The sequence below is a fragment of the Balaenoptera musculus genome, chromosome 2 (genome assembly GCF_009873245.2).
Source record: "Balaenoptera musculus isolate JJ_BM4_2016_0621 chromosome 2, mBalMus1.pri.v3, whole genome shotgun sequence".
NCBI classification, from domain to species: Eukaryota; Metazoa; Chordata; class Mammalia; order Artiodactyla; family Balaenopteridae; genus Balaenoptera; species Balaenoptera musculus.
The window spans coordinates 131,254,431-131,542,788 of record NC_045786.1 but is presented as its reverse complement, the minus strand read 5'-3'; the positions used below and the strand labels follow the sequence as shown (position 1 = coordinate 131,542,788).

The 288,358-nt window shown below is 40.4% G+C and overlaps 1 protein-coding gene across 2 annotated transcripts; it reads right to left on the bottom strand.

The window, feature by feature from the left end:
* Positions 1-62,055: 62,055 nt before the first annotated feature.
* Positions 62,056-272,061, bottom strand: PELI2 (pellino E3 ubiquitin protein ligase family member 2). Of its 2 annotated transcripts, XM_036844446.1 has the most exons (6): positions 271,729-272,061; positions 218,585-218,714; positions 94,360-94,461; positions 83,589-83,786; positions 81,843-82,031; positions 62,056-66,847 (listed from the first exon to the last, which is right to left on the bottom strand). In XM_036844446.1, exons 1-6 carry the CDS (start codon positions 271,803-271,805, stop codon positions 66,281-66,283), a joined length of 1,263 nt encoding a protein of 420 aa, XP_036700341.1. In that variant the 5' UTR covers positions 271,806-272,061; the 3' UTR covers positions 62,056-66,280. The 2 variants fall into 2 exon arrangements, with proteins under 2 accessions (XP_036700341.1, XP_036700342.1); XM_036844447.1 differs by lacking the exon at positions 83,589-83,786.
* Positions 272,062-288,358: the final 16,297 nt, after the last annotated feature.

The window sequence follows — 288,358 nt, the reverse complement described above, 5'->3', positions numbered from 1 at the left end:
GCCGATCCACAATTTAAATTTCTGTCATGAGTTACATTATTCTAACAGTGGCTGTTGGAATCTACATGCTTGTCTGTATCCAAGGTTTTAGAAGTGACCATACACCTTACATATTTCTTCCCCTAAATATTCCCATGTCTTCTTCTACAGTAGAGACTTGTAATGTCTTTAAAATACCTACTCCCCGGGTTTCCCTGGTGACGCAGTGGTTGAGAATCTGCCTGCCAATGTAGGGGACACGGGTTTGAGCCCTGGTCTGGGAGGATCCCACATGCCGCAGAGCAACTAAGCCCGTGAGCCACAACTACTGAGCCTGCACATCTGGAGCCTGTGCTCCGCAACAAGAGAGGCCGCGATAGTGAGAGGCCCGTGCACCGCGATGAAGAGTGGCCCCCGCTTGCCACAACTGGAGAAAGCCCTCGCACAGAAACGAAGACCCAACACAGCCATAAATAAATAAATAAATAAATAAAAAGATGCAAACTTTAAAAAACAAACAAACAAAAAAAAACCTACTCCCCCAAGTGCAACTTCATTAGAAGTCAGCTGGCCTTCTGACCAGCATTTCAGACTCTGATTATTACACCAAAATCCATTAAACACATAAAATCTCCTATTGGAACCTCCAATTAAACCTCAGGTCTCATAAAAGAGAATGGAGTGATTATAAGAAAGTGATCTAATACTGTGCAAAGTGTGGGAATAATAATATGGGGGATTTATGCAGCACCTTTTGTCTAAGGGACTAAAAGAATATCCTAACCTCTGTCTAGTGCAGTAGGTTTTGATTTCTTTTTTGTTGATTAGTTGACCTTGCATATGTCCAAGTTTCCCTACCTATAAAATGGGGATAAGGATAATTGCCTGACCTAACACCCAGAGATAATGGTTGTAAATGTTTTACGAAGTGTCAAGGGACAGTCGTTGTTGCCCCAGTAGAAATCAAGGTATGGCTGTTTCTTCCTCTTTAGGCATCTAGATCTTGTGCATGTTCAGGGGAACCATTCAAGCCTAATAGTGTATTGGTCGGCGTCCATGCCCAGTAGGACAGTGGTTCTCACACTTAACTGTGCCTAAGAACCACTTGGAGATCCTGTTAAAATGCAGATTCTTGGGGCCTGCCTCCAGAGATTTTAATTCGATGATTTTAGATTGGACTGAAGAAATGAATTCATCCAGCAATTATGTGTGCTGGACACAGTTACAGACACAAGGGGAATGCAAATGAGCAAACAGACAAAAATCCACTCATGGTTTATCTGCATTTGTAGTGGGCCTCCAGGTGGTGCTGAGACTGACAGCCACTCTCCCAAAGGCCACACCTTGAGGACCAGAGCAGCAGCACATGTCAACTAGCAGCAAATGTCGTCTCTGCCATACTGATGGCCGTACTGATGGAAACTTAACACATTTCCAAACTCTGATTATTCTTCTTCTCCAATGGGACCTACTCCTTGGTCATAATCTTCTAGAATCTTTTTATTCAAGAACAATGGGTCCTTTCAGACCTTCTAAGCAAGATTATTTGCTCTAAGTTTGTTGCTTTTTCATTCCAGTATCACACATCATTTGCACTGATTTCTCAAAGGATCTCCCTAGTATCAAAGTCTTTAAAGAGAATCAAGAAACATATGACTGTTCCGGGGACTTTGGAACAGGAATGATCACAAATATGTCTGGATTTGATGTCCAAGTGTCGGAAGACAATTGATTTGTCTAGTTCCAACCTAACCTAAGAGTTTACCTTGAATGGAAATTAGTCTTGGACTGGACTTACTCCAAGTCATTTCATTTTCATTTTCCTTTCTATGTTATAGCATTTTGAATGGGGAAAATTAGCTTTTATTAATGACCCGTACTTCCTCTGGAATGAAGGCTCTGGTCTGGAATGCAGTTGATTAATTTCTCTAAGTCCTTTGATACATCAATGCTAAAGATATATTGGCATCTCAGCTGACCCAGACCAACAGAGCAAATGAAACACAGATGCACGATGGCATTGCACTTAAAAAAAAATACTCTTTTTATGTGCAAATCTACCTTTAAAAATACGTATTAAGAAGCAGAGCTGAAGTATAAAAAATTCATTTCACTCTAACAAACCTCAAGTGCCCAAAGCTGACAACAAATGATTCAGTGAGTAAACTAAAGGTAGAACAAAACAACAAGGGCAAATAAGACTTTAAGTTAGTGAAGAAAATGAAGAACTAAAAGATAACTAATAGATTTCAGGTTCATTGAAAAATGTATCTAGAGATTTCTTAAGGAATATTTCATTTAGTCCATATTTTATTTGTTAGTTATGTCCTGCTTTCTTCCTCAAAGGATTTGGGCTGCCCTATTTTTCCCTTTGCCTGGTGCGAGATAACACTGTAAAGGAAAAGATCTTCTTTTCATCTTCATCTTCTCCCTCCCCTCAAGTTCTACAACCACTTAGGAATTTCAGACAGGGTAAGGAAAGCACATTACTTATCTTATAATAAGTTTTCCAACATCCACTATAATCTCTGTCATTTTAATAGCTATTTTTTTTTTTAATCTATCTTAGAGGCCTTCCCAGCTCCCAAAAACTGTGAGTCTATAGGTATGTATTATGTTTGTAACTGATGGCACAGGTAAACATCTTGCTTTATTTCCATTTTTTAAAAGGAACTGCAAAATTTTAAAAAAGAGGTCTGCAATTTTTGGAACCGACTTTTCTTTCCCGAGTCCTTCAGGGCCTCTTCCTCCTGCATACATATTTTAAACGCATGCATGCGCATCTAGTATATAACTGTTTCACTCATTATTATAAACATTTTCCCACGTTGTTACACACTTTAACCTTTAAAAAAGTTACCGTTTTTAATGGCTATGTAATAGTCCAGAGAGTTGATGTGTCATTATAACACAGGAAAAGGAAGGGAGATATTTGAGCAGATAGCCACGACACAGTCTGGGAAATGAGCTACACCACTGTTATGTATAGCACGCTGGACCATTAATCTTCCAGCGAGAGAAGTCTCGTCCCAAAGAGCTTATTACTGGGAGGGCTTATTTATCAGACATGCAGAAGATGAGAGCTGTCTTGGTCTCAATTTTGTTTTGAAACCCCTCTTGATTCATTTCCTGTATTAACAGCCTTCGAGGGACAGCAAGTTCTGCAAAAAGCAGAGAGAACAGTGGAAAGGAAACAACTCACCCCGCCTTCTGCACAGTGGCTGGGAGGTGAGCGTTGGGTGCCCTCTGACACCCTAACACACACACATGCACCCCACTTCAGTGGAGTCACGGTGCAGAGGGAATACAGTGTACGAGGCAGTAGAGTGTAGCGGCAGACAAGCAAGTCCTCTGGAGCCAGACTTCGCCCTTGCATTCATGGATCTTAACCATTTTCATCGGTAAAAATGAGGACATAATGATAGCACTCACTCCCTAGGGTTGTTGTGGAGATTATATAAAGAACAGGACTGGGCATATGGTAAACATCATATAAGTGTTCATTATTATCATTACTTTTCCACTCACTTTTGAAGGAGAGCACAGCAGAGATCAAAGTGCCAGGCCACTAACTGGGCAGCCCCCCCATCAATAATAGTAAAAGGCAAACTATCCAGTGCAATCCTGGCCCCTTTTTCTTGTATCCACTTGTTTTACACGAATTTTAACCCAGCGGTAATACCTGAGACCTTGTGTGTGTATTTTAAGCCAAGAACTAAAGAAAAATTCCTGGAAGTTTAAGCCTTAGTTTCAACTTCACACACATAGCCTGTCTGAATGAAGATGGCATTTAGTTAGTCCAAGACTCTCCCATCACCACTACTAGCTGCCATTTATTCATTGCCTACTACATGCCAGGACTCTATCAGGCACTTCATATAACTATACCTAGTGTTCCCAACAATCTTACGGGATAGGTGTTGTTGTTATTGTTGTTATTATTATTATATGTTCCATTTTACAGATGTTGGAACTTGTGGCCAGAAAGATAAAGTGATTTGCTTAAAGCCAGTGGACTCAGAATTTGGAATTTAAATTCAGTTCTGTATAATTCCCAAGTCTATTCTTTTCCCACCGCACCCACTCCTGTGCATTGTGATGTATACACAAAGATGACGAGTCCTGGGGCCTGGTGTTGCTGATTAAGTAAACTGGTTAATGCGCACAGCTGCTTTGCTGAAATGTTCAGTGCTTCCTACACATCCCAGGCTCAATGCCAGCCCTACAAATTCCCCTCCACCTCCCCACACCCACACCTGCATTTCAGACTCAGCATCTATGCTCCTGACCCTGGCCTGCAATAGATCCTCCACGCTGCTAATGAAAAGAGTTATGCGTAGTTGACATAGAGACAATCAGGTCAAGCCTGCCGGCTCTGGTCCTACCTATCACCTCTCCCTCTCTTCTCATGTCTGGTGACCTTCTGTCTCACCTTTATCTCCACAGCCCACTCTTCACCTTCTTCTTCTTGCTGAAGAGCAGGCTTTGTGGTGGCAAAAGAACACCATGGAGACCCCTCCTCTCATTTCCCCTTAATCCCCAGCTGGCACTGGGCACACGAATCCCTGATTACACTCCTGGAAGTGAGAGTACACACACCAGCCTTGGGATGGAAGCTGGGAGAAGGTGAAATGAGAGATTTGCAGATGATTCATACTGAGCTGCTTTCTGGAACCTCAGGCGTAAGAGATTCTCACTCACTCAAGGCCCATACTAAGATCACAGGGTCAGCGTGAACTGCCATTAGGGGCTGAATTGTGTCCCCTCAAAATTCATGTGTTGAAGTCCTAACTCCCAGTCCCTAAGAATGTGACCTTATTTGGAAACAGGGTCGTCACAGATGTAATTAGTTAAGAGGAGGTCGGACAGGAGTGGCCTAATTCGATGACTGGTGTCCTTATGAAAAGGGGAAATTTGGACACAGACATATGCTCACAGAGAAAACGTCATGCGAAGATGACGGCAGAGATCAGGGTGAGGCTTCTACTAGTCGGGGACCAAAGATTGCCAGCAAACCACCAGAAGCTAGGAGAGAGGCCTGGCACCGAGTCCTCTCACAGCGCTGAGAAGGAACCAACCCTGCCAACAGCTTGATTTGGACTTCTAGCCTCCAGGACTGTGTGTAAGTCCCCCAGTTTGTGGTACTTGTTATGGCGGCCCTAGGAAACTACTAAGCTGGAGAGATACACAAAGGAGTCATCTGAAAGCTACTGCCAAACCTGTTCATAGATCAGGCGGTTGCACGTGGAGTCAAGGCTGTGGGCCTGCTTCCTGGATGGGCTACCGGCGCGGTTCACAGACAGCCCCAATCCTTCCCTGAGGTTCTTTGGAGACAGTTCTAGGCTATGACCAACTCACCCTTGCCAAATGCCACAGGCCATCTTTGGTACTGGCCTGTGGAGATGGATTATAAGTTAGTTTTTAATTAAGTCCTGTGTTACCTCAACCATAGGGACACTTTATGATTTTCATGGGCCTCTGGCACTTTGGTTTTTGTGGGCTCCTTCCTCCATTAAAAAAGAAAAACAAAACACGTTAAAAATATTTGACAACTTCAATGGGGTAAAGACAAGTATAAGCTATGCTGGATCCATCATTCTTTATTCCTTACAATTATATTAATTTTTATTCATATTTTAAAAGAAATTAAAATTAAAACATTTCTGGGGGCCCCTAAAAGCATTAGGGGCCCCCGACACTTTGTCCCTCTTTGGTTAAGTCAGCCCTGCCTACAGATAAAATGAGTGAGCCCTTGGGGAATCAAGAAACCTCCCTCCACTGGGTGATCTTGCCACCAAGAAATGAGCCTTGGAGAGATCTGTGGACAAGTGTGTTGGGTCTAAGCAATTTCTCTAGCCTTTGAAAGTTCTGCAGTTTCTGCCCAGGTTGCACTTCTTGTGTCAAAAAGTCTATAGTTTGCCTTATACTTTTCCTTTTCCTCAGGATGAACCAAAAAATAAATACTGCCAGGTATAGACAGAGAGCCATGCTACATATTAGCTGCCACCAACTGCAAGTGTGGGACCATAAATCGACACCCCCTCCCCACCGAGGCAGCCTTTGTAGGCTGTCAGAACCATGCATAAAACACGCTTCTCTGCACTGTTTTATCGGCCTTCCTGATTTACTGTATATACAGTCTCCAAGTTAAATATCAACAGAAGCACCCGAAAATATATTCTCTTGCAGCCCCTGTCTGACAACCACATTGCCCAAATAATGTCTGCCCATTCATCATTTACTTCCTAATACCTGAGTGTCATTCTGGGAGCTAGATCCCTGCAGCAGTGCCCCATGAAACACATGAGCACAGAGAAGGGGAAACAGAATCTCCAGAGTGAAGGCCCAGGCATTTTAAAAGTGAGTGTGTCTCCAAAATGAGACTAAGCAATTGGAACAGTAGGTATCTGGCTCCCCTTTAGTGGGGCTTTTACTGGCTTCCTTTAATGTTATATTCAAATCTATCTTCCTTTAATGCATGCCTCCTAGCAATAGGAGCAGTGATAACAAATTGAATAAATAAACCCACACTAAATGATTCTCCCTGGAAACCATTAGGAAATGTCTGTGTTTATGCAGAATTCCAATTACTCTCTGCAGAGGATCCAGGAGCATTGGTTTCTAGTCAGTGACAAGCCACTGGTACACAAGTATCAGACGGCAGAAAGCAATCCCCAGATACAGGTTATCAGTATGAGAATGGGAGGGCCAGAGAGGAACTGCATCTGGGTTTGAATATCAGCTTTGCAACGACTACAGGATGACACCTTGGAGTGCCCGATTCCTTGTCACAAAATGAAGATAATGCCAGTGGTGGACAATGTTGACTGGGAATTCAATCTCCATCCCCTCCCCCTGATTTTGTTTGGGTAACTGCCTATTCAGGGCTAGCTTCATGGATGTGTGACCTGTGCAGTCACGTGGGGCCTCACGCTCAGGGGGCTTCATGCTTGGTTACATGCTGTGCAATGACCATCTTGAAATTCTTAATATTTGTATCTTTGAACTTGTGATTTGTAAGTAAAGTCTGATGGGACAGTGGAAAGTGGAGTGTGCACGTGAGCAGAGGAGATACAACATTATATGCCACCTTGTTCACAACTTCTGTGATCAAGGATAATTCTATCCTCCCCACTGGTGAGTGGTTCACTCAAATCAGATCAATGAGAAGATTTCTAGGGGCTTCCGGAAAAGTTCTGCCTCCTACTTCCAGAACTGACTCTCTCTATTCCATCCTTCTGCAAGAATAAGGATGAAGCCAATGTACAGAGCAGAGCAGAATCAAGAGACTCACAGAAAACCAGAGCTAGAGCTTCTGGGCTAAGCAACTTAAGTGTTGGCCCTCCCTGTGGACTTTCAGGAATGTGAACCAACCATTTTATTGTTGCTAAATCCAGTTTCAGATGGATTTCCTGTAACTTGATGCTGAAAGCATACCAATAATTATCTGTTGCCTGAGTGGACAGATGTGTACAGCAATGAAAAACCAGAAGTCACCCCTGGCACTGGACCAGCCAATGAATACCTCATGGGTCTTAAAGGAGGGGGAGAGCTGATGGGTGAAGAGCAAGGAAGAGGCAGTCCTGGAAGGAAGGGGCGCCATGGCGTGTGCAAGGGCATGAGGCAGACAAACATAAGGGGGCTGAGAGGGACACAGTCTGAAGATGCAATGGTTCATGCAGGGAGAGTGGGTACCATGGAGAAACTGCCCTGGATTTTTGAGGGTCCAGGGTTTTCTTGAGGTTATGCCGACCCTGTGCTAGGGCATAGCTCAGAAGTGCCTGCGTGATGAAGAGATCTGTGGTCACGCAGTCACGGTAAGATCTTTGGAGCTAGTTTCTTATCACCTCGTTCAAGCAAAGGCACTTTACCAAAATATTAATAGCTCAGTTTTGGTGTCCGACCACATGGGTTTGAAACCTCACTAATAGTATATCCTAGGCAAGTTATTCTATCATTCATTCTGTGTGAAATGAAGGCAGAATGAAGGTACTAGTAGTATCTACTTCTCCCTTTCTTATGAGGATTATGAGGTCATCCAGTGTTTGGCACTTGGCAAGCGTCCTTTGGATGATCATTATTGTTATTAATAGTCTTTTAATTGCCCTACATGGTTCCTTGTAGGGGAGATTACTTTGGGGTCCCACTGCCCCACAGTCTCCTATCCCCTCCCCTCATCTTTAAATGTTTGGAGCCCGCCATCAGAGATCGCAAACCCCTCTTTCACCTTCCTGGTACCTTCTGCAGTGGCCCCCAAGCTGCAGGATGAATGCCTTCTGGGCACCGAACTGAGTGCGCCTGTTTCTGCCTCCCTGACATTGAGGCTGGAGGAGGATGCTGAAGAGGGTCTTTGCATTGAATTCAACAACAGCTAGGCAACCGCTCGGGCTATACCCGATCATCATGGCAATGCCCTGAGTGACTTGAGTCCTGGCCCACTTAGAATTTATAGAAGAAAAGCTAAAACTCATACAAGAAATACTTATGTGGCTGGTTTCACTTGATTTATAAGAATTTCCCAAGTGAAAAAAACATATTTTCACCATATTGTACAGTGCTGTCTGCTTCCCAAGGCCATATCTGGCCACATTTCGTGGTTTTTTTTCACAGACCCCTGCATCACTTGGCCACAGGAATCAGATATGACCCTGTTAGGTACTGCATATTTTCTTAGTTTATCCATTTTCAGATATTTATTCAATACCTATTACATGCCAGGTACAATTCAGTGAACTGTCTTGTATAGTTATCTGCATTCTATATATTATGTATAACTGATGATGTTACACATATCACATATATACTTTTGCATTTCCAAATACTTAGAATAAAACTTCAGAGAAAATATACAATTTAAACCACAAACTACCCTTAAAACCTTTCCTTCAAAACTTCAACCAAGAATAGTATAGTTAGAAATTCAACTGGTTTCTGGCCTCTAGATTAGTATAATCCTTCTGAGGTTGACGTCGGAATGTAGTTCCACTCAGCACATCATTACCACTAATATTTACAGCTTGCTTTTAAAAAGTAAACAAATTAGGAGAAACCAGAAAAATTTTAAGCCACCATGCCCCAAACTTTCCATGAATCTTTATTATCATGATGTGATAAAAACAAATAAAAATTCTTGGATATAGTTCAATACCAGAAGATGATTCTGCATCTGCAGAACATCTGACATATACAACGTTTTAAAAATTCTTTTTTAATGAAGATGCAGAATAAAGCATGCTCTATGTCTGGGCACAAAAATCCTGTATGTTATCAATTATTTGAAACACACAGTACACGTGGCCAACAAACACATATAACCGGCCAATGTTGTTGGTAAGATTATGGGGATGGGGAGAGATTGCTTGCAGCTGTTATGTTAATTAAGGGACAAAATGACTCATCTGCCACACCATCTCTCAGTCGGGCTACCAGGCCTTTTTCTGCTTGGCTCTGAGATGATACGGAGTTAGGAAGCTGATGCCTAGTCTCTGACTCCAGTTTGTTCCCACGAGGAGCAGACCTTGAAGGGGACATTCCGGCAGGCTGAGTTGCAGCTTCTCATCTGGCTAATTCTCCATCACACGTAGGCTTGGGATGGGGGTGACACGGGATTGGTGTTCCCCCATGTGGATGTGGCTAAGGTTGAGGGCAAGGACTAGGCTGGGCTTGGGCCTATAGAGGCAATCCATTAACAAGAGTGGGAGGCTGAACAGAGAGGCAGAGCTGGGGTAGCATTTTGAGCCTCCCTTTGCAGTTGTTTTCCTTTGTTCTTCTGCATAATTTGCAGGTAGCATTATCTCCATACAGGACATAACATAGCCACCAATACTGTCAGCCTGGCTTGCAAGATCTGAGAATAGTGCAGTTTGGGGTAAGTGTCTCTTTGTAAGTTTCCGAGGGCCAAAATCGGACATGATGAATAAACACTTTCTGGTAACTGCTGAGACATAGATCATAACACAGATTGAACATATGTTATAAAAAATGATGTTTCCCATGCATCCAGTCTTTATCTATGAGGAAGTGACACCTCTGTCACTTTTCTATGGGCTCGTGTTCCCTAACAGTGGTGACAGTCATTCTATCAACTGATGCAAGTCAAAGATGAAGATGAATACAAGAATAGAAAACATTTAAAATGCATGATGTTCATTTCCACAGTTTAACCATTAATGTGCATCAAAAGTCTTTGAGGGCTTCCCTGGTGGCGCAGTGGTTGGGAGTTTGCCTGCCAATGCAGGGGACGTGGGTTTGAGCCCTGGTCTGAGAAGATCCCACATGCCGCGGAGCGACTGGGCCCGTGGGCCACAATTGCTGAGCCTGCGCGTCTGGGGCCTGTGCTCCTCAACGGGAGAGGCCGCGATGGTGGGAGGCCCGCGCACCGCGATGAAGAGTGGCCCCCGCTTGCCACAACTAGAGAAAGCCCTCGCACAGAAACGAAGACCCAACACAGCCAAAAATAAATAAATAAATAAACAAATAAAATTTAAAAAAAAAAGTCTGATAAAATAAACATCCCACTGTTTTCAAAAGTCAGTGAAAATCACGTTATCCTTCTTTTCATTTTTTCCTATTCCACTTTCTGGATGTGCTAAAAAGCAATCAGATGCCAGGAAGGTAGTTAAACTTCAAGAGGGAAGATTCATCAAGTACCTGTTGGTTGTGGGCATAGTTCTCTAACCAGAGTGTCCCACTGTTCACAAACCTTTCCTCCTTCCCAGCACTGGAGGCCAGTAGAGTTATTTTTCCTTCTGGCCCTGGTGATGGGATGAATTAACAATCACCTTCTTGCATCCTTCCACTGCCCCCTCCACCATGACTACTCCAAGGGGGTACAACAGTTTACTCTCAAGTGGTACATTAGAGCAAGCTCCACGTACCCGGGAACGGAAAGGAAGACAACCATGGACAGCTAAGTAGTTTATCTAAAGAGGCAGCAGAGCTAAGGGGCAAAAGAGGGTCACGTGGTGGGGCCTGTTCTATCAGAAGGGAAAGACCACAGTCATAGCCATGGCAGAAACATTCTTTGAGATGAAATTAGGCTGTTCCATTTAAGAAGAAAGTTGCGTACCTGTTTACCTCAGCTGCAGCTCCCTTAGGTGGAGAGCCTGGTCTGGGATTGGAGCGCCCCAATTCATCAATGTCTAAGGCCCGTCACTATCTTCCTCCAGACCTTGCAACACCCAAGAAGAGGAAACACTGACAAAGACCACTGAGACGCCAAGGCATTACTCAAGTTGCAAGGCAGAGGAAGGGGCTGAGAATCCACTCCTCTTTCAGAGGAGGGGGTGGAGATTTCTGGGGCAAGAGGATAAGCTGCATAGCAGGTGTCGGGGTGGAGGAGATGCTAGAAGCCAGAGAGCGGAGAGGGGTGAGGGACTCTACCCCAGAAAAACACAAGTCATGGGGGTCTTTGTTTAGTTGGTTCTTCCCATTTGTAGCACAAGAGGACACTGAGTGAGTTGCCGTCGTTGGTTGTGTCTGCTTCCAGCAAGGCATCGCTACCCTCCAGTTATTACCATCCCAAACCATTTTTGGGACAGATGCCAGCATCCTGGAGGTCACTAGGAAAAAAAACTCCAGAAGCTAAACACATGATGATGCAACTTCTTTAGTGTTTCTGCAGGTTAGTGAAGATTCCTCTAACAGTGACTTGTATGACCGAAGTTATATTCACCTTAACCACCAAATAAGATGGCAACCCAAAATGTTATGAAATTCTTCTGCTTCCTAAATTTCTTTGAAAAAATATCTTTTAAAAACTGTCCAAACTTAAAGGTGAGAGGGCACCTGGAACGTTTGAATCAAGAGCTCACAGCAGAGAAATTCAAGGGTAAGACGTAACAGTATGGTGAGAGCACACAAGCCCAACATGGTAAGGAGGCCAAGATGCTCAAGCCTTTTATGCTAGAATCATCATAAACATGCAAACAATGATGATGAGAATTCACTGAGTGCTTACAAAGTGCCAGGCGCTCTCTTAAGTGCTTTTTGTGTAATAACTTGTTTAATAAGCAAATGTTTGGCAATCAAGTGCAAACAGAAAAGAGAAAAATCCCTAATGTTTCCCTCAAAAGCCGTATTAAAATTCAAATGCTCTTCTTCCTTGATACAGTTCATTATTCACTAATCATTGATAGCATCCTTAGACAACAAGCAAGCAGACACCAGTGTGGCAAGGCCAACTCTACTAGATTTTCCTAATGATGAGTTTCCCATCAGAGGTCCCTGGCGTTGCAGCCTGTTATGGAAGTGGATACCAGTGTTTTCGTGGTAAAGATTTAGGTTGAAATAAGACCCAGTTGTTTGAGCAACATAAATTGAAGGAGCATTATCTAAATAAGTAAATTATCTTTTAATCAAAACTAATTAACTGTCTTTTTCTGTTTATAATTCATTAATTTTTAAAATGTGTTACTATACAAAACATACAAGTCATTAATTAAAATCCCTACAATCAAATTAGGCTCTGTGGGTCTGGAAACTTTAACAGATAACGTATAGGGGTCGGCATGGCGACTCAGCAAGTTGTAATTCTGTACCTTCCTGGGCAAAGACGTAGAAAGAAGACAATACTGGGGAGATACCAGCACCAGAAATCAAGTTAATCTGTGACTCAAGCCCTCTGTAATTTTGTTTGCTAGCCATTCACCATGTGGAGGAAAAACAGATAGTAAGAAGGCATAAAAGAGCTCATTTCAAAGCTCCCTAAAACTGTCAATTCCACTCTATTCCACTCTCTCAAATTGCCATTTCCTCAGCAGAGCAGGAAATGGGAAGAGAATGCAGGGAGGTGGTGGTGTCATAAAACAATGAGCTTGAAGGAGAAAGTGGAATCTTTGCTTCCGAATGGCAGGTGCTTCCCCCAGGGGAAGGATTCTGTGTAATCCTTGGATTAGAGCCCACCCTCAAATCAGTGTTACGGGCCAATTACCAACCTGGAACAATGCGGAAGCCATGGCACCAAACTCACAACCTGCAGGCACACTCTCCCTTTCCAGTACATGCAAGACTGGAATTTATCAGGCACTGAGTTCTTACCACCTTCCAGGGTAGCTGATTATATATTGGAGATCGTATGGGTGACCATCGACTCTCATCCCCCCACCCATTTTGTGAAGCAGGGCACAATCGATGAAAACTTTTCAGCCTTTTTGTGTAATTCTTCACTTCCTCTTTCGCCTTATTCAACCTTCACTGAATGGGGGTTCTCTGAGACAGTCTCCCGCCCCCCTACCACATCAGTCCCAATTTCTCCGTTTAAAATACTTATATGAAAACTGATGGATTATAAGATCTAGTTACTGGGCAGATAACTTGCCAAATGCGGACAGGAAAGGTAAACAATAACCATAATAACCTGGAGGACATTACTAATGGCAGGGATGTAAATTACTTCGCTTTTAAAATTCCAAAAGGTTAGCAACAACGGAATCAGTTGCATGGCTGTCATCAATAGTGCTGGTCCCGTGTTATGTTATTTGCAGTGAAGGCAACTTCTCGCCTGCCTGGGGACACAGGGGGAGGGGCTCATCCAAAGTCAGTGATGTTAGAATTGGGACAAGCGTGGGGGTCAGAGAAGGGTTCTCTTCTTAGATGATGCTAAGTGTGATGAATGTGTCTAGAAGGCAGTCACAGGTAACATATTAGCAAATAAAGTAAATGATTTCTTAGTTACCAAGACAATTCCAATCTTTTGGGGGGGGTTTACACTGAAGACAATTTCATTTATTAGGAGTTGATTCACAAGAGGAATTTATTCAACTTCCTAACTTTGTAATGGGACATTATTTATGAAACAATTCATGGGGGATAGGGAGGGACTCACTGCTAAGTGAGCCGGCCACACTTGAACCCAGGGGTTTGGGACAGTCTACTTTTCAACACAGACCAGCAGCCACATGCTAAGAAACCACAGTGGTAATGAAAGCTGTGCTGTTGCATAAATGGCCTTTGTCAGCTGCTACAATGTGGAATGAAAAGGACACCCGGGCAACTTTGCTTGTGGATCCCTTTCTATCCTGGTTCCCACAGAACTAACTCTAGTCCCTTCTTGACCACATTCACCAGAGGAAAACACTTGACTGAAATTAGCTTGATAATGTGTGATGGTTATACAACTTTGTGAATGTGCTTAATGCCACTAAATTTTACACTTAAAAATGGCTAAAATGGTAAACTTCATGTTATAGATATCTTACAACAATAAAAATGAGATTTAAAATGGTAGACTTCATGTTATATATATTTTACAACAATAAAAATGAGATTATCAAGTTTTCTTTTTTAAAAAAGTGACATATATATATGCTATATAAGATGTATATGTATATAGGTGTGTGTGTGATAGAGAGAGAGAGAATGAGTTACACAGTGTGGTGGTGGAATTTCCTAAGCAGACAAGAATGTGATAAGTTGGGTAGCACTTGTGGTGTTAGGCCTTAGCAGCTGAAACCCCCTCTACTCTGGAGGGATCTCAAGACAGAAGCTGAAGGCTAGCAGGTGTTCTCCTCACCTGCTCTCTGGTAGTCGGGGAATAGACCAACTGGAAAGTATCCAGTAGAATGTTCACACCCAGGACTTTAAATCTTGAGGGAGGGACCCAAAGATGCAGGTTCCACCAGATCTACCCTGGAGTTGAGTGGAGGGGTGGTGAGCAACAGGGTGGCACTGCCAGGGCTGCATCCTAAACCAAATGAGGACAGCTCGGTAGTGTCTTGCCTCCTTTAGTTCCTGCCCCCTTTCCTGGTTTCTCCAGCCCTCCTGTTAATTCTGCAATAAAATCCTTCTAGTAAATTCTTTTTCTGCTTAAGTTACCCTGTGTTAATCTCTGTAGTTTGCAATTTTAGTGATAGACAAAAAGAAAAGATTCCGTTTCTCTCATATTGTAAAGTAGTACTTGAAGTTGAAGTCAAATAGGAATTCAATTTTTTTAACCAAGTGAGTGAGAATCTTTTTTAAATTTAATTTTATTTCAGCTTTATTGAGGTATAATTGACATATAAAATTGTAAGATAGTTAAAGTGTACATCCATCATGAATATGATATACATGTTCATTTTGAAAGGATTTCCCCCCATCAAGTTAATTAACACATCCATACCTCAAATATTTATCTTTGTAGTTTTCTATTTTTTGGTGAGAAGGTTCTAATCTCTTAACAAATTTCAGTGATACAATAGTGTTATCAACTCTAGTCACCATGTTTCCCATTAGATCCTCAGACCTTATTCATCTTGCAGCTGAAAGTTTGCACCCTTTTACCTCTCCCTAGTCCCCCTGCCCCCAGCCCCTGACAACCGCTCTTCTACTCTGCTTTTATGAGTTTGACTTTTTATTTTTTAGATTCCACATATAAGCAATACCATGTAGTATTTACCTTTCTCTGTATGTCTTATTTCACTTAGCACAATGCTGTTAAAGTCCATCAATGTCACAAATGGCAGGATTTCTTTCTTTCTCATGGCTGAATAATATTCCATTATATACATATATATATACACACGTATATATATATATGTATGTATGTGTATATATGTATATGTGTGTATAGATATACCTATACATAAATATGATATATATACATATATATAAACAAAGATATAGACATATCACATCTTCTTTATCCATTCATCTGTTGATGGACACTTAGGTTGTTTCCATGTCTTGGCTATTGTAAATAATGCTGCAATGGACATGCGAGTGCAGGTATTGCTTCTAGATCCTGACTTTGATTATTTTGGATATATACCCAGAAATGAAATTGCTGGATCATATAGTAGTTCTACTTTAATTTTTTTTTAGGAATTTTCATACTGCTTTCCACAGTGGCTGCATCAATTTACATTCCCACCAATAGTGAACAAGGGTATGTTTTCTTCACATTCTCATCAACACTTGGTGAGCCAAGTGTCTTTTTGATAATAGCCATTCTAACAGATGTGAGGCGATATCTCATTGTGGTTTTGATTTGCACTTCTCTAATGATTAATGATGTTAAGCATCTTTTTATGTGTCTATTGGCCATCTGTATGTCTTCTTTGGAAAAATGTCTATTCAGGTCCTCTGCCCATTTTCAAATCAGATTGGTTTTTGGCTTTTGAGTTGTATGCATTCTCTATGTATTTTGAATATTAACCCCTTATCAGATATATGATTTGCAAATAAATTCTCCCATTCTGTAGGTTGCCTTTTCATTTTGTTGATGGTTTCAAGTGAGAATCTTAACTAAATCTATAGCCACAAGTCTTCTTCTGTTGTCACAAAACCATTCCACCCTGCCCGTTTTCAGTCAAGCAGGGGCTCAAATGATTAAGAAATCGTTTTCTTTGCTCTCACAAGACACAAATTCCCTGGAAGATCAGAAGGACTGATTTCATGCGCTCTGGTCAATGACAATTTTATGGGCTTTGCAGAAATTAAATGACAGTAAAAATAATTACATGAATGCCTTCACAGATGTGTTGGGGTTGTTTGATATTCTGGTAATATGTTAGGTCCTTTGCATAATCGGATTAAGCCACATGAACACGTAACTCCAGAGCTAAAGGCCACTGTCATTCCAGGAAAGAGACCAGCATTAGCACACAAATTAATTCCTGGGTAAACCAGAGACAAAGAAGTTAAGGCTTTGATCCAAGACGTATGATTTTCAAATCATCTCCCAGTTAAAGAAATAGCTCCTGAAGCGAATCACTGGAAACTGGGGTAGATGTTGTGCCCCCTTCATGACCACCAAGTGTCCCACAGAAGAAAACATGCTCTTGAAGTTGCTGACCTGCCACGTGAGAAAAAGTGCCTTGTGGAGAGTGTGGGGAGAATTGACACTCACTGTGAAAGAGGTTGCCATTTTCTCCCCTTCGTGCCCTTGGGTGAATGACTTCAGCACTTTTGAGCAGGGTGCTGCCTTTCCCACACTGTAAAAACAGCTGTTATGTTTATCGATCACGCAGAGGCGCCACGAGGCTCAATTTATTAGTTAATGTTTGTGTTACACTCTGCAGCTCTTAGATGGAAGGTGTTATAGAAATGCAAAGCAACAACATATTATCTAAACATCTGCCGCCTCAAATAGTTCTCTAGAAAGTCTTCATTGCTTCAGCACAAATGATTCCTCCAAAAACGGATAATTCTTTCCAGGTCTTTCTTGGTCTATAAATCATTTCTCCCTCCTTTCAGTACACAACATCTCTGTGCAGAGTACACTCCGGTGGCTGTGCTTTCCATCTTGTCCTTGCAATGGTCACTGCAGATGCTGCTCCCTTGTGTGTGTGCACTGCAATTTCTTCCAGGTCCACCTTTTCCTTCCACATCTTCCCTCTTCATCCTTTATTCCAAAAAGCCATTATAATTTGGCTTTTCCTTTGATGTTTAATTTTACACATGGGCATGTTACCTCTAACCCAGGGGCTTGGTGTTTTAAAATTTGTCTGTAAAATCAAGGAAAATTACTTAAAAGTTTCTTGAAAATAAAAGAAAATGCAAAAAAAAAAAAAAATTTGGTCCAAGTTGAACATGTTTGGATGAGATTAAATTAACTGCTGGATTGCTAAAGATTATATTGGAGATTATTTCTGCTAAAGTTAATTCTGTCCATAATTTTGTTAAAACTCTGGCAAGTCCCCCACAGCAAATGGATATTTATTTCTATAGCAATTCCATAGTTCCAATATGTATATACTTAGATGTAGTAGCTTCTTTTCAAATTCAACTAGAGAAAGAAAATGAATAATAAATGATATTAACATACGGTATTCAAAGGTTTTCCTCTTCCCACATTTTTACTACCACTTCAATTTTGAGAATACTTTTTTCTTTCACATACTATTCTTCAACCGTATTGTTTGTGGTTATGGGAGTGTCCTAAAATGTACCTTGGATTTGTTTAATCAGGTATAAAAAGATGACAGACACAGAGACAACTGACTTTGAAAGAAGGGTTTATTACTTACAGTTCCCACGAGGAAGGGGCGTGCTGTGCCATGCAGGGCCACATGAGGAAGCACCCAAGTCATTCAGGAAGCAGGAGTGATGGAAAAGCATGGCCCAGGGCCTCTACTGTGGTTTCTGCAGGAAGGAATGAGCGAGGCAGGGTAGGCAAATTTGAGCAAGCTTAGGATTGGACAGTTTGAATAATTTGGGCAGGCTCTGGGCTATGAGGGTGGTCTCTAGTTGTCCAGTCCCTGGCCCAGGGGTGATTTAGGGCAGGGAAAATATTGGCTTGGTGTGTGAGCATTTGATAAAGGAGGTGGCTGGGGACGTGGACTTTGGATTTGTTGGCTTGTACATGAAAGTTGTGCTCACAAACAAGGTGTTTGTTATCTCTAAGAATTAGCTAACTCTGGGAGGGCAGTCTCTCCCCAGGTTCACAAGGCCCCCGATATGTCAAAACACCATAAAATACAGAAAATAAAAAACATGGTAATACAGGAAGATCTTCTCTGAAATCTTCTGAGAAAATCTTTAAAATAAGAGTTTGGCCACACAGATCTCTCACTCTTTATTTAGTGATAAAATATATGCTTTAAAAGGAAGAAAAGTTGTGAAAATAATCATGAAAATAGCTATCATTGATGAACACTTACTATGACTAGTGATTAGTGAAATACTACATATGCTGTCTCATTTGCAGTATTCAACTATAAGAATGTTAAAATGAGGAAGAAAAGGTTAAGTTACCTTCTTGTCCTTATTTATTTGTTGTGTTATAGTAAAGCATCTCAAGACAAGGGTTGTGAGACGTTGCTCTAGGGGGCTTTGAAAGAGGTAAATCAGCATTTTCTTCCTTCTTAACGGAGATGAGTCAGCCTTTCAACACTCATTTGTGGTGTTGCAAAGCTGCTCACTTAAGTGCCTAACCTGCCATGCTGGGTGTTAATTGGCCATTTGAATTAATTCTAGCATTGTTTGGAAGCTCGGCTCTGACACATGGCTCTAACTGAAAATCTCTCCATCTATAATGTCCTCAGTTTGTGGATAAGGGTTCTTAGACTGGCATCATACAGGCAGTTATCACCTGTCATATGGACCACCACTCCCCAAACCATACCCATGACTGGTACTGCTTTGTCTGAGCAAGGATGCAACCTCAGAATCTCTCAACACAGCATTCTAGGAATTCATAACCTATTTTCCTAGGTTGCATGAGATATAAAACCTGTTTAATGTGTTTGCCATAACTATATAAAAAGAATGAAGATCTTATCTCTATCCATGGTTACAATTGATTTTTAGAGAGTTGTTGATTAAAAGATAATCAATAAATTATTATTTATTGATTAAACATTAAAGATGTAATTTGATCTTTACATGTTTATAATGGATCTTTGTCTTATGAAATGTGCAAGGTAGGCTCCTGTTAACCCAGCCCATTTCCCAGGTAGCTTCAGATGGGCATCTATTACTCTCGACTGCATATCAGTCCCTGGGGCCACTTCTCTCTGATAGCAGGACAACTCTTTCGCACAGGGGATCGATTCCTTGGGTGTGGTAAGGTTTGGTTGGAGCTGTTGCTGCCAGTCCTGCCTTCCTTGTCCCCCAACCTCAACCTCCCTACGCCTCACCCCTAGCTTTACAGGGGAAGGCACTTGATTCTGGCCGGATAACATCATCCCTGCCTCCATAGTGACTGGCTGTAGGCTGAACCAATCACAGTCCTTCCTGGGACTAATGCTCGAGCATCAGGGGAGACTGTTTCTGCTGGAGATGATAGGCCAGGAGGGTGTAAGCAAGGGGCTAGTGGTGGCCAATTTCCTATCACATGGAAGACATCATGTGAGCTCAGCCTAGAGCTGGAGAGAGACAGAGACCTTGGATCCAACCATTTCTGACGCCATATATACTGCTTAAACTTCCTAGGTACAAGAGCCAATAAATTAATTTTTTGTCCCCTTAGGCTGGTTTAAGTTGAACTTGCAAGCAACAGAGCTCACAAATACAAAAATACTTTTAAAATATCAAGGAGATATTTTACTTGATAGTGTTATTTTCTAGTGTTCCAACTGTTGAACAAGTGCTTAATATTGAAGAGGTACATGATTTATATAATAAGATAACGTTTACTGAGCTTACTATGTGCTAGGTGTACACTTTCTGTGTAGTGAATCATTTAATTCTCATAAAATCATTTGAGGTGGGTATTGCTAGCATTATTACACAAATGCAGAAACTGGGACACTGAATAGTTAAGAAACTTGTCGAAGGTCACAGAGCCTAGAAGTGGTAGAGTTGGGATTTGAACCAGGCAGACTGGCTCGAGTCTGTGCTTTTAGCCACTACACTGAACTTAGAGCCTAGTTCTGTCCTCTGGGAAAGTTTTTCATAGTTATTTCTAATAACAAGAGAGAACAAGGCACAGTATCCCTTCTCCTTTCAATGCCTCATACGACTCCCTGGCCCCTGGGTGTTATTCTAACCTTCCAAGGTGAGCAAGAAAGCCTAGTTACCCTTTGTATGAGAATCTGAGAATCACTGCCCTTTAGACTTAAGAATATTTCAGAAGAAATGCTACTCTTGAGCTTCAGTCTAAATCAGCCCAATACTCCTCCCTGAAAATGCCCATCTTATCATAAGTATATAAGTCTATTGAAAGATGGTATTAAACCAATGATGAATTTAACTCAAAATACACAGGTGAACCTCAGTATATAATATAGGATAAATATATCTAAGAAAGTCAAATATTATGAGATGAGAAAAGATATACCTACTGCTCAGGGATTGGAATCAAGAGCAGGAAAGTCTGCTGTGCTTAAGTGGGTAAAGTCACAGGATTACATTTTCGTTGATAACTAGGGAGAATTCTCCCTGAAGCTCAAGTTCTTGATGCCCTCTGTTCCAGTCCCTGGTAGAATTGTCAAATCCCTCTTTCGGCTCTTGGTTACTTGATTACCTGCTGAAGTCCTGCAATTGCCACAGCTGTTGCTATTTTAGCTCCTTGAATTTATGAGCACCAGTGCGTCTCCCTTGCATCTGCTTTGGCTGTTGCTTTTGAAATGAGCAGTAGCATGGGAGGTTTTGGGGGGTGCAGCCCAAACAGCTCTGTGGGGCTGAGGGCAGCTAAGAAAAGGAGCAAATCTTTACTTGGGGATTGGAATAGTAGCAACATTAAATGTGTATATATTTTTCTGAGGAATGCCAAGTATTTTTAAAGAGAGAATCCTGACTCATCATGCAGAAGCACAAGGACACACACCAAAAATAGTGGCGTGACTCTGCAGTGAGGTGACAGTGGGTTTTGCTTTTCAAATAGAGGGGTGATATATGGAGAGAGGACAATTTTCTTTTCTCTAAAGGACCCTGTCAGCTCAGGAGGATCTTCCTTTCAGATGATTGCTAGGTGAACAGAGGAGATGGAGGGCAGGGAGGGAGCAGGATGTGGATCTGGAGGGAGGTGGTACCATTTCTGTAAGCATTTCTCCTCACTTTTCTTAATGGAAATCAACATATACTCTGGTTTCCTCAAGGTCTAGATCAAATTGATCTTGAGCCAAGGAGCAAGCCCATCAGACGTCTTTACAAGTCCTCAATTCTATTTGGGCTTTGATTTGGGGAAAGCTATTTTTCACATCTGCCTGGCTTTGCCTAACCTCGTGTTGCCACGACCTCAGAGGAAGGCCAATTGCCGAGAAGGTTCACTAAGGACAATAAGATATCTTCCGCAGAGTCAGATGTTTGGGAGCTTGACATGCCCCACAGCTGGGCTCACTGGCTCTTAATGCACAAGTGGCCAGAGTTACCAGCTGAAGCACCTCAGAATGAAACTGCATCTCTCCTGGCCTGAGCTGCAAAGACTGGACCTCTCTGTTTCTACTCAGAGTGGCTCCTTCAGAAGACAGAGGGAGAGGATGCATCTCCCCACCAAAATGAATTCTGGTCAACTCCAAGTGAATCTACACACCCCATTAAAATAAAGTTGATTTAACAAATCATTGCTGAATGGCACATTTAAAGCAGAATCATTAAATGTTACGTTTTAACATTTTTGTAAGAAATTATCTGAAGGTAAAAGGAGCGAAAGAAAGATTAATTTGGGTCTGTGTTGGTCAAATCTTGAGGAACACTAACTTTCTGAGCAGAAAAGAACTTTTAAGAGTCCTGAAATGGAAATTGGATACACAAAAGCTACATGGTTGAACACAGCTCCTGCCCTGGGGTTTCAGATCCAGGTGTGGGACTTTGGCCCCTGTGTAAGATGTTGTGCAGCAGACTAATACTCTCACTGAGAATGACTAGAAATGCCACAGAAAATATAATCAATTTTAAAATTCTGTTAAAATGCCTAAGAGGGCTGCTGATGCCCATGTGTCACAACTAGACGGGTCTATATTTTGAAGAAGGTAGAATCACTGATAGGAGAGCTGTTGATCGGCAGCTTCTGTTAACCTGGGACATTTGCAGACTCTGGATGTAGAGTAAGAGCCTGAGAATCTGGTCTTTGGACAGAGAATTGCTACTGGAGGTGAGAAACCAGCCGAGCTCTTGACAGTCTCGTAGGGTTGGAAAGACAATGTTAGTAGCCGGTAAGAGGTTACCAGCTGTGAGCATGAACATGCCATGGGCATCCATTACTATGTTTCATAGAAGGAATGGAGAACTGTGGTCAATCCTGTAAGAAGGTCAGATAAGAGCTTCTCCAGAAAGGGTTGTTCAGGATGAGGAACAGCTTTCATTAGCAAAGCAGGAGTATTCCAGAGAATTTAAATAAGTGATACTTTAACAACTAGACAAGTTAAACTAGTGAAGCTGTGCGTTATCATTAGTCAAATCCGTTTCACCTGACTTCACTAATCAAGGTTTTAAGACTCGCATGTCCTCCAAGCTGCTTATAGCCTAAACAATAAGATATTCGCCTGAGCTGTCTTCCAGGAACTTGGCCGTCAGCTGTGTCTACTTAGAGCTCAGCCGGTTAAGACTGGATGGGATTACCAAACCCTCCACTGGGCATGCGCAAGTGTCCTCTCTGTGACCCTTTTGACTCCAGAGGGCCGAAAACTCCACCCCCAGATGATGGTAAGCACTTCCACGTTTGAACGGACAGAGGCCTGTAGTTAGTCACGGCTGCGCAGAACCACGATTACCGCACCTTTTTCCAATCACCTTTCCCCACGCCCCTTCCGCTTACACGCCTCAGACCGCCCTGCTGCTTGATCGCATAAATACCCCTGGCCCCTCGCCTTCAGGAAGGCGGGTTGGAAGTTTGTTCTTCTGTCGTATTGCTTGGCTGCCTCGCAAATTAAAACCCTTTTGGCATTTTGACTTCGGGCATGGGGCAAAACGAACCTGGTCCAGGAACACTACCTTAAGGTATTGATTAAAATTTTATTGTAAAGAATGAAAATGTAATATATATATCACCAATACATGTGCATATATAGTAATATATCTATAGTCATAATTCCTTTTTAATTAATATATTTAACATAAATGATATTTCTACCATGCTCAAAACAGGCTTTTTTTAAAAATTAATTATTTATTTATTTTTGGCTGTGTTGGGTCTTCGTTTCTGTGTGCAGGCTTTCTCTAGTTGCGGCGAGTGGGGGCTACTTTTCATCACGGTGCACGGGCTTCTCATTGTCGTGGCTTCTCTCGTTGTGGAGCATAGGCTCTAGACGCGCAGGCTCAGTAGCTGTGGCTCACGGGCCTAGTTGCTCCACGGCATGTGGGATCTTCCCAGACCAGGGCTCAAACCCGTGTCCCCTGCATTGGCAGGCAGATTCTTAACCACTGCGCCACCAGGGAAGCCCAAAACAGGCTTTTTGAAGTTTAAAGTTTCCCTTTGCTATCCTCATTCACTAGTTTAGGAGGAAAAGAAAGAGTTTGATAGGCAGAATCTGATCCTGTTTGGATTATCAGCAGCTCCAGATTAATGCATTGCAAATTGTCCTGTACTGTGTGGCAGGTTAGGCCACTTTTGGACTCTAGGCTCCTGAAGAATGGAGCTAATACTGTGCATCTGATGTACACAGGATGCCACCAATATTAGTTCTCATGAATATGCTTTTTTTTTTTTAAATTCAGGCCTGGAACAAGAATGCAGCTCAGGACTCTCCAGTTGGCGTCTGCCTACACTTATGTTTTGCAAGGTACCATACTATAAATGTTTTTGTATTCTATTAAGTGATTTTTGTCTGACATGAATATTTATAAGAATGGATACCATTGTTAGATGTTGTTAGTGATTTAACTTTGAAAAGACTTTCTATTTCTCTTTCATGCTTCTGGTTTGTATTGACGAGTATTAAGATTGAAGGTGAGCTGTGAATCTTTTTTTCCCCAGCCAAACACAAAATAACTGATAAGGCCGATATAAGATTATAACTATATTCAATAATCCTAGATTTCAAATTTTTTCTTATTGGAATAATTTTATCAATTTAGGCTAACAACATGTATACCACTAAAATATTGCTTTTTTGTGGAGACTCTCTTCAGCAAGTGGTATTGGGAAAGCTGGACAGCCTCATGTAAATCAATGAAGTTAGAACACACCCTCACATATTACACACACAAAAACCCCTCAAAATGGCTTAAATAATTAAATATAAGACAGGACACCATAAAACTCCTAGAAGAGAACATAGGCAAAGCATAAATCTCTGACATGAATCATACCAATGTTTTCCTAGGTCAGTCTCCCAAGGCAATAGAAATAAAAGCAAAAATAAACAAATGGGACCTAATCAAACTTATAAGCTTTTGCACAGCAAAGGAAACCATAAGCAAAATGAAAAGACAACCTACAGACTGGGAGAAAATATTTGCAAATGATGCGACTGACAAGGGATTAATTTCCAAAATATACAAACAGCTCATACAACTCAGTAACAACAACAACAACAAAAAATCAAAATAGACATTTCTCCAAAGAAGACATACACATGGCCAACAGGCACATGAAAAATGCTCAACACCTCTAATTGTTAGAGCAATGTAAATCAATGAGGTACCACCTCACAGTGGTCAGAATGGCCATCATTAAAAAGTCTACAGATAAATGCTGGAGAGGGTGTGGAGAAAAGGGAACCCTCCTACACGGTCGGTAGGAATGTACATTGGTGCAGCCACTATGGAGAACAGTATGGAGGTTCCTTAAAAAACTGAAAGTTAGAGATACCATATGATCCAGCAATCCCACTCCTGGGCATATATCCGGAAAAAAACTCTAATTTGAAAAGATACATGCACCCCAGTGTTCCTAGCAGCACCATTTACTATAGCCAAGACATGGAAGCAATCTAAATGCCCATCAACAGATGAATGGATAAAAAAGATATGGTATATATACACAATGGAATACCATTCAGCCTTAAAAAAAGGATGAAATAATGCCATTTGCAGCAACATGGATGGACTTAAAGGTTATTATACTAAAATGGATAAAAAAGATATGGTATATATACACAATGGTATACCATTCAGCCTTAAAAAGAGGATGAAATAATGCCATTTGCAGCAACATGGATGGACTTAAAGGTTATTATACTAAGTGAAGTAAGTTAGAAAGAGAAAGACAGCATATGATATCACTTATATGTGGAATCTAAAATATGACACAAATGAACATATTTATAAAACAGAAACATACTCACAGACGTAGAAAACAAACGTAGAAAACAAACTTATGGTTACCAAAAGGGAAAGGAGGTGGGGGAGGGTTAAATGAGAAGTTTGGGATTAGCAGATACTAACTACTATATATGAAACAAACTGTATATAGCACAGGGGACTATATTCAATATCCTCTAATAAACCATAATGGAAAAGAAATAAAAATCCTGCTTTTATCTACATACATATTGGGAATCTGCATGAGATTTTGATTTGTTTTGAAAAGTGTTGTACACATAGACTAAATAAATAGTTTTCAAATTGTCTAAGTTAAAACAATATAATAAGGACACTTGATCTATCTTCTTAAATGTAAGTGCAATATTGTGGACTGTAGGTACAATGTTCTACAGATCTCTTGAGCTTAATCATCTTATTTAACTGAAATGTCATGCCTGTTAACTAATAACACCTCATTCCCCCCCCCACCCCCATCCTCTAGAAACCACCATTCTAGTCTTTGATTTTATGAATTTGAACTATTTTCAATACTTCATATAAGTGGACTCATGCAGTGCTTGTCTTTCTGTGTTGGGCTTATTTCACTTAGGCTAATGTCCTCAAGGTCCATCCATGTTGTCACATATTGCAGAATTTCCTTCAGTTTTAAGGCTGAATAATATTTCATTGTATGTATATACCACGTTTTCTTTATCCAGTCATCTGTCAACAGAAATTTGGGTTGTTTCTGCACTTAGCTATTGGGAATAGTGCTGCAATGAATATGGGACTGCTAATATCTCTTCAAGATCCTGATTTCAATTCTTTTGGATATATATCCAGAAGTGGGATTGCTGGATAATATAATAGTTCTATTTTTAATGTTTTTGAGCAACTTTCATACTGCTTTCTATAGAGGCTGCACCATTTTGCATTCCCACCAACAGTGTGCAAGTGCCCCTATTTGTACACATCCATGTGAACACTTGTCTTTGTTTTTTTATAATAGCCATCCTAACAAGTAAGAGGTGATATCTCATTTGGTTTTGATTTGAATTTCCCTAATAAGTGATGAAGAGCATTTTTTCATATACCTGTTGGTCATCTTCTTTGCAGAGACATCTATTTAAGGCCTCATTCCATTTTTTTTTTTTTGGATTTTGAATTTTATTTTATTTTATTATACAGCAGGTTCTTATTAGTTATCCGTTTTATACATATTAGTGTATACATGTCAATCCCAATCTCCCAATTCATCACACCACCACCACCCCTGCCACTTTCCCCCCTTGGTGTCCATACGTTTGTCCTCTACATCTGTGTCTCAATTTCTGCCCTGCAAACCGGTTCATCTATACCATTTTTCTAGGTTCCACATATATTCGTTAATATACGATATTTGTTTTTCTCTTTCTGACTTACTTCACTCTGTATGACAGTCTCTAGATCCATCCACGTCTCTACAAATGACCCAATTTCGTTCCTTTTTATGGCTGAGTAATATTCCATTGTATATATGTACCACATCTTCTTTAGCCATTCGTCTGTTGATGGGCATTTAGGTTGCTTCCATGACCTGGCTATTGTAAATAGTGCTGCAGTGAACATTGGGGTGCATGTGTCTTTTTGAATTATGGTTTTCTCTGGGTATATGCCCAGTAGTGGGATTGCTGGGTCATATGGTAATTCTATTTTTAGTTTTTTAAGGAACCTCCATACTGTTCTCCATGTGCCTGTATCAATTTACATTCTCACCAACAGTGCAAGAGGGTTCCCTTTTCTCCACACCCTCTCCAGCATTTGTTGTTTGTAGATTTTCTGATGATGCCCATTCTAACTGGTGTGAGGCGATATCTCATTGTAGTTTTGATTTGCATCTTTCTAATAATTAGTGATGTTGAGCAGCTTTTCATGTGCTTCTTGGCCGTCTGTATGTCTTCTTTGGAGAAATATCTTTTAAGTCTTCTGCCCATTTTTGGATTGGGTTGTTTTTTTCTTTTAATATTGAGCTGAATGAGCTGTTTATATATTTTGGAGATTAATCCTTTGTCCGTTGATTCATTTGCAAATATATTCTCCCATTCTGAGGGTTGTCTTTTCATCTTGTTTGTAGTTTCCTTTGCTTTGCAAAAGATTTTAAGTTTCATTAGGTCCCATTTGTTTATTTTTGTTTTTATTTCCATTACTCTAGGAGGTGGATCAAAAAAGATCTTGCTGTGATTTATGTCAGTGTTCTTCCTGTGTTTTCCTCTAAGAGTTTTATAGTGTCTGGCCTTACATTTAGGTCTTTAATCCATTTTGAGTTTATTTTTGTGTATGGTGTTAGGGAGTGTTCTAATTTCATTCTTTTACATGTAGCTGTCCAGTTTTCCCAGCACCACTTATTGAAGAGACTGTCTTTTCTCCATTGTATATTCTTGCCTCCTTTGGCATAGATTAGTTGACCATAGGTGCGTGGGTTTATCTCTGGGCTTTCTATCCTGTCCCATTGATGTATATTTCTGTTTTTGTGCCAGTACCATACTGTCTTGACTAGTGTAGCTTTGTAGTATAGTCTGAAGTCAGGGAGTCTGATTCCTCCAGCTCTGTTTTTTTCCCTCAAGACTGCTTTGGCTATTCGGGGTCTTTTGTGTCTCCATACAAATTTTAAGATTTTTTTTTCTAGTTCCGTAAAAAATGCCATTGGTAGTTTGATAGGGATTGCATTGAATCTGTAGATTGCTTTGGGTAGTATAGTCATTGTCACAACATTGATTCTTCCAATCCAAGAACATGGTATATCTCTCCATCTGTTGGTATCATCTTTAATTTCTTTCATCAGTGTCTTATAGTTTTCTGCATACAGGTCTTTTGTCTCCTTAGGTAGGTTTATTCCTAGATATTGTATTCTTTTTGTTGCAATGGTAAATGGGAGTGTTTCCATAATTTCTCTTTCAGATTTTTCATCATTAGTGTATAGGAATGCAAGAGATTTCTGTGCATTAATTTTGTATCCTGCAACTTTACCATATTCATTAATTAGCTCTAGCAGTTTTCTGGTGGCAGTTTTAGGATTCTCTATGTATAGTATCATGTCATCTGCAAACAGTGACAGTTTTACTTCTTCTTTTCCAGTTTGGATTCCCTTTGTTTTTCTTCTCTGATTGCCGTGGCTAGGAATTCCAAAACTATGTTGACTAATAGTGGTGAGAGTGGACATCCTTGCCTTGTTCCTGATACTAGAGGAAATGCATTTGGTTTTTCACCATTGAGAATGATGTTTGCTGTGGGTTTGTCATATATGGCCTTTGTTATGTTGAGGTAGGTTCCCTCTATGCCCACTTTCTGGAGAGTTTTTATCATAAATAGGTGTTCAATTTTGTCAAAAGATTTTTCTGCATCTATTGAGATGATCGTATGGTTTTTATTCTTCAATTTGTTAATATGGTGTATCACATTGATTGATTTGCATATATTGAAGAATCTTTGCATCCCTGGGATAAATCCCACTTGATTATGGTCTATGATCCTTTTAATGTGTTGTTGGATTCTGTTTGCTAGTATTTTGTTGAGGATTTTTGCATCTATATTCATCAGTGATATTGGTCTGTAATTTTCTTTTTTTGTAGTATCTTTGTCTGGTTTTGGTATCAGGGTGATGGTGGCCTCATAGAATGAGTTTGGGGTGTTCCTTCCTCTGCAATTTTTTGGAAGAGTTTGAGAAGGATGGGTGTTAGCTCTTCTCTAAATGTTTGATACAATTCACCTGTGAAGCCATCTGGTCCTGGACTTTTGTTTGTTGGAAGATTTTTAATCAAAGTTTCAATTTTATTACTTGTGATTGGTCTGTTCATATTTTCTATTTCTTCCTGGTTCAGTCTTGGGAGTTTATACTTTTCTAAGAATTTGTCCATTTCATTGGCATAGAGTTGCTTGTAGTAGTCTCTTAGGATGCTTTGTATTTCTGCGGTGTCTACTGTAACTTCTCCTTTTTGATTTCTAATTTTATTGGCTTGAGTCCTCTCCCTCTTTTTCTTTTGTTTTCTTTTTTTTCCACACACACACACTGTATTTTATTTTTACAAGAGATAAATAGACTGACACCAAGCATTGTACATGGATGACCACAACAAAAGCAACAATGATTGCAATTACCAAACATGAAACACACTCATACTGTGTCATAATATTGACATTCAGTCCAGTAATCCTCCACTGTAACAGCTCCTTTACTTTGCAGTGAAAATTGATTTGTATATTCTTTGCTTCTGAGTCCTTGTGGGATTTTTTTTTTTAATTCAAAGAAAGTCACAAAAATTATACTCATCCTCATCAGTTCACTCAATCCCATGTAATTAATTTTATTTTTCATCTTGATCTTTTGTTAGCACTTTTATGAGTTCATCAGTTTTTCATTAGAGTTCTGAAAATGCTTATTCATTCAGTTCAGCAGTACAGTCAGTTACCAGAAACCTGGACTTGTCAGAGTCTTTTCCATGAATTTCTTGAAGATGAAACCTTTTTATAGGAACATATTTGCAAAAGCATCAGAGTACACCCAGAACTGTCTGCAAATGACAAAAGACTTAAAAATGACCACGGTTAAAGATTTGATGAAAGGTCATAATAATGCAGTTGACAAGAAAATTAGTTATTTCTGAGATATACATTTTAAAGTAATAACTAAGATTATGACTTATAACATTATACCAGAACATACAAGATTTTTAGAAATTTCATGTAATGTCTGAAACATTCACATTAACATATTTCCATACAAATAACCCAACGAAAGTTTAGTGTTAGTTGTTTTGTTTGTTTTTTTTTATACTGCAGGTTATTATTAGTCATCAATTTTATACACATCAGTGTACATATGTCAATCCCAATCGCCCAATTCAGCACACCACCATCCCCACCCCACCGCAGTTTTTCCCCCCTTGGTATCCATATGTCTGTTCTCTACATCTGTGTCTCAACTTCTGCCCTGCAAACCGGCTCATCTGTACCATTTTTCTAGGTTCCACATACATGTGTTAATATATGATACTTGTTTTTCTCTTTCTGACTTACTTCGCTCTGTATGACAGTCTCTAGATCCATCCACGTCTCAACAAATGACTCAATTTCGTTCCTTTTTATGGCTGAGTAATATTCCATTGTATATATGTACCACAACTTCTTTAGCCATTCGTCTGTTGATGGGCATTTAGGTTGCTTCCATGACCTGGCTATTGTAAATAGTGCTGCAATGAACATTCGGGTGCATGTGTCTTTTTGAATTACAGTTTTCTCTGGGTATATGCCCAGTAGTGGGATTGCTGGGTCATATGGTAATTCTATTTTTAGTTTTCTAAGAAACCTCCATATTGTTCTCCATAGTGGCTGTATCACTTTACATTCCCACCAACAGTGCAAGAGGGTTCCCTTTTCTCCACACCCTCTCCAGCATTTGTTGTTTGTAGATTTTCTGGTGATGCCCATTCTAACTGGTGTGAGGCGATATCTCATTGTAGTTTTGATTTGCATTTCTCTAATAATTAGTGATGTTGAGCATCTTTTCATGTGCTTCGTGGTCGTCTGTATGTCTTCTTTGGAGAAATGTCTATTTAGGTCTTCTGCCCATTTTTGGATTGGGGTGTTTGTTTCTTTAATATTGAGCTGAATGAGCTGTTTATATATTTTGGAGATTAATCCTTTGTCCGTTGATTCGTTTGCAAATATTTTCTCCCATTCTGAGGGTTGTCTTTTCATCTTGTTTATGGTTTCCTTTGCTGTGCCAAAGCTTTGAAGTTTCATTAGGTCCCATTTGTTTATTTTTGCTTTTATTTCCATTACTCTAGGAGGTGGATCAAAAAAGATCTTGCTGTGATTTATGTCAAAGAGTGTTCTTCCTATGTTTTCCTCTAAGAGTTTTATAGTGTCCAGTCTTACATTTAAGTCTCTAACCCATTTTGAGTTTATTTTTGTGTATGGTGTTAGGGAGTGTTCTAATTTCATTCTTTTACATGTAGCTGTCCAGTTTTCCCAGCACCACTTATTGAAGAGACTGTCTTTTCTCCATTGTATATCTTTGCCTCCTTTGTCATAGATTAGTTGACCATAGGTGCGTGGGTTAATCTCTGGGCTTTCTATCTTGTTCCATTGATCTATGTTTCTATTTTTGTGCCAGTACCATATTGTCTTGATTACTGTAGCTTTGTAGTATAGTCTGAAGTCAGGGAGTCTGATTCCTCCAGCTCCGTTTTGTTTCCCTCAAGACTGCTTTGGATATTCGGGGTCTTTTGTGTCTCCATACAAATTTTAAGATGATTTGTTCTAGTTCCGTAAAAAATGCCATTGGTAATTTGATAGGGATTGCATTGAATCTGTAGATCGCTTTGGGGGTAGTATAGTCATTTTCACAATGTTGATTCTTCCAGTCCAAGAACATGGTATATCTCTCCATCTGTTGGTATCATCTTTAATTTCTTTCATCAGTGTCTTATAGTTTTCTGCATACAGGTCTTTTGTCTCCTTAGGTAAGTTTATTCCTAGATATTGTATTCTTTTTGTTGCAATGGTAAATGGGAGTGTTTCCATAATTTCTCTTTCAGATTTTTCATCATTAGTGTATAGGAATGCAAGAGATTTCTGTGCATTAATTTTGTATCCTGCAACTTTACCATATTCATTAATTAGCTCTAGCAGTTTTCTGGTGGCAGTTTTAGGATTCTCTATGTATAGTATCATGTCATCTGCAAACAGTGACAGTTTTACTTCTTCTTTTCCAATTTGTATTCCTTTTATTTCTTTTTCTTCTCTGATTGCCGTGGCTAGGACTTCCAGAACTATGTTGAATAATAGTGGTGAGAGTGGACATCCTTGTCTCGTTCCTGATCTTAGAGGAAATGCTTTCAGTTTTTCACCATTGAGAATGATGTTTGCTGTGGGTTTGTCATATATGGCCTTTATTATGTTGAGGTAGGTTCCCTCTATGCCCACTTTCTGGAGAGTTTTTATCATAAATGGGTGTTCAATTTTGTCAAAAGCTTTTTCTGCATCTATTGAGATGATCATATGGTTTTTATTCTTCAGTTTGTTAATATGGTGTATCACATTGATTGATTTGCATATATTGAAGAATCCTTGCATCCCTGGGAGAAATCCCACTTGATTATGGTCTATGATCCTTTTAATGTGTTGTTGGATTCTGTTTGCTAGTATTTTGTTGAGGATTTTTGCATCTATATTCATCAGTGATATTGGTCTGTAATTTTCTTTTTTTGTAGTGTCTTTGTCTGGTTTTGGTATCAGGGTGATGGTGGCCTCATAGAATGAGTTTGGGGTGTTCCTTCCTCTGCAATTTTTTGGAAGAGTTTGAGAAGGATGGGTGTTAGCTCTTCTCTAAATGTTTGATACAATTCACCTGTGAAGCCATCTGGTCCTGGACTTTTGTTTGTTGGAAGATTTTTAATCACAGTTTCAATTTCATTACTTGTGATTGGTCTGTTCATATTTTCTGTTTCTTCCTGGTTCAGTCTTGGAAGGTTATACCTTTCTAAGAATATGTCCATTTCTTCCAGGTTGTCCATTTTATTGGCATAAAGTTGCTTGTAGTAGTCTCAGGATGCTTTGTATTTCTGCGGTGTCTGTTGTAACTTCTTTTTCATTTCTGATTTTATTGGTTTGAGTCCTCTCCCTCTTTTTCTTAATGAGTCTGTCTAATGGCTTATGAATTTTGTTTATCTTCTCAAAGAACCAGCTTTTAGTTTTATTGATCTTTGCTATTGTTTTCTTTGTTTCTATTTTATTTATTTCTGCTCTGATCTTTATGATTTCTTTCCTTCTGCTAACTTTGGGTTTTGTTTGTTGTTCTTTGTCTAGTTTCTTTAGGTGTAAGGTTAGGTTAGATTGTTTACTTGAGATTTTTCTTGTTTCTTGAGGTAGGCTTGTATAGCTATAAACTTCCCTCTTAGAACTGCTTTTGCTGCATCCCATAGGTTTTGGGTCGTCGTGTTTTCATTGTCATTTGTCTCTAGGTATTTTTTGATTTCCTCTTTGATTTCTTCAGTGACCTCTTGGTTATTTAGTAACATATAGTTTAGCCTCCATGTGTTTGTGTTTTTTACGTTTTTTTCCCTGTAATTCATTTCTAATCTCATAGCGTTGTGGTCAGAAAAGATGCTTGATATGATTTCAATTTTCTTAAATTTACTGAGGCTTGATTTGTGACCCACGATGTGATCTATCCTGGAGAATGTTCCATGCGCACTTGAGAAGAATGTATAATCTGCTGTTTTCGGATGGAATGTCCTATAAATATCAATTAAATCGATCTGGTCTATTGTGTCATTTAAAGCTTCTGTTTACTTATTTATTTTCATTTTGGATGATCTGTCCATTGGTGTAAGTGAGGTGTTAAAGTCCCCCACTATTACTGTGTTACTGTCGATTTCCTCTTTTATAGCTGTTAGCAGTTGCCTTATGTATTGAGGTGCTCCTATGTTGGGTGCATATATATTTATAATTGTTATATTTTCTTCTTGGATTGATCCCTTGATCATTATGTAGTGTCCTTCTTTGTCTATTGTAACATTCTTTATTTTAAAGTCTATTTTATCTGATATGAGTATAGCTACTCCAGCTTTCTTTTGATTTCCATTTGCATGGAATATCTTTTTCCATCCCCTCACTTTCAGTCTGTATGTGTCCCTAGGTCTAAAGTGGGTCTCTTGTAGATAGCATATATATGGGTCTTGTTTTTGTATCCATTCAGCAAGCCTGTGTCTTTTGGTTGGAGCATTTAATCCATTCACGTTTAAGGGAATTATTGATATGTATGTTCCTATTACCATTTTCTTAATTGTTTTGGGTTGGTTTTTGTAGGTCCTTTTCTTCTCTTGTGTTTCCCACTTAGAGAAGTTCCTTTAGCATTTGTTGTAGAGCTGGTTTGGTGGTGCTGAATTCTCTTAGCTTTTGCTTGTCTGTAAAGCTTTTGATTTCTCCATCGAATCTGAATGAGATCCTTGCTGGGTAGAGTAATCTTGGTTGTAGGTTCTTCCCTTTCATCACTTTAAGTATATCATGCCACTCCCTTCTGGCTTGAATTTTGCCAGAAGAGTTTTTGTAGAGTTTCTGCTGAGAAATCAGCTGTTAGAGTTTCTGCTGAGAAATCAGCTGTACTCCTTATGGGAGCAGAGCTGTTAACCTTATGGGAGTTCCCTTGTATGTTATTTGTCGTTTTTCCCTTGCTGCTTTCAATAATTTTTTTTTGTCTTTAATTTTTACCACTTTGATTACTATGTGTCTCGGTGTGTTTCTCCTTGGGTTTATCCTGTATGGGACTCTCTGCGCTTCCTGGACTTGGTGGCTATTTCCTTTCCCATGTTAGGGAAGTTTTCGACTATAATCTCTTCAAATATTTTCTCGGGTCCTTTCTCTCTCTCTTCTCCTTCTGGGACCCCTATAATGAGAATGTTGTTGGGTTTAATGTTGTCCCAGAGGTCTCTTAGGCTGTCTTCATTTCTTTTCATTCTTTTTTCTTTAGTCTGTTCCGCAGCAGTGAATTCCACCATTCTGTCTTCCAGGTCACTTATCCGTTCTTCTGCCTCAGTTATTCTGCTATTGATTCCTTCTAGTGTAGTTTTCATTTCAGTTATTGTATTGTTCATCTCTGTTTGTTTGTTCTTTAATTCTTCTAGGTCTTTGTTAAACCTTTCTTGCATCTTCTCAATCTTTACCTCTATTCTTATTCCGAGGTCCTGGATCATCTTCACTATCATTATTCTGAATTTTTTTCCTGGAAGGTTGCCTATCTCCACTTCATTTAGTTGGTTTTTTTCTGGGGTTTTTTGTTGTTCCTTCATCTGGTATATAGCCCTCTGCCTTTTCATCTTTTCTATCTTTCTGTAATGTGGTTTTTGTTCCACAGGCTGCAGGATTGTAGTTCTTCTTACTTCTGCTGTCTGCCCTCTGGTGGATGAGGCTATCTAAGAGGCTTATGCAAGTTTCTTGATGGGAGGGACTGGTGGTGGGTAGAGCTGGGTGTTGCTTTGATGGGCAGAGCTCAGTAAAACTTTAATCTGCTTGTCTGCTGATGGGTGGGGCTGGGTTCCCTCCCTGTTGGTTGTTTGGCCTTAGGCGACCCAACACTGGAGCCTACCTGGGCTCTTTGGTGGAGCTAATGGCGGACTCTGGGAGGGCTCACTCCAAGGAGTACTTCCTAGAACTTCTGCTGCCATTGTCCTTGTCCTCACGGTGAGCCACAGCCACCCCCCACCTCTACAGGAGACCCTCCACACTAGCAGGTGGGTCTGGTTCAGTGTCCTATGGGGTCACTGCTCCTTCCCCTGGGTCCCGATGCATGCACTACTTTGTGTGTGCCCTCCAAGAGTGGAGTCTCTGCTTCCCCTAGTCCTGTTGAAGTCCTGCAATCAAATCCTGCTAGCCTTCAAAGTCTGATTCTCTAGGAGTTCCTCCTCCCCTTGCCAGACCCCCAGGTTGGGATGCCTGATGTGGGGCTCAGAACCTTCACTCCAGTGGATGGACTTCTGTGGTATAAGTGTTCTCCTGTTTGTGAGTCACCCACCCAGCAGCTATGGGATTTGATTTTATTGTGATTGCGCACCACCCCACTCCACCGTCTCGTTATGGCTTCTTCTTTGTCTTTGGGTGTGGGGATTAATTTCTTGTGAGTTCTAGTGTCTTCCTGTCGATGACTGTTCAGCAGTTAGTTGTGATTCTGGTGCTCTTGCAAGAGGGAATGAGAGCACGTCCTTCTACTCTGCCATCTTGAACCAATCCATCTCCATTTTTAAAATTGGGTTATTAGGTTTTTTGTTTATTGAGTTGTATGAGTTATTTACATACTTTGGAGATTAACACCTCATCAGATACACGGTTTAGAAGTATTTTCTCTCATTCTGTAGGTTGCCTTTTCCCTCTGTAGATTGTTTCTTTTGCTGTGCAGAAGCTTTTTAGTGTGATGCAGTCTCAGTTATTTATTTTTGTTTTTGTTCCATGTGCTTTTGGTGTCATATCCATGAAATCATTACCAATACCAAGGTCATAAAGATTTTCCTCTATGTTTTCTTCTAGGACTTCTACATTTTCAGGTTTTTTTGTTTAAGTCTTTAACCCACTTAGAGTTGATTTTTATGTATGGTGTAAGATACAGGTCCAACTTCATTCTGTTATATGTGGCTATCCAGTTTTCCCAACACCAAGTAGTTGAAGAGACTATCCTTTCCCTATTGTGTATTCTTTGTACCCTTGCTGAAAATTGGTTGACCATGTATGCATGGATTTATTTGTAGGCTCCCTATTCTGTTCCATTTGGTTTATATGTCTTTTTATGCCAGTACCACACTTTTTAAAATTGCAGTATTGTTGATTGTACCATACTGTGTTGATTACTGTATCTTTGTAAGATATCTTGAAATTAAAGTGTGATACCTCCTAGTTTTGTTCTTTCTTAGAATTGATTTGGATGTTTGTGGTCTTCTTTTGTGGTTTCATATGAGTTGTAGAATTGCTTTTTCTATTTCTGTAAAAAAAAAAAAGTCTTTGAATTTTGATAGGGATTGCATAGAATCTGTAGATTGCTTTGGGTAGTATGAACATTTTAACAATATTAAGTCTTCCAATTCATGAAAATGGGATGTTTTTCCATTTGTTTATTTCTAAATTTCTGTCATCAATATTTTAGTTTTCAGTATATAAATATTTTACCTCCTTAGTTTATCCCTAAGTATTTTCTTTTTTTTTGGTACTATTGTAAATGGGGTTGTTTTCCTAATTTCCTTTTCAGATAGTTCAGTGTTAGTAAATAGATATGCAACTGATTTTTGTATGTTGACTTTTGTATCCTGAAACTTTACTGAATTCATTCATTATAATTATTTTTAATGGAATCTTGGAGTTTTCTACATACAAGACCATATTGTGTGTAAACAGGGATAATTTTACTTCTTCCTTTCCCATTTGGATGCTTTTTATATCTTGTCTAATTACTCTGGCTAGTACTTCCAGTACCATGTTAAGTAGAAGTGATGAGAGTGGACATCCTTGCCTTGTTCTGATTTTTAGAGAAAAAAACTTGTAGTTATTCACAATTGAGCATGTTAGGTGTGTGCTTTTCATTTATGGCCTTTATAATATTGAGGTATTTACCTTCTATTCTTAGTTTATTGAACGTTTTTATCATGAATGAATGTTGAATTTGATCAAATGGGGTTTTTTTTGCATCTATTTAGACAATCATGCAATGTTGAAAAAATTCTTAAATTGAAGCATACTTAATTTACAATGTTGTGTTTCAAGAGTACAGCAAAGCAATTCAGTGTCAGTTTCAAGTGTACAGCAAAGTGATTCAGTTATATATATGACATATATATATTCTTTTTCCAATTCTTTTCCATTATAAGTTTTTACAAGATATAGAACATAGTTCTCTGTGCTATATAGTAGGTCCTTGTGGTTTACCTATTTTATTACAGTAGAATGTGTATGTTAATCTTAAACTCAATTTATCTACCCCCCATCCCCTTTGGTGACAATAAGTTTGTTTTCTATTTTTGTGAGTCCCTTTCTGCTTTGTAAATAATTCATTTGTATCGTTTTTTTAGATTCCACATATAAGTGATATCATATATCTGTCTTTCTCTCTCTGACTTAACTTCACTTAATATGATAATCTCTAGGTCTATCCATGTTGCTGCAAATGGCATTATTTCATACTTTTTTATGCCTGAGTAATATTCCATTGTATATATGTACCATGTCTTTATCCATTCATCTGTCGATGGACATTTGTGTTGCTTCTGTGTCTTAGCCATAGTAAATAGTGCTGCTATGAACATTGGGGTGCATGTACCTTTTTGAACTATAGTTTTGTATGGATATATGCCCAGGAGTGGAATTGCCGGATCATAAGGCAACTCTGTTTTTAGCTTTTAAGGAACCTCCATACTGTTCTCCATAGTGGCTGCATCAATTTATGTTCCTACCAACAGCATAGGAGGGTTCCTTTTTCTCCACACCCTCTTCAACATTTATTGTTTGTAGACTTTTAAATGATGGCCATTCTGACCAGTGTGAGGTAATACCTCATTGTAGTTTTGATTTGCTTTTATCTAATAATTAGCAATGTTGAGCATCCTAACATGTGCCTGCTGGCTATATGTATGTCTTCTTTAGAGAAATGTCTATTTAGTTCTTCTGCCCTAAAAAAAACATTTTTTGATTGGGTTGCTTGTTTGTTTTTTGATATTAAGCTGTATGAGCTGTTCGTATATTTTGGAAATTGATCCTCTGTTGGTAGCATTGTTTGCAAATATTTTCTCCCACTCTGTGGGTTGTCTTTTCATTTTGTTTATGGTGTTCTTTGCTGTGCAAAAGCTTTTGAGCTTAATTAGGTTCCTTTTGTTTTTATTTCCGTTACTCTAGGAGACAGACCCAAAAAAATATTAGGGCAATTTATGTCAAAGAGTGTTCTACCTATGTTTTCCTCTAGGAGTTTTATAGTGTCTGGCTTTATATTTAGGTCTTTAATCCATTTTGAGTTTGTGTGTGTGTGTGTGTGTGTGTGTGTGTGTGTGTGTGTGTGTGTATGGTGTTAGAGAACGGTCTAATTTCATTCTTTTACATGTAGCTGTCCAGTTTTCCCAGCACCACTTATTGAAGAGACTGTCTTTTCTCCATTGTATATTCTTGCCTCCTTGTCATAGATTAATTGACCATAAGTGGGTGGGTTTATTTCTGGGCTCTCTCGTCTGTGCCACTGATCTACGTGTCTGTTTTTGTGCCAGTACCACACTGTTTTACTTACTGTATCTTTGTAATGTAGTCTGAAGTCAAGGAGCATTATTCCTCCAGCTCCGTTCTTCTTAAGATTGTTTTAGCTGTTCAGGGTCTTTTGTATTTTCATACAAATATAAAATTTTTTGTTCTAGTTCTGTGAAAAATGCCATTGGCAATTTGATAGGGATTGCATTGAATCTGTAGATTGCCTTGGGTAGTATGGTCATTTTAACAATATTGATTCTTCCAGTCCAACAACATGGTATATCATTCCATATATTTGTGTCATCTTCAATTTCTTTCATCAGTACCTTGTAGTTTTTGGAGTACAGGTTTTTGCCTCCTTAGGTAAGTTTATTCCTAGGTATTTTATTCTTTTTGATGTGATGGTAAATGGGATTGTTTCTTTAATTTCTCTTCTTTCATTGTTAGTGTATAGAAATGCAACAGATTTCTGTGTATTAATTTTGTATCCTATAATGTTACTAAATTCATTGATGAGTTCTAGTAGTTTTCTGGTAGCATCTCTGGTAGTGACAGTTTTTCTTCTTTTCCAATTTGGATTTCTTTCCTTTTTCTTCTCTGATTGCCATGGCTAGGACTGCCAAAACTATGCTGAATGAAAGTGGCAAGAGTGGACATCCCTGTCTTGTTCATGATCTTAGAGGAAATGCTTTCAGCTTTTTGCTGTTGAGTGTGATGTTAGCTATGGGTTTGTCATATATCACCTTTATTATATTGAGGTAGGTTCCTTCTATGCCCACTTTCTGAAGAGTGTTTATCCAAAATGGATGCTGAATTTTATCAAAAGCTTTCTCTGCATCTTTTGAGATGATCATAAGGCTTTTATCCTTCAATTTGTTAATGTGGTATATCACACCGATTGATTTGAAGATATTGAAAAATCCTTGCATCCCTGGGATAAATCCCACTTGATCATAGTGTATGATCCTTTTAATGTATTGTTAGAGTAGGTTTGCTAGTGTTTTGTTGAGGATTTTTGCATCTATGTTCATGAGTGATATTGGCCTGTAATGTTCTTTTTTTGTGTGTGATATCTTTGTCTGGTTCTGTATCAGGGTGATGGTGGCATCAGAGAATGAGTTCAGAGGTGTTCCTTCCTCTGCAATTTTTTGGAGTAGTTTCAGAAGGATATGTGTTAACTCTTCCCTAATTGTTTGATAGAATTCACCTATGAAGCCATCTAGTCCTAGACTTCTGCTTCTTGTAAGTTTTTAAATTACTAATTCAATTTAAACCCTGGTAATTTTTGTGTTCATATTTTCTATTTCTTCCTGGTTTAGTCTTTGGAGATTGTACCATTCTAAGAATTTGTCCATTTCTTCTAGGTTGTCCATTTTGTTGGCGTATAGTTACTTGTAGTAGTCTCTTATGATCCTTTGTGTTTCTGTGGTGTTGGCTGTAACTTCTCCATTTTCATTTATAATTTTACTGATTTGGGCCCTCTCCCTTTTTTTCTTGATGAGTTTGGCTAAAGGTTTATCAATTCTGTTTATCTTCTCAAAGAACCAGCTTTTAGTTTCATTGATCTTTGCTGTTGTTTTCTTTGTCTCTATTTCGTTTATTTTTGCTCTGATCTTTATGATTTCTTTCATTCTACTAACTTTGGGTTTTGTTTGTTCTTTCTCGAGTTGCTTTAGGTATAAGGTCAGGTTGTTTATTTGAGATTTTTCTTGTTTCCTGAGGTAAGATTGTATTGCTATAAACTTCCCTCTTAGAACTGCTTTTGTTGCATCTCATAGGTTTTGGATCATCACACTTTCATTTTCATTTGTCTCTAGGTATTTTTTAATATTCTCTTTGCTTTCTTCAGTGATCCATTGGCTGTTTAGAAGCATCTTGTTTAGCCTCCACGTGTTTTTTTTTACAGTTTTTTTCTTGTGGTTAACTTCTAATCTCATAGAAAAGATGGTCTGAAAAGATGCTTGATATGATTTCAATTTTCTTAAATTTACCAAGCCTCACTTTATGGCCCAGCATGTGATCAATCCTGGAGAGTGTTCCGTGTGTACTTCAACGTGTATTCTGCTGCTTTTGGATGGAATGCTCTATAAATGTCTATTTAGTCCATCTGGTCTAATATGTCATTTAAGGCCAGTGTTTCCTTATTGATTTTCTGTCTGGATGATCTATCCATTGGTAAAAGTGGGGTGTTAAAGTCCCCCACTATTATTGTGTTTACTGTGGATTTCTCATTTTATGGATGTTAGTTTTTGACATATATATTGAGGTGCTTCTATGGTGGGTGTATATATATTTACAGTTGTTATATGTTCATCTTGGATTGACCCCTTAATCATTATGTAGTGTCCTTCTGTGTCTCTGTAACCATCTTTATTTTAAAGTCTATTTTGTCTGATATGAATATTGCTACTCCAGCTTTCTTTTGATTTCTGTTTACATGGAATACCTTTTTCCACCCCCTCACTTTCAGTCTGTATGTTTCTCTAGATCTGAAGTGGGTCTCTTACAGCCAGTATATACACAGGTCTTATTTTTTGATTCCATTTAGGCAGTGTATGTATTTTGGTTGAAGCATTTAATCCGTTTACGTTTAAGGTAATTATTGATATGTATGTTCTTATTTCCATTTTGTTAATTGTTTTGTATTTGTTTTTGTAGGTCTTTTTTCTCCCCTTCTTTTGTTCTCTTCTCTTGTCGTTTGATAACTACTTTTAGTGTTGTGTTTGGATTCCTTTTTATTTTGTGTGTGTGTATCTATTGTAGGTTTTTGATTTGTGGTTACTATGAGGTTTTGATATGGCAGTCTATATATAAACAAGACTATTTTAAGTTGCTGGTCTTTTAATTTGAAATGCATTTCCAATATCCTGCATTTGTACTCTCCTCTTCTCATGATTGCTGGTTTTGATATCATATTTGTGTGCGGATGATTTCCTGCCTTTACCGGTGAGCTTTTCCATCCATAATTTTCTTGTTTCTAGTTGTGGCCTTTTATTTTTTTCTGCCTAGAGAAGTTCCTTTAGCATTTGTTGCAAAACTGGTCTGGTGATGCTGAATTCTCTTAGCTTCTGCTTGTCTGTAAAGCTTTTGGTTTCTCCATTTCATCTTAATGAGAGCTTTGGTGGGTAGAGTATTCTTGGTTGTAGGTTCTTCCCTTTCATCAGTTTAAATATATCATGCTACTCCCTTCTGGCCTGTAGAGTTTCTGCTGAAAAATCAGATGATAACCTTATGGCAAATCCCTTGTATGTTATTTGTTGCTTTTCCCTTGTTGCTTTCGATACTTTTTCTTTGTCTTTAACTTTTGTCAGTTTGATTACTATGTGTCTTGGCATGTTCCTCCTTGGCTTTATCCTGCCTGGGACTCTCTGCACTTCCTGGACTTGGGTGTCTGTTTCCTTTCCCGTGTTAGGGAAGTTTTCAGCTATTATCTCTTCAAATATTTTCTCAGGTCCTTTTTCTCTCTTCTCCATCTGGGACCCTTACAATGTGAATGTTGGTGTGTTTAATTTCGTCCCAGAGGCCTCTTAGACTGTCCTCATTTCTTTTCATTCTATTCCATGGCAGTGATTTCCACCATGCTGTCTTCCAGTTCACTTACCTGGTCTTCTGCCAAATTTATTCTGCTATTGATTCCGTCTAGTATATTTTTCAGTTCTGTTATTGTATTGCTCACCTCTTTCTGTTTGTTCTTTAGTTTGTCTAGGTCTTCGTTAAACATTTCTTGTATCTTCTCGGTGTGTGCCTCCATTCTTTTTCTGAGATCTTGGATCATCTTTACTATCATTGCTCTGAATTCCATTTTGGGTAGATTGCCTATCTCCACTTCATTTAGTTGTTCTTCTTGGGTTTCTTTTTGTTCCTTTGTCTGGGACATATTCCTCTGGCATCTCATTCTGTGTAATTTCTTTGTGATTGCGGTTTCCATCCTGCAGGCTGCAGGGTTGTAATTCTTCTTGCTTCTGCTGTCTGCCTCCTGGTGGATGAGGCTGGCCTAAGAGGCTTGTTCAGGCTTCCTGGGGGTAGGGACTGGTTCCTGCCCACTGGTGTGTGGAGCTGGGTCTTGTTCCTCTGGTCGGCAGGACCGTGTCAAGAGGTGGGTTTAGTGGGCGGCTGTGGGCTCAGGAAGACTTTAGGCATCCTTTCTGCTGATGGGTTGGGCTGTGTTCCTGCCCTGTTGGTTATGTGGCCTGAGGCATCCCAGCACTGGAGCCTACAGGCTGTTGGGTGGGGCCAGGTCTTGGTGAGAACATGGCAGCCTCCAGGAGGGTTCACGCCAATGCTACTCCTCAGAACTACCACCGCCAGTGTCTTTGTCCCCGCAGTGAGCCACAGCCACCCTGCGCCTCCACAGGAGACTCTCCAATACCAACAACTAAGTCTGGCCCTGTTTCCTGTGAGGTCACTACTCTTTACCCTGGGTCCTGGTGTGCACAAGACCTTGTATGCACCCTCCAAGAGTGGAATTTCTGTTTCCCTCAGTCCTGTGGAATTCCTGAGAACAAAGCCTGCAGCTCTTCAAAACCAGATGCTCTGGGGGCTCCTCCTCCCATTGCCAGACCTCCAGGCTGGGGAGCCTGACGTGGGGCTCAAAACTTTCACTCCTGTGGGAGAACCTCTGTGATATAATTATTTCCAGTTTGTGGGTTGCCAACCTGGCAGGTTTGTTTTTATAACCATTGTACCCCTCCTGTCTCACTGTGGCTTCTTCTTTGTCTTTGGATGTAGGCTATCTTTTTGGGTAGGTTCCAGTGGGGTTTTTTTTGTATGTTTGTTTGTTTTTCAGCAGTTCGTTGTGATTTTGTTGTTTTTGTGAGAAGAGGTGAGCTCACGTCCATCTAATCCATCATCTTGTCTCCACCTTCTTTGCTTTGAATTTGTTTTTGTCGGTCTCTTTTTCGTCTTTCTTCTTTTGTTCTGTCTCTCTTGTGATTTGATGACTATCTTTAGTGTTATGTTTGGATTCTTTTTCTTTTTAGTGTGTATATCTATTATAGATTTTCATTTTGCAGTTACCATGAGGTTTTTGTTTAGGAGTCTGTATTTATACATGCTTGTTTTCAGTTGCTTTTCTCTTAATTTCAAGTATATTTTATATACTCTGCATTTGTACTCTCCTCTCATCACAATTACTGTTTTGTTTTTTGTTTGTTTGTTTGTTTTTTGTTTGTTTTTTTATACTGCAGGTTTTTATTAGGCATCAATTTTATACACATCAGTGTATACATGTCAATCCCAATCGCCCAATTCAGCACACCACCATCCCCACCCCACCGCAGTTTTCCCCCCTTGGTGTCCATATGTCCATTCTCTACATCTGTGTCTCAACTTCTGCCCTGCAAACCGGCTCATCTGTACCATTTTTCTAGGTTCCACATACATGCATTAATATACGATATTTGTTTTTCTCTTTCTGACTTACTTCACTCTGTATGACAGTCTCTAGATCCATCCACGTCTCAACAAATGACTCAATTTCGTTCCTTTTTATGGCTGAGTAATATTCCATTGTATATATGTACCACAACTTCTTTAGCCATTCGTCTGTTGATGGGCACTTAGGTTGCTTCCATGACCTGGCTATTGTAAATAGTGCTGCAATGAACATTCAGGTGCATGTGTCTTTTTGAATTACAGTTTTCTCTGAGTATATGCCCAGTAGTGGGATTGCTGGGTCATATGGTAATTCTATTTTTAGTTTTTTAAGGAACCTCCATATTGTTCTCCATAGTGGCTGTATCAATTTACATTCCCACCAACAGTGCAAGAGGGTTCCCTTTTCTTCACACCCTCTCCAGCATTTGTTGTTTGTAGATTTTCTGATGATGCCCATTCTAACAGGAGTGAGGTGATACCTCATTGTAGTTTTGATTTGCATTTCTCTAATAATTAGTGATGTTGAGCATGTTTTCACGTGCTTCGTGGCCGTCTGTATGTCTTCTTTGGAGAAATGTCTATTTAGGTCTTCTGCCCATTTTTGGATTGGGGTGTTTGTTTCTTTGATATTGAGCTGAATGAGCTGTTTATATATTTTGGAGATTAATCCTTTGTCCATTGATTCGTTGGCAAATATTTTCTCCCATTCTGAGGGTTGTCTTTTCGTCTTGTTTACGGTTTCCTTTGCTGTGCAAAAGCTTTGAAGTTTCATTAGGTCCCATTTGTTTATTTTTGTTTTTATTTCCATTACTCTAGGAGGTGGATCAAAAAAGATCTTGCTGTGATTTATGTCAAAGAGTGTTCTTCCTATGTTTTCCTCTAAGAGTTTTATAGTGTCCAGTCTTACATTTAGGTCTCTAATCCATTTTGAGTTTATTTTTGTGTATGGTGTTAGGCAGTATTCTAATTTCATTCTTTTACATGTACTGTCCAGTTTTCCCAGCACCACTTATTGAAGAGACTGTCTTTTCTCCATTGTATATCTTTGCCTCCTTTGTCATAGATTAGTTGACCATAGGTGCATGGGTTAATCTCTGGGCTTTCTATCTTGTTCCATTAATCTATGTTTCTGTTTTTGTGCCAGTACCATATTGTCTTGATTACTGTAGCTTTGTAGTATAGTCTGAAGTCAGGGAGTCTGATTCCTCCAGCTCCATTTTTTTGCCTCAAGACTGCTTTGGCTATTCAGGGTCTTTTGTGTCTCCATACAAATTTTAAGATGATTTGTTCTAGCTCTGTAAAAAATGCCATTGGTAATTTGATAGGGATTGCATTGAATCTGTAGATCTCTTTGGGTAGTATAGTCATTTTCACAATGTTGATTCTTCCAATCCAAGAACATGGTATATCTCTCCATCTGTTGGTATCATCTTTAATTTCTTTCATCAGTGTCTTATAGTTTTCTGCATACAGGTCTTTTGTCTCCCTAGGTAGGTTTATTCCTAGGTATTGTATTCTTTTTGTTGCAATGGTAAATGGGAGTGTTTCCATAATTTCTCTTTCAGATTTTTCATCATTAGTGTATAGGAATGCAAGAGATTTCTGTGCATTAATTTTGTATCCAGCAACTTTACCATATTCATTAATTAGCTCTAGCAGTTTTCTGGTGGCAGTTTTAGGATTCTCTATGTATAGTATCATGTCATCCGCAAACAGTGATAGTTTTACTACTTCTTTTCCAATTTGTATTCCTTTTATTTCTTTTTCTTCTCTGATTGCCGTGGCTAGGACTTCCAGAACTATGTTGAATAATAGTGGTGAGAGTGGACATCCTTGTCTCGTTCCTGATCTTAGAGGAAATGCTTTCAGTTTTTCACCATTGAGAATGATGTTTGCTGTGGGTTTATCATATATGGCCTTTATGATGTTGAGGTAGGTTCCCTGTACGCCCACTATCTGGAGAGTTTTTATCATAAATGGGTGTTGAATTTTGTCAAAAGCTTTCTCTGCATCTATTGAGATGATCATATGGTTTTTCTTCTTCAATTTGTTAATATGGTGTATCACATTGATTGATTTGCGTATATTGAAGAATCCTTGCATCCCTGGGATAAATCCCACTTGATCGTGGTGTATGATCCTTTTAATGTGTTGTTGGATTCTGTTTGCTAGTATTTTGTTGAGGATTTTGCATCTATATTCATCAGTGATATTGGTCTGTAATTTTCTTTTTTTGTAGTGTTCTTTGTCTGGTTTTGGTATCAGGGTGATGGTGGCCTCATAGAATGAGTTTGGGAGTGTTCCTTCCTCTGCAATTTTTTGGAAGAGTTTGAGAAGGATGGGTGTTAGCTCTTCTCTAAATGTTTGATAGAATTCACCGTGAAGCCATCTGGTCCTGGACTTTTGTTTGTTGGAAGATTTTTAATCACAGTTTCAATTTCGTTACTTGTGATTGGTCTGTTCATATTTTCTGTTTCTTCCTGGTTCAGTCTTGGAAGGTTATACCTTTCTAAAAATTTGTCCATTTCTTCCAGGTTGTCCATTTTATTGGCATAAAGTTGCTTGTAGTAGTCTCTTAGGATGCTTTGTATTTCTGTGGTGTCTGTTGTAACTTCTCCTTTTTCATTTCTGATTTTATTGATTTGAGTCCTCTCCCTCTTTTTCTTGATGAGTCTGGCTAATGGCTTATCAATTTTGTTTATCTTCTCAAAGAACCAACTTTTAGTTTTATTGATCTTTGCTATTGTTTTCTTTGTTTCTGTTTCATTTATTTCTGCTCTGATGTTTATGATTTCTTTCCTTCTGCTAACTTTGGGTTTTGTTTGTTCTTCTTTCTCTAGTTTCTTTAGGTGTAAGGTTAGATTGTTTACTTGAGATTTTTCTTGTTTCTTTAGGTAGGCTTGTATAGCTATAAACTTCCCTCTTAGAACTGCTTTCGCTGCATCCCATAGGTTTTTGGTCGTCGTGTTTTCATTGTCATTTGTCTCTAGGTATTTTTTGATTTCCTCTTTGATTTCTTCAGTGATTTCTTGGTTATTTAGTAACGTATTGTTTAGCCTCCATGTGTTTGTGTTTTTTACGTTTTTTTCCCTGTAATTCATTTCTAATCTCATAGCGTTGTGGTCAGAAAAGATGCTTGATATGATTTCAATTTTCTTAAATTTACTGAGGCTTGATTTGTGACCCAAGATGTGATCTATCCTGGAGAATGTTCCGTGCGCACTTGAGAAGAACGTGTAATCTGCTGTTTTTGGATGAAATGTCCTATATATATCAATTAAATCTATCTGGTCTATTGTGTCATTTAAAGCTTCTGTTTCCTTATTTATTTTCATTTTGGATGATCTGTCCATTGGTGTAAGTGAGGTGTTAAAGTCCCCCACTATGATTGTGTTACTGTCAATTTCCTCTTTTATAGCTGTTAGCAGTTGCCTTATGTATTGAGGTGCTCCTATGTTGGGTGCTTATATATTTATAATTGTTATATCTTCTTCTTGGATTGATCCCTTGATCATTATGTAGTGTCCTTCCTTGTCTCTTGTAACATTCTTTATTTTAAAGTCTATTTTATCTGATATGAGTATAGCTACTCCAGCTTTCTTTTGATTTCCATTTGCATGGAATATCTTTTTCCCCTCACTTTCAGTCTGTATGTGTCCCTAGGTCTAAAGTGGGTCTCTTGTAGACAGCATATATATGGGTCTTGTTTTTGTATCCATTCAGCCAGTCTATGTCTTTTGGTTGGAGCATTTAATCCATTCACGTTTAAGGTAATTATCGATATGTATGTTCCTATGACCATTTTCTTAATTGTTTTGGGTTTGTTTTTGTAGGTCCTTTTCTTCTCTTGTGTTTCCCACTTAGAGAAGTTCCTTTAGCATTTGTTGTAGAGCTGGTTTGGTGGTGCTGAATTCTCTTAGCTTTTGCTTGTCTGTAAAGCTTTTGATTTCTCCATCAAATCTAAATGAGATCCTTGCCGGGTAGAGTAATCTTGGTTGTAGGTTCTTCCCTTTCATCACTTTAAGTATATCTTGCCACTCCCTTCTGGCTTGCAGAGTTTCTGCTGAGAAATCAGCTGTTAACCTTATGGGAGTTCCCTTGTATGTTATTTGTCGTTTTTCCCTTGCTACTTTCAATAATTTTTCTTTGTCTTTAATCTTTGCCACTTTGATTACTATGTGTCTCGGCGTGTTTCTCCTTCGGTTTATCCTGTATGGGATTCTCTGTGCTTCCTGGACTTGGGTGGCTATTTCCTTTCCCATGTTAGGGAAGTTTTCGACTATAATCTCTTCAAATATTTTCTCTGGTCCTTTCTCTCTCTCTTCACCTTCTGGGACCCCTATAATGAGAATGTTGTTGGGTTTAATGTTGTCCCAGAGGTCTCTTAGGCTGTCTTCATTTCTTTTCATTCTTTTTTCTTTAGTCTGTTCCGCAGCAGTGAATTCCACCATTCTGTCTTCCAGGTCACTTATCCGTTCTTCTGCCTCAGTTATTCTACTATTGATTCCTTCTAGTGTAGTTTTCATTTCAGTTATTGTATTGGTCATCTCTGTTTGTTTGTTCTTTAATTCTTCTAGGTCTTTGTTAATCATTTCTTGCATCTTCTCGATCTTCACTATCATTATTCTGAATTCTTTTTCTGGAAGGTTGCCTATCTCCACTTCATTTAGTTGTTTTTCTGGGGTTTTTTCTTGTTCCTTCATCTGGTACATAGCCCTCTGCCTTTTCATCTTGTCTGTCTTTCTGTAACTGTGGTTTTTGGTCCAGAGGCTGCAGGATTGTAGTTTTTCTTGCTTCTGCTGTCTGCCCTCTGGTGGTTGAGGCTATCTAAGAGGCTTGATGGGAGGCTCTGGTGGTGGGTAGAGCTGACTGTTGCTGTGGTGGTCAGAGCTCAGTAAAACTTTGACTGTTGATGGGTGGGGCTGGGTTCCCTCCCTGTTGGTTGTTTTGCCTGAGGCAACCCAACACTGGAGCCTACCTGGGCTCTTTGGTGGGGTTAATGGCAGACTCTGGGAGGGCTCATGCCAAGGAGCACTTCCCAGAACCTCCGCTGCCAGAGTCCTTGTCCCCACAGTGAAACAGAGCCACCCCCTGCCTCTGCAGGAGACCCTCCAACACCAGCAGGTAGGTCTGGTTCAGTCTCCCCCAGGGTCACTGCTCCTTCCCCTGGGTCCCGATGCGCACACTACTTTGTGTGTGCCCTCCAAGAGTGGGGTCTCTGTTTCCCCCAGTCCTGTCGAAGTCCTGCAATCAATTCCCACTAGGCTTCAAAGTCTGATTCTCTAGGAATTCCTCCTCTCGTTGCCGGACCCCCAGGTTGGGAAGCCTGATGTGGGGCTCAGAACCTTCACTCCAGTGGGTGGACTTCTGTGGTATAAGTGTTCGCCAGTCTGTGAGTCACCCACCCAGCAGTTATGGGATTAGATTTTACTCTGATTGCGCCCCTCCTACCATCTCACTGTGGCTTCTCCTCTGTCCTTGGACGTGGGGTATCCTCCTTGGTGAAGTCCAGGGTCTTCCTGTCAATGATTGTCCAGCAGCCAGTTGTGACTCTGGTGCTCTCGCAAGAGGGAGTGAGAGCACGTCCTTCTACTCCGCCATCTTGGTTAATCCTCTCTGAATTTGTTTTTCACGATTACTGTTTTTGATATTACATTTTACATCTAATTGTTTTATGTATCCCTTAACTGCTGATTGTGGATACAAATGATGTTACTACCTTTGTCTTTTAACCTCCCTATTAGCTGTGCATGGCTGATTTCTCACCTTTATTGTATGTTTGCCTTTACCATACCAAAAGTGAGCTTTTCCATTTTGTAATTTTGTTTCCAGTTGTGGCCTTTCCTTTTCCACCTAGAGAAGTTCTTTTAGCATTTGTTGTAAAGCTGGTTTGGTGGTGCTGAAATCTTTTAGCTTTTGCTTGTTTGTAAAGCTTTTGATTTCTCCATCAAATCTGAATGAGAGCCTTGCTGGATAGAGTATTCTTGGTTGTAGGTTTTTCTCTTTCATCATTTTAAGTATGTCATGCCATTCCCTTCTGGCCTGCAGAGTTTCTGCTGAAAAATCAGCTGATAGCCTTAGGGAAATTCCCTAAGGAATATTATTTATTGCTTTTCCCTTGTTGCTTTTAATATTCTCTTTATCTTTAAAAAAAAATTTTATTGGAGTATAGTTGACTTATAATGTGTTAGTTTCAGGTGTACAGCAAAGTGAATCAGGTGTGTGTGTTTGTGTGTTTGTGTGTGTGTGTACATATATATATATACATATATATAATCTCCATTCTTTTTCAGATTTTTTTCCCATATAGGTTATTACAGAATATTGAGTAGAGTTCCCTGTTCTGTACAGTAGGGCCTTATTAGTTATCTATTTTATATATAGCACTGTGTATATGTTAATCCCAAACTCCTAATTTATCACTTCCCCACGCTTCTCCTATGGTAACCATAAGTTTAATTTTGAGATCTGAGTCTGTTTCTCTTTTGTAAATAAGTTCATCTGTATCATTTTTTATTAGATTCCACATATAAGTGATATCTTATGATATTGTCTTTCTCTGACTTATTTCACTTAGTATGATAATCTCCATGTCCACCCATGTTGCAGCAAATGGCACTATTTTGTTCTTTTTTATGGCTGAGTAGTACTCCATTGTATATATCTACCACATCTTCTTTATCCATTCCTCTGTCGATGGCCATTTCGGTTGCTTCCATGTTTTGGCTATTGTAAATAGTGCTATAATAAACATTGGGACTCATGTATCTTTTTCTAATTTGTTTTCATCTTTTCTGGATATATGCCTAGGAGTGGGATTGTTGGATCATGTGGTAACTCTATTTTTAGTTTCTTAAGGAACCTCCATACTGTTCTCCATAGTAGTTGCACTAATTTATTATTACCACCAACAATGTAGGAGGGTTCCCTTTGCTCCCCACCCTTTATCTTTAACTTTTGACATTTTGATTACAATGTGTTGTGGTGTATTCTTCTGTGGCTTAATTCTGCATTGAACTCTCTGTGCTTCCTGGACTTGGGTGACTATTTCCTTCCCCAGGTTAGGGAATTTTTCAGCTCTTTTTCTGCTATTATCTCTTCAAATATTTTCTCAGGCCCTTTCTCTCTCTCTTCTTCTGGGACCCCTATAATGCAAATATTGGCATACTTGATGTTGTCCCAGTAGTCTCTTAAACTCTCCTCATTTATTTTCATTCCTTTCTTTTTCTGGCAGCAGTGATGTCCACTACTCTGTCTTCCAGTTAATGATCCTTTCTTCTGCCTCACTTAGTCTACTCTTGATTCCTTCTAGTGTAATTTTCATTTCAGTTATTGTATTCTTTAATTGTTTGGTTGTTCTTTATATTTTTTAATTCTTTGTTTAAAAAGTTCTCATTTCTACCTCTGTGCATCCATTTTCCTCCTGTGTTCTTTGATCATCTTTACAGTCATTACTCTGAAGTCTTTCTCAGGTAGATTGCCTGTCTCTATGTCACTTAGTTCTTCTGGGGTTTCATCTTGTTCCTTCGTATGATACATAGCCCTCTGTCGCCTAATTTTGTCTAAATTGCTATTTGTATTTTTATGTATGTGGTAGATTGGTTATGTTTCTTGACCTTGGAGAAGTGGCCCTCTGTAGGAGATGTCCTGTGTGTCCCAGCAGTGCACTCCCCTCTTGTCACCCAAGGACCAGGGGCCAGCTGGTCCCTGGGTGGTGTCTGGCCTGCATTTGCAGACTTGATCTGCAGGCTGAGGCACTGTAGTTTTCTTGCTTCTGGTGCCTGCCCCCTGGTGGGTGAGGCTTGTCTAGAGGTTTGTGCAGGCTTCCTGATGGGAGGGGCCGGTGCCTGCTCCCCTGGTGGGTAGAGCTGAATCTCGGTTCTCTGGTGTGCAGGGCCATGTCTAGGGGCATGTCTAGTGGTGGCTGTGAGCTCAGGAAATCTTTAGGCAGACTGTCTGCTGATGGGTGGGTCTCTGTCCCTGCTCAGTTTGTTGTTTGGCCTGAGGCATCCCAGCACCACAGTCTACAGGCTGTTGGGCGGGACCAGGTCTTGGTGCCAAAATGTCAGCCTCCAGGACAGACCATGTAGAGATGAATGCTCAGTGATATATCTGCCACCAGTGTCTATGTCCCCAGAGTGGGCACACCTGCTCTTCGCCTCCCCAGGAGACACTCCAAGACCAGCAGGTAGGTCTGGCCCAGCTGCCTATCAAATTACTGCTTTTGTCCTTGGTCAGTGTGCATGAGATTTTGTGGTAAAAAAATTTTTGTGCTCCCTTTAAGAGTGAAGCCTCTATTTCCCCTAATCATGTGACCTCCTGCAATCAAGCCCCTATTTCCCCTAATCATGTGACCTCCTGCAATTAAGCCCCACTGGCCTTCAAAGCCAAATGCTCTGCCGGGCCCCTGGGCTAGGGCACCTGATGTGGGGCTCAGAACTCTCACTCCTGTGGGAAAACCTCTATAATAAAACTATTTTCCAGTTTGTGGTTTGCCCACCCTGGGGGGTATGGGATTTGATTATATCACAAGTCTGCCTCTCCTACCAGTCTCGTTATGGTTCTGTCTTTATGTGTTTAGTTGTAGAGGATCTTTTCTGGTAGGTTTCAGTCTTTTTCAATGATGGTTGTTGTGCAGATTGTTATTTTGGTGTGCTCATGAGAGGAGGTGAGCTTAGGGTCCTTCTACTCTGCCATCTTGGCCACTCCCAATCATGCAATTTTCATCCTTTATTCTTGGGATGTGATATATCACATTAATTGATCTTCATATATTGAATCATCCTTGCAACTCAGGGATAAATCCCACTTGGTTATGGTGTAAGATCCTTTTAATGTGCTGTTGGATTAAGTTTGCTAGTATTTTGTTGAGGATTTTTGCATCTATATTCACCAGAGATATCTCTCTCTCTCTCTCTCTCTCTCTCTCTCTCTCTCTCTCTATATATATATATATATATATATATAGTTTTCATTTCTTATAAAGTCTTCATCTAGCTTTGTTATTAGAGTAATGCTGACCTCATAAGATGAATTTGGAAGGGTTCCCCCCTTTCCAATTTTTGGGAGGAGTTTGAGATGATTGGCACTAATTCTTCTTCACATGTTTGGTAGAATTTACCAGGGAAGCCGTCTGATCCTGGGCTTTCTTTGGGAGATTTTCTATTACTGAGTCAGTCTCCGTAGTAGTTATGGGTCTGTTTAGGCTTTCTATTTCTTCATGATTTAGTTTTGCTAGGTCCTATATTACTAGGAATTTATTCATTTCTTCTAGGTTATCCAGTTTGCTGGTGGATAATTGTTCATAGTAGTCTCTTGTGATCCTTTTTATTTCTGTGTCATCAGTTATAATGTCTCTTCTTTCATTTCTGATTTTATTTGAATTTTATTTTTTTCTTAGTTCAGCTTAAGAGTTTGTAAATTTTTTCATCTTTTCAAAAAACTAACTCGTTTGTTTCCTATTTTTAAAAATTTTCTATTTTATTTCTGCTCTTTACTTCCTTCCTTCTAATTTTGAGCTCAATTTGTTCTCTTTCTAACTCTTTGAGGTGTAAAATTAGGTTTGAGATCTTTCTTTTTCTTAATGTATGCACTTAACGTTATGAATTTCTTAGTGTATGAATTTTGATAATGTTGTAATTTCATTTTTATTTGCCCTGAGGTATTGTCTAATTTCCTTTTTAATTTCCCCTTTGACCCAGTGGTTGCTCAAGAGTGTGCTATTGAAGCTCCACATTTTTTTGGTGAAATTTCCAGTTTCCCTTATGTTGTTATTTCCTAGTTTTATTTCATTATGGTAGGAAAAGATACTTAGCATAATATCAATCTCTTAAATTTCTTGAGACTTGTTTTGTGACATGACATATGATCAATTTTTAATCTAATTTCATCATCTCCCATGGGAAAACCAGGCAGAGAGATGAAGCCACCTGCCTGAGTTCACACAATTAATTAGAGGTCACACAATTACCAGAAAGTAACACCTAACTCAGTGCTCTTCCCACTGACACACTGGCTTTGTTTTTTAATTTCAGTCATGTTGATTCAGACTCAATTCATCATTGAAACCTTTATTTTCTAAAGCAGATTTCATCCTAAAGATTTAGAAATATAAGCAGACTATCATAAAAAAAAATCTAACTACAATCAATTGGTTCAGATAAATAAGGAGTTCTCATTCAATGGAAATGTTGATGGGCTGCAGGGACTTGAAATTTGGATAGTTTATTGGATTTAATAGTATAGGTTGTAGTGTTTTAAATGAATTTTTACTCTGACTCTACAAGAAACTAACAGGAGAAACAGTCAAAGATCCTAATGCAACACAGGGTGGTGATCCAGCTTGCTGTCCATCAAATCCATGAGGTTCAATGTTCCAAGTGAATAAACTAATTCTAATAAACAGAATGGGACTTTGAGAGTATCAAAAATAAATGCATTTAATGTTAAGAAACATCTACCAACTGAAAGAGTGGTGCATAATTGTCAATAGTCATATTCTCAAATATATAGTCAAGTATATTTGCTATTCTTTTCATAAAATAATATCATTAAATGGTCACCAGCATAAAACCTATTAAAATGTTTTAAGTCAGAGCTGTGCATAAGCAAAAACAGTGTATTTATTTAAAGATTAGGGTTTAGAACTACATGAATAACAATGGCCAATATTGGGCTTATGCTCATTTGTTTCATTTAAAATAAGTAATCTTGAGAATGTGGGGCAATAGGTCCATAATGGCTAAAGCCTAACAATTAAAACTCTCCTCAAGAATTTAAAATACACTATATGAGAAAAAAAGGGGCTCTGTTGTCAAATAAATATGGGATGTACTAGATTATTTCTCAAGGTTATACGGTTATAAGGCCTTCTTTTCCCGAACATTTTCTGAGACTTCAGTTCTAAAGATGACACATTGGGAAGTATCTTATATTACCAAACTCAGGTTTGGCTGCTCACTGCTGGAAAGCCAATACTTGAGAAACAAGTGTCGGTTGGAAAGGAAAGGTTGCTTTATTCAGTAGGTTGGCAACCTGGGGAGAAGGTGGACTTGTGTCCAAAAACCAGCTCCAAAGATTCTGTTTGACCATGAAAGTCTTACAAGGAGAAAAGGGAAGTTAATTGCCAATAACCATTTGGGGAGGGGATCAGAGTCTTTGTTATCTTCCACTGTGTGCAGACTTTCTTCTGATTGGTTGGTGGTGAGGTAACAGGGTGGTGTCCAAGGAATCTTGTGCTCAGCCTGAAGTTATCATCCTCTACCTGGGTGGGGGGCCTTAGCTCCTACAGAAGAACTCAAAGATATTGTTATGTATAGCTTTTGAGGAGGAACCAGGACGGTGCCCCATCGCTGCACTATTGTTTCTTTTTTTTTCCTTAATTAATTTATTTTTGGCTGTGTTGGGTCTTCGTTTCTGTGAGAGGGCTTTCTCTAGTTGCGGCGAGTGGGGGCCACTCTTCATCGCGGTGCGCGGGCCTCTCACTGTCGCGGCCTCTCTTGTTGCGGAGCACAAGCTCCAGACGTGCAGGCTCAGTAGTTGTGGCTCACGGGCCTAGTTGCTCCGCGGCATGTGGGATCTTCCCAGACCAGGGCTTGAACACGTGTCCCCTGCATTGGCAGGCAGACTCTCAACCACTGTGCCACCAGGGAAGCCCTATTGTTCCTTGTTTTAAAAATTTTTTTTATTTAGGACTTCCTTGGCAGTCCAGTTGTTAAGACTCTGTGCTTCCAATGCCGGGCGTGTGGGTTTGATCCCTGGTTGGGGAACTAAGATCCCACATGCCTGCCATGGGGCACAGCCAAAAAATTTATTTTATTTTATTGACGTATAGTTGATATACAATGTTGTGTTAATTTCTGCTGTACAGCAAAGTGATTCAGTTATACATATATATATTATATAAATTCTGTTTCATATTCTTTTCCATTATGGTTTATCACAGGATATTGAATATAGTTCCCTGTGCTATATCCTAACAGTAGGACCTTGTTGTTTATCCATTCTGTTTGCAATAGTTTGCATCTGCTAATCGCAAACTCCCAATCTATCCCTTTCCCACCACCCTGCCATTTGGCAACCACAAGTCTGTTCTCTGTGAATCTGTTTTTGTTTCATAGATAAGTTCATTTGTGTCGTTTTAGATTCCACATATAAGTGATATCATATGGTATTTGTCTTTCTCTTTCTGACTTACTTGACTTACTATGATAATCTCTAGTTGCATCCATGTATTATTGTTTCTTGATTGTCACTCCTTTGATTCTGCATTCTCTCACTTCCCTGATTAGCAACTGTTTGAATCTGCCTTTTGGAACTCAGGGAAGGTCAAGGAGGTTGAATGAAGCCTATTTCCTACAAAAAAGAAAGAGAGGACATGGAAAGTATTTGTACCTGGGAGGGCCCCACAGCGTCCTGCTCAGTTTCACTTGCAAGGGAACACTATAAACCACTATTGTTTATTGAGCAATTATGTACCATAGTTCCTATATTATGTTACCTTCACATCTCTAAGGAATTGAAGCATTATTACCACTCTGTTTTAAAGATAAGGAAATACTTGCCCATCCATTTAACCCAGTGGATCTAAATAGCAGAACATTTCCAGAATGTATGCAGAAATCAAACCCTGGGATTAAAAAATGTTCCCTTCCAAGTTTTCTCAGAAATATATAACTAGATAATAGGAACCCAAAATCTGTGAACTGTGCTGTGATGATACCCAGTTTACTGATCCATAACAAGTTTCCATCATGTTAAATAACAATTTTGAGAACTCAGCAAGTTCCAAGAATTATGTATAAATCTCATCTTTAACCCTGAACTCCCTCAAACTAATTTGAGAATTTTTGGAGATTTTTTTCCCTGTAAGGTGGAAATGGTTAAAGGTACGTACTAAAGAAATCAATCCTAAAGGATAGGGAATGGAAGTTTAGAAAAGACACAGTGAAGTCGAGTCAGGTCTAGTCACATAAGAGAAGATGGAAGCTAGAATAACAGGGCAGGAAGAACACTTGACTGGTTAGGCCATCCATTCCCATCTCCATGTGGGGCCATATACCTCAAGTTCCAAGGGAACCATGTTGGGAGAACCAAAACCAATGAGCACAATGTGGAATTAGTTACTTGTACCACAGAGGCATACAATCAGTACAATCATTTAGTTGAAGGATTTCTCAAAGCATGGAACATGGATCACCTGCAGAGTCATCTAGGTTGTCCATCAAGTGTAAATTCCTGGAGAGACCTAGAACTAGAACATCAGCCTCTATTGATGTGACTAAGGAATCTGCATTATAAACAAACACCTCAGGGCACTCTGATGTTAGCTCAAGTTTGAACCTGGAATTAGGCAAAAATGTCCATTATACCTCTTTAATAAGAATAGCCTTGATATTCAACTAGAGCCTGTTTAGAAGATGAAAGAAGGAAGCAATGCTTAAGAACAGTCCCTTTGGGCACTCCAACACATGTCCCACAATTGGCAATGGGCATTCAAGGGGCCACAACAGGTTGAACATAATTTTCTTAAGCTTACAGCTTTGGCAGCCATAACCACTGTGGTCTCATTTTGCCAGCCTTGGGCACATTTTGTGTCTCTGGGAGAGAGAACTTTCTTCTGCAGCTGTTTACTGAGAAACCCACTACAGATATACAAGTTGTCATTTTTCCCTCTGTTCCCAAAGCCACATTTCCTAATTTACATTAAAAAGTCCTTGTAATTAAATAACTAAAAGAAAGATCAGAATGAAATTGAAGTCACGGTTAAAAATTCATTTAAGTTTAGGAAAGATAAATCTCCAAATGTTAAGTGTTTCTCTCTGGGTGGTGGGATTATGAATTTCATACTTAACCAGGTTTTAATTTTTTTTACAATGGACTTCTACTGGCTTTCATTTTGGCTATAAAAGTTTTTGTTTTCAAAAATACTTTTTAAAGAAAGTAGATTTTGAGGTCTTATAATAGCATTCTATTCTTTAAAATAGCATACTATTCTTTCAGAAAGTGTATTCTATTTTTTCATCCTTATAGCAAAAGTAGACAATCCTTAAGAATATGACGCTGTCTTATAATCTTGTTAGTATGCTTATGTGTATGTTCTCTTTATCTAATGACAAGGGGAAGTGTGATTGAAAGAAATGACCTATGTTGTAAGACTCTGGAAAACATCTCAAGGTAGGCAAAAATTTGAGGATCCTGATTTTTATCTCAGTGACTAAGAAAATGTATAGTACTGTATTTTTTATTTTATTTTAGTGAGGTATAGTTGACTTACAATGTTGTGTTAATTACTGCTGTACAGCAAAGTGATTCAGAGATATATATATATATATATATATATACATATATACACACATACATACATACACACACACACATTCTTTTTCATATTCTTTTCCATTATGGTTTATCACAGGATATTGAATATAGTTCCCTGTGCTATACAGTAGGACCTTCTTGTTTATCCATTCTATATATAATAGTTTGCATCTGCTAATCTCAAACTCCCAATCCATCCCTCCCCATCCCCTCCCCCTTGACAACCACAAGTCTGTTCTCTATGTCTGTGAGTCTGTTTTGTTTTGTAGATAAGTTCACTTGTGTCATATTTTAGATTCTACATATGAGTGATATCATATATTTGTCTTTCTCTTTCTGACTTACTTCACTTAGTATGATAATCTCTAGGTCCATCCATGTTGCTGCAAATGGCGTTAATTCTTTTTTTTTAAATACGGCTGAGTCATATTCCATTGTATATATGTACCATATCTTCTTTATCCATTCATCTGTCAATGGACATTTATTTATGTTGTTTCCATGTCTTGGCTGTTGTGAATAGTGCTGCTAGGAACATAGGGGTGCATGTATCTTTTTGAATTAGAGTTTGGTCTGGGTATATACCCAAGAGCGGGACTGCTGGGTCATATGGCAACTCCATTTTCAGTTTTCTTGAGGAACCTCTATACTGGTCTCCATAGTGGCTGCACCAATCTACATTCCCACCAACAGTGTAGGAGGGTTCCCTTTTCTCTACACCCTCTCCAGCATTTATTCGTAGATTTAAAAATTATGGCCATTTTGACGCGTGTGAGGTGGCATTTCATCATAGTTTTTATTTGTAGTTCTCTGATAATTAGTGATGTTGAACATCTTTTCATGTGCCTGTTGGCCATCTGTATGTCTTCTTTGGAGAAATGTCTATTTAGGTCTTCTGCCCATTTTTCAGTTAGGTTGTTTGTTTTTCGTTGTTGAGTTGTATGAGCTGTTTGTATATTTTGGAAATTAATCACTTTTCAGTCGCATCATTTGTAAATATTTTCTCCTAGTCTGTAGGTTGTCTTTACGTTTTGTTTACGGTTTCCTTTGCTGTATGGTACTGTAGTTCAATTCTAGGAATCACATTTCTCATAATCTAACATCTCTGAATTTAGTATGTATCTTTTAAAAATTAGTTTTGACATATAATTCACATACCATAAAAGTCACCCCTTCAAAGTATAAAACTCAGTTGCTTTTAGCACATTCAGAGTTGTGCAACCATTACTACTGTTACCGCAGGTTCGTGTGCCCGATGCACAGTGAGCCCAAACAAACCGAAGTGTTGGAGTTTGGAGCAGAGAAAGGTTTATTGCAGGGCCATGCAAGGAGAACGGTGGCTCATGCTCAGAAAAACCTGAATTCCCTGATGGTTTTCAGGGACATGCTTTTATAGGCAAAATTTGGGATGAGGGCTGCAGGGTGTGTGACTTTCTTCTGATTGGTTGGTGGTGAGGTAACAGGGTGGTGCTCCAGGAATCTTGCGCTCAGCCTGAAATTACCATCCTCCATCTGGGTGGGGCCTTAGTTCCTGCAGAACTCAAAGATATATTGTTATATTCCTTGAGGAGGAACCAGGATCCTGCCCTGTTGCTACACTTTTGTTTCTTGACTGCTTCTCCTTTGTTTCTGCATTCTCTCCCTTTCCTGATTTGCAACTGTTTGAATCTGCCCTTTGGAACTCAGGGCAGGCTGAATGAAGCCTATTTGCTACAAACTAGAAGCTCGGTTTCACAATCCTCTTTGGTATATAGCTGGGAGTGAAAATGCTGGCTCATGTGGTAACTGTATATTTTACATTTTGAGGAGTTGTAAACTGTTGCTCCAAAGTGGTTGCACCATTTTACAAAGTCTACCAACCGTGTATGAGGGTTCCAGTTTTTCAACACATTCTCAACACTTGTTACTGTCTTTTCGATTTTAGCTATCACAGTGGGTATAAAGTGGTATTTTGTGGTTTTTAACTTGCATTTCTCTGATGCCTAATGATGTTGGGAATCTTTATGTGCTTATTGGTCATTTGTGTATCTTCTTTGGAAAAGTATTCAAATCTTTTGACCATTTTTTAACTGGGTTATCTGTCCTTTTCTTGATGAGTTATGAGTTCTCCATGTATTCTGGATACAATTGCCTTATTAGTTATATGATCTCCAAATATTTTCTCCCATTGTATGGGTTGTCTTTTTACTTTTGAGAGTATCTTTTGATGCACAAAATATTTTAATTTTGAAGTCCAGTTTATCTTTTTTTATGTTTGTGTTTTTTGGTGTTTAAGAAATCATTGACTAATCCAAGGTCACAAAGGTTTACTCTGTTCTATAGTTTTTGCTGTCCATTTTGAGTTAATTTTTGTATATTGTGTCAGGTAGGGGTCTAACTTCATTCTTTTGCATGTGGATATCTAGTTATCCCAGCTCCCTTTGTTAAATACTCTTCTTTCCCCATTGCATAGTTCGGGCACCCTTGTAAAACAGAATGCATCCCACAATTGTAACTGGCTATGTTTTTCTGTAATAACGCATCTTACAAATCATGGCATCTTAGATTTGTTAAAGTGTCAGAATACTTAATCCTGAAATAAAAACCTATATAAATGTATATTTTGGGAGGGGGGGATGAAAAATCTATTTCCCTCAACAATACTACGACTCCTTAAGTATCAATGTGATGAGAAAAAAACTGTCATAAATACCTTTTCTTATGAAAGACATACTAGTTTAAGGCTTGGAGGCTTACACATAATGCTTATGTTGTTAAAAGTGAATGAAGATTGTCACAAAGGTAGCAATATGAGTATAATGGCCACGCAGAAAATCCATTAATTCTACAAGCCAGGTTAAATTCTCCTGGAAGTGAGATTTATTTGACAGTGATGTAATGTCACAAATATAAACACCAATGGAATCTTTCAGATAAAAAAATTGAGATTTTTCAGAATCTAGGTTTAAATAGGTATTGTGCAGAATATAAAACAATGATCAGCTCAACTGTCTGCGATCAAATTGTAAGTTTGAAAAATGCAAAAGTCAAGTCTACTTTTATGTCCACTTCCTATCTAATGTCCCGATGAAGACAACGACTCACAAACATACTGAGATCCGTTTAATAGTTTCTGAAGATTTTTCCTGTAAAATGGCTTGTATTTCCACAGATATAACAGTGAAGAAATAAACTTTTCAATTTGACATGAAATATAAAAGAACAGTTTTACAAATATATCCATAAAATTTAACTGCTCATAACACTATACATGGTAAATATGACCAACCTCTTAGCTTCTAGACTATTTAAAACAGAGAAACAATATGTCATCTCAGCTAAAAAGAAACAACTTCCCTTTCATCGAGTTTATTTTTGTTTAGAAACAGTTAAGTAGAACTGGAAAAATACTTGCTTTTCCCTATCTTCCTCTAGGGATTCTGCATGAGGGTGAAAACTTGAGAGGATATTAGTTTTACTAAGAAGAAATACTGAACCTTCTTCTGTTTTACTGATTCAGTAATGCTTACATTCTTTTAAAAAGATCCTGGAGTTGTCTCATTGGTCTTTGACTGGGTCATAAAGAAATGATAACAGAGCTGTGCTCTCCTTCTAGCATTAAAGGAGGAACTTCATACCCTCAGCCTATGAAGGTTAAACTCTGGGGATGTAAGAGCTACAGCCAAAAGAACAGCGCTAGATCCAGCTTAAAATCAAGGTTCTGTGCTTTGTCTATTAGAAATTCCACTGTTACAAGGCAGGATTGCATGAAGATAAGTTTTTTAGCCAGCATTGACAATGTTGTGATCATATATCCTTTCATGCAAATCCAAAGAACAGAATGGCTTTAAAAAGAAAAGTTGATCAAAATCATAGAACTGCAGGTAACAATTCTATAATCTACGTGACGCTTAAATTAAGAAAGAGAAAACACGCTCCTTTTTAAACTCTCAAAAAGTGCCCAAATAACAATACTGAGCTCCCAAATGACAGGGGTTTGAATTTTTTTTTTAATTTTTTTATTTTATGTAAGCAAAAATAAAGCATTGAAGCTTTATGAAGAAAAGAGTTCTCCTCAACTTGGCTAATATAGTAGATGTAATAACTTAAAATAATTTCCCTACTGCTACTGGAAATAAATTCTACTACAATCATGTGTATGCCAGTTCCTGGCATATTTCTGCATCCAGATTCATTCGTCTCCTTAAAGGAGCCCATCATTTTCCCAATGGCTTTCTCCTTTCTTTAAACCCTAACCCTGAAATTCTATAACCAGTTGTGTCACGTGGCTTCCCTGAGGCACAAAGGTACCAAACTCTATAATTAACTATCGAGGAATGATAAATATGCTATTTATATTAAAAGATTTTAATTCTTTTGGGCTACAGTTAGGGAAAAAACCCCAGAAAGCTTAATACTTACTCTGCAGTGTGAACTGTAGCCCTTCTTGCAAAAAGCGAAACCAAATAAGGGAAATGTTGAGTTGCAGCATGCATGACCTGGCAGCACCGATTAGTAATAATAAAAAAAAATTCCAGACTAGAAAAATATTCAGAGTTGTATCCCATTCAATCTGAATCTTTTTTTTTTTTTGTAATAAACTGGCGTAAACAACTGGAAAAAAACTGGAAAAAAAACCTATGGGAATACATCATTGGAGCTCTTCTGGAAACCTAGTCACAAAAGGCATTTCGGTCAGGCTGAGATCAGGATAACTGGTCCGCAATTTCCTATGTGTACATCTGGGGAGTGGAATTTGCCCTTGAATGTGATGTCAAGCAAGACATAAAAACAGACATAACCTCTGAGAATTTACCTTTTCTGAACTGTATTACTGTACTCTGAGCTAGAGTTCTTTATTCTCACTTTATTTTTTCCAGAGAAAAGAAATGTCTCATTATCCAAAGTTAGCAGATCTTACTAGCAGTGGCCAAGATAAGCCTGGCTTCCTTCTGCAAACGGGCCACCTCGCTGTGGTTCTCTAGGCAGGGGAGAGGGGACCTCACTTGGAAGTCAAAGGAAAAGATGTGGTGCTAACAGAGGTGCGGGGGTCACTGTTGCCCCTTCCAAGAGCTTGGAATTTCTACCCAAATTTACTAAAAAGTCAAACTTCTCAGGTTGGAAGATAACTATTTTGGGGTATATGTTGCATGTGGAACTACCAGACCTTGAACTACTATAGTCCTTGAAATGGACAGTTGTATCAGATGGTAACTTCCTGGAAAAAAAAAAAAGTTTCTGATAGGTAAAATCCAGCCTTTCTAGATGCAAGACTATTTATTTACCTTACAAGATGCTTTTTAGGGTTATCAAGACTCCTCAAACCACCTTCAAACCACATTGCAAGAAAAAGGACCGTGTGCTTCCTGTATCATTTTGTGGAGCCTGCCTAAAGCAGCACAGACTGAAAAGACATATTCCATCATCAGTAAAAGCTAATCATGGGAGACTCTGGCTACAACAAAAGGCATTGGATATATTCTGGGCAATTTCATTGTTTTCTTTCATTCTCTGTCTGCAGGTCAAGCAAGCTATACAGAATTGAGTAAGCTATCAATGAGAGCACTGTGGTTGGATTTTCACAGCACTTAAAAATCACCAAAACAAAAACACCTCATAAACAATAATCTCCACTGAAAAGTAAAGCTATCTGAAAACTGAGAGGCTGAAATTTTTATATATTAAGTCAACTTAAGCAGCAGCAATCAAGACTAATAGACCTTATCACATTAAGGAAAAGGGCTTTCAAAATGGGTTAGGACAATTGAAAATAGGCAAAATATTTGCTAGTAGGCAAACCATGGAAAAACCAATTCAAATAGGAATGCAGTATATTAGAATCATATAAATCATATATCTGTACAAAGGTTAAAAAAATGCAGCATGAATCTGCAATGGTCAATTTAAGAGGATGTTAATTTAAATATACTTGCTCCATGTGGCAGGAATCTATTTCATCCCAGCCAACTCTGGTAGTCGCATGTCCTAAAGGATCTTTACATCACAGGAACAGTGATACACTGGTACTGAGCACAGAGAATGAACATCCAAGAATATTATTCAAAATGAAATGAAACTAACAAAGAGGGCTGGTGGAGCTCATATGAAATTCTGATTTAATTATTCCTCAGTAAACACTCATTTGCTCTCCTGAAATCAGTAATTTCAAATGCTCTCTGCAGATGTACCACTTGGTGTTGTGTATGTCATCTAATGATCACATTTAAATTTAGTTTGATTTGCAAACATTTTCAAAACTTATAGGGCTCTGTAAGCTGCAAGGGAAGGTGACAGATGGCAGAAAGGGGGTGAACAAAACTGACTATCGTTGTAATATGTTGCTTTTTAAGTTCACGGAATTTTGGCTTTCTTAACAAAAACTTAGGAAATTCCAACGAGTAGTTTTAAAAAGTAAAATCTTATTCTTAATCACTCTTAAATTATTCGGTAAGCAAGTAAACTTGATATTATATTACCTGGGCCATGTTTTCTGCTGCAATAATCACTCTCAGTTAGTTAATGAATTTTTAAGAGTAGCTACATTTTAATCAATCAACCAAACAGTTCTGGCCATGCAAGATGAGAATCAGGGATAGACCATGTCAGACCAAAAATAACAAAAGGCAGGCTAAAAAGTTATGGAAAACTCTTTGTTTGAAATGCCAAGGTATTTGATGAATGTGTGTATAAAGTAATTAAATTCCACCGAAGTTTAAAAAAAAAAAAAAAGAAAACATGACAACGTATGAATATTCTGTCCCCTCAAAAGAAAAATCAGAGAAAAGCCCCAGATCAAAACAAACAATCACCTGTGCCTAAGGTCTCCTGTCCCCCATCATCATCTTATAGAGCTGCCCCTTTGGTATCTGGTCAGATTCTAACCTGTATCAAGTATTTCCAGATACGGCATGTCTAACACCTATACCACACAGCACCGAAGTTTGCAGTTAAGAGCCAACAACTTTTGAATAAATTTCTTCTACAGTTGTTTTAAAATGGGATTTAAAGTCCTGTCCAAATTTAACAAAGAAAACTTGTTTTAAAAACCCCAAGGTTAAAATAAAAGCATGGCATTTTAAATCCAATTGTTACAAAGATATTATGGTTTAATTAAGCAGACTTCAATGCCGATGCTGCTATTTTGAGCATGCAACACGCCACCGTTATCGTCAATGCCCGGCATGTTTCATCACCACGCCCTTCTTTTTTCCCAGCCTCAGGACCGCCCCCTCCCCTTAATGAACGGTATTATAAAAAGGTAAAATCTGGAGTTAGTGGCAAAATCTTCACAGTAACGTGTTAATAAAGTCGTCGTCGATGGCTGTAAAGGGCATCAGTCAACTGGACCTTGGAAGATCAATTTGATGCAGTTCTGTTCCCCAAGCAGCTGCGTGGCACAGAAAGGGCAGGCGGCATGAAATGCGTGAGTCCCGTGAGGCAGCGGGATCTGAGACCAATATTTCGCAGACTTCTCTGAGCACACGTGTCCACAAGGGGTGAAAGCATGAGTAGGTGGTCCCGCGTCTACATAAAAGCCCGCCTCGCAGCCGAGCCAGAGCGGCACGTAGGGGCCCACAGTCCTGCACATGGGACACTCCCTCTCGTTGGCCTCCGTGTCGCTCCGATGGCCCCAGTTGTGGTAGCCGTGCACGTGGCCACAGCTGAGGTACGCCCAGGGCTGCTTCTCCTCCACCACCTCTTTCCTGTTGATGCTGGGGAAGGCCAAGGTGTTGAGCCCCACGGGACACTGTGGCCGGGCAGCGTTGATCTCCTGCCGCAGGGCTTCAATGTGCTTCTGGGTTGGGGTGTGAAAGAGGCCATCTGCCGTCCTCCAGAGCAGGGTGGCCCCGCACAGGTCGATGAGGGAGCCGTCCTGCAGGACGTTGGTCTCGCTTTCCACCTACAAGTTTGACAGACATGCCTTTTAAAAGCAAAATTTGACAAACCACGCTAACGTTTTTGTCCTCTTAAAGATCATCTCCGTAGTCAACACGGGGGGGGGCAGTTTATCCCACGGCCTCCCTGCAAAACAGGACTAGGGGGGTAACTCACCCTCCCTGAGCTTCCCTTTCCTCATCTGAACACTGGGTGTAAATCATGTATGTGAAACACACAAAGCCCTAAGCGCGGATGCATTTACTTCACACGTTCAATTAATGTAGTGGTTATTTTAACAAACTTCACAAATCTCCTTAGATTTTTAGGTTTCCTCCTCAAGTCAACAACACAACTCCTCCTTGGTCTCTTAAGGGACGGGAGATGTCCAGCCAGCCCATCTGGTGAAGACTCATGCTCATGTCGACCAGAGCCAATCCAGAAGACCCCTGGGGGGCCCTGCAGTAAATACTATAGTGGTGCCAACGACTCCGGTGACCCTCGGCTTCACACAATCTATCATTTATCCTGCATTCCTAAGGTCTGGAGCAGAAGTGCTCACTGTGAGCTTTGGAACATCATTTAATCCCAGCTTACCCTTCCCCCTCCCCATGTCCTCAAGTCTATTCTCTACATCTGCGTCTTTATTTCTGTCCTGCCCCTAGAGACTGGCTGTGCTACGCACCAAGTGCTCACGAGACTGATTAACAGCTGACAAGCAGCACAGTTAGACGTGGTCCGCAGGAGCCTGACCCCTGTCTCTGTAGGCCACCTGTGCTCTATGGATGCACTCAGGTGCACTGCCCTCTGGCATGTGCCATGAGTGACCTCTGCCTAGAATTCTCTATCCCGGCTCACCCCACCCCTAGTCTACCCCTGGGCCTGGCAAACTCCCACTCATCATTCACGGCTCACTTGGATGGCACTTTGCCTGCAAGTTGTCCTTTAATGACAACAGCGGTCCTTCCCCAAAAAAGTATCCAATACTGGTAGTTAGAAAAAGCTAAAATCCCTACAAAATGATAAACCTCAATGCTTTACAGGAAAAATATGGTGACTGCTTTTTGAGTAGCTTTTAAGTCGTTGAAGCTCTCTCCTCGCCCCACGCCCACCCTGAACACCTAGTCTCCTCCCTTCTCGCTGGGTGTCAGGAGCCTCCCTTCTCTTCCCGACCACAGGTAATTCTCAGGGGAGGTCTCATCTCTGCATAAACTTTGTAAGAAGAAGAACGCTGCTGTGGTAATAAGCTGGAGTTCGGGCTACGTTTTTCTTTGTTTTCCTTATGATTATTTTTATTCATTGCTTTTTCTTTATAAATATATTTTATTAAAATATACACAGATGCTCTTTTTCTCTTATTCATGATTTCTAGATTGATTATATTATGGTTTGAGAATATAGTTCATATGATTTCAATCTTCTGAAATTTATTTTTGAATTTTTATTTTCTATTGGAGTATAGTTGATTAACAATGTTGTGTTAGTTTCAGGTGTACAGCAGAGTGATTCAGTTATACATATATATGTATCTATTCTTTTTCAAATTCTTTTCCCATTTAGGTTATTACAAAATATTGAGCAGAGTTCCCTATGCTATACAGTAGGTCCTTGTTGGTTATCTATTTTAAATATAATAGTGTGTATATGTCAGTCCCAAACTCCCAATTTTTCCCTCTCTCTCACCTTTCCCCTTTGGTGACCATAAGTTTGTTTTCTAAGTCTGTGAGTCTGTTTCTGTTTTGGAAATACGTTCATTTGTATTATTTTTTTAGATTCTTCATATAAGTGATATCATATGATATTTGTCTTTCTCTGTCTGACTTACTTCACTCAGTGTGATAATCTCCAGGTCCATCCATGTTGCTGCAAATGGCATTATTTCATTCTTTTTAATGGCTGAGTACTATTCCATTGTATATATGTACCACATCCATTCATCTGTCGAAGGACATGAGCTGTTTTTAACTTTAGAAGATTAATCCCTTGTGGGGGTCACATCGTTTGCAAATATTTTTTCCCATTCTGTGGTTGTCTTTTCATTTTGTTTATGGTTTCCTTTGCTGTGCAAAAGCTTTTGAGTTTAATTAGGTCCTGTTTGTTTATTTTTGTTTTTATTTTCATTTCTCTAGGAGATGGGTCAAAAAAGATATTGCTGCGATTTATGTCAAAGAGTGTTCTACCTATGTTTTCCTCTAAGAGTTTTATACTATCAGGCCTTACATTTAGGTCTTTAATCCATTTTGAGTTTATTTTTGTGTATGGTGTTAAAGAATGTTCTAATTTCATTATTTTACATGCAGCTCTCCAGTTTTCCCAACACCATTTATTGAAGAGACTGTCTTTCCTCCATTGTATAGTTTTGTCTTCTTTGTCATAAATTGACCATAGGTGCGTGGGATTATTTCTGTGCTTTCTATCCTCTTCCATTGATCTATATTTGTTTTTGTGCCAGTACCACACAGTTCTGAGGACTATAGCTTTGTAGTATAGTCTGAAGTCAGGGAGCCTGAATCCTTGAGCTCCATTTTTCTTTCTCAAGATTGCTTTGGTTTTTGGGGTCTTTTGTGTCTCCACACAATTAAAAATTTTTTGTTCTAGTTCTGTGAAAAATGCCATTGGTAATTTGCTAGGGATTGCACTGAATCTGTAGATTGCCTTGGGTAGTATAGTCATTTTCACAAATATTGATTCTTCCAATCCAAGAACACGGTATATTTTTCCATCTGTTCGTGTCATCTTTGTTTTCTTTCATCAGAGTCTTATAGTTTTCTGAGTAAAGGTCTTTTGCTTCCTAGGTAAGTTTATTCCTAGGTATTTTATTTTTTGTTGTGATGGTACATGGGATTGTTTCTGTAATTTCTCTTTCTGATCTTTCATCATTAGTGTATAGAAATGCAACAGATTTCTGTGTTCTAATTTTGTATCCTGCAACTTTACCAAATTCATTGATGACTTCTAGTAGTTTTCTAGTAGTTTTCTGGTAGCATCTTTAGGATTTTCCATGTACAGCATCATGTCATTTACAAACAGTGACAGTTTTACTTCTTCTTTTCCAATTTGGATTCCTTCTATTTTTTTTTCTTCTTCTCTGATTGCCATGGCTATGAATGCCAAAAGTATGTTGAATAAAAGTGGCAAGAGTGGACATCGTGGACATCCCTGTCTTGTTCATGATCTTAGAGGAAATGCTTTCAGCTTTCACCATTGAGTATGTTAGCTGTAGGTTTGTCACATATCACCTTTATTTTGTTGAGGTATGTTTCTTCTGTGCCCACTCTCTAAAGAGTTTTTATCCGAAATGGATGTAGAATTTTATCAAAAGTTTTTTCCGCATATATTGATATCATCATGTGGTTTTTATTCTCCAATTTGTTGATGTGGTGTATCACACTGATTGATTTGCAGATATTGAAAAATCCTTGCACCCCTGGGATAAATCCCACTTGATCATTGTTGTATGATCCTTTTAATATATTGTTGGAGTGGGTCTGCTAGTATTTTGTTGAGGAATTTTGCATCTAAGTTGATGAGTGATATTGGCCTATAATTTTCTTTCTTTGTGTGTGATATCTTTGTCTGGTTCTGTATCAGGGTGATGGTGGCCTCAGAGAATGACTTTGGGAGTGTTCCTTCCTCTGCAATTTTTTGGAATAGTTTCAGAAGGATAGGTGTTAACTCTTCCCTAAATTGTTTGGTAGAATTCACCTGTGAAGCCATCTGGTCCTGGAAGTTTGCTTGTTGTAAGTTTCTAAATGACTCATTCAATTTCAGCACTGGTAATTGGTCTGTTCATATTTTCTGTTTCTTCCTGGTTCAGTCTTGGGAGAGTATACCTTTCTAAGAATTTGTCCATTTCTTCTAGGTTGTCCATTTGGTTGGCATAGAGTTGCTTGTAGTAGTCTCTTATGATCCTTGTGTTTCTGTGGTGTTGGCTGTAACTTCTCCGTTTCATTCCTAATTTTATTGATTTGGGCCCTCTTCCTTTTTTTCTTGATGAGTTTGGCTAAAAAAGTTTATCAATTTTGTTTATCTTCTCCAAGAACCACCTTTTAGTTTCATTGCTCTTTTCTATTGTTTACGTCATCTCTATTTCATTTATTTTTGCTCTGATCTTTATTTCTTTCATTCTACTAACTTTGGGTTTTGTTTGTTTTTCTTTTTCTACTAGCTCTAGGTGTGAGGTTCAGTTATTTGAGACTTTTCTTGTTTCCTGAGGCAAGAGTGTATCGCTATAAACTTCCCTCTTAGAACTGCTTTTGCTGCATCCCATAGGTTTTGGGTCATGGTGCTTTCATTTTCATTTGTCTCCAGGTATTTTTTGATTTCCTCTTTGATTTCTTCAGTGATCCATTGTCTGTTTAGTAGCATATTGTTTAACCTCCACGTGTTTGTGTGTTTTTTTTTTTTACAGGTTTTTTTTTTCTTTTAGATGATTTCTAATCTCATAGTGTCATGGTCAGAAAAGATGCTTGGTAAGATTTCAATTTTCTTAAATTTACTGAGGCTCACTTTGTGGTCCAGCATGTGTCAATCCTAGAGAACGTTCCATGTGCACTTGAAAAGAATGTGTATTCTGCTGCTTTTGGATGGAATGCTCTATAAATATCAATTTAGTCCATCTGGTCTAATGTGTCATTTAAGGCCTGTGTTTCCTTATTGATTTTCTGTCTGGATGATCTGTCCAGTGGTGAAAGTGGGGTGTTAAAGTCCCCCACTATTATTGTGTTACTGTCGATTTCTCCTTTTATGGCTATTAGTGTTTGCCTTATATACTGATGTGCTCCTATGTTGGGTGCATATATATTTACAGTTGTTATATCTTCATCTTGGATTGATCCCTTGATCATTATGTAGTGTCCTTCTTTGCCTCTTGTAACAGTCTTTATTTTAAAGTCTATTTTGTCTGATATGAGTGTTGCCACTCCAGCTTTCTTTTGATTTCCATTTGCATGGAATACCTTTTTCCGTCCCCTTTCAGTCTGTATGTGTCCCTAGATCGGAAGTGGGTCTCTTGTAGACAGCATACATATGGGTCTTGTTTTTTGTATCCATTCAGCCAGTCTATGTCTTTTGGTTGAAGCATTTAATCTGTTTATGTTTAAGGTAATTATTGATATGTATGTTCCTACTGCCATTTTGTTAATTGCTTTGGATTTGTTTTTGTAGGTCTTTTTTCTCCTCTTCCTCTTTTGTACTCCTCTTGTGATTTGATGAGTAACTTTAGTGCTGTGTTTGGATTCCTTTTTCTTTTTCGTGTATTTATTGTAGATTTTTAGTTTGTGGTTACCATGATGGCAGTCTATAAACAAGAGTGTTTTTAATTTCAAATACAGCTTATATATAAAGAAGATTCTTTTAATTTCAAATGCATTTCCAGTGTCCTGCATTTGTACACTCCTCTTCTCACGATTGCTGGTTTTGATATCATATTTTTGTGCAGATGATCTCCTACCTTTACCGGTGAGCTTTTCCATTCATAATTTTCTTGTTTCTAGTTGTGGCCTTTTATTTTTTTCTGCCTAGAGAAGTTCCTTTAGCATTTGTTGCAAAGCTGGTCTGGTGATGCTGAGTTCTCTTAGCTTCTGCTTGTCTGTAAAGCTTCTGATTTCTCCATTTAATCTTAATGAGAGCTTTGCTGGGTAGAGTATTCTTGGTTGTAGGTTCTTCCCTTTCATCAGTTTAAATATATCATGCCACTCCCTTCTGGCCTGTAGAGTTTCTGCTGAAAAATCAGATGATAACCTTATGGCAAATCCCTTGTATGTTATTTGTTGCTTTTCCCTTGTTGCTTTCAATACTTTTTCTTTGTCTTTAACTTTTGTCAGTTTGATTACTATGTGTCTTGGCATGTTCCTCCTTGGCTTTATCCTGCCTGGGACTCTCTGCACTTCCTGGACTTGGGTGTCTGTTTCCTTTCCCATGTTAGGGAAGTTTTCAGCTATTATCTCTTCAAATATTTTCTCAGGTCCTTTCTCTCTCTTCTCCATCTGGGACCCTTATAATGTGAATGTTGGTCTGTTTAATTTCATCCCAGAGCTCTTAGACTGTGCTTGTTTCTTTTTCATTCGAATATTCCATGGCAGTGATTTCCGCCATGCTGTCTCTTCCAGTTCACTAATCTGTTCTTCTGCCTCATTCTATTCTTTTTTCTTTTTTTTTAACATCTTTATTGGAGTATAATTGCTTTACAATGGTGTGTTAGTTTCTGCTCTTTATAACAAAGTGAATCAGTTTATACATATACATATGTTCCCCATATCTCTTCCCTCTTGCATCTCCCTCCCTCCCACCCTCCTATCCCACCCCTCTAGGTGGTCACAAGCACAGAGCTGATCTCCCTGTGCTATGCGGTTGCTTCCCACTAGCTATCTATTTTTATGTTTGGTAGTGTATATATGTCCATGCCACTCTCTCACTTTGTCATATCTTACCCTTCCCCCTCCCCATAACCTCAAGTCCATTCTCTAGTAGGTCTGTGTCTTTATTCCCGTCTTGCCACTAGGTTCTTCATGACTTTTTTTTTTTCCCTTAGATTCCATATATATGTGTTAGCATACGGTATTTGTTTTTCTCTTTCTGACTTACTTCACTCTGTATGACAGACTCTAGGTCCATCCACCTCACTACAAATAACTCCATTTCGTTTCTTTTTATGGCTGAGTAATATTCCATTGTATGTATGTGCCACATCTTCTTTATCCATTCATCTGTTGATGGACACTTAGGTTGCTTCCATGTCCTGGCTATTGTAAATAGAGCTGCAGTGAACATTTTGGTACATGACACTTTTTGAATTATGGTTTGCTCAGGGTATATGCCCAGTAATGGGATTGCTGGGTCATATGGTAGTTCTATTTTTAGTTTTTTAAGGAACCTCCATACTGTTCTCCATAGTGGCTGTATCAATTTACATTCCCACCAACAGTGCAAGAGTGTTCCATTTTCTCCACACCCTCTCCAGCATTTATTGTTTGTAGATTTTTTGATGATGGCTATTCTGACCGGTGTGAGATGATATCTCATTGTAGTTTTGATTTGCATTTCTCTAATGATTAATGATGTTGAGCATTCTTTCATGTGCTTGTTGGCAATCTGTATATCTTCTTTGGAGAAATGTCTGTTTAGGTCTTCTGCCCATTTTTGGATTGGGTTGTTTGTTTTTTTGTTATTGAGCTGCATGAGCTGCTTGTAAATCTTGGAGATTAATCCTTTGTCAGTTGCTTCATTTGCAAATATTTTCTCCCATTCTGAGGGTTGTCTTTTGGTCTTGTTTATGGATTCCTTTGCTGTGCAAAAGCTTTTAAGTTTCATTAGGTCCCATTTGTTTATTTGTGTTTTTATTTCCATTTCTCTAGGAGGTGGGTCAAAAAGGATCTTGCTGTGATTTATGTCAATAGAGTGTTCTGCCTATGTTTTCCTCTAAGAGTTTTGATAGTGTCTGGCCTTACATTTAGGTCTTTAATCCATTTTGAGTTTATTTTTGTATATGGTGTTAGGGAGTGTTCTAATTTCATACTTTTACATGTACCTGTCCAGTTTTCCCAGCACCACTTATTAAAGAGGCTGTCTTTTCTCCACTGTATATGCTTGCCTCCTTTATCAAAGATAAGGTTGACCATATGTGCGTGGGAGTATCTCTGGGCTTTGTATCCTTTTTCCATTGATCTATGTTTCTCTTTTTTGTGCCAGTACCATACTGTCTTGATTACTGTAGCTCTGTAGTATAGTCTGAAGTCAGGGGAGCCTGATTCCTCCAGCTCCATTTTTCATTCTCAAGATTGCTTTGGCTATTTGGGGTTCTTTTGTGTTTCCATACAAATTGTGAAATTTTTTGTTTCTAGTTCTGTGAAAAATGCCAGTGGTAGTTTGATAGGGATTGCATTGAATCTGTAGATTGCTTTGGGTAGTAGAGTCATTTTCACAATGTTGATTCTTCCAATCCAAGAACATGGTATATCTCTCCATCTATTTGTATCATCTTTAATTTCTTTCATCAGTGTCTTATAATTTTCTGCATACAGGTCTTTTGTCTCCTTAGGTAGGTTTATCCTAGATATTTTATTCTTTCTGTTGCAATGGTAAACGGAAGTGTTTTCTTAATTTCACTTTCAGATTTTTCATCATTAATGTATAGGAATGCAAGAGATTTCTGTGCATTAATTTTGTATCCTGCTACTTAACCAAATTCATTGATTAGCTCTAGTAGTTTTCTGGTGGCATCTTTAGGATTCTCTATGTATAGTATCATGTCATCTGCAAACAGTGACAGCTTTACTTCTTCTTTTCTGATTTGGATTCCTTTTATTTCTTTTTCTTCTCTGATTGCTGTGGCTAACACTTCCAAAACTATGTTGAATAATAGTGGTGAGAGTGGACAACCTTGTCTTGTTCCTGATCTTAGTGGAAATGGTTTCAGTTTTTCACCATTGAGGACAATGTTGGCTGTGGGTTTGTCATATATGGCCTTTATTATGTTGAGGAAAGTTCCCTCTATGCCTACTTTCTGCAGGGCTTTTATCATAAATGGGTGTTGAATTTTGTCCAAAGCTTGCTCTGCATCTATTGAGAGGATCATATGGTTTTTCTCCTTCAGTTTGTTAATATGGTGTATCACGTTGATTGATTTGCGTATATTGAAGAATCCTTGCATTCCTGGAATAAACCCCACTTGATCATGGTGTATGATCCTTTTAATGTGCTGTTAGATTCTGTTTACTAGTATTTTTTTGAGGAGTTTGGCATCTATGTTCATCAGTGATATTGGCCTGTAGTTTTCTTTCTTTGTGACATCTTTGTCTGGTTTTGGTATCAGGGTGATGGTGGCCTCGTAGAATGAGTTTGGGAGTGTTCCTCCCTCTGCTATATTTTGGAAGAGTTTGAGAAGGATAGGTGTTAGCTCTTCTCTAAATGTTTGATAGAATTCGCCTGTGAAGCCATCTGGTCCTGGGCTTTTGTTTGTTGGAAGATTTTTAATCACAGTTTCAATTTCAGTGTTTGTGATTGGTCTGTTCATATTTTCTATTTCTTCCTGGTTCAGTCTCGGCAGTTGTGCATTTCTAAGAATTTGTCCATTTCTTCCAGGTTGTCCATTTTATTGGCATAGAGTTGCTTGTAGTAATCTCTCATGATCATTTGTATTTCTGCAGTGTCAGTTGTTACTTCTCCTTTTTCATTTCTAATTCTATTGATTTGAGTCTTCTCCCTTTTTTTCTTGATAAGTCTGGCTAATGGTTTATCAATTTTGTTTATCTTCTCAAAGAACCAGCTTTTAGTTTTGTTGATCTTTGTTATTGTTTCCTTCATTTCTTTTTCATTCATTTCTGATCTGATCTTTATGATTTCTTTCCTTCTGCTAACTTTGGGGTTCTTTTTTCTCTAATTGCTTTAGGTGTAAGGTTAGGTTGTTTATTCGAGATGTTTCCTGTTTCTTGATGTAGGCTTGTATTGGTATAAACTTCCCTCTTAGAACTGCTTTTGCTGCATCCCATAGGTTTTGGGTCGTCGTGTCTCCACTGTCATTTGTTTCTAGGTATTTTTTGATTTCCCCTTTGATTTATTCAGTGATCACTTCGTTATTAAGTAGTGTATTGTGTAGCCTCTATGTGTTTGTATTTTTTACAGATCTTTTCCTGTAATTGATATCTAGTCTCATAGTGTTGTGGTCAGAAAAGATACTTGATACGATTTCAATTTTCTTAAATTTACCAAGGCTTGATTTGTGACCCAAGATATGATCTATCCTGGAGAATGTTCCATGAGCACTTGAGGAAAATGTGTATTCTGTTGTTTTTGGGTGGAATGTCCTATAAATATCAATTAAGTCCATCTTGTTTAATGTATCATTTAAAGCTTGTGATTCCTTATTTATTTTCAATTTGGATGATCTGTCCATTGGTGAAAGTGGGGTGTTAAAGTCCCCTACTATTATTGTGTTACTGTCGATTTCCCCTTTTATGGCTGTTAGTATCTGCCTTATGTATTGAGGTGCTCCTATGTTGGGTGCATACATATTTACAATTGTTATACCTTCTTCTTGGATCGATCCCTTGATCATTATATAGTGTCCTTCTTTGTCTCTTGTAATAGTCTTTATTCTAACGTCTATTTTGTCTGATATGAGAATTGCTACTCCAGCGTTCTTTTGATTTCTATTTGCATGGAAGATCTTTTCCCATCCCCTCACTTTCAGTCTGTATGTGTCCCTAGGTCTGAAGTGGGTCTCTTGTAGACAGCATATATATGGGTCTTGCTTTTGTATCCATTCAGCCAGTCTGTGTCTTTTGGTGGGAGCATTTAATCCATTTACATTTACGGTAATTATTGATATGTATGTTCCTATTCCCATTTTCTTAAATGTTTTCGGTTTGTTATTGTAGGTGTTTTCCTTCTCTTGTGTTTCTTGCCTAGAGGAGTTCCTTTAGCATTTGTTGTAAAGCTGGTTTGGTGGTGCTGAACTCTCTCAGCTTTTACTTGTCTGTAAAGGTTTTAATTTCTCCATCAATTCTGAATGAGATCCTTGCTGAGTAGAGTAGTTTTGGTTGTCGGTTTTTCTCCTTCATCACTTTAAATATGTTCTGCCACTCCCTTCTGGCTTGCAGAGTTTCTGCTGAAAGATCAGCTGTTAACCTTATGGGGATTCCCTTGTGTGTTATTTGTTGTTTTTCCCTTGCTGCTTTTAATATGTTTTCTTTATATTTAATTTTTGATAGTTTGATTAATATGTGTCTTGGCGTGTTTCTCCTTGGATTTATCCTGTATGGGACTCTCTGTGCTTCCAGGACTTGATTAACTATTTCCTTTCCCATATTAGGGAAGTTATCAACTATAATCTCTTCAAATATTTTCTCAGTCCCTTTCTTTTTCTCTTCTTCTTCTGGGACCCCTATAATTCGAATGTTGGTGCATTTAATGTTGTCCCAGAGGTCTCTGAGACTGTCCTCAGTTCTTTTCATTCTTTTTTCTTTATTGTGCTCTGCAGTAGCTATTTCCACTATTTTATCTTCCAGGTCACTTATCCGTTCTTCTGCCTCATTTATTCTGCTATTGATTCCGTCTAGTATATTTTTCAGTTCTGTTATTGTATTGCTCACCTCTTTTTGTTTGTTCTTTAGTTCTTCTAGGTCTTCCTTTGTTGAACATTTCTTGTATCTTCTTGGTGTGTGCCTCCATTCTTTTTCTGAGATCTTGGATCATCTTTACTATCATTACTCTGAATTCTACTTTGGGTAGATTGCCTATCTCTACTTCATTTAGTTGTTCTTCTTGGGTTTCTTCTTGTTCCTTTGTCTGGGACATATTCCTCTGGCATCTCATTCTGTGTAATTTTTTTGTGATTGTGGTTTCCATTCTGCAGGCTGCAGGGTTTTAATTCTTCTGCTGCTGTCTGCCTCCTGGTGGATGAGGCTGGTGTAAGAGGCTTGTGCAGGCTTCCTGGTGGTAGGGACTGGTTCCTGCCCACTGATGGATGGAGCTGGGTCTTGTACGTCTGGTGGGCAGGGCTGTGTCAGGGGGTGTGTTTAGCACGCAGCTGTGTGCTCAGGAAGACTTTCAGCAGCCTGTTTGCTGATGGCTGCGGCTGTGTTTCTGCTCTATTGGTTGTTTGGCCTGAGGCATCCCAGCACTGGAGCTTACAAGGCTGTTGGGTGGGGCCAGGTCTTGGTGAGAAAATGGTGGCCTCCAGGAGGGCTCACGCTAATGAGTACTCCTCAGAACTACCACTGCCCGTGTCTGTCACTGCAGTGAGACACAGCCGCCCCTGCCTACATAGGAAATCCTCCAGTACCAGCAGGTAGGTCTGGTCAGGCTCTTGTGAGGTCACTGCTTTTTCCCCTGGCTCCTGGTGTGCATGAGACCTTGTATGTGCCCTCCAAGAGTGAAGTTTCTGTTTCCCCCAGTCCTTTGGAAGTCCTGAAATCAAACCCCTTCAAAACCAGATGCTCTGGGGGCTCCTCCTCCCATTTCCAGACCCCCAGGCTGGGGCTCAGAACTTTCACTCCCATGGGAGAACCTCTGCAATGTAATTATTTTCTAGTTTGTGGGTCATCCATATGGTGGATACGGGATTTGATTTTATCGTTATTGCTCCCCTCCTACCATCCCATTGTGGCTTCTTCTTTGTCTTTGGATGTAGGATATCTTTTTTGGTAGGTTCCAGTGTTTTTTTTGTTGATGGTTGTTCAACAGTTAGTTGTGATTTTTGTGTTTTCATAAGAAGAGGTGAGCTCACATTCTTCTACTGTGCCATCTTATCTCTGCCCCCTGGGCCATGTTGTTAAACAACCTTCCTTTTCCTTCCTGTAGGGCAGTTCTTGGTAAACAACATCTTACAAATTTTGAGTCTATGGTCTTCTATATTCCACATACTCTTGACTCCCATGTCTAGGATAGGTGTCCCTCTGAGGGACTCCTGTGCCTTTCGGTACTTTTCTTATCACACAATATCCTAATGATTTGAGGTCTTGCCTGTAACCTTTTCCAGACTCCACAATTCGAGGGCAGAGCCCTGGACATCCTGGTCACTGCCAGATTTCCAGTTCCTAGCTCCTGCTTAATCATGGCAACCAATTATGGACTCTTCCTGGGTACAGCACTGCTCCAATCTTACTTGTTCTCACAGTAATCCTAAAGGATATATACTAGCATTATTCCAGTTACCTGGATGTGAGGCCAGGTATAGAGAGGTCAAGTCACTGACTCAAGACTGCAGATCTACTAAGTGGCAGACCAGGACTTGGACCTATGGCCTGACTTTAGAATCACTAATACACAGTGGCTGCTCAAACAGTAGCTTGTTTTCCCTCTTAGCTGTTATTTTTATGTGCTCTTTCTATCTGTGAACAAAATACATGAACCAGAGTTGACAAGAAACTCATCCTGTGATGTGCCACCCTGGACCCAGTGTATGCTTTCTATCTGCCCAGGGAGGCAATGCTCTGGTGATGGTGAGAGCCAGGTGTGACTCCCCACACGATGGTACCGAGTAGAAGCCAGGAGTTCAGGCTTTAAAGCAGGAGGACCTGTGTTTCAATCCCATCTGCTGCTACCTTCTAGCTCTGTGAGTGGGCATTATTTAACCTGTCTATGCTACGCCTTCCTCATCCATAAGATGGGGATAATTCCACTTCTCTGACAAGGCTGATGTGCAGATTAAATGAGCTAATGTCTCTGAAATGTTAACGCAGTGTCTGTGCTCAGCAAACATACACCGACTTCTTACTATTGCTGTTATAATGATGCCCTACTTAGGGCAACCTAGCCCAGTTTTGTATAAAATTATCCTATGATCAGAAACACAAAGTTATTTGGAAAAACAGCCTTCACATCCTCTTCCCTATTTACAGTCTCTTGGAAAGTGTTTAAACAAAGTTTATTGAATTTGTTTGGCTTTCTTAGAAAATGCTTTTCATATTTACTCAGCCATGATGCTCAAGATTGGGCTTTATCATAAAAGGCAGAAGCTATACCTGCAGCTGAATAATGGTGTAAACTAGGAATAAAAATAACAATTCCTGAAAAACATCCAGTAGAGAACAGCAAACCAGGTTAGTAAAATAGTCCCCCACCTTCTTTTTCCATCTTAGGAATATTCGGTTATCATCCTGCTCTCTGAACAAATGCTAGATCACATCTTCTATTCCCTATATTTTTTCTCTGGTGGTTTGGAAGAAAATATTTGTTCTCTCTTGTTCTAGCATCTACCTAACAATTAATAAAATTTCCACTCCAGTACTTTTAATTAAGAACCTTTTAGTGCTGTGCCCCATGCCTATGGCAAGATCAGAAACTCAAAGCATCTTTTCTTTTTAAAAAATCTTTATCAGAGTATAATTGCTTTACAATGTTGTGTTAGTTTCTGCTGTATAACAAAGTGAATCAGCTATACCTATACTTATATCCCCATATCTCCTCCCTCTTGCGTCTCCCTCCCACCCTCCCTATCCCACCCCTCTAGGTGGTCACAAAGCACTGAGCTGATCTCCCTGTTCAATGCACCTGCTTCCCACTAGCTAGCTATTTTACATTTGGTAGTGTATATATGTCAGTGCTACTCTCTCACTTCATCCCAGCTTACCCCTTCCCCCTCCCCATGCCCTCAAGTCCATTCTCTCCTTCTCTGTCTTTATTCCTGTCCTGTTCCTAGGTTCGTCAAAACCATTTTTTTTTAGATTCCATATATCTGTGTTAGCATACAGTATTTGTTTTTCTCTTTCTGACTTACTTCACTCTGTATGACAGACTCTAGGTCCATCCACCTCACTACAAATAACAATTTCGTTTCTTTTTATGGATGAGTAATATTCCATTGTATATATGTGCCACATCTTCTTTATCCATTCATCCGTCGATGGACACTTAGGTTGCAAAGCCTCCTATTTAAGTTATTAAAATTATTCTCCATTGAAGAAAGGGTTAAAAACCCAACAGCTTTAGGGGCATTTGGGATAAGTAGTAATATTTATAGAAAAAATATAAACATGCCAAGTCAATGTACTATACAAACTATTTCAAGTAAAAAGCTGTAACTATGACTTTGGTGAGTCATATAGGGAATTATATATTAATTTCTTACTATTAAGTCAAGGAAAAAAAAAAGCAAACTTAATTATCTTTTAGTCCCAGAAAGTCTAGTAAATAATTCTGTAACTCACAATTTTTACTAATTAGTCTTAGACTGCTCAGGAGTTTTCCAAATTAGCAAAGTTTTACACTAAAAATAAGTTTATTCTTCTTAAAGTGAATTTAAGCAGAAACCTGTGGTGAAATATATTAATAAGATTATGCTCTTAAGGTAGTTAGGAGCAGAAGATAATTTTCTTCCACTATTGGAAAAGCTTAATCATGAAAGGGAAGAAGCCTATTTCCCTCTTACTTTTGGAGGCTCAGAAAATTCTTGTTCTCCTGGATCAATGGTACACAGCCCTAAGACCTGTACAAAGATTCTGACTTTCAGGGGAGGAAAATGATAGTTTTCGAGTTAGGTGTTTGTAGTTTCATGCATTATTTGCATGAAGTCCACTCACCAGCTTTCCCCTTTGCTGCGCAGACCTGGTCTCTCGCAAGGTGTACACGTCTCCACAGACAGAGATCTCGCGCCAGACCCCAGGCTGGGACTCCTCAGTGAAGCCCCCTCTCGGATGCATCACCAGGACACCATTGGTCGTGAGCCCATCCATGTGGCCGTCGGGGTTTTTCCACTTTGCTGCCTTTTCCTGGAGAGCATACCACAGAAAAGATTATGTTCAACACAAAAAGATTCTAGAATCTCTTTAAAATATTGGGTAAAGGCAGAGGGGAGGAAAGTGAGGAATTTTCATTGTCTACTTAAAGCTAATAATCAGAAGGATAAAAAATGCAGTTAGTCCGACAAAATGAAAGAAGTGCAAAAACAGATGAATGATTTATCGCTGGAGACAAATTTACCTTGGGCACTTAAACAAAACCTGATGCCTGGACCTCTCCCTTACAGATTCTTTTTCAAACCACCCCCCGCCCCCAGGTGATTCCAGGAATCCAGGATATATTCTTCAGTTCTATTTGTGCAGTGCTTTCATCCTGTTATCTAAAAATGCTTTATATGAACTCATTATCAGGGAAGTACTAGAAGGAAGAGAAAAAATTTTTTATTAAACAAACAAAATTTCAAAATATATTAAGCCAACAAGTTGTGGTCACTATGTTCTGTTTTCATATGAATCAGTGTTATATCATCAAGGGTGGAAGGCACAAGGGGCTGGATGTAATAGCAGGACAGATGCTCTTGGACGCCTGGCCACAGTGATTTCTTTTTTTCTTTCCTGGGGACAGAGCCAGATATTGCTCACATGACTTGGGTAAATCTGATTAGGATAAGCCAGTTACGACTGGTTTAGGGGTGGGCATGTGACTGAGTTCTGGCCAGTGAGGCCTGAGTGAGTCCTTCTGGGAAGCTTCCTGGAAAGGTTTCTTTGGTCTTTAAAAGAGACGAGGAAGAAACAGTGCCTTTGCTGCCCTTCTTCAGCGGGAAGCTGTCATGCTGCGGGGAGCGGGGGGGGGGGGGTTGGTGGAAGTGCAGGAGCCCTCTCACCCACCCCAGGACCTCGCCTAAGGAAGCTGATGTGCCCAGAGGGCAAGACGGAATGAACCTGGCTCCCCGGATGTCACACTGCATCAACCAAGCCTGCGGCTGGCCTTCCTGGGCACTTCTTGTAACATGATACATTTTTATTACCATTTAGGCCATTTTAAAGTGAGGTGTTTTTTTTTTTCCCCCCTGCAAAAATATCCTGATTCAAAAAGGGCACTATATTAAAACTGGATATTCACTAAAACTGTGGGGTTTTATTTACATGGACATTCTATGAAGGGAGATATTTTTAGTCTGTTTTGTTCTTTGTGATATCACATCTGTAACACCCAATATGGAACAAAGCAAATACTACATAACAATGTTTTGAATGAATAAAGGAATAACATTTTCTTTTGCACCCCAATTATCTAGATCTGACTATTTTCCTTCTGAAATACATTATGTATGTTAATATACATACTTTTAAAAAGTAATTACTGTACATATTATTTGTTATATTTGCTATATTAACTATAACAAGTAATGACAATTATTTTCAGATTTTTAATAATAGCTTTTCAAACTGGCTGTATGAAAACGAAAATCTCAAAATCTCACCAGAAGCATTGTGCAAGACAAATTTTTTTGGCCACAATTAAATGTTATATATGATAATAATGGGTGTTTTTCTAGAAACAATGTACTGATTAATAGTACTTACGCCAAGAAATATGTTTTTGGAAGAGTCGAATCCGGCTGCGAATATTCGTGCTGTGTAAGGTTCATTCCTGTCACAGACTATCCTGCAGGCAAACCTGGATATGGTGCTTTGTGTAATTTGCGCTTCGTCATTGTTCTGACTGCCAGAAATTGTGTCTGTAACGACGAAGTCAATAGGGCTTTCTGTTGATCTGCCCACCTAAATAAATCAAATTATACTCATGACCTACTTGAAAAATATGATGTCACTATATTCATCACATGAAATGAGCATTCAGGATCCTTTAACATTCATTATCTCTACTATGAAGGTCAGAATTTAATGAAAAAATCTTTAGTCTGCTCCTTTTCTTGTTTAAGGGAGATGTTATGGTAACCAACCGTAAGATTGTAAATGTTAAGAAAAACTCAGTTTTCTATTCTAGAGGAAAATAGATCTCAGTCCAAACAGGTTTCTGATCAGGTAGAAACATTACTTACTACTTTCATAGAAAATCATTCTTTTTTTTTTTTTTTTTTTTCTTGTATTTCCAGGTGGGAAAAAACCAAGATTTTAAAGGAAGCCAGCAAACAAAAGCCCTATTTCCCCCCACTCTTGCCCAGCTCCAGGGACTGGTTTTCCATACTAAGTGAATCCACCAGTGACTCATGGCACAGAGGGAGAACAAGCCCTACCTCAGACATGAGACCCCAATGCCTATTTCTGTCACTCAGCGTAAATGAGAGTGATGTTAAGGGCTATACAGGTCAGCTCAAAGTTTGAGATGCAGTCATATGAAAGATTTAAAAAGCTGATCCTAACATTTCAATTTTGGATTTTTAAAAAACTCTCCTGGGAAAGTCTAAAAAGTGGCCAATAATATTTTATTGGCTTACTTCCCTTGGTAAGTTTAAATGCTGCCAGAAAGAATATATTTCATTAGCATGGTCTTAGAGTTCTAACAAAGCTTTTCATATTCACTAAATCCAAATAAGACAGGTACTGCTGTGTCCTGTGAACTGGGAAGTATTTGTTTACAGGTAAGGAAATCCTCACGACAAAACATTAAACCGTCTATGTAATGATGTTCTATGAGTCTCTAACTAGGAAACAGTGATAAATGTTATATATGCCAAAGATACATCTTAAACTAAAATAATTTATATGTAAACAAATCATTTCTTGTTAAATACGATATTAATGTTCTCTCCCAACAACAGTGACTTTGATTCTGAAATTGTCAATGGAAGGAACACACAGAACCCCCAGTGTGTATGTATAAGGCCTCCAAAGTCAATTTCCCCGGTATCTTTATCCTGATCTCAAAATTCTATCTAAAACATAAGCAATGTAATACTTTTTGTCCAAATGAATAAAGGTGAAATAAATATAACAAAATGTATATATCTTGCATCAGCATCATTTAGGTCTGCTTGCTTTGGAATAATATTAAATTTCTTTTGTAAATCTCACATATAGATTTTCATGCATAGACTATCTCTGTTAAACCAACAGACAACAGACATCTATTTCTGTTGTTTTTTACAACCCTTAATTTCTTGTCCTATTGAAATGTGCCTGGAATAAACTAAACCACGGGGTTCACTGAAACTTATCACCTTGAATAGATGCATATTGCCTGAACATACAGGTTTAGAAAACATGTAACTTGTTAAAAAATGCAACATAAAACCTGAATTAGAGAGATTATAAAATCATATCATACGATTCATCTTTCTAAAGTTGCCTGGTGGCGCAGTGGTTGAGAATCTGCCTGCCAATGCAGGGGACACGGGTTCGAGCCCTGGTCTGGGAGGATCCCATATGCCGCGGAGCAACTGGGCCCGTGAGCCACAGCTACTGAGCCTGCACGTCTGGAGCCTGTGCTCCGCAATAGGAGAGGCCACGATAGTGAGAGGCCCGCGCACCGCGATGAAGAGTGGCCCCCACTTGCCGCAACTGGAGAAGGCCCTCGCACAGAAACGAAGATCCAACACAGCAAAAATAAATAAATAAATATTTAAAGTTGCAGAATCTTCCCTCGGCTAGATTCATTTAAAAGCTGGATGTGTAACCCAGAAGCTCTACTGATTCAGACTACTGAATGTTTTTAAGCCTTTTTTTAAAGCTACTCTCTTTTTCAAGTATATAATACAGTATTATTAACTGCTATCACCATGCTGTATATTACACCCCAGAACTTGCTCATCTTACAGCCAGAAGTTTGTACTGTTCGACCAATATCTCCCCAATTCCATGCGCCCCCCCTACCCCCTCCAGCCCCTGGTAACTACCATTCTACTCTCTGTTTTTATGATTTTGATTTTTTTTTTTAGATTCTACATGTGAGTGATATTACACATCTGTCTTTTTCTGTTTGATTTATTTCACTTTAGGTTTTTTTTTTTTTTTTTAATTAGGAAAGTAAGATACTCTGCAAAATATTTCACAAATATAGGAAAGTATACAGGAGACTATTCCAAACTCAGGAACAAATCTGTCCTGGACCTCGATTCCTATGAAGCTTAGGAGTAAAATGTGAGAAGCTCTAAAATTGCCTGGTCACCACACAAAACCCAGAGCTCTCACAAAGACATAGGCTATGATTTAATTTCTGTCACCTCCGTGGAAGAGGGCAAAGACTTTTCAAACTGTTAAAAGCTCAAAGCTGAAACCATGCTCCAGCAGAATGTCACACAACCACTCCTTGTCTATAGAGATTACTCTGTTCAAGAAAGGCCATTCTGATTTCATCCCAATGTATTAAATTAATGTCTTGATGAATCAACTGAAATTGCCTGTAAAACATGACATGATAGCTCAGATAAGAGAGACGCCAAAGGTTCCTGAATTAACGCCACAAATAGTACAGTACAGGGTAAGGAAACTGAATTCCTTACGCTATAGAATAAAGGATGGATATCTAGCAAATCTAAATGGAACAAATGGACATGACATGATACTTACCTGACTGGTCATTTAATATTTGTTTATCAATTCACTTCCACTTAAATCTAACCTGTAGAGTGTTAGCATATTTCTATACTTCAGGACACAAACCTCATGTTGCTTTTGCCAGGAAAAAAAAAATCTAAGCCACTTTCCTAATGAAAACTCACCCAATGTGGAAGACTTGGAGCCTGTCCTTTCTTTTGACTATTGGATCAACTCTACGTTATTTTAAGGGTAGTCATGTGGACCAGCCATGATGTATCTGAATTTCATCTGATATTCACATAGTGGCCATGGGGAGAATTTTACTCCCTGCTGCTGACTGATATGCACATATACAGCATCATTTGGCACTTTCAGTTGTGTATATATATGAAAAAAGTTTGGGTTTACCTGGTTGTCAGTCAAAGTCAGCACAGGTAAAACGGTGTGAAAGCACCCAAAAGGTCCTCCGTCACCTTTCCTGGACCAATCCTACCCTCGTCCCTGCATCTGTAACCTTATTTTCTCACCTCCTTCCTATGACAAGGATGAGTTATTGCTGCTCCTATCCATGACCAACCTCTCCCTGGGTGCTTGGCATCCCACTCTTCTCCCCTTTCCAAGGATTTTACTCCTGAAGTTGGCCCCTCTCTCTCTCCTGAATGATCAATTTCTCTCTCTTACTGGATCACACTGTCAGCTATCAAACATTTTTCTGTTAGTTTTTAAAATTTCAACTTGTCACTTAATAGCTTTTAAAAATATAACAAAAATGAGTATTAGAAAAATGATCATCCGCGTGGATGCTTCAGGAATGCCAAACTGCTATTACAAGTTTCCAAACGCATTCCTTCTCGATTTCCTTACTTGTCTCATCCTGCACCGTTAACAGACGTTTCACTGCTTGGCTGAGCAGTTTGAATAGCACCGTTCTAGACTCGTCTCTCATCTTTGAAAATGTTTGCCTTTGCTTGAGAGCACCTCTCGAACTATAGCCCCATTTCTCTGATTCATTTAATGGCAATACTTCTGGAAAAACCTGCCACCAGGTACTACCCTCTGTTTCCTTACTCATCCCCGTGACCCACTCTGAAGCCACTCCAACTCTCAGCACGGCTCTACTGAAACCCCGCTTGCTGAGGTTTCCAGGGCTTACATGTCCTGGTATATCCGTACCTGGTATTAAGTTAATGAAACCCTTCCAGGCTAGCTGGCCAACAGCCCCTTTCCCTTCTCCTTCTGTTCTCTCCCCCAGGTAACCTCACCAAATCCCATTTTAGACCCAAAGCCCTGATCTCTCCCTCAGCTTCAGACTAGCACACCCAATGTCCACGTGGATGTCTAATAAGCATCTCACATGTAACATGTTTTAAATGTTACACTGGATCCTCCTCAACCCCTAGGTTCCCTATGTCAGTGAGTGGCATCCAATTTGCTCAAGCTAAAAAATCAATATCCAGGAATCACCCTGGATTTTTTCTCCACACCCACATTTAACCTCGTGTAAATTCTATCAACTCTTCCTCCAAAATGCATCTTCAGTCCTTGCGCGTTTCCCCACCTTAGTTCTAGCTGCCCTCAGCTCTTACTTGGATTTCACTGCCTTAGACTCCAAACTGGTCTCCCTGTTTTCACACTTGCCTCCTACATTTTTCTCTAGACAGTAGTTGGAGATATTGTAACAAAATATAAATTGGATTTTCTCTCTCCCTTGCTTAAATTCCTCCAACAGTTTCCCCCAAACTCCTAGAATAAAACCCAAAGTCTTTACTTGGCCTAAAGGCCCCTTACTCTCCCGGCCTCTGCCTACTTCTCCGAGTTCATCTCACGTCACTTCCCTCTTCCTTCGCTCTGCTCCCGCCTTGGGGCCTTGGCACTGCTGCAGTGCTGACTTATCTGTGGTCTCTTTGCCTCCTCTAGAATATATGCTCCATGAGAGGGGAGACTTAGCTGTCTATCTCCAGTGACTAGATGAGCATCTGACACAGCAGGTGCTCAAGAAATGAAACTGATGAATGGAGGATTATGACAGTGAGCTTGAACCCTGTGAGCCTGTGAGACACACAAACACACACAAGTACAATGTTTTAGGAAATAATTATTAAAATATTGTTTAACATTTTTCTCAACTAAATAGATGCTAATGAAATGTTACCATCTAGAACTACTATAAACTAAAAAAAAAAAAAAAAAAACCAAAAAAAACACCCAAACCAAAAAAACCAAAACATAAGGCATTGCAGCATTTAGGTCTGAAGCATATGAAACTGAGAAACCAGAGGGGGAAATGACCACTAACTCTGGTTTCAGGACCTCGTCAGTTTCCTTAAACCCCCAAGATCAGAATCGTCTTTGCCTTTGATTCCTTTTCTAAACTATATTCTTCTTTATATTTTACTTTCTCAATACCTATGCTCTTTTCCCTTTCCTTTATTTACCCCTATTCTAGAAAATAATTACTAAGATCTTATTCTGGCTATATTAACTCAGATTTTGTTAGTCTTAACCCATCTCCTAAATTTAGATCTAGGTTTGACTTTCTCAGGCAATGGTACTGCCGAGTTCTGAGCCTATTATCTGATTCCACTGTGGGAAATGCAGCACAAGGCCCTTTTTTTGGTTCATTCTGATGTTCTGCTTTTAAATGCTCAATTAACCTACAAATCGTTTTAATGGGTAATGGCTAAAATGAACTGCCCTCAACACCAAGGTCCATACCTGAGAAATATGAATGCTGCAGTGCTTTTGCTCAGTGATTTTTGTCAGTGGTAGGTTTTAGACATGTAAACTTGTTAAAAGGAGGAAAAAATTAAAACAAGCTTGATTTTTCAGGGCCTTCTAAGTTGCTTAATTCTACTCTGCTTAAGAGTGATCTGACATTAATCCTCCAATATGTCCAGTTAGTCTGCAAAAAGGAATCAGATTATTTTAGTAAAAATAACAAATGGGTTATGTTTTCTTCATACGTCTATAAATTCCTGTTGAATTATCGTGCCTTATTTAAAGAGACTGAGTAGGTACTATGTAGAGAATGGAGAACTCAGGAGACCTAAACCTTTAGTTCTGCCACTAATGACATCTTTGCCCTTAGGTTAAGTTACCTTTTCTTTCAAAGACACAGATTTCTCAGTTATAAAATTAAGAGGTTAGTATAGTAAAAACTGGTATTTCTCATTGTGGTCCATGAAACTCTGAGGGTCCTTGAGGCCTTTTTAAGGGGCCAGGTCCATGAAGCCATGGTTTCATAATATGAACCATAATATTATGGTTTCATAATAAATATGAAGATGCTGACATTTGCTCTGATGGTGATAAAACAATGATGTGCTTTAGCGGGAATCAAAGCAGTGGCACCAAACTATACTGATGGTCACCGTGTACCTCACTGCTGTGCACTTGCAGTTAAAAAAATGCTGATTTCACAGGGGGTAAGGGTGGGGGAGGGATATGTATGCTTTGATGAAGCAGTAAAAAATTATTAATTTTATTAAATCTTGAGTCTTTTAATATTCTGTGTGATGAAATGGGAGGTATGCATAAAGCATTTAGAAGTTCAAATCAGTATGGAGGTTCCTCAAAAAAAAAATAAAATAAAACTACCATGTGACCCAGCAAACCTACTTCAGGGTATTTATCCACAAGAACTGAAATCAAGATCTCAAAGCAGTATCTGCTGCCCATGTTCACTGCAGCATTATTCACAATAGCCAAGATATGGAAACAACCGAGGTGTCTATTAATGGGTGAGTGGAGAAAGAGAAAGCAGCATATACATACAATGGAATACTATTCAGCCTTAAAAAGAAGGAAATCCTGTCACATGCGATAATATGGATGAACTTAGAGGACACTATGCTAGGTGAAATAAGCCAGTCACAGAAGGACAAATCCAAGTACATGAGGTATCTAAAATAGTCAAACTCACAGAAACAGAGTGTAGAATGGTGGTTGCCAGGGGCTGTGGGGAGAGGGAAATGGGAGATGTTGTTCAATAGGTATAAAGTTTCAGTTACACAAGATATTCGGGTAAGTTCTAGAGATGTGCTGTACAACAGTTAAAATAGTTAAATACTGTATCATGCACTTAAAAATCTGTCAAGAGGATAGATCTCATGTTAAATGTTCTTACCACAATAAGTGGGAAAAAAAAAAACTAACAGGAAGCTGAAAAAATCCAGCTAAATCTTTAATTCATTCTGCATTGGGTGAGAAGGAAGAGAGTGAACAATTTGAGTAGAATGTGACTGTACAATAGTGAAGAACACACCATTTCTGTCACTGAAGAATAGTAATGAAACAAACATGTGCAACCACAGTAACCTGTTGATTTTAAGTGGTAAAAAAATGTCCTACCAACAACTGTAAAATTTTCTGGATTTATGTTTTTAGTACTGAGAATCTTCTACCTATGTAACATATTAGTAAAAAATCTTATATATTCAAGATGTATAACTTTGGAAAGTATTAAAGAAAGAAATTGTTACAGAGTTCCATAAAAATATCAACAAGGAAGCATATGCAGATGTTTATTTAGGGAGAGCTTTTTCTTTGGGAGAATGAGAAGGAAAAAACATTTAGAATATTATAAAATGGAATGGCATGAAGAGTAAAACCACTGTTAATAATGTGTCTAAATATCATACATGTTACTTTTGATGTACTGGCACTTAAGTAACTATGCCTGTATCTCTGACTGCGACTCACCATACCATCTATGTGTCCGTCTATGTATCTATATAGGATTGTTCAGGTTTTTAAAATAGCTAACACATTCACAAGGCTCAAAGATAAAAAAGCATGGAATACCTCCCTGGATACCACCCTGCCCAGTTCTCTTCCCCACAAAAACCACTGCTCTATTAGTAATGTCCTGTTTATCCTTTTGGAGACTTTTCAAGCATATAAGCATATTTAAATCATTTAACTGTACTAATTTGCTATCTAATAATTAATATGCTATTTAATATGTTTAATAACAATTTATCAACATTAAGTAACCTTAATTGAATATAATACTATCAGAGCCTCAATATATTTAATCATATTAATTTTAATTCATTAAATATGTTTGGAGCTCTTTTTGTGACTGTATGAGGCTGTGTGAGCTTTTCCTAGTTCTGCTGTACAGCCTTGGAGGCCTCCACTACATGGCTGTACCTGAGCTTACTTAACTGCTCCTCTACTAAAGGACATTTAGGTTGTTTGCAATCTTATACTATTAAACCACGCCGCAAGCAATAAGTTTGTAAAAATGTCATTTTGCATGTATGCAGGGGTATCTCTGGGGTAAATCTCTAGAAAGAGGAGAGCTTTAGAAAGAGAAAAGCTGAGTCACAGAGTGCAAGCACTGTGTATTTTTCATAGATGTTTCCAAGTCACTGCCCCATAGAGGTCAGACTAATTTATAGGATGTAGGAGAGCATCTGCTTCCCCACACCTCTGACAAAACCTTTTGGATTTCTGCCAATCTGGAAAGTGAAAAATGGTACCTCTGTGTGATCTGAATTCACATTTCTGTTTTATAAGCGAGGCTGAGCAGGTTTTCTTATTTTTCAGAGCTATTTATCCCCCCCTCCTTTTTCTGCCCCCACCACGTGGCTGGCGTGATCTTATTTCCCCGACCAGGGATTGAACCTGGGCCCCAGCAGTGAAAGTGCCAAGTCCTAACCACCGGATCGCCAGGGAGTTCCCTATTTCCCCTTTTTGATGTATCTATGATACTTTTTTGACATTTGTTTCAACATCATTTATTTAATAATTTAACTCTCCATATAGAAATGCAAAGCCTCCTGGTTGAATCTGTGTTTGCTTTTTCCATTAGCCTTAATTTTAATTTCCTGTTGTTTTAAAGTACCAAATCTTGAACGGACTCACAGACATAGAAAACAAACTTGTGGTTACCAAAGGGGAAAGCAGGGGGAGGGATAAAATAGTAGTTTGGGATTAACATATACACACTACTATATATAAAACAGATAACCAACAAAGACCTACTGCATATAACTTGTAATAACTTATAATGGAAAAGAATCTGAAAAAAGAATATATTTCTGTGTGTATATACATGTATAACTGAATCATTTTGCTGTATACCTGAACCTAACACAACATTGTAAATCAACTATACTTCAATTAAAAAAAAAGTACCAAATCTTGGATATATTATTAATTCCCTTCTTTTTAAATTAATTGATAATTTTTTCCTTTAATATTTCCTTCCTTCTGCTTTCTTTTGAAGTGTTTCTGGATTTTCAATTATATACCACTAAAACTATTCTTGAGCCTGTCCTTTCTTTTTTTAAAATTTTTATTGGAGTATAGTTTATTTCTATAGGACATTCCATCTGAAAGCAGCAGAATACACTTTCTTCTCAAGTGCACATGGAACATTCTCCAGGATAGATCACATCTTGGGTCACAAATCAAGCCTCAGTAAATTTAAGAAAATTGAAATCGTATCAGGCATCTTTTCTAATCACAACACTATGAGATTAGAAATCAGTTACAGGAAAAAAACTGTAAAAAACACTAACACATGGAGGCTAAACAACATGTTACTAAACAGCCAATGGGTAAATGAAGAAATCAAAGAGGAAATCAAAAAATACCTAAACACAAATGACAACGAAAACACAACAATCTAAAACCTATGGGATGCAGCAAAAGCAGTTCTAAGAGGGAAGTTTACAGCAATACTATCTTACCTCAGGAAACAAGAAAAATCTCAAATAAACAACCTGACCTTACACCTAAAGCAACTAGAGAAAGAAGAACAAACAAAACCTAAAGTTAGTAGAAGGAAAGAAATAAAGATCAGAGCAGAAATAAATGAAATAGAAACAAAGAAAACAATAGCAAAGACCAATGAAACTAAAAGGTGGTTCTTTGAGAAGATAAAATTGATAAGCCTTTAGTCAGACTCATCAAGAAAAAAAGGGAGAGGGCTCAAATCAGTAAAATTAGAAATAAAAAAGAAGTTAAAACGGACACCACAGAAATACAGAGGATTGTAAAAGACTACTACAAGCAACTCTATGCCAATAAAATGGACAACCTGGAAGAAATGGACAAATTCTTAGAAAAGTACAACCTTCCAAGACTGATCCAGGAAGAAACAGAAAATATGAACAGACTAATCACAAGTACTGAAATTGAAACTGATTAAAAAACTCCCAACAAACAAAAGTCCAGGACCAGATGGCTTCACAGGCGAAATCTATCAAACATTTAGAGAAGAGTTAACACCTATCCTTCTCAAACTGTCCTCTACTTTCTTACTGTCATTTTTTAAAAGGAACTTTTTCTGATCAATGTTTAATTCCTTGAGTTTCTTCCTTCCTTCCAAATAATAAAAACACTTAAAAGTTTTAAGTGCTTTTAAGTTTTAAGTGCTTTTACATTTTACATGTTTAAGCACTTAAACATTTTCTTCCGAGTACAACATCAGTCACATCTCATGAGTTATGCTATTACATGTTTCCACAGTTATTTTTTAAAAGGCCTATAATTGTAGTTTTGATGTCCTCTTTGGTTCAAGTGTTATTTAGGAAGTTATTTTGAACATGTTAACTTTTAAAAGTAGCTGGCTCTAAAAATGTTTGTTCTTGTTTTTAGAGTCTCTTTTTTATTGCACTGAGATCTGAGAATGTAGTCTTTATAATTTCTTTCTGCATCTTTAGAATTAAGTGTTTTCTTAGTCTTTTGAAAACCAAATAGGAACAATTTAAATATTATCCTCACCTTTTTCCCCTTGGACATCACCAAACACTACTGTGCTAGAAGTTCTGACTACATATCAAAATAGAGAATCGAAGGAAAAATGTGCTAAAAATTTCCATGGAAAAAAGAAACATGTTACCTGAAACATATCCGTATCTTTATCATGTGTGTACTCGACCACCACAGTCTGATTCCTTGACAGAGTGTACGATATGCTGTGTTGACCTTTGCAGCTGATAGCCTAATAATGAAATAAAAAATATAAAAATTTGTTAGAATTTCATTTCAACAACTTACCACAATTCTGTTTGTAGTTAAGAGACATCACTCTACCAGCAAAACCCAACACAAGCCAGCATTTTCCTAATGGTCAGAGCCTGTCCCTGCTGTGCCCTGAATTACAGAGGAGCCAGCAGTCATAATACTGGGTTTACCAAATAGTCATCCTTAATACGAAAAATATTTTACTTAAGCCAAATCAAAGTTAATTCACTAGTTTCCAAGACATGATTTAATCATAGTCCTAGAAAAACATATACTTTCTCCATGTTACCTTAACTCAGTGACAGAATTTTCAGACTAATATGATTTAAAATTTCTTATTTCACACTGAAACAGATAAGTCAGGAACATTTTGTAATAGTATTTTTCCTACATGATGGAGATTATGAGAGTAAAAGAATCATTGAAAAAAAGTAAAATTCTATAAAAACTTCCATATAATAATGTACTATTTTAGCCAATGATAATCATACTTATGCTCTGTTCTACATCTTATTTAAAACTTGTATAAGCACTTGCTTAACCCAGATATTTATTGAGTTAATAAATAAGGTAACTAAGTTAGTTTTATCGCCTCTACTTTTAGACTAGACTAAAGCTAATAGTCTTTTTCAAAGAACCCAGAAACCAATAATATGATGTTGTTCTTATTTCCTCCATAATGATATATTTCAACCCATTTTAAGTTGTGGTCACATACTTTAAAATTTCCAAATTAACAAAGAAGTTTATTTAAATTATACTCCAAATTATTTCAATTACCCTGTCCATTCAACTTTAACCTATCTTCATTTCCATTCTTTTACATTAAGTATAATAAATAAAACTTTAATAAGCCGATCTATTAAACATTTATTGAATGATCACACTGTATGAAGACCAAGAAAGACTAAGACAGCATTTGGAAGTAGCTGGACATACATATAGCACCTAAATGAAAATGTACTCTGAACATTTATATTTGACTAATATAATTGCTTAGAGTAATAAATAGTACAACATTCCAAATCAACTTTGAAGTTAGCCTGGTTAATCTCATGGTTCTTCAATCATCTGCCCACAGGAACTTCATGGTTGAAATGATGTTTTATTGTACATGCTTCATTAAGATAATGCAAGTATTAGAAATAATAATTATACATTTAATATGATAAGGAAGCTAAAAAAAATACTTCTTAGACTACTCAACTCCAGTAACAAATACAATCTTAAATTTTCATTGGTCTGAGTCACATAAATTCAGTGGTACTGACAGAAGTGACATTTTTTGAAAGTCAAATTAATGAAGAATTATTTCCAGTTTAAGTTAAGTGGATGCTTGTTTATCTTTATAGTTAAGTGAAAAAACCCACTTAAAAATAATTTTATTAAACTCAAACTTACAAAACTGATAACTAGGGGGGTGATTATTTGTACAATAACTTATTTTACAGTTCCTTAAAAAGTATCTGTTGCACTTAAAAGTTTTCCATTTACAAGTGCACCAACTCAAACACAATTTTCTTGGTACACACACTACACAAAATAAGAATGTCTGTAGTTTGCCAATTATCTGCAAAAGGAGGAGTTAACAAGTGTCAGAACAGAACACCTTTAAAAAAGTTAGACATTTTTGTATGATGGTACCCTCTTAAGTACAGTGCTTCTCAAACTTCCACCAAGGTTGCCTTAACTGGAAGAGAGTTATGTGAGCCCCTGGAGATGTCTGGGAGAGCAATCTAGAAGTGAAGCTTCTCACGCTTGAAACATCTTACCTTGAAATTAGTCTAAATTTTGTATTCTACTCCTTAACATGCCTGTAGTTTTAACATTTAAACATTTTAAATGTTTAAACAAGTTTGCTGGGAAATCAACGCCCCAGGAAGACCTGCTGTGCTCACCCCACGACCTAGTGCAGCTTCCATGCCACTCTGGGAAGCCCCGGAAATATGCATTTTACGGGCCCTAAGTTGCCCAATTCTTCTAGAGTGTTTTATTCTAAAACTACTCTTGTGGCCCAGACTATCATAAGCATGAATAAGACTATTTATAGGGAGAGCGAGCCCAGTGCCATACCTGGGCACCGCCCAGAGCCAAGGGAGCACAAAGATCTTGGCCAGCCCCTGCCCGGCCACCCTCAACAGGGAAAAAAGCGTGGGGACCCCGAGGCCTTGAATGCCGGAACCAGGTGACCTTGAATGTTGAGCCCATTTAAAGACAAATTACAATTTCAAACTTCCGCCAGTTTTTGAAACATGGTGTAAACGTGAACCACCAGAGTTAGGAAAGGTGAACACTTTGAAGGATAAGAAAACACATTTTCTGAGACTTTTTGAATAGGAACATCTTAACCATGCGCTACATTTTAGGAACCTCTGGATTTGGGGAAGATGGAGAAGTGAGAACAGAGATCCTATAGGGAGAAACAAGTCCCAGAAGGTGGAGGGGGCTCTGAGCAGCAGGTGATGAACTCCCCTGTGGCAGGACGGCTGGGGAACTTCAGAATCGATGTGACCCACCTACGTCACTTCCAGTCCGGCGGTGGTCTCCCTCTGTGAGTGCTAAGCTGGGAGGGGAGGCCCTCCTGCAAAGAGGCCAACAGTCTGCACCCACAGGGGGAGAAGCATGGAGATGAGCTGGCCCCAGAAAACTGGGATTTAAGCCAGGACTGGGGTTTGGAGCAAAAGGGGGCAGTCGAAACCCAGGCCACCTCCAGCCGCCACTGGGCTCCTCAGAAATAAATGGAGAGGCGCCCACTTCCCTTTGATGCCATGAATTAGGGCTCACGTATTCTTGTTTGTGCATTAAAGTCTACAGTGGGGCCAGATTTGCGGGATTTGGAGGAAGGTAAGAGGAGAGTTTAAGCTTGACCTCAATTTTTGCTTTCCATCTGGCAAGTATATGAGGCATTAAGCTTCTTTTGGGTTAGAAGTATCAATTTTTCAGCAATAATTTTAATATTTAAAATATGGCTCTTGGAAATACAGCTTCTAGTAAATTACAGATTCACTGACTTGAGTCGATCATTTCGGGTTATTTTGAAATAAACATCTCCCCAAGGCACCAAGTTGCTTTGAAATCTATTTCTGAAATATCAGAAAGGAGAGTAGGTAAGGCCTTCTCTTGGCACTCACTAGAATTCAGTACAAACACAACTACTGTAACATAGTGTGGTTTCACTACACTAGTTCAAATACGGGGACTGAGCGCCTTAAAATGGTAAGGAGAGCCAGCCCAACCAACTTGCCCAGCAGACAATACTGATTGGCCATATTTGCTTTTCTACCATGATGAGAAGCCAGGGTTGCTGACTCCCTCTTATATCGCTACCAGTGTTCAAAGGCAAGTCTGGTCTTCGGTGATCTCCACCCCCAGCAGTGAGGGCGTGGCAGGCATTCAAGGAAAAGTCAGATGAGTGAATGGACTGCGCCGGATTCAAGATGAGACTTGGAGCTTCTTTCCTCGGGTCTTCTCAACCTCTCCCTTACCTTTCACCAGCAACGGTACCAACACTGACACCCTCAGCTCAAATTTATTACGTGTGAATTTTATGGGGTTAAAAATATCACGATTGGACAATTACAAATTAGACACTTAAAATTACAGATCCAGAGAAGGAGAGATTCCAACTTTATCCAGTTTAGGAAGTTAAGCACTGCACCACGCAGGTGCCCAAACCAAGGCCCTTTCTGAGCCAGGACACTTTCTTCCCAGTTGAAGATGCTTTCTTAGGGTTACTCTCCTTGTGCCACCGGCGTGGCTCAGCTGAGCCATTCTCTGTCATTTAGGGGAACAGCTAGAGCTGGTTGTCCTTGTTCAACTTCAACTAACTGACAGAGTCCTCCAAGCCTCCAGACTTTAAAACAAACATGGTTCACAAGGTCTACAGAATTTTCTTCCTCTTATAAACCCCTATGTACATACATAAGGCACTTAAAAAGATATACAATATGTAATGATACAGAAAGGCAATCCTGCAAGATGCATAATGAGGTAGGTACATGTATTCATGGAAGTCAAAGAGCTTTTAATCAATTTTTAAAAGTATAAGTAAAATAATCTTTTATTAAGAAGCTGTGGGGTTAGTGTTCAATCACAAAGTAAAAAAGGGAGAAGGCCCGATGAGAAACTAACTGGCTTCTAGAAAATACTAACTTATTACAGTTATGAGTTAGCTCATTTAATTCAAGCTCCATAAGGCTGCTAAGTGAGCCTTTATCAACTGTGTAGGGAGAGAAAATGGAATTCATCACCAAGGCAGACATCGTTGGTTACCTACCTAATGCCCTTCACCCTGCTAGCTGAGCTGGCTGCCCATGACAAAGCCTGAAAATGAAAAGACCAGCTCTCCCAGCCTCCTCTGAAGCTAGCATGTGGAAAGGTGACCCAATCCTGACCGGTGGGACTTAGGAGAAATCTGGTGTGGAGCTCCTGGAATGGAAGACATCAAGAAAGATCCTTTCCTTTCTCTGTTAATAGAAGAAACGAATGATGATTAAGGGATATCTGGAGCTGAGATGGCCATCAGGCAACAGGAAAGGAAGGTCAAAAGACTCTCAGGGAAGCAAACTGGGCCCCAACATCTTTGAGTTGAACCAAATCGGAAACTCTCTGCCCCTGACGACTTCTGTGAGAAAAATGAGGGGTTTTAGGGTGCTTTTGGTTGGGTATGTTGCTACCTGCAGTGTAGAGCATCATTACATTGTTCAGTCCAAACTTTTTCTCCTCCTGGGTTTCCTATTTCAGTCAGTAGTGTAACCGTATTCCAATCACTCATACTCAAAACCTCCGTGTCATCTCTCAGCCCTCTCTTGCCACCGTTGTCCAGATACAGTTAATTATTACCCTCATACTTAAAATCTAATCGTGAGTCAAAGCCAAGCTCACTGATTTTACTGCATTAAGGCACAAATCAAATACAAAGGAGAATAAACAATGCGCAACATTTCACTTTTTCTCCTCAAATACAAAGTAGTTGTTGGGCAACCAGTAATTACAAAACTGATTTATTCCCCAAAGGAGTTACAACCAGCTCCTTTATAGCACATAACTTTCTACTTTGGAGATTATTAGGTGTAATCTAATTCATCTTCCCGTGACCCTGGGCTGCCCTTAGTAACTTGCTTGACCAACAGAATGCAGCAGAAGTGACAGACGGGATTTGGAGGCTTGCAGCTTCCCCTCGCTGCCCTCAAACACTTGCTCTTGGAGTTCTGAGCGGCCATATAAGACACCTAAGTACGTGGAGGCCACCACACTACAAGAAGCCCAAGCTACGAGGAGGGCCTTGGAGACTGAAATGCCATGTGGGGAGAGGGAGGCCACGGAGAAGCAAGACGCAGACACGTGAGTGAAGGAGCCACCTTGGAAATGGACCCTCCAGTGCAAGTTGCCCCAGCATGTGCCACGTGGATCAGAGACACTGCCGTGGGAGCTCTTCCCAAATTCCTGACCCACAAAATTATCAACAAAATCAAATGGTTTTTGCTAAGCCACTAAGCATTGCCGTAGTTGGCTACACAACTAAAGACAACTGGACCAATCAGCTTTCAAGGCCTACTGGTGCCAGAGCATCTTTTCTGTCTTATGTGACTTATCACGTAAGTCATCACGGTGATTTGTGTGTTCACCTTACCTATGCCCCAGGGCACGGTACAGGTATAGGTAGCATGGTGCCTTTACAGAGAGCAGGGGTTGTGTTTCTGATGGCACTTTCATGAGGTCCTGAATGCATATTAAGAGGCTGTCTGTGGTTAGAACAAATATATATTTTTACTATGATAATCTTCAGTTGTCGGATGACTAAGAAGAAAATTTTGTATTAGTATTTAAAATTAATATTTATAGATCAACATATAAAAGGCATCTGTAAAGCATTCAAAGCCTTTCAGAGAAGACAAAGCATGTCACATGGACAATTTTTAGTCCTTACACATTTGGAGCAGGAATAGAAGAGATACTAGGAAGACAGGAGAAGAAAACAACCAGATGTGTTGGAAGCTATGATGTACAACTTTGACAAACCACACACAGCATGTACATTAATGGGGCATGCCTTACTAAACGAGAGCCAGCCTCATTGAAGGGGATGTAATATGTGTGTGTGTGTGAATCTGAGTTTCCAATGAAATGAAATTCCTTTTCTCCAAATCCACACCATATTTCTATTACTATATCTTAGAACCGAATTACTCAAGAGTTTGACAGTCGCCCTTGTCTAGATGTCCAGGATGCTGACTGTTACAGAACCACAGTTACTGTTCCTGTGCCACACAGCACTGGACTAAATCTAATGAATGTGTTTTTGAAAACAGCAGCACCCTCTGTAGTTTCTCTCCTTGGGAGTGGATAGAATTAACGTTCTTTTTGCCTCTCAGAAGAGAGCGCCAGACACCTGATGTGGCTTACATGTTCAAGGAAACTTTTCTGGATAAATCTCAAGTTTTCACAGAGCTGCTCTGAAGAGTTTTGCATCATGTGTCTGAATATGGTGGCATTCTCTGATGCTGCTCAACGCACCCCATCTTTCAGTTTCCAAGGAAACATCTCAGGAAGAAGTCAGAGATGCTCTAACAGCCCATCAGATAGGGACAATCCTAAGAAAAGTCCTGTACACTCTACTCATGGAGCCAGAGACCCCTTTGTTGTTTGGGTTCCACCAAGAAACATAATATGAGCTTGTGTTCTCAATAGCCTTCTAAACGATGTCCATAACTCGGCACTCTTTAATAAGGCACGGTAGATTAAGTACAGGCTCCCCAGCCAATTATTCTGCATGTTTTAGGCAAGTTTATTTTCAGCCACTTTAACTGTTAATTCTAATTTGTAAGTTAATATTTCAGCCCATCGTACAACTTAAATAAATAACTATGCAAAACTATTACCGCAGAAAGGACCTGATAAACTGGAAAACAACTACATTGATCTCTGGCAGCCGTTCTGGTTATAAATACAAGCCTTCTATGACAGGGTGGATTGCTATAGGGACAACATTGTTAACCGGTACGGAAAAACTTAATAACGGAATCTGTTTTGGGATAGGACTGAAAAAGGCCAAGGAACGGAACCTTCTTCGTTTAAAAACACCTTCTGGTATTTATGTTTAGAGCAGAAATGTGCGCACTTATGAGCAGATAAACGGGTTTGATGTGAATTCTGTAGCCTATTGGAAATACCTGATGAATAATTTTACTACCCAGAGCCCCGTGTCCACTGTGATGCTGGGGCAGTGTGGGCGGGGCTGGGAACTAGAGGGTATCAGCACATACGGGCGCTTGGCAGCTGCCCTGTGAGGTCTCTGGTGTTGCTTCGCCTTGCTGCAATATCCACTGACAATCCAGCACATGCCTGGACACGGGGCAAAAGGGAATATTCACGACAGATGGTTTATCAATACGACTACCCAGTTTATCCTGCTGAGCTTCAAGTTTACAGGTACTTTAGCAAAGGAGAATAAGACCATGTGTGGACATCGCAGAGATCAACGGCCAGTGGATTCTGATGTTGAGAAAAACCACACACTGGACCCTGGGTTTGGATCCTAGTTCAGTCACTCACCCACTGTAACCATTTCACCGGAGTCTTTGGTTATCACCTTTATAATTTATCAACAGAAGGACTCAATGTCGGTAGCACTGATTTCATTGTATGCAAAGCAGAGGGAACAACGTATAACATGGCATTGTCTCTCCTCAAATACAAACCTACACTTAAAGCACTGCTTCCTGACCCAAGGGGTTACCATCACTTCCTTGTGGTCCGTACCACAGGCTTTAGAGATTACTATTCTGTTTAGCTTTAAATATATGTTAGATATTGAGTGTATTAATTAAAGATAATCCTGGTATGAAAAACATGTTTTTCCAGAACTAATGACTTTTATGTCAGGCTGACAAGTATAATTAAGCAATAGGGGCTTCCCTGGTGGTGCAGTGGTTGGGAGTCTGCCTGCCAATGCAGGGGACACGGGTTCGAGCCCTGGTCTGGGAAGATCCCACATGCCGCGGAGCAGCTGGGCCCGTGAGCCACAATTGCCGAGCCTGCGCGTCTGGAGCCTGTGCTCCGCAACAAGAGAGGCCGCGATAGTGAGAGGCCCGCGCACCGCGATGAAGAGTGGCCCCCACTTGCCGCAACTAGAGAAAGCCCTCGCACAGAAACGAAGACCCAACACAGCCATAAATAAATAAATTAAAAAAAAAAAATGAAGCAATAAATCCTCAACCAGTCTGGTTCAAATCGCTACAAGGAAGATGAGATCTCTGCCATCCTTGTCAATTTATGTATAAAATACATATGAGTGCTATTTCTAAAGACAGGAGGTGGCTAAAGGAATTCATAATTTATTTTGCATAAACCTACTCTTTAAAATACTCTCTCCTTTCAAGGAGCCATATTTCAAATGGGTGCCTGAACCATTAGAAAAATGGTTAGAAAAATGCTAACTTGGATTTCATCAAAATCAACGGTGTTTCGTACAATAAATAAATCAAAGTGATAAGCCTATTTGTTAGAAGCAATGGCTTTGAACTTGGCAGTGGGCCACTCCCATGCCCGTCTGGGATCGCCTCACTGAGCTATTCGACAAACGTTGGCAGAGAACCTAGTGCATGCGTAGTGCTGGGGCAGCCGCGGTCAATCAATCCAGCAAACACAGATGCCAGAGAGGGTGAGAATGTTTGAGGAGAACGTGTTCCTAACTTGGAGTCCCTCTTAATTACACTGAAGCTGGATTTGGTCGGTGGTACCAGTCACAAGAGATGACCTGTATAGTTCGGAGAATAAGACACACCGAAGGCTTGTGGCTGGAGAGTTGGGCAGGAACACGTCCATGGGCCTTGCAGAGATCTGTCCCCCAGGAATTCTTACCACTTTACACTGATGGAATGAGAAGCTCCTTGAGGGCAGCAACTCCTGTCTTTTTAAACCTGCCTTCAATTCAGGCAGTATATTGCATGGCTAAGAGTACAGATCAGGCCAGATTCCCACTCCACGGATGACCAGCTGCGGGACTCTGGGCAAGTTACTTCAATGCTCTGTGCCTCAGTTTTGTCATCGTACAAGCGCTGGTCCTGGGTCCAGGAAGGTCAGTGCTGTCTGAGGACAAAGATGCTTTAGCTACTTCTATATCCACCCAGTTTATCACCAAGTGCTTAACAAGTGCCAGGTTCAGATCCAAGTCTGTATAGATTATGTCACTGTACTTTTTAAACCTATTAAGCTAACCTAATGTGCAATCTCCTCTTTCCGTTATTTTGTCTCCTGTCTTTTGGAAAATAGGGATGATGTGCAGTTTTCCCACAGAGCAATGCTGTGACTAGGACACACATCTAGACACACAAACAGGTTACGTTACCAATCACATGTGTGCACTGGTCACTATCAATGATGGTCTATTTCAAATGGTGACTCTCAAAGTGCGCCCTTTTCAAAGACATCTCCCCACAGTGACTGCATGGCAGCTCCCCCAAAGCAGGAGAGGACGAGGAAGGGGTACAGCCCTGTTAGTGCAAGCTAGCGCTCTGGCACCCCAGCCATCTCAGTGCCCACACAGACGTCCAATGTCCGAAGTGCCGACTACCTTGGGGTCTAACCCTGTGGCAAGGACCACCGTGGTCACCTGGGGAAGGATGCGGGGTCACGCTCGTCTGGTAGGAGATAAAGAAACTGACCTCCAACAAATTCATTCATCAAAACAGCAGTGCATTTGCTTCGGAACATTTTATGGTTCTAGATGTGAGCAAGAAGGGGCATAGGAAGAAAGGAAGAAAATGCAATGTATTTGTGAAATGCTAAGTATTTCAGTGAAAATTAAAACAATGATGAGATTACCTCTTTGCTGTACACGAACAAGACTAGGGAAGAGAGAGAGAGAGAGAGAAACCTAACCGTGGTCTCCTGTAACAGGAGTTGGTAAACTTTAAGAGGAGATATTTAGTCAGTCAATGGACAACGCTTTAAGGGATGGGTGTGAATCTGTGCTGCAACATCTAACATTTACTTATCTGAATATTTAAGTATCTGCCTACATATGATCTACTTGCCACAAGAGACAAAGCCAACTGAAAGAATGAACCCTAATAAATATGAATTATAAATGAAAATGAAGTATCTTGCAAAATGACTAAGTTGAAAAAGTAAAATCAGTAATTCCATTTATATACTTTTATAAATAATATACTTTATATAAATCATGCACTTACTGGGTAAAAAAAAGTATATTTTGTTTCTAAAGAGCACTGGAGAGAAAATACATAGGTATCTACCATAAACTATGTGTTACAGTGAGCCAACAGTAAATGCAAGCCTTAATTTGTTGCCATGAGCAGGCAAACTTCCAGATACTATAAACTGAATATGACATAAATCGATTTTATACCAAGATATCCAAAGACCCGCCATATAATTATTTTAATATGTGGGCCAGTTTATCAGCTGTCAAAACGATCCCTTGAGTACTGAAGAATAAAAAGCCTAAAATTTACCCTGGTTCAAAATAAAACAAAATACAAAACCCTATTGATAACCTATAGTGAAAAAAGCAAAAGCTCTCATTTAAAAGACGTTAAAAAGAAAAAAAGAAAACGGGAAGGGGGGAGGCTCAATTTTTCCCCTCATTTTATTTGGATTTTTCTTTTTAAGTCTTGGCCTTGATTTAAAATTTGCCCGTCTGCTGCAGGATCTCATTTTCGTTACGGAGTAAAACCAGTTGGATAAGGCCACGTCGTAGTTATGTAGAGACATGGAGATATTTACTCTCAAAAGACAACATTTATCTTGGCAGTTGACATTTTCAAGATGTTAGGCCGGCTAGAATCATGCAGGTTCCAATCCTAATATACAAAACTTTGAGTAAGACAATGGCTGAAGTACAAGGAAACATATATGTACCTAACACGTGTGCCTGCCCCCGCTCCCCCAAGCATTCATACACGCTTTTGGAAGAAGTTTGGATATACATTTGAATGTTCCTCCTCAAGCCTCATTCAACTGAACTTCTTAAAAGGGCCCTCGTTATCTGTGTCCTTGGGTCGTATTCTGAAACTGTTTCTTAACCTGTAAAGTAAAACACTTGCCTTGAAGAGCTGTTGAAAAAACTCAGATGATGTTTGTAAAGGACCCAGAGTCCAGTGCCCAACACATAATAATTACTATTACAGCCAGCTATGTTTATGACTAAAACATTCATAATCTCTATCAGATAATTTAATACTTAATTTTACAGAGGGCTCCAGATTCTTGATTGATTTGGAAGGCAGAGAATATTGTTGATTGGGTAATATGTGCACAGAGTACCAAACATTACCAGTGAATAGTATGCCCCTTCCAATGCAGCCCTCGGCCACAGAGAGCGCCTCTAGTACTAGTTCCATGTATATCCTTTCAGGGAATATCGGTGTCTGTGCTAACATTGCACAGGTGGCAGAAATGAGAGCACACTGTCCACAGAGTTCTGTCCCCTGCTTCTCTCACTTAACAGTACAACTTGTACAATGGTCTGCATCACCTGGCTATTTGTGCCTCCTCATTCTTTTTGATGTGTAGATATAGCCTGATTTTTCAATCTTTTAAACTTATTTAACAAAAAAATTAAGAAATAAATTTTCTATTTTACGAGCAACGTTGCAACGAATATCCATGTATTCAATTTGCATACAGGGGAATATATCTATAGGATAAATTCCTAGAGATACAACTGCTGGATCAAATGATATGTGCACTTTTAATATTGATAGTTATTGTCGAACTACTTTTCACAGAAGTGATACCAATTTAGATTCTCACCAGATGTATATGAGAGGGTGTTTCCCCTACCCTCACCAACATAGAGAGTTATTAAGTGTTCTGGTCTGTATCATATGATATGTGAAAATGACATCACTGTGCTTTAAGCATTTCTATTATCATTACTGAAGCTGAATGTGTTTTAAAATGCTTAAAAGTCATCTCTTTTCTTTACTGTGAACTGTTTATATCTCTGTCCATTACTCTTTTGGTCTTTTTCATACTGATTTGTAGGTACTCTTTATATATTACCCCCATTGTCTCTGATATGAGTTGCAAATTCCCACCACTCATTTGGCTTTTGACTTTATTTAATGTGTTTTTTCCATACAGATTATTTTTAGAAGTTTATATAGTGAAACATCAGTGTTTTTTTTCTCATTTCCAGATTTTACCTCATAATTAGAAAGGCTTTCCTCAATCCCAAATAAAGTGAACAATTTTCCATTCTTTAGTACATTTATGATTTTACTTTTTATGTTTAAAAATATTACTTGCACACTTATCTGAACAGTCGTGAGTGCGTATAAAGATAAGTTTCTATTTTCAGCATATAAAAGTCGTATTACAAGCATACAACGCTTGTATGTTTGTACACACTAGCTTCTCTTTTTCCTTGTATTTCCTATACATTTTGCTTAGAGAAAGTGATGCTGTTATTTGATACATAATGATCACAACTCTTAGGTCTTCATTGGGTTGTATCCCTTTTCATTATAAAGAAACTTTCTTTGACTTAATACCTTTTTTTTTAACCATGAATTCAATCTTCCTTAATGTTAAGACTGTAACTTTGACTCTTTTTGTTTGTTTGCATTTCTTTGGTATGCTCCATAATTTCACCCCCAATCTAGATCATTTTGTTTTAGCTGTGTTTTATATACAGCCTATAATTGTATTTCTCTACGTGATCCAATTCTTTTAATATGTAAGTTTAGAACATTCACATTTATTGATAGGTACAAGATATATCTATACTCTCTGCCTGTATTGCTATTACTGCCTTTTATTATAGAAACAACTTTACTAAGGTCTAAGTGAGACACAATAAACTGCATCTCTTTAAAATGTACAATTTGATAAGTTTCAACGTGTTTATGTACCTATAAAACCATCATCATAATAAAATTACGCACATATCTATAACCCACAGAAGTTTCCTCACCATGCCCCTTTGTAATTCATCCTTCCCTTCCAGCTGCTTCTTCATGTCCAGGCAGCCAATGATTTGTTTTCTATCACTATAGATATTAGATTGCACTTTCTGTCATTTTATAGGAATGAAATCTTACACTATGTACTATTTTATAATTCTGGCTTCTTTTATTTAGCATCATTATTTTTAGATTGATCCATTTAGTTGCATGTATCAATAGTTCATTACTTTTATGCTGGGCAGTATACCCTTGTAGGAATAAACTAAAATTTGTTTATCAATTCATCTGTTGATGGATATCAGGTTACTCGTTTTTGGCTACTGCAAATAAAGCTGTTATGAACATTTATGTCCAAGTGTTCGTAGAAACATATGCTTTCATTTCTCTTGATCAAATACCTAGAAGTGGAATAGCTGGACATATGGTAGGTGTACGTTAAACTTTTTAAGAAACTGCCAGATTGTGTTCCAAATTGGTTGTACCATTTGCTATTCCCATCAGCCATGAACGTGAGTTCCAGTTGCTCCACATCCTGCCAGCCCTTGGTATTGTCATCTTTTCATTTCATCCACCCTTATGAGTATGTAGTGGTATCTCACTGTGGTTTTAATTTGTATTTCTCTAATGAGTAATGACATTGAGAATCTCTTCATGTGCTAATTTGCCGTCTATATATCTTCTTTGGTGAAATGTCTGTTCAAATCTTTGCCTATTAAAAAAAATTAGGTTATTTTCTTATTATTGAGTTCTGAGAACTCTTTATATATTCTGAATACAAATCCTTTATCATATATATGACTTGCAATTTTTTCTCACAGTCTGGAGTAGCTTTTCATTCTCTGAACAATTTCTTTCAAAGAGCAGAAGTTCTGATTTTTTATGTTTGTCAATTTGTTCTTTTACAAATCAAGTTTGCTTTTGTATCTAAGAAATCTTTTGTCTAATCCAAAATCACAAAGATTTTTTTCCCTATGTTTCCTTTTAGAAGTTTTATATTTAGGTCTATGATCCATCCTAAGCTAATTTTTGTACACAGTAAAAGGAATGGATCAAAGTTCATATTTCTGCATATGGCTACCCAAACGGTCCAGCACCACCGGTTTAAAAGGCTTAAACTTTTCAACTAAGTTGCCTTTGCACCTTTGTTGAAAATCAGTTGTCTGTGTACGTGCAGGCCTATTTTTGGACCCTATTCTATTGATCTATTTGTATATCTTTACATCAGTACCACATTGTCTTAATTATTGTAGCTTAAAAAAAGTCTCGAAGTCAGTTAGTGTGAGTATTCCAATTCTGTTCTTCTTTTTCAAAACTGTTTTGGCTTTTTTAGGTTTTTGCATTTTCAAGTAAACATTAATTTCTTTTTTAAGAAGCCTGCTGGAATTTTGATAGGGAGTGTGTTGAACTTACAAATCAATTTGGGAAGAATTGACACCAATACTGAGTTTCCTGATCTACGAACACGGACTATCTCTTCATGTATCTGGAGATGTGGTACAACTCTCAGCAATGTTTTGTAGTGTTTAGCGTGCAAGTCTTGCACATCTTTTGTTAGCTTCATCCTTAAGTACAGTTGATTCTTGTTATTCACCATAGTTATGTTCTATAAAGTTGCCGCAAACAGTGAATTCATGAATACCTTGGAGAAATACAGGGTAAGGTTCCTGTGAGTCGTGGGTCACAACATTTTTGTCAGCTGATCAATACATAACCTTGTTTTATATGTGTCTCTGTTTAAAGACACCTTGTTTAATACACACTTCTTACAAATAATTAATTGTCAAACAGGCAGAGTGTCGTTTTGTTCAACCTCAGGTGGCAACTCAAGTTTTTCACCATATGCTGCTCATCCCCACAAATGGCTGTGAATGTGCCGTAAGTATCGGTTTGGGGGATACCAATAAATTTTAGTGAGTAGGTGAATGTGCAAATATGGCATCTGAAAATAATGAAGATCGTATTTCACATTTTTGATGCTACTGTTAAGTGGTATTTTTTTAAAAATTAATTTCTGAGCTTCTGTAGTATCCTTTTAAAAAATCTTTCACATTATGGTCTGTGCTTTCTTTGCCTTATGTTCTGTATTTTATATGATTACATAGAAGGCTTATATTTCTATTTTTGTGGTTACTTTTATGTATACAACTATATAAATATGGTTACACTCATTAACTCTCTAATAAGGGCAATGATAAAGGAGAATATTTTCATTTCCTCTCTACCATCCTCCCACACACACTTTTAATTGATTTTACAATGTTTACTACTGTTTGCTTTTTAAAAAACCATTAAAGATACTTATATCTTTCTGTTTTAAATGATAGTTTTTATCTCCCAGCTATAAAATCTGAGGATATTAGCATGCATACAGCACTTTTTACCTTTTCTCCTCTCCCTGACCTTTTATTTCATTATTTGTTATTTCTACATTGCAGAATTTAAAACATTTATATTCTATTTTGCGACAATCACTTTTACTTTGATTTTAGTCCTACAGAGAGTGCTTAATTCAACATCTAGATGCCAGTCTCTTTGCCAATAATTCTCCATTCACCTCCTATTTGGCTGAAATTTGTCTTCTGGTAATTTCTTCAGTAAAGGATCATAAAAATTCTACATGCTTGCATGTTTATCAATATTTGTCTGTTAGCTGTATGTGTAAAAGAAATTTGGAGTAAGTAAAAGAAATCTTGGGTCACTAGATTATGAAGTCCTTGGGCAAAAAAATCTAAGCATCTAGCATAGTGCAATAATCTTTTGAACAACCGCCAGATGAAATGAGTCACTAACAAAAATGGATGAAAGGTCTTGCACACAAAAATATTTTCCTCTGTGCATATTCTATCTTAAGACTTTTACAATCTGGCTATATTTGGTGAGAATATCATCCAAAGAAATCAGGGATATTATACAACACAAGAATCAAGTGGGGACAATCACAGCACTGGGACATAATGTGACAATGGAAAGAATGTCAGGTCAGGAGCAAGACACTTATTAGCTTGAGGCTCAGCCCCAAGACCAACTGACCAAGTCCTTCTGTGTGTTACTAAAACCTTACAAATCTGGTAAAAGAGGAAAGCAGTGGCACAGATTTCAAATGCCACTTTTCACTGTAAGAATACATTCTACGTAGGGAGAAGAATTATCATTATCACCCCCTACCCAACCTCAGCTATTATTAAAATTGTTTACATTCCTTGAGAAATTAAGGGCTGAAGGACAAGAATAGGGGGTAAGGGATATCTCAGAAAGAAGTCTGACATGAAAAATCTGTAGATAATCCATTTACACATAATCAAAAAATCAATGAGAGAGTAAAATGGCTTGATATTGAGTACACGGGGAATTCAGATCTGACATGGTTATTAAGTCAGTAAGATTATTACTATTGATGAAAAGATCTATCCATGAAGTAGATAACACAATGTGTATTCCTTAGGTGATGCTGAGGAACAAAACTCTGAGAACTGCAGCTAAAAATGACCAGGGTCAATGCTCTGTTATTATACTTGCTGTCTAGCTAAAGGAAGACAAATGAAGGGACAGATCTGCCTTAGGACTCTGCCTGAAGACTGCTGCTTAAAATAAACCAGCCCTGCCTCTAATGGTTTTGGGGAAGAGACAATATAAATACATTCAACAAACAAATGTGTTGCTATCTAGTGGATGAAGCCTATGCTGAATGGGAAACCCTATAGATGCCACCTATCAAAGCAACTTTTCAAGAATAAACCTGTGTGACCAGAGCAAGTGCGTCTCATTTATGGCATTAGGAAAGTCAGCACCCTTCAGCCATATATTTATATATTAAGTTTAATTACGTTAGCAATCTAAACGCATAAAATCCTCTGCTTGGATACCACTCTAAAAATAAGAAACTCAAAACAGATTTATAAAATAAGATAAACATCTGCACTTTAATGCAGTAATGATTTCTGCATATATAGTGCTTTTTCAAGGTGGAGCATTCTCATGTATATTATTTTACTTGATCATCTGGCACACAACCACTACAATGTGGATATAATTATCCCCGTTTTGTAAAATAAGGAAACTGACTTGGAGAGGGTAAGTCATTTCCTTAGTGAATGGGTAAGTCTACACTGCACTGAAAACTCTCTTCATTATACTTCATTGCTTTTTTACAAAACAATTTCCAACTCTGGGAGAGGGCATTTATACAAACTTTCATAATCATATATAATTTTTTCTACAAAGAAAAAGCAATCTGGGATTTTGATTGAAACTGCTGAATCTAAGATCATTTTTGGGAAAATTGACATCTCAATAATATCACACCTTCCAATCCATGGATATGGCAGGAGACATGGAGAAATATATCGACTGATTTTTGAATAATGAACCAACCCTAACTTCCTGGGATAAACAATGCAAAAATCTTACCATTCCTCCCTCCTGCCCTTGATGTTACTGTCATATATTTGACTTCTATATATATTACAAACCCTGTAATTATTATTAATTTTGCTTTAACCAGTTAATTATCTTTTAAAGAGATTTTTAAAATGTCTTTTATATTTACCCTTATTTTTACCATGTCCAGAGTACTCTGTGTAAATCCAAATTTCCCTCTGGTATCTTTTTTCTTCTGCCAAAAAACCTAACATTTCTTGTTGTGCCGTTTGCCATTGATAACTATTTTCAGTTTTGTTTGTTTGAAATAGGTCTTTCCTTTCATTTCTGAAAGATATTTTTGCTAGATACAGAATTCTAGATTGAGAGTCTCCCTTTTTCTCTTTCTCCTTCTTCCTCCCTTCCAGTACTTTAAAGATGTCAATCCATTGTCTTTCGGTTTTGCAGCATTTCTGGTAAATTGTTTTTGGTTTGTTTTTTCATTCTTATTTTTGTTCAGGGGAACTGCCTCTTCTTTCTCTGGGTGCCTTCAAGATTTTATTAACAGTTTTCAGCAATTTGATTGTGATAGGTCTTACCTGTAGTATTCCTTATGTTTCTTCACTTTGGGGTTCATTGAGCATTTTAGATCTTGGATTTATCATTTTCATCGAATTTGGAAAAAATCTGGCCTTTTAAAAAAATTTTTTATTGGCGTATAGTTGATTTACAATGTTGTGTTAGTTTCAGGCGTACAGCAAAGTGAATCAGTTATACATATACATATATCCACTCTATTTTAGATTCTTTTCCCATATAGGCCATTACAGAGTATTGAGTAGAGTTCCCTGTGCTATACAGTAGGTCCTTATTAGTTATCTCTTTTTTTTAAACCCCACATTTGTTTATTTTAATTTATTTTTGGCTGTGTTGGGTCTTCGTTTCTGTGCGAGGGCTTTCTCTCGTTGTGGCAAGCGGGGGCCACTCCTCATCGCGGTGCACGGGCCTCTCACTGTCGTGGCCTCTCTTGTTGCGGAGCACAGGCTCCAGACGTGCAGGCTCAGTAGTTGTGGTTCACGGGCCTAGTTGCTCCGCGGCATGTGGGATCTTCCCAGACCAGGGATCGAACCCGTGTCCCCTGCATTAGCAGGCAGATTCTCAACCACTGTGCCACCAGGGAAGCCCTAGTTATCTTTTATATAGAGTAGTGTGTATGGCCATTCTTTTCTTTCTTTTCCTACTCCCATTTTTCTAAAACACCAATTATACATGTTTGAGTCCATGTGATATTTTTCTACATTTTACTGTGGCTCTCTTCACTTTTTTTCAGCCATTTTCCTCTCTCTGCCTTATACTGAATACTTTATATTGCTATGTTTTCCAGTTCACTGATCTTTTCTTCTTCAGTTTCTAAAATGCTGTTCCCTCAACCAGTGTGTTTTTCACTTTAGACACTTCATTTTTCACTTTGGAAGTTTCAGTTGGGTCCTTCTTGTACTTCCATTCCTCTCCTCAACATGTTCATGTTTTCCTCTACACTCTTGATCACAGGGAATACACCTATTGCAGTTGTTTTACCCTTCTTGTCTATTAATTCCATCTGTAATTTCTGGGTTTGTTTCTATTGGTTGATTCTCACCACCCTTGCCTCAGTATAGGTCATAATTTTACTGCTTTTCTGCCTTTCTGGTAATTTCGGATTGGATGCTGGACACTGTGATTTTTATATTTCAGGGTGCTGGATTTTGTTAAAGGTGTTGAACTTGTTCTGGCAGGCAGTTATGCTACTTTGGATCAGTTTTCTCTCTCAAGGCTTGCTTGTAAGCTTTGTTAGGGCAAGTCCAGGGCAGACTTTGACCTAGGGATAATTTAGCCTCGTTATCTATTTCTCTTCTATAGACTCTATCCTATTTCTCTTGTATTAGGAAGTCTTTCTACTCTGCAAGTGGGAACATGGACTAAGCCCCAGCCCTCTGTGAGCTGCAGAAATGGTTCAACCCACTGCTTTCCAGTGGTTCTTTGCCCACAATGTGGAGTTTTACCCCACACATGAGCAAAGCAGTGCTTACCCAAGGGCTCAGGGACATTGTCCTCTGCAGCTATCAGGAGCTCTTTCTCCCTATGAAGCTCCCATCTCTGCTACTGTCCTTCACAAATTCTAGCTGCCTTAACTGTAATCTCTGGCCCTTCAACACAGGGTTGTGTTGTTCACCATCTGCTTGGGCCTGGAAATTGCCTTCAGGCCAAACAGTTATTTAATATATTTTGTCCAGTGTTTCATTGTATACAGCAAGGGGAGAGAGAACGTTTCTGTAGGAGATAATTCTTGATGGGTAGGCACAGAACTCTGTTTTGCATACATTCAGAAAATCTACGGGGTGGGGGTAGAGTCTAGTACACTTGAAGTGATGACAATTTTAAACTTAATTCAATTTCTTGAATTATAACACTCCTAGTAACATTAAATATTAGTAGTATTCCAGTCCACTTCTTGCTAATCTTATTTTTTTTCCTGAACACTTAATAGCTGATATTTGTTTATTTTATTTGTATACTGTCTTCCTCCTAGCTCACATTACAAAGTAATTTCTAAAAGGGTAAGAACTTTTCCTATGCTGTTCATTGATTTATCTCTAGTACCCAGCGTACATAAATACTTTATAAGTACACATTGTCTTATAAAGTAGTTGTGTATTGTGTGTATTCGTGGCACACACAGTACACAACTACTTTACAAGACAATGTGTGCATCTATTCTTTAACTTGGTAGGTATCTCTGTTATAGAAGAAAACACATATTTGTTATAAAGCTAATTTTGGTTAAATCACATCCTATTTGCCCTTGATGTTCACCATATATTATTAAAATAGGGCTCTATGTATATCCAGGCAAATATTTAAAAAGAAATGCTCAAATTTATATTTTGAAAGGAAAAGCAACACTATATACCTTAATGTTTGTCAAAGTAAACAATACGTAAGAATGCAGAGCATCCTATGGAAATATTCAAGCATCTGGAACCTTCTAGCAGCATACACTAGTATGAATCTGAAGATGAAGGTTACATATACTCAAAACGTGCACTTTAAAAGGTATGACCTAGATTAATCAGAGCATGCGAGATGAAGGAGGGGAGATCTATCTGAAATCTGCCTGAGATAAAATCTTTTGTTATTTAAGAACTTAAAGGCTAGGTTAACTAGTGATTTTATTTATTCTATATATTAGTTACTTCACAAGAAGTTCTGAAGTGTTGTGCTTTCTAACTACAATTTGTGTTAAACAAACAAAAAAAGGAATCAGCCTCAACATAAAATCTTTGCTTAAAAGATACAGGGACAAATTGATTTGTTTATATATTTTTTCAATCAGATCTCAGTAAATGTTTTCTGGATACCCCCTTTCTCCAGAATCACACCTGGCTTCTGAGATTTCTGATTAATTTTCATTCTGTAGTGAATGATGTTTTTTGTCTTGCCTAACCCAAACTGACTCCTCCATGACAACCCATACACATAACATGTGGCATGTTAGATGTGTTTTCACAGGAATAATGTTACCATCATGTTTTCTAAGACTTCTTTCAAAGCTTGTTGACATGGCAAGTGATGGGACTGGGTTACAGTACTTTAGGTCCAATAAAGACTCGGCCGTGTTAATGAACACAGTGTAGGAACATTTTCCCTTTGAGAAATCTTACTTTAAGACAGGGCTATGTGACTATTAACTATGAAACTAATTCTAAAGGCCTAAACATCGTTTTTTTCAAGTCTGGCTACTTGACTTCGCCTGTGCTATTGTGACGAGTTACTTGTCTATAAATTGTCAGCTCCTTACTGTCTAGCTGCATGATGTCTGGCACAGAGAGTACTCAGTGTTTGCCAAATGAGTAAATTCTTGAGCCAGAGTACCCTATCCTCTCAAGCATTCTAGATGCTCGAGACATTATTACCCTGTGTTAGTCTCAAATTAAGTTAATGAAAAATTCTGAAAGTTCTACCTCATCATCCATTTATGCCTCACTACGAACAAAACCAAGAGGATTACGGTACACAATGCGTGGAGCCTCAGGCCATTGTGTCAATCTAGACAGGAACACAAGATGAATATAAACCGAACAGCTGAAGTATCAACGTACGTGGCTACCCTTGATGTGGCAACCCCAGAGCTCCGACAGCTCGTCCTGATATTCTACGCTAGCTTTCAACAACTAACATTTAAAATTTCACATCTAATAGTCCCCATCATTTACACTTAGAGGCCTCTTTCCAAGAACTGTAGGTGTCAAAAACTTGAGTCTTGGACTTGGTTTTGCCTACATTGCAGAGGCTGCAGGGTATGGTGGGACTGAAGTGGGGCGTGAAGTCCAACAGGTGGTTTAAATATGAGAGTCCACTGCACGCCAGCTCTGAGAACACAGGCATGTCACACAACCTCCCTGCCTGGAAACTGGGGGGGCAACAAGAGCCACCTCAGAGAACTGTTACAAGGGTGAAACAGAGTGCCCCGAGGAAACACCGCTACTTGCCCTTAAGTTACTAACAGATTACAATACTCTCAACTGTAAAGCATCAATAACTACCCTACTTACCTTACAGGGATAAAGCGAAGCAAGAAAATAAACTTGATTTTTTAAGTTTAAAGCTCTACACAAACGTTATGCCACTATCTTCCTAGAGGGGGTAATTCCATGTGTGACGGAAAGAGGTACACTAAGGTTAAGAAGTACAAATGTCAACCTCTGTTTATGAAGAGGGCTTGTTGGTGACTTCACAGGGCCAGTGTGCCTACCTCCCCCTCCTCTCACCGTGGGGACTGAGGGCAGCTGAGCGCGGGTCACTAATGGTTCACGACTGAACCCTTTTCTGGGGAAGGTCCCTTTGACTACCCAGTTCAGAAATGCCTGGGAGAGGATGCTCTTCCCCCAGGAGCAGCCTGCGGCCCGTAACTATCAAGAAAAGTGGGATCTAGAGATTGTCATACTGAGTAAGTCAGACAGAGAAAGACAAATATCATATGATATTGCTTATATGTGGAATCTAAAAAAAGGGTACAAGTGAACTTATCTACAAAACAGAAATAGAGTTACAGATGTATAAAACAAACTTATGGTTACTGGGGGTAAGGGGGTGGGGGAGGGATAAATTGGAAGATATTGGGACTGACATAGACACACTACTCTATATAAAATAGATAACTAATAAGGACCTACTGTATAGCACAGGGAACTCTACTCAATACTCTGTAATGACCTATATGGGAAAAGAATCTAAAATAGAGTGGATATATGGATATGTATAACTGATTCACTTTGCTGTACACCTGAAACTAACACGACATTGTAAATCAACTATACCCTGATAAAAATTAAAAAATAAAATAAAATAAATAAAAAGAAAAAAAAAGTGAGGCAACTACGTGGTCCCACGCTTCAGTGCTCCCCGGGGGACCAACCTGAGGCTACACTTCGGCTAACGTTTTCTCAGCTTCTTCTCTGGCTCTCTCCTGCTCCCCTCAATTCCTTACTGTTTTCTTCTGACAGCAGTTCCTCAGTAAACCACTTACCCAGGCTTTGCATTTAAAGAACCAAATCTAAGAAACCACTAATATCTTCCAGTATTGAGTTGCCTGGCAGTGTTTCAGCAGAGTTTCCAGGAAGGCCCAGGCTTTCCTTAGGGCCTACAGCACATCAGGACAGCACTCCCCAAGTCCAGCCAAAGCTGGTGGCTACTGGAAACAAGCCAGAAGCCAAAGTCTGGGCAGAGCACGTGGTATTACAGCTGGGATGGGATACACCCCTGCTTAGAGGACCCTCAGAAAGGAAGACAGGATGTTCCAAAACCTACAGGTGAAGGGGACTTCTGTCTCTTGGAAAATATGAGAGAGACCTACCCCAGCCCCTGTGTGAGACATCCCTCTAATCCAGACTGTTCACGGAAGTCAAATACATCTCCCAGAAATGCTTTCCCCACCTCAGAAGCATCTGAATGACATCAAGGTTCGCATATCCACAGGGCCCAGAACAGCTGTTGACCACAGGAGGCACTCAGCAACCTGTGCCTGAATGAGTCACTGCACACACTCTAATGGGTAGAGCAGTGGAGACACACTCTCTGCTGCTGTTTCCAGTCTCCACCCTCTGAATTCCCACAGAACTGAGGCTGCAGGCCACGTGTGCTGCCCCAAGTGCTGCTGTGTGTTTTTGGTGTGTGTCTACGTATTGCCTCCTCAAGGGAACGTGAGTCCCTTACTTCCTTGTGAGACATCCTTGGAGCCCCGGCTATGTGTCTAGCACCATGCTCAGTACTGAGGTTATAAAGACTGAGTTAGGCACAGTTCTTGCCCCCAAGTTAATCACACCGGACCTTGCGCATCATAGATTGCTCCAGAAGGACTTGTTGAATTAAACTGACCGTGGCTGGGAAGAGTTGGATAAGGATTCTAGGAGGAAGTGGTCCCTGACTTGGATGCTGAGGTAGCAGGATTTAGACAGAACGAGGGAAAAGGTATGTTGGGGAGGGGATGGCACGCACAGTGATTGAGACAAGACTTGAAAATAAGAAAAACCAACCACTGCGATAGACAAATGTATAATAGCCCAAGTAAATGACACCAAACAAACGGAAACAATTAACTGCCCAGGGGTCCTGGCCTTACTTCTCTTTCTTCCCACATCCCTTGGGTGCCTGGAACACAGTAAACCTCAGTATTGCTTGAATTTTACTAGATGTTAATGCCTTAAGCATAGAACTCTCATATGCGAATTTTTGGGAAGTAAGACACCCATATAAATCTTCTGAAACTAATAAACACTTCTGAGCACCAAATAATCCATCTCCCATGGCCAAGTCACAGAACTACCACAGGGATGAACTGATGAAAAAGTACTCAAACCTTCCTGTGAACGGTCCAATAAAGCATAACACCGAAGTCAAGGCAACAACTGGGAGAGAAAACTGAGCATTTCGTTTTTGAATTGGCAATTAGCCATGCTTAGGAGGTATTCGCTCAGAGGAAAACCCTCTTGCAAAGTGGTTCGGTGAACACAGACAACCAGCAGTGACTGGCCCTCCCGCGGGCACCTAACGAACAGTTGTGAGTTTCAAACAACGAAGTCTCGGAACAGTAAGTAGCAGCAAGAGCCCTCTCAGGTCTCCACTCTGTTTCCGGCCTCTCATCCTTTCATCAGCTTCCCACTGTGAGGGATGCACTTCTAAATTCCTGAGCCTGGCATTCAGGACTGTCTAGGATTTGGCCTCACATCACCCTTTCGGGCCAATCTCCCGGTAGGTGCCAGCCACCTGCCTTCCCTCTACCTTCCAGACCCTCCTGACTCTTCCATGCCTCCCCGCCTTGGCCCGCTGCTCAGCCTGGATGCCCCTTTTCACAGTCACTCCTGAATAAAGTGTTAAGCCCTGGTTAAAGGCCATCTCTTGTGTGAAGGTTTCCACGTCTCTCCTGATGATCAGAATGAACCGCTCCTTCTCCAAGGCAGTGATTTTATTTCTTTGTGCTTCAATTCCTTCCACTAAAAAAATAGGAACAATGATCTGTATTCTGTCACTTCAGAGTCTTTGAAAGATTCAAATGGGGTGCTGTATGTGGTTCTAATCTCTAAGATCTTAAAGAGCTGAAGAATGAATAAAAAATGTGCACAGAACTTCATGTTTTCATTGTTTACTATGTTCAATGCAGCTTCATTTTTAGTTGGCTTGTATGACGTTTGCTGCATACTAATAGTTAGCATAGAAGAGACTGAAAGTTATTTTTGTACTCTATTTCACATTCCTGCAACCAATTTTAATGGTCTAAATCAACCCAATATTCTGAAAATACATCTTAACTGATTACATTAAATTTGATTTTGCTAAAAAATTTCCAAATGGGGTATCAACACTGATGTCAGTTATGTGGCAGCTAGCCTAACCGAATCAAAACAGCATTCACTTTCTGTGTGTGTGCAATAAAACTGTGGGCATTTTTAGCCATTTTTCAGACATTTCCCAAACTACAGACATCTGCTGTTTATATTTCAAGTTTCCCCAAATAGAGAGTAAAGTATCATCCTTCCAGACTGGGTAGCAAAGACTACTCCCTAAATGACTACTTTCTTAACAGGATTCCATAAAGGCATCTGACAAGATCTGTAATGATATTTTTGTACACACAATGAAGAAATAAGTTAGAAAATATACCTGGGTGAATGATTATACCTAAAAGGTCAGTTTCAACCTAACAGGAGACCTCTGGTGGCAACTACAGAATTCTGCCCTAAACTCTGCTGAATTCAATCTTTTTTAATCCAAGATTTTCAAGATGTCAAGGAGAGGCACTTGATCACAACGAACAGAAATGAAATAAAACCAGTCAGTGAATCCACTGGAAGACAGGATCAAAATCTATCCAATGACAAGACATTATAAAAACAGGCCAAATCTAGCAAGATAAAATATTCTGAAAGAGACAAATGTAAATTTCTTATGTGTACGTTAAGACAATCAAGTCTCATGAATAAGGATATGTGTACCAACTGCTCCCGACACCATTATTTGTAATAGCAAGAAGACAACATAAATATCCATCAACGAGGGAATAGCTAAATATATTAACTGAATATAGTATACTTTGCAGCTATAAAAAGAAAAAAAAACTACAGGAGGCTGAAATATAATTATATGGAAGAATGTCTGATAAATTTGGGGTGATAAAAGCAGGTTGAGGGTATTATACACAGACTCTCCCCATTCTTGTTTGTTTTGTTTTTAAAGAATTCCACATATGTTTTTTCTTTTCTTTTCTTTTTTTAATTTGGAACATCTAGACCATAGCATTTAACTCATTATAGTTACTTATATATAGCTGTGTTTTATTTATCTTCTTACTCCTTGCTTTCCATTTGTCCTAACCTGTGGTATATTCCTGTTTTAAGTAGCTTTTGAAGCTTTATTTTGGATTAAGCAGTTTTTAAAATTAACCTATGATTTCCTTTTATTCTGGATATTTTATTTTGCCTATATTTCATCATACTGATTCTCTCTCACCTGTCTCTAAACTATTGTTAAGCTCATCCATTGAGTTTTGTGGGCTTTAAAAAAAAAAAAAAAAGGAAAAATTTTATTAGTCTAATGTGGGGAAGACCTTTCTCTTTCCCCTCAGTTTAACTGAGATATAACTGACATATAACATTGTGTGAGTTTACGGTATACAATGTGTTGATCTGATACACGTATACAATATATTGTGAAATGCTTACCACAATAAGGTTAGTTAACATATCCATCACCTAACTACTATTTTTTTTTTTTAGTGAGATCTACTCTCTTAAGCAACTATCAAGTATAATACAGTATTTTTAACTACAGTCACATGCTCTATATTAGATCCTCGGAACTGATTCATCTTATAACTGGAAATCTGTACCCTTTGACCAACAACTTCTGATTTCCCCCACCTCCAAGAAACCACCATTGTACTGCTTCTATGAGTTTGGCTTTTTTTTTTTTTTTTTTGGCTGCACCACTCGGCTTGTGCGATCTTAGTTCCCTGACCACCCGACCAGGGACTGAATCTGGCCCCGGCAGTGAAAGCACTGAGTCCTAACCTCTGGACCACCAGGAAATTCCCAGCTTTCTTTTTTTTTTTATTAAGATTGCATATATAAGTGGTATCATGTAGCATTTGTCTTTCTCTTATTTATTTCACTGCATAACACCCTCAAGATCCATCCATGTTGTTTCATACTTCTTTTTTATGGCTGAATAAATATTCCCTTACATATATATACCATATTTTCTTTACCCATTCTTCCATCGATGGACACTTAGGCTGTTTCCATGTCTTAGTTATTGTAAACTATGCTGCAGTGAACATGGGGGTGCAGATTTCTCTTCAGGAAAGTGATTTCATTACCTTTGGATAAATACCCAGAAGCTGGGATTGCTAAGTCATATAGTAGTTCTATTTTTAATTTTTTGAGGATCTTCCATACTGTTCTCCATAGTGGCTGCACCAATTTACATTCCCACCAACAGTGCACAAGGGTTCTTTTCTCCACATCCTCACCCACAGTTGTTATCTCTTGTCTTCTTGATGACAGCCATTTAAACAGGTTTGAGGTGATATCTCTTTGTGGTTTTGACCTGCTGATGATTAGTGATGTTGAGCATCTTTTCATGTACTTGTTAGCCATTTGTATGTCTTCTTTGGAAAAATGTCTATTCAGGTTCTCTGCCTATTTTTTAACTGGATTATTAGTCTTTTTGCTTTTGGGTTGTATGAATTCCTTATATATTTTGGAGATTAACCCCTTCTCTGATGTATGGTTGGCAAATATTCCCCTCCCCCCCATTCTGTAGGTTGCCTCTTCATTCTGCTGATTGTTTCTCTTGCTGTGCACAAGCTTTTTAGTTTGATGTAGTCCCACCTGTTTGCTCTTGTTGCTTGTGCTTTTGGTGTCATATTAAAAAAAAATTGTTGCCATGACAATGTTAATGAGCTTTTCCCTTATGTTTTCTTCTACGAGTTTAATGGTTTCAGGTCTTATATATTTAAGTCTTTAATCCATTTTGAGTTAATTTTTGTGAGTGGTTATGATTGAGTCCAGTTTCTTTTCTTTTTTTTTTGGCATGTGGCTATCCAGTTTTCCCAACACCTTTTATTTAAAAGACTATCTTTTTCCCATTAAGTATTCTTGGCTCCCCTGTCAAACATGAGTTGACTGTATATATGTTTATTTTCATATACAAGAGTTTGCATGAGTTTGTGTCTTTGTATATTTAAGATCAACTAATACTTGAGCTCTAACTATGCTCCAGACACTATTCTATATGTCCTTTACATATATATTCTGTTGTTCAATCCTTATAATGAAACATGTACAGAGTCATATCTCTATTTTATTTAGGTACAGAAGTTAAGTGGTAGAGCAAGAATGTAAAAAGGCAATCACATGTCACACTACCAGCAGAATTCCTGGGGTGGGAAAAGATTTCCTTCATACATTTGTGTATAGTTTAAAGGTTTTCAGAAAGCATGTAATACTTCTTTAATTTAAAAAAAAGGCATGTGGCTGAGGCACTAAGTATGAGAAAGGTTGTGTAATATGAGTCAATGGTGCAATGAAATAATAAAAGGGAACTGGAGACACAGCTCTGCTACTTCCTGGGTAAGTTACCTTGAGCAATTTACTTAACATCTGAGTCTTAAGTTTCTTATCAGTGTACTGTTGATAATCAAGCCTACTTGCAAAGTTATATGGGTTAAATAACACAGGACCATGCCAAGCCCACACTTCCGGCACACAGTTGGCCTGCCTCAGTAAACACTGCATAACACAGAAACCATTCTAACCAATGCAGGTAGACCACAACTGTCCTAAACAGCACTCAAATGCAAAGACACAGAAGGGCTAAAGCAGAGAACGAAATGGGAAATGGACAGCAAGAAGGGTTCAAAGAACTGGAGCAACTTGCCATAGAAGTGATGTCTTAGTGGAGGAGTAATAGCTGACTTTAAATAATTAATGGGCTATACATTTAAAAGAAAAATTTGACTTTTTCTATTTGGTTCTGATGAACAGAACCAAAACCAATATATAAAGTTATAGGAGAGAGGAATCAGATTCAGGTACAAAAAGATAAACCTTGCAAGAGTTACAGCTATTGAAAATGGAACCGAGTTGTGTAGCACTGGGCCTGCCACCCTTCCCAGGTCATAACAAGCTTCACGTCCTCTGCTCGCCCCACAGGGGAAAGTTCACAGAATGTGTCAGGTGTGCTGCAAAGGAGATTTGTGCCTGTTGAGGAAGGATGGACTAGATATAGTCTTAAAATCTCCTGTTACTTTAAGATTGATAGGATCTATGACATTCAAAGGCGCTATTCAGTTTAAAAAGTTCAGTAAGTACTAATATAACAAGCGAAATTGTCTGGCTATTCTCATTTTTATAGATGAAGAAATAGTTCCCAAAGAAAGAAAATTTACCTGTACAGGTCAACTAATACAGATCGAACACCAGACCAGAATAATAACTCTCCAGCCTCCAAGGCAATACATTTCAAATTTTGCCAACTATGAGTTCACTCAGTTGGGCGTATGGTACGCATGCAGATGATGAATTATAATCAAAAAATTTTATTTGTTCATTATAACTTTCGATTATCAGTAAAGCATAATATTTTAAAATTAATAATAAGTATTCCATATAAGCACATTCTTATATCTGGGTTCAATGATGTATTTAGCTTGAGCAATAGTCTGGATCCAATTCTAAGCTGATTAATATATTTTTGTTTAAATAAATTAGAAAAGTCATAACTCGTGCTACATGGACAGCTGGGAATGGCTGCAATGTCTTGTTCTAACAGGCAGGACAGACATTTGCATTAAGGATGAACCCAGGTATTATGGAGAAACTTCTCATTCAAAGTTTCTCTCGGCATCTGCTAGAACCTAAGTCATCCTTAAAAGCTGGAAGATGGAATGTTTCAACCTGGGAGAAGTGGCGACTGGATTCTTCACTCATTTTTTGAGTGCACTTGCCACAGATTTTTACATATGCCCAAGATTTCCTTGCTTTTTTGATGAAAATCAACATATGCTGGCAAAGAGTCAAATTCCTAGCGATCAAGTTGTCAGTGCCATAATCCACATTTTAAAAATTTCAGTATCTTATTTCTGTCATTGATCAGAAAGAGACAGATTAAATTAGAAAAGAAAACCTACTTATATGATATGCCACCTCATCCAAATGACGTTATAAAAATGGTTTTTACTCACAACAGGATCATGAACAAATACTTTATTTCATATCTTATCTCATAAAAGATCTCCTCGACAGCTAGCAAAATTCAACATAGAAAAGCTGAGATATTGCTGAATATTTCTTCATAGAGCTCAGTGGGGAATATACATTCAATGAGAGAGCTTTCCTTACCCCTTGGTGGAAAAGTGGAGTGAGGACAAGCATCCAAAGAGTGACATTTTCCCGGCTGCTTACTCAGTTTGCGCTCTGCCATTAGGAATGTCAGGGAACCTTCCGCCTGACATCAGAGCTCACAAAATAAGCATCCAAAAAATGGACTTGAGGACACGGGGAGGGGGAAGGGTAAGCTGGGGCGAAGTGAGAGAGTGGCATGGACATATATACACTACCAAATGTAAAACAGATAGCTAGTGGGAAGCAGCCGCATAGCACAGGGAGATCAGCTCGGTGCTTTGGGACCACCTAGAGGGGTGGGATAGGGAGGGTGGGAGGGAGACGCAAGAGGGAGGGGATATATGTAGATGCATAGCTGATTCACTTTCTTATGCAGCAGAAACTAACACACCATTGTAAAGCAATTATACTCCAATAAAGATGTTAAATAAATAAATAAGTAAATAAAATGCAAAAAAAAAATCTCTCCATCTGAAGCAAAGGTTTTCAATGAAAAGTCACTGGACCCTTCTCCCTGATAATGTGTTATTATGACTCATACCCTGCACATTAGTGATTTCAACAAACTATAAAGTAAAATATTCATTCCCACGCACGGGACTGCTCTCCCACACTGCATACCACTGATACTATGTGACAGGCAACAGCAGCATTTGATAAAGGGATTTCGCCAAAAGCTTGTTCCTCTTTCCCTTTGAGTATGTTTGCCATCAGCTTTGAGGCTGATGTTACAAACTTCTCAGCAAACCTGCCTTTGCTATGACGGATGGAATTCTGAACCATGCCTCTGAGGTTCTGTTCTATTCTGGGCCCTCAGCAACAACATTCATCAATTTCACCCTGGAAAACATTATTTTGTACTTGATCTGGGAAGACACAACTGGTTCACTAGAAAGGCCACTTGTACTTTGCCTGAAAATGACTCAGAAGTGTTGAGGGTTTCATGCCACTCATGACAAAGTTTCATAACAGAGAAAGCACTGGAGACTCGGGACAAATAAATCACCTGCCAAGGAAAATCCAATTCTCAGACAGTCATGATGGTACTTTCTGTTTACAATTTTTCTTTTTCTGTCACTTGAGTGAAACTATCAACCCGGCAGATTCTCTGGTTTCTGGACCTCAAGATTCACATTCTAGAGGCGGAGTCAAGATGGCGGACTAGGAGGATGCAGAATTCGCGTCTCCTCACAACTAGGGCACCTACCAGGCACTGCTGGGGGACCACGGACATCGAAGGGGATGGGAAGAACCTCCAGCAACTGGGTATGACGTGGGGGGGAATGAGGGGGGAGGAGAAGTGGAGGCAGGGCGGGACTGGCGCCCCTGAGGGGCGGCTAGGGGAGGGGAAGGGATCCCATACCAGAAGTGGGAAACTGGGGGATCATCGGGAGGGCAGAGGATCAAAAGGGAGCGTGGCCAGGTTTCCCTGCCCACTTGGGACCCTGGGAGCCTGCTGAGATCCTGGGCCTGATCCTCTGCCCACCGAGGACCCTTCCAGCCACGCGGGTCCTGAGGGAGTGGGAGGGAGGGAAGGGGGAGCAAAAGTAAAGGCCGGACCAACGGGACCAGCACCCCTGAGGGGCGGCTGGGGGAGGGGAGGAGTTCCTACAGCCAGTGGGACCCACCCATGGTTAGGAGTCCAGCAGGACGGGGGAGGCTCTGGGGGAGACAGTGGGGGAGGGGCGCGGAGGAACGGAAGGGAACGGGGCCAGCGCTTTCCCTGTCCACTTAGGCACCGGGGATGCTGTTGGGCTCCCAGGCCTAATCCTCTGCCCTCGGAGCCTCCCTGCTGCCACGCAGAGCCCAAGCCCCGCCCCTACACCCCCACCTAGGGCCCCACCTCTACACTTGGAGACCCCCTCTGAGACTCCCTCCAACGTGCAGGGCCTAAACCCCACCCACACACCCTCACTCAGGGCCCTATCTCCAAACTTCGGAACTCCACAGGCCAGAGGCCCTCCTTTCCACGTGCTGCCTCTCCCCTTCCCCACAGGTCCAAGCAGAGGCCCCGCCCCCACTCAAACGTCACCATACCTAGGCCCCGCCCCATGCTCAAACATCACTCCCCCAGCCGCCTAGGTGCCCCCACAAACCCCACCCCTGCCTGAGTTCCACCCCCACCTAAACTCTGCCCCCATAGCCAAGGCTTTTTTTTTTTTTCCCCTTTTAGATTGGGGTTCAGTTTTACCTTGTTGATTCATTGTTGTTGATTCTTTTATATTTTTATTTTTCCTAATAAATTGTTTATATTTCTAATTTTATTTTATTCTTTAGACGTTGTTATTGTTCTCTCCTTTTGGCTTGTTCCCTACCCACTTTTTTTTTTTCCTTTCTTTTTCTGTTGTGGTTTTATTTTACCTTGTTGCAGTTGTTTCAATTATAGTTTTATTTTTCCTAATATATTTTTTATCTTTCTAATTTTATTTTGTTTTCTGTTCTTTGATATTGTACTGCCCTTTTTTTCTTTTTTTTTTTTTTTCCACATCACCAAGCTTGTGGGATTGTGGTTCCCAGGCCAGAGGTTGGGCCCGAGTTCCTGTGGTGGGAGCTCCAAGTCCAAACTGCTGGACTAACAGAGAACCTCAGACCCCAGGGAATATTAATTGGAGTGAGGCCTCCCAGAGGTCCTCATCTCAGCACCAAGACCCGTCTCTATCCAACTGCCTGCAAACTCCAGTGATGGACGTCTGAGGCCAAACAACCAGTAAGACAGGAATACAGCACCACCCATCAAAAAGGAAAAAGATGAAATGACAAAAAAATATGTTACAGACAAAGGAGCAAGGTAAAAACCTACAAGACCAAATAAATGAAGAAGAAATAGGCAACCTACCTGAAAAAGAATTCAGACTAATGATAGTAAAGATGATCCAAAATATCGGGAAACAGAATGGAGAAAATACAAGAAACACTTAACAGGGATCTAGAAGAACTAAAGAGCAAACAGTGATGAACAACACAATTACTGAAATTAAAAATACTCTAGAAGGAATCAATAGCAGAATAACTGAGGCAGAAGAACAGATAAGTGAGCTGGAAGATAAAATGGTGTAAATAACTAAGGCAGAGCAGAATAAAGAAAAAAGAATGAAAAGAATTGAGGACAGTCTCAGAGACCACTGGGACAACATTAAATGCACCAACGTTCGAATTATAGGGGTCCCAGAAGAAGAGAAAAAGAAAGGGTCTGAGAAAATATTTGAAGAGATTATAGTTGAAAACTTCCCTAACATGGGAAAGGAAATAGTCAATCAAGTCCAGGAAGCACAGAGAGTACCATACAGGATAAACCCAAAGAGAAACACGCCGAGACAGATGGTAATCAAATTGACAAAAATTAAATACAAAGAAAAAATATTAAAAGCAGCAAGGGAAAAACAACAAATAACATACAAGGGAATCCCCATAAGGTTAAGAGCTGATCTTTTAGCAGAAACTCTGCAAGCCAGAAGGGAGTGGCAGGACATATTTAAAGTGATGAAAGGGAAAAACCTACAACCAAGATTACTCTAATCAGCAAGGATGTCATTCAGACTCAATGGAGAAATTAAAACCTTTACAGACAAGCAAAAGTTAAGAGAATTCAGCACCACCAAACCAGCTATACAACAAATGCTTAAGGAACTTCTCTAGGCAGGAAGCACAAGAGAAGGAAAAGACCTACAATAACAAACCCGAAACAATTAAGAAAATGATAATAGGAACATATATATTGATAATTACCTTAAATGTAAATGGAGTAAATGCTCCAACCGAAAGACACAGACTGACTGAATGGATACAAAAACAGTATCCATACTGCAGGAACTATATATGCTGTCTACAAGAGACCCACTTAAGACCTAGGGACACATACAGACTGAAAGTGAGGGGATAGAAAAAGGTATTCCATGCATATGGATATCAAAAGAAAGCCAGAGTAGCAATACTCATATCAGATAAAATAGACTTTAAAATAAAGACTATTACAAGAGACAAAGAAGGACACTACATAATGATCAAGGGAACAATCCAAGAAGAAGATATAACAATTGTAAATACTTATGCACCCAACGTAGAAGTACCTCAATACATAAAGCAAATGCTAACAGCCATAAAAACGGAAATCGACAGTAACACAATAATAGTAGGGGACTTTAACACCCCACTTTCACCAATGGACAGATCATCCAAAATGAAAATAAATAAGGAAACACAAGCTTTAAATGACACATTAAACAAGATAGACTTAATTGATATTTATAGGACATTCCATCCAAAAACAACAGAATACACTTTCTTCTCAAGTGCTCATGGAACATTCTCCAGGATAGACCATAACTTGGGCCACAAATCAAGCCTTGGTAAATTTAAGAAAATTGAAACCATATCAAGTATCTTTTCTGACCACAATGCTATGAGAGAAGATATCAATTACAGGGAAAAAAACCTGTAAAAAATACAAACACATGGAGGCTAAACAATACACTACTAAATAACCAAGAGATCACTGAAGAAATCAAAGAGGAAATCAAAAAATACCTAGAAACAAATGACAATGAAAACACAATGACCCAAAACCTACTGGATGCAGCAAAAGCAGTTCTAAGAGGGAAGTTTATAGCAATACAATCCTACCTCAAGAAACAAGAAACATCTCAAATAAGCAACCTAACCTTACACCTAAAGCAATGAGAGAAAGAAGAACAAAAAAAAAACAAAGTTAGCAGAAGGAAAGAAATCATAAAGGTCAGATCAGAAATAAATGAAAAAGAAATGAAGGAAACAATAGCAAAGATCAATAAAACTAAAAGCTCATTTCTTGAGAAGATAAACAAAATTGATAAACCATTAGCCAGACTCATCAAGAAAAAAAGGGAGAAGACTCAAATCAATAAAATTAGAAATGAAAAAGAAGAAGTAACAAATGACACTCCAGAAATACAAAGGATCATGAGAGATTGCTACAAGCAACTATATGCCAATAAAGTGGACAACCTGGAAGAAATGGACAAATTCTTAGAAAAGCACAGCCTTCTGAAACTGAACCAGGAAGAATAGGAAATATAAACAGATCAAACACAAGCACTGAAATTGAAACTGTGATTAAAAATCTTCCAACAAAAAAAAAGCCTAGGACCAGATGGCTTCACAGGGGAATTGTGTCAAACATTTAGAGAAGAGCTAACACCTATCCTTCTCAAACTCCTCCAAAATATAGCAGAGGGAGGAAGACTCCCAAACTCATTCTATGAGGCCACCATCACCCTGATACCAAAACCAGACAAAGATGTCACAAAGAAAGAAAACTACAGGCCAATATCTCTGATGAACATAGATGCAAAACTCCTCAACAAAATACTAGCAAACAGAATCCAACAGCACATTAAAAGGATCATACTCCATGATCAAGTGGGGTTTATCCCAGGAATGCAAGGATTCTTCAATATATGCAAATCAATCAATGTGATACACCATATTAACAAACTGAAGGATAAAAACCATATGATAATCTCAACAGATGCAGAAAAAGCTTTCAACAAAATTCAACACCCATTTATGATCAAAACTCTTCAGAAAGTAGGCATAGAGGGAACCTACCTCAACATAATAAAGGCCATATATGACAAACCCACAGCCAACATCGTTCTCAATGGTGAAAAACTGAAACCATTTCCTCTAAGATCAGGAACAAGACAAGGTTGTCCACTCTCACCACTATTATTCAACATAGTTTTGGAAGTTTTAGCCACAGCAATCAGAGAAGAAAAAGAAATAAAAGGAATCCAAATTGGAAAAAAAAAGGAAAGTTGTCATTGTTTGCAGATGACATGATACTATACATAGGAACCCTAAAGATGCTACCAGAAAACTACTTGAGCTAATCAATGAATTTGGTAGAGTAGCAGGATACAAAATTAATGCACAGAAATCTCTTGCATTCCTATACACTAATGATGAAAAATCTGAAAGAGAAATTAAGGAAACACTCCCATTTACCACTGCAACAAAAAGAATAAAATACCTAGGAATAAACCTACCTAAGGAGACAAAAGACCTGTATGCAGAAAACTGTAAGACGCTGATGAAAGAAATTAAAGATGATACAAACAGATGGAGTGATATACCATGTTCTTGGATTGGAAGAATCAACATTGTGCAAACGACTATACTACCCAAAGCAATCTACAGATTCAATGCAATCCCTATCAAACTACCAAGGGCATTTTTCACAGAACTAGAACAAAAAATTTCAAAATTTATGGAAACACAAAAGACCCCGAATAGGCAAAGCAATCCTGAGAAAGAAAAATGGAGCTGGAGGAATCAGGCTTCTGGACTTCAGACTATACTACAAAGTAATCAAGACAGTATGGTATTGGCACAAAAACAGACATATAGATCAATGGAGCAGGATAGAAAGCCCAGAGATAAACCCATGCACATATGGTCACCTTATCTTTGATAAAGGAGGCAAGAGTATACAGTGGAGAAAAGACAGCCTCTTCAATAAGTGGTGCTGGGAAATCTGGACAGCTACCTGTAAAAGAATGATATTAGAACACTCCTTAACACCATACACAAAAATAAATTCAAAATGGATTAAAGACCTAAATGTAAGGCCAGACACTATAAAACTCTTAGAGGAAAACATAGGCAGAACACTCTATGACATAAATCACAGCAAGATCCTTTTTGACCAACCTCCTATGGAAATGGAAATAAAAACAAACAAATGGGACCTAATGAAACTTAAAAGCTTTTGCACAGCAAAGGAAACCATAAACAAGACGAAAAGACAACCCTCAGAATGGGAGGAAATATTTGCAAATGAAGCAACTGACAAAGGAGTAATCTCCAAAATATGCAAGCAGCTCATGCAGCTCAATATCAAAAAAACAAACAACCCAATCCAAAAATGGGCAGAAGACCTAAATAGACATTTCTCCGAAGAAGATATACAGATTGCCAACAAACACATGAAAGGATGCTCAACATCACTAATCATTAGAGAAATACAAATCAAAACTACAATGAGGTATCACCTCACACCGGTCAGAATGGCCATCATCAAAAAATCTACAAACAATAAATGCTGGAGAGGGTGTGGAGAAAAGGGAACCCTCTTACACTGTTGGTGGGAATGTAAATTGATACAGCCACTATGGATAACAGTATGGAGATTCCTTAAAAAACTAAAAATAGAACTGCCATATGACCCAGCAATCCCACTACTGGGCATATACCCTGAGAAAACCATCATTCAAAAAGAGTCATGTACCGCAATGTTCATTGCAGCACTATTTACAATAGCCAGGGCATGGACGCAACTTAAGTGTTCATCGACAGATGAACGGATAAAGAAGATGTGGCACATATATACAACGGAATACTACTCAGCCATAAAAAGAAACGAAATTGAGTTATTTGTAGTGAGGTGGGTTGACCCAGAGTCTGTCATACAGAGTGAAGTAAGTCAGAAAGAGAAAAACAAATACAGTATGCTAACACATATATATGGAATCTAAAAGAAAAAAAAAATGGTTCTGATGAACCTAGGGACAGGACAGGAATAAAGACACAGAAGTAGAGAATGGACCTGAGGGCACGGGGGCGGGGGGAAGGGTAAGCTGGGACGAAGTGAGAGAGTAGCATTGACATATATATACTACCAAAGGTAAAATAGATAGCTAGTGGGAAGCAGCCGCATAGCTCAGGGAGATCAGCTCGGTGCTTTGTTACCAGCTATAGGGGTGGGATAGGGAGGGTGGGAGGGAGACGCAAGAGGGAGGAGATATGGGGACATATGTATACGTATAGCCGATTCATTTTGTTATACAGCAGAAACTAACACAACATTGTAAAGCAATTATACTCCAATAAAGATATTTAAAAAAAAAAGATTCACATTCTATAATTACTCTGGGTTTGTGTTCGCTATTGATGTTTATGCTGTTATTCTGAACTGTGGTATTATGTTCCTATTTTTGTCAGTCCTTTTACATGTCAGTGAACCATTTCTGAATTACTGATCCATTTTTGTGAACTGAATAAAGAAAACAACACAAGTGTAATAGCAAAAAAATGAAAAAGTTAGCGAAATAAAAAATTATAGTGTACAACTGTATGCTTACTATGTGCCATGCACTAGTTGAAAGATTTTACATATATTAACTGATTTACTCTTTACAACCACCTTAGGAAAGAGGTAGTATTATTATCCGTATTTTACAGGTGGGGAAACAGAGGTGTGACTTCACTTGCCCAAGGTCACAAAGAACCAGGATTTGGGACCAGGCAGTCTGGCTCGAGAGCCTGTATTCTTCCCATACTATGTTCCTTCTCAAATAGGAGAAAAACATACTAGGAGAAATCAGGGCTTATTAGGTAAAATAAATGCACTGATGCAGTCCTTGTAACCCAACGATATTCCTTAGAAAGGGTATGTTAAACAAGCTTGCCCCAAGAAGCCTGCATAGCTCCTTCAGGAACCTCACTGCGATAAAGCCATCCACCTCCCTCAGAGATGGAATCTGTTTATAGGAGTCATCAGCCAAAGGGTTGAAAGATCGCTTTCTGTCCTGTCTTAAGTCACAGCAGGGTGGAAGTTACACAGACTTCCTTGGCAAGTTGGTTTAGTGTGACATGACCTACCTACCACGTTACTCTCTCTTGGTTTTCAGTTACAAGTTAGTGTCGACTTCCTATTTTGCAAGGTGAGCCTTTAACTTTCTCAGGCAGACTCCCCTCCCTCATCTTGCTAACCTAATTTTTTATTAAATAGATATTCACTGTTGTCATGGTTATGACTATCTACATAATGTTCACAGCTGAGTCTATAGCAAACCATGAGTATCCTTCTTTTCTTAATAACTTTGTCTCTCCTGGAATTAATTACTTTGTTTATGTTCGCTTCATTTTCTATTTTCCCATCACTAACTTGTCCCCAAACCTTCTGACACGACTATTAAACTCCTCCCTACAGAATCCCATCAGGGAATCTCTGGGCCGTTCCTCCTGACCCCACTCCCCCCACACAGAGGGGTTCCTTCCAGAGGCCTCCTCGCATCAGGGTTGGCTGACCTGGAGGACACAGCTGTGTTCCCTTCTCACCATCCTGCCAATTTCCTTACCTTTCTTCTTGTGTTGGAGCTCTTGTTTCCTGGATCACGTGTCTTCCTCTTCATTTTCCGTCCTCATTTCTGTGGAGTACATCCCGCGCAGGTCAATTTTTTAGTCCTCGCATATCTAAAAATGTCTTGGCTCTGCTCTCCCACTGGATGGTTTGGCTGGGTGCAGAACCACAGGCTGGAACTCATTTCCCCTCCTAAGTAGCACGTTGCTTTGTTGTTGAGAAGTTCGTTGCTACTTGAGTCCTGATCTTTTCAATATAACCGGGTTTCCTCCTCTCTGGAAATGTTTACCATCTTCCCTTTATCCCCGGTGTTCTGAAATTTCACAATGAAGTGCCTTGGTGTGAATAAATTTTTAATTTTTAGTGTAATTCCAACAGAAGGTAAACTCTACGATGGCACAGGTTTTCGTTTGCCTCTCCCACACTCCTGTACCTCCAGTGCATTTAACAGTGCCCGTCACAGAGCAGGTGCTCAATAAATCTAGCTAGAATGAAAGAACAAGGTTTGTCTGTACTTGCTGGGCCCGTTTAATCTGGAGGCACATGCATTTTCCTGAACTACTGCTTTATAATTTTTCTCCCCACTACTTTTTCTGGAACTCACATTAGTTAGGGGTTGGACTCATGAGTTGATCGATTCCCAAATATTCTTTTCCCCTGCTCATTGTTCTCCCTTCTGGGAAATTCCTTTCACCTTCATCTTCCTATCACTGAAAGCTGCTTTAACCTCTGGTTACCAAATATTTAGCTTTTAGTTCTTTCTTTCTTGCATGCCTAGCTCTGAGTAGTCAAGAGTCCCATCTGTTTCATTGAAGGGGACAGAATTCCAAAACTTGGCATCTGTAAGGATTTCTTCTCCAGGTCTGGTTGGTTACCTCAGAGAAGAATCCTCAGATCTCCTGGCTGATGTTATTGGTCTCACTTCCAGTGTTTCAGGGGAACAAGAGAAGGAAGATAGTGAAAGAGCTCACTATTCAGCACGTGGGCGTTCACTTGATCCCCGATTTTCAATAAGGTACCATTTTTCTGCTCTCAGCAAACACTCCTGAAAGAGAACATGGGCCTGCCCTCGAGCCAGATTTATTCCCCCCCATAATGACTAGGGGCTTTGGTCACTACCCAAGCGTACCCTGACAATGAACGGGCCGTGGTCACTATCACACCCTGACATACTTCTGTGACTTTGAGTGTCAAGGGGCAAGGGATGGACTTAGTCCCTCCTTTCCCAAGAGGCCTCTGGACTCTCTACAAGCAACCCTTCTCCAGCAACCTTTCAACTCCAAATAATCAGTATTTCCTCCCACTCAGCCTCACCTGACACTCTGAGACACCTGGATGTACATATACCATAGCCCAAATCACATGCCTGGAAATGGCTCACTCTGCCGTGGGATGGAAGATTTCTTGCCTCCCCACTCTGTCCTGCTATAGAGATTTTTCCTCCTGGTACAGAATATGCATATGTTCTGCATTACTTTAAATTTTTTTTTTAAAGTATAAATATATGGCTTTAAGAAAGAGAACTACAGGGAATTCCCTGGTGGTCCAGTGGTTAGGACTCCACGCTTCCACTGCAAGGGTCCCAGGTTCGATCCCTGGTCCAGGAACTAAGATCCCGCAAGCGATATGGCATGGCCAAAAAATAAATAAAGAGGACTTAAAAAAAAAAAAAAGAACTACAAAGCCATCTAATAAGTAGAATATGTTACAATCTTGAGGAGTATTTCATAGGGCAGCTGCACAGTACAAATGATGTTACTATACATGTTGAGACAGGTCATCCACAGGAAGCCCTAAGAGGGCACAGTTCCCAACCACAAAGGTCAATGACAAAAATGTGCATGGCACGCCACAATATAGATTGGTTATTAGAAAAATATTTATTTAAATTAGCAGTGGCTTTGAAAAAATCCTCACTGGTTTCTGCTTTCTTGTTATTTTTAAGAAATATGTATTGAGTTAAAGATAGTTATAGATCAATGGAACAGGACAGAAAGCCCAGAGATAAACCCATGCACCTATGGTCAACTAATCTATGACAAAGGAGGCAAAGATATACAATGGAGAAAAGACAGTCTCTTCAATAAGTGGTGCTGGGAAAACTGGACAGCTACATGTAAAAGAATGAAATTGGAACACTCCCTAACACCATACACAAAGATAAACTCAAAATGGATTCGAGACCTAAATGTAAGATGGGACACTATAAAACTCTTAGAGGAAAACATAGGAAGAATACTCTTTGACATAAATCACAGCAAGATCTTTTTTGATCCACCTCCTAGAGTAATGGAAATAAAAACAAAAATAAACAAATGGGACCTAATGAAACTTAAAAGTTTTTGCACAGCAAAGGAAACTATAAACAAGACCAAAAGACAACCCTCAGAATGGGAGAAAATATTTGCAAATGAATCAAAGGACAAAGGATTAATCTTCAAAATAGATAAACAGCTCATGCAGCTCAATATTAAAAAAATAAACAACCCAATCCAAAAATGGGCAGAAGACCTAAATAGACATTTCTCCAAAGAAGACATACAGATAGCCAAGAAGCACATGAAAAGCTGCTCAACATCACTAATTATTAGAGAAATGCAAATCAAAACTACAATGAGGTATCACCTCACACCAGTTAGAATGGGCATCGTCAGAAAATCTACAAACAACACATGCTGGAGAGGGTGTGGAGAAAAGGGAACCCTCTTGCACTGTTGGTAGGAATGTAAATTGATACAGGCACATGGAGAACAGTATGGAGGTTCCTTAAAAAACTAAAAATAGAATTACCATATGACCTAGCAATCCCACTACCGTGCATATACCCAGAGAAAACCATAATTCAAAAAGACACATTCACCCCATTTTCATTGCAGCACTATTTACAATAGCCAGGACATGGAAGCAACCTAAATGCCCATCCACAGATGAATGGATAAAGAAGATTGGTACATATATACAATGGAATATTACTCAGCCATAAAAAGGAATGAAATTGGGTCATTTGTAGAGACGTGGATGGATCTAGAGACTGTCATAAAGAGTGAAGTAAGTCAGAAAGAGAAAAACAAATATCGTATATTAACACATATATGTGGAACCTAGAAAAATGGTACAAATGAACCAGTGTGCAGGGCAGAAACAGTGACACAGATGCAGAGAACAAACGTATGGACACCAAGGGGGGAAAGTGGCAGGTGGTGGTGGTGGTGATGTGATGAATTGGGAGATTGGGATTGACATATATACACTAATATGTATAAAATGTATAACTAATGAGAAGCTGCTGTATAAAAAAAAAACTGTGGGTAATAGCAGAATACAGAGAAGAATAAGAAATAATCATTATTATTAATAACAGTAATAATAATAAGTGTCTTACTGTTGCCAGACTTTAGAACTTGGCATCTACCCATAAGTACACTGCCTCAGAGATGCAAGTCCATCCAAGGCCAGCCATTCCGCTTGAGCTTTGGACCCTTCCTTTCCTGAGTATCACAACCTCTTTACCCACTAATTCCCTCTTCCGTAGCTTTTCCCTTTTTCCTTTACTGCCTTCTTAGGTTGGCATTCAAACACGTTTAGGACTTGCCTCTCTTAAAAACTTCCTCTTGACTCTCATCTCCCTCCACCTGTCACTCTACACTGTCTAACATCTTGAAAGCCAACCATAAAGAGTAGTCTTGCACTCTCTCCAACTTCATTAACCCCCCGCTCATCAGTTCTCTAAAATGTGGCATCCACTCCCATAATTCCAATGAAACTGTTCTTGCCAACATCACTAACAAGCTTGTCCACACTTTCAGCATCATCCTTGTCTCTAATCTCTCCCCTACCCCCCACATCTGGTCATTTACTGAGCTGGTCAATTTCCCCTCCTTCACACCTCTGGAATCCATCCACTTTTCTCCATCATTTCACCGCTGGGTTACTCGAACAGATCTCCCAAACTCAAGTCCTGCCCTCCGCACGGTACCCAGAATGATATTCCTAAAACACAGATCTGATCATGTCACATCCCTGCTTAAACTACTTCTGTGGCATCTCACTGCCCTCGAAATTACTTTCCAAATCCTGAATATAACTTATAAGGCCTTCACAATCTGGCCCAAAGTTCTTACAGAATAAGAAACTGGTCGTTCAGAGGGTCAGGAGACTTGCTGCCATTGCCGATTCACCAGCCCTGGGAGCAGAGCCTGAATCCAGGTCCTCATCTCTAAACCCCACCTCTTTCTACTACTGGTAGATTATTTCTTTTATTGTCTATTCTACAGGATCCATCCTCCTTGTCATTTCTATTAAGAAATGGGACCAAGAGTTGATGATAGATGGAGTTGGGGAACTTGCTGAAGGTCACACCCAGTTGCTCAGGGGCCCAGCATGACTCACCCTGAGCTCTGTGCTTTAGTTGCTTTTCTAGAGCGCTTCCCAAATCACAGGTGCTGAGCAGGGTAGTTTCTCTCCACAGGTACACAGAGTTGGGCGGAGGGTGGCATCTACAGAGCACTGAACTCAGAATTACACGATCTGGGCTCTAGTCTACTAACTGTGTAGAATTATTCAAGTCTTTCACTTGGCTGAGTCTTGGTTTCTTCATTTGTTAAATGGAGCTGCAATACTGCCGCGTGCGCGTGTTGTGTGTGTGTACATACGTACACAGGATAAACATAATGCTTATTTTGCCTCTCAGAGCTCTTGTGGAAATCAAGTGAGAAGAGAAACAGGAAAGGACTCTACGAATATGTTATTAGTACTGACAAAGGAAGGTTTAAAAGTAAACGTCTAGAGCACGCTTAACCAAAGAGGGCATTACAGCAGTCCCGTTTACTCTTTATGAAGTCAGTTCTTATGTGTCAGGTAAGACTACCGAACTCAAAGGGTTAGAGGTTAAGTCAGGCTTCCTCCTGTAAAGTCGATCAAGAAATCTAAAAAAGCAGATATTCTAAGATAGTCTCTTCTTGAAGATTATTTCCCTATTCTCAATTCCAAGGAAAGAACATATAAATATTCTTTATCTTTCTAGATTATCTGAAACTGATTAAGGCAACTGTTTTGCAACTTTGAACCCATATAGACCAAGGTGAGCCATAACTATCACTTGTGGTTTAATAACTGATGTTTCCATTATTTTAGCCCTGTTATTAAGATGAATTATACTTTAAGATAATATCTTTAGGTCACTAACAAATATTAGCATAAAAAGTCCCCTTCGAAAAATAGGTGATAAGATTTAGAGTTAATTCATGCTTCCAATCAAAAATCAATGAAAAAACATTTTCCACCATTAACAATAAATCTTGCTTAATTTACTGCTTGAGTTGCTTTAATCACCTCAGGGAAGTTTTCAGCTACCTTCCTAACTAGTTACTTTTCTACTCTCATCTCTAGGCAAGAATTTTTTCTTCCTAGTTCACTAAGCAAATCCTTTCATGTGAACCTTAAAATAACTTTAACCCACAAATCCTCCTGGTTAACATCTTTGTCAAACATATTCATAGGCACTGAAACTGCCACTCACTGGTTTTTAGACACATGCTTTACGTCCCTGTACAATTAGTTTCATGAATCATCTTAATAATTGATTAATTAGACACCAAATTCATTGTCTGAAATTTAGAATATATCTTGTCAGAAATTTAACCACAGTAAATCTACACAAAACTGGTGAGCCCCATAGTCAGAAGTTGAGAAATCACAACAGGAAAAAGAGGGACCAAGGTTTTATTTTGAGAAGAGCGAAATAATTGTGGAGATGGATTAAGAACACTTGAATACCTTTAACGGCTACTACCACTGCTCGAACAGCCTTCTAAAAATATTTATGACAAGAATCTAAATTATAACTAATAGATTTTTTTGATATACTATGTACCAGAAGACTGAAATCAGCAGGAAATCTAATTAATGCAGTCACTATAAAACAGCAATTGACATCAAATGTTGGATAAAATGAAATTTTAAGAACTTTAATCTCTTCCCTTAAATTAAAGACAGTAAATGAAACACCTCTGTAAAATATCTTTTAAGAGTCACTATAATTGCAAGAGGCATATTATTAATTCAACAGATTTAGTTATTAATTATAAATGAATAAGTTCTGCAGACAGAATTGACTGGCAACATATCAAGTCAAAGTGCTAGGTTTTTAAACCAACAGTTGAGGAGTTTTTGAGATCCTAGATTATTTTACATTCAAGGAAATTACTCTTAAGATAAATAAAACCATATCAGGGTTTAATGTGCCCATTCCAAAAGGAATCAGACATCAGCCCATCATTTACCTTTTAAAATGTATATTAATCATAATTTCAGGATGAATAAGATCTGGTTTACAACAGTTTACATGAAAAAGATCAGGGTGGGGGGGGTAGGAGGAGTAGAGAGTGGGGAGAGAAGAACTGATTATTAGCTCAGTGAATTGGAATGAACCTGGTGACAGAGCTACTATAGAGAGGCACAGAGAGCACTGACAGAAGTGTCTAGGGTGTCCACACACTATGACATGGTCGGGCCATACTGGGAATATTTGATGCGGTTCTGAATATGCAATACCTGAGGGGCTGACAAACTAGATTCCAAGTAGAGGGGAATCATCTATAATCCTGATGTTTGGGGATGGAGATCTCAAATCATGCCACATGGAAAAGGGAGATTTATCCTGTGTTGCTTCAAGGAGCAGAATATTAAACAACGGGAGAAATTAAAGAGAGCTAGAATTTAGTTCCGTGGAAGAAAAAAGAATCTAAAAATCAGAGTTGTCTGAATGGAATGGGATTCTGAACAAGTAGTGAGCACTGCATATTATAGTGGGGTCTGGATGCCTGTCTGACATGAATTCTATAAAACAGATGCCAGGTCCTGCAGTGGCAGGTGCACAGGCGAAATCGAGAAAGGTTCAAAGCAGTATTAAGAATTAACTGAGGACTTCTATCAGTTTCTGGAGTTTTGTCCAAGTTGGTACTCTGACTGATCCTCACACTGAAACCTAAAAATGTTGGGTAAAGCATTAAAAATAGATAGTTGGATATGACCTGGCTGGTTAGTAAGGAATATTGGAAGCCAAAGATTAACTGAAAGCAGGAAATTGAAAGACATAAGCAACAGACTAAAAGTGGTTTCAGTCTTGGGGGCATTTGCTGGTCTGGGTGGACTTTAGCTGTTGTTTTCACAGCTTCATAGTGGTGATATAGGCAGGGAAAAAAAGAAAAGAAAAGAAAAAACTCCCAAAGAGGAGCATCTATTAGGACATACCAGGGGACGACACCCTCAGTGTTTGGGAGACTGACACTTCAGGACTACAAAGACAATTGCCTGCCTCAAATCTTGGTGCTAAGTGAAAGGGGGAGATTCCTGAACCTCCAAGAATTCAGAACCACAAGCCAGGCCTTATACAAGTTTGTGGCCAGAAATAACTTGAGATCCAAAAAAACCTCAAGTTGAGAGCTGAGTTTCCAGTGGTTCTGGGGGTTGGGAGTGACTCCATTTATCTGAGAGAAGCAAAGGCAATTTCTCTCTAGGGAAATCCACCCTCAACTCTGGTGGCAGAAAATTCCCACAGATAAAATCTAAGAAATATGAACTCATAGTAAAAACTAAAAACAAAACAAAACAAACAACCCACCCCCCTACACACACAAAAGCAAGGCACCATGAGTAAGAGCCAGCACAGCGAGAATCAGAATTATAAAAGCTTTAGCCACCGCATTTATCAAAAAACAGAATTGAGACAGAAAACATGTATAAGCATGCATCACACACAGGATACTCAAAGCTGGCTAGGATTCTGCATATGCTGAAATCTCATTCATACTTCAAAAGCATCTTACTATCAGAGCTGCTGTAAAAGTTAATACATAAAGCATAATTAAAACCTGAGATAAGTCTCTTCCTGGTATTCATTAGACTACAGCTTATTTCTGTACAAAGAGCTATAGTTAGAACAAGGCTATGTAAATTCTTATCTATACGTGCCTATGTACATGTGTTTTAAATCAACACCAAGTATGCTTATTTTGAAACATACTAGCATAGGTAAAAGTGGTCATATTTATAAACTCTAAAAATTTAATTCTATCAAACTCACAAAAAGAGTTGACTAAAAAAAAAATTACAACAAACACAAAACGTGTTAGAGTGATACCTGAATTCTGCAGCAGATATTGCCACTTGGAAACTGTAATCCTCACTCTAAACCCACTTGCCACTTTCATTGCTAAAAGCAATCGAGGAAAAAGTGGGAAATGGTCCTACTGGTATGGGTTCCAAGTCAGAGTCTTCAGCTAACTGAACGTGGGACCAAAACAAAATTAAACATTGAGAAATTTCACTACAAAACGGAGAGGCTAACCAAAATTTAGAGTGGACTGTACATCATCCAATGCTCTTTCCTTAGCTCCACACTTTAGCGCTAATGTGTATTTACATAACACGTGTCAGGCAAACTCATCCAAGGACAGCAGCATTCTCATTCCACTGGTTTCAATGACTTCAAAAAAGATATGTGATGCTGCTAGAAGTTCAGGACCCTGGGGTTGCCTCATATGTTTCCTTCTCTGGAAAGGTTTGCCATGGTCCAAACAATACTAACCCTCAAAAGCTGATGGTGATGAATCAGAGGGATGAATAGAAGTAGGTTTATTAGACTGTTTGATGCAGTACACCTGAGAACAAATGTTAAACTAGAGTTTTAAATCTGTCAAAATGTTCAATCGAGTTTAGAAGAAGGTTATGCAGCTACAGCTCCTAATGCAACCTCTTACAATATTCCACCAAATATCTAGATAAATGCAGAAAAAGAGGTGTGAGGGGGTGGAATCCCACTAGCACCAAAACAGAAGCAAAAGCAAATTCCAAGGATTCCTGTAATCATAAAGCTAATGCAACACGACGACCCAAAACCTATGGGATGCAGCAAAAGCAGTTCTAAGAGGGAAGTTTATAGCAATACAAGCCTACCTCAAGAAACAGGAAACATCTCGAATAAACAACCTAACCTTGCACCTAAAGCAATTAGAGAAAGAAGAACAAAAAAACCCCAAAGTTAGCAGAAGGAAAGAAATCATAAAGATCAGATCAGAAATAAATGGAAAAGAAATGAAGGAAACAATAGCAAAGATCAATAAAACTAAAAGCTGGTTCTTTGAGAAGGTAAACAAAATTGATAAACCATTAGCCAGACTCATCAAGAAAAAAAGGGAGAAGACTCAAATCAATAGAATTAGAAATGAAAAAGGAGAAGTAACAACTGACACCGCAGAAATACAAACAATCATGAGAGATTACTACAAGCAACTCTATGCCAATAAAATGGACAACCTGGAAGAAACGGACAAATTCTTAGAAATGCACAACCTGCCGAGACTGAACCAGGAAGAAATAGAAAATATGAACAGACCAATCACAAGCACTGAAATTGAAACTATGATTAAAAATCTTCCAACAAACAAAAGTCCAGAACCAGATGGCTTCACAGGCGAATTCTATCAAACATTTAGAGAAGAGCTAACACCTATCCTTCTCAAACTCTTCCAAAATATAGCAGAGGGAGGAACACTCCCAAACTCATTCTACGAGGCCACCATCACCCTGATACCAAAACCAGACAAAGATGTCACAAAGAAAGAAAACTACAGGCCAATATCACTGATGAACATAGATGCAAAAATCCTCAACAAAATACTAGCAAACAGAATCCAACAGCACATTAAAAGGATCATACACCATGATCAAGTGGGGTTTATTCCAGGAATGCAAGGATTCTTCAATCTACGCAAATGAATCAACGTGATACACCATATTAACAAATTGAAGGAGAAAAACCATATGATCATCTCAATAGATGCAGAGAAAGCTTTGGACAAAATTCAACACCCATTTATGATAAAAGCCCTGCAGAAAGTAGGCATAGAGGGAACTTTCCTCAACATAATAAAGGCCATATATGACAAACCCACAGCCAACATCATCCTCAATGGTGAAAAACTGAAACCATTTCCACTAAGATCAGGAACAAGACAAGGTTGCCCACTCTCACCACTATTATTCAACATAGTTTTGGAAGTTTTAGCCACAGCAATCAGAGAAGACAAAGAAATAAAAGGAATCCAAATCGGAAAAGAAGAAGTAAAGCTGTCACTGTTTGCAGATGACATGATACTATACATAGAGAATCCTAAAGATGCTACCAGAAAACTACTAGAACTAATCAATGAATTTGCTAAAGTAGCAGGATACAAAATTAATGCACAGAAATCTCTTGCATTCCTATATATTAATGATGAAAAATCTGAAAGTGAAATTAAGAAAACACTCCCATTTACCACTGCAACATAAAGAATAAAATATCTAGGAATAAACCTACCTAAGGAGACAAAAGACCTGTATGCAGAAAATTATAAGACACTGATGAAAGAAATTAAAGATGATACAAATAGATGGAGAGATATACCATGTTCTTGGATTGGAAGAATCAACATTGTGAAAATGACTCTGCTACCCAAAGCAATCTACAGATTCAATGCAATCCCTATCAAACTACCAAGGGCATTTTTCACAGAACTAGAACAAAAAATTTCACAATTTGTATGGAAACACAAAAGACCCTGAATAGCCAATCTTGAGAACAAAAAATGGAGCTGGAGGAATCAGGCTCCCTGACTTCAGACTATACTACAAAGCTACAGTAATCAAGACAGTATGGTACTGGCACAAAAACAGAAACATGGATCAATGGACCAGGATAGAAAGCCCAGAGATAAACCCACACACATATGGTCACCTTATCTTTGATAAAGGAGGCAAGAATATACAGTGGAGAAAAGACAGCTTCTTCAATAAGTGGTGCTGGGAAAACTGGACAGCTACATGTAAAAGAATGAAATTAGAACACTCCCTAACACCATACACAAAGATAAACTCAAAATGGATTAAAGACCTAAATGTAAGGCCAGACACTATAAAACTCTTAGAGGAAAACATAGGCAGAACACTCTATGACATAAATCACAGCAAGATCCTTTTTGACCCAGCTCCTAGAGAAATGGAAATAAAAACAAAAATAAACAAATGGGACCTAATGAAACTTAAAAGCTTTTGCACAGCAAAGGAAACCATAAATAAGACCAAAAGACAACCCTCAGAATGGGAGAAAATATTTGCAAATGAAGCAACTGACAAAGGATTAATCTCCAAGATTTACAAGCAGCTCATGTAGCTCAATACAAAAAAACAAACAACCCAATCCAAAAATGGGCAGAAGACCTATATAGACATTTCTCCAAAGAAGATATACAGATTGCCAACAAACACATGAAAGAATGCTCAACATCATTAATCATTAGAGAAATGCAAATCAAAACTACAATGAGATATCATCTCACACCGGTCAGAATGGCCATCATCAAAAAATCTAGAAACAATAAATGCTGGAGAGGGTGTGGAGAAAAGGGAACCCTCTTGCACTGTTGGTGGGAATGTAAATTGATACAGCCACTATGGAGAACAGTATGGAGGTTCCTTAAAAAACTAAAAATAGAACTACCATACGACCCAGCAATCCCATTGCTGGGCATATACCCTGAGAAAACCATAATTCAAAAAGAGGCATGTACCAAAATGTTCATTGCAGCTCTATTTACAATAGCCAGGGCATGGAAGCAACCTAAGTGTCCATTATCAGATGAATGGATAAAGAAGATGTGGCACATATATACAATGGAATATTACTCAGCCATAAAAAGAAACGAAATGGAGTTATTTGTAGTGAGGTGGATGGAGTTATAGTCTGTCATACAGAGTGAAGTAAGTCAGAAAGAGAAAAACAAATACAGTATGCTAACACATATATATGGAATATAAGGGGAGGAAAAAAAAAAGGTCATGAAGAACCTAGTGGCAAGACGGCAATAAAGACACAGACCTACTAGAGAATGGACTTGAGGATATGGGGAGGGGGAAGGGTAAGCTGGGACAAAGTGATAGAGTGGCATGGACATATATACACTACCAAACGTAAAATAGATAGCTAGTGGGAAGCAACCGCATAGCACAGGGAGATCAGCTCTGTGCTTTGTGACCACCTAGAGGGGTGGGATAGGGAGGGTGGGAGGGAGGGAGATGCAAGAGGGAAGAGATATGGGAACATATGTATTTGTATAACTGATTCACTTTGTTATAAATCAGAAACTAACACACCATTGTAAAGCAATTATACTCCAATAAAGATGTTAAAAAAAAAGCTAATGCAACTGAATTAAAACCACCACACACACACACACACACACACACACACACACACACACACACACACACACACACACACACACGAGACCTAAGCCAGCATCCAGAAACAGGATGTGCCTTTGCACCTAAAGTATGCAGAAATGCCTCTCCCTTCAGTGTCTCCTCCTTGGTTTAAAAGCAGACTTGGGATGAGCCAACAGAAAAACTGGGCAGACAGCTCTAGTCCGCAGGGGAGATGCTCATGCAATAGAAATGCCGTAATGCAATGAAAACATTCACCTTCCACCCTTTCGTAAAACTGCAAGATTTAGATCTGCCATGTACAGGATGTTCCACGAACAGGTCCTGCTGCCTGCTCCCCAGGCAGTGAGGCTCAGGCTGCACGACTCCGGCAGGGCCAGGCCCTGTGCACGGGTGATCACGGCAGGGCTGGCAGTCGTAGTCTAGGGCATTAAGTCCACAGGCTAGCCAGTGACTCTAGGCCTGGCTCTAAAAAGGCACCTAAGTGACACACAGACATACCACCCCTCAACGTAGAGAAGATGAAAGCTGGCAAGGTAAACCAGGGTTTCAGAAGATTAGATGGGCCACCCATAGGCTGAAGGCCCAAGAGTGGAGAACCTACAAAGCAGAGAGACAGAGGCAGAAACGAGACCACAGCAGATCCACAAAGACAATCAGCAAGAACGAGAGAGAGGCCCAACTGCCCCTGAACTCTCCCCAGAACTCTCAGTGGTGACTTTACAGCTCCTTGTCCCCGGTCAACCCCACCTGACCTAGCTCTAGGGCGTTTCTTCTGGCATCAAAAGAATCCCAACCACAACACAGCAACTATCCCTGGAATCTTGACCTGTCACGTTGGCCATGACAAAGGCCAAGATCATCAACTGATATACTGCTGCTGTACAGAGGATTCTGTTCAAGGAAGGAGAGAGAAGGGTCAGAATCAACACTTGCAAGAACCCTCTAATATTTCATTCAGGGACTACAGGAAATGATCAACTGCTGGGGAACAAAAGCAAATATTCATGTTATCTTTCAGCTAAGACAGGATGGTTTATTTTGGGAAAAGGCCCCTTAGAACACAGGAGACGACTGTGTAACAAATCCTAAAGCAGTAAAGCCTTGTCAAAGTTACCACAGCACCACTGAGGAGAGCTGACCATGTACACTGATAGATCACAATAAGGTTTCTCTCTCCCTCTAAGAATAATATGCGTTTTTAAGGATTTCTATGAAAGTACCCAAATATTTGAGAGATAAATTCTGATACTATATTTATCATATTAGTATTTTTTCTTAAGGTCTTGGTCTTACTAACTGCTTCTGGAGCAGGTAACAACTCATTCACTACAACATCAGCTTTCTGTCAAGAGGTGATACGAAAGCAATATTAACTACCCAACATTGAGGTAGAGCCTATCCCTTTTTTCTGCTGTATTTTTCTAAGCCTTGCCTAACTTTCTTAGATGGGAAACAAACAAGTCACCCTCAGGAAAGGAAATAAAGTGATGGGAAGAAAAACACATACATTCTAATCTCTGTTGGGAAAATCACCCTTCCTAGTCCCTGCTGTCCAATCCAGGCAATGAAAGACCCCCGCAAACACTCCACAACCAGGCCCCCCAGATGGACCCCCGTGCAGTTCACATGCTCTGCACACCCCAAAGCAGCCCCACTGCCCAGTGCCTTCCTCACTGCCCCTTCCAGCTTCCCTGGTGGAGGAAAGCACACTCCCAGGCCTGACCAGGTTTTACTTTCTAAATCTAAACTCAATGTACACTTAGCAAACTAATCTTTTTTAAATCCAGTTTTTCAAAATTTAAGTTTATGATTCTGTTTTTTCCTACATTTTATAAAGTTATTGAGTGTTTTAGTCCATTAAAAGAGCAGGATTACTGTGAACGAAATAAAAATGAGTAAAGGGATATTATAGTTAGGCAGGCTTGGAAAAAAATGTGGATTTTTTTTTAGACATACAGAATAGAAGTCTACCTTTTCAGTTTCTTTAAATTAGTCTTCTCCCTTCCCACGTGTGTGAATCTCCTCATCAATTCCGAGAGCGGCATTAACAAGTGGCTACGTGACGCGAAGCAGGGAGAGCACGGACCACGGTGAGATCAGTCACTGTGACTGACAAGCATAAAACAATGTCCCTGTCAAGAACTGGTAATATTTAGATACCGATTTTAAATAAAAATGTATTTTACACACAACTATCGTTTTCTCTATCATTTCTTGAAGTGAAAGAGTTTTACAGGATGAGGGAGTGCTTCAAATTCAGGTCAAATTATTAAAGCGCTGCACTATGGCTATTAGGAGTGATCAATTATTCTGGACCCCTAGAAGCAGTGTGACGCAACACCCCAGTCTTTAGTTACATTCCTAGCCATGGCACAGATTCACTTCACAGTCTGGACCTGCAGTTCTTTGGGGGAACCTATTTAACTTGATGCTCATACTGTCCAGATTTGCCAACCTGGCTTCTGAGTTCCTCTGACATGTCTCCATCATTTTTGGGCACTTCCTTATTTTTTCACACAACACAATGTTCAGGCTTGTACCTCCCCTCCCCCCGCCCCGGACTTGGATTATTTCTCCAAAGGGCCCTGGCTCCTTTCAGAGAAGAATGGTATTTAGCAACTAGGATCTGCATCCTAGGTGTGCTCACTGCCATTGGAGTGTTGCTGCCCTCAGGCTGTCAGTGAACATAGCAGGGGACCACACCTAAGTAGAGAGGTATAGCCATATGTGTTTCTGTATGTCTTAAGTTTATAGAAATCCATGAATTCATGCTGATATCTCCAATTTCAACCTGACACCGCAGCATTCATTCTAGTTTTCTCCCTTTGCGTAACTGTAATTCCCTTCTTGGAAGTGAGAAATCTGGTTCCCATTTTCCTTGACATACTCATGTACTTGGTCAATCTCCTTACATGTATGTAACCCCTCACTGCTGACACTGATCCCAGTGGAGTACCCTCCTCATTCTACTCGGGCTTGAATACTGTGAGTCAGGCTAATACTGCCACACCCCACACCGCCCAGGTCCCATCTCACCCCTCAGGATCTGACACCCAACCCCAGGCTGCCCTCCTCATCCCAAACTGGGCCACAGCCGTGCTCCCCCTCCGCCCACGTGGCTGCCCTCCTTGGGCTCCGACAGCTGTGCAGGGCTGTCCTCCTGACACCCTCCTCACCCCAGCTGGACCACCATGGTCCATGCCCACCTCCATCCCCGCACGGACAGCTACCTTGTCTGGTCCCACCTCGTGGCTTCTGAGCTGAACTGCTGCGGAAGTGGAAGAGGAAGAACTTGGTAATAATCTCAACATAAAAGATGAATGGTATACGAAAAATGCCAGACTGGTACATCTCTGAAATCTCTGCAGGTAAAATTAACAAATAAAATATAGCTAATGACAGGTGGTACATTTTCATTTTATATAATTGTCCTGAAACTTCCACAGACATTTAAGTTTTTATACAGGGAACACATTTTAGAGCCCTGGGGGCCTTTTACTTAACACTGTGGCGCGTTATTTCACAACAACTAATAGCAAAAAGTCATTTTGTAGTGTGAATAATCCCTCCTCATGTGTCTGTTCTGCAAAAGTTGATTTGCACCAAACACGGTCGTTTCAAGTGCTGGTACTTAAAAGATATAAAGTTCACTAAATACTAGTCAATGTACCCTAGAATTTCACAACTTATGCCTAAGCAAGCAAAGCAGAACACCATTCCACTGTATCATAGAAGCCCCAGAGCGTAATTTTTTTCCCCAGTAAAATGAATTAAAGGGCCCATTCAGGAAGTTTTTAATAGCTCACAAATAGCTGTCATCTTAAGCCGAGTGTCAATGCATCTAAGTCTGGAAGGGGGAAATTAAACTAGGAATTCAAGTAACTTTGGTGCAAGCATATGCAATCAATGGAATTGTAGGGATATTTAATTATCTGTCTACTTATTTAGAAATTTGGTCTGAAATCCATCCAAGTGGGTTAGAAAAAAGGCACAATCAGGAAAGAACGGAGCGCCTCTTTGCCCCTGATGATCCTGGAATCCGGGAGGCTGGTGGATGGCAGGGACCCATGGCGCAGGTGGAGGGCAGCAATCCTGGGCTGCGGGCCAGGCTGGCACGCGGTGAGTGAGCGAGGATGGGAAGGAAAGACGGAACGGAAGACAAGCCGTCAGTCCTCGTGGGGCAGGAAGGTGCCGGGAGAGAGGCAGGGGAAGAAGAGGCAGACGGTCAACTCGACACCAGACCAGCAGAGGAACTGCGGGCGACTGGAGTACCTTAGGAGTTAGTTCTGCTCCCCTGACCTTACGTTTTCAGCAGAGGCAGCTTTTTTAACCTGTGTGCTGAGTGCTCCTGCAGCCCTGACTGGGGCAGTCGGCTCCTGCACTGGCAAAGGGAGTGAAGGCTGGCGTGAAGAGCACAGACCCCGAAGCCAGACTGAGTTCAAATCCAGGCTGCGCACCATATTAGCTGAATGACCTTGGGCAAGGTTCATCACCTCCACGTGACACATGGATGCTAGACACCGGAATGGGGATGGGCGGGGGAGACAGGCAGAGCAAGGAGCCCCCGCCTCACCCTGGGGAAGTGGGGGACCGTGGAAGGGCAGCTGTGACGAAGTGGTTTTGGGGGCTGCCTCAAGTCAGAAGGCTTCTCTAGCCGGCTTTCCCCCAGTGCCCCTCCTTGCTAGCTTCTGCTGCTCTAGGACAAGACAGATAGAATGCAGAAGCCCCAAAGCAGCCTGCGAAGGGAATACTGCTGGCCGGGCCCGCGGCCCCTCCCCTCCTCCTTCACGGCAGCTCCCCTGCGCGTTCGCAGGGGCACAGCCCAGGCCTCCGCGTGCGCGCGCGTCACACACCAGCACAGGCCTCCACCGGAAAGCACGCCCAGTTCAGGCCAATGATGGGTCCTTCCCCCGCCACTCAGGGAGTTCCAGGAAGGGCTCAGCACATGCAGGGGCTCCTTCTAATCTCCAGCTGCTCCTCTAGCCCTTGGAGCCTTGGGGTCACTGTCACTTCTGGTCGTTTTACCTCCTTCCACACTGTGCTTAGTTTGAAGCTCTCAGACACCCGGATTTCTGGAGAAGCCAGCCCCTCTGCCTTGCTTCAAAACTGTTCTCCTAACAGCGGCCCGATGCCCAACTCAGCCTGGATCTCCAGAGCCCAAGTTCACCCAGCTGCTCGGAATCCTTGGACGGGCTTTATCCTTTCCCTGTGTCCCAGGGTCAGACTCTGTTCTCTTGGTCATCTTTACCAAACACTGATACATGTATTTATTCACTTGCCGTGTACTAAGCATCCTGCATTATGGTAGGCTCTGGGGGCACATACACCAAAGACACACAGATATCTGCACCTCCCGAGACCTCCAAATTAGGCAGAGCACCAAGGGAGAAACCAACTGGCAGATCGGCAGGGCGGCTACTGCTGGGACAGGATTGTGTACAGAGCGCGAGGGGACCCAGAGAAGGCAGCGGAGGCAGAGAGTGGAGTGCATGCGGGACCAGATCTTTACATTCTGATTCAGCTATACCTTCTTTACGTATTGACATTTTCATGAGTCTCCCAAGTCCAATGAAGAAAAGATTACCTTCTTAAGATACAATACAACAAGCCCTGCACAAATGTAGCAAAACCTCTATTACACATAAAAAATATTACAGAAATTGTGAGTTGCCTTTGAGGGTTAATAATGAAAACAAAATTCTGACAAACGAGAGTGGGTGGAACTTGTCTGTGAGCTCAGTTTCTAAGAGGAAAGACACAAAACACATTATATTATGCTGTAGAAATTCTATCCTTACTGAACTTTGAACAGATGACCCTTTTCTCAAGAGCATCCATTTTACCAGCTCAGTTTCAGAGTGAACTATTAAGGAGGTTTTAAAAAGCCACTAGAGGGCAAGATAGCAGTGGACTTTCCAAGTTAGGAAATCCCAACTTAACAAATACTGCAGAGCACACCAAGCCACAGCCACCCCTTCGTGGGATATGAGATTTGGGACAGATTAAGTAAATGGATGCCAGAGCAGAGAATGTGCTTTTCCCTGAGTCTAAATCACAAGTCTCCACATTTGAGAGCAATATTAAATCACATACTTTACCAAAGCGAGTACTATTCCTACAACTGAACATGGACATGGAGCCCTGTGCTTGAGACCAGTCCATTCAAATGAACACCTAAACCATCCAGGTATTGTTCTGGATACTTCTGAACCTGTCATGAGTTCTAAACCAGAACTTTTAAAGTGCAGACACACATTCCTCAGTCCTCTTTCTTTTCTCCTTTTAAAAGCCATGTTCATCCATATTCCCACATAAGACCAATTTATATTGCCCCATTATTTCGCAGACTATTAAGTCATCTTTTTTCGCAGAAATACACCGTAAAGTACGTCGATCTCACCATCCTCATTCATTTCCATTTGCCAAAATGGGGGATGGGAGGAGGAAAACAGGTATTACATGATACAAACACAAATTAATCTTCTTCTAGAACTGTAGCAAACAGCATTAATTCTTGTGAAATTTGAGTGAACGATTTTTGAACATGAAAAAGGAGTAAAAACCTTACTGTGATTTCTTGCACCCTCCTGCAACTTTAGAAAGTTACTACATGTGGTACTGAAATCTGCATCCGGCCCTCAGTGAAGCTGATAATGAGTGATCAAATATTTTCTAGTATGAAAAGAAATAATCAAAATGTGTATCCTCGTATAAATAGGCTCTTTTACAACGACATTTTCCCTTCTCCACATCCAATCCATATCTGCTTCCATATTTTGCTTTCCTACTATCAGCACTGCATCCAACCCACAATTTTGGCCTTTCTCTGAACATGTGCGATCCACAGGGGAACAGAATAATATGGGGGGGAGAGACCAGGCTGTTCTTCAAAGACCAAGAGCCAGCTCTCACTACCTCTGGGCTGAGGAAAACTCAGTAGCAGGGAATCAGTTGGTTCTAGAGAACCCCACCTACGACCAAGGGGGAGAAGGCAAAGGGCCACCACATTTCATACCACCCCTCCAGTGTCTCTAATTCTGTGCCGCCCCAAAAGCCTTGGGAGCCTAGGAATAGGTCCCACCCCTTAAGCATAAGACCCTCCCCTTAAGAATGCTCAGCTCCCTAAGACTAAGCTCTGTGTTTAAGCTCTGCAGTTACAGAAATTAAGACCAGGGAAGGAGGTTAAGGCTACAGAAAGAAAAATTGTCCTGGTGGCAGAGGTTGGGAAGAGCGGCCTGACTTGGGATTTGCAGAGCCCTCCTGTGGGTTTTGGCCACAGGCTCCAGAGACGAATGAGGCCACAGCATCAAGGGTCACTTCAAGGACCAAACTGCCTCACATGCCTCGAGCAGAGGTGGGCTCAGCCATTCTTCCCTGCCCCTATTCTGAAATAAGTCCTCTGACTGGGAACCAGTAAACAATGTATCATTTTGCCCTGTACCTGTTCTCCTCTCCTACATTCACTCTCTGCCCTTTTCTCCGTCAACATCTTTGCTGCCTCCCCACCTCCCGGGCTGCCCTGTAGAGTTAGGCCAAGCTGTATAACACACAAGGGGCCGAAAGCCAGCCTGCACTCGGTTCCCTGCCCGCACACCCTGGTGATGGACTGTGTCCACCAGAGAAAGGGAGGCCTTTTTCTATTTTGCACAGAAGCACCATCCATTCACCAAGCCTTGTGGCCCAGGGGCTGTATCTGCCCAGAGAGGGCATCATTTTCTCCTTTGTAGGGCTAAGGCTAGCTCCGTTCCCTGCCCCTTTATGTCAGCATTCTGAACTAAAAAGACCATTCTTTCCTCAAAACAAATTCTTTTCGAATTCTCTTTAAAAGTATTTTTCATTTTAAGGCATAATATTACGTTAGTATTTCTTTTCCCGTGGACAGTCCCTCTTGAAGTCAAATAGAGCTGTTTTAATGGGAATAAATGAATAAATAAAGGGTTTTGAACAGTGCTTGGCACATGGTAAGCTCCAAATAAATATATGAGATGTTGTTACTCTTACCTTTTAAAGTGCCATTCAATGCTGGCTTTACCTAGCATTTCCAATACTTTTAATAGTGATGTGAGAGAGGTCTACCTTAGATGAATTGAGAGAACGAAGTCTTTGCTGCCTCCGAGCCATATCAGGCAAAATGACTGCTGGAATTGGAAAAAACGTATCACAGCTGCAAAATGCATTTAATTTTAAGCCACACATAGGAAAACCGATGAAAAGGACATCTTGATGTGAAAATTAAATGAGGTGATATAGATAAAAGCTCCTAGCATAATGCAGCAGGAGCTCAGCTAACCTTTTTACAAAGTTAAGGAAAGGAGGCAGAAAAATTCAAAAGCAGTGCGCATCTAAAAAAGGATAGCAGCCGAGGGCCATTATGCCTAGAGGGAATATACCCTAACACAAATCATTGTTACCGCAGTCAATGACTTCTCCATCCGTGTTCTGTTTGTGGGAGGGATGAGGCAGGGAGCTGAACTTCTCGGAGTTGGCAGACACGCACTATCAGGGTGTCGTCACAATTCTACTTGCTGAGCGCTGGTACCCTTCTTTCACAAAAAGGGAAATAAGAACCACGTCTTGAGGGAGAACATCCCCACCCAAAAGAAGATTAAAATAAAATGCGAACGCTTACACCACCAACTACTTATAAAACTCATCTATACAGAATCACTCATCACTCATGTTTCAATAACCGAAGGTGTCCCCGAGGAACATTTTCCTTTGCTCATCTACACAAAAGAAAAAGGAGGGAGAACTCTCGATGCCAGTATCTCTGGCACCCCTGGATTTGTATTTCAGTGTCACCAAAGGCTGTTAAGAACTTGCTATCCTGGCAGCGAGAGACATTTTAGAGAAGGCACCAAACCCAGTTTAGGATCCGGCAAACAGGAGGTTTCTGCAGTTTGTTTTATAAAATGAAATGATTCTTCCTGAGCACCGTGGGTAGGGGGAGACTGGGATATTGAAGAAAAGTGTGCTTGTTCTGATGTCTGCTCGTCCCAACCTGCTCCGGCACTCCTTAACCTGGTCACTTGAGCTGCTCCTTTCAGAATCTCAGGGGCTGAGCAATGCTTCCCGGGCCCAGATTCCTCTTGGGGAGGCTTTCCTCTCCTCCTCAGCTGCCTAAATGAAGTCTCCCTCATGCTGTGTGTTCACTTTAGGGGTGGAGATTACCATTCTCAGGTGTAGTCTACGAAACGCTGCGCAGCTCCCGGAAAGCACAGCCAGTGGCGAGGGCGGTCTCTGTCTGGGTCCGCTCTGTTGTCCATGTCACAGAACCGCAGGGGCCTGACTGTCCGTCTATCTCACACACTAGGTGACGTGTGCCTCATTACCTTCACAGCACTCTTACAGGGACAGGAGCGTGTGTTTCTAAAAAAGTGTGAATAAGTGTAATATCTGCATAAGTTCAATGATGCAGTTGTATTTTCCAGAAATCCTTATAGGATTCTGGGTCTCAGTCACCGAGGATGGCACTATTTGGGGATGTTTCCACCCTCCTATTCCCCATTTCATGCCCCTCCATTAGCTCCTCCTCACCTTGGAGGTGGGTCTCTACCAAGGATTCATGCAGAGAGCTGGATTTTCAAGTTAACGCCCTCACCAAGCTGTGACTGTCCCCTTCAATCACAGGGCAGGTTTCGCCCTCCCTCCCTACTTTACACTGAGATACTCTTAAAATTTTCAAACCAAAAGAGCAAACATACCAATTGTTTCATCTCATGGTTTTGGCGCAATTAACGAGCCATATTGGAATCACTTTATACGGTATTGTCCTTCGATACAAACTGTTATACAAATGCCAAAACACAGGGAGGGCACTGCTTGGTTTCTGGGTGTTTCTTCCATGGTGAAAATTTTGACTGTTTTTCAGAAGAAAACTATAGATACATGCTGTGTCTTATAACTACGTTGTTTCAAAACTATCATTTTGTTTTCAGCTGTTTTTCCCCCAATTGCTAGCTTCCAGCCAGACTGTCATCTGTGCGTCAAACAGTAAAACACTCTCCTGCCCGTGTGTTGGTGCACAAATGCAATTAATCTGATTTTCAAGCTGCAGAGAGTGAAACCATCATTGCCGTGATGCGGCCCACTGTCGGCGCCCTGGTGACGGTGACTGTGCTCCAAGACAGGGAGCCAGCGTCGGGGACACGTCTGCGGGGCGCCCCTTGTCCGGTGCCTTAAGAAGAGAGCGGATACAAGGAACACGCGACCACTGAATGTCTGCAGCCTGCAGACAAGAAACATGTTTAGTGAAATAGGAAAGTTCTCAGTGTCTGTGTTGGCTCACTGTTTACCTGGACTGCCTGCGATAGGATTCCCACGGCAGGCATTAATGGAGCAACAGAAAGTGTCAGCAGAACCCCACTGTTCATTGCAGCACTATTTACAATAGCCAGGACATGGGAGCAACCTAAAAGCCCATCGACAGGTGAATGGATCAAGAAGATGTGGTACATATATACAGGGAATATTACTCAGCCATAGAAAGGAACGAAATTGGGTCATTTGTAGAGACGTGGATGGATCTAGAGACTGTCATACAGAGTGAAGTAAGTCAGAAAGAGAAAAACAAATATCGTATATTAACGCATATATGTGGAACCTAGAAAAATGGCACAGATGAACCGGTGTGCAGGGCAGAAACAGAGACACAGATGTATAGAACACATGTGTGAACACCAAGGGGGGAAAGTGGCGGGGGGGTGGGTGGTGCGATGAATTGGGAGATTGGGATTGACATATATACACTAATATGTATAATAAAATGGATAACTAATAAGAACCTGCTGTATAAAAATAAAATAAAATAAAATACAAAAATTCAAAAAAAAAAGAAAAAGAAAGAAAGTGTTAGCAGAACACTTAAGTTATCTGTTCTGCAGCAGGAGTCTTTTCAACCTGAGCGTCTTTAAGGAGCCTGTATCCCTTAAAGACACAGCAAGGGACACTTTCCGTAAGGACATCAGCAGCCTCCCATCTGTTATGGAAGGGGGCAGGGTACGAGCTCGTAGAAATAAACAAATGAATCTAGCTGAATAAAATGAAGGTATATGATGTCACTTTTTGGTTTACCAACCGAAGTATAATTTTCCCCATCTAACTTTCTGCTTTTAAACTGGCAACAGAAATGGAAACGGAATAATCAGTCAGTTAAGAATAATCTAGAAACCACAAATGAGCCCTGGGAGTAGGGCTAAAGAGCCCCTTGTGAGCATCTGGCAGCTCAGGGACCCCTGAGTGACTTCCTTGCTGATCCTGACTGTTCCACCCTGCTCCAGATTGATGAAGAGGTGGCTGCAGAAGGTGACATACGGCCGTAAGAGCTGAGCGCTATGGGGCAAAACAAATCATCTTGTAGTTACTGAGAGAGGAAAAGAATGGTAAAAGAGTAGGGGCCCGAACATTAAAAACAACTAGAATGTTGAACTGGAATTGAAAACAGTTTTTAACTTTAGGCAAAGTCAACATTAATGAAAAAAGTCGATGAAGAATTAAGAGACAAGGATACCCCCAAATGGCTCGTGTCTAAAGATACCTTCACTTCTTAGGAATCTGCTTACCATTAGTAAAGAAGGTAAAGGGGAGGAAGGAGTAATCCACCTGGTCATGCCCGAGAAAGCGTAAGGACCAGGCGTCTTATAAGGTCCAGGCAAAAGCAGCACAAGAATGTTGCCCACTGCTGTAATATGCACACAGGACCACCCTCCTCATATTTATCATCTTTGAGAACTAAACTCTCTTCACATTTAATTTTTTTTTCCCCATAACAACAACTTTATTTATTTATTTTTCTTTGTGTGAATCATACTGCACACTACAGACACGGCTTCAGACCAACAGCTTTTTGCAGCTTAGTCTGTAATCTTGGCAAATCAAGTCCTCTCTGTCTCCCTCTCTCCCTGCTCTCCCATCCTCTTCTTCTTCTTCCTCCCCTTCTTCCTCCCTTCCCCCTCTCCTTCTTCTTTTCTCTTCCTGCCCCCTCCTCTCTCTCTTTCTCCACCCACCTCCCAACACACATGCACAGTCTTGGCTCTGATTTTTTAAACGTATTACCCACAAAGACAAAGCAGAATAACATTTCCATCTCTGGGGAAAAATAAAGGAAAACTTCTGGGAGGTACAAGAGTAGGCAGCAATAAATTAGCCTCAAACTTTGGCACAAAACATTAACTTCTATACAACAGAAGGTTTCTACCTAGTCCTCAAGTATGTCCAAATGTGCAACAATTAAAGAAGTAGCAATGTGGGTTTCAATACCAATCGTTTTTGTTATCACAAGATCCACCTGGAAAACTTCTCTGCTCTACAACCATAAAGGTATAAATGAGAAGAAAATGAAATTCTTGGCTTATGTTTTAAACACTAGACTAATTTTGCATGATTGACCATCAGAATAGAAAAATAAAAAAAATCAGTGCAAAATCAGCTGGCTATTAAAACAAACAAACAAACATCCCAGATTATATTCTGTGAAAGGAGATGTCCCAGAAAATAATGAGAGCACACAGCTGCTGAACAGGCAGGGACAATGTCAGGCTGTTCATGTATCGGACCACTGGCTATGGCGGCAGACAAAACAGGCGGATCCCACCTTTGCCACTTATCAGCAGCTGCGTGATGCTGAGCAGGTGTCTTCACGACACTCACTTTTTTCAGCTACAAAATAGGGATGGGCTATTTTTTTTTATTTTTTTATTTTTGTAGAATAAATCTGCCACTCAAGAAGCCCCTCAGTCAGAGGTGGATTTACCGTGAATGAATTAAGCTTAAGCTTCGGAGCTTCTCATTTTTTTTTTTAAATTAATTTATTTATTTAATTTATTTTTGGCTGTGTTGGGTCTTTGTTTCTGTGCGAGGGCTTTCTCTAGTTGCGGCAAGCGGGGCCACTTTTCATCGCGGTGCGCGGGCCTCTCACTATCGCGGCCTCTCTTGTTGCGGAGCACAGGCTCCAGACGCGCAGGCTCAGTAATTGTGGCTCACGGGCCCAGTTGCTCCGCAGCATGTGGGATCTTCCCAGACCAGGGCTCGAACCCGTGTCCCCTGCATTGGCAGGCAGATTCTCAACCACTGCGCCACCAGGGAAGCCCCTACAAAATAGGGACGGGCTACTTTGAACACCAAGAACACCAAGTGATGGGGTGGCTGGCAGGAATGATATGAGATGCGTGTGAGACCTGCTCAGCAAAGTGCTTGCCGGGAAAATGACCCTTAATAAGCAGGAGCTCTTTATTAGCTGGCTGAGCAAGGGCTTGAGAAGACAACACTGTTCTCTGAAAGACCTGCAAGACGGGGATGTAAAAGGGCACGCCGAAGGGAGAGAGGCAAGCCTACCAAGGAGAAATGCCACCACATCGGACCAAACCAGCGACAACAGAAGAGAACAGAGAGACAGCTGACAGAATGTTCAAGTCTCGAAGGTTAGGCAATGATAAAATACATAAATTGCCTTTTTTCTATTACATGCCTTTTGTTTTGTTTTTGTTTTTCCTGTAACGAAATATATGTCTAGCTTTCAGCGTGGAGCTGAATAAAAGGGTATCAAGTGTTTTCTTTAATACAAACGTCAAAAATGGCACGTGTGAAAGGCTTCCTGAGGCAGTGGGGGTGGGAGGGGAGAGGAAAGAACGATCTGGGCCTCGGCTGTCGCTCAAAAAGTGGCAGCAGCCGGTGGAGCCCTGGCCAGGCTGGACGCCCTCCCTCCAAAGCCAGGAGTCCTCCCCCTCCCATGACAACACAGCCCTTGTCTTATCTGATCAGTTCACTGTCGCAAAAGGACTAGCTGGGTTGCAGGCCGATCTGCAATACTTACAAGCTGTGCGGATCTGGGCAAACCCATTACCTTCTCCAGACCTCAGTTTCCACATCTGTGAAAAGGGGAGATATGCCTGCTAATATTTCTGCCTCACAGACTGTTGTTACCATCAAGTAAGGTGTGTGTGAAACTATAAAGCAGCAAAAGCATGGAAGGAATTCTGTTATTAGAAACAACCACCTATTTGGAAACAATGTATTAACATGCTACTACGCCTACAGCAGATGCTTAAAAAATAAACTTCTAGAACCGAAATGAAAAGCTGACAAAGGACTGAATAACTTAGGACATGTTTGGAAATGATTAAACCTTCAATTATTATATAGGTAAGCAAAATGATTCTTCGGGACACTGCAACACTGCATGCTAATCAACCTCAGGAGAAGCAATAGCTGCCAGCAGCTCATGGCAAAGAGCCAACAGTCTGCTGGGTAAGTCGATGCCTAAAGAAACTGAATTAGCTTTTCAGAGGAGCCAGAAAACTGAGCCCTGATGTCGTGAATCCTGATAGCAGTGGAGCTCTGAACATGGCCCCTCCCTGTAGAGTTCTGTTCCTTTCTTCCCTCTGAATTAGATGAAAATGAATGCAGTTACAACTGGTTTACAACTGCCTAACAGTATTTGTTGAAAAACTATCATCAAATGTATGAAAACTCAGACACTGCAACTAAGACAGAGAATTACACATTTGACAAAAATGATACAAATTATGTGAAATATCTGCATTTGGGAGCTACTATGTTTTTGTGGCATGAAACAGCCTATGCCTTGTTGGGTATGAACATGTGTATTTTACAAAATAACAGTCCTGCCTGAATAGCCAACTATGCTAGCTCACCCTCTGCTGAACAAGTAGTTTAATATACTGTTATAATGAACTTGGGGGACTTCCCTGGTGGCGCAGTGGTTAAGAATCCGCCTGCCAATGCAGGGGACACAGGTTCGAGCCCTGGTCCAGGAAGATCCCACATGCCGCGGAGCAACTAAGCCCGTGCGCCACAACTACTGAAGTCCGCGTGCCTAGAGCCCGTGCTCCACAGCAAGAGAAGCCACCGCAGTGAGAAGCCCGCGCACCGCAATGAAGAGCAGCCCCTGCTCGCCACAACTAGAGAAAGCCCACGCCCAGCAACGAAGACCCAATGCAGCCAAAAATAAATAAATTAATTAAAAAATAAAATAAAATAAAAAAATAAACTTGGAAACGAATGGAGAGAAAATTGAGCACAGGGTAACTCCACAACTGGCTCAGAAAGCAGAAAACAAAGCAGAACAGAAAAGAACCTTAACAAATAACACCACAACCAAACAAAAGCAGTTCAGTGACTCCAAAACCTTCAACAGCCCCCAGCCACCCCATTGCACCCGCACACGTAATCCAAACCAAATAAAAGATCAATTATTTCACGGGGACATAAAACACAAATGCATCAGCCGCTGTATCCAAGGGTTTTGCTTGTTTGCTTGGTTTTAATTTTTCTATAATGCCGTTAAACAGCAAAGCAAAATTCAGTGCTACCTTGGAAGCTTAGAGGTGACATCTTTGCAAAACATAAGCCAGATTAAGCAAGTTCCTGAGTAGTGCTGACATGTATTTCCCATATAAAAATGAAATTATAACATTAGGACAAATGTGACGTATAGTCCACAGCATCATAACAACGTGCAATGTGAGTACAAAATAAAACTGCATGATTTCTATAAACCACTGCAGCGCTGTTACTTTGCGGTCACACTATGCATGCTTTAAGCTACTGACTGAAGCTCAGTAACGTTGGGTACCTAAATTCCACACTGGTGACAGTGACCAGACCTGACGGGTTTAATTAAACAACTGTGAATTCAATTAGAAATTGTATTTGCAAAACTGGGCTACATTTTAAGACTGATTATTAAGACCCAATTAATTCTGAAAATAAAGCACTCCTTAACTCCTGTGTTCTGCTACCAAAATGTAGACTTCATTTCAAATAGTAGTATAGGTTAATGCCTAACGTGAACTGTCAACCACTGATTTATTTTCTTTCTGATCAAATCATTTAGTCTTGGTTCATGAACTAATAATGCTTTTAAAAAGCTCTAAATAAGTCTTAAATCTAGAAAACAAGTATTGTGTCCTTCTGCCCGCCTATTTGAGGAAACCCAAAATTGTGTGAAAACAGCACCAAAGTAAACTCACTCACAGTGCAATCAGCAACATCTCCCTTCAGTTGGTTTTTCTGTGTGCTGCTTTGCTTCAGCAACAGTGTGGGAGGGTATCTAGCCCCAAATGCCCTCTCCCGAAACCGTTGGTGCTCCATGAAAAGGGTTTAGCCTGCAAGCCACATTAAAGTCTATCACTACAGAATTATTTCCTATTGAGCAAATACACTTCTGAGGAGGAGAAAGAGAACAATTTCAATTGCTGAGTCTTAAAATAAATCAAACTGATAGAGATCCATCTTGACATCATCTATATTACCAAGTGAGACTGTCCCATAGATGGTCACAAGCGTGAGATTCATGAATGAGGTGTGCCAGCATCTTCAAGTTAAGCAAAAGGCAGATATTAATTACTGATAGATCCTCTTCTCAGGTTACTGATCAACTGTGTGTGTGACAATTACTCCAAAATTTTCAAAATACTGCTTTAAGTGAAACAAGTTAATAAGACCCGCAGCATCTCTTAATTTTAAAAAAATCAGAAAAAAGAAGATGTTCAGGTAAACTACCAACCCCATGCAGTCAACTCCATCCATGAGCTCCTCTGTCAAAGCGGGGAGAGAACACAGCGCTGCCCTGTTTATCTCCTTGGCCATTTCTCCCCAGGCTGTGAAATCCCTGAGGGTAAGACCCGTCTTAGCCTATCCATCCCCAGCATTGGGCCCAGCGCCCTGATACTCCACAGATGGGAGCAGATATCTGAAAGGACACCCTCTGTGTGGCATTCAACACATTCTCAATGTCTCCCCTGATAGTCTACCCTTCCAACCAGTCTCCTCTCCTGCTAATCAAGCACAGTACTTCAAATGTTCCACTTTAAAAAAAAAACAAAAAACGATGAATATCCATCTCCAAACTCCAGAGGTTGCCATGCCGACCAGCCCCCTCCAAGGCTACCCCTTATACAGCTGACTCCAAGTTCAGTTCCTTCTAGGACATGTGGGTCTAAATCCTCTTCCTACCAAGAGAACAAACCAAGAAGAAATTGTTTGACAAAATTCATCTCACTGGACACACTCAGGAGGAGGACTGGGAAGAGGAAGAGAGACTAAAGATGAGGATATTCTACAAAAGCAATGACCACAGGCATGTTATCATCTGTGGAGATTCCAAATACTCCTCAAACCCAATCAGTCCAAGTGGTAAGTGCCATTAACATCCAAAAATGAATTCAGGGGAAAACCAGCATCATTTTCAAACACCAACTCACCGCGGCACCTGGCAAAGTCACAAGATTCAGCTCACTGCCTCCTAGCCCCTCTCACCCCACGCCCCCCGACCCCCAAGTTCCATGCCTCACGGTGGCAGACTCCCATCTCTGCTGGCTTCCCTGGCCCCGGAGCCCAGGTCAGAGAGCGAGACAAGACTTTCTGGCTCTGCATCCCAATTAATTTAAGACTATACATCCCTGTGGATCCCAATTTGGGATCTACAAGTTTTACTCAGAGTGACATTAGGACAAGCCTTGTAAATGAATCCTTAAAAACTACCACTGCACAGGGCCCCTATTTGTTGTTCAGAAAATTGATATCTCCCTCAGGAGATAAACCACCAAAATAAATAAAGCTAAGCTTTTTGCTGGCATCTTCCTACCCGTTATCAATAATGCTCACCCCGAGCCCCACTCTTGCTATGCTGACCCCGTCCCCGCCAACGCTACTGGCTTATTAACCTCACCCACGAACTCATTTATTGCCGCCTCCATCCTAAAACCACCACCAGCGTCACCGTCATTCTTCCCTGCATCATCAAACCGCCAAACTCTCAGGGACGACAGTTTACCCACTGCTTCAATCCCGGCTCTTTTTAAACTTATTCTCTGCAATCTGGCCTTTGCCTCTCGTGCTCTGGGAACTGCGCTGAACTGCCTGGTGGGCCTGCCCCTGCCTTCCCCTGCTAAGTCTGACCTTGCCTTCTATGCCCTTGAAGTATGCGGCTCCCTGGACTTCCAACGGGCTAATTCCTTTCCGGATCTCCTTCTGCCTCTACGGTATAAAACTCTGGCCTGGGCCCAAAAGGTGGGATGCAAAGCAGATATAAAACAAACTCATACTGATACAAACTGTAACTTCAACCCCACATGTTGGAGGAGAAAAGATATCATTATCCAGGCGGGTTCTCTACTTCCCGAGGAAGTGATAAGGATGTCTCCCGAGGCGGAAGTTCGCGTTCTCTATCATTTGATAGTCCAAGCGTCTGCCTGGACGGTCACTTTCTAGTTTTAGAGTCCATAAGATTTGTGAAGGGCTGCAGGTCTAGGCAGAGGCCCTCGCCACTCCCTTCCGAGCCGGGGCTCCCAAAGGGGCACACGCAGCATGTGCAGACAAGACCCTGACCCCTGTCTTCTACCCCCGGCACCTCTGGTGCCTCTGGCCACCGGCCTCAGCTTGATTTCTGAGCCACGGCTCACGCCTCCCCTCTCCTGCACGGTACGCGCCCAGACTGACCACTGGAATGTGTGTGTCCCCGTCCTGTTCCAGCCTCCACGACACTTGCAAGAAAAGAGATGCTGATGGAAGACAGAGTGATGGTGAGACTTACTGTTTTCCGCAACAGCCTCAGACATTTACTGCACAAGCCTGGCCGTGGAGCTCCCACCGGCGTGACTGTGACAGAACCCCTCCAACTCAGAATCCTTTTCCTCCAAAAGCAGATCCATAAGGCAGCAGGGAGGAGCTTCAGATGTCCTCAGAAAGCCCGTGCCCTGTACCCCCCCTTCCTCACCTCATATATCGTGTCTTCCAACTCCCCTGCCGGAGCTCAGCTAAACCCACGTGGGTCAGGGTCCCAGGACAGAGCCTCACCCCGGGGAGCCGGGGCCGGTCTGCCAGGGGCAAGCAGTGTCCAGGGCAGGGTTTCTTAAGGAGCAGAGACTCAGTGTCTGTGACCTACTGAAAGTTGGTCCTGGCAAGAGTTCAGGGGGAAATAGAGAGAATTTTTTCAATGAAAAAATGAAGTACAGCACAGTAATACCTATGAAAGGCAAAGCAATGTCAAATTTGAAAAATCCGTTCTGCTCAGGACCTGCTGAGATGTGAGAGAATGGATTGTTTTGTGGACTTCAGAGACAGGCCACCCGTTTGTTTTGGACACATACTTAATGTTCATAAAAACTGTCTGTCCACCAGCTGATTTTACTGCCTTGCTCTTTTTTGGTGACACCTACAGCTGGTTCTCTGTTAGGTTTTTTTGTTTCTGTTCTTTTTTTGCCCCGAACAGTGACCACCAGAGCTGCTCCTAGCACATAACAGGCTCTGCTGAATACACTGCTGCTGACTCAATTAAGGTGTTAGTCAGCTATTCGACTCTGGGTTTTTGATTTCAACGCTCCACAGAATTATACTTGTTCTCCCACGGGAAAGCCAACATGTACGCATTTGCATGGATCCTGAGTTTTGGAAACATGGATTTTTTTTCCTCTTAAAAAAAGGAAAAGAAGCGACTTAGCTAGATGTATGAAAAAGAAAAAAAAACACCAAAAACCTAAAGTTCCTTTTTAATAGTATCCCCATACCACCTCCAACTTGGGATTCTTGGAATCTGGCAACCTTACCAGCTGGAAATAGCAAATACAAAAATAACACATTTAATACTTTTATAATGAAATTTCTCTAAAACTTTGATATAAGTCGAATGCCTACCTTATTTATATTCACCCATCCATCCACCCAAAAATGTGTGTTTTTCACGAGATGCTGAGTACTATAGTTAAAGCAGATGATATAGAAATCAATAAAATGCGTTCTCTACCCTAACAAGGCTGAAAAACAATACAAAACAGGAGCGGCTATATAAGACGTGCACATGAAGTACTATTCCAGCATTTAACCCTGTGGATTTCAGGGGAGGAGAGGTGGCAACTTGAGGACAGGCTTCACAGGAGGTGACAGGCCACAACAATGATGTGACATCTGAACTCAGAGGCCCACCTACCAACAAAAAAAACTCCATCACCTTATGACTCTGTGCTGACCTTCCCGGTGGCCAGAGCCAGCCGGCCAGCCAGCCAGCAACTAGAGACTTGGCAGCACTTACAGTGACCGGTGGGATTTTCTTCAGGGCTGGGAGCTGCTTTCTCCATCAACAGGAAGGATAAGAGAACTCAGCAGAGGTGATGGAGCAAATGCCCAAAGACCTGAGATTTTTATCCTCCCTTACAGTGGCTTCTCAGTTGGTTGTGTTGCAGGCTAAAGAATCACAGACAGGCTTAAACAGCATCTTTCTAAACACCTTAGAAATCTTGCACCCACAATATGCTCAGAAAGCGTGAGCTGCACCAAACACTCTTGGTAGTTACTTAAGACCAAGGAAATGAGCAATACGTACCACCAAAAGCAACAACAGTTTATTCAAATTATTTTTAATTATTTAGAAATAAACATTCATTTTTCATTCATGTAAAGGGAAAACCCTGAACATGTCTAGCCATAGGTCAGACAGAAATAGCTGAGTCCTACCACCCCTACCTACTGACCATGGGGCTCCAGACTGAAGACTTTGACCCCAGGCGCTGTCTGCCTGGCACCCCAAATCCTTATTATTGTGGGCAACTTCAACACACCTGGGAGCCAGATGGAACCTTAGCCTTTCAATTCTCTGACCTCATTAATTGTAAAGGTTTTCACTCCATTCACCACTCCCAAGGCCATTCTCTAGGTCTCATCCCTTCTTTATGCCTGGAAATCTTAAATTTGAACTAATCTTATCACAAACTCCTGTTTTGTTTAAGAAACACACATACAGAGTCTAAAAAACAAAAAATCAAGTCATTCTGCAAGGCTTAAAATGAAACACAGAAACCTCAGCTCTGTCACCTCTTCAACAGCAACTTCCCGTCCCAGTGAAAACTACTGTCAACTGTTGTGAATTTCACAATGATGTGCCTTGATGTGGCTCTTTTCTTCCATCACTGTGTTGGGCACTTAGTATCCATTTTCAATCTGGAGATTAACTTAATGAGTTCTGGGATATTTTAATCCCATTTTATTCCATTATTCCTTAGATAACTCCCTTCCTTCCAGTTTGCTTTCTAAGATTCATGCTTATTCAATGTTAGACTTCCTAGACTGAACCTTTTTTTTTCCCTTAGTTTCCATCACTTTTATTTTTCTGTTTTACATTCTAGGAGATATTTTTATTTTCCAAACCTTTGATAGATTTATTTTTGTCCTGGCTGTTGTATTTTTCCTCAACATTTTATTTTTGAAAAAACTTCAAAACTACATAAGAAGTTTTAAAAAATAGTAACATGTTTAAAACAAGGTTTTAAAAAATAGTACGATGGGGTCTTCCGTGGTGGCACAGTGGTTGAGAATCTGCCTGCCAATGCAGGGGACACGGGTTCGAGCCCTGGTCTGGGAAGATCCCACATGCCACGGAGCAACTAGGCCCATGAGCCACAATTACTGAGCCTGCGCGTCTGGAGCCTGTGCTCCGCAACAAGAGAGGCCGCGATAGTGAGAGGCCCACGCACCGCGATGAAGAGTGGCCCCCACTTGCCGCAACTGGAGAAAGCCCTCGCACAGAAATGAAGACCCAGCACAGCCATAAATAAATAAATAAATAAATAAATAAATAAATAAAAATTTCTCTCATCTTGAAAGTTAAAAAAAAAAATAGTACGACGAATATCTCTCTGTATACCCTTTACCTAAATTTACCAATGATTAACGTTATACCACATGTGCCCTCTCATTTTATGTATACTTTTTTTTCTTTTGCTAAACCATTTGAAGTGTGACATTTCACCCCCATCTACTTTAGAATGCTTTTATATACAAACAGGGACATTCATCCTACATAACCACAATACTATTATCACACTCTTGTGATACAGCACCAAAACTGGACAACTGGTCACTTTTTAAAGATTTGTTGCAATGTGGCATCCGAAATCACATCAACGAGCCTTTCTTACTATGTTACATTAAAATCCATTGGTCTATTCAATGGGGAAAATATAGTCTCTTCAACCAATGGTGTTGGGACAACTGGCTATCTACCTAAAAAGAATGAAGTTGGACCCTTACATTATACCATATACAAAAATTAGATCAAAATGCATTAAGGACCTAAATATAAGAGTGAAAACTACAAAATTCTTAGAAGAAAACATAGGGGAAAAGCTTCATGACACTGGATTTGGCAGTAATTTTTTGGACATGACACCAAAAGCACAGGAAACAAAAGTGAAAATAGATAAATTGGATTATATCAAAATTTAAAACTTCTGTGCATCAAAGGACACAATCAACAGAGTGAAAAGGCAACCTATATAATGGGAGAAAATATTAGCAAATCATATATCTGATAAGGGGTTAAAATCCAGAATATGCTAAAAACTCCTATAACTGAACAACAAAAACCAAACAACCTGATGAAAAAATGGGCAAAAGACTTGAATAGACATTTCTCCAAAGAAGACATACAAATGGCCAACAAACACATGAAAAGATGCCCAACGTCATTAATCATTAGGGAAATGAGAGCCAAAATGACAAAGAGCTACCACTTCACACCCATTAGGATTTTTATTATCAAAAAAACAGAAAATATGTTTTGACAAGGATGTAGAGAAACTGGCACCTTTGTACACTGTTGGCGGGAATGTAAAATGGTGCAGCCATTGTGGTTGGCAGTATGTATGTATATGTATTGAGTCCCCAAAAAATTAAAAATAGAATTATATGAAAAAAAATCCACTGATCTAAATAATACTTTGAATAGATCTTTTAGCTATGTATATACATATACATATATACAATATATATAACATGAATTATGTATGTAACATCATGCTTTGGTCATTTGGGAAATATTAGTTCACTGAGTTACGTAGCTCTTCCAAATGTTGACACATTTCATTACATATATCAAAATTCACATTTATTAATATTGCCCCTAAGCTCAGACAAGTCTTAATTAAGTATTAGGAACTTTCAAGACTTGGTAGCAGACACAAGTTTTCTCAAATCCTAATTTTTGCTTGGAGGCTTGAATTTTAACATAGGCAACAAAAGCTCTCCATGGCTTTCCTTTAGAATATAGGTGCCAAATACCCAGATCTGAATAACCATGTATATATATGTCATTCTTTAAAGTGAAAGTGCCGTTCCCTTAGAGTGGCTAGGCCAGCATGCAAATCCACACTGCACCAGTGCTTTTCCTAGAGATGACTATCATTCTTCAGTAGGTGACAGAAGTTTTTTATCTGTACTTCCCATTTCCTCATGCATAATAAGAAGATGATACCTGTGCATAATACATGTATATTCATTATTTTAATAAAAATAATGTTCGCTGCTTCAACAAGGGAAATTGCATTTTTTTAAACACTGTAGGTGCTTTGTGGCCATGAATAAAATGACTAGTTTGGAGCCAGTGCCTTACTTCATGCTAAGGTGCCAGCAGTTCTACCCACCACTGCTTCTGCCCTGTAAGTGCAAATGTCAACATGGAGACAAAAGCAAATGCAACAGTTTGCTAACCATCTCCTCTCTCTCTACCCCTTCCAGTCAAATGGAAATACTTCTGATTCTTGGAGCAGGTTTTGCTGTGCTGACCTCAACTGTCATTTCCCCATCTCCCCCGAGTTTATTTTTCAGGTCTGGAGCTGTGTCCTCTAGAACAGGTCAGGTTGCCCTGCTCGGCACTCCCACAGCGCCTGTTCACTATGGTCAGGGAGTTTAGGAAGGAGCTGCTGAGAACCCCCTCCCCACTGGTGCCTGCCTACATCCCAGCAGGCACTCAACAATGATTCTTTCTTTGCTCATCAGACTGACTCATTTTTTAAATTAATTAATTAATTTATTTATTTATTTTTGGCTGCGTTGGGTCTTGGCTGCTGCGCGTGGGCTTTCTCTCAAGTTGCAGTGAGCGGGGGCTACTCTTCGTTGCAGTGCGCGGGCTTCTCATTGCAGTGGCTTCTCTTTGTTGCGGAGCACAGGCTCTAGGCGCATAGGCTTCAGTAGTTGTGGCTTGCGGGCTCTAGAGCGCAGGCTCAGTAGTTGTGGCGCACGGGCTTAGTTGCTCTGCAGCATGTGGGATCTTTCCGGACCAGGGCTCGAACCCGTGCCCCCTGCAATGGCAGGTGGATTCTTAACCACTGCACCACCAGGGAAGTCCCCAGACTGACTCTTAAACCTAAATTAAAGCTCTCTCTATAAAGCTGGCTCATACAACATGATAACACAGACAGCACTCTGAACGCAGGCACTAAGGCCAGGCTTGACATGCAAGAGGAGTCTGGCTTTTATCGCCTCTAAGTCTGAAAAAGATGAGAGTTTTAGGTCTGCTGTGTGAGTCCCAGTCCTGTATTCCTGACAACCCCAATGTGCCTGTCATCTAGATAAGGGTCCAGACTCCTTCCAGAGAGAAAGCATGACGGCCATCTCCCCAGGACAGCAAAGGCAACAGGGTCCACTCCTGGGCGGGCCACTGCCCTGTACTAGCAGACCCTGCCAATGCAGGCACCCTCCACTCTGGCCAGACACGAAAGGCCTCAGCTCTCCTGACAGCTGCCCCTCTTTCAGCCGTCAGCCGGTGCTGAGGGCCTCCGGGAGCGATGCCACGCCAGCCCTTACCAACCCTCTTTTGCTACCGGTCCTCCCCACCCCTTTCCTCCCACTGGGTCTAGGTGACAATTAAGCTTCATCATGCTTTATCCACACTGTGTGAGACAATGTTTCTATGGAAATACGGTCTGGTGAAGGAAAATGAACCTGCTAGAAAATCAGTCCCTGTTCCTAACGCAACTCAGCCATATCATGTTTTAGTGGGACTTCTGATTTTCTTGGAAGGACCTCCTACTAAACTATAAATTCCTGGAGGTTATCAAGCCTAATATCCCCAGTGCTTACCTGGAATGTAGCAGATGCTCAAAAAATATCTGCGGAGGCAATTTCATGAGATAGTGTGTGTAAAGTTCTTAGCACCGTGACTGTGACACAGTCAGGAGCCAACCGTGGACGTTGTTCTGATTGTGATATGGTGACAATGACAACAATATTAGGGCTTACACATATTATTCAGTAATTTTTTGCTCTACTGGCCTCGCTGGCAATGTGCACAGAATATTATTTATTAGGATCTTGTCATCTTAGCATGTGTCTAAGTGCCATGAGGAACGAGGCACTTCTGGAATCTTAAAAGCCCATGTTCGCTCTGCTCTTGGGTGGTAATTCTCATTATTAATTTCCGCCGTCTTCCCAGGATTTCGCTGCAGACTCACAATCCAATAGCCATGTAATCACTGAAAACCAAGGGCCCTTATTTGATAAGTGGTCGAGCACATCTTGATTAGGCACAGGCAACCTGCTTTTGGGCATGGCCCGCCATTCTCACAGAGCACGCAGCAAAAACCTCTGAGGATAGCGCCGACAACTTCAATAAAAGGAGCAGCAGTGATCTTGGAATTTCAGAAAACACTTGACAGAGTTCCACATCAAAGGTTAACAGCCAGTGTCTGAGAGCCATACTAGAGTCTGTTTTGTAAATAAGTTCATTTGCATCTTTTTTTGGTAAGATTCCACATGTAAGCGATATCATATGATATCTGTCTTTGTCTGACTTACTTCCCTTAGTATGATAATCTCTAGGTCCATCCATGTTGCTGCAAATGGCATTATTTCATTCTTTTTTTATGGCTGAGTAATGTTCCACTGTATGTATATACCACATCTTCTTTATTCATTCCTAAATGATGGACATTTAGGTTACTTCCTAATGTCCAACACTGCTAATTATGAGAGAAATGCAAATCAAAACTACAATGAGGTATCACCTCACTCCAGTCAGAATGGCCATCATTAGAAAGTCTACAAATAACAAATGCTGGAGAGGGTGTGGAGAAAAGGGAACGCTCTTGCACCGTTAATGGGAATGTAAATTGGTGCAGCCACTATGGAGAACAGTATGGAGGTTCCTTAAAAACGAAAAATAGAGCCACCATATGATCCAGCTATCCCAGTCTTGGGCATATATCCGGAGAAAACTGTAATTTGAAAAGATGCATGCACTGCAACGTCCATAGCAGCACTATTTACAATAGCCAAGACATGGAAGCAACCTGGAATAGCCTTGTATTTCAACTGCATTTAATTAACTGCTCCCTTTCCTCTCCCAACTCCTTACTAACCCTGAGATTCAGCACCAGGGGTTTCCCGGGGCACCAATGTCCCCCAACAGCCATCAGAGGTCCCTGCTGTACTCGACAGCAGCATCTGCCTTATCTTTGGCTCCGCATGAACAGTATTTGAAGGTACAAAATTTTATTTATTTTCCAAACCACTGAATGGCTTTACTTTTTAAATATTCATTTTACTCTTCCACTGAGTCATTACCTTTATCTCTGCTTCCAAGCTTTCCTCCTTCCTCCTGCTTTAATGGACAAGGATGTTACGCTTGCTCAGGCCCCTCCTGCCTCCTCTAGGAGCTTGTCCAATCAATTACCCACCTTTCCGGGGCTTCCCTGGTGGCGCAGTGGTTAGGAATCCGCCTGCCAATGCAGGGGAGACGGGTTCGAGCCCTGGTCCAGGAAGCCCTCCCCACAGGCTCGTGACTCTTAGCATTTAAGCATGTTCAAGACTCTTCCATATTAAAAAATATGAAAAAACCCTTCCTTCACTCCATTCCCCCACCAATATCACACTCTCGTCCCACGCGCTGCGGAGCAACCAAGCCCGTGCGCCACAACTACTGAGACTGCGCTCTAGACCCCGTGAGCCACAACTACTGAGGCCACGTGCTGCATCTACTGAAGCCCGCGAGCCTAGAGCCCGTGCTCCATCACAAGAGAAGCCACCGCAATGAGAAGAAGCCCGTGCATCGCAACGAAGAGTAGCCCCCCGCTCGCCACAACTACAGAAAGGCCACGCGCAGCAACAAAGGCCCAACACAGCCAAAAATAAACAAATAAAATTAATTAAAAAAAAAATTACCCACCTTTCCCCATATTTTCAATCTCCCCTTCCCCACAGGCTCATGACTCTTAGCATTTAAGCATGTTCAAGACTCTTCCATATTAAAAAATATGAATAAACCCTTCCTTGACTCCATTCCCCCACCAATACCACACTCTCATCTCCTGCTCAGTCAAATTGCGTGAGTTTGCTATGCTCCCTCCTCACCACCTGAGGGTCCATTTGATCTAGTCTACACCACCGCCCCCAGCTCTCCAACATCCGTCAGGTCCCCCGTGACCCTCACACACGTACATCTCGTGGGGCTTTTTCAGTCCATTCTGCTTGACCTCTTCGCAGCCTCAGAGCCTGCTGCCCACTCCCTCCCTGGTCCTGGAGCCCCCTCCAAATTCTCTTCCCACCCTCTGGATCCTTCTTCATAGACTCCTCCCTTTCCAATAGGCCCTCCGGATACACCCAGTCTTCTTATCAGTCTAAAAGTTCTCCCCAGGGGCATGTGTTCTCTCTAAAACCATCTTTCTGCCAACTCCCTTATCATGCCCCAACCTCACTTCTGAGCCCCAGATCCATTCATTTTAGAGCTTTCGGAAAACCAGCACTTGTCAGTCTCACAAACGCCTCAAATTTAGCATATCCAAAACAGAAATCATCTCTTCCTACCCTCCTGGCCCTTCCCCAGGATTCGCACCATCCCTCCATGTCCACAAGTCTTCTTCTGCTCAGAAGTCATCCCAGCCTTTTTGCTCTGTCTTCACCTGCCACATCCAACCAATCGAAGGATTGATTCAAGCATCCAATTAATCTACTACATGCATATCACTCTAATCTGTCCACTTCTCTCTATTCCCATTGTCACTGACTCAGTCTAAAACATCACATCCTCTTACCTGGGCTGCTACGACAGCTCCCAAGTGACCTCCAGGTATTCACCAATCTTCGAAATCTTTGATCATTTCTGCAATGCCAATAAGATCACTAGCATGACTGTTCTAAAATGGGACTTTGATCCCATTGGTTCCCTTTTGAAAGCCCTCTAATGCCTGCCCGAAACTGGGGCTGACAAGTCCTTTGGGGAGCTCGGCCTTGCTTACAGCTCAGGTCTCTGTACCCATCCCCTCCCAAAGGCAGGAAGCCCTATCATCCTCTCCAGCCACAAGACCTTTGCGCTGGCTTTTTCTTCTTCCTTCTACACTTTCTCTCTATCCTTCTATCCAGCTCTCCATTTAACATAGTTAACTCCTCATCTTTCTTCAAAAGACTCAGCTGAACAGTCATTTTCTGTAGAAGCTGATTCTCTCTACCTTTCAGGGTAGGGTGGGAGCTCCTGTTGTATATATATGAGATGGGGGTTAAAGGGGGCATGATCCCTTTCAGAAACAACACCCGTAATTACTCATAGGATCTTGCGCCAGGCTGCAAGTTCAACGAGGATGAGGACTAGACCTTTCACAGCAGCTGGCACAGTACAGGCTCCCTTAACAGGTGCCCAATAAGTTTTTGTTAAATAAATTATAAAGAAAGTGTCCTCATAAACATCATGTTTTAACTGGTTTCACTGAATTCTGAATCATTTCTTTGTCCTTCATTGTCCAACTCTGACAAATAAACATTAGTGTTTTACAACAAATCAAATAATTCCCAGAAGTTTACAGATATGGAGGATATCGACATATATACATCGCACACACACACTATACATCAAACATACAGACATACATCATATAAGTATATAGATATGTATTATACATACACACATCAAAACATTAAAGATCAGCTATCTGAAACCCTCTCAGCATGCCCATTTTCCCTCAATTAGAAAAAAAAAAAAGCTCTCATCGTTCCCTTGATCCTCAGCCTAATGCCAGGACCCCCTTTAGCCCCCATCTCATCATCCAGAAAAATCAGATTATCTATTCACTGGAATGACCCACAACTCAAAAGAAAGCCAAATCAGAACTACTGAAATGCACATCAAAAATTGATACCAAAGGTTTCAGTTTAACGACAGGACTCCCTCAGTTACAAATGGATGTACGAAATGAAGTTCAATCAACAATTTTAGCTTAATGATAATTTTCACAACAAAAATTGGACTAAGTCCGATAATCATCAAGTCATCGTTAATCAACAAATGTCACTCATTATTTTACAGTTGAAAGTTGCAAAAATCTGAAATCAACACGTCATTCATTTACTCCTTCATCAGCATTCTGCTGAGCGTCTTCTGTGCACCAGGCCCTGCTATCAGGAGTCCGTCCGCATTACAGGAGGAGCAAAACACACACCACTCCCATCCTCAGGTTCTGTTATGTCCAGAAATCAGGTCTTCCACTAAATACTATATTCCAAATCTCAGAACACTGTTTACTGAAAGGCATATCACAACTCAATGTGCCACTAAGATACAAATTTTCAAAATGCTGCTACAACACAATACTAAGATGCGAAGTTTTGTAAAATCATATTCTAATTTCAGTTACTATAATGTGAAAAAATATTTCTTAGAATCAATAAAATCTCATCTTCTAATCTCAAACTCTTAACTCTTCTACATTTTAAACAGCAAGTTGTGTTTTGATTTCCTTTGTAAATGTGTTTTGCCACAAAGTTAGAGAAAGTTTTCATCTCAGAATTGTCCTTGAGGGGAAGAGCCATATGACTCAACATAACAAAAATGCTAGGCTGATTCTCCACCCCAACTTCATTCTTACATATTCTAACCTACAGAAAACTTTGGATATTCTTCATTTGGATTCAAAATTGCTAACATGTTTGCCACATTTGCTCATGTGCACCCATTCTCTCGATAGATAGATAGATAGATAGATAGATAGTGTAACATATATATAGACAGAGAGCTATAGATATAGTGTGTATGTTTTGTGTGGAGAGAAAAAGAGGTACACATACACAAATATACTTTTTCTTTGGCTGAACTACTTCAGAGTAAGTTGCAGACATTACGATACTTCACCCCTAGATATTTTAGCAGTTTCCCACATATTCATCATACCATTACCACACCCAAGCAATTAACCTTCATACAGTCATTATCTACTCAATCCCATATTCAAACTTCCCCAAGTATTTAAAAACTGTACTTTAGGGCTTCCCTGGTGGCGCAGTGGTTGAGAATCTGCCTGCCAATACAGGGGACACAGGTTCGAGCCCTGGTCTGGGAAGATCCCACATGCCGCGGAGCGACTAGGCCCGTGTGCCACAACTACTGAGCCTGCGCGTCTGGAGCCTGTGCTCCGCAACGAGAGGCCGCGATAGTGAGAGGCCCGCCCACCGCGATGAAGAGTGGCCCCCACTTGCCGCAACTGGAGAAAGCCCTCGCACAGAAACGAAGACCCAACACAGCCAAAAATAAATAAGTAAATAAATAAATTTAAAAAAAAAAACAACTGTACTCTAATAGCATTTTTTTTTAAACAAATCCAGGATCCAAGGAATGATCACGCACTGCATTCGGTTTCCTGCCTCTTTAATCTCCTTTAATAAAGAACCGCTCCCCTGCCATTCATTTTTTTAAAGTATTTTGTCTTCCACAATAGACATTTTTGAAGAGTCCAAGTATCTTGTAAAATGCCCCCTGATCTGGACTTGCCTGGCTGTGTCTCAATGGTCAGATTCAGGTTAAAGGTGCTGTGAAGAGCACGTCCCAGATGGTACGTTGTGTATTCCTCATTGCGTCACATCTGGAGACACATCCCCCGGAAGACAGGGCCCTGTCCTGACTCCATCGACTGCAGTGCAGCTCCAAACCACAGGAGTCCGCGCCTTCCCCAAGCCCAGATCCCAGCCTCACGCGAGAACAGACAGGTACCATCAGACATTTAGGGAAGCCTCCAGAGACAGCAAGCAGGCTGCTGGCAGGGAGTGAGCAGACCTGGAGAGTAACAAATTCTGAGTGAAGTGAATGAGTGGAGGTTCCAGGAGGCCTGTCCCCACTACGAAAAACAGAGCTGACAGGTAACTGATGAGTCAGACGATCTAGGAGATTTGCACTTCTACAGGAGAGAGGCGGTAGGAAGCCATTCTAGAAAAACCAAAAACGAAGCAAAAAAGAAAAAGTAATTATTAACTACAGGGTTATTTTTACATTTCAGGCAAACTTCCCTAAAATAATTTTTTTGCTAAAGGGATGATCTTCTATTTACTTTTCCCTTCCATTTTTACAATCATCCTCCTTGTTATTCGGTGACAATAAAAGAGTATTTCTTTATGAAAATACCTCACACGGTCCCAGTTGGGTAATTTTAAGTTGGTTAAGAGTGTGGGTTTGGAGACCTGGCACTGTTACCTACCAGCTGTGTGACCCTGGCAAGCTACCCCGTGTGTGTCTCTGTACCTCAGTTTCTTCATCTATGAAACAGGGGTAATAGAACGTACCTCACTGGATTGTGAGAATGAGATGAGTTAACACGTCAGATGCGTAGAACAATACCTAGTACATGATGAACGTTCAATATGTTTTTGCAGTCATAGTGAATATTATTCGTATTGTAAGGCTAAGAAGCCTGTTTGAACTTTAAAACGACTCAGCAGTCAAAATTCAGCTTTTATAGAAAAAGAATATGTACCGACTGACCGTGGGTTCATGAGATTATTGTCAGTAATTAGCTCGCCGAATTCTTGGTAAACATTCCTAACTGCATCTTGGTATAAACCACAGGGCAACTGAGCCACCCACTGAAAAAGCGGAGACGTTCAGCAGCTCAAAAGCATCACTTCACTTCACAGTACTCTGCAATTTACACGGATGAGAGCCTATGAGAACGGAATGGTTTCAGGTGGAGCCTGACAATACAATTCAACCAAATTATACAGGGGGAAGTATATTTTTCTTTAAAAAAAAAATAACATCTATACGGTAGGCCCTTAGTAATTGTTGGTTAAATGCATGTAAAATTTACTGTACACAGTGGCCCTGTTATACTTTTTAAAATCCCTAACCCATTCCTGGATAACTGTCACCACTGGATACATTATTGTCCAAAACCCCAGGATGAAAGGCTATCTTACATTAAGTAGAAGGCACCTTGCAAGCCTACTTAAAGAGAAATGAAAAAAATCTGTCATGGATTCCAGCTTCTCTTTCTCTATATTTTCTACATTTCTCCTAAGTAACATCTTCATGGAAAAACAGCCACCAAATCCAGAATCATCCTTTGATGGAATAATGAAATGTGAGGAACTGCAGGAAACAGGACTTATTTACAGTTTCACTTTACAGCTTCCTCACTGAGGCTCAGAGAGTGAATCACTTATTTGGAGTCCCAAGCAGGGAGCAAGTTCCAGAGCTCTCAATTCACAGGCCCGTGCTCTGCCTTGGGTGTACATTTAAAGACCGAAGCTTAATGTTCTTTTATTTGGTGTTTATGCCTAGATTAGATGTATTTTAATACTAAAGATGACCACATGTGCCTTTTTGATGTAAAAAAGAAGTCCTGTGAAATCCAAACATACTTGTGGGATCCTTTGACAACTTCATTTACTAACGATCACTAATGGCCTCTAGACCAGGCAAAATCTGTGAGCCAAAGGATCAGGATGTTTGAAATGCAAATGCAAGAGAATTAATAAAAATGCCAATAGTTCTACTGCTAAATCCTGCTTTGATATTAAAAACTAGTCTAACAGGAACTTTAATAAGGAAACCTGAGTCAGGAACTCAGTTACTCTTCTTCTTTTTAAGAAACATCTTTGCTTGGACTGGAGGCCGCTCACTTACAATCATCAACATTCCAAAAATCTAATATCCAAGATTTTAACACACAGGATTGTATTTTTGGTTGAATGGTAGTTATATTGATCATTTCGCCATCTTTTAATAAGATTTCTTTCCTTCTTAGGCATCACTTCCAGTTCTGGATTGTACCCCAATACAGAAACAACACAGAGTACGGTCGTTATGAAAGTAGGCTTGGGCATCAGATAGAACAGGTGTGAGTCTGCACCCCACTTCTCACCGGCTGTGTGGTCGTGGGGAGGTTATTTCATCACTCTGTGCCTCGGATTCCTCATCCTAAAAATGAAGATGATCAAGTCCTACCTCATAAGACCGTTAGAGGGCAAATAAGGAAATATGTGAAAAGCCCTCAGCACAATATCTGGCAGACAGTGAGCAGCCTATACTTGAGTTCTCACTATGATTATGGCAGTGTGGTATGGGAAAAGCAAAGAAAAGTAGATAGAAGTACATTGTTTTCCTCAAGTAACAAAAACAGCAACAACAAATATTTGGAAAATGAATTACAAACTAGATTGCGAAGAGTATAAACATTTATTTTAAGGCCTTGAGTTCTGGCTTTAAATCATTGTTCCCTGTTTTGTACAAATTCTTCGAATTAATCACTTGAACTGCTGACTGCCAAGACACCTAGACTTGATACAGACCTGCTGTCTACAAGGTGAATACACCAAGTGTTGCCACACGTGTAGGGTGGATTCTACAGGGAAGGTAAACTGCAGATACACGCCATCAAATCAGGTCAGGCAAGATTTATGGAGCACCACCTGTGTACATGGCGCGACCACACACAGAACCTGCAGCGGAGCAGAGTGCAATCCTGGATCCCAGGCAACTGAGTGCAAATTATACATCAATACAGTTTGAAGAAATAGCTGAGAGCCTGGTTTATCATGTATGTTCACACATTTTAGTTTACCAAAACAACTTTTTTCTGTCTATGTAACCGATAGGGTTTGGGGTTAATCAGAATAAATATGTCAAAAATGTTGTAAACCATTAAATCTAATTGTTTATAACAGGGTTTTCACTCAAACCTGCGAGTTATAAACCTTGGTTCATTGCTAACCACACCCTGAGAAATCAACAGGAAGAACCAAGAAGCATTGGATAGATTTAATTAGAGTATTATTTTAAATATAATCTTCCATTTTTTAAATTGAATTTCATTTTATTTTTTTTTTTATACAGCAGGTTCTTATTAGTTATCCGTTTTATACATATTGGTGTACATATGTCAATCCCAATCTCCCAATTCATCACACCACCACCACCACCCCCCCACTGCTTTCCCCCCTTGGTGTCCATACGTTTGTTCTCTGCATCTGTGTCTCTTTCTGCCCTGCAAACTGGTTCATCTGTACCATTTTTCTAGGTTCCACATATATGCATTAATATACGATATTTTTCTCTTTCTGACTTACTTCACTCTGTATGACAGTCTCTAGATCCATCCACGTCTCTACAAATGACCCAATTTCATTCCTTTTTATGGCTGAGTAATATTCCATTGTATATATGTACCAATCTTCTTTATCCATTCATTGTCGATGGGCATTTAGGTTGCTTCCATGTTCCATATTGTAAATAGTGCTGCAATGAACATTGCGGTGCATGTGTCTTTTTGAATTATGGTTTTCTCTGGGTATATGTCCAGTAGTGCGGTTGCTGGGTCATATGGTAATTCTATTTTTAGTTTTTTAAGGAACCTCCATACTGTTCTCCATAGTGGCTGTATCAATTTACATTCTCACCAACAGTGCAAGAGAATTCCCTTTTCTCCACTCCCTCTCCAGCATTTGTTGTTTGTAGATTTTCTGATGATGCCCATTCTAACTGGTGTGAGGTGATACCTCATTGTAGTTTTGATTTGCATTTCTCTAATAATTAGTGATGTTGAGCAGCTTTTCATGTGCTTCTTGGCCATCTGTATGTCTTCTTTGGAGAAATGTCTATTTAGGTCTTCTGCCCATTTTTGGATTGGGTTGTTTGGTTTTTTAATATTGACCTGCATGAGCTGTTTATATAATATCCCTGATGATAAAGAATGGTTTTAAATTAAGTTTGGGAATCTGCCTTCTTGGATGATCAGCTAGACACTGTCATTCTCCAAGTTCTTAGTTCTTTAACTGGATTCCGCCTCAGCAGCAACATGCGAAGAAATGACCCAGACTAAACACAGTATAAACACACAAATGGAACAGAATTAAATGGCTTCTATTAGAGCCCGTGCAGGACTGAGACATTCAGTTTCCAAACGTGAATACATGGGGACATTTAGGACAGTCACTAAAGATGATTCAGAAACATCATGTGATCATTCTCACGTGACAGGCCTTGAGCAGCAAGATAGAAATTTCTGGCTCACACATGACAGTAATAAAATTGTTTTTGTTTACAGAATTACTCTGTAAGAAAAGATATGAGCTAAAACTAATGAAATTTAAGAAAATAAGTATCAGTAGACAATATAAGTGAAGTAAGAATCTGACTGAAAATCTGAGTAAAAGATACTTAAGCAAAAAAAAAAGAGGAAAAAAGGAACAAAAATATATGACATTAGGAATAGAAAAGGATATAATCACAGATATGAATGGTTAAAAGAAATATAAGTGTATATTATGGATAACTTTGTCAATAATTCCAGAGCAAAGGGATGATATTCAAAAGAAAATATAAAATTGTTAAAATTGATCAAAGAATAAGTAGAAAACAGGAGTCAAAAACTATATGCACGGATATATAAAAATTAATAGCACTCCATTTTTCAAACAAACATAATTTTAAAAATAGATATATTTATGATAGCAATTACAACTGAAAGTTACACAGGACCAAATTTTTAAAAAGAGAAAACCTCTATGGAAATAAACTTTATTGAAAATCATAGAAAGTAACCTAAATAAAGAGAAATCATGTTAATGGACAGGAATATTCAATATTGTACAACTTTTATTCCAAATTGATCTATAAATTACATGCAATTCCCATCAAAACTCTAACATGCCTTTTGACAGGACCTGGCAATTTGATCCTAGAATTCATTTGGAAGAGAAAAAAGCCAAGAACAGTCAAGGCACTCCTGAAGAACAAGGTGGGTGGGACTTATCTTACCAAACATTAAGATTTATCATAAGGCCCAGTAATTAAAATAGGGTGGTGTTAGTACATACCTTGTTTTATTTCGCTTTGCAGATACTGCATTTTTTTTCTAAAAATTGAAAGTTCGTGGCAGCCCTGCATTGAGCAAGTCAACTGGTGCCATTTTTCCAACAGCGTTTGCTCACTTTGTGTCTCTGTGTTAGATTTTGATAATTCCTGCAATATTTCAAACTTTTTCAAATTATTATACCTGTTATGGTGATCTATGATCAGTGATCTTTGATGTTACTATTGCGAAGACTACAACTCGATGAAGGCTTAGTGATGGTTAGCATTTCTTTTTAGCAATAAAGCATTTTTAAATTAAGGTATTTATTTTAGACATAATGCTACTGCATGCTTAACAGACTACGGTATAACGTAAGCATAAATTTTACATGCACTAGGAAACCAATAAATTTGTATGACTTGCTTTATTTCGATACTCGCTTTATTGTGGAGGCCTGGAACCGAATCCACAATATCTCCGAGGTATGCTAGTACAGGGATAAACAGACCAATGGAAGAGAATAGAGAGCTATATACGCGGGTCCACATGTTTATGTAGGAATTTAGTACACGACTGAGAAAGTTAATGGGGGAAAGGGCAGAGAAAATTGGTTGTCGACATGGAAAAACAAAATTGGATCTTTACTTAGCTTACAACTTACATAAAATCAATTCCAGATGGTTTAAAGTCCTAATTATAAAAAGCAAAACTTTAAAACATATTAAAAGACAGTATCAGAAAATGTCTATGGCATCAGCACAGGGAAAGATTTATTTAAATAAGAGACACAAAAGCAAAAGTCACAAAAAGTCGGGGAGGAGAAACAGATTTATCTGACTACATTAAAACCTAAAGCCTTATGACTTCCAACTTCCAGCATGATGGAGTGAGACGGTCAACAAAATCCCCTCCGCAAAATTCAAGTCTGATAACATCAAGTATTTGTAAGTATGTGGAGAAATAGAAACTTGTATCTTGCTGGTAGGAATGTAAAACAGCTACAAACATCTTGCAGACAATTTAGCAATAGCTAATGGCGGAGGACGAACTTACCTCTTACCAAGAAACTCCATTCCAGGTGGTGGGTCTGAAGAAATATTACACATGGGCCTGAAGGAAGCTACTCTGCCCCACAGTAAAGGAGTGTGTGCCCACAGAGCAAGAGGCAGAGAGATCCAGGGAACAGAACGGAACAGAACAGAGAGGCAAAGAGGGCTCCAGTATTACATGGGAAGTTCATATATGGCAATAGTGGCAAGTAAAGTCAGTGAAAAAAGGATGGACTGTTCAATAAAGGATTGGGACACAACTGCTTCTCCTGAAAATAATGCAGTTATTATTATTTGCCTCACACCATACATATAAAACTTCTCATCAAATCCCCTCACCACAGTTCTTAGACGTCTCTAATTATCCATTTAGTGCCCTTTTCATCAAACTGAAATTCCATTCATCACTTTAACCTCTCCTGTAAAAACCTCTCTCTCTGTCCTGCTTGTCGGACTCTAACCCAATTTTCTTCTTTTTCCATAGCCACAGCCCAGCGGCAAAATATTTACACTGGAAAAACACAGATAGTGTCACTTTAAATCAGTCTCAACTCTCAACCAGGCTCTCAACGCTACCCAGCAATTCTGTTTATTGAATTAACTTTCTTCCCACTCTACCTTACCTCTTTCTTCAAGCTTCCTTCCTACTACCCCATTCCCTTTTATAAGGGAAAACTGATCACAAGGGAGCTCCTTTATCCTCACCCCCATCCCCCCTTCTCCCCCCCCAACCCCCGCCACGTATGCACACCTGCCTGCAGCTGGGCCCTTTCCTTCCCTCCCTTCCTATCTCATGACTCCTATCCATATGTGCTCAGAGACGCATCTTTCCTTTTCCCAGGGACCTATTCCTTCAGTTACACACCCTCTCTCTCCTCCTCATCAATCCTCCACTTTACTGAATCAACTCCATCAGCATATGAACATGCCCTCCTATCATCCATCAATAAAAAGAAATACCTCCCTTGACCCCCCTGAACCCTCAATTACTGGTCTCTCGGTGTGGCTGTTCCCCATCACTGCACATCTTCGCCAAAGAGCGGCCACAGGTACGCTCTTCATACCGCAACTCCCGTTCACTCCACAGGCCACTCCTCCCTCCACTTGGCTCCCACTGTTCCCTCCACTGCGCTTTAGCCCGTGGAACCACTGATCTGCAAGTTGTCGAATCTAACAGTTGCCCCTCCTTAATCTTCATTTTGTCCCGCTCAGCAGCATCTGACGTTGTCAGAGCCTCCCTTTTGCTCAAGAGACACTCCTCTCTTGTCTTCCAGGATGCCAAGCTCTCTTCGTTCTCCTCCTAGTTTTCTGGTCACTCCTTGTCAGTCTTTCCCTAAAGGCTGGGTTCTCCAGTGCTCAGTCCTAAATCTTCTGCCCCTCTCTACACTGCTGAGTTCCAGAATCACATCCCCAATTTGTACCCTCAACCCTTCCACTCATACTTCACTGGCACCTCAAACTAAACAGGTCCCAAACCAAACTCTTGAATTTCTTCCTCCACTGGCTTCTCTCTACTGCCTTCACTTCAGTGAATGGCATCGCCATCTGTTCAATTACGATTTATTCTTCTTAGTGAGTCCTATTGTTTCTTCCTCAAAAATATGTTCACTTCTCTGTATTTCCACTGCTACTACCTCTGTTGTATTAGTAGGAATTATCCAGAGAAACAGAACCAATGTGTGTGTGTGTGTGTGTGTGTGTGTGTGTGTGTGTGTGTGTGTGTGTGTGTGTGTGTGTGTGTATACAGAGGGTTTTTGTTTGTCTGTTTGTTTAAAGGAACTGGCTCATGTGATTACAGAGGCTGCCAAGTCCAAACTCTGTGGGGTGGGCTGACGCTACAGTTCAAGTCTGAAGGCTGTCTGCTGCAGAACTCCTTCTTGCTTGGGGAGGTCAGTCTTTTGCTCTGTTAAGGCCTTCAATCTATTTAGATGAGGCCCACCAGCATTATAAAGGGCAATCTGTTCTTCAGAGTCCACTGATTAAATGTTAATCTCATCCAAAAACACCCTCAAAGAAACATCCAGAATAATGTTTGACCATATATCTGGGCCCCGCAGCCAAGTTAACATGTAAAATCAACCACCACTCTAGTCCAAGCCACCTCATCTCTGGTTTAACCTATTATAGTAGCCTCATAACTTCTCTGCTTCCATCCTTACCCTCCACACCAAACCCGAAAACCTCCTTCGTAGATCTCTCCCTAAACCCCCGAACAGCTTCCTACTGCACCTAGATTAACACCAAGGCCCCCCTTACCAAGACCTGAAGCGTCCATTACTTCTGGACCTTCCTCGCATCCCCATCTCCAACTCTCTGCTAACCAACCCTCAAATCTGCCTCAGGATCTTGGAATCTGCTGCCAATTACACTTTTCCCCCCTCTCTTTGCAAAGCTAATGTCCATGTATTCCTCCATAACATACATAACTTAAGGTTGTGCCCCTGGACCGCACAGTATTCTCTATCACGGTTTCCTTGGCGGCACCGAGCAGGATGAAAGTTGCGTATTTATTTGTTCGGTTACTTATTTACTGCCTGCCTCTGCTGTTCTAACCTCCACGAGTGCAGGGACCATGTTTGTTTAACTCATCACTGCAGAGCCCAGGGCCTGGCACAGAGGAGATGCTCAATCAATATTAATTTTAAAATAGCAAAACATTCAAACAGAAGAAAACTCTAAATACAAAATATAAAAAAAATCTAATATAAAAATCAGTATTTGGGAAAAAAGAAGATATGTAAACCTTGAGACAGAGAACTTCTTAAACAAAACAGGAAACTTGTAAATCGTAACTGGGAAAAAAAAATCCACATATGATTACGCTAAGGTTAAAAACCTCAAATATGTGATTAGATGCCATGAACAAGTTAAAAGACAACTAAATATATGCAATATATATATAACAAAGAGGTCTTACAAATTAAGAAAAAGTCAAACAATACAATTCAAAAGTAGTCAAGGAATTTAAACATTAGATACTTAATACACGCCAGGAAATCAGCAGGAATTCCAGTCTTAACCCATCAGATTGGCAAAAATTAACTGACATTGAAGAAATAAAAATACAAAATGCTTTTTCAAGATTTAAGATAATGATTTAAACTGGTTCTCTTGGCCACTTTTCAAGCGGGCAGTTGTGTACAATCTCAATGCTGTGGGCTAGACAGCTTCGGCAAGAGAAAGGAATGTGGGAAAGCAGGCGGCTGAAGATCGTTGCCTTGGAGCCGCATCTGCAATGAATCCACAGAGTTTGTTTGAAGTAGGGGATTTACACATTTCCCAAGCAAAGATCACCACCCAGAGACAGTGACATAATTACAGTCTCATCACCAGACAGCAAAAAAACAAGGGACTAAAATTTTCTGTGGCTGAATTCCTCAGTAAACACAGACTCAGAAGGACCTTCTTCAGAAATGAATGCCAAACAGAGTAGTTCAGAATTCACAACGTGCATCCCCCCCCGCTCCCAAAAAAAATGCTTTCGAAGGAACAGATACAGTTATTTTAAGGAGGGAAATTACTCCTAAGGAATCTCTTGCTTCGCTCTAGCTTTTAGATTCACTTGGTATCAATTCTGTTCATATAATACAACATCCAACAATCTTGGAAATTATGTTTAAAAATCACAGCTACTTTTTTAAGCATTTCTGTATTCTATTTTACGCATCTCTTAAGATGAGTAAATGCCCAGTTCTATCAGAATCTCCCCATACCCCCACCCTGGTATTCATAAATTAACATTTTGGAATCAAATGAAAAATACATCCTGCCAACTGGGAATACACTCTCAGAAATGGTGCTCTGCTGTCAAAGCACCATTCACATTCTGCCGGACACTACACGTGCAAACTACAGCTTGCGACGGTCCCTCAGCCTCTAAGAACGGTGTCCAAAACTGCCAGCTGGACAGATTAAGCTTTTTGACAACTGATTCACTTTTCCCCCAGCTTTATTGAGATATGACTGACATATGACATGTGTAAGTTTAAGGTGTGCAACCTGTTGATTTGATACACATATATTACAAAATGATTATGATGACAGCTATAGCTAACACCTCCATCATGTCAAATCATTATCATTTGTTTGTGGTGGGAAATATTTAAGATTTTACTCTCTTAGCAAAACTTTCAAGTATATAATACAGGATTATTTCCTATAATCACCATGGTGTACACTAGATCCCCAGAGCTTAAAACTGAAAATGTGTACCTTTGGCCAACATCTCCCCATTTCCTCCACCTTCCAGCCCTTGGTGACCACATTCTATCATGGACATACCTCAGAGATATTGCAGGTTCAGATCCAGATCTCCACAATAAAGCGAGTTTCACAACAGAGTCACAACAGAATTTTTGGCTTCCTAGTGCATTAAAAGTTAGCTTACACAATACTGATAGTCTATTCAGTGTGTAATAGCATTGTATCTTTAAAAAAAACCAATAACGTACATTCCTTAGTTAAAAAATACTTTATTGCTAAAAAATGCTAACCATCATCTGAGTCTTCAGGGCATCATGGTAGTAACATCAAAGAACACAGATCACCATAAAGAACACAGATCATCTGACCACAGATCACATAACAAATATATAATAACAAACATTTTTTAAATGTTCCAAGAATTATGAAAATGTGACACAGAGACATGAAGTGAGCAAGTGTTGTTGGGATAATGATTGCCAATAGACTTGCTGGATGCTAGGGCTGCCACAAACTTCCAATTTGTAAAAAAAAAAAATAAAACACAGAAATCTGCAAGGCACAATAAAGAAAAGCGCAATAAAAACAAGGTATGCTATATCTTTTTCTATGAGTTCAGCTTTTTTTAGATTCCACATATAAGTGATATACATTATTTGTCTCTCTGTATGACTTATTTCAATTAGTATAATGCCCTCAAGGTCCATCCATATTGATGCCAATGGCACGACAGCCTTCTTCTTCACAGCTGAATATTCATACACACATATACATATACACACACACACACACCCATCTTCTTTATTGACTCATCCACTGACAAACACTTCCATTGTTTCCACATCTTGGCTACTGTGAATAACGCAATAGCAACGAACATGAGAGTGCAGATATCTCTTGGAGATCCTGTTTTCGTTTCCTTTGGATGTATACCCAGAAGTGGGATTGCTGGGTCATGTGGTAGTTCTAGTTTTAGTTTTCTGAGAAACCTCTATACTATTTTCTATAGTGGTTGTAGCAGTTTACATTTCCACCAACAGTGCATAAGAATTCCCTTTTCTCCACACCCTTGCCAACACTGATCTCTTGTGTTTTTGATGGTACCCATTCTAACAGGTGTGAGGTGCAACCTTATGTGGTTTTGATTTGCATTTCCTAAATGATTAGCGATGTTGAGCCATTTTCCATGTACCTGTTGGCCATCTGGATGTCTTCTTGGAAAGATGTCCATGCAGTCTTCTGCCCATTTTTATATCAAATTGTTTTTTGCGATTGAGTTGTATTCCTTATGCATTCTGGGTATAATCCCCTAGAATATATATGATTTGTAAATAATTTTATTCCCATTCCATAGGTTGCCTCTTCATTTTGTTGATGGGTTTCCTTGGCTGAGCAGAAGCTTTTTAGTTTGATATAGTCCCACTGCTTCTGCTTTTGTTGCCTTTGCTTTTGGTGTCAAATCCAAGAAATGATCAAGACTGATGTCAAGAAGCTCACACCCCTATGTTATTCTTGGGGTTGTATGGAGTTGTATACAAACCATACATAGGAGTTGTATGGTTTCTGGTCTTACATTAAAATCTTTAATCCACTTTGAGTTGATTTTTGTTATGGTGTAAGATAGGGGACCAGTTTCATTCTTCTTGATGTAGCTGTTCAGTTTTCCTAACACCATTTACTGAAGAGACCCATCATTTCCCCATTGTATATTTTGGCTCCTTTGTTGTAAAGTAACCACTAATATGTGGGTGATTTCCTGGGCTCTCTAGGTCTGATTCTATCAGTCTATGTATCTGTTTTTATGCCAATACCATACTGTTTTAATTATATAGCTTTGTAATATAGTTTGAAATCAGGAAACATGATGCCTCCAGCTTTTTCTTTTTCAAGACTGCCTTGTTTATTGGGATCTCTACCGTTCCATATGAATTTTATGATTTTTTTTTCTATCTGTGAAAAATGCCATTGGAATTTTGATAGGGATTAAACTGAATCTGCAGTTTGCTTTGGGCCTGATTCACATTTAAACAACCAAAAGATTTCTGTGGTACCACTCCAAAACCTAAGAAATGGTTTAATAATAAAAACTAAAACAGCAAAGGGGGGAAGTTTCTTCCGCTGGGTGGTCTGCAGGATTTTAATACAGAAAGCGGTGGCATTTAGAAGGAAAGGTATCCCCACATGTTTCATTAGTGCAATTTTCTTAAGTGAAAATATCTCCACTGCCTCTAAAGCCTTTAGCTAAATGCTGAAAGGTCTTTCACAGAGTAATTCTGTTTTATGGCCATGAAAATGCCCAACTAGCTTCAGAACTGCCTTAGTGAACAGATGCTGTTGAAAACAGCTTCAGCCTCAAACCAGCTGCGAGGTGAGAATGGATGATGCCACGGGAGCACCACCTAAAAAAGAGCAAGGGCACCACAGGAGGGCGCCGCGTGTGGGAGGGTGAAGCACAGCTCTGTCCCGGGATGGGCAGTGTTTATCTCTCCACAACCTACTAGAAGACCAGGTGATGGTCAAATGGTAAGAAGCAAACATAAAGACACAAAATTACAAGTAAACAGTGTGAATGCTGAGCCACAATAGATTTTTAGAAATATGGAGCTTTTTATTGGTGGTTGGGTAGGGCTTTTACAGGGCTGGTTACAGGGAATACCAAACAGGAATTACGTTCATTTCTAGACTATTTACCTCTAGCTTGCATTTATTCTTCTGTGTGCATAAAAACCTGAGAATGCTTTTATGGAAAGCTGTAGAAACATGTATCAAGGAAAAACGATAAATTAATGAGCACCCAGTTTACAGCTTCAGATTTAATTCTCATCAGCGGGACGTGAATGCTCCTTCATTCATTAAAGTCATCACCATACACAGTGAGTGTGCGGACGTCTGAATTTTACACGGCTGGCCCTTGAACTCTAATAAACAGGACCAACACTCGGTGCTTATTTTTACATACGTAAAGGACAAGATCTTAAACGTAATGACCCCTTACGACTCCCCACTGACTGAATTATGAAAGAGAGAAAAGGAGGTCGGATAGGTACGGCGGGGGCCATTCTGTGAAAGGCTTTCCATGCCGTTCTCTGGACGTGGGGCCTTATCTTGTGTGTGACGGAGAAGGGTTCATGGTTTCAAGTGGGCGAAGTGACGTCACTGAGCAGACCCAGAGGTATGAAGGAGAGAGAGCTTCACGTGACCTTAAAAGCATTTCAGCACCTCAGTGGCGCCTAATAAGCATAAAGGGACTATGGCCTGGGGAGAAGGGAAAACTATTAGGGCTTCATCCATCCGTCCATTCAAGAACCACTGCAAATGTCAACACCAGGGATCAGCAATGGAGATGGGGAGGAGGGGAGCTCGGGGTCGGTGCAGACATCGGTTCTGCAGGATCTTGGGGCTCACTGGTGGGGGTTGGTGCTGGGGTTATTAGGGGAAAGAAAAGGTTAAGCACGATACCAAGGTTCTCACTTAGACTATGAGGTAGGTGGTGATGGGAGTATAACCAAAGACAGGGAGTTCCGAAGAGTCGGAGGGAGAGAAGCGTGTTTAGGAGCAGATACTAGGACAGGAAGAGAGGGACAGCCACAGGAAGGGAGGCAGGGACACACTGGGAGCTCACGGCCTGTGCTCCACGTCGTGCAATAAGAAACAGCTTACACTCAGCTGTGTTTTCCTAAGTGCTTCTTACCACGTAAGAGTCCACAGAGTTCAGAAACAATGACTACTTCAATAAAAAAGAACAAAATGGTAAAAGACTTTTATCGACTTCTCAAAAACCAAATTAAGAATGTAACAACAAAACACCTAATAGGATTAAGAGCCTTAGGCTCAAGCTAGTGAAGCAATCCCAGAAAGGTCCTGTCACTCCAGGCCTCAGTTTTCATGCTGGGAAAAGTGACCAGAAGGAACCAAAATCTTCCTAATGTAATAATACAGAAAAATGGTATCGTAACCAGGGACAAATTATACACTCCTTTATTCTGACAAAAAAGGAAGCTGATTTACCTTTTAAAATCTCATATTTACTTAAAATATTTTTGGAAACTGAAAATTCCTATTCTTTATCAAAAGTGTGCTTTAAGAGTCAGAAACCCAATAAAATGATAAAAGAATACCTGCAATGAACATATTTGGAGTTAACTCATATGGATTTTTTTTAACCTATGAAGTGCGTGCAATTCAACTGCATGAATCATCAGAGGAGGCACTGCTGATTTAAATGATTTCAAGGCTCTCTTGGTATGTATGACTACATATTTGTCTCCAATTCCTCTTCCTCCTCTTCCTTTTCCATTCTCAGATTTTAGAGACTTGTTTTCCCTTCACAAAAATCTCTGCTGCTCCTTCTCCATCTCCCCCCAATCCAAGCTCCTGCCTCACCGCACAACCTCCCCAATGCTGCTTATTTTATTCTATGAAATTAACAACCACAGCCGTAATCAAGGCTCTGGCAAAACGAATCTGTCCTTGTCAGATTAGATAACGGATGAAATTCAAGAAAGAGGGGGCTTCAACAGACCGGGGTAACAAAGAAAACAGTGTTCCTTCCACCCCATACTCCCATCCGGAATCCCTTCTTAATCCAGGCCAGAGACAGATTTTGACCCTCACATTGAAAGTCAACTTGTAAAGCATCCCCCTCTGTCTCCACAAAGCCTAATTTCGAGCAAGGGTTTCTGCCAAGGGGCCCACAGTCACTGAAGAAGAATCTGATTTCAGTTCACTGTGCCACACTGCCTGCCGGAGCACGTGGCAACGCAGCTTTTAAACATGAAGATTAATTTGCTGAAAAACTTTCTCGATTATGATTTCTCCTTAGGTCTCCATTCTGGGACACGGTGAAAATAAGCAGCAATGGAAGGAAGGAAAGAGGTGATAATGATACCCAATATTCTTATAAGCAGAAATAATAATCATGGCTAACATTTATCGAGCATTTAAAACGTGCCAGGTGCCACTCTGAAAGCTAAGAAATGTACATGTATTGGCTCACTTACTCCAACCTATGAGCTGAGTAATATTAGTATTTTCTGTCGCTTGAGAGGTGAGTAAACTGAGGCTCAGAGTGTTTATCACTTGGCCAAAGAAGAGCTGGGGTTTCAACCCGGGGAACGTGACCCAGAGCGTACGCTCTGAACTAAATTCCATACTGACCAGAGTCTAATCAGTGGTCCTCAAATAGGGTCATTCTGCACCCGCAGGGGACATTCAGCAATGTCAGGAGATAGTTTGGGTCGTCACAACTGGGGGCGACTACTGGCATCGAGTAGCGAGCGGCCAGGGACGCTGCTAAACATCCTACAACGTACAGCACTGCCTCAAACTGATCCAGTCAGACTGTCCACAGTGCCGAGGCTGAGAAGCCCTGATCTAAATACTCCTAGACTTCTTCATAATCTTTCCCTCCTTTACTGCCGTTCCATACGACTCAGTGTAGGGAATAGTGAAGAACGAGAAACATACAACACTAGAAATACTACGTCAGTGTACGAAAAGACTAAGCGGAAGAAAAGTCAGTAAATTGGCGCTAAGAGCTTTATTCAATTAAAACCAAAACAAAAACAGCTCCCCATTAAGAAAAATAAGTGTTATAGTCTAAAAAAACAAAACAAAAGATAGCAACCGGAGTCAAAACTTCTTTGAAAAACTGCTTTTGTATCACAGCGCAAGTAGAAAAGTTCTCAAATTACAGTCTGGGTCGCCAAATTCTGACGACTATAATAGAGTAATGACTCCACTAGAGGAATTCACGTTGTCCCTGTCTAATCTCACAGGCACAGAAGGGGGACAAGGCAGAGAGGGGCCCTTCACGGGTACCAGCGACACCCCTCAGGTAGGGGTCCTCTACGGGCCGGCCGCAGACAACCTATCTAGACGCTGGCAGGGGAGGACTTCTGCTGCCTTCCCCACTGCGTGCCTACCCAGTCGGCGCTTCTACTGCAGAGGCTGGCATTGTTACTGGAGCCCACTCCCCTCACCCCACACCGTGGGGCTCACTGCTGCCAACCAGCCGTACTTCATTTCCCCACTTAAGGATGCCTATTTGGGTGTCAGCTACAGATTACTTTTTACAAATAAGAAAACACTTCAGCCAGTTCAACTATCTAGAATGCTAAAGATATGTGTTTTCCGAGAAAAGCTTTCATCTGTCTCTAGGCAAAAGTTACCAACCTCCTCGGCACTTTCATGAAACCACGTAAATTAACCGAGAAGCGATGGATTCTAAAAATCCGGGATGACTCCTGTTCATTTCATCAGCAGCTGCACATTCTCCGTGGGCGCCCTGCCTATAAAGGTAGGGCCTGATCTCGGGGAGCTTACAGTCTGCAGGGAACAGAGACTCGCTGGGGCAGGTCTAAGGCAAGGTGGGGCGAGTGACTCCACAACACAGATTTCACGGGGAGGGAGCATCTGGGGGCAGGCACTCAACTGTCATAATTAAGTTTTAAAGATGCTTTTTTTTTTTTTAGTGTGCAATTAAGTGAGGAATTAAATATTAAAGATGGGTTTACATTTTTAAATACTGAAATCCACCTACACAGTGAGAATGAGCGTCTATGGCACTTGAGGAGGGAATCATTCTAAAAGTCTTTTCAAGTCGCTGATTTATGTTAAGTCGGTGGTTCAGCTCATGCTGAGCAAAAACTGCCATACTGGTGGGGTACTGGAGGGGCACACAGTGGCTTTCAAAGGACCAAATGATTCCATCACATCTTTACAACTTCCATGCTCAGTAACTAAAAGAACAGCTACTAACTCCCGAGAGCCTACCTGGCCAGGAGGTGTGTGCACTGGCCATTCTGTGGAACCCGCACAGCAACTCTGAAAGCAACTGTTACACCCAGGGGGGGCTCTGTGGCTTGCCCTGGCCACATGGCTAGCAAAGAGAAGAGCCAAGACTCCCTTAGGTTCATTTTACATTGAAGTCTGTGTTCTTCCTGCCGTCTACATCAGGCCACCTGTCTATTGCACATATGTGAAAAGTGAGGAAAACTTGGTATGCAGGCCCCTAGCTGTAACACAGGTAGTCAGTTTTTCAGGAGAAGAAAACAACACACCATAAAATTCAAAGGTTTGTATAAAATTAGAGTTCTTCCCCCAGATATTCAATTCTGTAAAATCATTACTGTTTTAGTAAGCTAACCAGTCTTCTAAGGGAGGATACATTTCTCACTTGTGCAGCAAGTAGCTAGGTTTTAAACTGCTGCAGGCTATGTATGTGGAAGGCTGGTGGCTATGACTGACTTCCATTTATTTTGATCAGAAATAAAAATGTGCTTACTATTATATATAGATCCAATTTATATAAAGTACAAAAACAGGACAACTAGTCTATGGCGTTAGGTCACGATGGTGGTTACCTGGCTCCTGCTTGAGGTCGGGGATGGGGGAGTGACTGGGACGGGGAGGTTGGAGGTCTTCTGGGGTGCTGGCAGTGCGGTTCCTTGATCTCGGTACTACTTAAACGGGTGTGTTCGCCTTATGAAAATCCATCAAACTCTACACTTATGGTTTGTACACTTTAAAGAACATCTTAAAAATACAAAAATGCTAGGTGACATGTGTTGACCAGAATTCCCATTTTTCTGCATTTTAAGGGAACCAAATTTCATAACATTAGTTATACCTACCTCATAAAACATGTGTATCAACGGTATTTAGAAGTTTAAAAAATTATATTCTTGGAGTTATGATACTCAGTTGCAGAGTAAAATAATAAAAATGACTTTTTAAAATGCTGGATGGGGTGGTGGGGGGAAGTCATTGATATTCATGTTAACAATTTCAACCAGGCACTATGGAAAGACAAAGTGTTATGACTTACCTTCTCATGTGAAACAGAGGTTTAATTCTACACTGAAAAAAATACAGAACTACTCCTTTGCTCGAAAAGCAAGGAATGAAACTAACGTTGGCAGTTTGCAGAACCCATGAGGCACCAAAACGACTTAGGCCAGAAGCATTTTCACGTAAGAATGCCTTACCAAAATGTTCTAATTGGTAAGTACATTTTCCAATGAGGCAATACCCTGATTTTCTAAGTTAGTGGATTCAATAATTCAGAAACTATTCATTACTAAACCTTCGTTGCTGTGACCTAAAGAAAATGATAAATTTAAGTCCTAACGTTTACAGAGGAAACCTATCTTCAAACCATGAAGCTGCAGTTTTAATTTTTAACCTGTCAGTGTACTTTAAATAAAAGTTTTTAATATAACCAAACTGCCAATAATTAAGTATGGACGCTAGGTTTCATTGTATCCTGAGCCCATTTATAACTTCTTATAACAGATAATTAATACTTTCCAGAGAAACCAATCACTAATAACATTAGCTTCCATTAATCAATCACTACCATATACTAGGCACACGATATATTCCAAGTGTTTCCCTTCATGAGTCACTACCTGGAGGCAGACTGCACTAATATTTGCAAATATTTAATGCCTCTCCCTACAAAATGATTATGTATCCCCAACCTTTGATCTCAGCCAGGATACTTGCTTTAGCCAGTGAAATGCAAGTATGTCACTTCCAGACAGAAGCTCTAAGAGTTATGTTCTCTCTCTTACCTCCCTCCATGATCTCTGGAATGTTAGTCAAGATGCACCTTCCAACGGGGTCCCTGAATGTCCATAATGAACACAGCACCCATGCTAATCCATGAGGGACATGTAGTGTGAGTAATCAATATGCTGTGCTGTTATAAACCCACTGAGGTTTGGGAGTTGTTTGTCACTGCAGGATAACCTGGCCTGTACTGACTGAGACAAATCTCTGTTTCACGAAAGTGGAAAGTGAGCCACAGAAAAGTATTTTGCCCAAGAGTCGACAGCTAGTAAATGGAGGAAACAAAGAATTCAGGAAGTCAAAACACCAAAGCCCACACTTGTTATTCAATTCTCATTTTCAAATTTTACAAAACTTAACTATTTCTTCTTAAAACTCTCACTAACCAATACATGATTCCTGAGATCAGAAGGAAAAAAGATCAGAGATGGACACAAGTTTTTGTACAAAGTTGCTTATCATGATGTTATTTATAATAGAGAAAACTTGGAAACGATAGGAAAAGGATTATTTTAATTTTAATTTACCAAACGTGCCTGAAATACCACTGACCTGTGCAGGTGCCTGTGGGTCTGCGGAATCCCAACACATTAGTCACTGACCCATTATTAGAACAACCAGCTGTCCAGCACATGCCCAGGGCAGGTCACGCCATCTGGTTACTTACCCCACAAACTGTGCTTGGGCAGCAGGAACACAGACAGGAAAGACAGCCCCTGCCTTCAAGGAGCTTGCGACAGCAAGCCAACAACTTTAACACAGCGCCAGAGCACTTGTGGAGACTTACACACGTTTTTTGAACTTTAGGAGTTCATAGAGGGACTTCTCACTAAGGCTGGGAGTGAGGGGGGGTCAGGGAGAGTTTCTAGGGGGAAATGACATCTGAGCTGTGTTTTAAAGGAGAGGGGTGGGGTACAGGTTAGTATACGAGGCTGGAGCACGTTCTCAGAAATGAGAACGTGGAAGATGTGGAGGGGAGGGGAAACATGGCCACCTGGGAATTTAACTTGAACATCAGGCTGAAACGCAGAGAAGAGAGGGATGGTCCTGCATGGCTCACCTGACGGCAGAATAAGGATATATGGCAAAGCAGGGATGAGCAGGAGTTATCCACCTGAGAGCTCCTGCACCCAGGCTCCTCCGAGCTCCCGTTAACTCTAACTCTGGTAGGGCAAAACCAAAGGTTCCCGAAGCCACTCATTCACCCATGACAGGGGTGTGATCGATAATTAGCTTGTAAGTAGGTATCCTGTGAACCTGTCAGCAGCACAGGATCTCAAACAGGCTGAAGCACTTTCTCACAAAAGATAAGGTCAACCAGGCACTTCAGTGTGAAAGGCAGAGTTGTAACAAAACAGGCCACAGCAAGTTCAAGTCAGTCAACGATACCTCCGTGCCCCTCCCTCGGAGGCTGTGACTTCTGTTCAGCTGCACAGAATTCATTTTGATGTACCTTTTACCACTTGCTGCCGTAACTACCACTGCAAGCAAACCAGCTACTTAAATTCAAGTCTCCATCATTGTTCCTTCTGTAGGAAAGGCTTTCTCTGCAAAGCACCTGATTTCTGACTGGACAGCTTATCCTAACAATGCTAATGATCCTTAAGTCGACAGAGTAACTTCCATTTCTACTAACAAACAGCACATTCATTTATTTGATCATTAGAGCAGTCTTAGGATTTTCCAAGTCACACTCCTGGAAGGTGGGAGACTCAGAGCAGAATCCAGCTTGGTTCTTTCCTTCACGGCACTTTCCACCTGCTACCTGCAGCTATGGACCGATACTTCTGGGCCCTGGGCAACACACCTGGCCTAGTGACCTGAGACTGCTTAATGGGCTTCTCCGAACTTCTCTCTCATGTGTAAGATCAGTCAGTCTGAATACAGTTCCTTCCAACTCTCATGTTCCATGTTTTTATTAAAGAAAGTTACAGCAAGAGATTCTTTTCCTCCGTGAAAAGACAGGACAGGTGTAAGTGCCTGAATCAGAGTCATAATTCAAATAAGTCTGAGCAGAGGCTTAATTATAAATATAAATACAAGCATTCTCCCACACTGACATGTTAAAAGCAACTCCTTAATAAAACTGTGCTTTCAGGACAACACAAATTAAATACGATTTTTCCAACTAATACATGAATCGAGTCAATAGTATAATTATTATATATCAGTAATGCAGACAATTACACTGATAATTAAGTTACTGTGTGCTAGAGTCAAGTTCTCCGGCTCCAACACTCTGGATCTGAACGAAAAGAACCAAAAACCTCCCTCCCTGCCTCCTAATTCTTTGATAGCCTCCCCATCCTTTTGTTTCCCACAACACAGGCTTAAGAGCTGCTCAGTATTTCAAGATACTCTGTATTTCATGTCCCATAAAATAGCATATGTAAGTTTTCTCTTGCTGCTGTAAAAAATAACGTAGCAGCTACAAACACCACACATGTATCATCTCACAGGTCTGTTGGTCCATAGGTTTGGCTGGTTTCTCTGCCCAAGTCTCACAAGGCAGAAATCAAGGGGTCAGGAGGGCTGCATTCCTTTATGAGGCTCTAGGGAGGAATCTGCTTCCAGGGACATTCAGGTTGTTGGCAGAACTGAGTTCCCTGTGACAAAGGGGCTGAGGTCCGCGTTTCCGTGCTGCTGTCTGCCACAGCTGCTCTCAGCTTCTAGAGGCTGCCTGCATTCCTAGGCTCACAGCCCCCTTCCGCCATCTTCAAATCCAGGAACGGCCAAGTTGAGTCCTGCTCATGCTTCAAACTCTCCAATTCCTTCTTCCCTCACATCTGAGTCTTCTACCTCCCTCTTCCACGTTTAAGGACCCTTGCGAGTGCACTGGGCCCACCCCAATCCAAGATAATCTCCCTATTTTAAGTCCCAGGACTTTAATTCCATCTGCAAAGTCCCTTCTGCCATGTAAGATATTCACAGGTCCCACAGACCAAGGCATGGACATCTTGGGGGGTGGAGGGGGGCACTAGTCTGCCGACCACATCCTAAATACAGAAAAGAAGACAAAAATGTCTCTTTTGCTAGAAACCAATGACTAATTCTGCCCACAGCACACAGCAAAGCAGAAGTTTTGATTAAATATCAATGAACAGAAGGGAAGGCAGCAATGACCTTGTAATTATTCTGCACACACACAAAAAACCCATCAGTCGCTAGTGTTTGAGACGAGGAAACTATATATGCTGGAAGAAGGGTTAGAGAAAACAAAAATGTTAGTGCTGACCTATATTAATTGCAGAAACTAAGAAAAATGTAATAGTCTTCAACTTCATGGAATTATTCTCAGTGGGCAGTGAATCACACTTCAAACTTTAATTTTAAAAGTACTACAAAATATCTTAGAACCTACCTTAAAGGCACTGACACAAATGTGAATGGGAAAATGGTGCTAATTATGCTGTCTCAGTAAAAGTCAAGTACAAGTACCAGTACAAGTCAAGCTGCCTCGCTTAAACACGGCAGTAAAAAAATCTCAACACTTTATTTAGGTGATTTGAAAGAAAAGGTACTTAAACAAGAAAGCCTACTGTTGTTTACTCTGTTAACAACAAAGCTAAACCAAAAAAACAAGAAAGGAAGAACGACTCACAAGTTGCTACACTTAACAGTATTTGCAATAACAACTATCAAAAACTTTAGAAAAACATCATTAAAAGTACTGAGTCAAAATTTACAGAAATGTACTACGTAGTTAATAATAACCAATTACTGATGTTAAAACTCACACCATGTAAAACATAAAATGAGATAATCACCTAATCACAGATATATTAAAAAAATTATTCATGTCTGGAGTGACAATATTTAGCAATCAGAATTATAATAAAAACTATTAAGCATATAAATCAAAAAATTTTTTAACATTCCCATTTATTCTCTAAATATGAACTACACATAGTATAAAACTGTAAGTTAGAGCACCAACCATTCATCAAATCATGCTAATAATTTCTAACTCATCTGTTAATTGTTAGAAAATACTGGTGTGATCCTTTATTTGATGTATATCGGTCACAGCTAAGTAATGTCTGAGCTATGATTCAATATAACAAACCAAACTCTTCTAGTAACATCCCCTATTTAACTGAAAGACAGCAGATGAGTCTTGATATATAGATTTTCCCCATAAGATTGTTCTTGGTAAATCTTATATTACACCTCATGCTGAACTAATGTCAATTAAATTACATTTTTTTCTAGCCTTAATAATATTCACTATTTCTATCACCATCATGAAAATCACTTATTGAACTGTCATATTCAATTCTCTAGCTTACTTTTACAAAATTTTGTTCACCTTCAATCTATGGTGCTTTGAAAACAATCAACTGGTCAAATTCTAAGAACCAATAAATTAAAAAGAATTTATTAAAAGTTAACTATACTCTTCAGATTTGTCATCAAATAAGGGTATTTTCATGTAACTTGTTGGATAATTTAATAATTTTTCTCTTGGAATATTTTACTTTATTTCAAATTTGTTTGTTCTCTAATATTCTCTGCTTTTCTACCACAGCTTCCTGTACTTTGTTTTATATGTTCTTATCTACTTGTCAAAGAAATCTATCCATTTTAATAATCAGAAATTTTCTTTCTTATAAAACCAAAGAAATAAGAATGGTTAGAATAGTATGTAATGAAGCTAAATCTCTAAAAAATGTAATTATTCAAATGCTATCTCACAATTTCTATTAAAGTCAATATGCAAGTCTTTATAGGATTTCCAAACTGAGTTTGCATCGATAATACCCAGGCTGTCCATCCAAAGGCTAATACAGTTGACCCTTGAACGTCATGGGGATTAGGGGAACAGACCTTCCATGCAGTCAAAAATCTGAGTATCTTACTGTCAGCCCTCCATATACATGACTTCTCTGCATCCAGGGATTCAACCAACTGTGGATGTGCAGTACTGCAGTATTGACTATTGAAAAAAAAAATCCACGTATAGGTGGACCCACGCAGTTCAAACCTGTGTTGTCCAAGGATCAACCGTATTTCATTATTTCAATTCCAAGTTCTTAGGTATATCAAATAAATACCAGTTATTAAATAACATAAGCTCACAAATATAAAAGTATCAAGAAAAACTGTTAAGTGGTTTATTTGGTTTCTATCTTTTTATGCCATGATCCAGAGATAACTAAAGTAACAAATAAAACCTCAAATAAAAATATGTAGAAGGTTTTCTAGAATTTCAGACTTTTTTTCTCCTTAGCACTATACTTGCACCACCTGTACAAAATTCATAAAGTTTTCATGTAAATATTTATCATTGAGACCATTTTTCTTGAGTATGACAATAAAGTTTAATATATTTCAGATGTTATTCCTTTTAGCTCCATGAAATCAACAAAAACCATCACCTATCTTCAAAGTCCTGAATACTGCATCTTAAGTAAATTATTAAACCACTTCTATTTGAAATGGTTGGAGCTTTGTCAATGCCTAAAATTTTACTGCCCTGATTTATAAGTTTTCCAAAAAGTTGTTCTCTCATCTCGATAGATATGTTTTACAACAATCAGAGCCATAACTCTAACTGCCATGATACATTTGTATAAAAACTATTTTTTGAAGTCTTAATAAATACTTCAAGTCAGAAAGTTACTTTAAACCATACAGTATATTGTGCTGGTATTTCATAGATACTTTTTCCTTTGCTTTAGCAATACTCTTTGATAAAATGTTTTGGGAAGATATTTTCTTAATTTTTTTTGAAAACTGATTTATGTTTATTTTTTCCAGCTTTAATGAGATATGTTTGACGTATAACATTGTGTAAGTTTAAGGTATACAACATGTTGATCTGATGTTTTATATATTGTAAAATGATAACCACCATACCCTTAGACCTGACACTTCCATCATGTCACAAAATTACCACTTCTTTTTTGTGGTGAGAACATTTGAGATCTACTCTCTTAGCAATTTTCAAGTATATAGAACAGCATAATTAACTATAATCACCATGCTGTACATTAGATCCCCAAAACTTATTCAAATTGTAACTGGGGGTTTGTATACTGACTAACATCTCCCCATTTCCCCCATCCCTTGGTAACCACCATTCTAGCCTCTGTTTCTATGAGTTCAGCTCTTTAGATTCCATATGTAAGTGATATACAGTATCTGTCTTTCTCTATCTGACTTATTTCACTTAGCATAATACCCTTAAGATCCCACCATGTTGTCGCAAATGGCAAGATGTCCTTCTTTCTCATGGCTGAACAATATTCCACTGTATATACATATATGCCACATCTTTATCCGTTCAACTGTTGATGAACACTTAGGTTGTTCCCATATCTTGGCTAATGTGAATAATGCTGCAATGAACATGGGAGTGCAGACATTTCTTCAAGATTTTGTTTTCATTTCCTTTCCATACGCAGGACAGGAGTTAGATTGCTGGATCATATAGTAATTGTAGTTTTAGTTATTTGAAAAATCTCCATACTGTTTTCCACAGTGGCTACACCATTTTGCAATCCCACCAACAGTGTACAAGGGCTCCCTTCTCTCCACACCCTCAAATACTTGTTATTTCTTGTCTTTATGATAATATCCACTGTGAAAGGCACGAGGTGATATCACTCTGGGTTTTTTTTGTTTTTTTTGTTTTTTAAGTATTTATTTATTTATTTATGGCTGTGTTGGGTCTTCGTTTCTGTGCGAGAGCTTTCTCTAGTTGTGGCAAGTGGGGGGCCACTCTTCATCGCGGTGCGCGGGCCTCTCACTACCGCGGCCTCTCTTGTTACGGAGCACAGGCTCCAGACACGCAGGCTCAGTAATTGTGGCTCACGGGCCCAGCCGCTCCGCAGCATGTGGGATCTTCCCAGACCAGGGCTCGAACCCGTGTCCCCCGCATTGGCAGGCAGACTCTCAACCACTGCACCACCAGGGAAGCCCGTCACTCTGGTTTTGATATGCATTTCACTGATGATTAGTGATGCTGAGTATCTTTTCATGTACCTATTGGCCATTTGGACATCTTTGGAAAAATGTTTTTTAAGATCTTTTGCCCATTTTTTAATCATATTGTTTGGGTTTGTTTGCTTTGCTATTGAGTTATATGAGTTCTTTATATATTTTGGACATTAACCCCTTATCAGACACATGATTTACAAATATTTTCTCCCATTCAGTAGGTTGCCTCTTCATTTCATTGATAGTTCCCTTTGCTCTGCAAAGTCTTAAAGTTTGGTATAAACCCACTTGTTTATTTTTGCTTTTATTGCCTTTGTTTTTGGTGTCAAATCCAAGAAATCATCACCAAGACTAATGTCAAAAAGTTGTCTTTTTCTAGGAGTTTCTTCTAGGAGTTTTATGGTTTCAGGACTTATACTCAAATCTTTAATCCATTGAGTTGATTTTTGTGTATGTGGCCTGGTTTCATTCTTTTGCATGTGAATGTCCAATTTTTCCAACACCATTTACTGAAGAGACCATCTTTTCCCCATGGAGTATTCTTGGCTCCTTCTTCATAAATTGACCATATATGTGTGGGTTTATTTCTGGGTTCTCTATTCTGTTACATTGATCTATGTATCTGTTTTTATGCCAATACCAAACTGTTTTGATTACTATGTAATTACTTTGTAATATAGTTTGAAATCAGGGAATGTGATACCTCCAGTTTTGTTGTTCTTTCTTACGGTTGCTTTGGCTATTTGGGGTCTTGTGTAATTCCATATAAATTTTAGGATAGTTTGTTCTATATTTGTGAAAAATGCTACTGAAATTTTCATAGAGATTGCATTGAATCTGTAGATTGCTTTGGGTAGTATGAACATTTTAACAGTATTGATTCTTCCAATCCATGAGCACAGAATATCTATTTATTTGTGCCTTTTTCAATTTCTTTCATCAAAGACTTTTGTTTTTAGTGTATAGATCTTTCACCTCCTTGGTTAAAATTATTCTGAGGTATTTTATTCTTTTTGATGCAACTGTAAATGAGATTTTTTTTCTTCATTACTCTGATAATTCATTACTGAATTTTGTACAGTGACTTTTGTACCCTACAACTTTACTGAATTCATTTATTAGTTCTAAAAGTTTTTTGGTGGAATCTCCAGGGTTTTCTATATGCAATTTCAAGTCATCTGCAAATAGAGACAATTTTACTTCTTCCTTTCCAGTTTGGATGTTCTTTTTTTTCTTTTCCCTTCCTTCCTTCTCCTCCCTTCCTTTCTTTCTTTTTCTTCTTTTCCCCCTAATTGCTCTGGCTAGGACTTCACTTCCAGTACTATGTTGAATAAAATTGGCCAGAGTGGGCATCCTTGTCTTGCTCCTGATCTTACAGAACAAGCTATGGGCTTATCATATGGCCTTTATTATGTTGAGGTACATTCCCTCTGTACTCAGTTTGTTGGGTTTTTTTAAAAATCATAAATGGATGTTGCATTTTTTGTCAAATGCTTTTTTTGCACTTGTTGAGATGAACACATGGTATTTATCCCTCATATTGTTAATGTGGTGTATCACACTGATTGATCTGCAGGTGTTGAACCATCCTTGCATCCTTGGAATAAATCTCTCTTGATCATGGTGTATGATCCTTTTAATGTACTGTTAAATTTGGTTTGTTAAAATTTTGTTGACTTTTTATTTTATATTGGAGTATAGTTGACCAACAATGTTGTGTTAGTTTCAGGTGTACAGCAAAGTGATTCAGTTATACATATACATGCATCTATTCTTTTTCAAATTCTTTTCCCATTTAGGTTGTTACATGATATTGAGTAGAGTTCCTTGTGCTATACAGTAGGTCCTTGTTGGTTATCCCTTTTAAATATAGCAGTGTGTACATGGCAATCCCAAACTCCCTAACTATCCCTCCCACTACCCTTCCACTCCAATATAAGATAAAAAGTTAAAAAAAAAAAGACTTGATATATGATAAAGATCACAAAAAAAAAAGCACCTTTTGATGTATCCAGAACCAACTGAGATAGCTTTTCCAATAGAAATGCAACAGATGCTGTAATGGGTTTCAACTCAGGGATGTTAGCAGCTTCTAATCCTTAGGTATCACCCTTCTCCTCTTTACTCCTCCAGGACCTCTACTTCTCCTTCTGCACCTCTGGCAAATGTACAGTCAGTTCTCTACAAGAAATTCCCTTTATTAAAAAAAAATTTTGTTGAGGATTTTTGCTTCTATGTTAATCAGGAATATTGGCATGTATTTTCCTTTGCTTGTAGTGTCCTTGTCTGGTTTTGGTATTTGGGTAATGCTAACCTTATAAAATGAGTTTGAAAGTGTCCCCTCCTCTTCAATTTTTGGAAGAATTTGAGAAGGATTGGTATTAATTCATCTTTAAACATTCGGTGGAATTCACCGGAAGTCATCTGGTCCTGGACTTTTGTTTGTTGGGAGGTTTTTGATTACTGATCCAATCTCCTTACTAGTAATTGGTCTGTTCAGATTTTCTATTTCTCCATGATTCAGGCTTGGAAGGTTTTATGTTTTTAGGAATTTATTTCTCCTAGGTTGACCAATTTGCTGGTGTATGGTTGTTCATACCAGTCTCTTGTGATCCTTTCACTTCCGTGGTATCAGTTGTAACATCTCTTTCATTTCTAATTTTGAGTCCCCTCTCTTTGTTTCTTGTTGAATCCAGCTAAAGATCTGTCTATTTTGTTTACATTTCAAAAAAAACAACTCTTAGTTTCATTAACCTTTTCTATTGTCTTTTTTGTCTCGTTCATTTATTTCTGCTCTGATCTTTATTATTCCCTTTTTCTACTAACTTTGGGCTTAGTTTGTTATTTTGCTAGTCCCTTGAGGTATAAAGATAGGCTGTTCATTTGCTGTACAGTAGTAATGAACACAACACTGTAATTCAACTATACTTCAGTAAAAAATAAATTAAAAAAAAGGTTGTTCATGTTTATATTTTTTGTCAAAATAATCAAACTGTGTTTCATCCTAGAAATACAAATTATCTGTTTTAGGTTTGTATTCCTGTATATTATCAAGAGATATTCTGGACTTCAACTTTCTACTAATATTCATTTTTTATCTTCTCTGACAGATTCAGAATATTCATGTTTATGATATCTAAAAGAATAAAACTTTGCTGCCTCTTCATTTATAATAAAATAATAAAATTAATTCTTGTACTTATAAATATCAAAACACCAGGCACTACTAACTCAAGAATTGTAGTGTGGTAACAATGAAAGAAGCCAAAATAAAAACTATTTAAAAGCTGTACCGGGAGAGGAGCTTCAAGACGGCAGAAGAGTAAGACACGGAGATCACCTTCCTCCCCACAAATACATCAGAAATAAATCTACATGTGGAACAACTCCTACAGATCACCTACTGAATGCCAGCAGAAGACCTCAGACCTCCCAAAAGGCAAGTAACTCCCCATGTACCTGGGTAGGGCAAAAGACAAAAGAAAAAACAGAGAAAAAAGAATAGGGACAGGACCTGCACCTCTGGGAGGGAGCTGTGAAGGAGGAAAGGTTTCCACACACTAGAAGCCCCTTCACTGGTGGAGACGGGGGTGGGTGGGGGGGGGGAAGCTTCGGAGCCACAGAGGAGAACGCAGACACAGGGGTGCGGAGGGCAAAGCGGAGAGATACCCGCACAGAGGATTGGCGCCGACCAGCACTCACCAGCCCGAGAGTCTTGTCTGCTCACCCACGGTGGGGGGGCCTGGGAGCTGAGGCTCGGGCTTCGGAGGTCGGATCGCAGGGAGAGGACTGGGGTTGGCGGCGTGAACACAGCCTGAAGGGGCTAGTGCGCCACAGCTGGGTGGGAGGGAGTCCAGGAAAAGGTCTGGAGCTGCCGAAGAGGCAAGAGACTTTTTCTTCCCTCTTTGTTTCCTGGTGCACGAGGAGAGAGGATTAAGAGCGCCACTTAAAGGAGCTCCAGAGACAGGCGCGAGCCGCGGCTATCAGCGCGGACCCCAGAGATGGGTATGAGATGCTAAGGCTGCCACTGCAGCCACCAAGAAGCCCGTGTGCAAGCACAGGTCACTCTCCACACCTCCCCTCCCGGGAGCCTGTGCCGCCCACCACTGCCAGGCTCCCGTGATCCAGAGATGACTTCCCCGGGAAAACACACGGCGTGCCTTGGGCTGGTGCAACGTCACGCAGGCCTCTGCCGCCGCAGGCTCGCCCCACATCCATACCCTTCCCTCCCCCCGGCCTGAGTGAGCCAGAGCCCCCGAAGCAGCTGCTCCTTTAACCCCATCCTGTCTGAGGAAGAACAGACGCCCTCAGGTGACCTACACGCAGAGGTGGGGCCAAATCCAAAGCCAAACCTGGGAGCTGTGCGAAGCTGTGCGAACAAAGAAGAGAAAGAGAAATCTCTCCCAGCAGCCTCAGGAGCAGCGGACTAAATCCCCACAATCAACCTGATGTACCTGCATCTGTGCAATACCTGAATAGACAACGAATCATCCCAAACTGAGGAGGTGGACTTTGGGAGGAACGATATACATATATTTTTTCCCTTTGTCTCTTTTTGTGAGTGTGTAGGTGTATGCTTCTGTGTGTAATTTTGTCTGTATAGCTTGCTTTTACCATTTGTCCTAGGGTTCTGTCCTTTTTTTTTTATTACTTAAAGAAATTTTATTCTTAAAATTTTTTATTTTAATAACTTTATTTTATTTTATTTTATCTTCTTCTTTCTTTCCTTCTTTTTTTCCTCCCTTTTATTCTGAGCCGTGCGGAGGACAGGCTCTTGGTGCTCCAGCCAGGCGTCACGGCTGTGCCACTGATGTGGGAGAGCCAAGTTCAGGACACTGGTCCACAAGAGACCTCCCAGCTCCACGTAATATCAAATGGTGAAAATCTCCCAGAGCTCTCCATTTCAACGCCAAGACCCAGCTCCACTCAATGACCAGCAAGCTACAGTGCAGGACACCCTATGCCAAACAACTAGCAAGACAGGAAGAAAACCACATGCATTAGCACAGAGGCTGCCTAATATCATAATAAGGCCACAGACACCCCAAAACACACCACCAGACATGGACCTGCCCACCAGAAAGACAAGATCCAGCCTCATCCACCAGAACTCAGGCACTAGTCACCTCCACCAGGAAGCCTACACAACCCACTGAACCAACCTTCACCACTGGGGACAGGCACCAAAAACAACTGGAACTACAAATCTGCAGCCTGCGAAAAGGAGACCCCAAACACGGTAAGTTAAGCAAAATGAGAAGACAGAGAAACACACAGCAGATGAAGGACCAAGGCAAAAACCCACCAGACCTAACAAATGAAGAGGAAATACGCAGTCTACCTGAAAAAGAATTCAGAATAATGATAGTAAAGGTGATCCAAAATCTTGAAAATAGAATGGAGAAAATACAATAAACATTTAAGAAGGAACTAGAAGAACTAAAGAGCAAACAAACAGAGATGAACAACACAATAAATGAAATCAGAAATTCTCTAGAACAGATCAATAGCAGAATAACTGAGGCAGAAGAAAGGATAAGTGACCTGGAAGAAAAAAACAAATAGTAGAAATAACTACTGCAGAGCAGAATGAAGAAAAAAGAAAAAAGAATTGAGGACAGTCTCAGAGACCTCTGGGACAACATTAAACGCACCAACATTCGATTATAGGGGTCCCAGAAGAAGAAGAGAAAAAGAAAGGGACTGAGAAAATTTGAAGAGATTATAGTTGAACACTTCCCTAATATGGGAAAGGAAATAGTTAATCAAGTCCAGGAAGCACAGAGAGTCCCATACAGGATAAATCCAAGGAGAAGCACGCCAAGACCATATTAATCAAACTATCAAAAATTAAATACAAAGAACAAATATTAAAAGCAGCAAGGGAAAAACAACAAATAACACATAAGGGAATCCCCATAAGGTTAATAGCTGATTGTTCAGCAGAAACTCTGCAAGCCAGAAGGGAGTGGCAGGATATACTTAAAGTGATGAAGGAGAAGAACCTACAACCAAGATTACTCTACCCAGCAAGGACCTCATTCAGAGTTGACGGAGAAATTAAGACTTTTACAGACAAGCAAAAGCTAAGAGAATTCAGCACCACCAAACCAGCTTTACAACAAATGCTAAAGGAACTTCTCTAGGCAGGAAACACAAGAGAAGGAAAAGGCCTATAATAATAAACTCAAAACAATTAAGAAAATGGTAATAGGAACATATATATCAATAATTACCTTAAATGTAAATGGATTAAATGCTCCAACCAAAAGACATAGATTGGCTGAATGGATACAAAAAAAAGACCCGTATATATGCTGTCTACAAGAGACGCACTTCAGACCTAGGGACACATACAGACTGAAAGTGAGGGGATGGAAAAAGATATTCCATGCAAATGGAAATCAAAAGAAAGCTGGAGTAGCAATTCTCATATCAGACAAAATAGACTTTAAAATAAAGACTTTTATAGGAGGCAAAGAAAGACACTACATAATGATCAAGGGATCAATCCAAGAAGAAGATATAACAATTGTAAATATTTATACACCCAACATAGGAGCACCTCAATACATAAGACAAATATTAACAGCCATAAAAGGGGAAATCGATAGTAACACAATCATAGTAGGGGATTTTAACACCCCACTTTCACCAATGGACAGATCATCCAAAATGAAAATAAATAAGGAAACACAAGCTTTAAATGATACATTAAACAAGATGGACTTAATTGATATTTATAAGACATTCCATCCAAAAACAACAGAATACACATTCTTCTCAAGTGCTCATGGAACATTCTCCAGGATAGATCATATCTTGGGTCACAAATCAAGCCTTGGTAAATTTAAGAAAACTGAAATCGTACCAAGTGTCTTTTCCAACCACAATGCTATGAGACTAGATATCAATTACAGGGAAAAAATCTGTAAGAAATACAAACACATGGAGGCTAAAACAACACACTAAAAACCAAGAGATCACTGAAAAAATCAAAGAGGAAATCAAAAAATACCTAGAAACAAATGACAATGAAAACATGATGAACGAAAACCTATGGGATGCAGCAAAAGAAATTCTAAGAGGGAAGTATATAGCAATACAATCCTACCTTAAGAAACAAGAAACATCTCAAATAAACAACCTAACCTTACACCTAAAGCAATGAGAGAAAGAAGAACAAAAGAACCCCAAAGTTAGCAGAAGGAAAGAAATCTTAAAGATCAGATCAGAAATAAATGAAAAAGAAATGAAGGAAACGATAGCAAAGATCAATAAAACTAAAAGCTGGTTCTTTGAGAAGATAAACAAAATTGATAAACCATTAGCCAGACTTATCAAGGAAAAAAGGGAGAAGACTCAAGTCAATAGAATTAGAAATGAAAAAGGAGAAGTAACAACTGACACTGCAGAAATACAAAGGATGATGAGAGATTACTACAAGCAACTCTATGCCAATAAAATGGACAACCTGGAAGAAATGGACAAATTCTTAGAAATGCACAAACTTCTGAGACTGAACCAGGAAGAAATAGAAAATATGAACAGACCAATCACAAGCACTGAAATTGAAACTGTGATTAAAAGTCTTCCAACAAACAAAAGCCCAGGACCAGATGGCTTCACAGGCGAATTCTATCAAACATTTAGAGAAGAGCTAACACCTATCCTTCTCAAACTCTTCCAAAATATGGCAGAGGGAGGAACACTCCCAAACTCATTCTATGAGGCCACCATCACTCTGATACCAAAACCAGACAAAGATGTCACAAAGAAAGAAAACTACAGGCCAATATCACTGATGAACATAGATGCAAACATCCTCAACAAAATACTAGCAAACAGAATCCAACAGCATATTAAAAGGATCATACACTATGATCAAGTGGGGTTTATCCCAGGAATGAAAGGATTCTTCAGTATACGCAAATCAATCAATGTGATACACCACATTAACAAACTGAAGGAGAAAAACCATATGATCCTCTCAGTAATGCAGAGAAAGCTTTCGACAAAATTCAACACCCATTCATGATAAAAACCCTCCAGAAAGTAGGCATAGAGGGAACTTTCCTCAACATAATAAAGGCCATATATGACAAACCCACAGCCAACATCGTCCTCAATGGTGAAAAACTGAAACCATCCACTAAGATCAGGAACAAGACAAGGTTGCCTACTCTCACCACTATTATTCAACATAGTTTTGGAAGTTTTAGCCAAAGCAATCAGAGAAGAAAAGAAATAAAAGGAATCCAAATCGGAAAACAAGAAGTAAAGCTGTCACTGTTTGCAGATGACATGATACTATACATAGAGAATCCTAAAGATGCTACCAGAAAACTACTAGAACTAATCAATGAATTTGGTAAAGTAGCAGGATACAAAATTAATGCACAGAAATCTCTTGCATTCCTATACACTAATGATGAAAAATCTGAAAGTGAAATTAAGAAAACACTCCCATTTACCACTGCAACAAAAAGAATAAAATATCTAGGAAGAAGCCTAGCTAAGGAGACAAAAGACCTGTATGCAGAAAATTATAAGACACTGATGAAAGAAATTAAAGATGATACAAATAGATGGAGACATATACCGTGTTCTTGGATTGGAAGAATCAACATTGTGAAACTGACTCTACTACTCAAAGCAATCTACAGACTCAATGCAATCCCTATCAAACTACCACTGGCATTTTTCACAGAACTAGAACAAAAAATTTCACAATTTGTATGGAAACACAAAAGACCCCGAATAGCCAAAGCAATCTTGAGAAAGAAAAATGGAGCTGGAGGAATCAGGCTCCTGGACTTCAGACTATACTACAAAGCTACAGTAATCAAGATAGTAGGGTACTGACACAGAAACAGAAATATAGATCAATGGAAGAGGACAGAAAGCCCAGAGATAAACCCACGCACATATGGTCACCTTATCTTTGATAAAGGAGGCAAGAATATACAGTGGAGAAAAGACAGCCTCTTCAATAAGTGGTGCTGGGAAAACTGGACAGGTACATGTAAAAGAATGAAATTAGAACACTTCCTAACACCATACACAAAAATAAACTCAAAATGGATTAAAGACCTAAATGTAAGGCCAGACACCATCAAACTCTTAGAGGAAAACATAGGCAGAACACTCTTTGACATAAATCATAGCAAGATCCTTTTTGACCCACCTCCTAGAGAAATGGAAATAAAAATAAAAACAAACAAATGGGACCTAATGAAACTTAAAACCTTTTGCCCAGCAAAGGAAACCATAAACAAGATGAAAAGACAACCCTCTGAATGGGAGAAAATATTTGCAAACGAAGCAACTGACAAAGGATTAATCTCCAAAATTTTCAAGCAGCTCATGCAGCTCAATATTAAAAAAACAAACAACCCAATCCAAAAATGGGCAGAAGACCTATATAGACATTTCTCCAAAGAGGATATACAGATTGCCAAGAAACACATGAAAGAATGCTCAACATCATTAATCATTAGAGAAACGCAAATCAAAACTACAATGAGATATCATCTCACACCAGTCAGAATGGCCATCATCAAAAAATCTAGAAACAATAAATGCTGGAGAAGGTGTGGAGAAAAGAGAACCCTCTTGCACTGTTGGTGGGAATGTAAATTGATACAGCCACTATGGAAAACAGTATGGATGTTCCTTAAAAAACTAAAAATAGAACTACAATACGACCCAGCAATCCCACTACTGGGCATATACCCTGAGAAAACCACCATTCAAAAAGAGTCATGTACCAAAATGTTCATTGCAGCTCTATTTACAATAGCCAGGACATGGAAGCAACCGAAGTGTCCATCAACAGATGAATGGATAAAGAAGATGTGGCACATATATACAATGGAATGTTAGTCAGCCATAAAAAGGAACGAAACAGTTATTTGTAGTGAGGTGGATGGACCTAGAGACTCTCATACAGAGTGAAGTAAGTCAGAAAGAGAAAAACAAATACCATATGCTAACACATATATATGGAATCTAAAAAAAAAAAAAATGGTCACGAAGAACCTAGGGGCAAGTCGGGAATAAAGGTGCAGACCTACTAGAGAATAGACTTGAGGATACGGGGAGGGGGAAGGGTAAGCTGCGACAAAGTGAGAGATTGGCATGGACATATATACACTACCAAATGTAAACTAGATAGCTAGTGGGAAGCAGCCGCATAGCACAGGGAGATCAGCTTGGTGCTTTGTGACCACCTAGAGGGGTGGGATAGGGAGGGTGGGAGGGAGAAAGATGCAAGAGGGAAGAGATATGGGAACATATGTATTTGTATAACTGATTCACTTTGTTATAAAGCAGAAACTAGCACACCATTGTAAAGCAATTATACTCCAATAAAGATGTTAAAAAGAAAAAAAAAAGCTATAGCAATTTAAAAATCTGAGGATAATGATAAACAGATGATTCTTTGCAAGAACAGAAGGCTGCAGCTTCACAATGAACGTGCGGTGGAGATATGCCACCGCTGTCTCTAAGAGACACGCTGGACAGACAGACAGTGAGTGCTGCAAAAATAGACCCCACTAAAGCCTAGAAAATTAGCTTGAACTAATGAGTTCACACTGAAATTTGTATTATTAGTTTTTACCACTTCTCACAGTTACTATTACATTATTCACTGACTGATAAGGAAGAGTTTTAATATCTTGTCAACCAGTAGAACCATCGCAGTGCGAACAGCTTAAGAGCACTCCTGGTTGTAACAACCACATTAAATAGCCCCAGTTTTTCTCTGAACTGTCACTCCTAGACCACTGATATTTTCCATTCTGAAATAATGCCAACTGGAACAAAGCGATATTCAATTACTTTTTTAAAGTAAAAATACCCAAAAAAGGAGATTTCCATAACGCACAATCTAAGAAGGGAAAACCATGATGAAGAGTTTTCCACAGTAATGTTGCTAAATTTAAACCACGTTACCAGCAAAATATTTACTCATCAGGCACCATCACCATCCCCACCACAACCATCTACTGTTTACAGGTTAAATAAGAGCAAAATCGTTGCCCCACATCATTAAAAAGTAAATGAACAAGCATAAATGGACTTAAATTCTCAGTCATATTCTGCCACTCCCTCTGCTAAACACCCTTCAATGTTTCCCCTTGGAAAAAAATCCAAATTCTACAACCAGGACCCCGAGAGCTCTAGACCTCCCTGCTCGCCTGGCTAACTCCTCTTTACCCTTCAGCTCGCAGCTCACAGGCCACTTCCTCAGAGATCCTCCCCCATCCACCCAGACTCAACTCTGTGCCTCCTCTTCTCATAGCGCCTTATTCTTTTTCCGCACCATGCTTTTCAAAATATTCAGATAAATGTGTATCCACGTAATTACTTATTGTTTGCCTACTCACGAGACGATTAGCTCCACGCGGACATGTTTTGGTCCCTGTAGTACATCCAATACCTAGCATGATGGCTGGCCACAGAAAAGGACTAGATAAATATACGTGGATGAATAAATTGCTAAATGCCCTATATCTGTGTAATAGACCTGCTAAAAGTAAAACAGGGCTTCAGGTTTTTCTTTTAACACCTTATATAACAGGAGAAATATCTTTGAGTATTACTATTTCAAGAGCAAATATGTACACAAATGAAGATTACACAAATCGTGATTACACAAATAGCAATTACACAACAGGGGCACATACTTGCCACCCTCATCTGACTTAGCTTGGACACGGGGACGCATGGAAGACTAACAGGGCCCATTTCCCAGCTGCCACTGCCATCAGCAAAGGGGTCTCCCTGGTCTGCCCCCAGACTGTGGCGCAGAAGGAATGACTGGGGCAGAGGGAAAAAAAGCATAGTCAAAGGCCAAGCACTCCAATTCTAACAGTGGTAACCACCCCACCCTTCCAGAGCTCACTTGCACAACTCCAGTCAAAGATGACCCTTTCATTACCAATACTGCAGAATCACAAATTTCACAGGAAAGCACTGCTGGTTCCGGTCAAACAGCCTTTGCCAAGTACTACCACACACCCTGGCCTTCTGATGGGAAATAGGGTGAGAGAGAAGGAAGATGAGAAAAACAATCCAGCAGGGACTGGGCAGGGCCCAGAGCTAGGGACGCACAAAGAAGGGTGAGAAAGGGAATCTGGGGCGAAGTTAACACATAACTGGAAGAGCCAAGTGGGCTAACAACCGTGGCAAATAAGGACAGGCTAAAGGGCTGGATGCTCTGATGAAATCTGATAAGGAGAGTATATGTGTACACGAGTGGAGTGAACTAGAGGTTATGGTGACTTACAAGTGGCAATGGGCTATAAGGTCCACTATATCTGTGGGAAATGTGGAACAGAAGTGACAGTCCTTGAAACTGAAAGAGTTACAGCACTATGCACCATGGATGCTCGTGTTCCGTTGAATACAGCCTGGGGAGTCACAGAGACTAAGCTGGGGACGGAGTCACCGAAACACGCAGAAGGGTGATCTACAGGTCAGTGAGGGCAGGAGGAGTAGGGGAAGAGACAGCTTAGATGAATAATGTAGGGTTACAAAAGAAGAGACTGAAATGGAAACAAAATGAAATCATTTCTAATGCCATGAACTGGAAAAGATGGAAAAAGAACATATTAGTGAAAAACCAGGATTCAGTTAAGGTGAGGGTAGTAGAAGGAGCATTTGAAGAAAAGGTTAAATACCTAAGAGACTGTCTAGGGGCCAGCAGAGGTGGCAGCAGGAGCGGCAGGGCAACACGGTCCGGGGATGGGAGTTTGAGGCGGAACAGGAGGAGGGAGGGATTTGTGACTAAGGTGCTAGGTTCAGGTAGGATGACATACTATGCACAAGGCCCCCAACATACAGGTGCCAAGATAAATAAGAGAAAGGCGATATGGGGTAGGTGATCAGCTCACAATAAATATGTCTGGTCCATTCATCTCCCTTGGACATGGTTGAGTGACCCTGTATGGGCCTATCAGATTCTCTTTCCTGAAAATTAAAAACCTTTCAAAGTGACTGAAGGTAGTTGGAGCCACTTTAGAACACCCTGGAAAGAATATCTATGTTAACTCCTGTGGATACTCTGGTTCTCTTCTCTCACAAAACCTGGTTACTCAAATTTTCCCCCGATTCTGAGAGCTGTGCCTACCCTAACCTTTAATAATGTCTCCATGTTTGCTTTGTTTGTTTTAGCCAGAATCATTTCTGTTGCTTATAACCAAAGTATCTTTCCTGATTTAACATGGCTTCTGCCATAGCTAACTCATTTTATAAATGAGGAAACTGAGGCCCTGAGAATGTTTGTTTTTTTTTTACAGGCTATAAGACCAAAACCTGGGACTTCCCTGGTGGCGCAGTGGTTAAGAATCCGCCTGCCAGTGCAGGGGACACGGGTTCGAGCCCCGGTCCGAGAAGATCCCACGTGCCACAGAGCAACTAAGCCTGTGCACCACAACTACTGAGCCTGCACTCTAGAGCCTGTGCTCTGCAACAAGAGAAAAGCCACCGCAATGAAGAAGCCCACGCATCGCAATGAAGAGTAGCCCTCGCTCGCCACAACTTACAGAAGCCCGTGCACAGCAATGAAGACCCAACGCAGCCAAAAATAACAAATTTATTTTTAAAAAAAGACCAAGGGCTTCCCTGTGGCTCAGTGGTTGAGAATCTGCCTGCCAATGCAGGGACATGGGTTCAAGCCCTGGTCTGGGAAGATCCCACATGCCGCGGAGCAACTGGGCCCGTGAGCCACAACTACTGAGCCTGCGTGTCTGGAGCCTGTGCTCTGCAACAAGAGAGGTCACGACAGTGAGAGGCCCGCGCACCGCGATGAAGAGTGGCCCCCACTCGCCGCAATCAGAGAAAGCCCTCGCACAGAAACGAACAACCAACACAGCCAAAAACATAATTAATTAATTAATTAATTTAAAAGAAAAGAAAAAAGACCAAAACCCAATTGTCCCTACTTACTACTCTCAGCGATTTTTTTTTCAACAGATTTAGACAGACAGCTTCCAAAAAGACTTATAATCCAAATAATGTCAGATAAAATCTAGGTATAAAGGTAAATAGAAAAGCTAAAACTGGAGTAGATGGAGGTGGCTAATGAGTATGGAAGAGCCATGATCTTCTAATAGTAGCTATTGGAAGATATATTCATATTCTCTTGTAACATGAAGACTGTGTAACGGAAGAGTTCTATAAATTTTTAAAAAAAATATCTGAAGCCATTGTATTAATATAAAATTTTGGATTAAAGAAAAGTAAATGTAAAAAGTACAGAGCCAGAGAAAGGAAAGATAAATATCAACATATAGACAAAATTATAAAGCACCGCGTCTATAATATCAGATATTTTTGGCATCATCACGTGCTTAAAAAACATTTGTCTTGGTATCCTTCCCCTCCAAATATTTTTGGAACTATAAAAATTTCTCATACATTTCCTTGACCTTCCAAGATTCTGTTGCCATTTCACTTCCTCCTGTTCTCAGAATCTTTGTAAGCTGATTTTTTGTTTACCCTATCAAGTGTCCTTTCCTTCCTAAAAACTTCACTTTATTTCCCTTTTGCTAGCCTAAAACTTGGCCACTATGTATTATCTTTCCTGTTTCCTTGTGTGTGATATTTTCTCATCTAACCATTCCCTCCCTAATACAAGACAATCTGAATTGGCACATTCTCACAAACTTTTTCCGTGGCAACTGCTTCAGAAAGAACAACAGGAACTTTTTATAAAACGTTAACAAGGTGATCTGTTGCTAAGACTGAGTATAAATACCACATATGCTTCCATGAAGCTGTTCATTTCTCTTTGAACCATGGGTTTTCAGTAAAAAATGGGAAGCAAGTCTCTTATTTATTCCACATGGTCCAAACCTATTATGATAAATAAACATGTAGAGCCAGTGCTCCATATGAAATACCTCAGGTAAATACAATTATTTTATAAAAAGGAAACTATATTACACATTAAGTAATGTATTTAATTAAAAGATAATCTAATAGACTATATCAGCCAGAATGGAAATTCAGGGTTCTCCTCCACTTATATATCAAAAAACAAATGAAATAATCATTGAAAAATGAACATTTTATATACTTCAAACTTACAAGAGGAAATATGTATCACAGACTTCTTATAGCACTTAGCTCTGTTTACTTCCAATCTTTCTAATAATTACACAAATTCAATTCCATGTACATGCAGATTATGTGAAAACACCCACTCCTTAAGTGACAGAAGGAAAACAGCAAATCTTAGTGAGGTTTATATCAAAATTTAACATAAAAACTCTCTTCAGGATAAAGAACATCATTTACCTTTCAACCATAACTATTCTAAATTGATAACATGCTGATTCCACTATATCCTAAATCAGTGGTTCATTATGGGGTGAGGACTGGGGGACAGAAGGGAGGGGTGGGGTGGGAGGGGAGAGGAGGGGAGGGGCGGGCAGGGGAGGGGACGGTGGGGGAGGGGGAGGGGGAGGGGGGAGGGCAGGGGAGGGGAGGGTGGGGGCGGGGGAGGGGAGGGGGAGGGGAGGAGAGAGGGGAGGGGGAGGGGAGGGGGGGGAGGGGGGGGGGGGGGGGGAGGGGGGGAGGGGAGGGGAGGGGGAGGGGAGGGAACATGTGGCAAGCTCTGGAGCTACTTTTGGTTGTGTCGATGGTGGTGGCAGTTGGGGGTGGGGGCGTTGAGGTGCTACTGGCATCTAGTGGGCAGAGGCCAGGGATGCTGCGAAACATACAATGCACAGGACAGCCCTTCACAACAAAGATTATCCAGCTCAAATGGTTGAGAAACTGTCCCACAGAGAAATGAGACCGAAAGGGAAGAGCGGCTCATCAGGAGTAACCGTGAGTCACCGCCGGCCCTCTCCGTTCCAAGGAGCCCCTACCTTGGATGCCTGCGGCGTGGATATCACATGGACCGTGCTGGGTTTGACTCCGTTAGCCTTCGGCCGCTTGTAGAGGGCAAATCTGCTTTTCCTCCGGCCTCTGTCTCCATTAGGTAAAGCACCATTGTACCTATAAAGAGAGATGAGAGGGTTCATTTATTTGTAGATTTTAAAGGCCTTAAGAATAAAAGTTCGATGGCCTAAGGGAAAAGACAGGAATGCTCACAAAGACCTGCCCACTAACCGCCCCACAAAAGGGACACAGAACAGACTGTTCACAGACTTCCGCTATAATGAAATTCAAATCACTTCCGGAAACTTAATTTAAGAGTGATGTACCAAGTAATTACAGGTTTCCTATTCTATAAAGTCAGACTCTTCAAATCTTTTCAGAAGAGACCGAGTATAAATAAGCAAATGAGAATCCTGCAGAGGCCGTATTAGTGCTGGCTCAACTCAGCAAGCGCCGTCCTAATGGGCCCCGGAGAAACACTCAAGAAATATTTTTAAATGAACTAGTTAGAAACTAGCATTCTAATTAAACCTCATCTCTCACTCACAAATCATGTTAATGTCTGTAGGATCTTTATTTGTAAGACCAAATTTAGTTACTTGCATTCTTAAAAGTTCGGAATTCTCTACCTTCATTCCCATTGCCATTTGAACCCTATACTGTCAGGTTAGCAAAAACTAGCCTGCAAAATTAAACATGAAGTATGACTCTACAAGAAGGTTGACCATTAAAAAGCCCAAAGGTAAGGGCTTCCCTGGTGGCGCAGTGGTTGAGAATCTGCCTGCCAATGCAGGGGACACGGGTTCGAGCCCTGGTCTGGGAAGATCCCACATGCCACGGAGCAGCTGGGCCCGTGAGCCACAATTACTGAGCCTGCGCGTCTGGAGCCTGTGCTCCACAACAAGAGAGGCCGCAATAGTGAGAGGCCCGCGCACCGCGATGAAGAGTGGCCCCCGCTTGCCACAATTAGAGAAAGCCCTCGCACAGAAACGAAGACCCAACACGGTCATAAATAAATAAATAAACAAATACTTAAAAAAAAAAAAAAGCCCAAAGGTAAAAAAGATGAGTTTTAGTCCACAAACTAACAAATATCTCTAAAAGTCACCTGGAAAACATTACTGTCCTTAAGCAGATTTCCTGAATTAATACCTTAAGCCGGTACCAGTGTTTAAAAGAAATGCAGGATTGCAGGAGGGTTTCCGTTTTCACCTGTATTTTGTAACTCTGGATTAAGGGTCCCTGTACGTTCTGACCGCTTCTCATGTTGCCACACTGCCATGTCTATTTCTCCAACTCCCTCTTGGCAGAAGTTCTTTTCAAGAAGAGAACCGAAAGGAGGAAGGGAATTGTTTCAAATTTGTGTGGATAAACATGACAGCTCCAAGGCTCCCACCGAGCACCAAGGTCAGGGACAGTGCACGTGGCGTGGTGGCTCCACTCTCTCCTGGAAGTCTTGCCTTTGCCACTTGTCCGTCAATCCCAGAGAGCACGGTGGCCAGTATGGCAAAGGGGACACAAGGCCCACTGAGAACAGCCAAAGTCGGAACAAGGGGTTTGTGGTGTTTGTTTTAGTACAATTCAGTAGCTACAGTATGACAATGGATTTAAATTATCACCAGAAATTATTCCTGCTGTGTGTTTTTTTTTTAATTTCTTTAAGTTATATTTCAGTTATTTACATCTAACATATCTTTTTTTTTTCACACACACACACTGTATTTTATTTTTACAAGAGATAAATAGACTGACACCAAGCATTGTACATGGATGACCACAACAAAAGCAACAATGATTGCAATTACCAAACATGAAACACACTCATACTATGTCATAATATTGACATTCAGTCCAGTAATCCCCCACTGTAACAGCTCCTTTACTTTCCTGCTGTGTTTTTAATGTCTCCATTTCCATCACAAAGCAACATCAGCAACAAGAAAATGTCTCTAGAATACAAAAATAATTTGTTTCAAGTCTTATTCCTCTCCTTTTTCTGAGGCAAGATCAGAATAATGTGCATTGTTTTCTTAAACATATCTGTGATCACTACTACAAAGAACATATCCATGAGTAGACAACCATGATAAACTCACTTTGTCTTAATATATTTCCGCATCACTTAAACCAAGATGAGCATCCTGTATTAAGAGAAACATATGTGGATCAATTAAAGGCAGGGCTCTAAACAATTCAGAGGGACATTTTCACCACTGTGGCCTAGAGGCAATTGGTACAAGATCTGGCAAGGTTCCTTGTGCCCCTCACACTTGCCCAGATCTCCGCTGCATCTTTCTCTCAACTACATACTGCTGGTCAAGGATATCGAATCTAGTAAGAGCACGGCAGATGCTTTTGAAGAGATCTGCTCACCATGCCATCCCTTCTCAGGAATCCAGCCCTGAACTCCCTAAGGCTCGGAGCCCCGGCATCACGTCTGAATGAAAAGGCCAGGCCAGCATCCTCCCCACCACCCTGGAGCTGAATAGCTGGAGGCAGACATCCGGCCCAAGCTGGCCAATGACATTCTCATCCCGGAAAACGCAAAGCCGGACGACAGACAACCGGCCCGCCAGTCTGCGTGGGTGGCCAGAGCTGCAAACTGGAAGCACGGGAGCTGTGGGGATGTCACAGTCTGTTCCGTGATGAAGCAGCAGAGAAGTGAGGAGTGAAGCAGATGAACAGAGACAAGCAACAAAAAGAGATGGAAAGAGGGTCCTTAAGGGCTTCTATTGGCCCAGATGTACTCTGACCCTTGTCGGTGAAATTCTTTTTAGTTTCAGCTAACTCAGGCTGGTTTCTGCTACTTGCAACCCCAAAGCCATATCTAATATAAAGGTGAAAACACAAAAACCAGAAATGTCAACCTTAACATATGCAAAAACATTTTCATTTCAACTGCCTGAGCAGAGATGCACAGATATTGCAGGTTAAGCAAATATGCCAGTCCACTTAATATGCCTGCTTACTTAATACATCTACATGACACCCAGTGAAAAATCGTGCTGGAAATAATTAAGGTAAGAGTGGAGAAAACAGTGTCACGATGAGAACAGTTTCGAATCAGGTTAAGCTACATGGTCATCCGTTCAATATTTATAATGCCAAGTACTAGAGCTGCAACAATGAATATCAACCACCCCGTGTTCAGAGCTCTCCACTTAAAAGCAGAGAAAGACATAAAAACAAGCGCGATAAAACACTTGTGCAACAAGATGCACTAGTCATTCAAAGCACGTGGGAAGAGCCATACCGGAAGCCCTCACAGAGGAGACAGTGTGAACTTTCTTGAAATCTGAACAAGATGACTAAATGGGGAATGCAGGGCAATCGTATGTACAAAGGCAAGGAGTGATTCAGTACTGTGGGAGCGTAGAGTTCAAGAGGAGAGACGCAGAGGGCTAGGAGGGTAAAAGGTGGGCAGGGTCCAGATTACAACCCCCTGGTACTCCATGACAAGGGGCATGGCCTTTTACCCTAAGAAGAATGGGAGTTGGTAAGATATAAACAAAGGACTAACATGATTGCATATAAAGTAATCACGAGGGCAGCACCATGCAAGATGCACATCCGGATTACAGTCAGGATGATTGGATGGGAGAAATATCCTAACCTGAGGAGGAATGTAGTGGGTGGCCCTCAGAAAGACAGGTCCATGTCCCAGAACCTGTGACGGTGACCTTACTTGGAAAAAGAGTCTCTGCAGACGTAGTTAGGGATCTGGAGATGAGATCATCCTGGATTGCTGGGGCCCAAAATCCAGTGACCAATGTCTTTAGGAGACACACACGGGGAAAGAGAGGAGACGACCGGGTGAAGATGGAGGCAGAGACTGGAGTTAGACGATCACAGGCCAAGGAACGCCTGGAGCCACCACAAGCGGGAAGAGGCAAAGGAGAACCCTCCCCCAAGGCCTTCAGAAGCAGCACGGCCTTGCGACACCTTGATTCCAAAACGTGAGGCCTCCAGAACCGTGGGAGAACAAATTCTGCTGAGAGTTGTTTTCAATGCTAGATGAGCATGAGAATTACCAGGGAAGCTTCATAAAAATATGCATGCCTAAGTCTCAAGAGATGCTGATTCAGTAGCTCTGGGACAGAACTTTTAAAAATTCCACAGGTGATGCTTACTTGCAGCTACAGTTGAGGACCCTGGTTTTAAAGGCAAAAAATCAATAGTATTTGGTGACCTATGATGTGGCCGCACCAAGTGAGGGACAGAGAAAGGGAATATCACATAGGCTCCCGGCCAAGGCCAAGGTGACGGCATTATTAGAAATAGGAATTACAGGGACATCCAGGGGAAGACATGTATGAGGCAAGAGAAGTTATAAACTTGGGTGCCTGCACCATACAGGTGTGGAAGTTAAAATCATGACAGCAAATGAGATTACTCAAGAAAATGTACAGAATAAGGTAAAGAAGGCAAGGACAGACCCTGGGAAAGATGACCATTTAAGGAAATAAACCGTAATTCACAGAACTATTTGTCAAAAAAGTGACTTTCAACATATGTAAATTTCAAACAAAATAAATACCTTTTATATCTTCAAAAAAATAAAGAAATAAACCCTTCTTAGTCATAGGCAGAAGGACCAGGACCAGTAGAAAGTTGTACTACCAAAGATAGGAGAAGAGAGAATTTTAACAGTGTTTAATCAGTTAAGAGGCCAGTCAGAAATGCGCAAGTATGATTTGGAAAAGAACACATCATTGGTGACGTCACCCATCTTCAGAGCAAACCAGCAATGCAAAAACAAGCAAAGCCCTCCAGCGCCAAGCCCCACTGAGAGCCTACTCTCTCCTTCCCATCTTCTCACAGCCAAGAACCTCAAAAGAGGGCTCCACACCCACCGTCCCACTTCCCTACCTGTCGACTCTTCAGCCCACTATTGTTGGCCTCCAAATCTAAAGGTACATTTGCTCATAAAGGCAAAAAAGTATTATTCCACGAAAGAGGGTCAGAATGCTGTCTGGCCCGGCAAGCTTTTCAGCCAGCAAGTTTGTAGAAATAAGATTTCCAAGTGCTGCGGGCGTACCTGTCTCAGCTGCTAAACAAGGGTATTCTGATTCAAACCCACAAGTTGCCTTTCAAGCTTCAAATTTAGAAAAAAATTCTGGAGACTAAAAAAATCCACTTATTTAGTAAATGTGTGATGAAAATGTAGCTCTTCATATATGCAGGGCAAATAGCTGGTAAAGGTATTTGGAAGCTTCAGAAGACAATGAAAAACACTTGTAAGAAACCTCACAAGGTAAGAAATGGTTTTTCTTGGTTTAAAATTCAGAGTTCACACATTAGTTCTTTTTAATAGCATTTGCTGTGCATTTACTATGTGCCAAGAAACCTTGTGAGCGAGGCTCCTCGTGGGCAGATAAGAGGCTTGAATGACTGGAACACGCATAAATTGCACAGCTGGGAAGGGGCAGATGGGACTCAAATCTACATCTGGTTTTGTCTGACTCCATATTTCACACTCTCTCCAGTAGCCAACACTGACAAGTTTTAAATTCAAGGCATTTCCTGGCAAACACCACAAAGATACATTCTTGAGAAGATGCCTGCCACCTAAAAAATGCATTTGTCAAAAAGAATTTTCTATAGGAAATAACAGCAAGAGAGGGCGTGCCAGGGGCTCCCAGCCACACTTCGGAGGCATCACATTTGATCTTAACCAGTCAGAACTCACGGAGCAGCACCTGTGTGGGCTACAGAAGTGGAGGCGTCGTCAGCATCAAACGGCCACATTCCAGAGGCAGCCCAGCTTCCCATTACAGACTGAAGGCTCTGCCCTCCCTCGAAAGCAATATCTCTGTCACCTGCACATATAAATCACAAGCAACTACTGTAGCTAAGACAGACTGTACACTGCAGATGAACAGGCTGGGGACACTAGAGACAAGAGATGTGAAGGGCATTGGAGTCTGATAAACCCCTGCACCGTGGCCCCCCGGTCTCGAGGAGTGCACATCAATTCACCACGATAGTGAACGCACTAACGCACTGCTGCAACCGTGCATGAGAAGATGCACGTAAACCAGTAAGTGCCTGACACTGGCTTTACATCATTACAGCCCGAACTCCTCATTATTTAAGCTATCAGAGGCATCTGGACTTGCACTGTCCGACTGAACTCCATACATAAAGCCCAGGGACAGAACAATATCTATTTTCCTGTGCCTAACAAATGCTGCGTATTGTATGGTTTCATAAAATAAATAGTAGACTTTCATTTCCAGCCAGAGAACTAACTATGGCAGCACCATTAGAGTCTGCTCCCTCTGGGGATAACCTGCTGCAGCTTTTTAAACATCAATTCACTCAGAAAATCTTCCTGGGTTTGGCCTCCAAATGAAAATTCTCAATGCCCCATTTCTGGTTGGAAATGGTCTCTGCTCCAAGTAGCTACTTCAGAGCTACTGAATATGAAAATATATTTATATATAAAATATGCAGATGTATATATTCATTCAGGATAGCATCAGGCGAAGTACATGGGGTGAGCCAGGCCCACGGCTGCGGGCTGAGGGGCTAAGGATACGAGATATCCTGTCTCTTAACAGACTCAGGTGGAGAAGACAGATCAGGTGACAGATAGTTATAAAACAATACTGATAAGTGCTAATGAAAGTGAGTTAGAAAACACAATGGAAAAAAAAAATCGGAACAGTAACTTTTGGATTACTTTAGGACACAGTGATAAGTCTTGGCATGCCCTACATGTGTGATTCAAGTCATGGAACCTTATTAATAGTCTTCTTCACCAACCCTGTGTGACACCACCAGTCAATCTTCCATTTATCTCACACCATTTGGACTGGATGCTCTTTGAGGAGTTTCCTATTTCTTTGTGTACCCTCCCTTCACCTCTGCATGGTACCTTAAAACCAAGGAGGGGATCGATGAAACAGTCACCACATTAATGTGGAAATAATAATAGTGGTGTAAGGGATCAAGAGAGGAATTCTAGCTCCAACTCTTTTCCTAGCTGATGCTGTGAACTTACCTAAGATGGGACTGTTTCCTCAGCTACAAAGACAGCAACAGAGAATAACAATTTCAATTTTAAAAAGAGATTCCCAAACCTCTTTCAAACATTTCAATTTGATATGGACAGAGAAGGCATTTCATCCAACTCAAATACCAGGATCCTGCCTAAGAAGGGTGAAGGCTGTGGCTGCTATTTTAACAACTGGCTTTGATCTGCTGCTACACTTCCAAAGACCCCTCAAATCTTTATGGCAGTTGAGGTGTGGCAGTTACAGCTACAGGTTGCCTTTTCCTTATCTTGAGGTTTTTTAGCTTTCCCAGACCAAAATATTTCCCAAGGCAAAACATTAAAACGTTCTATCAGGAACGCAGTACTGCTCCCACACGCAGATTTTCAGCCGTTCTTCCAGGATTTATACACCCACACACTCTCATCCAGCCCCGCTACAGCAAAAGGTACAGCATGAAGGCCAGAGGGAGACCCCATCCTGGCTCTGCGTCCCATCCCATATTCGCACAAGTCCCTGAACATCTCAGAACCTCACTCTCCCTCCCCATAAAGTAGGAAGAAGGCCTAACATTCTACCACTTGGATTCTGGAGCAGCGTGGTGGTGGGAGATGAGGGCAAAGCTATCCGGAAAGGCCCTGACCCCAGCCTCATCAGCACCGCATCCCCAATGACCACGGCAGGGACTCTGTTCTCTCCTGCATTCATTCAACTCCTGTGACTATGAAGGCCACACTTCCCTACTTGCTTCTTCCTCCAACCAGCCCATACGAAAGAAAAGAGCATGGAAAGCAAATCCAGCCCACCTAAGACACAGAGGAACTGTTTATGAAAAGAAAAAAAATTTTTTTTAAACAATGACAACAACGATGTTATATATATTTTTTTTAATTCATTTATTATTTATTTATTATTTATTTTTGGCTGTGTTGGGTCTTCGTTTCTGTGCGAGGGCTTTCTCTAGTTGTGGCAAGTTGGGGCCACTCTTCATCGCGATGCGCGGGCCTCTCACTATCGCGGCCTCTCTTGTTGCGGAGCACAGGCTCCAGACGCGCAGGCTCAGTAATTGTGGCTCACGGGCCTAGTTGCTCCGCGGCATGTGGGATCCTCCCAAACCAGGGCTCGAACCCGTGTCCCCTGCACTGGCAGGCAGATTCTCAACCACTGCGCCACCAGGGAAGCCCCAAGAAAAATATTTCTTATCTAATACTTAGCCATCTGGTTCTTTGAGGTCATTCTCCTCCCTTTTTCACCTCAAATTGGTACTGTCACTAAAAAACACAAGATAAAGTTTTTTTTACTGTATTTAATCTCTGATTTTTGAGCATTGCTGGGAGGCCAACAGTAGAGCGTTTTTACTGAACACTGGAAGGTACGCAAAACGTCAGGAATAGAAAAGGCTATTTATGTTACTCTCAAAACATTGACGACTAATGTCTTTTCTTCTGCCGTTGGCGCCAACAGTCCAAAATATCTCTGATTAAATACATATTAATATAATATTAGTCATTTATGTCAAAGAATCTTTTTTACCCTATGGGTGAAAAATATTTTTCAAGTATTACCCTGCAGTAATTTTTGATTCCTAAGAGAGAAAATATTACACAAAGGGAAAAAGCCAAAGTATAGCAAGAAATGAATTTGACATAGTACAAGATTTGTACAATTCAAGAATCAGGTAAAGACATCATTTTATCTTATTCTTGAATTAGTACCATCTTTTTGTTGGGCGGGGGGTGGTCTGAGTCATAGCTCTGCCATTAGTAGCTATGTGTTTTACCTGTTCTTTAAATTGAAGTATAGTTATTTTACAATGTTGTGTTAGTTTCAGATGTACAGCAAAGTGATTCAGTTACACACACACACACACACCTGTTCTTTTTCAGATTCTTTTCCATTACAGGTTATTATAAAATATTCAATATAGTTCCCAGTAGGTCCTTGTTGTTTATTTTATATATAGTAGTAGTGTATATCTGTTAATCCCAAACTCCTAATTCATCTCCCCAATTCCATAATCATAACCATAAGTTTGTTTTCTATGTCTGTGAGTCTATTTCTGTTTTGTAAATAAGTTCACTTGTATCATTATTTTAGATTCCACATATAAGTAATATCATATGATACTTATCTTTCTGTCTTACTTCACTTAATATGATAATCTCTAGAATTAGTACCACTTTACACTCCACACTGCTTTACATAGTTCACCAATTAATAATTTTGAAATCCAAATTAAATCCCACACATTCCTTTTTTAATCACTCCAACATTTGCTTATTTTAGCCTCTCATCACCTAAATTAAGACAGGTATATAAATTGTACGTGGCAGACTGAAATACTGGTCACAGTTCTTCACTCCTCCCTGAAGACACGCCCTTTGACATGACTTTATACCTCCAGTTAACTTCCTTGCCTTGGACTTTGGGTTGGACCATGTGACTTGCTTTAACAATGGGATTTTTTTTATAAGTCCTACAGTATGAGTATACTTTTTTTTTTTTTTTTTTTTTGGCTGTGTTGTGTCTTCTTTGCTGCACACGGGCTTTCTCTAGTTGCGGCAAGTGGGGGCTACTCTTCATTGCGGCACGCGGGCTTCTCATTGCAGTGGCTTATCTTGTTTTGGAGCACAGGCTCTAGGTGCACGGGCTTCAGTAGTTGTAGCTCGCGGGCTCTAGAGCACAGGCTCAGTAGTTGTGGCGCACGGGCTTAGCTGCTCTGCGGCATGTGGGATCTTGCCGGACCAGGGATCGAACCCGTGTCCCCTGCATTGGCAGGCGGATTCTTAACCACTGTGCCACCAGGGAGAAAAAAAAAACAAATGGGACACAAGCAGGGGCATGCACTGTGGTTGGCGGTTGGGATTATCCTCTGTCACGGCCATAGGAAGAGTATGTCGCAGCCAACCTGCCAAGGAGGACGAGTGACACTTGGAGGAGATCCAAACCACGTACATGCAACGCAAGCAAAGCCACTCCACCACAGCCTAGTGCAGAGCCACCTCAACCAACCCGCATTCATGAGGACAAACGACTGTTGTTTCAAGTCGCTGAGTTTGGGGATGATTTGTCACACAGCATTATACGGCAAAAAGTAAATGAATTTCAAAAGCAAATTAACTTAAGTAGCTTCTTCAGTAGTCAAAAACTTTGGTGGGCTAAAGACACAAAAATACAAAATATATACCCATTGAAAGTTTTATATAAAGAATACTCTTTCAATATGAATGAAAAAGTCTAAAATTAGAGATAATTCCAAATGTGTCGCTTTTTAAATTGGCTATAAAAAATGAGATTTTTAAAAAATGCATACTTCTTCAAGAGGGAGACAAAATACCAAATTGGATGTCCTTTTTTTTTTTCTTCAATAAATCATTATGTCAACTAAAATCGGTGGTCCCTCAAATAAGCTACGTGATGTGTATGTAAACAGGACTTACTCTCTAAAAGTCAAATTTAGACATAAAAGAATTAGGATAAAACTACTAATTATTTGGCAAAGCACAGATTTTTTTCAAACTGTTTACACACAACTTCTACTATAATAAGAGGCCTCTAAAAAGTGAGCATCTCAAAGGATGCTCGAAGAGGAAGTTTCTTAAACTAGCATTGGGCCCATCGTCTAATATGTACTAAGCTACAGGAATTTCAAATAAAGAACTTGATGGTACAAAGAAATTTGATTTCTCGCCTTAGTACTTATGTAAGTATTAAAGCTAGAAGTAGAAACTAGCAGCGGAATCTCTTCATAGTTTATAACTTATATACTTATAACTTATTATAACTATTCTTAACTACTAAAATAATTCCTTCCAATCTCTTTTCCTTTTTTAAATTTCATGTCATGCCTTTCTTACTACTCCTAAAAACAATCACACTAATGTATGTCTTATTTTTACTAATGTTTGTTTACTTTAAACTTTAAGAGTATGCACAGTGAATTTTTAGAAATTCCTAGAAATACAGACATGCCGGAGCAAGCAAATCCAACTTTTGAACATTACTGGGCAATGCCCTGACAATTCCTTACTAAAGAGATATGTAATTGATACTGTATGCAAATTAAGTTCTCAAGACAATTTGTTATAAAATATATTAGCTTTATTCAATTACCCATGGCAGAATGGGGGGGGGGGATTTTATATCAAACATATAAATACTTTTTAATGAGCTACAAAGCATAAAGCCATTTGTGGCTTTACATCATGTACACTGATGCTACACAGATTCACTCCCTTTCATATAACTTTTCTAAAGAAGACTGTTTTATTTCTAGAACATTTACATATAACTAATAGCTGAAACAAAATTAGAAAATATTAGAAATAAAAATGTGTACAAAAATCAAGTTTATTTCAAGAAATGGAAGCCTTCCCTAAAACCTCATTTTATAACAGCCAAGTAGTAGGTGAATCAGGTCAATTACACAAAAGGGCTTCTGAGCCTCTCTGCAGGAAATGACTTTCGTACAACCAACCCCTCAGTGCTACAGAAGCTTATTATCTAGAAGTTAATTTTGGTCTGGAGCATTAACCCAACAGCTGCAAAAGAAAAAAAAATTCATATTCATCCTGAAAATATATTAACTTGTCAATTATCACAAATAATACCTGATTTTTAATGGATACTAGCAGGTAGCGAACAGCCATGTGTATCACCTGGCTTCAGGGAGTATCTCATCAAGAATTCAAGAACTGGAACACACCAGAGGTACCCCCCAACCCGTGCAACTTTCCCAATTTACCAATCCTTGAATTATAAGAAGATTCTTAGGAAATTTCTAGCCATATTCAGAAAAGCACAGTTTGAGAGTTACAAATGACCTTAGATATATACTGGTGCATTGCACAGATCTGCATTGTCCAATATGGTAACCACTAGCTATATGAGGCTATTTAAATTTTAACTACAATTAAATAAAATTAAAAACTGTTCACACTAGCCACATTTCAAGTGTCTGACAGCCATATGTGGCCAGTGGCTACCATACGGAACAGCAGAGCTATAGAACATTTCCATCATCACAGAAAGTTCGACTGCACAGTGCTGGTATAGATTTCAAGCAAGTCAAATCAAGAGCATCTTCAAGATACCCAGCCAATACCTAGTTCAATTCTGTCTTCAGGATTTCTAGAATTTGACAGTTTGGGGACACTGTGTTTCTAAAAGAGTTCCTTGGAATAATGCCAGGGTCTAGAAGACATTGTCAAACTCCATCTCTCCCCTTGAAGATGTTTGTCTATCAGGTAATTAAGAAAATGTCCTACTGCCTTTTGAGCGGAAAAAAAAAAAACATTCTGGCATCAAAAAATTTATTTTGCTTGAAGCTGAAACATTTTCTCTAGGGACACATTTTGTAGTGTGCAACGTAAGTTCTGGCAAAGCGTGATTCACATATAAAAATTCACTTTATAAACAACTTCTAAATTCAGATTTAATTCATATATTGAAAAGGCATTTGATAGAAGTCTTCAACCATTTCAGATTAATGTTTCTAAGAGTTGAAAATAAAAGAATATTTCCTTCCCATAATTATTTAAAGGTAAAAGAGTAAAATAAAAGCATTTATATTAAAAATCAGGAACAAAACAAGATGCTTACTATTACCATTTTTATTAAACACTCTTCTAAAAAAATCCTAGTCTAACTAAAAACACTAAATTAGAAATAAGGGGTATTAACTGTAGGAAAAGAAGATATTAAGGTAGTATTATTGCTGTAATAATTAAAACAATGTATTACTTGAGAACAAAAACCACAAACCAATGGAGAAGAAATGTCCCAGAAATAGACCCTTGACTACGTAAGAAAGTAATATAAGATGAAGAAAGGGCCACCAGTCAATGGGAAAGAAATTGGATTATTCAATCGTGTACAGAAACCAGCTATCTACTTTGAAAGAAAAAAATTGCTTAGATCTGCATATTACATTCTACCACAAAACAAATTCTAAAATACTAAAAAGGTAAATATGAAAAATAGTCATAAAACCAAAGAAAACAAAGCTGATTATTTATCATATCCTTGAGTCAGTAATAATGTTCTAAACTCAGTTAAAAAAAAAAAAAAGAAACTGCAAAGAAAAAGATTGGTACACTTAAATATGTAAAAATCTGAAACTTCTGCGTGTCAAGAATTGTAAAATTACATGTTCAACAAAACTAGAAAAAACATTGGCAATAATATGACAAAAGCTTAATATCGTTAATTGGCAAATGTTTTTACAAGTAAAAGAAAAAACAGACATCCCCAAAGATATGCAATAGAAAAATAAGCAAAGAACATGAATAGAAAATTCACAGAGAAAAAACAATGGCTAATGAACATATTTTTTTTAATGCTCAATCTCATCAGTAATCAAAAAATACAAATTAAAGCAAGATTTCATTATTTGCCAATAAAATTACGAAACTGTTGAAATGACGCAGTTACTCTAATATACCACTGGTGAGAATGTGAACTGGTACAATCTCTCCGTAAAATAATTTACCAAAATGTATCAACACCCTTAATAAAAGTACTCATGTTCTTTGACCTAGTAATTCTAATTTGAGGGAATCTATCCCCACGACATAATTTTGAAATACAGTAGAGTTTTATGCACAAAATGTTAACTATGTCATTATTTATAATGGCAAAAGACTGGGAATAACCTAAATGTTCAGTAATAATGGATTAAGTAGATAATGTAATACTACATGATGAAATTACATTTACTACAAATTCTTAATAGCAATGAAAAAGGACTTTGAAAACCAGAGAATACAAAATGTGCAAATGGTATGTCTAATATGTTCAAAATATTCATAGGGAAAACTGAAATAAAAAACCAAAATATTAATAGTGATTATTGTTAGAAGGTATTATGTGATTTAATTCTTATTTATATTTTTCCATATCTTCTAAACATCTATGTTGAGTATTTTTTTAAATCAGAATTAAACATTTTAAAAAGCATATATTTCATTAAATAAAGGTGGACTCATTGTTTTAATTTCTAATAATACAGTATTAATCGATTTAGATCTGAAACAAGACCCAGAAATAAAATCAACCCTGAGGATGGGAAGAGGATTAAATTTATATTCAAAAGAAGGCCACAATGTGTCTAAATTGTTAAATGGCCACATTGAAAACACCATTCATGCACAGATTATCTCTGGCACACAAGTAGAACTTGGTTTTTCACAGCTGGGGAAGCTGTTACTTTACAAAAAACTCTTCGCACCTATCATTCTTGAACTTTTAAAACTTTTAAAAATTCCCAAGTTTTCTACTTCTACTAGAGATATTCTTGACATATATATACTTATTTATTTTGTGTATAATCTTAGTCAAACTTCTAACTCATGTAATTTATCATTAGATTACGAAAATGGTTTCTAGGGCTTAAAGACAGAAACTTTTGAAAAATTTAAATCTGAAATTTCTGTTACCAGATTAATTCCTAAAAGAGAGAATTCTCAGCACCACTAGTCAGGCAATGTCAAACTTTCATGTCTTTCTGATGGTTTCGCTCCAGATGAATAGGGTATTAGGCCTTATATTCACACCTTGACTCTGATGCAATTAAGAGCAGGAATTGCAGGCAACTCATACAGTTAGCAGCATGATCTGCATTAAACTTTGAGGCAGATCAGGATTTTTCATACTGCCCAAACTAGTACATATAGAGCTCCATTTTCCAGAAGTAGTTATAGCATCACTAGTCAAATCAATAAATCAAAAAAATTCATTTTCTAGTCAGTCTGTCAAGTGAATTAAAGAAAATTAAGCAGGTTTTTCTGCTCACATCCTTCACAGCTTTTAATATGCTAATGTGCCCTATGAGTCGCCAAGAGGAAGACAGGGCAGGCAGTATGTCCCACTGACTTGGTCTAACATCCCACTCTCACGGCACACACAGAGCCAACCATTTCCTGGAATAGTGCTCTAAGCGGTCAAGTTTGGGAACTGCCAAGGTAGGTGTGCATATACACCATGCGGCCCACTGTTACTACGAACACATGGGATAATGTACTGGAGAAAAAGCAGAAGGAGTTAGAAACAACTGGACTGCATATTGCCTTTCCCATTTATACACATTTTCTAATTAACATCAACTGGAAATGGACTTCACTTTACAGTCATCTCTTTAGTATTACAACTACTATAAGGAAGAAAGAATGTTATAAATTAATATAGTTATAAATAGAATGTTTAATTTACTCCCTTGGTATATTAATGACAAGCCACAGTGAAGGAAGAGCTAGAAATGAGAAACTGAGAGGTCAAAGCCATAAACACAGCTCATAAACCTTTCTCATACTGACCCAAGGGAGGCCTAAACAAGACCTGTGCAAGGCAGGAGCCTAAAAGTTCCTGGGACCCACAGTGATTTACAGTAAAGCTGCGGCTACCCAGAAAGCTCGGCTAATGAGGCAGGCTGGGAGCCCCAGTCTCTGGTTTTCCTTCCATGCAAGAGACTGCCCACTGTCCCCCAATACTCATACTCCCTTCTACCTTTTAGAAAAGTAATCACAATCGCTGACATGTATATAATGCTTCCTCTGCGCCAGGCACTGCCCTGAATGCTTTCCACATATTAACTTAATGGAATGAATCCTCACCGTTCTCTCTATGAGGCAGGTGTTTCTACTACCCCCACTTCAAAGACAAGAAAACAGGCACAGAGAGGTGAAGCAACTTCCCCAAAGTCTCACAGCCATTCCATGGCAGAGCTGGGACTCCAAGCAGTCCACCCCAAGTCTCCCTTGCAGCTAGGTGTGGTCATGTGACTGAGACAATGCAGCGGGACCATGAATGATGTCTACAACTTCTGATTCCTCTCCTTAAGGCTGAAACCACTTTCCCTAACTGAGGCTGGAGCACAGATGGGAGACAGGACCGCTTGTACTCTGAGAGACCAGCTTCCCAAGAGTAACATGAATGCATCTGGGCTTCTGAATGACCCTGTGGACTACAGCAGCCATGGACTGCTCCATGTTGGGCTTTTTCACGAGACAGGAAACATCTATTACATTTCAGCTATATTATTTAGGTGTATTTTGTATTTAGGTGTATTTTGTACACCTATATTATTTAGAGATAATCTCTTTATTAAGAGATACTTAACCTCATTTTGTTTTAGCTCAAAACATGCTTTGTTTTCTTACATAAACTCTATTAATAATTTGTTTCTTAATAACTTGGTTCTCAGCTTTGGTACAGATAATAACTATAGCTTATTAAATGCTTAGTTGACACTGTTCTAAGCACACGTATTAACTCCTCTAATCTTAACAAACCTGTATTGCGGCGGGGGGGGGGGGCCTAGTAAGCAACCTGTCTACCATCACAGAGCTGGGGTGAAAACCCAAACACTCTGAATAAGTCCTAGCAGAACAGGTATGTTCCAGTGGTTGAGGTATTATCAAGTTCACGGTTAGCAAGTTCAGTCCCCTGAGGAACGTACATCACTTACAATACAGTGTTGTTCTAAAATGGGTCTGGGTAAAGTGCAAAGGGAGCACCAAGGATGGAGCACCTGTGCCAGTCAAGTATGGGCTAAAGAGACACAGGGGTCGAGAGAGAGGTCACAGCGGAGAAAGCTGTAGAGCAGTGCACTGGATGGGAAGTAAAAATTCACCAGGTGGATGGGGGCAGGGGGCAGGAAAAAGCAGAAGGGACTCTATATGCAAAAGCCATGTGGCATTAAACCCCTAAAATTGCTCCCAGAACTACCAAGATGCTTCAAAGAGGCGACACGGTACCGTGGGTGGGTGTGGGCAGACGTCACTGCCAGAAACTGGTCAGCACCCAATTTACCCTCCATCTCATTTTCATCTTTTCTTCCTAAGCTCCAGCTATAAACATGACAAAGGCCCTTGAAGCTCTCATTTCCTTAAGTTCTTAACATCCAAAAGGTAAAATCATTTAATCTCCTAAGACTTCAGTCTTCTTATATATAAAGTTCTACCAGATTTCTCAGAATCTAGGGTTGAAGGAACCTTGGGCCTCACCTGGTCCAGCCTTCCCACTGCCACCAACAGCCCGTTCTGCTGTGCCTGAGACAGAGAACCACCCAGTCGTCCACTACTGGGACACGGCCACAAGGGAGGCCAGTCTGTGGTGGAGCCCATAAAAGTCTTCCCTATGTTACATTAAATTTGGCTCCTTTATCGAGTTTTCCATATCTCATAGTCTCTTCAAGCAACACAACTGAGTCTGCCCCCTTTTCTACCAGCTAGCCTTTCAAATATTTAGAACCGTAGAAATAAAAGGTTGTAAGGTATTTTCCAAGTTATCACAAACACTTCAAAAAATATGTAAACAGGGCTTCCCTGGTGGCGCAGTGGTTGAGAATCTGCCTGCCAATGCAGGGGACACGGGTTCGAGCCCTGGTCTGGGAAGATCCCACATGCCACGGAGCGACTAGGCCCATGAGCCACAATTGCTGAGCCTGCACGTCTGGAGCCTGTGCTCCACAACAAGAGAGGCCGCGACAGTGAGAGGCCCGCGCGCCGCGATGGAGAGTGGCCCCCACTTGCCACAACTAGAGAAAGCCCTCGCACAGAAACGAAGACCCAACACAGCCAAAAATAAATAAATAAATAAATAAATAATTTTTTTTAAAAATATGTAAATAAATATTTAAACATTCTTATTTATGTAAAGCATCCACTCCCAAAATTCATTAATAAATAAATAAATATTCTACCACTTAGTATTGCATCAGATCTACAGACTAACCTGAAAAAACTACTTTGTGACTACTCAATGTATTTACTCAAAATGGTAAAAGAAAAAAAAAAAAAGAACTAAACATAAAATAGTAAAAGAAAAAAGAAGAACTAAACATAAGCAACAGATAATAGAATCAATTGTAAGATTATACTGGATCAATCAACATGCATGGCATTTATTAAAATATATCTTCATTCTTAAACTCTGTTTAAATGAATTTCTTTACTTTAGCTACACGTGGGGAAATGGTTTCCTTCAAGTTGGCATTTTGGCAGTTAACACTGGATCTTAATGTTAACCACCAAACACACTTGACAGTTACACAGTGCTTTTTGCCAGGGACATAATCCCCATAATAATTCCTCCTCAAACTGTTTTGCTTTTGAGGAGATCAAAGCAAAATACCTTATTTATTCTTACACCTGCCTTGAGAAGGAAGGTAACAAGCATAATTTTAGAGGTCTGTTATTCAAGTTTCTTCTTAACAATATTGGTCATGTCTATGCCATGGATTTCTAGAAAAGCCATCAATCATGTCCATAATGTAGCTGGGGCCAGCACAGAAAGTTATAGGGAAGCAGGAGCTGTTAATTCTCCCCCCATCACCAAAAAAAGTAAGAAGGCAGGAAAAATGTATGTTCTGTACATGAAAGACATTAAATTTCACTTAAAAATAATAAAACACAAAATATTTGCATTATCCCCTGAAAGATACTTGAGCTCTTAAACCAAAAGCAAAAATATAAAGCATATGATAATTTAAATAGACATCTGCACACCTCACTCACAGATGCTGCGAAGGTATGAGAAGTGTTATAACCTGGAAATGAAGTGAGGCAATACAACTCCTGAAGGTCAGGTAAAAATTTATTTAGTAGAATGACAAGAAGATTCTTCACAACTGTGATATAGTTTAAAACAACAAAAAAGTAAAAAGTGGGCTCCAATCTCCAAGGAAACTGTAACTACTGAAACCAAATGGAGAAATACTTGGTGATGAGATAGATTCTCCTTCCATTTCCTCCCTCATAGCATTGTCCTCGCAGATTCCCATGCTCCTGCAGGCAGGCGCTATTTTATAAAGCATAATGCCACGCGTGATTACACTGGGCACGTTGTAGAAATAAAAAAGGATCAAGAATGAACTGCTGCATCCAGAATATCTAACCAGAATAAAGCAGAACTGTGCGTAAAGAGAAAGTTAAACAGGAAAAAGTACATTGTATGCAAAGCCCTCACTCTTCAATACTTCCGAATACACATAGTTTAAAGCCTATCTAATAAGCTCACACATTTTGCCATCTAACTTCACAACTCTCGTTTCAATTTTATGAATTATTACAACACTGGTTTAAATGTTTTGTTTACTTTCACAGAAGGATCCATATAAAGTTAAGTCCCCTACACACGAACCTTCAAGTTGCGAACTTTCAAAGATGCAAACGTGCATTCCATCAACATCAGGCGTGAGTGAAATTGCAGCTTGCCCTCCGATTGCGTTAGTTGGGTATCTAGGCTGACTGTGCTGGACTTCCGAACAAATTGGACTTACGAATGCACTCTCAGAACAGAATTTGTTCGTATGTAGGGGACATACTGTATACTAAGGCTGAAAATAAAGGCTTAAGCCCTAGTATAAATGATTTGGGTAAAATATTAAGTCTCCATTTTCTGAGAATGAGGGCTTTGATTACTGAAACAATATAAGGAGGGGGCACCTCTCATGAAGCTCTTTCAACCAATGGGTGGGTCTGGATCTAAAGCTGCAAGAAGATGCAGTGACCCGGCACGCCCTCTCCCACGCTCACTTCCCACAAGTAGCTGCCGCTCCCCCCAGCTTTAGCCCAGGCTCCTCGGCTCTCGCATCTACGGAGCCTTACTGAGTGCACACCTGGTGCCACGTGCTGCACTAGATGCCGAGGTCACAAACGTATAATAAAAGCCCTGCTACCAAGGGGTACATGGCCCAGCGGGCGACAGAGCAGGCCAAGGTGACAGTACTCTGAAACAAAGTCAAATACACAGCGAGGTCTGTGAAAGCGCTGTGAGGCAAGAGGACGAGAGGGCAGGGGCGGGAACGCGTCTGGGAAGGTTTCGGGCAGCCTGGGCGCCAACGCTAAGTCTGGGAGGGTTGAACTTCTGTGTTTAGAATGGACACGGGCGGGGAAGGACGGCCTCCCAGACACCAGAGCAGGACCTGCACTGGCTGGAAGCCCCAGACAGGCAGGGACACCCGAGCAGCCAGGAGCAGGTCCACGAGGCTGCAGGCTGTGCACGGGGACCAGAGGCAGCCGGGGCAGGCAGAGCGTGCACAGGTTACACTTCATCCGGTAGTCAACCGCACACGCACACACTGTTACGTACATCCTAACAGGGTCACATAAATTGCTTTCCATTGCTAACAGACCTGTCCAGTAGATCAGTGAAGGATGAACTGGAATGGGGAGAAGATGAAAAGCAATTAGGAGGCAACAGACACGGTGGGGATGGGAAAGAGGAAGCAGGTTGGATATAAGGAAGAAAATTTTTTAAAACTCAGTGACGCATACAACGTGGGAGGTGAGGGAAGGAGTCAGGCTGACTTCCGGGTTCTGGTTTGCACAGCTTACGGTGCCAATGACACAGAGAGGGGACCCAGGGGAAGGAGGCAGGTTTAAGGGGGACGAGAGACAGCGATCTGAGTGCTGAACTTCGTATTGTGACCAAAAGGTAAAAAGTAATCTGCACTTCCCGTCTAATGTTTTTAAAACTTTGAACGTCAACCTGTCTGTCCCTGGACTATTGACAAACAGAATATTCAGTCTCGTACCGAATCTGCTTCACAGACAACTTGCCATACTAATAATGCCGTGGTCAACATACAGCACGGGTAACGACATAAGGATACTCTAGCTTTCCTTCTCAACACACACCCAAACCGCACACTTAAAAATATCCACTCACCCCTCCTACACGTTTCTGGCTTTTTCCTAACTTCCTAAAAGCTGGGCCTGAGTGGTCTATTGAAAGACAGACAGTTATGAGGGTGCTGTTTTAACCCAGTTGGAGATTACTATTGGGGTATTTTTCCAGATTCCAGTGTCTGACAAATAGTTCACAGAAAAACAGAGCTCGTAAAGGGAAAAAAATAATTAAGATCAAACAGAAAGAAAGCAATATCCTCAGAATGCCATCCTGCACAATTTGGTGTTGGTATAGGAATTCGGGACATCAAGTGGGAGACAAAGCAACCCAGCCCACCGCAGTGACTTTCACATCCTCTCCTTCTCTCTGCCCCAAATACATAATGACGTGTTGCCAGTAAGACTATACTGTCAGTAAGATGGTATAGCATCTTTGGAAAACAATTTGGCAGTTTCTTAAAAAGTTAAACATACACTTATCATGAAACCCAGTAATTCTACACCTACATATCTACCAAAGAAAAACTAAAACATATGTCCACACAAAGAGTTGCCAGCAAATGTCTACAACAGCATTATCCAGAAATTGGAAACAATCCAAGTGTCTGTCCATCAACTGGACAAACAAGATGTGGTACATCCTTATAACGGAATAGCATTTGGTCATAAAAAGCAATGATATACCGATACATGCTACAACATGGATGAAGCTCAAAAACATTATGCTGAATGAAATAAGCCAGACACAAAAGACTACATATGGTATGATCCAAGGAAATTTCTAGAAAAAGGCAAAATTATAGGGACAGAAAGCAGATCAGTGGTTGCTTAGAGCTAGGGATGGGAGGAGGAATTCACTACAAACTGGCATGAGGGAACACTGTGGGGTGATGAAAGTTTACTAAAACTAGATTGTAGTGATGAATTTATAAATGAATATATAAATCTACTGAACCATTGAACTGCACACTGAAATAGGTAAATGGAATGGTATATAAATTATACCTCAGTAAAGCTGTAAAAAAGGAAAACAGACTACTCATCAACAGAAAAAATTGAAGACTGTTATAACACAAGCAGAATTTATGTCAGCATGTAAGCACCAGAATTCCACTGTGTTAGAATGCTACCATCAACTTCAAAAGTTCTCCCTTGTAGCATGTATACTCCAACAGTACTGAACTACCCATGCTACCAGGCCCCATGACCTTCTACATGCTGTTAGTTCCTAACTCCTTCTCATCCTTCAAGTTTTCCCCTGAATCACTAACATCTTCACCTACCATCCCAGTGCACCTTACACATGACTCCAGTACAGCACTGTGTTCATACAGGAACTATGTTTGTACATCTGTCTCTTTACAGAACCAGTGTTTCCCCAGTGGGGATTCATGGACATATCCTTGGGGGGTCCATAAAATATCAAGAAGCATATCTGCTCTCTTCTTTTTCAGTGTCCCAGTTTGTTCTGCATTTAGAATCAAGCTGGTGCAAACTATTCCCATTTTCATGGTTTAGCTCTAATAAGAAACCAACGGAGGCAGACCTACTATGCAGATGATGGTGCCTCTGGGTCAAGCAGAGGCCCAATGAAATCACACTGCACTGAACAAGAACAAAGGCTTCAGTAGTTCCAAAAGGAAATTGCTGGTGGGAAGCAGAAGCACACAGAACTCCAAAACCTCAGCCCTTATGAGTCAATGCAATATTTTGTATCAAAAATGGTGCTTTTTGTTTCAGCAAAACAACATCATCTGTCACATTAATTTAATACAGTTAATTTGGATTTAAGTGACCCTGTAGTTTTATATTTCACTGCAGATTGGCTTTGGTTTCTAGTGGTAAAAGAGATATAAGCATAATGTGTTTATTCCTAGTTACATGGTTGTACGTACCTAAGTAACATCATTACAAAAGTAATGTAAGTCAACACTGGGGATGCCAGATAATTTTTTTCCCTTTGAAATAGAACTATATATTACCAAAGTTAGAAAAACAGTGCAGGGTCTTCCCTGGCAGTCCAGCGGTTAAGACTCTGCACTCCCAATGCAGGGAACACGAGTTCGATCCCCGGTCGGGGACTTAAGATCCCGCATGCCACACGGTGCAGCCAAAAAAAGAAAAGAAAAGAAAAAGAAAAACAATGCACTAGAATGTATACACATTAATAGCAAAGTCCATATCTTTTCCTCTCTGTAGCCCAAATGCACAGCATAGGGCAAACACTCATAAAATATGGTTGAATAAATGACAGTCTGCATTATGCTACTACTCCTAAACAGCAAAAATGTGAATTGCTACTGTCTGGTAACGCCCTCAACTCATCTCTTTTGAAGCTTTAAGCCATGGAAGTTATTCTTTTCTCAAAGGTAGAAAAACTGAGTAGTTGTAGGAGTGGGGGAAGGAGTGGGAGGAGAAGGAAGGGACAGAATGGACTTCTGCCTTTCAGTGAACTATTCCACTATTAACCCAAAGTAAAGCGGACATCTGTAAAACATTACTTGGAATCCAGGATTTATTAACCTAACACCCATCTTTTAGTCTCTTAACCCCCTTCCAAACTGGGTCCGCTGCTTCACTCTTCTCTCTTCAACACTGGAAAAGGGGAAAGTTGGTAATAAAGAAATATTAGGATGGATGGTCTTACTCATTTTCTTCATTCACACCCGGCCACTGTGCCAGGCACCACACCCAGTCTTGGGGATACGGGGCAAAAATGAATAGGGGTCCAGTGAGGAAGACAAACAATAAACAATATTATAAATAACAGGGATAACTGGAGATTATGACAAATGCTATTCTATATTCACCATCGTGTCTATAAATTTTACACAGAAAACAGAGTGCTTAAAAACCAAGTGATACCGTATCTGTTTCTCATAGACGTATGGGTTAGCAATTCTGTCACTACTTCATTCACATACAAGGTGTAACGGTCAGTTTTATAAGTCAATTTGGCTAGACTACAGTTCCCACCTACTCAATCAAACACTACTCTACAAGTTGCTGTGAAGGTATCTAGTAGATGTGACTAAAGTCCATAATCAGGTGATTTTAAAAAGGAAGGTTGGGCTTCCCTGGTGGCGCAGTGGTTGAGAATCTGCCTGCCAATGCAGGGGACACGGGTTCGGGCCCTGGTCTGGGAAGATCCCACATGCCGCGGAGCAACTAGGCCCGTGAGCCACAATTACTGAGCCTGCGCATCTGGAGTCTGTGCTCCACAACAAGAGAGGCCGCGATGGTGAAGAGGCCCGCGCACCGCGATGAAGAGTGGCCCCCGCTTGCCGCAACTGGAGAAAGCCCTGGCACAGAAATGAAGACACAACACAGCCAAGAATAAAATATAAAAATAAATAAATAAATAAAAGATTACTTAAAAAAAAAAAAACAAGGTCCTACTATCTAAACCATGACCTTCATCATTAAAAAAAAAAAAAAAAAAAAAAAAGGAAGGTTATCCCAGATAATCTGCATGGGACTGATTCAATTAGTTGAAAGGCCTTAAGAGCAAAGCTAAGGCTTCCCTACAGAAGAAATTCTGCCTGTGGACAGCAGATTCAGCTCACACCCAAGAGTGCCAGCCTGCCCTTCCTGATGGACTGCTCTATGGATTTAAGACTCACCTAGCCAGGCTCCACAATCACATAAGACAATTCCTTGCAATAAAACTTTTACCAGATCTTCTACTAGTTCTGATTCTCTAGCTGAAACCTCAATGATACAACAGGACTGAACAAAAAGCTAAATTATACTGTAGATCATGAGAACCAGGTTTCTCGTTGCCTAAGAAAAAAGTTAGAAAGAAGGAAGAGGGAAGACTAGAATGATCATGTGGTGCTGGATTGGAATCAGAGGGATCAAAATAGACTAATGGCTCTTAATATACACATTTATACAGATAGATACAGAAAATAAATATAGATGTCCATGCAAAATTGATGCTGAAAGCTCAGCTTCTCTGTACACCGGAGCTGAATCGAATTCTCGGAGATAGAGTTTTGGGTGAAGTAGAAAAGGATAGCTTTATTACTTTGCCAGGCAAAGGGGGACACGGCAGGCTCCTGCCTCGAAAAACTGTGTCTTCCAACTTGGAGAGAATAGTGAGAAGTTTTATAGTAATGGTTCAAAGAGGGTGTGATCAGCTCGTGGACACTGTTCTGATGGGTTGATGGTGAGGTAAGTAGGAGTCAGCAACATCAACCTTCAGGTTCCAACTGGTCTGTGGTCTACAGGCTTGTAGGCAGCAGACCATTGTTAATCATTAACTTCTCCCACCTGGAGGGGGCTTCAGTATCTGCAAAACAGCTCAAAGATATTGCTGTGTGTATCCTTTGATGGGGAACCAGGACCTTGCCCCAAGGTCGCACTACTGTTTCTCTTGACTGCTTGTTTCTCCCTGGTCTCACAACCCTTCCCTTCTCTAATTAACAACTGCTTGAATATGCCCATTGGAACTCAGGGAAGGTCATGGAGACTGAATGAAGGCTATTTCCTATAATCAAAGAATTGGGGGACACAGAAAAGCTTTGTGTCCAGGAGCCCCACAGGGCCCTGCTCAATATCAAACATAGGTTAGTATATAGACGTGTTTTCTCCTAGTTCTGTCCACTGAGAGGGCACAGGAGCAATGATACCCCAGTAGCAATGAGCTCACTGAACACTAAGATCTTGGTTTCTAAACATCATTCTCCAATAAAAGGAACCAAGGCTCTTTGGAAAAGTGGTTGATTCCAGGGCGGGGGCAGGAAAAATACAAGATAAACCTGAAACATCTTGTGGTGCCAGAAAACAAGGAAGTGCTCGACAAAGGTTAAGGTATGACAAAAGGACACAGGAGCCAACCTGAAGGAGCTCCCAGTGGCCAAAGCTGGAACAACAGGAGCAATAAAATAAACAGTAACACTTCTGGATTATAACCCATAAAATACAGTAAATATCCATAACTTCATTTTGATATGAATAATAAATACATAAATGGAGAAGAAGGGACAGCTCTTCTTTACAGAAGAATTCTGTTAATAAATGTAAACAGAATGAAGAGAACACAAAATCACCATCAGGCAGACATCACAGTACCAACTGCTGCAGGCAAAATGGATGTTAGCAGAAAACATGAAAATGAGTCTCAAAGTGTCTCCCCCAAGATATTGATCAATTACAAAGGAAAAATAATAACTGTACAGAGGATAAATTATGCAGCTATCACCTTAGCCAAGTGGTAAAGGTAAGACATTTCATCTTCTCATACTCCTGACAGGCAACACTGAGTAGAGCATGTTACTTCTGATGAAACTGCATAGCCTCAATCCACACATGAGAACACATCAGACCAACCCAAATTGGGAGACAATCTGCAAAACAACTGACCGGTACTCATCAAAAGAGTCATGGTCGTGAAACATCGAGGAACTGTCAACAGATTGGAGGGACTAAGGAGATATGACAGCTAATGCAATGTGACCCTCGACTGGTTCCCACAAGGGAAAATAGACATTAGGGGGCAATCGAGTGAAATGCATAATATAAGGTTTGTAGTTTAGCTTCTAGAATTGTACCAGTGTTAATTTCCTGGTTTCCATAATTGTTCTATGGTTATAAAAGTTGACAATATTAGAGGAAGCAGGGTGAAGGTTGTTCACGAACTCTCCATATTACTTTTACAATTTTTATGTAAAATTAAAATTATTCAAAAGAAAAAGAAAAAAAAAGAGCTATAGGTCAAAAAAAGAGATCTAAGTCCAGCCTAAATTTTTTTTTTCTTGGACTTTTATTTTTTTAACATCTTTATTGGAGTATAATTGCTTTACAATGGTGTGTTAGTTTCTGCTTTATAACAAAGTGAATCAGCTATACATATACATATATCCCCACATCTCCTCCCTCTTGCGTCTCCCTCCCACCCTCCCTATCCCACCCCTCTAGGTGGTCACAAAGCACCGAGCTGATCTCCCTGTGCTATGCGGCTGCTTCCCACTAGCTATCTATTTTACATTTGGTAGTGTATATATGTCCATGCCACTCTCTCACTTCGTCCCAGCTTACCCTTCCCCCTCCCCGTGTCCTCAAGTCCATTCTCTACGTCTGCGTCTTTATTCCTCTTTTTAATTTAAAATAGAAAGATTGTATGCTCCTATTTTTACTAAAAACATCATATCAATCTTTAGTGCCTTTTTTTAAAAAAAAAAGTATGCCATTGTAATCCCATCCTCTTCACTTAAAATGAAAAGAAATTGTACTAATCTGGAAAAAAACCAAACAGAATTTTGTAATGGACAAATGTATATGTAATTATGTATACATGTGTGTGCAAAGAACAGGACCTGAGAGATTCACTCATTGCAAAATACATCTCTAAGCCCCCACGATATTCCAGGCACTTGCCAGCCCTAGGCATGCTATGGTGACTCGGCCCTCATGCTTTGCAGAGCTCACATTCCACTGTGAGAGACAGACAAAACCCAAGGAAACAAACAAAAAATACAAAACAAACTAGGATATGGCCCATAAATACGGTCTATAAAGGGCATGAGATGCTGTGACAGAAACTGAGGGGGAAGGAGAGGAGAACACACAAGCATATGCTGGGTCACCAGAGCCTTGGGAGTCACTGAACGGTATAAGCAGACACATGACATGATCCGATTCACGTTGGTTCTCCACCCGCTGAGTGTGCCCGGCAGAGCAGCAGAAAGGGACCCGGGGACGGTCAGGGGAACCCTGTCTCCTTCACGTGGTGGGACCTATGAGTACTTTATTTCCCCCTTCATACATTTCTGTATTTTCCACATCTTCAACAATGAACACGTTACAGTTTCCTTAAGAAAAGGCAATTATTTGTAAAAAGAGATGAGGAGGTACCTCAATTTGCCACTGCTGCGACTGCAGAGTTCTAGTAACCTTGAGATTTCCCACTGCAACCCTTTCTTCTAGGAATGGAGTTCGGGGAAATGACAGGGCAGAAAATGATTTCATTTTCATATTTGGGAAGAAATGGCTCTAAATGAAACATACTCCAAAAGTTTCTAAAGTCTAGTATCTCTTGGCTAAGAAACTCAGAGTTAGTGGAAAAGCTATCACATCTAAGCATTACATTCCTAACTCTCTGAAACTCTGGCTGTGAGACACTGGAGGACAGCCACTGGTAAACGGGAGCAAACTCCTGGCCAAAGCGCCACATGGTCTCAGCTCAGTGGAGGGAACAAAGCCACCGTTAGAGGTTATCTCATTCAAGATGCAGCACGTCCCAATTCTGCACCACAGGTTTATAGGTGGATAATATATTTATTGCTTATTTACTTCAAGAAAACTTGCGTTTAAAGGGTGAGCATAAATTTAAAAGGCAGAACAGAGACCACTGCCAATACGTGAAGTTCTGCTCTTGAGCACACAGCTACCTTTTACTTCAAAGGCCACTAAAGAGGGGTGGGCGAATTCAAGTCACAGTAAATTAGAGATCAGTGTTGAAGAAAGAACTCTCTAGAACTGGAAAAGATCAGAACACGCTGATGCTGCACCGAATGGCTGCGTACAATACACCTCACATTTGTTTAAGCCAACGCCTTTGTACAATGCTACGAGGCACTTTCCTTTTAATAAAATACCTCAAATTCATGAATACGGCCCATGAAACAAATTACCTCCTAAGAACTGTGAGGCAAACTCCACCTCAGAAAAATCTTAGCAGACAAAAGAAGAACAGGTGTTTATTTGCCAGCCGGTCCTACACATACACTCCTGAAGCAAGAGTGCTGAAGGCTCATGCAAGATTCTGGTCAAACAACACCTATGTACGTTTAGATCCTACGCTACACACAGGCGACCACATAATACCTGAAAAGTGTTAAAACATTTTAGTTTTTGAATCATATTATCACTTTGTCTTAAACTGATTAAAAACAAGTTACACTTTTCTATAAATGATGGGTGGTAACTAAACTCAGTGTGGTCGTCATTTTGCAAGGTATGTAAGTCAAGTGACTGCTGTACACCTTGAAGACACACAGTGCTGTACGCCAACTCTACCTCGATAAAACTGAAAGAAAATAAAACAAACAACAACAAAAAACAAATTATACTTTTATCTCATCCACGGGAACCCCAGATTACAAGGGAACAGTTCAGGACTATGCACTGGCCATCTCAGCCTGATGGCCCAAGCTTTGCCACCAAAGCTTGCGTTCCAACCAAACCAGACAAGACTACTGTTCTTTTATTACTGAACTAACACTCTCTTCGGCTGATAAGACAACTAGACAAAGTACAAGGGGACTGAGGATAGAAATAAACACTCGGCCGCTGTGTCAACTTCCACACGCTCTGGCCAGCAACCTTCCAAGCTCCGTGCATCTGCCCATTCTCTTGGCCTTCCCTCCCTCGCCTACGGAGGAACTGGCATCTCCCGATAACACGTCAACCCCCGACCTGTCCACAGACCCCATCGGCTCTAGCGCTTGCATCATCAGTTTTTCCCTGTCTTGTGGTTGAACCAAAATTTCAAACTGAAAACACTACTGAGTCCTTGGCATCAAGTTCAAAACTAAAAATAATTTTAAGCCTTGAACATTCTCTTTTCCTGCTGTCATTCCATGAGGAAGGCTTGACAAAGACCCTCCTAGAGAGGGCTGGGATCTTGCTGAGGGCTGTGCTGTCTCAGCACATAACCCTTTAAGTAACAGTCCTTTACCCAGAAACTTTCAAAAGCAACTTCTTTCCAAAGCAGTCATTTTCAAACATTTGTTTAAAATTAATGTCTTTTTCTTTGTAGCCCTCACTGTAAAGGTAAAATACAAATTAAGGATCCATTACTGTTGTATGTACTCTTGCTTTTGCTGCTTTCAATAAGTTAGATTAATTTGTACCTAACAAGAATGTATTCAAATCATTCACTTAAAGCAACCACTAGTAGTACCTTTTTTAAATCATTTAAAATAGATAGCCGGGATTGGAAGGAGTTTGTTTGTTTGTACTTGGAGGAGAAGGGGTTGTTATTAACTATTCTTTACAAGTCCTAAAGACCTTAATGGGAAAGATGCATCAGTTCTGTAAAATTACAAACTTTTCAGATATACATATACTCATACTTATATCTGAGACACCCTGCTCTGAATTACACACTTGAGGCATGACGCATGATTTAGCCATAACCAACAGGGCTGCATCTTCGTTTCACTCAGATGTGCACGAAGATGTCAACAAGGGAGGAGCGAGAGAAAGCGGAAGGAGGAAAGGCCCTTTTTCAGACAAGTACTCATTTCTGATGAAAGCCAATTTAAGCAGCAGTGACATGCTTGACCAATAACAACCTCAAATACTAAAATCCCACCTCCCATTTTCAATAAGGAAGCTGGTTGGTACCACCCTTTCCGGAAAAAAAAAAAAAAGCCTGATCTTACCAACTAGAAAGCTTGCTATCTAAATGGGAAGAGTGTGTGATGTGATTACTGTCAGGACTTCTGGCCTGAGCTTTTCTGTTTTCCATCTGTGCTAGGGGAGTCTCCCTGGTTACCAGAATTACATTTTTAGAAACTTAACTTTATTTTTAATTTAATTTATTTATTTTTGGCTGTGCTGGGTCTTTGTTGCTGCGCGCGGGCTTTCTCTAGTTGTGGCGAGCGGGTTCGTTGCGGTGCGTGGGCCTCTCATTGCGGTGGCCTCTCTTGTTGTGGAGCACGGGCTCTAGGAGCAGGGGCTTCAGCAGTTGTGGCTCGTGGGCTCTAGGCGCACAGGCTTCAGTAGTTGTGGCACGCGGGCCTAGCCGCTCCGCGGCATGTAGGATCCTCCCGGACCAGGGATCGAACCCATGTTCCCTGCATTGGCAGGTGGATTCCCAACCACTGCGCCACCAGGGAAGTCCCAGAAACTTAACTTTAAAAAACAAATCTGCAACATGGAAGAACAACAACGACAAAAAGGCAAGCAGAAACACAAAAGCAAGCATTAAAAAAAAGGCCCTCGGGCACTTGAGTCAAAAGTAAACCTAAGATTTACAAAAATAAACCAAAATACAAAGGTACCCAAAGAAGAGGAAAGAGGGAAAGGTAAACAATGGGAAGAGGAGGAACAGAGAGGGGAAAAAGGAGTTGGTTCAAGAAGAAACTAACTTTAATGCAGCGATAACCAAAAAACTACAGGGTACTCTGCTTAACTCTGCTTAGTAAATAAGCAATTGCACACAAAATACAGATATACTAATTTTCATTATAGTTTCATAATCAGTATAAGACAAATAAATCTTCAAAATACCAAATACAGAGAAAACTCAATATTTTTCAATCCCACTCTGTTCAGCAACCCCACAAGCCTCTCTCCTCTCGCCTCTCCGCAACCGGTCCACCTGCCCTGCCCGTCTGTCTCCCTCTCCTTCCTCCCTCCGTCGCTCCCCCTGCCAGCACCACACCAAGGCAAATCTGGGTATGCACTGCCCTATCATGCAGGGCATCGGAGAAGCCAGGCCTGCGGTTAGACAATTAAGGATTCTGTGGCTTATCCAATGAGCCCATCTCTACCCAGCTGTCCCTGCAACTCGGTCGCCTATATCCAGAAGATCCCTCCAGCACCTCCGGACCAGCTTGAATCACTTGTAACCCCCATTCTTTCCCACAGCCTCCCCACATGTTCATCAATTTTGTCAGCAGGAAAGAAGTGAAAGCCAGGCTGGGAAAAGGCACCTGAGAAAATAAACACACCGACAACACAGGAGAAGTAATTGTTTCAACATGAACTAAGTATTCCATAATCACGCTATTGAGACTTCAAACAAGTTGGATGAATGAACAATAGACATTACTAGACTGACAAGATACTGAAAACAATTTGCTCGGTGTAGCTTTCAGTTATGCCACAAATCAAGTACAGCTGGAAATAAAATGAATGCTATTTTAACCTGGTGGATCAAACCTTTACAATTTTAATATTCCATCATTCTGCACACATCTCTAACAATAAGACCCCACTTTTTCTTAAATGTGCCGAATTACTTTACAAAGCTTCCAAGGTCAGAGCTTTACAAATTCAAATTTGTAAATACCCTATTATACAATATTCCTGTTAAGCAGTTGCCATTTCAGTCTTTTTCTGTAGAGAAATAATAATTCATGAATATTTTTCAGTTACTGAAAGACAAAAAAAGCCCCCCTCAGAACCACCTGCACTTTGATTTGACTTAAGAGTTATAGGGGATTCCAAAGAGCGGAAATGCTCAAATCCTGAAAAATGCTTTGCTAATTCCACGGCAGGACTAAAACTCTAAACCTAAGGTGCTTTGTGTCAAAACCTACGTAAAAATACACGGTCTGTTTGGGGATTCAGCACTTTCTGCTAACTACACGTACAGTTTTCAAAGAACGCTCCTGAACTTACTTTTACCTCCTCATGAAAAATGACTACTCTAAACAAAAATAGCCGGTTCATGATGAAAGCAATTTTCTGAGCATTGTGATGCTCTGGTGAGCACAGAACAGACACAGGCTGCTGGGCGAGAGGGGCGGGCGAGGGGCGGGCCGGGGCACGTCCGAACCCTTGAGAGCAGAGTTCACGGAGCAGCCTCCCCCAGCGCAAGGCACGCATTCTAGGGCCTCCCAGAAACCAAAGAGGTAAGGAAGTGATGGTCAGAGAGCAACTGCATCCCAGAACAGATGAGCTGGTCCTCACTTCAAACTGAAATGTCTGCAATCATGTAACATTCCGTGAGAATGATCTAAGCATCCCTCTTACAGGTTTCTGAACTTTTCTGCAAAAATGAATCCGTGTTTACTTCCCTAAATAAAGCACACTGGCAACTTAAATGAACTCAGAACAGTTTAAGATCTTAAATTCAAACCACCAGCCTCAAATGTGATCACACAGACAATCTTGACTTTTAAACAACTGATGATAAAGTTAGAGATCACATGCGAATGTGAGTAGTCGTTTTTCTTACACTAACTATCCTGCTAAATACCTTAGGAAGGGAAGCAAGCACAAAACCACCTTTTCTACACATGTACTTCATCTTCAGCAGAAGAATCAACCCTAACACATTCAGATCACAGTAGTCTGGAGGTGACAAGGAGCCAGGGTACCTGAGAGGGGACCTGGGAAATAGTTTGCTGTCTTGGCCACAGAACAGGATCCAATGGCTCCCTACAGCTTAGGTTTTCATGCTTTTCCTCCACTTTAACCCAGATACAAAGCAATTACTTGTTACATGGCTCAAACAGCTCTTTTTTCTCTTCTTACCCAGTCCAATGACTGAAATTTCTCAAATTTCACCTGAGAAAACCATCTTACTATGCACAGTCAACAGCCTCTCCAAAGGAAAGAAAAGTTACTGCAGGATGCTTAGGCTAATGAAAGCCATAAACCACTTTCTGGAAGACGTTACAGACCCCATCTTAGGCTCCTGGCTGTAAACCTGATGCCCTCACCAATACTGCAGTAAGCAGCAGATGAAAACTAGTTTCCACTGGGTGGGGGAAATTCACTTTGTTATGCTACTACCCAACCAAACCCTCCCAGCTGATGTAGGACCAGCCCCACAAAACCATCACCTCCATCCAGAGGGCAGGGAAGAGCGACGCGGCTTTTCAAGGGGGAGATGGAACACAGACTAACTACACTGGCTGGCTCTTCACAGGAGATTCCTAGAGGAAGCTGCCAAAGGCAAACTGCCAAGGTCTCCCTGGAAAGGAATGATCTCAGAGCGCACACCTACGAAAAGAGGGGGCGGAGGGGAAGAGGGAGGGGGAAGAAGGAGGGGACAAAAAGAAAGAGGAGTAGAAGAAAGACACGCATTCAACTTCTGAGTGAGACCATTGACAGGCGTCCCATATAAATCCCATGCTTTATCCATCAATTAAAAACACTTGGCACTCAATAAATTACATCAGAGGATGTCACAATTACCAAGGTCAGTGAGCTGGAGTACTCAATTATTATTTTTATTCTTGTTTAAACAAAGGCATCGCTCTAACTGAACGGCCCTGGAGAATGATATATCACATATGACATCTCTAGCTTTCCTTTCTGGTCCCAGTCCTCCTCAGCTGAAACCCTGATTTAATCTTGTTTTCAACAGCCCAATGCATTAAGCAAAACCACCAGTTTAAAAGGTTAAAAATATAATCTGGCAGCTAGCAGTGATGCTTCTAAATTATACGCTCCACGGAAGCAAATATTTTGTTGCCACACTATCTAAATCCAGAGCCTCGGGGCATGATCAAAGAAGCTGTGGACCTCAACACTCCACCCCACCCTCTGGGAGACACTGGAAAACCCAAATACGGTGAACGTTAAGGGCACCAACGGAGCTCTCCGCCAACAGAAATGCCTTCCCTACAGTCGGCTCTTATAGAGAGCTCAGTTACCTCTAATGTGATTTTTATTTTAAAAATCTTACTTATAGGAATAAAATGTTTGAGAAGGGTTGACAGAGGATTCCCTTGAGTCCCAGTTTTCTGCCTTTTAAACTTACAGTGTTATTCAATGATTGCTAATGTTATGAAGAATCAATAAGGCAAGCCTAACACATCAGAGACAGACTCAAGCAGATTCCATATATTGTATCTGGAAAAACATCATCATGAACTGTAATTTGTTTTTAATCTACAAATCTTAAACGTTCTCATCACAAGAAAAAAAACTGTAACTATGGATAGTGATGAATGTGAACTAGATTTCCTACAGTGATCATTTCACCATACACACAAATATCAAATCATTGTGTTGTACAGCTGAAACTACTATGTTATATATGTCAAATTAGATCTCACTTTAAAAAAAAAATCCTCTACAGAGACTTCTGCTTAATCATCAGTTAACATAAAACTTCAATGTTCCATAAGTATGCCATTCCCGAAGCATTCTGAGATCTGTACTGTAAAAGCTGAGGTTATTAACTACATAGCTAAGTTTTCTTGATAAGCAGAAAATGCAGCACATTGTTAGTCTTTTTTTACCCAGTTACTTCTGGTACAGAAGTGACAAGAGTTTTAGCTTTTGAAATACATCCTACCAGAAAAATAAAGGCTGTTTTCAATTTAGTAATAGTCACCATGTATAGCTGATACATTTATAACAGAAAGCCAAAAATGTCAGCTCTTGGAGAAACCTCACTTTAGACAGATCTTCAGTAATACATTGACTCATCAACCACCAACATTCCACCAAAATCACTGAGCTACCATCCCTACACATTATTTCCCATTTTGAGAAAATATCTGCAATTTCTAGATCCTACTTTTATTGAGAGCAGGTGCCCAATAATACACCAGAAAGAAAACCTACAAGGCAAAAACAATCAGCCAAATACCATAAAACATTCTCTTATTATAACCCAATCAAATGAACAAATTCATTAAGCCATTTTATAAAACCACAATCCACAAATCATATGGACTGCAGCTTACTCCCAAAGATCGTGCACACACTGAGAAGCAGACCATTTCCTTTCTCCTTGTTGGTAAGTCATGAGTCAGCACTCTTCACAGAACCAGGTTTGTGTACGGTTGATGCTTAGAATACAGGTTTGGAGTTGCAGAGACACCACGAAGAAGGACCTTAATTCAGAATAGTGTATAACCGCCACGCTGCTCTCCAATGTGTAGGTGATTTTTAAAAAATATCAGCGCATTTGCCTTTTTATTTGTTATAAATCCCATGAATAACCTGAATTTTAGACATTTCATTATTATGGTCCCTCTAAGAACTGGAGTTGGAACGGAGAAAGGAGACAAATATTCATTGGAGAATTCTAACTTCTAAACTGAAGGCAGGGTGGGAAATTGGATTGGGAGGGGGAGGGAGGCAGAAAAAAATAAAACCAGGGAAGAAAGATGGCTTATATTTCCCTGCTATACACAACTCTCTCCGGCAAAAGAAATAAAGAGTTTAATGACAAGATTTCTGGTTCCTCGTGATAATGACTTTTTAAAAAATAAACAAAGAAAAGGAATGAAAAAATAAACTCAAGTTGGCTTCCAGAGCACCCCAGCTGTCTTGCTTCAAATACATAACGAGCTGTACTCAACATGGTAGAATGGAGGAAAAGTCAACAAACAGCAAGGATGTTTGCAGGGACATGAAAAAAGAACACATCACGAAACTGGCTGAACAGCAAACATCATATATACATTATAAGCAGAAAGCTCTCTAAAAATCAAAGGAAAGGAGTTGGAAAGTAGAAGATGCAGTGTGAGAAAGTACACAAACTCAGCCAGCATGCAAACACAAAAGCCAGCTGTGATAAATATCAGGAAAAAATAATGGAAAGAATATTTATCTGTGACTTCAGAGTGGAAAGATAAGAAACCAGAGCAACTAATTTTGAGTAAAAATAAAGATTTATCACTGTCAAAGTGTGTTTCCATTTGTTGACTTTTCTAGGGAGATTTTTAATACTACATTTAAAGCTGAAAGCTGAAATTCCTGTCAGCTTCAGACCACATCCCTGTACTCAGCCACTTTAACCCCTTCTCTTTAAGTTTAAAAGGAAAATTTTAAATTCACCACCATCGCATTTCAGGGCCAAAGAGTCAACTGTCAACAAGTGCTCATCACATTCATGTACGGAAGAACTCTGCAATTTACCTTGGAAGATGCACACAGGAGAATACTTTTAGGAAGCTCATTAAAGAAATATAAATACACAAAATACTTACTGAAAAGTGAATAATCCTTTCTTAAAAGTCAGAGCAGGGAGCAAAGAAAAGGGGGAACAGGCCGTCCACGTTAGAATGCTCATATTTCCAGAGCGGCATTTCCTCATCCACATCCTTGACCTTCCACCAAGTGTCAGGTTCCAGCGAGGCGCTGGGACAGAGAGCAGGTGAGGGAGACCCATGCCCTGCCCTGACGGGGGATCCTAAAGGAATAAACATTTACAAGGCACAGAGAGCTCACTAGAGATAACTGCTTCTGGCTGGAGGGAAAAGGAGGAGGAGTCAGGAAGGGCATCTTGCTGGAGATGACACCTGAGCTCAACCTTAGCAGGTGAGCGGAATGCAGCAAGCAGAGAGAACCACGTGCATGAAAGCAATTGAGAAAAGAGGAGAAAGTTCTACGAACTCATAACGGGGGGCATAATGGAGGGGGCCAGAAAGTAGGCCCCAAGGGCAAGGAAGTATGTTATCCTGGGCCTGACTGTGCATTTCACATGCAGAATTTGGTATCCTTCAAGGCATCCTTTTCTCTAAGTACCTAAGAAACTTGTTTTCAGAAGTCACGCCCTTAGCATACATACTAGCCTTTTAGAGATCTTTTTGAGTCCTCAAACAATGGCTAGAATAACCCTGTATTTCTCCTCCTCCGATGTATCCTGTTAGAACAGACACCTTAGAAATCACATGGCAATTCTAATACTGCAAACCCACCTCAAAAAAAAAAAGAAAAAAAAAAGCAGAATTTGTGTTAGATTATCTATTCACACATATCTACTTTGATAAAAAAATATGTTTGGCTTACTTTAAATGTCTTTCTAATGTTAATTAAATTCTCTTAAAATGAAGGTCAGTTAGTTAATACTTTAAAAAGCAGCACATATACTACGTATAAATGAAGTATATAAAATATTTTTCAGCAGAGATGATATTAGAAGTGAATGTTCAAAAACTGAAAATAACATTAGCATGATTAGCATTTTTCTTCCTTCTTCCAAAATTTTCATTAATATTCTCTATATATCATTTTCTCAGCATACAGCTTTTTAAATTAATTCCATATTACCTGAATACAAATGGTCTGCCTTAAAAAAAATTCCATTTACAAATTTATCAGTGGAGGAAAGCTAAATGATTAGTGTCAATGATTAGTGCTAACCTCTAAAAGTTACAAGAATCTGACACACAACTTAAAACTGGTTTAGGACTTGAGCACACGGGGAGGGGGAAGGGTAAGCTGGGACGAAGTGAGAGAGGGGCATGGACATATATACACTACCAAACATAAAATAGATAGCTAGTGGGAAGCAGCCGCATAGCACAGGGAGATCAGCTCGGTGCTTTGTGACCACCTAGAGGGGTGGGATAGGGAGGGTGGGAGGGAGGGAGATGCAAGAGGGAGGAGATATGGGGACATATGTATACGTACAGCTGATTCACTTTGTTGTACAGCAGAAACTAACACACCATTGTAAAGCAATTATACTCCAATAAAGATGTTAAAAAAAATAAAACTAGTTTTACCCTAAAAGAAATTGGGGTGAAATAATTACACAAGAAAAATGGAAGAGTACGTGATTTATGGTAACTAACACAGGTGAGGATTCAAGTGGATTAAAAAAAAACCCCAATTAGATCAGAGAAAGATTCATTTCAGCTGAGAGTTAAGGGCTATGGAGAGCCCTTCTCCTGAGGGAGTGCAGCTCTATTGTCTGAATCTAATCTGAATGGAGGCAACAGGAAAAACAGGGGCAGGCATCCTCTGACCCTTGCCGTGGCCCTGAAGGAGAGGAACATAAAGGGAAGTGTAAGAGGACAAGCCATCACGCAGTGAGAAAGGGTCGGATCCCCGCGGGGCTGTCGCCTACACCATTGTGTACCCCAGCCCGGCTGGTCCAGAGGGGAATCGCCAGCCTTTCCATTGTTATAATCCCAACTTCGGAATCCAATGCCAAACATTAAGCGTTCCACCCTTCAGAACGCTATCAAAAGGCATTACTGATAACGACATAAGATGTATCGGCTCTGAGAAGTCCAAAATGCATAAGCTTTAGAATCTGAGAGACCTGGATTCAAATTTCCTGAGCTTGCAAATCCTTTACTAACTGTGCAGGCTCCTAGGCGAAGCTCAATCTCCAGGCATCTCCGCTTCCCCATTTCTCCAAGGACAGTGACATCACCTCCTCTGAGGCCTGAGGAAACTGAACACCTGGCAGGGGCGGGGCGCCCTGGCAGGCCTCTCACACCCTGCAAGGGACCCGGAGTTCTTACTGCCTCCTGCAGTCAGTAGATGGTACAGCAGCCGGGAGAAGGCACGAAGGGGAAAGCCCTGCTGGGACCTCCGCACTACCAACAGAAGAGGCCGCCGCTGAAGAACAGGTGAAGGGGAGAATGTCTTCTCTTCCAGGGGGTCCCCTGGGAGCTAAGGAAGCCTGCAGGCTCACCACCCCGGCTAAACTGTACTCCTCAGCACACGCGAGGAGCAGTGGTATTTCTTATCCAACACGGAGTCTGTATGCTTAAATATCAGGGACAGGATTTCCAGCTAATAAACCCAAAACATGAGCTTTGACAGTCATGGGAAGTGGGGCTGCAGGGTGGGAGGAGGGCACACAAATTATTAAGGTGATGAAGATTTGTGTCTTTTCTCTCCCATCTGGGGAAAAGATGAATTGTGCTATTTTTTAATATTTAAAACAGTAGTACATGGGCAGACAACTGTTATAAGACAATAATTCAACTGAAGGGCATTCTAGTGCATAAACCACTCAAGTTTCACCCTTGTGTAGTTTATTACATTATCAGAACCTCCAGATTGAATTACTTCCCTGCAGAGCGTCCAAGTCTCTGTTTTCCCCCCATATAACATCTAATATTGCTTATCAAGAGGCTATATTTGTCCTTTGCTATTTTACCATCTGATATCTAAGGACAACTCTTTGTTAAGGACCTTTTTTTAGAAACCCTGGGTCCTGTGCATCTCACCACATCTGCAACCGAAAAGGCTTAACTGCCCTCACAGGAAGGTCGAAACTGTACAACATAAAGCTACACCAGCTTCCAGAAGGGTCTAAGTCAACAGTTTCATCAAAGCCTTAATTGGCATCTGGTCTAAGTTAACACTCAGAATAAGCAAATAAAAGGCACTTTTCCTGGCTGCTGTTGGCCTCTGGTTTTCGGATTAACTAAACCAGTGCCACTGCTGCGACAGGTTGTACTAAGGACTGTCAGGGAGGAGATGGAGGGAGTGGGGAAGGTCTTTCCCCTTAGTCGACACTAACAGGAAGATCAAGAGACAAGAAAGGAAAAAATCAACACACAGGGACGTGAGAACCCAGGCAAAGGCAGACCTTCACTCGAGAAGAGAAGGGCTTGCAGCTCCTTTTCCAAGCTGTAAACAAAATACAAAGTCGAGCCTAAGTCATCACAGACAACGGCAAAAGAAAAAAGATTTCAGGGGTGCATGCCACAACTAATGAAATGAAAGATTAGAAAAATAACTCAATGAATTGGCTTTGAAACTAGAGAAAATGAACTTTGAATTATTTTGGATTTATAAAAGCAGCTCTTCCTTGAAGCATTAATTTAACTGTAATATATTCAGGTATAAGAAGGCAGATATGAGGAGGATTCGTGTTTTTATTCTCTGGAGATCATATACTTGATTTTTTTGAAAATACGTAAGTAGGCACAATGCCTAAGTGGGCAAAGCACATATGTAGGCAATTTCCACCCCGCCTCAAAAGTTCATGTAAGTTGGAAACATTTAAAACAAAATTCAACCTCACTGGTAACTACATAAACGAGTCAAGTTTTGTGTCACTGTGTTTAAAGAGAATACCCAGTATGGAAAGGGTTTGGCTAAAAAATAAACGTAAAGGTACAAAACTGCTCAGACATACAGTAGAGGCAGGACCTAAGGATGAGGGTGCGGGAGTCAGAAAGGCATGGGTTCGAATCAGAGCTCTGCCACATAATATAGTCCAGCGATCCTGCGCGAGCTTCTCAACCCCACGCGTGGCTCAAGTTCCTCATCTATAACAGGATGAGGGATGGTACCCACCTCCCCTTGTCAGAACTTGAAGAGGCCGGACACGAGCGGCTCTGCACAGGACCTGGCTACGAGCAAGACACCGTCACCGCCACCCATGCGCCAGCCCTGGGTGCGCCTCCCCCAGAGAGAGAAAGAACCCAGCTGCTAAGCAGCAGCAGCCTAGCTGGAATTTCCTCATCCTTGCAGGAAAAAAAAAGATAAAAAGCTCAGATCCCGATGCTCCCTCTTTAAGGATGATTTTAAACTGCAGGCATCTGACCGGGGACCTCCACTTCAATTCAAAAGGAGGCAAGGCACTGAGGACAAGGTAAAAGTTGAGATGGGAGGGAGGAGCGAGCAGGGCAGTGACCAGAGACCCCGAAGAAACTGCCAACATCGCAAGAATATAAGTCTACTCTGCTCTGCTCTCCGAGCAACCAGAGACACTGGTCTGTGGGCAATGTGGTCCCGTGCCCACACTTCTGCTGCTGGCCCAGCTCAGCCAGAGGCAGTCAAGACCCTGGGCTTCACCAACAGCCAGGAGGAGGGGCACCCAGTATTCCTCCCTAAGGGCGAGTCACTGGATGGTTTGCACACTCGGCTTCCTCGGAGCAGGGGAAGGAGGGCTGTGGGGCTGCAGGTCCTCTCTGCCCAGGGGACAATGCATGTGGGATGCCATCTATTGGGCATTTGGGGAAAGCGAGGCTCTAGAGGACAGCTGGCTGAGCGTGTAAAGGTTCTTTGATCCCTGACTGCCCTCCTGGGTGGGGTCTGACCCCAAAATACCCATCGGTTCCAGCACAAGTTTCCAAAATATGCTACTGAGTGGACGAGTGACGGCTTTATCCCACCACGGCCATCTCTCAGGAGAGGGCTCTTCCCAGCACAAGCCACTGTCCCTCGGTGCGGAAGGGAGACAAAGGTAGGGGGAAATAAACTATGAAAGAGGAAACGCAGACCCATTTGGAGATTTCAAAGAGGATCCAACCTGTGGATCAGAAAGCTGAAATGTGCCTGCTATCTCCATATGGAATAACTCCTCGAAATGCTGTCAAGGCTTCCCAATCCTGGCGGCCTATATCATTGCAGGGTCCATGCTGCCCTCCCTTCCAAGTCTCTCTCATTACACTGGCCCTCCAACCCCGCAATTTCCAAACTCACTGATGTCTCTCAGCACCTCAGCTTCTACGCACACTGCTCTTTCCCTCGTGACCCTCAGCTAATTCCTCCTCAGCCTTTCCATCTCGGCTTAAATGGGATCCTTCCCTCTGCACAAAAACAAGCTCCGACCCCCACAGTATACCCTCATAAAGCCCTGTACCTCGTGGCAGCACCTGGCCAGCTTAATCTGCTTAAAGTCCCTTCTTCCTGATGGACGATAAGCTCCAGGAAGGCAGGGACCACTGTGTTATTAACCTTCTGTATCCCCAGTGCAAGTAGATGCCAACCAGCTGATGATACTCCAACTTCATCTCCTTCCCCAAGCACTTCAGCCTCCAGCCAAATCCTTCAAAGTTCCTAAACCCCACACCTTTCCTACTACTGCTCTATAAAAATTCAGGCCACCTTTTAAAACTCTGCTCAAAGGCTGCCTTCTCCAGGATATCTTCCCAATCTCCTAGCAATACACATGCCTTTGACCTTCACCCTGGTGGAAAGACTCAGGCTTCACAGCAATACAAACCTACCTTCCAATCAGGCCCTGCCACTGACAAGATGAGTTACCTGAACTGAGGCCTCACGTCCCAAATAATGAAATCTAACTCCTGGGACTGATTAAGAAGAAAACAAAAGAACCTGGCATGCAGCGCACCTGAAATAACGGCTCCCTCCATCCACCCCTCCTCAACACCATGTATGATTTGTTGCTTAGTTATTTGTCTTGCCCTTAGACGTAGGCCCCTGGAGGGCATTTCCTTATGTGGGTTCCTAAATGTGAGATCATTGGCATCGCCAAAGCAGCAACTATAACAGCAATCACCTCACACGTACTGAGTGGTTTAAAGTTTACTGCATATGTTTAGATACTGCCTAATTTCTAGTATGTACAGTGAATCCCACATTTAATTAAATATGTCCATACAGAATACATGTGCAGTAACATGTATCTACCTATATATTTGGTATCCCAAAGATTTTAGGGTAGTTTTAAGCTTTAAAATCTCCAAAATTATAAAAGCTAAAAACTTACAAAATACACCATTTGGGAGTTTATTTAAGTTTCTTTTACACTTAGTTTGCAAATTTTGAATGCAAAAGTTTTCATTTTACATGTTTCAGTCCTTCCGATTAAAAATGTCAAATGTTAAAACTTCCCAAACAGAATTTGGGGAATTTTAAGACATTCCATTCATTTCAGCTACTACAGGAATCCTTTTTTCGGCAAGGTGCTCAGTTTGAAGGCAGTCGCTGGCAGAATCTACACCTGTAGCTCTTTCTCTGCACCCTGAGGACCATGCACGTGGCTGGCAGCTCGACTGCTGTCAAAACTGTCTCCTTCTGGAAGGAAAACACTGGCCCAGCCCAGACTTCACCACGCCAGAGCCACCTTCTGCCTCTGCTTGCTTCCTACCCAGCGCATAACTTGGCTCCATGGGGTAAATGAGACCTGGGAAGTATTTCAGGAACTGTACCTCCTTCCTACCGCTGACAGTCACAGACAGGTACAACCCACACAAATGAGCTCTTCATCGCCCTGTACTTGCAGGATGCTAGTACAGATGACCTCCCCTCCTCAAACCTCTGTTAGTACTATTATTTCACGTTGGGTGGCCTTTAAAAGGCTGAAAATCGGCATCATGCACTAGCTGTCCTGGGTTAAAGCTGCTTATGCGCCAGTCTTCCAGAAGCACGGTTCTCAGCTCAGCCAGGCCATTCTTCAACGGCCTGCTCTCAATGAATTTCAGGAGATAATACTGATTATGGAGATTAATGAATGCAAAGAGATCATAGATGACTTATACATCATAAAGTTATTCCACAACTGCTTTTGTTAGCGAAGGTTTTCAGGCCATACGGTACTTAATGTTTGGAATAACTCATCTTAAAAGGCTGAAATTGTGCTTATTAAAATAATCAATAACCTGAAAGAAACAAAAACTCAGTGAATTATTTCCTGTTAGTCTGTCAGATCTGACAACTGAACCACATGCAAATATAATACTGTGGTGTTTCAGTTGTCTACTGCTGTGTAACAAACCACCCCCAAACATAATGGCTTCAAAGGACAACTGGCACTCAGAATTCGTTAATTCAGCAGAACTAGGAGGAAAGGGCTCATCTCTGCTCCATGCAGTGTGGCCTGGGGCAGCCTGATGGACCAAGAAGCCACCATGGCTTCACTCACAGGTCAGCTGCCTCAGCTGGGTGGCTGGAATGGCTGGGGGCTGACCAGGCCTCCTCTCCTTTTGTAATCTCTCACCCACCAGGGCTACCCTCTCCAGCAGGGTAGTCGGACGTCTTTATACGGCAGCTGCCTTCTAGAAGATGTTGCAGACTGAATTTATATGTTGAAGTCCTAACCCTCAGTACACTTCAGAATGTAAATGTATTTGAAGACAGGGTCTTGAAAGAGGTAGTTAAGGTTTAATTAGGTCACATGGGTGGGCCCTAATCCAATATGATTGGTGTCCTTATAAGAAAAGGAAGGACCACCAGGGATGGGCACCCACACAGAAAAAGCCACGTGAGGACACAGCGAGAGACAGCCATCTGCAAGCCAAGGAGAGAGGCCTCAGGAGAAACCCAACATGCCAACACCTTGACCTTGGACTTTCAGCCTCCAAAACTATGAGAAAATAAGTTTCTGTTGTTTAAGCCACCCAGCCTGTGGTATTCTGTCATGGCAGCCCCAGCAGACTAATATAGAGAACAAAAACAGAAGCTACAACACCCCTTAAGGCAACATCCAAAAGTCACAGACCTCTGTCACAAAGACTGGTCAAAGCAAATCACAAAACTCAGATGCAAGGGAAGGGGATTCACCTCCTGAGAGAGGTCCAGCACGCTGGCTGTATTTGAAGATGACAGAGGAAGAATGTGGGACTAAGTTAAAACCCTGAGTTCTCTTATCTGACCTCCAACTGGCTGCAAATCCTGTTGGGAAAGTTGGGTAATGTCCACCTCAATACATGGCCTTTAGATATAACTCTTTCATTGAATGGTTTACAGAGTCAAACAATTGAATGCTTATTATGTGAAAATAGTTCAAGAATGTGAAAATAGTTCTCAAGTAGTTTATGTTGAGAAGCATAAACTGCTGACACACATAGTACAGTTATCTGTTCGCTCCAATAGCTCTCCTGCATACGCTATACAAATAGCCATAGAGCAAAACTACAGACTCCATTCTGAATTCTACCCAAGAGCATGTAAAAACAAAAGCACCCAAACCCTAATGCAGTCTCAAGTACCACAGCAAGGACCCAGTCTGTAAGTTTCTGGGATCTGGCAAGAAGCACACTTCTTTGTGTTTGTGGTCCTTGTGCAAAAAGGGCCTTTCCTCAGGGTCATCGATTCATCAATCGAGCGGTCCAGAAAACCCTCACTGCTCACCCATCACAAGTTCTGATTGTAATTAGAGCGCTCCACAACTGTGTAGCAGGAAGCACGAGAAGGCCAGGTATGGACCGGAAAGGAGGAGGGGCCTCGGAGGCTCCTCGAAGGGACTTGGTAAATAGCCGTTTCATACCAACAGCCTGGAAGCCAAACACACAACTGCCTGCTTTGGTTGGATTCTGCTAAACCAGTACTAATTAGAATGGGAGCACGAAGCTTGAAATAATGATTCTTATCCTAAACACAGAGCAAGAAAAGCAGGGTACGAACGGAGTTAAGTGTTTGCAAGTGAGAAGCATTATGTGGACGGCTGGAAATAAAACCTCAATCGAGAATGACTTGCAGTAGTCTTAAACCTGCTGCTGAAAATACCCCTAATGCATATTTATTAGGTCTGTCATCCAAGAGGCTTGTACCCCCCAGCCGTCGTTAGTCATTAGTAGGCACTAATGACCGCGGCCTTCCGGCACCACCCTAGCGCCCTGCAACGCAGCTCCGAGCAGCTGGTGGAATGGGAACAGACGGCCTGCTTCCCTTCAAGGCAGAACTTTCTGCAGGTGACAGAATGACTGTTAGGTGACTGACAAAAAGAAAAACAAAAGTTGAGACAGGAATATCTGATGTCAGTAAAGTACATGTTTAGTATCGCAGGGAGCCTTTAACTTGGGCCCTTAAGGTTGGGAGGACTGTTTACAAAACTGCAGCTGTGCTACAGAATCAGAATCTGCGTGCCTTCCAAATCGAGAAACAGTCACCGAGCCCCAGAGACACCTCTGAGCTGAGCAGGCCGCTGCAGTGTGCCAGAGAAACCCAACCTCCTAGGCACCTGAAAAGGAGTACCTCGCTCTCCAAGGGGGGTAGAAGTCACCCCTTGTCCTCAAAGGGTAAACTCTTCTTGGAGGGAGGAGCAGATCTTCTCAGTGAGCTCTAGGGGAATGCAATTACCACTCTGGGCACGTGGCGAGCAGCACAATCCCTAGACTGAACCCTGTGTGTATCTAGGGACGTTAAATGTATGTCCTTCTACTTGTTTGCACTTCTATTTTCCCTTTGGTAAATGGTTTACATACTCTGCCTCCTTAACTAATAGAATACTCGGAATCCTTTGGCCGTAAGAGTGAAACCCACTCAGGGTGGCTTAAACTGGAAAAAAGTAAATAAAAACTGAAAAAGATGGAGGGCTCTCAGAGGATACAGGGTTACTTTCTCAGTAAAGTTTCCCCTGACTTCCCTGTCTACAAGGGCTCCCACTACCTTATCCCCAGCACTTGACCTGGCTAGCTCCCCCCCCCCCACAATAAGCACTCTCTTCCCCTTATCCTGCTTCATCTTCCTCCTGACACTCTCCGAAATGAAATGCTGCATCTACCTGCATGCTGACTCATTTGCACCACCCATCCCTCCCACTGACAGGTGAGCTCCTTGCAGGCGGGGCTGTCTGTCTCACTCCTACCGTAAGCAGCCCAGCGTCTGGGGCAGTGCTGGTCCTCAGTCAGTATTTTTGAGTCACTGAATGAGTGGCTGGTCACTTGCAACCCTGGACAGTGGGTGCAACTGGATCTCATGAGAGACAGGAACCAGAAACTGGTACCCAGACAGCAGCGGGCTCCCATACGCCCCGGTCCCTCCCTGCCTGGGCTTCTCCTTCCACCCGCGCTGCTGCAGCCCTCTTTGCAGAAGTGCTTTCTCCACTCCAAGTTTCAGAGCTGCAAATCCAGCTACAGTCTCCCACGCCTTTAGGATAAAGTCCCGAATCCTGCTGGACCTGCCCTCCCACCCTCATCTCTCACATTATGTATTCCAACCACTCTCTTCTAGTCATTCGGGGCTTTTCTCCATTCCTCAAAGGAGCATGTGTTCTCACCTCTGGGTCTTAGAATACTCCTCCTAGAGCAATCTTTCCCTCTACCTCCACCTGGCTATCCCCTTCTCATCTTGGCACATGGTTACGTGACACTGTCAGTGTGCCCCCCGTCACAGCTTATACTCTAAACTGCTTCCTATGCAGGATCCACAGCGGCAGAGATGATACCTGTCTTGTTCACCACTACATCCCTTAGCGCCAAGGATAGCATCCAACACGTAGCAGATGCTCAAATATTTGTGGAATAAATAAATGAACTGTGTATTTGTACTAGCTGTTCCCTAAAGGGCTGTGACAAGAATAAGACAGCAATTCACGTGTCTGCCTTGTCTTGCTGTATCCCCCATGCCTGGAAGAGCACAATCCCAATAAATATTTGTTGAATGAATAAATTCCTGGCTTGCCTGATGTAACTCCACCCCTTTCTCTCCCACTTGGGAAAACATAGCAGATGCGAGTGGGTAAAATCACGTTATTAACGGGACATTTTGGAATCATTTGAAAGATGCACACTTTATTACGTGTCATAAATTACCGGCCATGTACCTCAAAACTGATCATCACATATTAAGGTGGCTGAGAACAGCTGATTTAGACAAAGCTAACAAATATGAAGCACTTCCTGCTCTCGTTATTTTTATTTTCCAGGAGATAAAAGTGACAGTAAGCTCAGTAAGAACTATTAACAGAATCATTCTTACCCTCGACTGACTTTCTTCTTATAGATTCTGCTCACCCCAGGGGAAACCCTTAGCTAAATCAAAAGATGGCAGAAATTCCTTTTCAGTTATTTTTCTCCCATACCAAGGAGCTCCATCAAGAGCTACTGTCTCCATTCCAAAGACAATCCATGGCCCCACCTTGCTGATCCCCACACAACAGACACAAAACCACTGCCTCAATGTGACAATACTGGTCTCCCTCAAATACAGCAACTGGCATGTTTTTGGTTTTTTGGTCTTTTCTGTGTACATGTTTTATCCTTTTGATAAAATATGTTTTGGTAAAGGGGCTGGAACCTGTATCAACCTGGTTTTACTTTTGTTTACCTAAAGTATCCCCAAATATTGATCATATGATGAAATACAACTGAAAACGGAAAGTCCTAATGAAGGTTTCAGGCTTGGTGTGTTAAAGAGAGAAACAAATAAATCTGAGAGAGCCAGACAAGAAACCACACAGACAGCCACATACTCCAAACAAGGCTAAAGTTAGTAAAGGAAAATATAGCAACTCAAAGCCAGTCACATCATGACCCTTAATAGCCTACAGAAGTAGACACTCCATCCACACAAACAGAGCTGAGCTCTACAGATCACCCTACACGCTGAGTGACAGCAAAGATTTTGATTTATTTTCTTTTTTTTAAGTTCAAAGAGCTTTTAGTCTATAAAGGACACTAGTGTTTGATGTCTGGGCCCAAATTAGAGAGGATGATGAGAAAAGGAAAAGTGTTACGATGTATATTAAGGTTTCTTATTACTACCAAGGGGAGGGGTCAAGGCAAAATGCCAAGGTTAAGACAAAAATGGGCAACTAGAAATCGGAGCTGCTTGTTTCAAAAACTAAAGACCATAAACTCTTCCAGCCACAGTCCTCTGTCTTACCTGATAAAATGCTACACAATCCAAAGGGAAATAGGCACGTACCCCTGACCTTTAGCTGTTTGTAGATCTTGGTCAGTTTCAATTACAATATTTTTGAGTCATATCTGTAGAAATTCTTAACCCTTTTTTGTGCGAAGGATCCTTTTGGCAGTCTGGTAAAGTATACTGAGCCCTTTTCAGAAAAAAAATTTTTTTAATAAATTTATTTATTTATTTATTTATTTATTTATTTATTTTTGGCTGCATTGGGTCTGTTGCTGCGCATGGGCTTTCTCTAGTTGCAGCGAGCGGGGGCTACTCTTCGTTGCGGTGCACGGGGTTCTCATTGTGGTGGCTTCTCTTGCTGTGGAGCACAGGCTCTAGGCACATGGGCTTCAGTAGTTGTGGCTCGTGGGCTCAGTTGTTGTGGCTCACAGGCTCTAGAGCGCAGGCTCAGTAGTTGTGGCACACGGGCTTAGTTGCTCCGCGGCATGTGGGATCTTCCCGGACCAGGGGTCAAACCAGTGTCCCCTGCATTGGCAGGAGAATTCTTAACCACTGCGCCACCAGGGAAGTCCAGAAAAATATTTTTAAATGCGTAAAATACAATACAAAGGATTAAAAATGGAATCAATCATACTTGGTTATCAAGATAGTTTTAAGTTGTGATACAATAATATATGTACTTCTGGATTAATGTATTAACAAATCTAGCAGCAGGTCTGTTGCCTATACACATAATGGAGTGAAATGCTAAATCTCAGTTTGAATACAGTAAAAATAAAGATGATTTTCCCCCCATCTAAGTTCAAGGGCTCCCTGGATTCCATCTGTGGACCCTAGGTTAAAAACCTTTGGATAAGAGAGCCAATAAAAATATATTTCGTGAAGCCTCAAATGAAAAAGAAAGTCTTGCAAAATGCATTATGCATTCAACTGTGAGGTGAGGGGAACTAAGAGTAAGCAATATTTTTCCAGAAACCATGATGGGCCATTAGTCAGCAAGAGAGCTGCATGCTTTAAATTGAATCCAGAAAGAGATTCGGCTCCCCTCATGCAAGTTACAAAAAAAAATTGAAGCTTTGAGGAACTGACTGGACTCTGCTAACAGCACTGCTGGACTCTGCCCTGAAGCGGGGAAACGGTTATCCGGCAGTGTAGTGATCCAGCTCAACTATGCACTTGAACAAATCCCCTTCCTTCCGGGAGCCTCAGTTGCTTCATCAGTAAAATTAAAGAGCTGAACATGTACTATGACCTCTTAGGGCCCTTTCAGTTCTAAAATTTCAACATCAGATTATCTCTTCCTTATGTTGATTATTTCAGCCCACTGAGCTTAATTTCAAAACATCACTGCCTTCCTTAAACTTGGAACAGAAAGTTTTACCAAATTTTGAACGCCCTCATGTACAACCTAACACCAATGTACCAAATATACGTATACCATTACCACTCTAAAAGATGCCTGTTTTGCACATCTCTACTTCCAAAAAAGTAATCACAGCATCAATCTTTTCTGCTATTAAAACACAGTTCCCACTCGAATTCTAACACCATCACCTTAAGAATATACAAAATCAACACATGCTGGGCTACCTAGACTATGTTAACTGTATGTTTTCAACATTTCAACCAATGAACAATATGACAGGGTATGAACCAGAAAGGTCCTTGACAACTACCTAATCCAATCATATTTCATTATTTCTAAAGAAACAGAGAGAGGGTAAGGGACTAAGCCACTATCACAAAGCCAGTGGGCAAGAAAGGAATTCAATCCAGGTCTCCTGACTGCTGGTTCATCCTCTCCTCACGAACTATACCGAACTGCCTCTCAAATCCTGACACACTTCCCCAACTTTAACATTTTAGCCAGGTTTAAAATTAACAGCGAAAAAGACCTGACAGGTAGACCAGTCCTTTTCTCTGCCTTCCATTACATAATGGACGCAACAAAGAGTTGTGGCTACACTGCATTCACTGGTTGAAATCATGAAATAATTAAATTCTACCAATCAGCCAAGAAAATGATGACCCTACTTAAATCCTAACTAGCTGGCAATTCTCTTAATATTGTGTAAAGCATGAAAAGACGCAGAAGCATTTATATATGGATATAGACATATACATATATAGCTCCTCAGTCTGCTCTCCAGGACCTCTTCGCAACATTTTACTATGAAATTTAGAAGCGAACAAAAAGGGCTACCACACAACAGTTTTTTTATTTTTTAAATGAAAAACACACTGTATTTTATAAGCAAAAAGCTTCTATCAATATCAATATTGGGCATTTTTAGATCTCAAGGTTAATTTTATCAATAAGAAAATCTAGAATTCTCTGCCGTTATTTATGTTCTAGATGATCAGACATGCAAATCTGATAATAATTTTTATTTGATCGTTACTGCTGTTTTAAGAGGGAGGGCTCTGTCTCAAGTCCTAAGGGTAGGATAATGATTAATAAGGGTCTCTTTAAAGTCTACCTACCTTTTCACCATTTCCCCTGCATCCTTCAAATGTGTTCAATATCGCTAGAGAGTCAGAAAACTACTCTCAAAAACAGAAAAAGGCCACAATTCTTCTGAAGTATTAAAAAACCAGACGAGCATCTTCTCAGAACCTGGTCTCAACTCACCTTTCACTTCCTCATAGACACCTTCCCTGACCTCCCAGCTAAAGAAGCAAGACCTGCCTACAACAGACATTTCCCAAGCTAACCCACTTCTGCTGAGAACTCGGCAGCACCCAAAATTGCCATTTATTATTCCTTTGTTTACATGTTTCCTCCTGTTTATACCTGCCACTCCACACTAAAATGAAACCTCCTTGTTCACTGCTGGAGCCGGCATGCCTAAACAGTGCTGGCACATAGTAGGTGCACAAATAACTGCTGAGTGGCCCAAAGTATTGATGTAAGTGCCAACTCTGTCATACGACGTGTCTCCTGGAAAAGCATTCTCAAAGGACAGAGCACATGCAATTGGCAACGCATTTAGATAGTCTACTTTAGAGTAAGCCTGTGATACTAGGACAATCCAGGGTATAAATCCCTTTCAGGGCTTTGGAATGCCCTGCACTTCCAGCTGTGAACACAAAACCCTCTCCAGGCCCATTCACACACTGCTTTCATGAAACATCTCAACAACGATTTCCTCAAAAGGAAATAATGAAATAAAGTCCTGGCCTAAGTTAATCTTTCGTGTCAGGTTCACAATGTTAAACATACTTTGAAGCCAGCCACACAAACAAAACCAAACTGCACAAAATTAGGCTGGGCTGAGATTACATGAAACAAGCTAAACTCTGGCTTTTTTCATTCCTCTCTCCTTCCAGTGAACCCTGATATCTGTCTTTTAAGTGCAATTAGATGCAGGTGAGAAAAATGCTTATCTGCAAACAGCTTCCAAATAGGTAATGAGATTTCCAATGATATTCCACCTAATACCGTAGCAACAAGGTAAGGAGGACTGGACAACTTAGAGCTGAGCTGTGTCTGGAAGCTCCTCTTAAAAATTCTTCTTTTTAAAATTATGTTTAAGTCGGCACTTACTTCAAGGTATTCAGTTATCAAAACACATTTTTCAGAGTGCCCTGAGTTTTTCCATACCCATGACTCTTCGCATGTGTGCTAAGCCTACCTTTCAGCACCCATAATGTTAAGAATACAGGTCTTTCAAGAGAGAAGGACAAAAGCGCGGGTTCTCAGGAGTGACAGATCCAAAGGAAAAAATAATCCTTTCTCTTCCAGTACTAAACCCAAGTTGCTCCTTCTCCCGAGTTTCCCCGCACTCTCCCCTCCCCACTCCGCTCCCCTTTCACTGCCCACTTTACCCTGCTTTAATCCCGGCGAAGCCTTTCTCCTGGCTTATTAAGGGTAAACAATAGAAATGTCACAAGGAAACTCAGGAAGTAGATGAAGTCTCTAATTGCTGCCGTTTAACGACTGTAGATAATTACTATCTTCAAAATGTGGTTTTCACAAGCGGAGAGGGAGTCGAGGCGGGTGAAGCTGGCGAGCTCCCCGCCGCTGGGAGAACATCTGCGAGGCCGAATCCCAGGACCGAGGGACGAAAGGGATGCGGCCCCGTGCCCGGGAGCCCGGGGTGGGGGGCAGCGGCGTTCCTGCCCACTCCGGGACACTCCCGGCCGAGTCACAGACAGTTCAGTGCCCTCGGGCCGCGGCTGCCCGTGGCGGTCACCATAACAATATGCAAAGCGCTGCCCGCGGACGCCCCCCGCGCGGATCCCACTGCCCGCCGAGGCCGAGCCGGCGGTGCCGCGCCTGGAGTTCCGGGCCCCGGGCTCACAGTAAGCGGGGGCAGAGGGCCCCCGGGGGCTTCTCAGCTTCGCCAAGGTGGTGGGGGGGGGGGTGTCCTCGGACACCGCGTGGTGCCTGCGACGGCGGTGCCTCAGCCCTGGCCACTACCCCCGCTACCCAGCCCGGGGCGCGCAGGGAAGTCGAGCCCCTATCCCTGCGGTACCGCCGACGACTTGGTCCCCGAACGCTGAGCCCCGCGGGGCGCGGGGTCGCCCCAGTCCCCGCCGCTGCCGCCGCCCCGGGCTGGCCGCGATCCGCCACTTCCTTCGCCACCGTCCTCCGCGCGGATAGCGCATCCCGGTGCCCGCCGCAGCGCCCCGCGCGCGCCTCCCCGCCCCCGCCGTCCCAGCCCTCCGAGCCTCTCGCGCCGGCCCAAGCGCCCTGGCGATCCCCACAGAGCCCCCGAGCCACCCCGCTGGCCCTGCTCGGGGATGCGGGCGCGCTGCTGCCACCAGTCCGGAGTGCTCGCCGCCCGCCCCCAAGCTCCCCGGGTCGGGGACCCCCGGACTCACCCCAGAACCACCAGCTCCCCGTATTTCACCGGCTCCTTGTTGAGGGCGCAGTGCTCCTCCTGGCCGGGGGAAAACATGGAGCCCTGCTCGGCCGCCGCCGCCGCCGCCGTCGCCTCCGCCGCGACCCCCGCCGAGTCCGCGCCGCCGCTACAATCCCATCCCGAGAAGGGAGTGAGCGCGCCGGGGAAGGGCACGGCGGCGAAGGGGGCGCGGGGAGGCCAATCCCGCGGCTGCTCCGTCGTGGCTGCGCGGCTGCCCTGCCGGGCTCTCCGGAGCTCCGCGCAGCGCGGCTGCCCCGAGCCGGACTCGGCAACAAATGGAACCAGGCAGCAGGGGGACCTACCCGCGCCGAGCGCCGCAGCAGCAACCGCCGCCGAAACCCCGCGGGAGGGAGGAAGGGAAAGAGCGAGAAAGCTAGGGAGGGGCGGGGGCAGAGGGCGGGGGAGGGGCGGGGGCCGGACCGCTGAGCCGCCCCGCGGGCGCGCGGGCAGGTGGGAGCCGCCCCGCCCTCCGCGAGACGCCCGGAGCCCCCCCGCCCACCCGGCGCCCCCTCCCCCGGCGCGTGGGGCCGCCCACGTCCCCTCCCCGCCCCCCCTTGGGCCCCGCGGTGGATCACCCTGGTGTTATGTAAACATAGAGTAAAAGGGAAAGGAAGTTCTTAAAGGAGCAGCTCTATTTTTTTTTTTTCTCGCTTCCTTTCCCAAACTTAACAGCGCGAGGTCCTCAGCCCTGGTCGCCGAGTTCTCCAGCGGCTGAAGGCTGCGCAGGATCCCGGAAGCACAGCGGTCAAGGTTCCCAAGCCTAGCCTAGTTTCCCAGGTTAGTTAGCTGTAAATAAAGAACTTGCTCTCGGGGTATGAGAGCATTTGCTTTCCCGGTGTCACTGTGTCGCGGCACACATCCGGAGGTGTCGCACACGCGCACCTGGGTGCCTCCTCTTCCAAAACCAAGTCCTTAAGAGCTTGAAGACGTCTAGAAATTTGGAGGGGTTCGCCAATTGGCACTGGATTAGAGGGAGTCTTGAAGGCACTTGGAGCACACTGCCATGGTGCAGGATGTAACAACCCGGTTTGTCGTCAGCAGAGTTCCACATGGTTCCAAAAAAATGTTTTGTTGTTGTTGGGGTTTTTTTGGGTTTTTTTTAATCCATACCCTGTCCGCTTTCCCATACCTTCTCTCAGTCCCCTAAGGAATTTAAGAGGAAATTATTTGGGTCAACTTTTTAGTGGATATAAAAGTTCCTTTATTATCATAATTTAGCCAATGCATTGTTTGCTTTTTATGCTTTTCTAAATAGTTACTACTATGGCTTTAAAATATTTTAGAGTATAACAGCTTTACTGACTGCTGTTCTCATCGTACAGGATTTTATTGTTTTCCCATTTATTAAGCACTCATACTGGAAACTCTGCATATTATTGTCAGTCACTGCCTCTCAAGACTGTTAAATAATTTTTAAAGAAATAAATACTGCAAAGCTACCCTATGTATAAACACTGACTGGTTGGCTATGACCCCTAAGTAAAGGGCTAGGAAAAAGAAATAATTGCATCAGTAACCTTCCATCGCACCGTTCAGCACCCTTTGTCTAACATTCTCTGACAGGTTATTACTATAGTGACAAGATGCTGCAGGAAATTTTACTTCAGTTAGTAACGAATTTGTTTTTAATTGGGGCTTTAGAAATAAATTATTTCAAAGTAACTAAAGCCACACCATTGGTTAGTCAAACACACAAAATTTTTAAACAACTTACTTCACCTACGTATAAAAATTCTATACTTCATCTGAACACAGCTATTCTGCATATTTTACATATTCTCTGTAATATGTGTGTGTGTGTAGTTAGTTTTAACCAACAATCCTTCACTAAAGGGTTGAATGCTTTCTCATCACTAGGGTCTTGGTGTGAGTTTCTGTCTGAATTTCTGCCTGATTAATGTCTTCATTTATCTACTCCATGCTCCTACTTACCTTATAGATGTGTGGCTAGCAAAGATCTATCAGAATCATGCCTTGGTTATGAAGTCCCCAGTTATTAAAGTACCTGGCTCTGTCATTCTAACTTCTCCAGGCTTGTTCTGTCACTGCTACCGCTCTCTAGGCTGCGATTACCCCCTCCCTCCTTCTCTCTTGGCATGCTGTGCTTTTGTGCATTGCACTACACTATTCTGGCTCCATTTCCTCCTTGCTGTGCTCTGCATCTGCTCTTAGGAAGATGGAAACAAACATGTATTAACCTCCTACTAAGTTCCAAACACTAGGCTGAGAGTTTCCCATAAGATGTCTCAGTCTTTGCAGGACCTCCATTCTAGCTGTTTGCCCAGGACGCCTCTGACTTCCAGAGGGCCATCTCTCTCTTTCTGCTCTCCCTGCATGTCTTTGAGCTTGTTTAAAGTTCATCAGGTCTGTCTTTATCAGAGTTACTTACAGGAAGTGTTGCTTTGAATCAAGATTTTGTAGCAGTGGAGGCTTTTTATCTTAGGCAATTCAGCGCTGACAGACCAGTTTGGGGAATCATTCTGACACCTGAAAACCTCAGGAATGCATACAGGCACCAGGAATGGAAATCCAAATGAGCAAAAGGGCCAAGTGAGGACTGTGGCAAATTTGTGAGACTGTGCCATCTCAGAGGCGCATCAGTCACTCCTCTCCAGCTAATTGCCGCCATGTGACAATAACAGCTTACTGTTGCTACATTTAATTTTTTTTTTAAAGTGCAAATCCTGTGTTTTATGCCGAATCCAACTTGTAACTATAGGCAACTCATTCCAGTTCTGTTTTGTTTTGTTTTAAACACAGAATGGACCCACCAAAACCATGTCTGTTTTCTAGATTGGGCCCAAGTTCCCCAAATTTGCTTTGTCTGGTTTCAAGGAAATATGTAAGTGAAGGTAAAAAAAAAGAACCAAAAAACACTTCTCAAGTGGAATCAAATGGCAGGGCTGGGAGGGGAACAGAATAGTGGGGCATAAACTTGATTTTCTCAGAGAGTCCATGGCTTGTGTCCCTATAAAAGCCAGCTTGCACCTTTCTCTGTCATCCCTCATTACAGTTTTCTGTTCACAACTTAAGCCAGTTAGAACATTACCCCACCATCCCCTGCTAATATTAGGAATCTGATTGTAGCATGAATGTATCTCTTCTTGAATGTAATTGTTTAGTTAGTAGCTCCAGGCTGGTGGGACAATCTGGCTGTGCCATCTGCCAACCCACTGAAGCCAGGGTGGGTTTGACTGACCTGGCTGCCAGGGCAGACCACCACCCTTCCCTCCCCTGCTTGCCATTCATTTGTGTCTCCCCGAAACCACTCTCCTGAAGAAGATGAACCACCCACAGCATCCCAGAGGGAGTTGATGCTACTTCTTGGGCTACCTAAGGCCATATGTTAACTTCACAAATAAATAATGTAAGGCTTTCTCTTGATTTTTCCCCCCCAGTTAGGTCTATCTCTTTTAAGTTAAAATGAAAAGATTTAGTGAAGAAGCTTATGTTTGTCTTAAATAAAATCAATCAAATGCCTTCCAGTATTTCTAGAATAAAGAGTCTAATTTTTAGTCACTCTCCATTCTACCTTACATGTTTATGTTTGCAAAGACTAAAGAGTAAGAAGATCCTCTCAAAAAATATGTTTGGGGCTTCCCTGGTGGCTCAGTGGTTAAGAGTCCGCCTGCCAATGCAGGGGACACGGGTTTGACCCCTGGTCCGGGAAGATCCCACATGCCGCGGAGCAACTAAGCCCGTGTGCCACAACTACCGAGCCTGCTCTCTAGAGCCCGTGAGCCACAAGTAGTGAGCCTGTGTGCCACAACTACTGAAGCCCGTGCAACTAGAGCCCGTGCTCCGCAACAAGAGAAGCCACCACAATGAGAAGCCCACGCACCGCAACGAAGAGTAGCCCCCGCTCACCACGACTAGAGAAATCCCGCGTGCAGCAACGAAGACCCAACGCAGACAAAAATAAATAAATAAATAAATAAATAAATAAATAAATAAATAAATTTATTTATTTATTTATTTTAAAAAAATACGTTTGGATAAACCAGTCATTTTTTTCATGAAAACTTAGATCACATTTTATTTTTAAATTTTCTATATACATACATATATATATCTATACACATATATATACACATATATAGATATATATATATATTCCTGATTGGGAAAGTAATATGAGCTCCTTGTCAGAAGTTTGGAAGACATGAAAAAAGGGATTTTTTAAAATCTTATTTTATTTAAATCATCCATAGTCTCATTACCCAGAAACAACCCTGTATAACATTTTTTATCTATTTCCTTCATCTTTTTTATTTTTAATTTTTTTACATAGTGTGATAATACTGTGTATAATCACCTTTCACACAGTTTGTTATTCCCCCTTTTTTCACTTAACGTTACAATTGTGAGCAGTTTTCTCTTGTCGCTAAAACTTCATTTTTGTTGTTCCATCATGTGTATCAGTATCTATGAACCATCCCCCCTCTTATAAAACATTGGGAAGATTTCTAATTTTTGGTCTTCTAAATAATGAACATATTTATATTCATTATTACTGCATGAGAACAATTTCCTACAAGTAAAATTATTACATCAAATGGTATAAACATTTTTAAGACCCTTCCATGCATATTTCCAAACTGTTTTTCAAAATGAGTATACCTGCCAAGTTATACTGCAACCATCAGTAAATGAGAGAGAGCCTGCCTCAGGGAACTCTCAGTAGCATTTTTAAACCCTCACTAATGTGACAGGTGATAATTTTTATTTGCATTTCTTTGATTGCTATTGTGAGGTGCACTCACTTTTTTAAAAAATTGTGGTAGAAAATACATAACATGAGATCTACCCTCAACAAAACTTTCAGAGTCCAGTAGACTTTTGTTAACTGTAAGCACAATGTTGTACAACAGATCTCTAGAGCTTTTTCATCTTGCATGACTGAAACTTTATACCCATTGAACAGCATCTCCCGTTTCTCCCTCCCCGCAGCTCTGAGAAATTGCACTTTTTACTTGCATAAGTTTGGCAACTTTTGATATCTCATATAAGTAGAATCATGCAGTATTGTCCTTCTGTGACTGGCTTATTTTTTAGCAAATTGTCCTCAAGGTCCATCCATGACATATCATATAACAGGATTCCCTTCTTTTTATGGCTGAATAATATTTCACTGTAGGTATGTACTACATCATCGAGTTATCCATCTATGGATATTTAGGTGTTTTCACCTCTTGGCTATTGTGAACAATGCTGCAATGAACATGGGAGTGCAAATCTCTTCAAGATCCTGATTCCAGTTCTTTTGAATAAATACCCAGAAGTAGGTTGCTGGATCATATGGTAGTTCTATTTTAAGTTTTTGAGGAAGCTCCATTCTGTTTTACCAGCACCATTTTACATCTCCATCAACATGGCACATGGGTTCCAATGTTTCTACATCCTTGTCAACATTTGCTATTTTCTGGGTTTTTTTGATAATGAACATCTTAACAGGTGTGAGGTGGTATCTCGTGATTTTGATTTACATTTGCCTGATGACAGTGATGTTCAACATCTTTTCATATATCTGTTGTATTTGCTTATCTTCTTTGGAGAATTGTCTATTCATTACCTCTGCCCATTTTTAAGCTGGGTTATTTGGTTTTTTGCTATTGAGTTATATGAGTTTCTTATATATTTTGGATATTAACCCCTTATCAGATATATGGTTTGCAAATATATTCCCCCATTCTATAGGTTGCCTGTTTCCTTTGTTGTGCAGAAGCTTTTTAGTTTAATGTAGTCCCACTTGTCTATTTTTGCTTTTGTTGCTGGTGCTTTTTGGTATCATACCCAAGAAACCATTGCCAAGATCAGTATCACAAAGATTTCCCCCTTGGCTTTCTTCTAAGAATTTACAGTTTCAGGTCTTCTGTTGAAGTCTTTAATCCATTTTGAGTTGATTTTGTGTATGGTGTAAGATAAGGGTCCAATTTCATTCTTTTGCATGTGGATATCCAATTTTCCCCACACCATGTACTGAAGAGACTCTTCTTTCCCATTGTGTATTCTTAGCATCCTTGTTGAAGGTCAGTTGTCTGTATATGCATGGGTTTGTTTCTGGGCTCTATATTCTGTTACATTTGTCTATATGTCTATTTTTATGCCAGTAGCATACTGTTTAGATTACTATAGTTTTGTAATATGTTTGAAATCAGGAAGTGTGAGACCTTCAGCTTTGTTCTTTTTAAGATTGTTTTGGCTATTCAGGGTCCTTTGTGGTTCCATATGAATTTTAAGATTATTTTTCTATTTCTGTAAAAGATGTCATTGGGATTTTGCTAAAGATTGCTTTAAATCTATAGGTTGCTTTGGGTAGTATGGACGTTTTAACAATATTAAGTCTTCCAATATATGAACACACCATGTCTTTCTATTCATTTGTGTCCTCTCTCATGTCTTTCATTAATATTTTGTAGTTTTCAGTGTCCAAGTCTTTTGCCTCCTTGGTTAAGTTTATTCCTTTGTATTTTATTCTTTATGAAGTTATTGTAAATGGTGCTCCTTTCTTATTATCTTTTTCAGATAGTTCATTGTTAGTGTATAGAAACACAACAAATTTTTACATATTGATTTTTGTGTCTTTGAACCTCACTGAATTTGTTTATTAGTTCTAACAATGTTTTTGTGGAAGTTTTAGAATTTTCTACATATAAGATCATGTCATCTGTGAACAGAGATTTTTACTTCTTTTCAGATTTGGATGCCTTTTACTTCTTTTCCTTGCCTAATAGCTCTGGCTTGAACTTCCAGTTGAATAGAAATGTTGAATAGAAGTGGCAAGAGTGAACATCCCTGTCTTTTGTTTCTGATCTTAGAGGAAAATGTTTCAGTTTTTCATTGAGTATAACGTTAGCTGTGGGATTTATGGCCTTTATTACTTTGAGATAATTTCCTTTTATTCCTAGTTTGTTGAGTCTTTTTTTTTCCATCAAGAAAGGTGTTGGGTTTTGTCTAATGCTTTTTCTGCATCTATTGAGATCATCATAAGAGTTTTGTCCTTTGTTCTGTTAATATGCTGTCTCACATTGGTTGATTTTCATATGTTGAACCATCCTTGCATCCCAGGGATAAGTTCCACTTGTTCATGGACTATGAGACTTTTAATGTGCAGCTGGATTCAGTTTTCTAGTATTTTGTGGAGGATTTTTTCACCTATATTCATCAGGAATATTGGCCTGTAGTTTTCTTTTCTTGTAACACCTTCTTCTGGCTTTGGAATCAGGGTGATACTGACCTCATAAAATGAGTTTGGAAAAGTTTTCTCCTCTTCAATTTTTTGGAAGAGTTTGAAAATGATTGGTATTAATTCTTCTTTAACTGTTTAGTAGAATTCACCAGTGAAGACATCTAGTCCTGGAATTTTCTTTGTTGAGAGGTGTTTGTTTGTTTGTTTTACTGAGTCAATCTCCTTACTAGTAATTGGTCTGTTCAAATTTTCTGTTTCTCCATGATTCAATCTTGTAAGTTATGTGTTTCTAGGAATTTATCCATTTCTTTTAAGTAATCCAATTTGTTGGTGTGCAATTATTCGTAGTACTCTTGTAATCTTTTTAATTCCTGCAGAGGTGGTAATAATGTCCCCTTTCATTTCTGAGTTTATTTGAGTCTTTCTCTTTTTTTTCTTAGTCTAGTTAAAGACGTCAATTTTGTTGATCTTTTTTTTTCTTTTTTTTTTTAAATTAATTAATTAGTTTATTTTTATTTGGTTGAGCCTGGTCTTAGTTGCAGCAGGCGGGCTCCTTAGTTGTGTCATGTGAACTCTTAGTTGCGGCATGCGTGTGGGATCTAGTTCCCTGACCAGGGATTGAACCTGGGCCCCCTGCATTGGGAGCATGGAGACTTAACCACTGCACCACCAGGCAAGTCCCTGTTGATCTTTTCAGAAAACCAATTCAGTTTCATTGATTTTATCTATTGTTTTTCTATTTTGTTTATTTCTGTTCTAATCTTTATTGCCTTCCTTCTGCTAGTTTTGGGCTTATGTTCTTCTTTTTCTAATTCCTTGATGTATAGAAATAGGTTTTATATTTGAGATTCTACTTCTTTTTTAAGGTAGGCATTTATCACTATAAAGTTGCCTCTTAGTACTGCTTTTGCTGCATCTCATAAGTTTTGGTATTTGTATTTTTGCTTTCATTTGTCTCAAGATATTTTCTAATTTCCTTTTTGATTTCTTCTTTGATCCATTTATGTTCAAGAGTGTGTTGTTTAATTTCCAAATATTTGGGAATTTTCCAATTCTCCTTGCTATTGATTTCTAGTTTCAGTCCATTGTGGTCAAAAAAGATACTAGATATAAATTCAATCACCTTAAATTTGTTAAGACTTGTTTGGTTCTCTAACATGTCATCTATACTGGAGAATGTTCCATGCGCACTTAAGAAGAATATGTATTCTGCTGCTGTTGGGTGGTGGCATTCAGTCTTCTAACAGCCCTGTGGTTGGGTCCTATTGAGCTTGTGGTCAATAAAATTTTAGGTTTCTGTCAGATGAACTGCTTTGAAGAAGAATCCATCTCACCAGGACCTGTATACTTGAATTATTGAATCTAAGTGAAATATTAAATATTTATTCCTGTTTTATTTCCAATTCGTTAGGTTTAGACAATCCAATGGGCTCTTTTTTCTCATTCTTTTAAAGAGGTTTTATTATTTCAAAAAGTAATAGATACAGATAGTAAACAATTCAAATAATAAAAAGAGTGAAAAATGTTTTAATCCTACTTTCGCCCAGCAGTTTGCCTCCCTTGTGGAAACCAGTTATCAATTTTTTGTGTATCTTCCCAGCACTTTTCTCTGCATATGTTTGTGTAACTAATCTTTTAAAAACACACAGAAGTGGCAGCACACTATGTACACTATTCTGTACTTAGCTTTTTTCACTTAACAAGGAGACCAGGAAAGGCTTCTTGAAGGAGGCTTTTGAGCAGTTGACTTAATGATAAAACAGAATCACCTGTGCAAGATCTGAGGGAATAATATTCCACCCAGAAGGTGCAGCAAGTGCAAATGCCCTAAGGTAGGACTGAGCTTGGCATATGTTAAGAACAGAAAGAACTTCATGTTGCCAGAGCTTACTGCATGAGCAGGAGAGGGGTATAAGATAAAGCTGGAGAAGTAGGTAGGAGCCAGGTCATACAGGGCATCAGGGTAATGATTGCTTCTCTTTGATATTGGAAATCACTGGCGAGTTGGGTAGCGTTGTTGAAACAATAAATAATAAAATCTTGTAATAATTTTACCTACATAGACATCATGAGACTATAAAATGCAAAATCAATATACACATTTTGGAAGCTACATGATAAGTGACTTTGGAATAAAGTATTCATTTTTATGTTCTTTGCCCCAGACCAGAGTTACTGCAAACAATGAAGGGTATTTGTAACAGTGAGATTGTTCTGGAAGAGGGCCTCCCTACTCTCATTCACCACTGAGACAGGGACTCTGCCGGGAAAAAGGCTGAACTGAAGCAGGAGAAAAGCATCCTCAAAGAGTAGAAAACAGGCTAGTTAACGAGACAGAGACCTCAGTTCTACATCACTTAATGTCTTTATGCCTTCCTTAGTTAGCCCATCTGTGAAATAGGAATAATAATTTCCTGCCTAAATAGCTCATAAGGTTTTTGAGAAAATCAAATGAGATAATGCATGTGACAGTAACTTATGTACTGCAAAGTATTAAAACATACACAGTATTGTCATTGTTAAATACAACTACAGGGGAATATTGTGGGATGGGGATGTGGAAATATTAAATAATAATGAATCAATAAATATGAGCTGAAAGGTTCCTGTGCTGGCTTTGTACAGCCCTGTAATAAGATAATTTGATAAATGTTTACTTAGGCCCTATTATGTTAAGGCACCATGATAGATACAGCAAGTGCCATAGCTGCAAGTGAGACAGCAGGAAATCTGGAGTCCCACAGGCTCCCACTTTGGAGGTACGATCCTGATCTCCGATGAGGGACAGTGAGGGAGCATGTGGGACTCCAGTCAGCAGAATCCCCACAATCTGTAGCTTCCTTGCTGGTTGTGAAATGTTCCAGTTGTAGCAGCTAGAAAATTGGAATCTAAATAAGAAATGAACCCAAATGAGAATGCTTTCCAAACTGTAAGGTGCTATATAATAGCAGGACTATGAGGGAGTGCTAAAAGATCAGCTGATATCAGGAAGCTCAGTCTAACATCTTGAGCTAATGTTTCATCCACCTCCAACATACTTATGAATGTCCATTTGACCTTAAGTTATTCTGAATGCATTTGTTTTCTTTTTACCTTTTCCTAATCTTTTAAATTCAGCCATTACAATCACACGTGTGAAGTAACTGGGTGTGTTTAGCTGCAAAATCAACACATGAAGCAGAGCGACCTAATCTCCATTACCACGTGCCAGTTCACACACAAAAAGCCAAGGGCACGCTGACACACAAGCTCAGCACAGATGGAACGGACTCCCATGGTCAACAGCTGCAGTAGGAACGAAGCACCTGATAACACGTAGAAGTTATCACTGCTCCCCTAAGCTAAATAATAAGACAAAATGTTTTTCATACCTTTTGAAAAACTTTAAACCATGGTGGCAACTTCATCACAGTAATGGGGGAATTAAACAGTTTAAGACCCACAAAATCAAAACTGTTAATTCATAAAACATCCACCTGCCTGGTCAATTTAAGTTCCTATTAACCTTGCTCTTTGCTTGCATACTGGTCACGTATATACAAGGGGTCTTTCCCCTCTTGAGCTCAATCCCTGTGTTGTCATTGGCTAAAGTCAATATGACAGAAAGATGGGCAGTTGACTAAAAACAAGCCATAAATGCACAACAGGAATGTAAAGAATCTTAACCGAACAAACCAAATTTATTTCTTCTATGAAATTATAAACATTTTATTAAATGTTAAGCGTTTTATTAACTATATCCTCTTCTATGACCAGGCCAGCAGATGCTGAAAGCTAGAAAAAAACTTCTTAAAAAATCAAATCCCTTGCCCTCTCCCTCCTCCTCTAGGCATTTAAAAAATCATAATCTTTCTGGCATTTATCACAGACTTACCATATGTTTTGTAGTATACATCATATTCAGTAGAGAAGTTTCTTGTACGCTATAATTTTTTATAATAAAATCATACGACTATTAAGTCGAAATGACTATAGCTCTAAAGCATATTTTTTAATTCACAATTAGAGATTTTATGAAGCAACTTTTGAGAACAATGATGTATCACTTATCTTTTTTTTTAATTTATTTATTTATTTTTGGCTGTGTTGGGTCTTTGTTGCTGTGCGCGGGCTTTCTCTAGTTGTGGCGGGCAGGGGCTACTCTTCGTTGCTGGGTGCGGGCTTCTCATTTTGGTGGCTTCTCTTGTTGTGGAGCACCGGCTGTAGGCACGCGGGCTTCAGTAGTTGTGGCACACGGGCTCATTAGTTGTGGCGCACGGGCTTAGTTGCTCCGTGGCATGTGGGATCTTCCCGGACCAGGGCTCGAACCTGTGTCCCCTGCACTGGCAGGCGGATTCTTAACCACTGCACCACCAGGGAAGCCCTGAATCCCTTATCTTTTACTGCAAAACAAAACACCCCAAAACTTAGCATCTTAAAACAAAAACCAAAACCACCCTTGGGCAGTTAAGGGTTAACGGTTAGGGTCATGAAGTTCAAACATAACTGCTATGGGAGCAAGTTTTAGAGAAGACAGGAGGCAGGCTGTGAAAGCGCCTCTAAATTGTCTACTACAACTATAATTCCGATGGGGAGAAAGCAGCAAAATTTGAGTGTAAACAAAATGTTAAAGTGTAGAAGGAGTTATATTTAGTACCATGTGGGTGATAAAAATGAGTAAGAAGAACAGAGCAAAAGAAGATATATTAACTGAAGTAAGCAGGGAGCAGTAAAAGGGGCCAACTAGATAAAAGGAGATAAGGAAGAGGTGAGATCCCTGAAAGATTTGAAATATAGGATGAATAATTTAAACTTGTAAAAGAGAAGTCTTATTGAAGATTTTGAGACAGGAGGTGATGAGGTCAAAATGGCAGGAGAGAAATTGACATTCAGTCACTTAAAGTAAGTGAATAGACCGTGAACGTCTGCTACGTGCCAACCCCTGTGCTGCCCACTGGGATTGTTTCCATGGTGTGGTTCTAGAGCATCTGAAGGGTAAACACTGCTGGAAGGCTGCCAAGGGACGCTACTCCTGTGTGTTACTGCAGAAAGAATGACAGCGAAGTCATAACAACTCAGTCACAAATTTTGTTTTTTAAAAAAGCAAATTAGAGAGGGACATCACCTTTAGTGTAAAATTTCACTTTTCATTCTTCAGTCTTCTTCATCTATAATTGAGGATAAAGTATGGGTAACGTTTGGTTTTCTTTTAGCGTTAAAGAACCAGTGTCAAACAGGAACTTTGTTTTGATCATCATGGCTTTCAATAAGTCTCTCTCTATGGCTTATTCTTGAAGTGCAGTATATAATAATCAATAACGTTGACTGAATGTTTATTATGTGCCAGGCACTGTTGTACAGGCTTTATACAAGTAAGCATTTAGTCTTCACGATAACCAAATGAGGTAGGTGCTATGATCATCATCCCCACTACATAGATGAGGAAATTGAGGTATAGAGAATTTAAGTGCTTTGACCAAGGTTAAACAGGTAGAAAGCAGTGGAACTGGGCTTTAGGTTCAAAATATCTGGGTCCAGAATCCATGCATATGCTATGGTGCCTCTTAACTGTTTAAATTTTAAAATTTTTTAAATTTTACTTTATATCTATTGGCAATTTAGGCTGAATGTCCTTTAACATGTCAATTAGCGGCAGCAGTTTTTGTCATGTATCCATATCCATTTAACTAACTGGAAGTACTTCCTTGTCCCAAAGTGACTGAAAGCACAGGGCCAGAGGTGCCTATCCACAATATACCGTGTCGAGGAGCCATAACTATCCTGGTTGACCCTCTAGTAAGAGCTTGAAGCTCTTGAGGCCATCTGAGGCACCCACCACTCTCCCTGAGCGCGCAAAAGAACCATTTCTTTCCTAGAGAATACCAGTGATTAGAGGATTAGAGGCTCATTCTTCCTTACTGCTCTACTGCCTTGACACCACACACACATACACTCCACTCAGGAGTGGACTGTATTCTTTTTTTTTTTTTTTTAACTTTTGGGTTTGTTTGTTTGTTTGTTTGTTTATTTATGGCTGTGTTGTGTCTTCGTTTCTGTGCGAGGGCTTTCTCTAGTTGCGGCAAGCGGGGGCCACTCTTCATCGCAGTGTGCGGGCCTCTCATTATCACGGCCTCTCTTGTTGCGGAGCACAGGCTCCAGACGCGCAGGCTCAGTAATTGTGGCTCACGGGCCTAGTTGTTCCGCGGCATGTGGGATTTTCCCAGACCAGGGCTCGAACCCGTGTCCCCTGCATTGGCAGGCAGATTCTCAACCACTGCACGACCAGGGAAGCCCTTGGACTGTATTCTTAAAGAGGGACTGGCACATCTAGCTTTACCCTGATCACTTCTGCCCAAGCTACCAGAGTAACTACTGTACACAGGGTGACAGTGTACAGTACAGCTTGCTTCAACTTCAGTGCCCTTCTGACCCCTCACACCAAGGAAAGGAGTTCATGGCTTTGCCCAGGAACCGCTCTGCTTGTTCAGGGACTGGAAAGGCATCCCGTTTGTCCCCAAATCTGCACTCAATAGACCCTGGACTGGAATGGTCCAGTCAGCTCTGAGCAACACAAGTTTGTCATCTCTCTGTTGGTGGGTATGTCATCTGTAGCTGAGTCCTAAGCCAGCTGCTAAGGTTGCCTACATCAGCCTGGGTGAGAGGGAGGTCCAAGCTCCTTGCTCTGGGAAAGCAGGCCAACATGCAAGTGCTTTGCTTTGCTGCTAACCCCAAATTTTCTCAAATTTCATTGTTAAAAGGATCGATGTCAGTATCATGAACATCATTATCAAGTGTCATTGTCTAAGGTAAGTTGGCAGCCCTTGGCCTTTTCTATGAACCCAGGATAGGATGGTGCTGAAGTGAGACTTTCTGAGTTACAGGAAATAGAGAGCCACTCATGATACTTTAAGAAAGGGGAGGTTTTTCTGCAAGTCTCCACGTGGATTAAAAATGGCACTGGGGCAGCTCTAGGGACCAGGGGGCTGTCCATCCCTTAGAAGATACCTGATTCCTGATGTGTTGCTGTTTTCCTCTTTCTCTCTCTAGGTGGGTTTCCTCTGCTGAATCGTATTTCCTTCCCTCTGACTTTGCAGTGCACATTGAAAATCAAGTCTCTCTATGTTATAATGATTCAGTCTCTGCTCCTAATACTTCCTGAATTCCTTCACTTGGCAGTTCTTAGTTCACATTCTTGAGAGAGGGAATATGATTGGCTCAACACGTTTTTTGAATACGAGGTCAGGGGTTACAGGTCAGGTTTAGGCTGGGTCGTCTTTCCTGGTCCAGTCAGCTGTGGTGGTGAGACAAGTCAAAAGGTAGGAAACATGGCTGCCAATGGCTCTTTCTCTCTCTCTTTTTTTTTTTAGCATCTTTATTGGAGTATAATTGCTTTACGATGGTGTGTTAGTGTCTGCTTTATAACAAAGTGAATCAGTTATACATATACATATGTTCCCATATCTCTTCCCTCTTGCATCTCCCTCCCTCCCACCCTCCCTATCCCACCCCTCTAGGTGGTCACAAAGCACCAAGCTGATCTCCCTGTGCTATGTGGCTGCTTCCCACTAGCTACCTATTTTACGTTTGGTAGTGTATATATGTCCATGACACTCTCTCACTTTGTCACAGCTTACCTGTACTTGAAATGCTGGTAGGTGCTGTAAACATGTCTAGCGTAGATGGGCTATTTGGGGCTGAATTGAAGCAAGCTCTTGGTAACAGGGTATTAACATTATACATTTTATACAATTAAATTAAAATAACACCATTTAAAGATTTTTTAAATGTTCAAATTTACAGACGTTTCTAGATAGTCTTTATTTTAATCTTTAAGACGTAAGATTATCCATAGCTTCCAAAGTTAGCTCTTCAATAAAATCATGTGTTATTTTTTAAAAAAGCAGAGTTTTTAAATTAGTAAATTATCAAAGAAAGGTTCAAGACTACTTACAATCTCTTTCATCTTCTTAAGCTTCAAAAAGTATCCCCAGTTTTTTCAGTCTTTTCCCTGGAGTTTGATTTCCACTATCTTCAACCTCACTTTAATTTAGGCCAAGTGATCATTACAAATGAAACTGCCAGAAGCAGCAAGAAATGTTTGAAGAATTTATCCTTGTTATTTGGCTTCTAACGTAGGGCCTACAAGACAAGAGTTCACAAAATTATCCTCTCAAGATAATTTGTGGGAGAGAAATAGCAGATTCAGAGATGAAGATGTATTTTAGCAATAAAAAGTGAAGTAGTATTAGGTACAAAAATGAGAATGAATTTTTATCATTTTTATTTTATATGTTCTCATGACAATTAATATAATCAAAAGTATCTCCTTCTTTCAAAACCAGATTTTTTGAAGCTTCATGTTCTCAATATATCCACCATTTCCACTTGCCCACATCACCTTTACCACCTTTTCCACCTTTGTGGAGAACATTTTTGCTAAGCAGCCCTAAAGGCATATGACTCGTCCCCTTGGTAATTAGACCAAGAGTGGGCAAGTGACTCAGGCAAGACCATTCAAATTCTCCTAGAAACTTTGGAAATTGAAAGATAGAGACTGAATTAATTGACACTTTATTCTCCAGAGCAATAACGTCATACAGAATTAGTAATGTAATTGGCTTTATGGCCAAAATTAAAACGTAGCTAAATGCAAAGTTAGACACAGCTGAAGTTATGGGGAAGCAGACCCTAAAAGGCCTGTAGAAGAAACTGGTTTCCACAGGAAAGATGAAGCTGACACGCAAAGAGAAGAAAAGACAATGTTCTGAGAAAGACCAAGAGAAGTGACCTGCCTGAAGATGTTAGAGTTCCCATAAGTCGCCCAGCTATACTATTAGATTCATAGGATTTCTTCAGACCCTTAAAATAAATTCCTCTTTATTTCAACTAGCTTGAGTATTTCTTTTTCTTATGATGAGATTAAGATAATTCTGTTTCTTATGTGCATATTTTTAATCTGGATAAACTGTATTTAGTATGCCTCAAAAGATGAAGGGTATGGTCTCCACTGCGTCCAGCGCTCCCTAAAGAAAATGGGAGGCAAACACCAATGCGTGCATATCTTAAATATTTGCAAAGAACAGCTGTTTCATCCAGAATGGACCTTGATGAGTAACTTCTGTGACCAAAATGGAACTTAATAGAAAAGCTTTTCCTAATAAAATGGATGATTCAGGCATTGCAATCGTTCAGCAAATTGTATTCAGTGTCCACTATATGTGCTAAGTGCTGTGAACAGTCCTGGAGCCCTCAAGGTGATTAGGTGAGCTATAAATAAAGTTTCCAGTGGGACTATGTGTAAATCACAGTTATTATATAATGTGCCTTAGTCCACTGAATTCTGAGGATGATTTCAAATGGAGAGCCCTGGGCTGGAGAGTTGGGGGGTTTGAGCCACATATAAAAAATTCAGCCCTTCCTT

Bases quoted from the DNA above. Each gene is read 5' to 3' on its own strand.
- PELI2 (XM_036844446.1), bottom strand. From the start codon at position 271,805: ATGTTTTCCCCCGGCCAGGAGGAGCACTGCGCCCTCAACAAGGAGCCG. The intron at 218,715-271,728 runs GTGAGTCCGGGG...CTCTCTTTATAG, and splicing joins GGGGAGCTGGTGGTTCTGGG to GTACAATGGTGCTTTACCTA. The intron at 83,787-94,359 runs GTAACATGTTTC...TGATTTATTTAG, and splicing joins AAGATACGGATATGTTTCAG to GTGGGCAGATCAACAGAAAG.